This window comes from Tachypleus tridentatus, chromosome 12 (assembly GCF_004210375.1).
Source record: "Tachypleus tridentatus isolate NWPU-2018 chromosome 12, ASM421037v1, whole genome shotgun sequence".
Lineage (NCBI taxonomy): Eukaryota > Metazoa > Arthropoda > Merostomata > Xiphosura > Limulidae > Tachypleus > Tachypleus tridentatus.
The window spans coordinates 81,313,470-81,601,827 of record NC_134836.1 but is presented as its reverse complement, the minus strand read 5'-3'; the positions used below and the strand labels follow the sequence as shown (position 1 = coordinate 81,601,827).

The following is a 288,358-nucleotide window of genomic DNA, read 5'->3' as shown; positions in this document are numbered from 1 at the left end:
TATTAAATTAATACACATTTATGCCTAAATAGCAAAGAAGTATTACTTTGGGCAAACGTTAACATGATGGGATTTGAAGAGCTCTTTAGGAATATAAACTATAACGTTTGTTAATTTTAGACAATATATGCTTTACAGTGCTTTGGCTAAAACAACCTTTTATTAAAAAATGTGCTGTTGGTGATACTTTGTTTATATGTTGTATAATAAATGAAATGAAATTTATAAAATGTCGAAGTTATATCTGCGTTGAAGAGATGTCAATGAGCAGAGAAAAAATACACAGAAAGGACAAATGTGATGACTGTTATGAATTGTTCTAGATACATGAAAGAAAAACACTTTAACGGCCCAGTTCTAGTCTACTGTGTGATGTCAATGTCTCTTAGGTAACTTGTACTTACAACACATAACAAAAACTGAAGTCAAAAACCTTTCAACGGTAGGAAGACTAGAGTACAAAATAAAGAAAAATAAAACATACCTTTTGCAATTTTATGTCAAATTTTATGAAACATTCATAATGCATATGTTACAGTATTTTCAATTGTTCAGGCCAAATTCATCTATAACTGTAAAGGTTCAAATTCCTTTGTAGCTTTTTTAACTGATAATTATGTTTTTAAAATTTAAATTGACGACAGCTAAATTCTGCCTGATTTTCTTCCTGGTACGTTTATAGAATTAAAGATGTTTCTCTATTGTATTTTAATAGTTGTGAAATAAAATACCAAAAATATGTATTTAATAAACACATCAGCGTATAATTTAATTTGATAAAATACAGAGAACTTGACATTCCTTGGAAAAGGGAACATTTTAAAACAAACTTAGATAGGGGGCGACTATCTATAAGAAACTTTGGGAATTTTATTTTATTTTATTTATATATTAATGGCTACTACAAGATGACGAAAACTTGTAAAAATGTCTCAAACGCAGTCAAGGATTGTGGTAATTACCAAACTGAATTATAACAGACAGCAATTTGAAACTATGTAGCAAAATGTGCCAGTTAAGCTACCTGCTAAACATGACTTATTCAGCTTTTGTTATTGTTTTGATATTTCAGATTTTTACGTCATTCTGAACAGAAAAGTAAAATTTGCTGCTTCTAGTAACAAAAGTGAGAGCAGCTGTCTTAGAAAATTAGTAGTAATGAAAAATTTCTTAGTCATGATGTACGAGGTTTTGTAAAATATATTGAATATTGGTGTTGTTGAAATTTGAAAACTTCTTTTACGAATTGAAACTATATACTAAGTACGTTTGGTATTAATGTAGTTTGCTTATCTTAATACAAAATTTTCAGTAAGAAATATGATTTAGTACATTTATATATAATAAATAACAATTACGAATTGGCCGTAGCTTCACTACATCATGCTTGCTACAGAGTTTCCATCAGAAATACGCTAAATGGCCAAAAGTATGAGGACACATCATACCCATATGTGCTTGTTGAACATTTCATTCCAAAACCATGGGCATTAATATGGAGTTGGTCGCCCCCTTTGCTGTTACAATAGCAGCCACACTTCTGGGAAGGCTTTTCACTAGAATTTGGAATATAGCTGCAAGGATTCGTTCCTATTCGGCCACAAGGGCATTAGTGAAGTCGGACAATAAGGTCAGGCGAGAAGAACTGACTCACAGTCAGCGTCCCAAGTTAAATTAGTTTATTTCCTGATTATCTCAGAAGGAATGAATCAGGATATTTCTGAAACATGCCAGATTTTACTAGTTAATGTTACAAACTTTTCCGTGATGAGAAATAATAGACAACATCACTTTGTAAGAAATAGTGAAGTAAATGAACTACTGAATAGCCAAATGTTATAAAAACCTCTATATACGCACTATGGTTTGTTATAAAAACCTCTATATACGCACTATGGTTTGTTATAAAACCTGTATATACGCACTATGGTTTGTTATAAAAACCTCTATATACGCACTACGGTTTGTTATAAAACCTCTAAATATACGCACTATAGTTTGTTATAAAAACCTCTATTTTCGCACTATGGTTTGTTATAAAATCTCTATATACGCACTATGTTATTAGCATGTCTATTTTTGTTGTTTCTTCGTGTTATACCTCTTAGAAAAGATACACGACCGTACGTGTTGAGTAACATAATGTTCTCGTTTTTAGCTTGTTTGGTATGTTAAGTGTATATTTCGTCCTTACTTATATTATACAGACATTTATGTTAAAATACTTTGTTATCATATATTTTATTTATAAAGATATTCGGTCCTGCAAGTTAATAGAATAGTCATCAGTGCTTTTAGTGTATAACACTTATATTCAACTATATTAAAATGGTTTTTAATTAATGATAATAAAAGAGCAAAACTTCCTTGGAATTTGCGCTACCTTATTTTGTTGTAGAATGTAGTGGAAAAACGTTTGATTGGTTCGCTACTATGTGCTTCCTTTTCTAAAGATTTAAAACGTATTCTATCCTACACAAGCAGAACATAGGACTTTGGGTACTTTTGTTGTTGTTGTCCTGATAAATTTTTAGAATTCTTTCATTCTAGCGTGAGTTTGGTGACACTGAAAGGAAACAATATTAAATATTCAGACCTGAACTACATGGAAAATAATTGTTTCTTGTTTATTTATTTTTTTAATTTTGCGCAGAACTAAACGAGGGCTATCTGCACTAGTCGTCCCTAATTTAGCGACGTAAGACTAGAGGGAAGGCAGCTAGTCATCATCGCCAACTCTTGGACTATTCTTTTACCAACAAATAGTGGGATTGATCGTCACATTATAATGCCCCCACGGCTGAAAGGGTAAACATGTTTGGTGTGACGGAGATTTGAATTCACGACTCACGTATTACGAGTCGAGTGCCCTAACCACCTGGTCGTTCCCGGCCTTTATTGTTTCTATGAATATGCTTAGTTTTAAAATTATAACGTTAAGAAATATACACCTATTAAAAGTGAATGTACATTTCATAATGTGTATATTAGTACAGTTAGGTACAGTTAGGTAAAAATGACTGATTAAATCTTTGTTATACATGTTATTAAATTTTAGCAAAGTATAGCATAGTTGAATTATAATGTTTTTAATAAAATTATACAGTTTATTTTCATAACGTTTCTACAAGTAATGGCTTTTGTAATATATACCTATAAACTGCAAGATTTTTTTTTGGAAAAAGTTTTATTAAAGATAAAATATGTTCAAGGCCTTGGGAGATCTTCCCTCCCTTTTTTTTTGGGGATTTCTAAATATTTCCTCATAAATCACATTCATTGATTTTTCATGTTTCCTTCCCGGTTTTTATCAGCATAATTATTATTTTTCCCCATGTTATGTTATCAAGTTTAACGCTTATTTGTTGAATATTAAACAGTAAAATACAGAGAATTTCAATTAAGGTCATATAAGATAACAGCAGGCGGCCCGATTAGGATCTGCTGTAAAAAAACAAATACACACACACATTCACATCAAAACGATAAACTGAATTTGACATAAGGCACTTGTTTACGGCATTTACTATACTAATATTGCAGTAATAGTATTTTTGTATTTTAGAATCAACCGAACTTCATAAAGATAGTTCACATTTATTAGTGTTTTCCAAAAGCAAACAATGAAAAATCTAACTACAATAAAACTTTGCTCTTTTTGTTATTATGTTTTTTATGTTAGACTTCCAGATATTGTGCACGGCTTCTTTGATTATTATTATTATGACAAATGTTTGTACAGATTGTGTTTTCCTAAGACTCTGGATATTTGAGAGCTCATAAATATCTCGTTCAAATGTTTTTCACTAGCAACTGTATCTAAACGTGATATTAAGACAGTTATTATCAAGTAAGTTTGCAGTATTAACTTACGAATAACGATTCTTTGGAACTTTGGAGCGTTAGGAAATAACAAACGCTGAATAAATCCGCATCAAATACATATAATATATTTATTAAATAGTTTAGTGTTGGATACTACAAACTTACATATACGATTCATTATTCTTTTCATGGACCTGCCTGAACAGGGGCGCACTGAACCGATCTTGTTCAATTACACCCTGAAAGTTCAATAGTGGCAGTCAACTTAAGTGCATACAAACAATGAATACCTAAAAAAAATATTGCTTTAATTGTTCTTCGCCGAGGAGATTCCCTCAAGGTAAAATATTGTAGCTTAACCTTCACCGTAGAATCAACATATTCTTGTTACAAAAAACTCAAGATGTATGTAACACAGTCATGCCTCTAGGTGTCAGTCTTAGCATCAGAGACGTGTATATCATTTGACATTACATGTGAATGTAGAGAAGCTCGACATATTCAATATTTTCTAACTTTTCTTCAAAAGCGTTTTCAGCTCGTCTTCTATTAGAATTTCTCATTAGCGAATACGAAGTGATGTTATTCGTTGGCTCACATAGTGCCTAGAAAACAAAGCTAATAATATATTAAACCTTGAAACACGAAGGAGATAAAACTTCAAAGCTCTAAATCGAATACCTTTGACCTTTAAAACTCAGAACGTTGAAAAGATATAAAAGTGTAGAAATAATCATCACGACCAACAGCAGCGGGCAGTTTAGAGATTTGATATTCAGAAAGTACACCGGCCGATAGGTTAAAAAGTTGGTATTTAGAATACAGCAGCGAAGTTAGAGAGTCTGTATTCAGAACGTGCAGTAGCTTATGGATTAGATAGTTGGTATTTGGAATGTGCAGCAGCTTATGGATTAGATAGTTGGTATTTGGAATGTGCAGCAACTGAAGGCTTAGATAGTTTGTATTTGGAATGTGCAGCAGCTTATGGATTAGATAGTTGGTATTTGGAATGTGCAGCAACTGAAGGCTTAGATAGTTGGTATTTGGAATGTGCAGCAGCTTATGGATTAGATAGTTGGTATTTGGAATGTACAGCAACTGAAGGCTTAGATAGTTGGTATTTGGAATGTGCAGCAGCTTATGGATTAGATAGTTGGTATTTGGAATGTACAGCAACTGAAGGCTTAGATAGTTGGTATTTGGAATCTGCAGCAGCTTATGGATTAAATAGTTGGTATTTGGACTGTGCAGCAACTGAAGGCTTAGATAGTTGGTATTTGAAACGTGCAGCGGCTGATGGTTTAGACAGTTGGTATTTGGAGTATTTAGGACGTGCAGCAGCTGGTGGCTTAGACAGTTGGTATTTAGGACGTGCAGCAGTTAGAAAATTGAATGTTTTATACAAAAGATAATATGTATATATCACATCCTTTGTTCCATTTTTTTAACAAAGCTCTTCTTTAGACGAAAAAATGTCTATCAACTAAAAATGAACATCCAGTAAGGGTCGTAGTTAGATAGATATTCACCTACCTTATTACTACTACTACAACATAATATTTTGCTCTATTAAAAAAAAAAGAATAGCATGTTTTAATAAATGGTTATAGGTTACTTTAATTGTGATGGATAACATTTCTCATACACAACAAAATATTGTTATGACTTTTATCGATTTATATCTAGTACGTTGGAGACTGTTTCCCAAAAACAGGTTTAATTTGCAACATAATATAAACAAACGAATAAATAAATATTGTCGAATAAACTAGTTTTGTTATGTATTTCTTTTACACTAATCATTTCAAACCCAAGCACAGTTAGACATCATGGAGGAGTCTTTTCGAAGATATGGAGGTATATAATATGTGCTGTTCTATTTTATGATGCACTTCTCTATGTTTCCCGATAATTCCAAAGGGTTCGGCGGAGCCAAATGGTTAGCGTGTAAAACTATGTATCGAAAGTTTAAGCTTTGAGGTTTGCTCTTTTTGAATACATTCTAAATTTCATCTGTAGATACCCTATATATGTGATAGTCACAGATAAACTTACTGAGGCGACAAATGCTGCGGATTAGCTGATTTCACTCTGGCCAGTCGTTAAAATGTGGTTGCAACAATGTCTGGTTTTAAAAGTTTTCGACTTGACCATTTATACCATACGTTGCACAAAAATTTGCTCGGGTTGAAAATTGCAATTTCAGTATCTATGGTGGCAGACATGTGAGCTAATAAATAAGTGGTCCATACTGAGGTCGTTATAGAATGTTTAAATCCCGATAAGTATTTCTCAGTAAAGTTTTTCTATAGATATAGCCCTTGTTTTGCTTCTGCTTGATCTTCGTGACTAGAGGACCTGGTCACCACATATATCTCCTCATTTTCTAAAACTATAGAAAAGTAAAAAAAAAAAAAAAACTAAAGTAAAGTTTTAAGTTTGAAAACTAAACTGAAACCAAATTAAACAAACTATTTTCTGTTTTTTTTTGCAATGAAGTACAAAGCAATAAAATGGGCTATCTCTGCTCACCACGGGTATCAAACCCGGTTTCTAGCGTTGTAAATCCGAAAACATACCGCTGTGCCATTGGAATTCTGTCTATCATTCTAAACCAGAAACATAATTCTCCTACTAGCAGCTAAGGACATAACAAGCTTTTTACTTACTAGTAAGAAATTGATTCGTAAGAATTCATCAGAAATGTATGCTTGGCACCTGCTCTGCCCTTGTTTTCATTTTCTTAGAATAGTATTTGACATTTTTCACTATACTATTCAAATATTCGACATACATAAAAAATATATTATGCTTGCGTAAAATAATTTTAAAATATTTTTATATTAGCACATAAGCATCAATTCAATTGTTTTAATCGAACTTAAGTAGTGAACTACGTTTTATATCGAGTATGAACAACTATCAAAGCAAAAGAAGAAAACCTCAATATGTTAAAATGAACTATTTTCACGATTTCTTGTTTTATCAATCATAAATATTATCTAGTTATCATTTGTGATTTCTTTCACCTTCAGTGTAGCTTTAATAGATACACACAATCCTTATTTTGTTCAAATTTATTCTTAACAGGAATTTATTTGCAATTTATCTTTGATGCAAGAGCATTCAATAAATATAAAAACATTTCTTGGTAGAATTCACAAGATGGTTTACAGGGCATAAACTTTGTATCCGGTTTTGAGTCTCAGACATTGAATAATCTAGAAACAAATCAAAGAAAGAGATTTAAATTTTATAACAAAATAACTTTTGAGAAATCGTATACTTGTGAAGTACTCGTCATACAAAGCATTGTTTTATTAATTTTGTATTCTGAGCGTTTAATATTGTTGTTGTTTTGAATTAAGTACAAAGCTACTCAATAAGCTATCTGTGCTCTGCCCACCACGGGTATCGAAACCCGGTCTTGTAGCGTTGTAAGTCAGCAGACATGCCGCTGAGCCACTGGGGTGCAATGATTAATATTTTCAAACTTTAGTCTTAAAACACCAACTGAAATTTAACAGTACGTTACCATTAGATCTGGTACAAAATGGCTATAATTTTGCATAAGATAAGCCTGACGTTGTTTATTTAAATAGTGTCAAGGACGCCTTTTGTTGCTGTTTTCACACCATGACTTAAAAAAAAGAGTGATTTTGTTAGAAGTTTCTTCTACTTCTCACAGCCAACAACTACTGCCAAATGTTAGAATTGTAATATGTATAATTTAAAACATTTATATAATAATAAACTTAAACACCTATGTGTTGAGAAGACTCATTTACAAATAATATAATATTTCGTTAAGTTAATGTGATTATTATAAAGATTTTCAGTACCTCTTACGTTGCTACACAGACATTTCTACTGAAACTCGTGTATCGGCTCATATGACTACCAATAAAATTCAGTTAATATATTGCAAAAATTTCTTCTCATGGAGAACAACATCCATAAAATATAAACAGTATATATTTTTTTTTATTTCACCCAAAGCTACCGAATGCTATCTGCGTTAGCAGTCCCTAATTTAACAATGAAAGAGTAGAATGAAAGCAACTAGTCATCACCACCCACCATCAAATCCTTTGATTATCGAAGAGTGAGATTGAGTGTCACATTATAACGCTACCACGGCTAAAAGAGCGATCATGGTGTGACGGGGACGCGAACCAGCGACGATGTGATTACGAATTGAGCGCCTTAACCACCTGGCCATGTTGGGTCTAAACGGTGTAATACCATACACATCCCGAACATTTCATAAATAATCTCAGTCGTTAAAACTAAACTAACAATCTTAAAGACCAATTTTCCCACATACCTAATAAATGGATTCGATTTCCAGTGGTAAACAGTACGCATTGTGTAGCTTTGCTCTAACAGAATCAAATAATATGCATATACCGTGTTATCTTCTATTAGTGGAAGTGCAGACAATTTTAGAGAAAAGGTACATGTCATGTTGCAAAATGTTTCAAAGGGGTTCACGTTAAGGTAAACAAGATTGGAAATAAATTTCTTGGTGACCTGTATTTGCTATCAAAACAAAGTTGTAGAGCTTTTTTAATATATACAAATACTAACTTGGTAGTAAAACAAGGTGAGGAAGATGTGGGTTCACCAAGGTGTTGCTTGGTCTTCATCCCATCCCATACAAAAACTTCACTATACGTTAAGTCACCCAAGGATTATTGTGCAATTAGACTGTCAAAATGAACACCAAAAAACAGTTGTCTTCTTATATTAGATGAATTATGGAAAGTGTTCAGGGAGAAAATGACAGAACTGGCAATCATACGACAGAACCTTTTGAATGGAACTGTAGTGCAGGGCTGTTGTAAATCACACAGTCGTCAGACAGAACATAAACGGACGGGACGATTAAAAACTAAAAATTAAGTTATGAAAAGCATCAGACTGAAACTTTCAAATTTAGTCAAGTTTACTGCCACAACAAAAAGTATTTTACGTTGATATTACTAAAGATATTATAAATACGCTTGTTGTTTTATTGAAAAAAATATTGTCTCAAAAAATGTGCACCCTATTGTAAGGAAATATTATTACCCCTTTCTCTATAAAACATGTTTTTCGGTTGAATAAGTCGGAGTGTGCAATACTACGCGTGAACGTTTCTATCTTCATGAGCATCACGATTTCTCGTGACAGGTATGAAAGAGACTTGTGCATAAAGGCTAAACCGACTGATCAAAAACGTTTCATGAATTACGTCATCGTTTGGAATTCTAATGTGTGACCCGAATTCGTACATATCAACAGACTTACAATTTAAAGTCTTTGTTTTCATGGACATGCGCATTCCCTTGTTGAAATTTTATGAATTCCGCTACTTCTCTGGATATTCTACGCCATCTTTCCGACACATTTCGAGAAAGTGCCGTTTTACACTTCAGAAGGCCAGCATTTAAAGTTTTATCATTTGTCTGCAAATTTTAATGATTTTATGATAAAAGTAAACACTATCTTTATAAACATCGCTGGACATTGAGGCACACGATAATAGCTGTAACCGACCTTCAGTGTTTCATGAGGTCACTGTTTAAGTATACTTCTGCAACATAATAGAATTATCAGTTAGTAGCAATCTTTTTCTTCATGCACCTTGGAAAAACAGAGTGTCAATATTCCCTTCTTACCTTAGGTGTTATGTGACAAACCTTAAGGCATATTTCCAAAAGATAACCGATCAAAAATATATATGTTCAATATTCACCAGAGTTCCGTGATTGAATTGTATGCAAGTCGTTTGAATAACTGATTAAATCCACTTCATTTTTGTAGTACAAAAATTAAAGTGAACCATGAAGTTGTATCTCGAGACCCGTAAAGAAAATAGGAAAACCTTCTGACAAGTGCTAAAATAAGATGCATTATTTCAGACTAAAAAAAATATCATTGACCAGAAGAAAGTGGTCAGAATCCACCATCTAAGGCACATTTAGTTTTAAAACTTCTGATATATAAGGAATACTTCGTTTTTTATATTCTGCAAATTTTGAAAGAAGCTCAATCAACCTGTAACACTTCACTAGACGAACAATAATAATTGTTTGTTTGTTTTTGAAATTTCGCACAAAGCTACTCGAGGGCTATCTGTGCTAGCCGTCCCTAATTTAGCAGTGTAAGACTAGAGGGAAGGCAGCTAGTCATCACCACCCACCGCCAACTCTTGGACTACTCTTTCACCCACGAACAGTGGGATTGACCGTCACATTATGATGCCCACACGGCTGAAAGGGCGAGCATGTTTGGCGCGACCGGGATCCGAACCCGCGACCCTCAGATTACGAGTCGCACGCTTTAACACGCTTGGCCATGCCGGGCCCGAACAATAATAAACAAGAAATCTCGTGGCAATTATTTCATTGATGAAATAATTGATTTAATGATTTTCTCTGCATGTGTCATTTAGTAAATTTTATACACGAAGTATTATGAACTGTTGTTATATTTGTCTCTAAGTTCGTGCTACTGTACGACTTGAAAGTATTTTTTCGTTTTTACGTTGCTTCTAGAGTAAAACCAGTCACAACCGGGTGTTGAAGAAACTCCGTAAATGGTTGCTATCAGTTAACTAACAACAATTTTATTCACATTAAGTCACATTTTTGTTTCATAATATTTGTTTACATACAACATTGACTGTAAAAATATCATGAGTTATTTCTCAAATTCCACTGGAATTGTGTATCAATAGTTTTTAACCTTTATTTTTTCTTTGAACGTGCATGATCCCCCAGCGATAAGTCTGTGGATTTACAACATTAAAATTAGTGGTTCGATTCCCCTCGGTGGACACAGCAGATAGCTCGATGTGAGTTTGATATAAGAAAAACGCACACATACACCAGCACACTGAAAGTGGATGTGGAAAAGGCTAGGGAAAGTTGAATAAACAGCGCCTTCTTTCTTCTTGTGTTTTTTTTCTTTGAATATTAATTAATTAACATTTATTCACAACTTTTTAAACAAATATTTTCGAATTTCATAGTGATATATGTTTTAACGTTATGTGTGCGTAGAAATGAATGATCGTAAATTTGGTTTACGAGCTACAATTGATGGTATTTTTATTAATATAATCAGTTACTTTTAGATATGCGTCTAAATTTTAACTTAACTTATTTTAGTACCTGGTTGAAACATACAAATAATTTAATGACTTTAAGATAGTAACAATATTTTGTAATACAATTAATTTCAATACAATAAATGACTTCTAACTTAAGTTATTAGGTAAATTGTTGAATGTTTAACGAAAATTATAGGAAAAATGAATCGTACACTTTAATTCAGAACGTAATATTAATAGCTCATTTTCAGTTTGTTTGATTCTTGCGCAAAGCTACTCGAGAGCTATCTCCGCTAACCATTCTTAACGTAGCTGAAAGAGCGAGTATGATTGATGTGACGGGGATTCGAACCCGTGACCCTCGAATAACTCAACCTTCTGCCTATACGGGGCCTCACTTTCGGTGAAGAGAGACAAATGAATTTCGTGATTTACCTATAAAGAATGAAAGATTATATGAATTTAAAAACGTTCAGTAACTTTATCTAATAAAGTTTTCACTGTTAATATTTTTAAATAGATTTCAAAAATTGAAAATTTATCTTGAATTTTGATAAATTTTCTTCTTGATACCTCAGATCGGTTGTTTTCAAACACGCTGCAAAAGGCGCTGATGTCAGCTTGACACGAAGACTGAAACTGCTTACATGTGGATAGATTAAAAACCAACTGGTTTTATAACAACATAAGAAATACCTGCTAGTCGCTCTACTAATTTTTCGTAGAATTTATATACTTATTTAAATTTTAACTTTTTCATATTTGTTGTACTTGGATTTTCTTATCTTATCTTCTTTTTGGTGTTGTTAGTTGTGTTTTATTTCGAACACAAAGCAACACAATGTAATATCTGCGCTATGTCCACTGCGTGAAGTGAGCTCTGGGTTGTAGCACTGTAAACCCAAAAATCTGAAGTTTGATCAAAAAAGTCAGAAGAAATCCAATCAGTACCTCTAGTCGCCATCCTCACTGACTGATCTATATTTAACCAACTCTATTCCTGATAGATTTTGAAGCATTAATAGATGTATAAATAATATTTTACAGGCTCAAATGCAAAATGTTAGGAGGACTTACAGGGCAAACAAACACCCTTATCTCCAACTACAGTGTGATTACAACATGCCTATTTATTATAGTGATATTAACTTAAATATTTACTTTAACAAAACAATGTTCACTATAATATAAAGGAAACATTCCTTGACTGATTCAATAATAACACGACAAACGTCCCTTTAACATTAGTAAAGCTACATCCTCGTTTAATATAAAGGATTATGGAAATACAAAAAAAAATATCATTTTGTTTGCATGAATGCTCTAGTGGTCAGAGAAACAATGAATCCAGGAATTCCAGTATCACGAACCATTACTGTAAAGACACACTCTGCACTATAACAGTAACAGTCAAATCCTACTATTCGATCAGTCAATAGATTTTATAGTTGTTGCTGATGATTAGGTGCCTTGCCTTTGGTCTATTAGCTCATACGTATGCACGGCTATTCACAATTTTGTGTATGATCACTTATGAAACGATCATACATTATATTTACTTTCCTCTAATTAATTGACAGGTTATAACATAGCCATTTTCAAAGTAGAATAACATTTAAAATGTATGTTTTATTTCCGTAAAGTGGATCCCTTAACGTCTTAAACTTTTTCCTTATTAAAATTACAACAAGCTCTAGTTTTGCTGTTCTATTGAAAAGTCAAATCTGATAAACTGAGAGTTTTACGATATAGCTACCGTTGTATGCTAATGATAAAATGTAGCTTTCTAAAAAGTTTTAAAATTCTTCCCAGGCTCGTGTTAGTACAGAGAAAGATTACCCAAATATTAAGAAATAAACCAGGATGTTGATTTTTGCATAACATTTCAAAGGGGAATAAGCCCATGTCCATTATGCTCTTCTGACTGCATATACTACTGTTTATATGATGTACACCCGCTGTATCAGCTGATTACTTACTCCAGAGATTTCCAAAAATCCAGGTTTGTCTTCATAATCCAGCAACCATTCAACTTAAAGATGCTTTAGGGAAGGTTTATAAACTGTATTTAATCTCAGTGGTATTCTTTATTTGACTTAAGAATCATTTCACTATAGAGTCCCTTCCTTTAGTTTTTGTGGCTTATATAAATAAGTAAAGTTCCTAGAATTCAAACATAATGTAAGATCTCCAGATTATATCCATAATTTTCTAAACTGTATTAGTTTCACAAAGTAAACAGATTTTTTGACAGTCAAACTGTAATTTATATTTTGTTATGTTTTGATAATAGACTAATCACTGTACATGAACGTATGCGTCACTCATCCATAGATACACAGGGAAATTTCTTAGCTTTCCATGGCTTCAGATAATCAGCAGAACAAAGAAGACAATACAAAATATGCAGGATCAGACTTGCCACAAGTCGCTTTAGGAAATAAATATATTGTTAAAACACATCATCAAAACACATTGTTAATTTCACTTTCATAAGCATGACTTGTTTCTTGTAATATTTAGAATACTAATGATCTTTCGTCAGATAATACTTCCTTACGTTCGTTTTGTATTACAGTTTGTTGTGTCTGCTCGTCCCCGAGCAACAGCATTACGTCGACTGTTATCAGCACAGAAGATCCAGAGAAAAGCATAATTAACACAAACATCAACCAGGAAAAACATCAGTGAGGTTCTGAATAAACGATTCTTCGTTACTCTGCGTTTCTGGTGATAAAACAACAATACGCGAACCATAAAATCTCAGGTTCATAGTTCGAGAACACTAACCACTAGGCTACTATGTTCGTATAATGAATTTCTGTAACAAATAACTTTATGAGAGGTATTAAAAAAAAAAATCCTGGTGTGTTACGAATCGAAATCACGCGATTTATCTTTTACAAGTCAAGACGTTAAGTAAGATGTTCAACTTGTTGACACGTCAAGTGATAAAAGTTGACGGATGACGTAAGGTGACAAATAACACCACACTAATAGTAGTTTGTAGGTGGTTTGCGAAGCCCATAATATAACTGTATAACTGTTTTACCTATTAATCACACAGATCATGAAAAAATATAAATTTGAAAGACTGTTAAATAAAATTATTACTGCGAAACTATGTATTAGCCAAACAAAACAACAGATATAAGTACTTATCATTAGCTCGTCCATATTTAAAATAATGTGTTTTCTCTTTTCAGATTTTGAAATTCAATAACAACGTAAACAGACATAAGTTCATTTCAATTACTAGTCAATAAACACAATATTTTGTGTGGCATACATTCTGCATAATAATATTATATCATACACAGTTTAGAATTTTTTCCTGTCGCCTACAATTATTTTAGAGCCTGTTTTTTAATCTTGTCAGATAGGCACACAAATCTTTCATGTTCACATGATTTCCCATAATGTCTATTACGTATAACAAACAAGATAGTGTTGTTTACTGATAACTTTTCCATTCTCTTCACTTCTTGTTGATACTGAGATTTATCTTTTGAATGAAACAAATAATATAATAATGTTAAACTGTATTAAATAATTAACTTACGAAAACCTTGAACACGGAGTTAACACTACATCACATTACTTAGAATAGACAATAACCTTAGTATCTCAACTTGCGTGTTATTAATACGCCCTACCCAAGGGCAACAGGCGGAGTTCACATTTAGTTTTGGATTTGCTCCTCTGTTTTGTATTTACTGTTGCCAACATGTAAAGGATATAGCTCCATTGTTGATCGTTTTGATAACCAGTTTGAATTTCAAAGTATTTTTTGTCATCGCTATATGGATGATTAATGGTTAGTCATTCAAACAATAGCGTTCAACCTTTTCCCCTTGAAATGCTACAATCTATCCATCTATCTCTTTATTTCTATCTTCCGTTACGTGTTTCTTTCCCACCTCTATACATTTTCCCGCAAGGTGTTTGAGAAGGCGTAATCTAGCCCTGAAAAAAATTTCAATTTCTCTGTTTTGGTATAGTGGAATGTACCCTTCAACCATCTAACGCCCACAAAAAAACCCAAGAAAAACAACAAAATTGTTTTACGTAATGATGCCAAATACAAATAAAATAGTGGATTGAAATTCCTCTTTTCAATATGGGACGTATTTTGTAGATTCTTCGAAATTTTTTGAAGTTTTTATTTTAAACGTTTGAAACAGCTCACTTACTGTTGTGAATTATTCAATTAGCTTAAATTATTTCAGTAGAAATACTTCTATATCTTATTATCTGCATGTTTATAAATATACACAGTATTTTAAAGCAATTTATCTGTATTCATGTACCTCTGTAATTGTATTCCTGTATCATTGCACTTGGTTTCCTATGTTATTTTAAGTGTATTCCTATATCGTTGTACTTATTTTCCTGTATTTCAGTACCACAGGTAGATTCCCATACCGCAACTTAAGTACGTCTATATCTTTCATTTTTAAATATTATCATGTTGTTTCCTCTCTCTCGTCTCGTCTCAGTTGTTATAAACAATAGTTGAATCAGTTGCTTTTAACATGCGGACTGTGGTGCTGAGAATCCCTAGTTCATTCCACCTAATCATCAGTAACAAATCGGAATCCACATTTTGGTGACGTGGACGCGTAATAAGAGTAACAGTTAAACCTCATTATTCAAAATACCTTGATTCACTTAAACGTTTACGGTTAATGATGTTAACTAGCCGCAAAATTAGACAAAATAAACTACCGCTTAATACACTCTTCTGTATAGTAATTATTTTACTCATAATTAAGTATTATTTTATAAACTATTTTCTGTTATTTAGCATAAACTTTATTTCCCACTATACTCTGTTACGTGTAGTCATATTATTCTTTCTCTCTGTACTTCATTAGATGAGTATTTTTGTAGTACATGTAATGCAATAACACCACCAAATATTTAAATTTAATGAAGAACAGCATCTGAGTCTGACACTCAAGACTCGTACTTCTGAAAGATCAGTTTTTATACCTGTTGAATGAATAATTCTTTGAGCGTTTGTACACAGTCTACTAACTTTAAGATGTATTCTTGCTAGGCTTTTCGATACTGAAGCCTTCTAAACAGTTTCCATTTAGAAATGCCGTTTTAAAATTGTCATCACAAAAATGCAATTAGAAAGGCATTTGATTTTATCGTTTTGATACATTTGTTTAAAAATTAGACTTATAGTATAAAGTATCTCTTATATTTACATACCGTGAATAATCAAAGAGTATAGATTATTTACTGGAATATTATAGTGAAATTAATTTTTTACTGGTTTCTTTGGAATTAAATGCGAAGCTACACAACGGGTTATTTGGGCTTTGCCCAACACGTGGATCCAAACCAGTTTCTACCGTTATACTCGTAAGTCTGCAGACAAATCGCTGTACTATTGGAGATGTTTTGAAGGACAGTTTAAAAACCGTTGGATATTAAAAGTACTAATGAATCCTTTTGTAAATAAGAGGCTACGTTAGAATACTGTTTCTTAACCTTTAAAATTTTGTAGGTATCATCTCTGTGACATTAGATTTGCTAAATTACAGTTGCCGTGATTATAATATTTCAAAACGTTTACACTCGCTCTGTTTTACCGAGTCAAACTTAGACGTTATGGATCTACGAAAAAAAAAATAAAGAAATTATATTTTTTTGTTCTTCAAAACAGGTTTCATATGATTAGGCCCATCAATTAATGTTATTTACTATACTGGAAATGAACCAAAAGTCTTTGGCCCTAACAACGTAAAGCATCTTTATCCTTTACTCACATGGTATTCCCCCCTTTGAACAAGTAGAAATTCTTCGAAAAACACAACCAGGTCTCAGTCGGCTGCGAGAGATTTCACATTAGAGGTTTCTTACATATTTATGCATTGCACTCCTCTGTCGTTGAGTTTATTCATTTTCTTGACTATAATGTCAATAAAGCAAGTCAAATAAATGTAGGTAGAATTTTAAATTAGTGCTAATAAAAAGAATTAAATGGTGATTATGTTTTTATGTCAAATAATACACTGTGCACGTACCGTATCAAATATCCTAACGTATTTAAATTAGATTTTTATGTTTACTTTTTTTCTCAGGAATGGGAGCTTCTGAATAAAAATAATAATAAAAATTCTTCCTGATTGTCTTTGAAATTTACGAGATTTCTTTATTCTTATTCATAGAGCAGCTTCACCGTAACTCATAATATAAAAATTATAACTTCTGTAATTTTACAGCTTCATTCGAAATGTTATCTTGAATGTTCGATAATTTCTATAAAGGTCACCATTTAATGGTTTATTATAATCAACAAGGATAGCTTCCATATTTAGAAACAGGTAATATGTTTAATATTTAAATCAGATTACAGACATATTAGGAAAAGGATGACTTTTTTGTGAATTATAATATCTTCTAGTTGAAATTCCAACATGAAAATAGGAAACTAACGTCTTTGAATCACCTACCGGAATATAAACAACACCGATTAGTTGTTTGTTTATCATACCTCTCAAGTCGTATTTACAGTATTTGTCCAGTGCATCATTTTTTCCTCACAACCTCTATGTTGCTCACCAAAACGATATGTTTTCATCAATTCGAGTCTGAACGCTGAATACATACGCAGACTTATGTAAATTTTACATAGGAGTAGCTAGTTGATCTTTATTAAGTAAGTTAATACGACTTGTTTTTTCTATACATTCTTCTTATTTTATATGTAACCAACGTTCCATATGAACTACTATTGATTCTATTCCTTCTTTTCTAATAGTTCTGTGTATTTCATGGTACATTGGATTATGCATTGAATTGGTCTTAAGGCTTGATTATGTATTCTACTGTTCTGTTTTATTGAATGCAAGGAATATAAAATAGGTATTCAAATGCAAAAGAACTTTATTAGCTAACATATTTTATTCGTAAAAAAATATGTAAAACTCATAATAAATATCAATAAGAGTAATTATTACTGTTATAAAATTATCAGAGAATAAACATAATGCATCTAAAGACGGTACCCACAGATGATACCACAAATTATTCATTATTTCGACAATAGGAATATATCAGTTTTTAATTCCATAAGGTTTCACTACTGCAAAGTTAAAAGTTTTTACATTGTTTAAAGACTAGATAAATTCCGTTATATCAAGTCCAGAAATGTTTTACTGTCCTAAGACCAGAAATATCCCAATTTGAATTTTTGAAATTTATTATAGGAACATGCTTTAATTTCAGAGAAGTTGAAACCAGTAAAATGTTAATTGATTTTAACCCAAAGTTATACAAACAATCATAGTTGGGAATTTATTACACAGGATATCTGGCCATGTATATAAAAAAGTTTCTGTACAAACAACAGCATTCGAATAAGTTGTCCTCTATTCAAGCTCTAGGTTATTAGCGTCTCCCCTTTGAAATATTTTACAGTATTTTCTTAGAGGTCTTAAACACGTGAAATAAACTGCTTAACTAGTTTTTAATTTAGTGTTTGAACTAAAATAACGTAAACAATAGCAGTTTTGAATAACGATCCGTTCAAAGTTGCTGTAGACTTTTCACGACACAAGTGTTATTTGTTGCCACATTGTTAGACTACAAAATAATAGAATTATACTTTACATATTCATTTAACAGTTTGTAATGCACTTTTTTGTTAATCTTCTCTTTACTGTTGTTGAGGTTTTTTCTAATTAATTGTTACATCTAAGCTATACTTAATTTCTTTCGAACCTGTAAAATTAAAAAACAAATTATCGATTAAAAGCATTCCATTGTTTTACATTTTGAAACATAAACATAAACAATGACAATTAGTTGCATTAACCAAAGAAAATTCAGCCAAAACAAATGAAATGCTGTGGTCTTTTGAAGTAACTACAAGGTTTGCAACAGATTTTAAAGAACTAAAATATGTAGATATGAAAATGATTTGCGCAATTTGTCTTATGCTAGTACTGGAAACAAACTGTGATAAACGATCTCAGCAAAACGATGTATTGTTTCTTCAGATACTTTAAGTCTTTCCAGTTTCCATATATTGTTCTACATTTTTCGTTAACAAAATGGACAGCTACTGTATAAATAAGTGAGTAGTGCGAAAACAGAACTTCAGCACATAAACAAAACTTTTTTCTCTATGTTCTCATAGTTTGTTTCTTGTAGAGTTTTCATTATCAATGATACACAGCTGGCCAAAATCTTAAGGCCAATGAACATAAAGAAAAAATATGCATTTTTCCTTGTTAGACTCAATTACTTATTTGAGTAGAGCTTCGAAAGATGAAAATAAGAAAAGGAAAAATAAAAATAAAACCTTTTTAGCATCTAATAGGGAAAGTGTGAACACTATGAAATTAGACTAAATACTAGCTGGTCAAAAGTTTAAGACCATACTGAAACCAAGCGTTAATCGGTAAACACGTGACGAAATTTAGTCATTTGTGTTCAAGCATTAGCGTTGTCAACATCTCCCAATGACATCTCCTGTGCTACATTGGGTAAAAACATGGCAAAGGCTAAAAAGTTTACAGAGTTTGAACGTGGCAGAACTGAGGTCTCTCTCAATGTGCTATCGCTGGTGAGATTGGGCGTAGTAAAACTGCTGTTGCAAATTTCTTAAATGACTCTCATGGATACAGAACGAGAATTTCAAGTGATCGGCCCAAAAAAATTTCGCCGGCGTTTAGCAGGAGGATTTGACGGTTTGTCCGGCAAAACACCAGCCGATCGTCGAACCTGATTAAGGCCCTTACGGACGCAGAATGCAGTTCGAGAATAATAAGACAGCATCTAGAGAGAAAGGCTTTAAACACCATAAACGTCTTCAAAGGTCACGCCTCTTTCCTACTCCACGAAACAGCTCGGTTAAACTTTGCTGAGAAGCACCAAACATGGGACGTAGAAAAGTGAAAGAAGATTTTGTTCTCTGATGAGAAAAAAATTTAACCTAGATGGATCAGATAGCTTCCAACTTTACTGACACGATAAAGATATCCCACCGGAGACATTTTCTAAACGACACAGTGGAGGAGGTTCCATCATATTCTGGGGTGCTTTCTCCTTCCATGGAACAATGGAGCTTCAAGTTATACAGGGACGTCAAACAGCAGCTTGGAGAGCATGTTGGAGAGAGCATCCTTAGTGACTGAAAGCCCTCGCTTGTGTGGAAATGACTGGACCTTTCAGCAGGACAACGCTGCAACCCACAATGCCCGCAGGACAAAGAACTTTTTCATGGCGAATAACATGATTCTTTTGGACCATCCAGCGTGTTTGCCCGAACTGAACCCCATTAAAAATGTTTAGGGGTGGATGGCAAGGGAAAACTATAGAAATGGACGTCAATTCCAAACAGTGCATGATCCTTGTGAAGCCATCTTCACCGCTTGGAATAACATTCCAGCCAGCCTTCTGCAAACGATTATATCAACCATGCCAAGCGAATTTTCGAAGTTATTCGCAATGACTACCGTGCAACTCATTACTGAGACTTCTTGTTGGGCATTTCCTACCCTGTTTAGGACTTTTTTTTTTGTATGGTCTTAAAATTTTGGCCAGCAGTGTATTGTTGTTGTTTTAAATTAAGCACAAAGTTACACAATGGGCTATCTGTGCTCTGCTCACCACGGGTATCGAAAGCCGGTTTTTAGTATTATAAGTCCGCAGACATACCGCTGAGCCACTGGGGGGTAGCAGTGTATTAAAGGTGGAACTTGTGTGCTTTAATTCCACATTTAATGGATTACTCTTCAATTATTCAACTACCTTATACGTTTCTAAAAAAAAAAGTTTATTTGTTAACTACGAAAATGATTTTTTTCCCAAAAGTTTAAAAAGGTTTGTTTTTCTATTCAAAGTAACTGTTTTAGTTTACAATATTTGGAAATTCTGACATATGTATGTTTTTTAATATTGTTAAGAATGTTTTATCACAAAAATTAAAACCAAAGCTATATATTCTATTTACACTTTCCTGAAAGCAAAACATAATCTTTAAGTAAGCTTGAAAAGTTCAATTTGCTAGTGCAAGCTGCAGTGGTTTAGTCCTAACTTTTACCATGTTCGAGCCAAACTTTCTGTCATACATGGAGCGTCACCATGATTCTAAATAACTTATATACTAAACTTAATTTTCTTGTATAGAATATCGCTTAGGCTAAGCTGAAATATTGAAATATTTCTAGTTTTGGAATACTTGGAATAATACAGTTTACGTTATTTAGATAAGGTGTAAAATTTCTAGCCTAGGAAGAGTAGTTTTGCAATGCTATTCGGAACAGTGAAATATTTTTTTCTTTTGTCTATCTTAGTTGCCATATTATTTTTTTTATCCAGGAGATAACAATAACGTTTTTTCACTTGACTTCTCTCAATTTAAAATATTTGGAGGGCTTTAAAACATAATTCTTTGCTTGTAATATGCTTTTGTACAAATACCACGTTTTGCTATAACAGGTACCATAAGGTATTGATTCTCCTCTCAAAGAAACTAAAGAGACTTTGTGGCACAGCATGTATAAATTGTTGATTTCAAGATCCAAGTAAAGAAAGAAAGAACACTTTTATGTTAGATAATTTTGTCGCGCCAAATATTTTCACAAAATTTCAATTACAAATTAAGTTTTTAATCGTTAAATATTTTGCGCATGCCCAGTTTTATTTGTCCTTGGATTCTTGAATTTAATGAAGAACAGCAACACCTGCGACAGGAGGTGAAGTCGTTCCTAACAACTCCCTGCCTAATGTAAAATAAAAGTAGCATACGCCTTCTGTCTTATACTTTATGTTCCCAAGGTCCTTTTAAAGTTAATATTATTATGGTATCCATTTAATTTGACATCCTCAAGTTATCTCTGTAACTTCGTATTTATATTCAGCTTGTTTTTTGTATAACTGTTCAATCGCTCTCCAGATTGAAGTGGAAGAGAATTGTGGCAACATTTTTATAGGTCAAAAAACTGAAGAACGGTTCATAATATTTTGTCAGTCATGTAATTTTCAGAACTTTGATGTTGTTGATAACACCTTTATTACAAATGTCTTATGTTTATATTACTTTTTAAGAATGTTTCCTGCCTTCATAAAATAATATGAATGAAAATTTAGTTCCAATAATACAATGTAGTGTATAAGTAATGATACAATGTAGTGTATAAGAAAATACAAAAATGACCCTTTAAAATGAGAAGAAAATAAAACATATGAGAAAGGTTAAGTGCCATTTTATTGTACATAAGATATTACGATCATGATTGCTAAAATTATAAATATCTTTAATTCAGTATGTCTCAAGCTAGGCACGGAAGAGAGTTTTGGGAAACAAAGAAGTAAATTGAAGATGTGTTACAACAGACTTAGGTTTTACGAGTAGTGGACGTAAGGAGCGAAGGAGTTAAAGATATCATCACTAAGATAATCGCAGTTAACTACAAATATTTTGTGTGTATTTATTTATTGATTGATCAACTAATAAAATATATTAATTTTACGTTACTGTAAGCATGTTTTAAAATGTCATTAATTCTGCAGTATTTGTTTATAGCTGAATCATGGCACGAAAACACCTTTGACACATAATTACCTCGTGATGCGATTTTCATTTAACAAAGTGATTTCTCTTATTATATTTATTCAAAATAGTCTATGACGAGTCATACATGATATCACTTTGTTTTTTTGTAATTGTTTCGAGACCTCTATTAAGGTTGAACTAAAGATCCTAAAACAACTTTTGTTAGGTTGATGAAGTAAATAAATAGAACAATCGAAAATTTAATCATGATATTCATCAATGAAAAATCACGTTTATATAAACTGATTTATAACCTGCAGTAAACAAACATCGGATATTTTAAAACACAAACACGGTTGTCAGCTGTTAACTTATGTGCCTGTATGTTTACATAGGTCTTTAACACAACTTAAACATATGCAGTTAGTTTTGGATTAGTTTGTGTATTAGCTTCGTGAAATGTAAAATATCCGTTTGGAAAGAACAGTACAGAGTATTTTATAAAGTGTTTTTTATTTTTTATTAATAGATACAGCTCGATATCGTAATTGACTTGATATATTCCGTCACCATAAAAGTTGTGTAAATATATCAGTCATTAGTGCGTATCGCCATCTATTATTGGTTTTAATAATAATTCAAGACGACAACAAATAATTTAATGTTCCTGAACAGTTTGAAGGCTTGTACATAACATGTGATAGTAATAAATAAATTCAAAACATTCAATTAACTAATATTATTATGTGTATTTTTCACAAATAAACTGTTAATATATGTATTTGTACATTTTAGTCTGCATTCACTAAGCAATTATAAGCTTAGTTGTAAGGACTATGTATCATCAGGTAGTGAAAGTGAAATCAATAATTTAATTGTTGATAAAAATGCAAGTGATGCCAACACAAGTAAAGACGAACTGATAATAAAAAGGTACAATAATACTAATGAATATTTGTCAAATAATGTAGTATGGAGTGACTTTGGACATCAAGACAACGGCCAACTGAAAGAATGTTTGTAAAGAAACAAAGTCCAACAAAATATGTAAGACAAATATTTAGCTTGAACTAAAGGATGCAGATTTTTCACAATAATTGTATACTAAGCAATCCTGGAAAATATGACACCAAAATGTGGGATTGTTGTGTTAATAATACATTTTATGTCACGAAGAGAAAGACAGCTAAGAGAAAAACCTAAACAAAAATAGAAGATTGTATTGGACCTGATACAAGATTAGTTAATTTATGTTTAAAGTTAAACATATACACAAAATAACTAGACATATAAAATGGATTCTGGAAAAAAGACGCGCTTATTCCTCAAATAAATTTACTTTTAGCGAACACTATGCATGACCGGCTAGAAACTGGCAAAAACACAGTAGTCTATAAGATATTGATCATTCTACATTACAACAGTACAACGAGTGGGCATCGAGGGGATATAAATGGTCATATGTTGAGAGTTTGTTGTTGTTTTTAATAAAAAGAAGACAAATAGGAACAGTTGCTATTTGCATATCATGTTAGATGTGTACTACTTCAATGGGTTTCCTTAGTGAGTTCATTTTCACCAGATTAGCACAAGTAGATTATATGACGGTCACATTAGAAAAATTGTTTTCGAATATTTGGAAAAACTAATTGAACAAAATGTTACGATCGTGTTATACTTGAACTTCACTTTTCCTTCTCATGTTTGTCAGCTTTATTTAAGTTCCACTTATCCATTTTAGGAATTGACCCACACCAACACACACGTAATAAATGTCTTTGTTATACTGGTATTTAATATCGTGTAGGTTTAGAAATAGGTTTTTTTCTTAGTGGCAACTTTTCACTTTGTTCCTTCGGCCCTCTTGGTTTATTCTTTCTCTTTCTTGTTTTGCTTTTCTTTCATTCGCTGAACTTCTTTTATAGTCTTTTCTTAATCTCTCATCGAACTGGTCCAGTTCTTTTCTGGCTTTGCCCTTCTTTCTATGTATCGGATTATACTGTTTCATAACCATAGGGTATCTGTTAATTTCCACATCAGTTGAACTCAAATTGCCCGCTATATCCGATCACTCCAGTTATATTCTAATTTCTTAGTGTACTGTAATCTCCCCAATTCCTTAGAAACTGACCATACACAAGCTTCTTTATCACACTCTCTAAGCTTATTGATGTAACTTTACATTTAATTTCATAACACAAAACAGCATAGATGGTATCCAAATCTACAACATACAACACAAAATAGAGTAACTCACCTGATGTTTATATGAATCACAACAGCAGTGAAAAGTGTTTTAAAAAGTCTGTAATTTGAAATGAAGAGTAGATTTAAAATTTTAACAGCTACAAATAATTACACAAGTTTAGTAGCGAGTAAAATCACGTGGAAATGACAAGACATGCATATGCTAAACAACCATATCCAGAAGAATTGTTCTCCTTTGTAGTATCCATTAAGTTCAATTAATTATTTAAAAAAAAACGTGATTATGCAAGCCATTTCCATGAAAATATATGTTATTATACTGCAACAAAGGAAAAGTTTCGAAATTTTTATAATTTTTCGATAGTAAAATTACAAACTTCGAATATATACGACTTTATTAAATGGTTTCAGAGAATACTTCATCGAATCCATATCTCTAGAATGTGTATATATATATATATATATATAGTGAAATTAAATAATTATATCTAAATCAAGTTAAATGAAAAAAAAAAACATAAGGAAAGACTGCGTTAAAAACAGCAAATCCCAACCTCTGATTAATTATACTATAACCATAAACTTTTTAAGCCATAAACCGAAACACATTAACATATTTTTTTAAAATACACTGCACATTTTTAAAAAGGATCCTAGGGTACAAGCTAGAACATGAAATTATAAAATGTATCCTTGGTTTTAGAGGTGACTATCGAAGCGCAGTGGGGATACACCGTCTTAAACACAAATTCGTTAGTCTCACATAACAAAATTAGAAGTTAGGAGAGCGAGATGTGGGTACTCAAGCCCACAACGTCCCACATCTATATCACCCTTTACTGCCTGAGACAGTTGTGGAGAAATTACTACTCTCCTAAACTAGAATAAGAAAAAGATGAAAAATAATAAATAAAAAATGAAAATAAGGTACAACCTTTTTTATTTATTTATTTTTATTTATTGTTTTTATCTTTTTAAGTTTATCTTTTTCTTATTCTAACTTGGGAGAGCATTCACCTTCCCACAACTGTCTGCAGGTAGTAAAAGGTAACAGCAAGATTTGTGTGCTCAAGCCCACAACGTCCCACCTCTATTTCCTAATTTTCTCATATGAGACTACCGAATATGAGGTTACGACTAACAGACGGTGTATTGCCACCGTAATGTGGGTCTTACTTCCGTAGTCACCTCCAAAACTAAAATATGTTTTATAATGTGATAGCCACGTTGTAGCTTGCACCCTGGGTTACCTCCCGCTGGTACAGCAGTAAGTCTACGGATTTATAATGCAACAATCAGGAGTTCAGTTCCCCTCAGTAGACTCAGTAGATAGTTTAACGTGGCTTTGCTATAAGAAAACACACAAATGCACCTTAAAATCCTTTTTTAAAAACGTGTAGCGTATTTTAAAAAAATTCATGTTAATGTGTTTTGGTCTATGGCTTGAAAACTTTATGGTTATAACATATAATAAATAAAGTGTGTGTGTATGTGTAAAAAATCATTATTTTTATTAATAACATATAATGTCAAAACCAAAAATCATATTGTGAAATATGTGTGTGAACAAAACAATTTTAAAATTGTATACGCACAATTGAACTCAGCTGATATACAGTCATGTGAAAACGTTAGGACACCCTATGAAAGCCTGTGTATTTGTGTAACATTTTTGGATATATAACTAAACAATTAAAACTGAAGAAATAACTTTTCAAGATTTTCTGTAAATGTAATTCTTCAAAAATGCATATTCTAACTGGGGAAAAAGTTAGGACACCCTACCCCCTAATAACTAGTGTTACCCACTTTGGCTGAAATAACTGCAGTAAGATGCTTCTTGTAGCCATCTACCAGTCTCTAACATCAGTCTGAAGAAAGTTTGCCCACCCCTCAATGCAGAATTCTTTCAGCTGTGAAATGTTTGAAGGGTTTCTTGCATGTACAGCCCGTTTCAAGTCACCCCACAGCATCTCAATGGGATTAAGATCTGGGCTTTGACTGGGACATTCCAGGGCTCTCTATTTCTTAGTTTTCAGCCAGTCCTTAGAGGATTTACTGCTATGTTTTGGGTTATTGTCTTGTTGCAGGGTCCAGTTCTGCTTCAGCTTTAATTTTCGTACAGATGGTCTCACATGATTCCCAAGCACCCTCTGATACACAGTAGAATTCATGGTAGATTCTATGATTGTGAGCTGTCCAGGTTCTGCTGCAGCCAAGCAGCCCCAAATCATGACACTTCCACCTCCATGCTTCACAGTTGGTATGAGGTTCTTTTCCTGGAATGCTGTATTTCGTTTACGCCAAACATGTTCTCTGTTCTGGTGTCCAAATAATTCAATTTTGGACTCATCTGTCCAAAGAACATTATTTCAGAAGTCTTGGTCTTTGTCTACATTCACTCTGGCAAACTTCAGTCTGATCTTGATGTTTCTTTTAGAGAGCATAGGTTTCCTCCTTGCACACCTCCCATGTAAGTTAAACTTATGCAGTCTCTTTCTGATTGTAGAGACATGCACTTTCACATCAACAGTAGCCAGAGCCTGCTGTAGGTCCCGTAATGACATGTAAGGGTGTTTGGAGACCTCTTTTAGCATCTTGCGGTCTGCTCTCGGGGTGAACTTGCTTGGACGACCAGACCTGGGCATGTTGGCAGTTGTTTTGAAAGCCCTCCGCTTGTTGACTATTTTCCGGACAGTGGAATGGCTGATTTCAAAATCTTTTGGGATATTTTTAAATCCCTTACCAGACTCATAAGCTGCTACGACCAGACCTGGGCATGTTGGCAGTTGTTTTGAAAGCCCTCCACTTGTTGACTATTTTCCGGACAGTGGAATGGCTGATTTCAAAATCTTTTGGGATATTTTTAAATCCCTTACCAGACTCATAAGCTGCTACAATTTTCTTTCTGAAGGCCTCAGACAGCTCTTTTGCTCTCACCATGGTCTCACTTTCGAACAGTCACACACAAACAAAATGTCTGAGGTTTAAATAGGGCAAGCCTCATTCAAAATGCTGAGTAATGATCTTCTAATCATGTACACCTGGTGTGATACACCTGTGTGTGAATTGAGCCATTTTAAGTGGGAATAAATATGGGGGTGTCCTAACTTTTTCCTCAGTTAGAATATGCATTTTTGTAGAATTACATTTACAGAAGATCTTGAAAAGTCTTTTCTTCAGTTTTAATCGTTTAGTTATATTCCTACAATCTCTCAGTATTGTTAAAATTGAGATTAAATATCTATATATCCAAAAATGTTACAAAAATACACAGGCTTTCATAGGGTGTTCTAACTTTTTCACATGACTGTAGTTATTTTTATTTGCTCTTTCCTTCTCTAAAATTAAACTCTTGCAAATATTTACACAAGGTCAAAAATCGCCACCCTAACGTCATCCTTATAAATCAAATTCTGTCATCCTTAGATATTATTATTTAATATGATACAATCCTATGGTGTTGGGTATCAAACCACTGATTTCAGCGTTGAGGTCCTTAGACTTCCGCTTTCCCACTGGGGAACAATAACTTAGTCAAGATAAGGCTCAGAACAAAACATCCATCACTTTAAGTGATTCAAATTTAATGCCTTAACCTTATCGCAGCAGGTCGTGGTTCAAAGGCCATGTCATCATGTTTGTTGACTTGCATTAAAAATGCTATTGAACTACTGTTACAGGAATTTATGTCAGTGAGGTTTGGATTAAATTGTACCTCACTGTTCAGCTCTTAGTATTATATGTCAGATAGCTCACTGTGTAACTTTGTGCTTAACTGCAAACAATAACAAAGGGCGCTTGACTCGTAATCCGAGGGTCACGGGTACGAATCTCCGTCACACCAAACATGCTCGCCCTTTCAGCCGTGAGGGCGTTATAATGTTACAGTTAATCACACTATTCGTTGGTAAAAGATTAGCCCAAGAGTTGGCGATGGGTGGTGTTAACTAGCTGCTTTCCCTCTAGCGTTACACTGCTAATTTAAGGACGGCTAACACAGATAACCCTCGTGTAGTTTTGCGTGAAACTGAAACAAACGTTTTTGCTACCGCGAGTCTTAAGAAAAATAAGTTGAAAAACTTATTTGTAAATAGTAATAATGGCCATACATATAGTATGCATTATAACTGAAATGTCACTGCGTTTTATAAAATGTTATTATGAGAACAGTAAATATGACCAAGACAGATCACTTTGTAAAGGTTTGTTTTATATTCTTTGATATGGTATTAGTTAGTTAGTTACTTTGAATATAGGGCAAAGCTACTCGAGGGCTATCTGCTCTAGCCGTCTCTATTTTTGCAGTGTAAGACCAGAGGGAAGGCAGCTAGTCATCACCACCAACTCTTGAGCTACTCTTTTACCAACGAATAGTGGGATTGATCATCACATTATAACGCTCCCACGACTGAAAAGGCGAGAATGTTTGGTGCGAGCGGGATTCGAACCCGCTACCCTCGGATTACGAGTCGAACGCCTTAACACACTTGGCCATGCCGGGCCTTTGATAAAGTAACGTGAATGCACGTGCACTGTGTCATTGTAATTTATGCAATGTTCGCCAGCAATGACTGACAGGTCAATATAATAAAAATAATAAACATATATAAATGTAAAATGTAATGACATTTAAGCTATTTAGACTAAGCATTTGTGTTTCCAAGTTTTAATTTGTAATCATTATAGAACGTTCCCTCGCTGGTACAGCAGTAAGTCTACGGATTTCCAACGTTATAATCAGAGATTCGATTCCTTTCGGTGGAGGCAGCAGATATCCCGATGTAGCTTTACTATAAGACCACCCATATACATTATAAAACGAAGAGAGCATAATTTATATGTATTTCCTTATTCTTATGGTGATTATGAGATGGGACAAAGCTACCGAACACTTGTAGAAATTTCAATTAAGTAGTAAAAAAAACACATAAAACATAAAGTTCTTTTAAACGAATATTTGATAGTTATTTGGATTAGAGGAATTTTTTTGATGCATGAAAGTATTTTTAACCTTAAATTAAAAATTACTCTGCATATTGGACAGTAAACATTCTTAAGGAAAAAATTTAATTACAAATATTAATTTTAATTAAAAAACCTGATATTTTTTTAACAAAAGCCTTGTAATGTTGTAAACATATGCGTACATTATCAAATTTCATAGTATAATTACTCTTATGGATACTTTCGTGGTTACGACTTGGGTGGATTCCACTCAACCCCTGATGAAAGTGTTACGAGACTTTGGTAATTATCTCTTCATAGTGATTCGTTTTTTTTTTCTCATTTACTGCACGTAAGGTAAATAGAGTTTGATTAGTCATATCATATTTAAAGCATAGGTTTTCATGTGTATTAAAATGCTGTATTTGTATTATAGGATTTAGTGGCATTCAAAAGCTTATGAGTCGTTTGCAGGAAGTAATTAATAGTACTAGAACATTAATTATTGATTAAATAACATTAAAAGCGTTTGAAATCCTTTCTCTTTTTCTGAACCTAAAATCGGACATTACTTAAGGGACGACCTGATATAATACAACTTTTATCATATACTTATGTTATTGTTTACATTCTTAATGATTTTTTTATTTCATTTTAACGTTATCTTAAATATTAGCCAATTGCATCACTGGTTTTCAGGAATAGGAGAGGGGAGCATGTGATATCAACGCGATGGTTGCAAGAATGGAAGAGGCGAATATCCACTGAAGAGTGAACGTTAATATATTCTTCTAAATGTATCACTGCTATCCTGTACAAAGATTGGGGAACGAGTGAAGATTACAAGCACTATTTTTGATTTATTTAACTGTAGGTTTGCCAAAGAAGAGGGATGGAACAGGAGTTGTGTGATGATTTAACACAATAAATGAACCCATTTACAGCAAAAAAGCGCTCCAGTTGTAATTTCATTTAACTACTGAAATAACTTACTTACAATATTGACTGTGGTGTCAAAGAACACGTGAAGTTTATCAGGTTTTGACTGTATTGTGTTTTATAGTAGAAAAAGCTTTTCAGATATTTATAATCTCTCTATCATGAAACTATGGTTGGAGATATACCAAGTTTGGTAAAGGTCTGCATATGATTTCGGATGCCGATGTTTCACATATTATAAATACTTTCACGTGAGTTAAATCTCTCTATTCTCGTGTGTCTTTTAGCACTAAAATTAATACTCTGAAAAAGATATTTTAGTACATAAATACAATTAAAACTGGTACGTCTTTCTCAAGACTCTGTATATTTATACACAGAACTTATACCATCAACATATGAAATAATTTTTCTTTCTTTTATAATTTAATTTCCTGCATAGTATGAATATTGGCCCGGCATGGCCAAGCGTGTTAAGGCGTGCGACTCGTACTCTGAGGGTTGCGGGTTCGCATCCCCATCGCGCCAAACATGCTCGCCCTTTCAGCCGTGGGGGCGTTATAATATGACGGTCAATCCCACTATTCGTTGGTAAAAGAGTAGTCCAAGAGTTGGCGGTGGGTGGTGATGACTAGCTGCCTTCCCTCTAGTCTTACCCTGCTAAATTAGGGCGGCTAGCTAAGATAGCCCTCGAGTAGCTTTGTGCGAAATTCCAAAACAAACAAACAAAGTATGGATATTACGAGCCTTAACTATACATGTTGGAGTAAAGCAAAATAGGGTGGCCAGTTATGTATGCTGTTTCATGTGTTTATTACTTAGTTACTTGAAACATTCTTTTTCTCCTAAAAATATCTACTCGTGCAGTATGCGTATGTTAAGATAGAAAATAACGCAATGTCTTTGTTCTACTTGGGTCACAAGCAAAGTTTATGACAGAGGCAGCTACACCAACTTCTTTCTTCATCATGCAGTCTTCTAACAGCATACTTTTTCATCTGGTCAACTACTCATTTTATCACTTTCCATTTCTTACCAGTATTGACAATAAAGTGGATTAGTTAGTTTATTTCTTCATTAAATTTTATGCAGCTTATTCTAAGGTGATAAAGTCTTTGTTATTGCATGCGATCTACCTGCAAATTATTCACTTCACAAAATACTCCAACCTTGTTCTCCTGAATTCTAAGAACAAGCTCAAAAATGCCATCTTCAGCTAAGTAAACAAGCTCAGTCATTTTAGGAAAAATATCTTTAGAAAGTACAATGTTGAGAGTTTGTTTTATGGAAGGCTGTCCCCAGAAAAGCGTTTCAAGATCCTTAGTTAAGTGTTCCAGCCCAAAACAAAAATACTGCGTATAGCTCATTAGGTTATGTTCGGAATACATTTCGGCAAAAGTCGATAGTACAAAATGTTTAAAATAATGTACTCTTTACTGCTTACAACAGTATTTATGTTTAAGTTATTCTCTCCCTTATTAATTTGTTTGTTGGGTTTCTAAAAGCACGTAATTAGTCAAAACAAATTAAGTATACGGATTATATCTTTTTTTATGATAATATTTGATTATTTAGATGTAAGATATTTTCTAACCTTGTTTTAGGTGCAAACGCAATAGGGCACGAGCGGGGATTACAGTCTCAAAGTGTTAAAGTACTAACTGCTATTTACTTCACTCAAAGTGTTAAAGTACTAACTGATATTTACTTCACTCAAAGTGTTAAAGTACTAACTGCTATTTACTTCACTGTAAGTTATCAAAGTAAAGGCCTGAATAGAGGAGGGAGTAGAAGCTGTATCGATTTATCACCAGCAACGTACGAAAGTCAGATTACGTTGTGTCCAAGATATTATTAAAGTCAGGTATTTGTCCCTGAAAAATAATTACTCATTATTTTAATGTGTATAGGTAAGAATACCACAAATACCTAAAAACATGCGCAAACTAACAAATCTGCTTTGATTTGCAAGTCACCTTCGGTCGTATCAACTATGACAAACCCGCCCAGCATTTACGCATGTCATGACTTCAGACACATTCCAGAACTATTCGTATCCCATGCGTTTGGGTGCCTCAGTTTAACATTTCTCAACAAAGATAATAATTCTTTTTTGTCTTAATTTTTCGTGTCACATATTTATGTTCATTACACTGAATGTTTCAATTATCGATATAAATAATTTGGAAAGTTAATTTATTAAAGTAATCTTTAAATCAATGTTTTTTCAAATATTATGACATCAATATATTTGTATAATCTTAAATGCGCTTAACGTAACTTAATATATAATATTTATGCAGTGCAAAAATATTTATGAATAGACTTCCAATTTTGAATGCAGAAGCACACGCAGATCCCATTCAGAAGAATATATCGCTAATGAAAGAAAGACGAACGGTCTTGTGGTAGTCAGGGTTGTACTCCTAAGCTCGAGGTAACACTGTTCTCCAATATTTCATTAGTGTGACTAGTTTAAAACAATACGTAGCACAAGAAATGATCAAATTTCACTGGTGCTCTAGTATAGATTTCATCATGTCTCGCGAGTAACAAAATGCATTCTTAACACAATAATGATAACATGTGATTTTATTATTTAGAGAACAAATCTCATTAAATTATGAAAACCTGGACCATTGTGTAGTTTGTTGTTAAACTAAAACCAAAAAGGTCATTGAGGTTTTGTAACAGTTAAACAGTCTTACCTTAAATAATTTGCCCTCCAGTGGGACAAATGTATGTCTGTGGACTCACACTGCTAGAAACCAGGGTTCGATACCAGTGGTGGGCAGAGCACATATAGCCCATTGCGTAGCTTTATGCTTTATTCCAAATAAACACATTTGAATAATTTAAATCGTACTGAAATATATGGTACACATCTTCAAGATTTTAAAATGGTGGACATATATTAACATTACTTTCCAGGTATGCTATTTTTCATTTAAAAACATATCATTTAGATGTATCATATACAATATATATATATATACATGGATGGTGTACATGTGTGTGTGTGTAAGAAACATAACAGTCAGATGCGACAATAGAAGCCGTAAATTTGGTACAAACCAGACAAATTAAAAAGTAGACCAATTAAAAAGGGCCTGGCATGACCAGGTACTTAAGATACTTGACTCGTAATCTAAGGGTAGCGGGTTCAAATCCCGTCACACCAAACATGCTTGCCATTTTGGCCGTGGGGGCGTTATAAATGACGATCAATCCCACTATTTGTTGGTAAAAGAGTAGCCCAAGAGTTGGCTCTCTAGTCTTACACTACTAAATTAGAGGGAAGGCAACTGGTCTTCACCACCCACCGAATTGCTTTTTTCCAAGAAGTAAAAACCACGAAACATTTATACACTACATTGAAGCTGCAGAGTTTCTTTAATCTAAAACTAATAGATAATAGGAAAGGTAGCACCCATCACAAACTCTTGGGCTAGCTTTGTGTGATCGAATATTATAACAAGGCGAGATGATGCAAACTATGCACCTTCTGGTTCAAAATCTGGCACCTTAACCACTAGTCAATGCCAAGATCAGAAGAAAAATACGTAAATAATTAAGATATTGTATGTATAAGCGAAAGTCCCGAATTTTTCAGTTTTCAAATATTAGTAATTTTTATATTTTTCAAAGATTTTGCTCACAAACCGTTTTAAAGTTTCTGCTCTGAGAACAAGAGTAAACATATACAGCTGTGGAGCATGTTGTTGTACAGAACGTTTATCTATAAAATAAAACACATTTAATTCTGAATGAGGAGTAAAAACATACCTATTCTGATTTACAGTCATGTGAAAAAGTTAGGACACCCTATGAAAGCCTGTGTATTTGTGTAACATTTTTGGATTTATAGATATTTAATCTCGATTTTAACAATACTGAGAGATTATATGAATATAACTAAACAATTAAAACTGAAGAAAGACTTTTCAAGATCTTCTGTAAATGTAATTCCACAAAAATGCATATTCTAACTGAGGAAAAAGTTAGGACACCCCCATATTTATTCCCACTTAAAATGCCTCAATTCATATTCAGGTGTATCACACCAGGTGCACATGATTAGAAGATTGTTACTCAGCAATTTGAATGAGGCTTTCCCTATTTAAACCTAAGACATTTAGTTCGGTGTGCTCCTGACTGTTGAAGCGAAAGTGAGCACCATGGTGAGAGCAAAAGAGCTGTCTAAGGCCTTCAGAAAGAAAATTGTAGCAGCTTATGAGTCTGGTAAGGGATTTAAAAATATCCCAAAAGATTTTGAAATCAGCCATTCCACTGTCCGGAAAATAGTCAACAAGTGGAGGGCTTTCAAAACAACTGCCAACATGCCCAGGTCTGGTCGTCCAAGCAAGTTCACCCCGAGAGCAGACCTGAAGATGCTAAAAGAGGCCTCTAAACACCCTAACATGTCATTACGGGACCTACAGCAGGCTCTGGCTACTGTTGATGTAAAAGTGCATGTCTCTACAATCAGAAAGAGACTGCATAAGTTTAACTTGCATGGGAGGTGTGCAAGGAGGAAACCTATGCTCTCTAAGAGAAACATCAAGATCGGACTGAAGTTTGCCAGAGTGAATGTAGACAAAGACCAGGACTTCTGAAATAATGTTCTTTGGACAGATGAGTCCAAAATTGAATTATTTGGACACCAGAACAGAGAACATGTTTGGCGTAAACGAAATACAGCATTCCAGGAAAAGAACCTCATACCAACTGTGAAGCATGGAGGTGGAAGTGTCATGATTTGGGGCTGCTTTGCTGCAGCAGGACCTGGACAGCTCACAATCATAGAATCCACCATGAATTCTACTGTGTATCAGAGGGTGCTTGGGGATCATGTGAGACCATCTGTACGAAAATTAAAGCTGAAGCAAAACTGGACCCTGAAACACGACAATTATCCAAAACATACCAGTAAATCCACCAAGGACTGGCTGAAAACTAAGAAAAAGCCCAGATCTTAATCCCATTGAGATTTAATATGCTAAATCTTAAACCCCTCAAACATCTCACAGCTGAAAGAATTCTGCATTGAGGAGTGTGGCAAACTTTCTTCAGACCGATGTCAGAGACTTGTAGATGGCTACAAGAAGCATCTCACTGCAGTTATTTCAGCCAAAGGGTAACACTAGCTATTAGGGGGTAGAATGTCCTAACGTTTTCCTCAGTTGGAATGTGCATTTTTGTAGAATTACATTTACAGAAGATCTTGAAAAGTCTTTTCTTCAGTTTTAATCGTTTAGTTATATTCCTACAATCTCTCAGTATTGTTAAAATTGAGATTAAATATCTATATATCCAAAAATGTTACAAAAATACACAGGCTTTCATAGAGTGTCCTAACTTTTCAACATCACTGTAAAATAAAACCTAACATTGCTCTTCTTTGAATGTTTATAGTCTGTACAGTTTCAATTGCCGAAATACATAATAACTTTTAAAAGTTGTAACTTTATTCTATATTTTACTTTTACTGAAAGTGATATTCTGTACAAAGTCTTGTGATGGTTCTTTCTAATGATTTGAAAAGTAGGAATACTACTATCACTGCTATGATGAATCATCATTTAAGGTGGTTTGGAAACCATGTTAATCTAGTATGTAGAAATATAGAAACTGTCTTTGTTTATTGTAATGATGCTGTGTCAAAACCCGTAATACTATTAGCTGTAGTGAACTTATTGTTTGTTTGTTGCCAAACGCAAAGTTAAACAACAGGTTGCCAGCACAGATATCAAAAATCGCATAGTAGAGGCGTAATCTCTCAGACATACCGTTAAGACACTGAGGTGATGAGAATAGGGGCTAGTGAAACCAGCTGTCCTTTCTCTTTATCATAGTAATTTGATTATAGAACTTTATACCATCACATGAAAATAGTTCATGTATTATTCTTCCGTTTTCTTATTGACTGAATATCAATGGCCTAAATCCATGTAGGCTATTTACCCCAACGCTTTCAGTGGCTCAGCGGTATGTCTGCGGACTTACAACGCTAAAAACCGGGTTTCGATACCCATGGTGGGTAAAGCACAGTAGCTCGTTGTGTAGCTTTGTGCCCAATTGAAAAATACAACAATTTACCCCAAAATTTCACATTTATTTTTTAAATTTTTGTATGTATAAAACCTTCTAAGTAAATATTAAAGTTTTCTTTTGGTACATTTTATTTATTATAATCAAACATTAACTGCAGCAGAATCATCTACAGGGAAAACAGAAAAATATGAAATAAGATCAATATTACTTTATGTTTTCACAAAATGACTGCAAATTTTATCAGACAATTGCAATTACTTATTTTAAACAACCTCAGGTTTCTACTTTCACAAATAAATTTATATAATGTTAATGGTTTGCATGTCTAACTTGTGCAAGAAATTAAATAACCCGGTAAAATACATCACGTAACAGCAGCTCCTGTGCATTCTTCAACATATATTTATATTTAATTTCCTTCATTTAAGTTTTCTTGTCTGCTGCAATAAAGTTTTAACTAGCTTCTGAATCAAAATGCACGGTCAGTTAATTTATATCCTGTAGAATATCCTCTTTCTGTTGGTTACAAGTATGTCTAATAGTAATCTTACAGAGAATTAAGCATGTCCCAAAAAAATTTGGTTTGATTTTGAATTTCGCACAAAGCTACATGAGGGCTGTCTGTGCAAGCCGTCTCTAATTTAGCAGTGAAAGACTACTGTCTCTCTTATACAACGTAGAGTATGCTTGACAGTCACATTATAACGCCCTCACGGCTGAAAGCGAGAGCATGTTTCGTGTGACAAAGATTCGAAGCCACTACCCTCAAATTGTGAGTCAGTGCCCCTAACTACCTGGCTATAACATGCCACATTATAAAAAACAGAGGATATAGGAGAGTCGTGATATTGGTGGAACAAATATGGTGATATATCAGAAAAATTCATAACTATATTCTCGCTTTACAATATCCATAGTGTATTTATAAATCAAGAGAAGAAAACAGTAAATGAAAAGTAAGATTGTCAGTGTGTCATGTGGCACAGATGTGCATGCTGAGAGTCTATCTAAACATTTCGCTTGGTAATTAAGAAATCATAATTTAAATAACATTAACATTTGGATTATAACTATGTTTTGATGCTAAGTTTATTTACGCATATTCATTATAAAGTAGTTTAACTGAGGTTTATTGTAACTCTGTAAAAAGATAGAGAAAGTGAAATTAATTCAAGGTTCCTTGTAACTCTGATATCTGAGCATAATGCTGTTGAAAGTCTACGCAGTTGGTAAGGGTGGGATATCTATAGAAGATATCCCAGCTCTTTTACTGAACCCTCAGTACCTATTGGCAGTTGCATATTCTTCATAAAAGAGGGTACCGTACAGTTGTTAACTGAAGGTGATTAATGGCAACAAAGTCAAACTCTAAAAGAATGGTGAAGGAAAAACAAATACATTTATCCAGCTTCCAGCTGGCACAGGAGTCGAATATCATCACCTTCACCCAACTTCTCTCAGACTGATAGTATTATTATCAGTACTTTGGATATCATTAACCACTGTGACGGAGTTACCATCATTTATCTGTTTTAATATCGACGTTTGTTTAAGTTGAATTTATGTTTTGAACCTATACTGTTGAATCTGTATTGCGAAACTTCGGCCTATTTACTAAAGTTATAGAAAATTCTCGAGCGTAAGAATCAACAGTATATGTGTACGTAAACACTAGTGTATCGTCTATAATTTTGTGCACGCTGAAATTTTTAGAAACTCCCCTCGCGTCCTTCAATATAACCGACGCGACACGCCAGAAGACAGTATATATTATTGGTTTGCTACAGGTTGTATGCTGTAAGCTTTGGGAGCTGTATTTGCGATTAACACTTATTAATCTAGAGTTTCAGATGTTTGACTAAAAATGTTTATAGATTTCGAACATAACAAACTCTTGAACTTTAGCGGATTAACACCAGACTTTAACATATTTACGAAGACGTTACATATCTTAAGCTGTGTAAAAAGCACGTGTGATTAACGAAGAGCTAGCGAGCTCCCAGTTAAGTGAATTGTACTTATATCAACTCGAAATTAATTCGCTCATCGTGAACCCTCAATAGTATATAAAGAAAAGTCCGGAACACATAGAAGACTAAATATCGTTTGTAAGTTTCTAAAACTTTTCTATATAAATCATTATTTTAATAACTGTTATTATAAATTGTATCATTATTTGTATATTAAAATATATTTGTATTAAGAAATAAAACTGTGTATATCAAACTTGTTGGCAAATGTCATAAATTTGATACATATCGATATTTGTTTAGCTTCTAAATCTAAATTACAATTTAACTCAGTTTGCTACTATTTAAAACTGTAATAAGTAACACTACTTTCCAACAAAAGAAGAAAAAGGAAATGAAGGGATAGATCTATAGCAGTATAAATTTGACCTCGATCATGTACCAACATACTTTTCTGACAATAAATGCAAGTTAAAAAAACGAGGTGCAGGGACTGTTGATGTCAAATACGTACTATCAGAATCTCTATTGTTTTTGTTATCTACATGAGAAGAAAAGAATAGTTAGTACTCGCTAATTTCATCCTTCAGAAGTCCAACAAGAGTATGTACTACACTGTCAAATTAGGAGTGTATCATCCTTCAGAAGTCCAACAAGAGTATGTACTACACTGTCAAATTAGGAGTGTATCATCCTTCAGAAGTCCAACAAGAGTATGTACTACACTGTCAAATTAGGAGTGTATCATCCTTCAGAAGTCCAACAAGAGTATGTACTACACTGTCAAATTAGGAGTGTATCATCCTTCAGAAGTCCAACAAGAGTATGTACTACACTGTCAAATTAGGAGTGTAGCAACCAGGCTTTCATGGACATAGTTTACAATATTTGTTGAAAACGTCCGATACTGGTATTTGGTTTATCCTCGCCACAATGGTTTGTCCGATTAGCTCTGAGATGACCACCTGAAGACCACCAATATGCTGTATTTCAAGTAGCGTTTTTTTAGTGTTCCTACATCATTCAAACCATGGGATTCTCACATCTTCATCACGAGTCGTCACGTGTAGCAAAAAATGTTTGAATCCCAGAGAAGGTAAAATGTATGGGCAAACTCAAAACTTCCTTATAGAGTTCGCTCACCACTTTCAGAAATACACATCAAGAGAATTATTATTTTAGTCATTATTTATAAAGTATGAAATGAAATCTAGTTATAACATATACATTAACGGCTCGTGATTTCTTGTGAAAATCATGTTTTGATATGTCAAATGATGAGAAAGAATGTTCAGAACCTCGTTTCTCCTATAGAAAACGACTAGTGTTTTCAAGTTCAAAACATTTATTCCAAGAAACTGTCATGAAAGGTTTGTGAAGTAAATATCATGATTTAATGTATTGATATTTCAAGATTATCACGTGTTAAGAATCTAAAATAAAATGCTCATATTACAAGAAGCAGACAGAGAGATTCTTCGGTACACGATATTAAATGAAGAGTTCTTATAAACAACAGTTGAATGTTTTTACATGTATGCATTCATGTTTTGGTTTTCTTTTTAAAAAATTAAAGTCAGTACTCGTATAAAATATTTGAAGAAAGAAAGCAGTTTATTAAATTAAATGTACTAAACATTAAGACGCAAAGCTCTCAAATATAAAATTAATTAATTTCATTTAAGAAGGCAGCCACTAATCACGATACTATAAACTGATTATATACATAAGCTTTTAGTATTATACTGCACATCGTTTAATAATGACATAAATACGAAATACATATTATTCTTCATTACTCGATTTGTTTCTCATTAATCAATTTCAATATAAACTTCTAATGTTTTCATAGTTTACAATATTGAATCTAATTACCGCTTTCAATAACGGCATAAAGTTCTTAGGTTTCACACATATCCTTTCTGAGTCTGATTTTTGTTATGGTATAAGAGTATGAAGGTTTGAGCTTTCATTCTCATTAATGAATTTATTTCTATTTATTTAATAACAAATTAAAGTTTTACCTTTTTACATTAAATTACTTAAATCTGTTTCAATCTCTTCACTAATAACGTATAGTACTCTTCATTACTGAAATACAGCTCTTCATTCCATAATAACACGATCATTTAAATTACTGCAACTAAGTTTTACAGTCTATAACTGAATATGTTTCAAAATATTCATTAATAATTTAACTTGTTTAAGTTTTACTTTCACTACTAAACTTGTCTCATCCCAGCAATAAAATAGACAGGTTCTGTAAGAGAAACACTAGCTGTCAAATATACATCAATTGACAGAACGTGTTTACATCAGCTTGCAGCTATTTCAACTATATACTTAACAGAAAACAATGAAGGTTCGTGAATTTAACTACCAAATTTCTAACAATATGTTTAAGAAACTGATGTGTTGTACTCTTTAATCTGTATTTTATTATTTTACACAATACAAATGTCTTAATTAAAAACTAAATTCGATATTGAATCGCACTTAAAGAATATTATTTTAAACAATAAATATTATCTGATCAACTTACATGCATAAATACAGAAAACCTTTAATAAGCCAGCTAAAAATAAGGCTACTTAAAATTGTCGTACAATGAAAATAATTTTATAAGTTACGTTTTTGTCAATCATAACTCACAAGGACTGTATGAATCTTTCTGTAGCTGGATTGGATGAAATAAAACTACACTCTTAAACTATTTGCTAACTAAATAAATTACTAATATATTCTCTAATTTTCACATCGTTGTTAATCAATGTTTATCAAATTGCTATTAAACAAGTACATGTAAAAATACACTAATAAATTCACTGATAGCTGTTCTCGTAACAGTTTTGTATGCATTTCGTAAGTGTAGAAAATGCCTTTTATCTAACTTTACTGAATTGTATGACATGGGTTATTTCCAAAAGTTGATTTTTCTACATTCGGTAATTTAACTACAAAACTGAGCATATATTGTTCTTTAGTGTTTATAAATAATGTATTAAAGATATATAATAATCATAGAGTACATCAATAATGATTTGTATCTTCCATAGTTATTGTTCGTATCTCAGAACGGCTGGTATGGGTATTAACACTTTTAATGATAAGGAGAGAACAACGTTTTGACTTTCCTAGATTATCTTCAGGTTAACAAAGAGAGTTTGCAACTGACATTTGCCGGGCACGTTCTTAGAGACGAGAGTATAAACGGGTACAGACGTTGCAGTTAGTTGTTAGGTTATTAAATAGTGCAGCTATAAAGGTGTTTCTTTATATGTTCTAGGAGTTTTCTACGGTTATGTTGTGTTTATTTTATGTTCAAAAATATATGAAGGTGTTTTGTGCGTGAGTGTGTTTTTTGAATTTGTTTCCATTTTTCTGCTTGTTTCTCCAATATAGAAGTCGGGGCAGTAGTTGCACTATATTTTATAAATTATGTTGGTCTTGTGTTTGTCAGTGTAGTTTTTACATAGGTTTTTGAGGAAATTTGTTAGTGTTGATGAGGTGTTTTATTTTGTTGATTTCATCGTTAATTTTATAGTTTTGAATTGTGTATCAGTTCTAGTGATCTTGAGGTTAAGAAATACTATTTGGTTAGTTTTTCCTGTTCACAGGTAAACTTAATGTTGGAATGTATTGTGTTAAATTGATTGAAAAAAACTAAGTGTGTGTTGTGTAGATGTGAATCCAGCAATTGTATCATCAACATACCTGTACCAGTTTAGTGGTGGGTGTAAGGCTGAATTGATCACTTGAGGTTCAATTTGTGTCATAAAAATGTTGGTGATACGGGATTCTTCATACTTGGGCCATTTATTTGTCGGTAGTTTTGATTATTGAACATATAGTTAGTTTTGGTGGTAGTGCTTTCTAAATCAGCTAAATCATAGCTTTAATGACCAGTTTTGATGTAATCTCCCTCTTCACAGAAGTCCCAACAACTGAAGCCTGCAAGACAGCTTTAGAACTTTATATCAAAGACCCTTATAGAATTCACTACCACAAAAACTAACTTTATGTTCAATAACCAAAACTACCTAAAAGTAAATAACCTAAGTATGGAAAATCCCTTGTCACCAGTTCTAGCCAACATTTTTATGACACATATTGAATCACAAGCGATCAATTCAGCCTTACACTCACCACTATATTGGTACTTAGTTGTTGTTGTTTTTTCAATCACGTTAACTCGATACACTCCAACATTAAATTCACCTGTGAACAGGAAAAACTAACCAAATAGTATTTCTTAACCTCAAGATCACTAGAATTGATACACAATTCAAAAAAGAAATCTACAGTAAAATCACCTATAATCACCTGGGACTCAGCACATGGAACAAAAACCCAACATATTAATAAATCAAATAAACACAGCCACAAAACTATGCTCACCCGATAACATTAACGATGAAATCAACAAAATAAAACAACACTTCGCCAACATCAACAAATTTCCTTAAAACAACCGTGGAAAAAAAATATATGCACACACCTAGACCAACAACAAACAAACAACAATAAATCCCAAGATACAACAAACTACCAAACCTCATACTGCTGCATACCACATGTTCCTGACATCAGTAAAAAGATAACCAGCATTTGGTAAAAACTCATAACAAAACACAACATTCCAGCAAACAAGAAGTTTAATCAAAATCCAGGTAGAAAACTATAGTCCATACTATGTAAAAACTACACTGAGAAACACAACACCAACATAATTTATAAAATACAATCCAACAAGTGCCACGACTTTTATATTAGAGAAACAAGCAGACAAATGGAAACTAGAATTAAAAAACAACAAAAAAACCTTCCCACGTTTTTTAACTCTGCATATCAAATAAACACAACATAACCATAGAAAACTCCCAGATACTAAGTAGAAAAACAAATATAAACAACGCAAAATGAAAAAAGCCCAACTTATACAGCAACTGAAACCAAAATTAAATCAATATAAAGGAACAACTTCATACCTATACTAATTAATAACCTAACATCCAACTGCAACGCGTCCTACAATCCCGTATCCGTTTATACTCTCGTCCCTAAGACATGTGTCCATCAACAATCACATTCAAACTCTCTCTTTCTTAACCTGAAGATGACCTAGGAAGGTCGAAAAATTGTTCTCTCCTTATCAGTACAAGTGTTAATACCCATACCAGCCATTCTGAAATATATTTTTATTTCAAGTGGGTTTCTCGTCATCAAGAGTTATTGTTCGTGTTCTTTCCTATAATTCTTTATCTCAAAACCTTGGTAAATTGTAGCTAAAATTCTTTAAATACGCTCCCAAATTTATTTACTGTTAAATTATCATTCCTCTCAACAAACAAAAATAAACTATCGAACTTCCTCATTTTCAAACATTACAAAACATTACGAGCTTCTCTAATCAGAATTTTAAGCTGGTTTATTGACAATAGGTAATTTCGATCAAGTTCCATTTTTGCCTTTTAACTTGAAGGCATTTGAATCTAAGTTATAAATTTATTTTTAATGACTGAAACTGGACTGAACAACAAGATCATAGTTCGTGACATGCTAAGTGTGAATATCACAAGTCATTCTCTATTGTAAAAATCAGCTTTTGTTCATTCCATTTATAAAAGTCACACCATCTGAGTCTTCAAATTACTCGTCGTAACATAAACTTTACTACAATTCTAATCATTCAATTCCAAGCAGTAAGAACTGTACCTTTAAACGTTTCGGAGGGTTATGATTTCGTTTTTTAGTATTTTTAATTAAGAACTTTCACTAATTAACAATTAGCAAGTAAGCCTTGAGTCAAAATGAGAGTAGTCCAGAGATTAATGATATATATATTGTAACGATGCCATTTTCCACAAATAGACCATTATACTGCTTTGCGCTTATTAAAAAGAAATTAGCAATGAATTGTTTTGATAAAGTTTCACTTGTAATAAATACTTTGAAATCATTTTCTGACAAAACTTTGAATAATAATTGACAGTCTGAATAAAGCAGCGAGTAAAACGATTCTTGTAAATAGTTCCGTTGTTTCCAATGGTGTTTTGTTCATCTAATTATACGGGTCCTTTAGTTCTTTTAATGTGAAATGACAAAAGTTATCTCGCAGCTGAACAGTAATTTTCTACATCATATGCTTAGGATTATGTTTTGCTACGCTCACTCGCCTAATTTTTTGTTCTAAACTCACGCACGCCAACTGTTTTTAACAGCTCTTTGTCTTTTTTTTTTTTCATTATTTTCACCAGTTTTGTTAGGAAAGCCTAAAATTAGTGAAGTTTGAAATTAAATAACTTTATGGCTTATAATGAGCTAAGTATTTCCAAGAGGAATATTACTTTTAAAATAAAAATAGCTTATAAAGAACTGCGTGAGCACTTCTTGTGTTTTACATTGAAGTTTTGAACACGTAAAATACTAAAAAGAATATAAAAATATTTTATGATAGCTTCTAATTCCCTCATTAGTCTGTAAAGCATGTTGTTCCTTTCGTTACTGTAACGCCCCTTTTGATGACAAATACTTTAAACTGCTTTTCCTACACATGGAAGGTATTGTTAATAAACTACACCTGTCTAGTAAGTTTTGAAGACAATTTAAGCTACTTAAATAGGTTAAATAGGTTAAAATCGAAAAGTCGTCCCAAATTTTTCAGACAAATGTCGTCCATTAACAATGCCTTTCAAGTATATTCTTCCCTGTTAAAACCTTCTCTCAAACAAGTATGTACGATTTGTTTGGTATTATATTAAAAGCTATTTCAAGCCCGGTCACGTGGATTGTAGTATTGTCATAACTACTCAGTGTACGATATATTTAACCGAAAATTTAAATTGCATGCTGTTACCGAGACAAAGAACAGGGCCCAGAATGGCCAGGTGGGTTAAGGTGCTCGACTCGTAAACTTAAGGTCGCGGGTTCGAATCCCCGTCGCACCAAACATGCTCGACCTTAAAGGCGGGGGGGCGTTATAAAGTAACGGTCAATCCACTATTTGTTGGTAAAAGAGTAGCCCAAGAGTTAGCGGTGGGTGGGTGGTGATAACTAGCTCTAGTCTTACACTGCTAAATTAGGGACGGCTAGCGCAGATAGCCCTCGATTAGCTTTGCGCGAAGCTCAAAAACATAACATAACATAAGACAACGAACAATCTCACAGCTGATAACTTAGAAATTTTCTTAATATAAATAACATCAAATACTGAAAAGTCAAAAACGCATGGAAGTACAAAAAGTAAAGAATAATGTTTCTATTTTCGTCAGGATCCAACACTGGCTATCAAAGTATTTATTACTGGAATAACAACAAACAAAAAGAGGAACGTTAATTAATAATTACTTCTTAGAAATCCAAATCATTATCTACATTTTTAAACGAGATTATTGTGTAATTTACGCATGTCTGATAGTTATAAAGCAACACAATGTTTAAGAATATTTAAGTAAACTGATATTTGAGACTAGAATTAGTGTTTTTATAAATTCCTTTCCTGTGAAGTATATATGAGTAACAATTATATGTCGATTTTGTATTAAACAATATATTATAAATGTGTTATAAACAAATTATTTAGTTTGCTTTCAACTTGATCAAGCAGAGCTCATTTAGGTACATATCAACAGCTTATACAACGTTACAACAATTATTAAGATAGTTACAACGACTACATCACTTGCGGGTTGCACCAAAGAAATTTATATACTGATCAATTATACATATGAACATGACTAGAACATTTAATAATCCCATAAAGCAAAATGTGGTCATTCTTAAAATTATTCTCCAACACGTATGGTGTTTGTGTAATATATTTATATTACCAGAAGTAATTTAAGAAAATGCAGATGTTTGTTTAGACGAAGGAACGATCAAAGGGATGCCGGTGATGATACTCTGTAAAGCCTTCACAATCATGATTAAACTGAAATAAGAACCACACATAAAATATTTGCAGTAACATGACACTGCTATAAAAATGCTGAAGTCATTAATAAAATCTTATTTTATGCAGTATTAGTCAAAATTGATTTACCTATTTGAGAAAAAGGTTTGTAGATGTCATCAGGTGGAAAATATAAAAATATTTTGCATAAGGCTAAACCCGTTTTACATAGAAAGTAAAAATATCAAAACCTTTAAAAGAGGTAGATTTTGTAAATATTTTAATAACAGAAAACAAGTTTTTATCGTTAGCTTGGAAACTAATCATATGCATTTAACCAATTTAAGTAATACCACACTGAAAAAGAAAATTTATCATTTAATATTCCGAGTTTATTTTTTGCCACTCATTGTTTATTTCTGAGTGGGAAACAATCAGTTTTTTCTTGTTTAAGCTTCGTTGATAGTAACCAGTTTCATTATAAATATTTATATATTTTTGTTACATTTAACATGTATTTTTATACAATGAATTTACCTTTTGTGATAAATTACTTTGAGCTATAACAAATATAAATATCTCAATGTTGTTATGGTACATACCTTTTATACCAGAGATTTATTTTATGAAGGAAAACTTCCTGATAGTTTTCAAACACAGTTAGTTTGTTCTGGGATTCTTCTTGTTCTTTTAGCTGAAAATATATATCTTTTCTTCTGTTGGGAATCTCTGTTATAAAAATTACAAATATTCAAGATTTACCCTGTATTTATGATTTCAGTCATTTTACTGATAAGAAAGTAAATGTAACATGAAGTATTGAGATTAATCTCCCTCGTTATAAGAATGATGTTCTATGAATCGTGCTGTCCACTCTGATGGTCACAACTATGTACTATTGCTCGTAATCGTAGTTTGTATTTAAACAAGCTTTTATGAGAGAAAAAAAAAAGTGACGTCAGCATTAGACCACACATCTTGAAAAGTTTTCAACAAACTCTCCACTGTAGGCAGACGCTGGGTTCTAAGATCGTGTTCGAATCCATTAAAAACTGCAAGAAAACTGGTCAAGCATGTGGCCAGAAGAAATCGCTTTGATTCCAGGTTTTTAACACCTGTTTCATTAATATAGCTATTGGCGCTCATATGTAAATAAAACATGTAATCTCCTAGCTCAGGAGACTTCTTCATGTTCAAATCTCTATTTATTATCTTTAACGATTCAAGAAGATATGCCCAACTGTAGGTTCAGTGCTTTCCCTTAACTTTGCGTAAGAGGGAGCTCTTCCAGTTTAGTTTTGGATGTGATTTTGAAGCCTGTTGATATTTTAAACGTTCTGATGTACTTTCATGGAGGACACTTACAACCTGCTTCTTCGAAATATTGTCTTCTTTGGCTCTACGTAGATCAACATTTTCGCTTTTCAAATACTTTTCATCAAAAAGGAGAGTTAGACATTTCTACGTGTGAAAAGTTGTGGCAAATCAAACTCCTAGGTGCTCAGAATATTGCAATGACACCCAAGGTCGCACTTGCAATGAAAGGCCACTATCCTGGCATCTCCTTAAGTTGCTTGAATAAAAATAAGATTAACTTCTGCGATTTCGATCAGGTTTAGTAATGACATAAACATAAACTAAAATTATACGCATAGTTGGAGATCTAACATTTCCCAACAATACAAATACCCAGCATTTTATAAACAATCAATATTCTCTGTAATTTAGTGTTTACACCCTTCTAATTACAACAACTGAATCAGTGTTGCTTTTTTTAACATTTTTAACAAGTTCTCATAATTTAATAGTACCAACATCTTTTATAACTAGAACATAAATTATTTGATATTTGTGATGAGTGTTTATTTACATCCTTAACTGTTTTCTGTTACACGCAAGAGAAGTTTTTAGCACAGACTTTTCTTCTTTTAATTATGGGATCTTATAGCAGAATCTTTCTGTGCTCATTGCAGGCACTTTGGTATTGTTATTTCTAAGAAGTGATCGTGTAAGTTAATTAATTTAATTATTAATTATTATTGGATATAACTTTTACACTAAATACTGATTTGAATAAGAAAATGTTGTTCTTTTAAGATATAAAGAAGTGAATATGAAGCATGTTAATGACTGCAACAACAGGGGAAAACAAACAAGTCTAGCCCAACATCAACATTCTGGTACTTAATTATAGAAACTAAACATATTATTCCAAGTATAATGATAATCGTACTATTATAACAATCAAAATGAATTAGAACGTTTATAATAAATTAAACAGTATAAATATTTTTGACCGCAGCCATTAAGAATAAGTAGTTTAAACAGGTGCTTCCCGTAATTCGTATTGATGACAAAATTACTGAAACTATATTCCGCCGTCAGTAATTTAGAACTATTATCCAGAACAAAGGTCAACAGCCATCAGAACCCTACTATTCACCACCCTCGTTAATGAAAAGAAATTAAATGTCATCCGTAAAACGTTCTTACAACTTAAACTGTAAAGAATATGTTGTGAAATAGTAGAGATTCGAACCAGGCTCGCTAACTCTGAAATTGAGATATATTTTAATTAACTTAACACTTCTTTTTAAAAAAGACAATGATACCAGGTATAATGCTTAATAATCGTAATATTTTCACTTATACAACACCGCTCTCTGTTTGACTCTGGCCCCTCAGTGACACTATAGTGTGTCTGTAGACAGCTCTTTGTGTAACTTTGTGCTTAAAAACAACGGTTATTTGATTGACAAAATAATAATAATATTCTAAAACTAAATGTCAATTTTGTATCGGCTAAAATATAAATACAAATTTGTAATGTAAACTACAAGATTATTCAAAAAAGTACTATTAAAAGGTACAAGATCACTCAAAAAACTATTATTTGAATCACGAATAAACATCAATTACATAAAACGTTTGCTTAAACTGTTTAAGTTTTTAAAATTTCTATTGGCATTTTGACCTGAAAATAAAAATAAGACTTTTTTAAACATAAAACTGACACCTAAATATATATCAAAACAACTTTTTATAAATTAATAGTATACTTTCAATTATGCTCTTTGAAAAGTTCTCCGTATTTGCATTCAAGTATAGAAAAAATTTAACTATACCTACATAACTGTAGTATCTATGCATGTACCTTTCAAATAGTAAATAATTAGCTTAAAATAAATTCATTTTAGATTTACATCAGTATGGTAAAAACTCATTCAGTTGTTTAATTTAACTGTTTTTCTATATTTGTCTGATATTACTTAGAGTAATTTTAATACTTACTAGGATAAAGCTTTGTTCTGTTTTCTTTATTTTCTATCCAAGCACTTTCCAATTTTTGTTCTGTCTGATTCACAAACGTATACATGTAGCATGCAGGGCTGTGTTTCAATGGCGACACCTGATGATATTTGCCTGTCGGAATCTAAATCACAAAAATTATTTAATCGGTTATTTGCAGCAACTAATTGGTTGAAATTATATATTTGTAACTTCACCGCCGTCCTAATAGATAAAAACAAAGTTAATTTAAAACCAAGATGTAAACTATCATTCAAATTCTGATTCTAAACATTGTAACACATACAGAATAGTAGAGAACTCGAAATTTTATATTATTTCTCAAATCTTCTTCAATCTGGAATGTAAAATGAAATTGAGAAATTTCTTGAAGCTTGAACTCCTTTGGTAAGGGATTTACTATTATGTATTTATTTTAAAATCGAGGTTTGTTTTAGTTATATATATATACATATTTAGAAATACATCTAACATATAGTGTCAAACATGTGTTGCGAAATTACCGTCTATTCTCTAAATTTCTAAAAGATTCTCGAGCATAAGAATCAACAACGTACTATGTGTGTAAATAAAATATTGATACCAACTGGACTTTCGAGAACCTCACCTAAAGTTTATAAATCGGCGTGCCAATAGACAGTTTTTACATTATTGTTGTTGGTTCGCTACAGTTAGTATGCTGTAAACCTTTGAAACTATAACGGTGATCAACGCTTATCAATCGGGAAATTATAGATATTTTACCAGGTTTAATGGATTATGAGCGTAACAAACCGCTTAATTTCATTGAATTAACTTCGATTGTTAGTTTTTGTACAAGGAAATTAGATATTTCATCGGAAAAAAACTCACATGAGAAGAAGCTAGTTAGCTTTTTGTCAAGTGTAGTGTACCTATGCATCAACACAGAAATAATTCGCTAATCGTGAGCCGTCGATGAAATATTCAGTTCTAGACGAGATATGACTCACTAATGCATGTAAATGTGTAAAAGTCGTGTATATAAGACATTATTTCTGATATGTATTTGCAATAACCATTGTCATAAATTCTATTGTTGTTTGTATAATAAAATATATTTGTCATAAGAAAAAAATTGTGTATCGGTTTTGTTGGGAAATATCATAAATCATATCGACATTTAATTAACTTATAAATTAAATTTTCAGCTATTGGAAATCGTAAAATGTAACGTAATACATAGGAAACTTGTTCGAGGTAAATTACAATATGCATAAATTATACATACATAAAATTATATTGTAACAAGCAAAAGTATCTGTCGGCAGTGATGGGAAGGGTATATCCCATTTTGAAATGTGAATGATATGGCGATTAATTTCTAACAAATTAGTGTAGAATATTCTGCTTGCAAAATAAAATTTGGCATCAACATTATTCATGCCTGTTCTCTTGCCATTTCAAAAGTGACTGTTGAGTTTTTACTGCGTATTCAGCTTTTCAAACGGGAGACAAACGAACACTTGGACAGACACCACGGTCAGCAATATGTGCACGATTCCACACAGAATTTTGTTGTTCAATATCCAACATATTGTTTCTGTTAAAAATAATTTAGCTCAACATTAGCGGTTTTAATATATTAATAATAGTAACATAACGATTATACAGTGTTTGTTAGAATATGTATGCTGTGAAATGATTCATAAAGTGTTATTTGATGATCTCAGCTTATTTGAGAATTTCAATGTTCTAATCGTACTTTACCGATAAAATCTCAAGCACTAATTTACCTGAAGAGAACTACCTTCCTGTAGAATAATGACGCCCTCTTGTGGTATAATGACCTCTATAATTCCTTTTAATGCCTTTAAAGTTGCATTGCTGAGATCCTTTTCTATGAAGTTTAGAAGACTTAACCCTATTAATGGAGGATAAAAATATAAGAAAGTATAAATAATAAAAAGTAAAGTTCGATTATTAGAAAGGTGTTTACATTTTAATTCAAATTATATGTAATATATAGAACCATGAAGAAAACGTGATTCGTTGATTTTGAAGCGAACTCGAGTTGAACTGGATTGATGCAAAGATGTTATGAGGCTGTATCATTTGGTAGTCTTAATTTCGGAAGAATGTTTCATTTTCTCTGTGTGTTTATGTCTATTTCTAAATTATGTTAAATTTCTAGTCAATGAGAATTTATTTAAGTTTTGAACATCATACAAAATCAACATGAGGCAACCAGCTCTATAATTCTCTTAAAATAAAACAAAAATACTCATTAACACTTTTTGAATTTTCTAATCTTTTCAATACGAAATATTTCTTTTTGTACTGGTGTAATATTCTGACAATTAGCAAAGAAAAATCCATTAAGAAACCAATAGATTATATTCCCTTTGGGTTTGGGTTTGTTTGTTTGTGGAATTTCACGCAAAGCTACAGGCGGGTTATCTGCGCCAGCCATCCTTATTTTAGCATTATAAGACTAGAAGGAAGGCAGCTAGTTATCACCACCCACCGCCAACTCTTGGGCTACTCTTTTACCAACGAATAGTGGGATTGACCATCACATTATAACGCCCCCACAGCTGAAAGGGCGAAGATTACGAGTTGAACCCCTTAACCCACCTGACCATGCCGGGCTCCAATTAAGTGTATTTTTAGTACATATTATAAACTGAAACTGTATAAAAGTTTATTTATGTATATAATACATGTAAGAATAACAAAAAACTAATTAAATATACTTTTATTTCACTTTCATTGTTGTCTGTGTTTGAGGTTCATGTGTTCGAATAGTTTCGTGATAAAATAGAAATTATTTTTCTTTATCATTTATCCAGATGAACAAAATATATTATTTCCCTTTTAGTTAAGGATTTTTACTGAGTACATTTCTAGTCACGCACCATTATAAACATAAAAATGCAAACGGAAATGATCATCTTGGGCTAGAAAGGTTTTAGGTTTGTGTATTATTACGCTGATCCAAAAAATATATTTGCAAAAATGGCACATTTTGTTTATGCTTATATATATTTATTGAATATTTTTTATTTATATCTACATACATTTGATTCAGAAATTGTCATCACTGTCACTGTACTCATTGCTAATAACATAAATATTTCACCTACCAGGAAAATCAGCAAGGAATACAACATCCACGTGTTGTGACTCCTTTTCCAAACTGTTTTCGACATCTCTTAATACAGCACGCCAATCAGAAAGCTCGGTCAGAACAGGCAATACCCATGTGATTTCACGGAATGGAGACCAATCCGCTTCCAAAATGTTTACTGTTGGATCATATACTCTGCGATGAAATTAATTGAAACATGAAGAAATTAAAATAAATAATATATACACTCCCTCTACCAGACATATATCTAACTTGTCATAGTTTTGCTGATAATTTGCAATTATTCGAAGCAAAACAGTTATTTGAAAAAGAAAAGACGATTTTACTTTCTGTAGGTCAACCTCATTAGATTACAACCGACAAACATAAACCAATGGTATAGAAGGTATCGTTTTTATACATAACATCTAATATTTATAATGCGTTTCCTTTGTTATTAAATGAGCGTCTTGTCAACTTGTAGATGTAGTGTTCCGAATCATTTTTTGTACAGCTGCTTTAAAAACAACGTTTGGTTATTCATACACACATTCCTTGAGAGACCAAAAAATGACTGAATCATCCCCGGGAATTTTGACCTCTCACATCTTTTAACACTCCTTCGTTTAGAACTATTCATATAGTATTGTTCGAAAGTATGCCTCTCATAAGTGTCATTTTTTTATTTTTCTCACGCCACTTTTCGCGGAAACATATAACACGTAATAACACTAGCAAATAACAGACGCACATGGTTTATTGACGCAATCATTCAGTGAATAAAAGTTATTGACATGGAATGTGTAGGGAAGATTACCGTTCCTTTCTAAATCTCCTTGTTATCGTTGTGAATCAATTACTTAACCACAAATTTTGTAAAAATAGCTCAACATTTTTTTTGTCTATATCTTTAATACTGTCAATGATTATAACATTTTATCTAAAAACAAAATTAGTACTTGAGTGTTATAGCCAAGCTTCTTTCTTAAACTGCACAATTTCTTGAATTATGTGAATTCAATAACATGTAAAGTATCTCTTGCAAACATTTATTAATTATTTTAAATTATATATAAAGAACTAAAACAATTTTGCCCGTGAAATATTAATTTTCTAGCAATAATCTCAACAAAAGATCCTAAGATTGGAACTTTTCAAAGACGACTGAGATCTCACAATAAAAACAACACATTTTAATTGAGATGTTTAGAAATGAAAAAAAAAAATGTTCCTGTTTTAGGAATTAGAATTTTACCAATTTTACTACTGCGCGTATCTAAATTCGTTCTTTGGCGCCAGATTTACCACTGAGTTGATTAATATATGGATGCTTTATATATGTTTGTTTTGTTAATAAAATTATAGCTAAATGTTTATTATGCTAATTATTGACGCAAAACATAACTCACTGCAGTGTTCAGCTGTTTGAAGCTAAACAAAGGGCTGTCGGTGCTGTACCCATCAAGGGCATCAAAACAATTTTTTTACAATTGTAAACTCCAGACTTAAGTTGCATTATTAGTTATATTTGTGTAAGTTTTAAAAATATAATGAAAAATTAAATATTGTTTTATCATATATTTCTTAACATTTGAAATCTTTTGAACAAATAGAGTTGAGAAATAAGTTTGCGTATTACGATTAATAAAAGTAATTATCCTCCACTGCACGGACTGTTCTTACAGGTCTGGCATGGCCTAGTGCGTTAAGGCGTGCGCTTCGTAATCTGAGGGTCGCGGGTTCGCCCCCGAGTCGCGCCAAACATGCTCGTTCTCCCAGCCGTGGGGGCGTTATAATGTGACGGTCAATCCCACTTTGCGTTGTTAAAAGAGTAGCCCAAGAGTGAATGGTGATGACTAGTTGCCTTCCCTGTAGTCTTACACTGCTAAATTAGGAACGGCTAGCACAGATAGCCCTCGTGTAGCTTTATGCGAAATTCCAAAAAACACAAACAAAACTCTTCTTACATTTATCTTAATTCAAATACATTAAATTACGTAACTGCAAAATATTTTGAATTTTCGAGAAGTACCTTTGAGAAAAGCGGCCATTTAGAGACAGCCAGACATCAACGTAAATTTCAATGTTCGTAATGTTGTATTGGCTTTCCAATCTATTAGCAACACATGAGGCAAACTGCTTGACCATGTCGGCGTGATGAGTCCATCTCCAGCTGTGGGTCCAAGCCTGGAGATAGAGAGAGAATTACATCAACACAATTATAATACTAAGGTCAACCCTCTACTGTTCTGTATGGATAGATCTAATAACTGTTAAAGTGTATATCCAGACATGCAGAGAGATATACATAACCGTGACAGTTATCTTGAGGTTAGCCCTTTAATTTTCAACTCAAAGACCTCAAATCTCGTTGTTTAATTTCAAGTTAAAGTTTAAAAAACAATAAAAATATAATTCCTATGGGTATCCTAAATCAACACAAATTACACATGCCATTTGGAATAAATACAAAACAAAAATGATATAAGGAAAAATTAAATAGTTTTGAAAATTACGAATTCACGTTATAATTCACAAAAACAGCAGTTCATAAATCTTTAAAGCTAACGTACCCCTTTCCAAATTTATTATAAATTCATATACCTCCCATAATTCTGATATTGAAAATCAATACAAAATAACCTTTCCTGATGTGTAAAACTCTTTTTTCTTTACATTTTCACTATTACTGGTGATAGTATCTATGATTCACAAAGTTTAGATTCATAAAAACATTATGACTTAATTACAACAATGAACAAAGGAAAGAAATTTTTCTTACTTATTTGGGTTTCATATTTTTCTTTTGTTTCGCATATCTTAAATGGTTCATGTAGATTTTTTTTCAGAAACATTGGGCTAAAGTACTGACTAGTGATATAACCGTTTTATTAGAAAATATAAATATATATGACATGGAAAGATGTGTTTAGTTATATAATTCATACTGCTACAATTTAAACTTTTCATTACGTTAATATTATACATACTAGATACTGGAAGCTGTGAAGTAATGACCCAATCATTTTATGCACGCTTGAAAAGCCAACCGACTGAAGACATTTATTATTATATCTACCAAGTTGAAGAAGTTTTTAATCTGCATGCACCAGGCAGATCGGACATAAAGTACAATAGCTTTGTCATTAAATTACACAGCAAAATGCTTCACTGATAAAATTGTTAAACACATTTTTTTTCCTGATTTTTAATTGCAGTTAAATTACCACTATTATTTTCTTGGTAATAATATATTATGAGTTGAGAGAAAAAGGCATCTCTCACGAAATATTTTACAATACACACATATATATATAGTTATTTGATAAATTAAAATTCACGTAACATATATTTCTGTAAAGTCATATTTTCATAATGTCAAACTAGTCAAGTCTTCAACTAACCAATAATTCTTATTCATGTCTTTCCAGATCCAGAAAACTATAACATTTAGAATAGATACTTCAGCACAAGTTACATTCCAAACAACGTTCTTGCTGTCTTATCGATCGTGTAGTCCATATTTAATTATCACATATCTTTCTTGTGTGCTGAGCTTGTTTTAATGACTTAAAACAAGCTTGTTATTGTACTATTGTAATATTTAAGACTAATATTTTAATTATCCTCTTCAGCTTAGTGGTGATATTATCACTTATATATGGAATCACTCAAGAAAACTGAGTTGTATATGTGCTCTCTTGTTTAAAAGGTTGAAAAGAACATGTCTGTTTTTTTCTTGCCTATCAAAATTTCTTACTATATTTTGCTTAAATTCCATTGGTTAAACATTTTTTCTTAAGAGTCATCAACTTTTCTCCCACGCTTCTTTTTTTTATTATCAACTTTATCAATCCTATAGGGAGAGCGCATACCTAAAAAAATCAAACATACAGCTCTAGTACATGGCTTGCAAAAAATGTCAGTGATGGTTTACCTATTCTTGACATGAATTGTAGTATCGAAAATGATTTCCACCCAAAATGACAAAGCAAGTGTAAATGCTATAAACTTGTGAACAGTATTCATGAATTCATTGGAACTATTAAGATACTCTAAATTAGTGTTCCACACTTCAAATATATCATTTAGGAACCAGATTGATGAGCCTATGTTATCGAACAATTAAATGTTTTCAGTTCAAGCATATGCATATATATTTACAGCCAAGGTTACTGTTACTCTATTTCCTCTAGCTATTTTTCTGATTTATTTATAAAATTCTCCGTTAAATCTTACATACCCATTATTTAACACAAATCTCAGGGCTATTTCTAACTAATATGTTGAAACATTTAAGAGTTCTAAGTCATCTCTCTTTTCTTCTGTCACAGTCATAACACAATCTACATCTTCTTTGTCGTGTTTTGTGTAACATTCGCTGTAACGACAATAAGACATCCAGTTTAGTTAGAATTGTAAACTTTGATCCTCTGTTCAGTAAATACCCCCTTATGCAGTTATATTGCTTTCATTCAGAACATCGCATTCTTCTGACATAACTTCGTTGATGTGCTATATGATTGTTTATCAGCCAAGGTTTCAACTGAATTTGTAAACTTGTAGGATATCGGTAGCTTATAACGATGGTTTAATAGCGAAATATTGATCTAATAAAGATACATTCAGGATATATAAGTCGTTATTTTATTTATCTTAATAAACATAACCGAGAATCCCTACTAGCATTAATAATAATTAAGGATCATGAGCCATAATAATTTGATGTAAATCAGTATTAGCTTTCGATGATAAATAGTCCTAGTAGCAACATTTCTTGTTCAGTTGTGTAATTCACTCTTACGAAGACTAGCTTTTACGAAAGTTTGTAAAAAAGCACGGTAGCTATGTTCAGACTTCGGTTAAAATTTGAAATTAAATGTAACGTATTGTTTAATTTTACGCTGACATGGAAAAGGCATACAATATATAAGGCTGACCCTATATGTGCTTGTCGATGTTTGGACCTACGGTCATGTATGAACCTAATAAATATTTGAAGAGGTTTTGAATTTAAATTTCGCGCAAAGCTACTCGAGGGCTATCTGCGCTATCCGTCTCTAATTTAGCAGTGTAAGACCAGAGGGAAGGCAGCTATTCATCACTACCCACCTCCAACTCTTGGGCTACTCTTTTACCAACGAATAGTGGGATTGACCGTTACATTATAACGTCCCCACGGCTGAAAGGGCGAGCATGTTTGGCGCGACAGGGATGCGAACCCGCGACCCTCAGATTACGAGTCGAACGCTTTAACACGCTTGGCTATGCATTTGAAGAGGAACTCTTACGTACATGAAAAAATTATACTTCGGTAATTCAGAACTATATTCCTTTTTTATATGAAACAATTTGTTTGTTTTGAAATTTCGCACAAAGCTACTCGAGGGCTATCTGTGCTAGCCGTCCCTAATTTAGCAGTGTAAGACTGGAGGGAAGGCAGCTAGTCATCACCACCCACCGCCAACTCTTGAGCTACTCTTTTACCAACGAAAAGTGGGATTGACCGTCACATTATACGCCCCCACGACTGGGAGGACGAGCATGTTTAGCGCGACGCGGGCGCGAACCCGCGACCCTCGGATTACGAGTCACATGCCTTACGCGCTTAGCTATATGAAACATTAAGTGGTTTTAATAAGAATATTTCTCGACTCACTTAATAAATTATACTTATTAGTCACATAGTAGATTTAAAAGGTTGTTAATGATCGTAATTTATATGATTAATTACACTTTGTATATATTATTCAATAATGTACAGGTGTAAAATCTAACACTATGTGATGTAATAAAACATTTCTTATTACTTGCACGATATTTCTATCAATTTATAGCACAGAGTGTTAGTTTTAGGTTACCTCTGAGTCTAAATACAACTCCTGGCCTGTTCTACTCTCAACTACAGTAACTTTGGTATGAAGATGTTTCCAGTTGTGAACCATCATGTCCCATGAATATCCGTACAGTCCTTGAGTCCAGGTATTGTAGCCCTTGGTTAGCCAGTGTGAATAAGGTAAAAATGCCTGGACTGCAAAATATCCACAGAGACCAACGACAACCGCTTTGTGCCAAACACTAACAGATGATTCAGTAATTGTGTGCTAGTGAATAAAAAAAAGATATCAGGTTGACAAAGAATAATTCTTGAGCCATAACGAGTTTTAGTATTTATAAAATTAACTTGTTCTGCTTACGAGTTGCTTATATCTATTATTAGCGGAACGCTACTATTCTATGTATATAACGCATTTATTAGACATTGTAAATCCCTATACGATGAGTACTATAAACAAGTGTTATAAACCTAGACAGAACGTTGTAAACAGTATGTTTTAATGTTAATATATTTTAGCAAACTATATAAAGAGTTGTCGCCTTAGAAAGTAGTATAATAGTGAAATCGCAGAGTAATTAATGTCAGGCAAAAACATGCGACAAATTTAAAGAGTGGCCAAAATTAGGTTGGTGATTTTATTACTAAAACTTTTATCTGCCGTGTGAGAAATTTTAAATCGGCCACCGTAAGTCAAAGTTTCCAAGATTGACTGCACTTTTGAACAGATACTTTGATTTTCCTATTTCATAAAGTAAATCTTTCCAGTTTTATTTTTTAGCAGTGTAACTGTTATAACAACTACATGTAGCTCCATAACTAGTAATATTTTCTTTGTTTGTTTATTAGAGCTAAATCTATATTGATATATTTGTAAAAGCAACCGTATGACTGATTCTTGTCAAGGAATATGAAATCTAAGTAAGACTGGAAGACTCAAAGTTGTTCATTCTTTTTTATCCGCGAGAGTCAATTATGTGTTATCATACAGGAGCTAGAATAATAGAATAGTGCATTCACTCGATCTAGCAGCACATATTTCATGATTCTACACACGAACTCATGATAGAAGAACGAAGTGTTAAGATCGCTCTAGCAAAGGATATAACATGAAGTATAAATATAAGGGTAGGTATATAATGGTAACTTATCTCAAAAGGGAATATAAATGATGAGAGGTGTAATACTAACTGTACTTCAGGTGTAATACTAACTGTACTTCAGTTGTAATACTAACTGTACTTCAGGTGTAATGCTAACTGTACTTCAGGTGTAATACTAACTGTACTTCAGGTGTAATACTCACTGTACTTCAGGTGTAATACTAACTGTACTTCAGGTGTAATACTAACTGTACTTCAGGTGTAATACTAACTGTACTTCAGGTGTAATACTCACTGTACTTCAGGTGTAATACTAACTGTACTTCAGGTGTAATACTAACTGTACTTCAGGTGTAATACTCACTCTACGTCCTTTCTTATTTTCCGACACCAGACACTCTATACAATAAGAATTCCACTGTGGGGCTCATTGACTGGTAAACAACATTTAAGAAAGGCAGGACTAGAAGAAATGAAAGGTCTGGGCCAATCAGGAGAACAGAATATAGGCATCGTGGCTAGCATAACATAAGGGAACATTCCTGGTAGAAAGACACCATGGAAACTTTATATCACTGCATTTCGTTAATTACAAAAAATAAAGAAAACAATCAGTATTATTTCTTTAGACTGATTTTATTCAATTTTAAAGTATGAAATATCTTTTGTTGTTGTTGATTTTTAACTTTACTACTAAAAATGATAGTATTTTAGATTTTATGTTATTGGTGACTTGTTTTCAAACCAACATTAATATCCGATTTTAAACAAATTTTGCAACATGATTATTAGTATATGCTGTATTTAATTAATGACCGACCGAATGGTAAGGCTTACTTGTATTTTATAAACTATGTTCGACGTAGCGGCACATTAATGCTCAAAAAGATTCAATTTAGCATGAGAGAAAGCCAGTTTAGATTAAACAACAACGTTAATTCATTGTAAACAGCCACTTGTTATCTTGTTAAGCCTGATTAAGTATACACTATATAAATTATTAAGTGCATTCTTTTACATGAAATAACCCTATGTCGTAAGTGCTAATCTGGTGGTTTCTTTCATAAGGAAAAACTTGTTTTTGTTGAAAGAAAAACAAACTAATCTAAATGTCCTCAGACTTAGTTTGCATCTTTTTAATTATACAAAAGTGTAAGTCAAAAATCACGCGGCCTGATTTTGACGATAAAATATGACTAACGGTAAGTATTCATTTTATTGGCTTAGATATATGATAATGATTAAAAACTGTACATTGTTTATTAACTTTTTTATATTAGTAGATACATCGTTCATACTAGAAATGTCTTTATGAATCCAGGACCTCTGACTAACAAGGTAATTTATCTTCCTATGAGCTATCCACCTCCGTATTTGACTGGGCAGTTAGTAGGTTAATTTAGCAGCATCTCACAATATAACGAAGTGTAGCTATTATACTTATAGTGGCAAAGTCTAACATGAATGGATTGTACTTTTGGATAACTTAGTGTTAGAGAAGTGGCTTTAATAGCCGAGGGTGTTATGTTTACTTCCTAGCTCCAAAGTATGTTTTCATTCAGTAGTTTTTTCAAGTAAAAGATTAAATCACTCTTACAAAAATTACACTTGTTTGTCTATATTAAATAAAACTTTATATGTTATTCCAACACTACGTCTTACGGTATTTCTTTAAGCTCTAAGTTATTCAGAACAGTACTAAACTTACCAATAGAAAACATTCGAGAGTTCATTAAATGAAAAGCTCCACAGAAGATAAAAGCTACAGGACGACTAGAATCCAAAAACAAGAAGAATCCAATGGTTAAGTCCAAAAGAAATCCACCCCAGTGAACAATAAAGTAATCAATTTGTTCCTTTTCTAGTATGAATCTAAAAATAGATAAGTTGTTTTATAACTAAATGGAAAGAGAACTAAGGAAGTTTATCTCATGGGAATAGAGAATAAACAATAGAAGCTTTAATTTAAATAGAAATGAAATTTAATGCCAGTGAATGCTTTCAAAAATACTTATGCGTTTTAGCCAGATACGCTACATTTATTCAGTTTTCGAGTATAAAACAAACTTGTTTAAATATGGTGAGGAATATGAGTTTTCCTACTAAACATATTACGATACAGGTTACATTCTTTCATTTCAAACTTTAAAGATAACCTTACAACAACTTAGATATGGAATTAATGCTTTGTTGTGATTTTATAGAATATTTTTATAAAATAAATCAATTCTTACTTGAAAATATCAAACACCCAATGAGCAGAAAGATATTTCATTGAATAACCTCCAACCCAATCTTTGTCCGTTTTTTTCAAACCGGCTATAAAATACACCAGAAATATCTGCAACAGGATGAAATGTAAAAAAAATATCATCACAGTTTATGCTTAAAGTATATCATCTAATATAAAAGGGTGAGTGAGAACACTTTAATGTGTACTGAAATTCCGAAACATAGGAAATTAGTTTGTTTCTTTCCCTGCCTATGATGAAATTAACACTGAGGGTCTGCTGTGGCTATTGCACACTTCTCAATATGCTCTCTTATTAGTAAGAATAAACCAGTTTTACGACTTGGACCTCTTAAATTGTGACAAATCAATCGTTAATCAATTTAGAAATAGATAATTTAATTTTTCTGTCCTTTTCACAATAAATATAGAGGGCACTTGATTCAAAACTACTGCTAACTCTCAAAATAAGTCTTCTTAAAGTAAACTTGTGTACTTTTTGCAGCTTTGCTAAAAGTAATTAAAAACTTAGGGAATAATAATAAAAGAACATTCTCGCATGCAATCCTTTAGAACACAATGTACCAAAATTTAATTTATAGCAAAAAAAATTTTTGGCGAAGCAAGATAATTGGTTCTATTGTAGCTTTAATTTCGTAAAGAAAAGGGCTTCCTTTAGACCGAAGATTGTATTCAAAACTAGTCGGGGTGATGATCTAGAATTATTCTAAATCTATCATGTGGTTACGTGACGTTGCACTGAATTATTCTAGAGTGAATGCATTGATAAGCCTATTAACAAGGATGGTCTAAGTGCAGTGTTTCACGCCTTAACAACACTTAATTCTTAATTGTTTTCGAATTAAAAAAGTTTTTTTATTGATAAATTAAAGCCATAACTAAGCCAGTTGTCTGGTTTGGTCACTCTATTATCTGAACTGCAATAAAAATAGGAATCATTTACCGTTATTTGTTTTTCTCGTTTCGTTTGTTCTTTTTTTTATTTTATATTACCTAGTTTCAGATTTTCCCGTTTCTAAACGAAACTTCAGCTTGTATTTTCTAAATATATTTATAACTACAAAGCAGTATCATATTGTTAGATAAATGAATTTAATTAATACGGAAAATACAAGAAGTTCGTCTTACTTGCACTTGAGACTGAAGGAACTATTTGGCAGTGATGAGTGGTTTGATGGTAAAAACATTTTGTTTGTAAGAAGCATTCTCCAATACAAACATTCAGAGATAACCAGTATTTCAGCAAATCATCCGAAAGTCAGTAAACATTTGGGGAGATTCATGTGTTTGTAATTAACTGACCATCAATGAACGTCAAGAGACTGATAGAAAGTTTTCATAAGAATAAGACGTGGACATCCTACACATGAAACTCTTTTTTTTACCCATAATCAGATAGTCATACTAGTGTATCTATGTATTTTAATCCACCCATATAACTAACGTACGAAATCTTATTGCCTTCACATGCAACTGCAATAGGGAGCACAAATTGTAAAAGAAACAAAAACATGTGAGTTACGATTCCACAGTAATATCTTATTCTTCTGGTGTTGTGTACACAGACTTTACGGTACAAGCAATGCCTCTAATAATTCGTTTTACAAAAATCTTTAGTCATTGTATGATACGTATAAATAAGTTTGATAAGTTTAATCCATCTGACTTATTTTACAGAAGATATGAAGAATAAACGAAGTAGGCAAGGACCAAATGTTGGACATATTCCATTGTGAGGTTGAACAGATAAGTTTAATTACACCATGCCCAATCCTACCTTATTTCCTTATTTTTGATACACCACCCTGTTCTACATTCTAATTTTTTCTAATATTTATGCACTTGATAATCTGTAAACGAAGCATCTTACTCTACATGTTTATTTTAAATTGCTCTAATTAATATATTAAATGAAACAGCTCATTATTAATAAAAGACAATTTAACCTTGTCATAATTCCGTTCAACAAAACAGCTTACTACAAAGGACCAATTTAACCCTATTATAATTAATCTTTTGAATGAAACAGTTTACTACAAATTACCAGTTTAATACTTAATCCACTGAACGAAGTTGCTTGCTATAGATAACCCCGTCATAAGTAATATATTTTAAAAAAATAGCTCACTATTGATATCCCATTCAACCCTATATAATTAATCTATTAAATACCAATTAACCTTGCCCTAATTAATCTATTAGAAAAAATACCAATTAACCTTGTCATAATGAATCTACTGAACAAAGCAATTTAACTCTCTTTAATTAACATATTGAACGAAACAACTTATAAAGATAATCAGCTGTAATTAATTTACTGGATAGAATAACTTACTACAGATAACCAGTTATCCCTGCCCTAATTAATCTATCGAGCAAAATAGCTTACTATTGATTACTAATTCAACCTTATCATAATTAAGCTATTGAATGAAATGTCAACCAACTCCACCATAATTAGTCTATTGGATGACTATAGATAACCGATGTAACCCTATCTGATTAATATAATGAAAAAAAAACAGCTTACTATAAACAATTAATTTGTTATTTTTTAATTACCTTTCTGAAATAAACAACTTACTTTACAGTTAAGTTACCTCAGTGGTACTTCTAGCGATGGTAAAAGTGCTAGGTCTATTAGACAGTGTTGAAGTCTCCAAAGAAGATCAGCACTGAGAATTTGGCTGCCTATTCAGATAATATAAGCCTCCGAATTTAAACTTCATAAAGTTGTTTGTGTTTCAGTAACTGATTTTTCATAAATCAGTTACGTAGGTTTCGAAAATAATATTTTTTTCTATTACATAAGACTTTTGTTCAAATCACGAAAAACTCTTATTTATATCAAATTATTATTTTGTTTACCACAATGGACATTTTTTATAATTATGTTCCTTATGCCAGGGTTCTAAAATGATCAATAAAACTCTCACGTCGCGATTGGTCTAGAGAAGTCTATAGCCAGTGGTTGTCAAGATTTTAAGCACAATAAAATGTGACCCGGTTTAATTGGAAATTATTCACTTATGTAAAAGTACATATGACGTTTTGTAAACAATCTGTACATGATGGAGAAAAATGGATATCATTTGCGGGTTCAGTATACAGGAATTACTATGGAGCATATAAACATTTCAATACAATAAAATTATCGCAGATCAAAAAGATATACTCATTGATTAGTTCATTATTTGACTCCACGTAAACCTTATAAAACAAAAATTAGGAGTAACAGACACTCTCACTCTCATTGAAGCAGTGCCAAACACAACACAGATTTGAATGTTCATTTTGAACCCGTAGCACGAGTACCTGTGTGAGGGATACCATTGTGACAATGTGGCAGCTGCTTAAAAACAGCCAAAATTTTGAAATAGGCAATTATTAAACACCAAAATACGTGTATCTCGGTTATTCGCTCTATAACAGTCAGATTTAGTAAAGGTATTGAGAGGAGGAATACGATCAAAGCTAATCTAAGCAATAGTCCTCGGAAAGCTGCACATCTGATGTAGCTGCTGAAGTGGGAAGTCTCAAGTGTAAAACATTAAATGTGGGGACGTGAAATGTACGTTAGATGTTGTTAGTTGGAATAGGTTAAAAATGTAACAGACTGTAAACGAATGCAGTTGTAAGTACATAAATGAAATGAAATAGAAAGATGAAAAAGGTTTCATAAATGACGGCTGGCAAGTAGTTTTTTTTTCAAAATGGTGTGATTGTATAATATTAAAGTGATCATCATTGATGTAAGAATGATATGAAATTTTCGTTATATAAATGATACTGTACTCCTAACAGAGAACAGAGATAATCTAAAGGAAGTGATAAGAGAAGAGTCTGAAGCTTGGATTGCGTACAACACGATAAAAAGACACAAATTAATGGCTAAGTATATAAGTCTAGAAGGAGATTTACTGAAAAGTGTTGTAATGTAACAAGCGAACTGTCAAAGATCTGGAATGTAAAAGATCGAAATTATATAAATATTAATGTGGAATATAGTTTGTTATGGATGTGAAAGATGGACTGGACAAGGATGACAACAGTTGAAATATGGTGTACAGATGGATACGTTAAAAAGAACTGGAGAGATGGGTCAACCATCGAATGGATGAGAGAGATGGTAAGATCCACGAAAGGCTGGTTAGCTAAGGTGAAGGAAACTGGCGATATGTGTTCACTGGTATAAATGAGGTCCAAGGTTAGTGTTGACCACAACTGAAAGGATAATGAGTGATAGGTACAGAGAAGAAATGAGAAAATAATATGGGCGAATACCATCAAAATGTGGTTTGGAGGAACTTGTAAGAGATAAACCAAGATTGAACAAATGAAAGACTAATCTGAAGAGAATTTAAGTTCCTTTAGGTCTATGGGATAAACCAATTATTTCATCTATAGAAAAGAACAACGTACTATACATGATACGTTTAATCTAAATGTTAGGTAAAACAAATTATAACATATGATTAACTTTTATTGAATAGAACAATGACAAAACATTTTGGTATTAAACTACCCTAACTGATCTATGCATAGAAACTTTCATCTACCATAATTAATTTATTGAGGTTGGTACTTGTCCTAATTAATAAATTGTATGAAAAGACATACAGTATAGTGTGACTTTAACACGCTGTACCTAATCTAGTAGATAAAACAATACATAAAACATACAGTTCTTCTAACCTGTCCTCGAAGTAAAATATAGTTCCATAATGGAACTTGCGAGTTCTTGATTTTTCTTTTAAACAGGCCGTCAACGGAACTGAGGGAGAAAAAAAACGAGTTATAAAGATAAATATTATTAAAGTAACAAATTTAATATCACAGCTATGTTGCGATGTCAAACATTTTGTGTATTACTTAAAGTATGTACAAAACTAGATACATATACTTAAGTTAGGCAACTGCGATTCTTTTTTCATATTTTTTCTGTCTTTTTGATATAATGACAGGACTTACACTACACGCATACTTCAATCTCTTAACAAACTTTTAACAAACATACAGTAACCTGGACCACAATCATGAAGTTGGTTTTGTTACCGTCATTCAAATAACTTTACGAATATGACAAATAGTTATGCTCTTATGTTTATGGTATACTTTATATATTATCTTTACGCAAATACATAAATGAAGTTGAAGAAATGAAAGAAAATTGGCTGGTATTTAACGAATGTGTTCTCTTGTTATCACAAAAAAGTTTACATCGAAAATTCTAACATGTTAAAACTTGTTTTTACTTACCAGTATCGATGGCCGTCGCAAACTAAGAAAATCATCCCGAGTAATCCATAAAGGTAAGAATGATTGTTCCACCTAGATTTTTCCAAAACAAATAAGTACCAATAGGGCAAAATAAAACAAACACAGCTCAGTCGGTAGAAGACGCCAAGCATAATTCCAATCGCACCTGAAATTGAAGTTGATTACCATATATTTTTTTAGATTTCACCGTATACGTAGCAAGACAAATTGCATCTTAACCTAGAGGTCTGCATAATTTAGTCTTTGGTTTATTACATAGAAATAAAAAAAATATGTTGTAAACTATATTGACATTAAATTACAGGCTTCCTTGTAAAACAACCGTTTGTTCTATATTCATATCTTAACACCATTGTAATTACTCTTTATTTCTTGTTTAGAGTTTAAAATATTTCTTGACCCAAACAGTTTTTGACATCGGATTTGATATTATTTTTAAATAAATCTCAAACTATTAAAATGGATATGATAACACTTTATCAGTTGACCTGATGTACGTCAGTGCAGATGGTAAACGAAGTATTGACAAGTGCCTAACATTTTTTAATAGAACTAAGTAATATTTCTAGCATAACGTTTTGCGTAATAATATTAGTGTTTGCGCAAAGGTATGAACAAATATAAAACGATTCTTTCTGATAATTTGCAAGTTATATTTTAAAATTTATAACGTTTCTAAAATTAATATTTTACATATATTTTAATTTCACCTATTAAATTATTTAACAATGCACGATACTATCCGTCTCTGGTTTACTTAAAACCTAAATAGCCACTGACCCGCACGTAATAGGGAGACATTTACAAATTCCATTGAAATTACTGTGAAGGATTAAAATGAAACACAGGAAAAGTAGATACTTAATCAGTACTAAAGTAGTGTTTTTATCACGTGATTTACAAAAACTTTAGACCGATGATTCTTGATACGCTCCTTTACATTTAATACTTTTTCTTAAATTTTCTTTGATACTTTATCTGGTTCTTTGAGAAAAAAAGAGTGTTAAGGACGTTAACTTTATGTTCAGTTGTTTATGTATGTTTAAAGACTCAAGTGGAGAAAGTAGTTCTTCCGTCACAAAGTGTTTTAATGTCGTGGATTGTTTGTTTTTGAATTTCGAGCAAAGCAACAGGAGGACCATCTGCACTAGCCGTCCCTAATTTTGCAGTGTAAACCTAGAGGGAAGGCAGCTAATTATCACCACCAACCGCCAACTCTTGAGCTACTCTTTTACCAACGAATAGTGGGATTAATCGTCACATTATAACGACCCCACAGCTGAAAGTGCGACCCTGTTTGGTGTGATGGGGATTCGCCCCGTGACCTTCAGACTACGAGTTGAGTGCTTTAGCTACCTGGCCATGCCGGGCCTAATAATGTTATGGAAACTAGTCAAGACGGCTCAAGACGGCTGGTATTAAAACTTTAATTAAAATAAAGTACAGAACAATGTTTCAATCTTCTTAGGTCATCTTCAGGTTAACAAAGAGAGTTTGTTAACCTTCAGTATGAAGTTATATTTTCAATGTGCGTAAATATCGTAAGGTTGTTGTTTTCTTTAAACAGATAGGTGAATTTCGACGAATTGTTTTGGTATAATCTATCATAACAACAAACAATAAACAGTGAAAACCACTTCACCAACCTATTAACATAATGAAGTATATTACATACATCCACTCCAACGGTAGAGGGCGTAGAATATTAAAAAGAGGAAAACGGCATTTCCATGGGTCACCCCACATGATATCAGCGTTAGCCAGTCCTCTTTCATTTGGTATATCCATAATCATCATTAAGCCTATTGAAGGAAGATTATCTTAATAAAAATAAAACTTAACATCTTAACGCTCTCACACTGAAGCTTTTTTCTTTCTGAAACTTCTGATTAATTGATGTAGATTTATATTTCAGTTATTTATTCTCCCTTCCAAAGAAAAATTAAATAAATTTAATTGTTTACGCACGTCGTGTTATAAAATAAGAGGATACGAGATGTGATAGTAAATAACTTTTTATAAAGTAATACATTTTTAATTTTCAATACTGGTGTTGTTTTGAATTAAGCACAAAGCCATACAACAAGCTATCTATACTCTATCTACCACGCGTATCGAACCCGGATTTTAGTATAGCATGTCCGCAGACATACCGCTGAGCCACTGAGGGTGAATTTTTAATAAACTTACCTGAATTTGATATTAGTGAGAAAATATCACTGCGATGTAGTTTAAATGAGCCAACATTGTTACAACAGAAACGCTATCCTGACGTCTACTTTAACAAACTTTGATAACACTAGTATTACATATAAGACACTTATTTTCAAATGTTTAGTTTAAGACACTGTTAGAAGCTTTAATGTTTAGCGATGAGAGTACAGACGTACGTGTTCTCCTAGATAACAGTAAGTTGTTAAACGTTAGCCTCCTCCATAGTTATGAAGTACTTAACGTACTCTTAAAACTGACTGTAAAGATTTCGGATGAAATAGAAAGTAAAACAGGGTGGATAAAATGTCATTCTTCTGGTTATAATATTGCTGTTTTTTGTTTAATAAGCACAATGAAACAGAAAAATGGGTCATTACTTTTATTAATAGTTAAAAACTGGGATAAAAGGAAAACGTTTAATACTAATAGCACTATTATTCATAAAGACACGTCCTATAAGTATAAGTTCGGAGTCATCTTGTTTTTATGATTTTAAAAAGCTTCATCTTATATGGGGGAAAAGTACACCTGAAGATGAATTTGTATTTGTAAATACAATTTCTAATAAATTAAAATCTGGGGAACGTGTATGTGAAAGGTTAAACGTACTTAAGTACTACCACAACTAGGCTACAAACCTTACTTACAAAGTATTTGAAAGTATCGTTGGTTAATATATTAATTTTAATATTCAATTACATTATTCAGAATGTAACAATATATTACGAAGAATATTTTTTCCTTTTCTAAATATACATACAGAAACTATAAAAAATAACTTCGCTCACCGAATAAAAACCGTGTAACCCCCAAACTAGCGGGATCAGTGGGACGATGCAATAGCCGCAAGATGGCGTTGAAGCTGGAAATGTCAGACCAACCAAATCCTAACGTTTTCTCCATAGTAATATAACTATTTCTCTGTTGTCTGTTAGGTGAACACTGAAAGGAAACATTTCTGATATCATGATATAAAACAGTTACCAATAGAAAAAATCTGATAAATAAAAACTGTTAACTTTCAGTGACGAAAAATTATTCCTTTGTTAGAGTTGGTTGAAATAATTGAGGACTTGTTTGAATCCTCTCTTAACATACATTAGCACAAATTTGTTGCAAGACAAAAATTCAACATACCACAATATTAATTATATGGTAAATAAAAACATTTTCGAGCCGGGCGTGACTTAATGTTAACTGCCCACACTATGTATCCAAAGGTTTGTGTTTTGCATCTTGTTGCCGCGTAACCACACTTCTCACTTCGAGGCCGAAGATGCAACATAAGAGCGAAGATCAAATCTCATTATTCAGTCACACAAGACTAGCCCTGAATTGACGATGGGTGCTATTGGTTAACTGTCTTAACTCAAACTATCAGTTCAAGATTAGTGACAATTGTGCCCGAATAATACTTTAGTAGCTCTAAAACAAACTAGTAATTTTCATCATTCAACAGGTGAAAAGAAAATAAGTACATTGACAATATAACTTCTACTGACTAACACGGATTTATCTTTTCATAACTTAGCTCTTTAAAGCTTCAGGCAACAAATATCTAGAACTTTATATACTCTACAAGATATGTACAAAATAAAACATCCAATAGTTGCGACTTCACGGTGTTTTTATTCACCAAACGTTAGTGTTGGTACTGATTTATTAGGGCAAAATAAAATAATAGGCTATATGTACTATATCCTTGGCGGATAGTCAAACACCTGATTTTAAATTTGTAAGTCTGTAAACTTATCGTTGACCTGCTAGAAGGCTCAAATGTTTAATAAGAGTCAAATCTATGATTCTCCATAAAGAACTTTATACATAAAATCAACCATTTAGCACAACCTCCTCAACCATCTGTTATGACTTAGAAGGCTATTTGTTTAGACTATAGTTACAAGTCATAATCTTTTGTCTAACAAATAACACTGTATTGTAATTCAATTGACATTATTATTTAATCTCTCTTACGCTTTTTAATTTTTCTTACACATCATAGTTCACACACAAATTCTCACTATTTATCTTTGTGTTTAGTAACTCTTGTGGCTTCTAACGTCATTTTAGCCAAGTCTTATCCAGTCAATGCATCCAACTCAAAAAGTAGTATGTAAAAAAATTATATTCTTTTGTTATTTTATTTTAAAAAATTCGCGCAAGTTTACAAGAATGACAAGAAGCCCTGTGGTGAAACGAGTTTCATAATAGAACCTTGTTTTCCAAGATTTTTAGCCCTTTTCCTGAAAAACATACCGCCCATTATCCATAATTTCCTGTCTTTTATTGCAAACGAGTTTTTACTTCTCCAACCTGGCCCGACATGGCCAAGCTTGTTAAGGCGTGCGACTCGTAATCTGAGGGTCGCGTGTTCGCATCCCCGTCGCGCTAAACATGCTCGCCCTTTCAGCCGTGGGGGCGGTATAATCTGACGGTAAATCCTACTATTCGTTGGTAAAAGAGTAGCCCAAGAGTTGGCGGTGGGTGGTAATGACTAGCTGCCTTCCCTCTAGTCCTACACTGCTAAATTAGGAGCTAGCACAGATAGCCCTCGAGTAGCTTTGTGCGAAATTCAAAAACAAAAACAAACAAACATTTCTCCAACCCAAGAGACGAGTACTTCAGCTAGTACTTTAACCTGTAAGTTAACTCTATATAGCTGAGTCAGTTATAAGCTTAAGTATTTCAAATTCTTATATCCGGAATTCGATTCACCACGGTAGACTGAGTGCAGACAGTGTATTGTGTAACTTTAAGCTTAAACAACTATTACACTATCGTACAAAATTCTTACTATTTTTTAATGAGAGTATGTGTAAAAAGTTACAGATGGAAGAATAACACCATAAATAGTCATCTATTGGATTATTACTTATAATTATTATTGTGATTATTTATCTATGAACGTTTTCCTAACATCATTTAGTATCTATTTTTGGTTTCAAAACAAAAGAATAAAGACAGAGAGTCACTTTTATAATTGAGATTATAGTATCGACGAGGGGAAGTATTATGGATTTTGAACAACCGTTCAACTACAGCGAATTACGTCAGATGTTATTATTTCCACGAGGGCATTAGGTATCTCCCTCGCCGGAAGAAGTGAACTTGTGAGAATAGCCAAGAAAGACGTCATTAGGGGCGCCAACCGAACTAGATAACTTAAGCAAATTGTGGGACAATATTAACTCCAAATTAATTTGTTCGTCGTGGACCTAAATTGATTATAAAATATTCAGTTCTAGACCAGATATAAGAATCAGTACTGTTTGTAAGTTTGTAAAACTGTCGTATATAAACTATCATTTCTAATAACTGTTATTTTAAATTGTATTGTTTTTATGTGTGTATATTAATTAAAATATATTTGTGTTTAAAAAGTAAATTGTGTGTATCTGTCTTGTTGGCAAATAACATAAATCTAACACATATTAACAGTTAGTTAACTACTAAATTAAATTTCAAATTTACGGTTATTTAGAAAAGTAATACGTTAACACACGTAACATAATAGATCGGAGACTCGTCCGAAATGAATAATGATATGTAACAGAAGATACGTATATAAGATGAAGTAAAAAGTAAAAATGAACACTAAAATGATAGTGTGACGAAACATTTAGAGTAATACCTTTTTTTTTTTTTCCAACAAACTCATATTTGCGTGTGAAGCATCTTGATCCTTTCCATTTAGGAGAAGACTACTTCTAGCTTTTATGTTTGTGAGACCAAACTGTAACAAGTCTTCATGCATTTGATAAAAGACGTAAATAAATCGGAGAATTGGAAGTACCCTCCTTGTAGAGGTATAAATCATAGAGCTTTTCAAACTTATGGCGTTGAGTATCTTGCTTCTGTCATTTATACACATGTGATACAGATATAGTATTAAGAGCTTTTTACTTTTTTAACAACCGTGTTAATAATTCATTTGGAAAAGTCGAAGATTTTGAATATTCTATAATATATTCATTAGAACTTTGATTTTATTTGTTAATTTGTCTTTTAGTCTAAAACTCAACAACAAAACATCAAAAATATTTTATGAATCAAGTATCTATTCATTTCAGGCTTTCGTCATAATAACGTTATAGAATGTTAAATAATGTGTATTCAGAATACTAGTTGTATTTCTTTAAATATATAATCATAAACAATATTAATAAAGTATTTCATGGTAACCATCCCTAAAATCACCCTATGAATAAAAACAGATGTAGTTTAAAGAACAGTGATTTAAGTGGTGGATTTGTTTATTTATTTTGTTTATTTTTTAATTTCACACAAAGCTACACGAGGACTATCTACGCTAGCCGTCCCTAATTTAGCAGTGTAAGAAAAGACAGCTAATAATCACCACACACCGCCAATTGTTAAGCTACTCTTTTACCAACGAATAGTGGGATTGACCGTCACGTTATAATACCCTCACGGCTGAAAGGGTGAGCATGTTTGGTGTGACGGGGATTCGAACCCGCAACCCTCAGATTACGATTCGAGCACCCTAGCCAAGCTGGGTCTTAAATGCAGGAATTATAACTGATGTTCTTACCTGATTAAAAATAATCTGTTTTTATTTTTTCATATAAATTTACTTCCTTTATGAATTTCTTCAAACATTATTACAAAACATTACGTTCACTGACTGCAATATCACAAAACGAGTTTAGCTAGGATATAAAATCGACGAACTAAGCATTAAAGTATATACAAAGAAAGAAGTCAAGAACTGCATTTCTTTTTTGTAATCAACACCAAACCTTTTATTTATTAATTTTTCATTACTCGCTGTAGCATCATACCATTATTAAAATATGAAAATGTTAACGTGGATAACTTACACATAACAATAAAAATATAATATCTAACTTATTTTAATCAGTAAGTATCACGTAAAAAGGCTGCTCCTGTGCCTTGGATTGTGGAATATCTTTTCGACACACATATAGCAAGGAAACAGTTGTTTCTAGCAAAAAGTTAAACTGCAAATAAAATGCTAAAATTAATTTAACGTTTATATCGAAGCCAAATTATTTCAATATTTTATTCCATTAAAGACATAAGATAAGCAGCAAAGGATTATGTTACCAAGAGAGAAGACTTATTAATGAAGACTTATTGCAATGTAAATGTTTGTAAAAGTTCTGTTGGTTATCCATCCAATTATACAAAGGAGTTTTCTGATTCGTTCAATTTCCAAAAGAAAACTCTCTTGTTGTTATATTTTTTGTAAGAATTACTTTTTTTTATAATAACCAGTACCTGTGCTTCATTATGTACTTAATCCCAGGATATAAACACGTAAGAATGTGTAGGTATCTGATTAACAGCTTTGGGAACTTTTTAGTATTTAACGACTGAAACATATAAAAATTCTAATGAAACGTTTTCAGAGTCTTCACTTAGTAAGATGTTTATGAAACAGTTTGGTATGTTGTAGACTTAAGTGACCTTTAAAAACATCTTCAACGCATCTTAACAAATATAAAGGAAAATATTAGAAAGTTTCTAGCTCTCGTTTTGACTTAAATCATAAATAAATAAAACAGATGTCACTTAACTGCCCATATTAGTTTCATTTTTTATCGAAGTTTCACTGTTGAACATAAAATACATACAAGTTCTACTAAAAGTGAAGAGTTCACGAAGATTTAAAATTACGTCAAAGTTTGTCACTATTTTTCATTTTCATACACTCCAAAGCCACATCAAACTCGGAAAGCAGAGTCTGTATCAACAGAGGGAAAATATTGAGCTAACTCTGTAAACATTGAAAATAAAAATCTTAATTTTCTTTAAAAAATCTGCAGAACTTTTAAAAAAAGACAAAACTTTCGAAATGTATTGAGAAAGATTACAAGGTAGATTTGTTTTTTGTTTGGTTTGGGAAAAATTACAAGATGGATTTGATTGTTGTTTAATTTTCGAATTTCGTTCAGAGCTACACGAAGGCTATCTGCGCTAGCCGTTCCTAATTTAGTAGTGTAAGATTAAATGGAAGGCAGTTAGTCATCACCACCCCCGCTAACTCTTGGGCTACTCTTTTACCAACGAATGGTGGGATTAACCGTAACTTTATAGAACCCTCACGGCTGAAAGGATGAGCATGTTTTGTGCAATAGGAATTCAAACTCGCGACCCTCGGATTACGAGTCAAACGCCTTAACACACTTGGCCATGCCGGGCCTCGCACGATACAAATTCCTTGGCCATTTGTTTGTTTGAAATTAAACACAAAGCTACACAATGAACTATTTATGCTCTGCCCACCACTGGTATCGGAACCCAGTTTCTAGCGGTGTGAGTCCGCTACAATTATTTGAATGTTTAGCTAGTTTTCACATGTAACTAATGTTTACCTGACCCCTTTCACAAACACACTGACGCGAACATGTGCAATTAAAATGCGATTTCACTTTTTTGTTTGAACAATTTTGATCTACCGTAAGCACTGTGTACCTATACACTTACAATTATATATTTCAAGGATTTCTCTTTCTGATTTCCAACAATGTGAATTACAAAAAGTCGAATGCGTTGTAAAATAAACCATTTCGACTTTACTGTTTTTTATACCGCAACATTGCTTTATAATAGGTGGACTAGAATAAGATGCCACTTCCTCACTACCCTGTCATCTGCAGTGTACATCATTGGCCCTCTTCAGTTCTCAGGTTCTTTTCGTGTCATTAGATAATTTGAAACTTGCAATCTTCCCGATCCCTAACAAAAGCATTAAAATTCAGTTACCAAATGCAGCATTTATTTTAAATTTCAGAAGTTTCGAATTAGATAGAGTAATTTTACCTCAACTTGGGGTCAATTTTGTCCAATCGTACAGATAAAATGACCCCGACCACAACAACTGATTTTTTAGTATAAAAAAGATATATATCCACTCGTTGTTTTAACTAGAAATGTTAAATGTAATAAATCAAGGTTTATTTAATTTTTTTTATTTTCCATGAAATGCACCTTAACTGGTAAAAACCGCATTGAATTTAAGGTGGCCGTCTTACTCCACTATATATACACACGAAGGGAAAGTTCAACATAATGGACTCTGAATCGCAAGATATAAGTTTAGAAATATCTACTTGCTCCCTGAACATCCTTCGTAGTTTCTACTGTGAATGTGTTATAAAGGTGGCAATCAATTATTTTAGGGGTCTCTAACCTGTCGTTTAGTTCCTGTGTCTTCGTTCAGGTTGAAAATACCAAAAATCATTTATATATAAGTGTATTACTAATATCATAAAAGTGCCAAATGCTATTAAAATTGTATAGCATATCTTTGGCAAGACAAGAACTAAATGGATACAGTTGCTTTAGCAATTATCCTTAAAAGTCCATAGACATACCGCTGTACCAGTATGGGCCAGCTGTAAGCCGGAAGGCTTATAACGATAAAAAGCGGGTTTCGATACCAGTTATAGACACGGCATAGATAACCCATTGTATAGCTATGTGTTTAATTAATAACAAGCAACCAAACATAAATATTCCGTTAGCCATTCATTGTCACCACTTTACATTTATCATAAAAATTCTTTGTAATTACTCTATACTTGTTATTAAATTATAATTGGTATTTTGTTTATTGCTTGTGTTTGTGTATTGCTGAAACTGTAGTTAAGAGACGAGTATATTCAAATGGACCTTTATATAGTTTTGCAGGAAACTTCTGCATCAAACAAACAAATCCTATTTACTTTGATTCATTAGGTTTTCTACATAAAAAAACAAACAAATTCTATTTAATTTGATTCGTTAGGTTTTCTACATCAAACAAACAAACAAATCCTATTTATTTTCATTCGTTAGGTTTTCTACATCAAACAAACAAACAAATCCTATTTAATTTGATTCGTTAGGTTTTCTACATCAAACAAACAAACAAATTCTATTTACTTTGATTCGTTAGGTTTTCTACATAAAAAAAACAAATCCTATTTAGTTTGATTCGTTAGGTTTTCTACATCAAACAAACAAACAAGTCCTATTTACTTTGATTCGTTAGGTTTTCTACATCAAACAAACAAACAAATCCTATTTACTTTGATTCATTAGGTTTTCTTCATCAAACAAACAAACAAACAAATCCTATTTACTTTGATTCATTAGGTTTTCTTCATCAAACAAACAAACAAACAAATCCTATTTACTTTGATTCGTTAGGTTTTCTACATCAAACAAACAAACAAATCCTATTTACTTTGATTCGTTAGGTTTTCTACATCAAACAAACAAACAAATCCTATTTACTTTGATTCGTTAGGTTTTCTACATCAAACAAACAAACAAATCCTATTTACTTTGATTCGTTAGGTTTTCTACATCAAACAAACAAACAAATCCTATTTACTTTGATTCGTTAGGTTTTCTACATCAAACAAACAAACAAATCCTATTTACTTTGATTCGTTAGGTTTTCTACATCAAACAAACAAACAAATCCTATTTACTTTGATTCGTTAGGTTTTCTACATCAAACAAACAAACAAATCCTATTTATTTTGATTCGTTAGGTTTTCTACATCAAACAAACAAATCCTATTTACTTTGATTCGTTAGGTTTTCTTCATCAAACAAACAAACAAATCCTATTTACTTTGATTCGTTAGGTTTTCTTCATCAAACAAACAAACAAATCCTATTTACTTTGATTCGTTAGGTTTTCTTCATCAAACAAACAAACAAATCCTATTTACTTTGATTCATTAGGTTTTCTACATCAAACAAACAAACAAATCCTATTTACTTTGATTCGTTAGGTTTTCTACATCAAACAAACAAACAAATCCTATTTACTTTGATTCGTTAGGTTTTCTACATCAAACAAACAAACAAATCCTATTTACTTTGATTCGTTAGGTTTTCTACATCAAACAAACAAACAAATCCTATTTACTTTGATTCGTTAGGTTTTCTACATCAAACAAACAAACAAATCCTATTTACTTTGATTCGTTAGGTTTTCTACATCAAACAAACAAACAAATCCTATTTACTTTGATTCGTTAGGTTTTCTTCATCAAACAAACAAACAAATCCTATTTACTTTGATTCGTTAGGTTTTCTACATCAAACAAACAAACAAATCCTATTTACTTTGATTCGTTAGGTTTTCTTCATCAAACAAACAAACAAATCCTATTTACTTTGATTCGTTAGGTTTTCTTCATCAAACAAACAAACAAATCCTATTTACTTTGATTCGTTAGGTTTTCTTCATCAAACAAACAAACAAATCCTATTTACTTTGATTCGTTAGGTTTTCTTCATCAAACAAACAAACAAATCCTATTTACTTTGATTCGTTAGGTTTTCTACATCAAACAAACAAACAAATCCTATTTACTTTGATTCGTTAGGTTTTCTACATCAAACAAACAAACAAATCCTATTTACTTTGATTCGTTAGGTTTTCTACATCAAACAAACAAACAAATCCTATTTACTTTGATTCATTAGGTTTTCTACATCAAACAAACAAACAAATAAATCCTATTTATTTTGATTCGTTAGGTTTTCTATATCAAACAAACAAATCCTATTTACTTTGATTCGTTAGGTTTTCTTCATCAAACAAACAAACAAATCCTATTTACTTTGATTCGTTAGGTTTTCTTCATCAAACAAACAAACAAATCCTATTTACTTTGATTCGTTAGGTTTTCTTCATCAAACAAACAAATAAATCCTATTTACTATGATTCGTTAGGTTTTCTTCATCAAACAAACAAACAAATCCTATTTACTTTGATTCGTTAGGTTTTCTTCATCAAACAAACAAACAAATCCTATTTACTTTGATTCATTAGGTTTTCTACATCAAACAAACAAACAAGTCCTATTTACTTTGATCCGTTAGGTTTTCTACATCAAACAAACAAACAAATCCTATTTACTTTGATTCGTTAGGTTTTCTACATCAAACAAACAAACAAATCCTATTTACTTTGATTCATTAGGTTTTCTACATCAAACAAACAAACAAACAAATAAATCCTATTTATTTTGATTCGTTAGGTTTTCTACATCAAACAAACAAATCCTATTTACTTTGATTCGTAAGGTTTTCTTCATCAAACAAACAAACAAATCCCATTTACTTTGATTCGTTAGGTTTTCTTCATCAAACAAACAAACAAATCCTATTTACTTTGATTCGTTAGGTTTTCTACATCAAACAAACAAACAAATCCTATTTACTTTGATTCGTTAGGTTTTCTTCATCAAACAAACAAATAAATCCTATTTACTATGATTCGTTAGGTTTTCTTCATCAAACAAACAAACAAATCCTATTTACTTTCAGTCGTTAGGTTTTCTACATCAAAAAAACAAACAAATCCTATTTAGTTTGATTCGTTAGGTTTTCTACATCAAACAAACAAACAACTCATATTTACTTTGATCCGTTAGGTTTTCTACATAAAAAACAAACAAATTCTATTTAATTTGATTCGTTAGGTTTTCTACATCAAACAAACAAACAAATCCTATTTACTTTGATTCGTTAGGTTTTCTTCATCAAACAAACAAACAAATCCTATTTACTTTGATTCGTTAGGTTTTCTACATCAAACAAACAAACAAATTCTATTTACTTTGATTCGTTAGGTTTTCTACATCAAACAAACAAACAAATCCTATTTACTTTGATTCGTTAGGTTTTCTACATCAAACAAACAAACAAATCCTATTTACTTTGATTCATTAGGTTTTCTTCATCAAACAAACAAACAAACAAATCCTATTTACTTTGATTCGTTAGGTTTTCTACATCAAACAAACAAACAAATCCTATTTACTTTGATTCGTTAGGTTTTCTACATCAAACAAACAAACAAATCCTATTTACTTTGATTCGTTAGGTTTTCTACATCAAACAAACAAACAAATCCTATTTACTTTGATTCGTTAGGTTTTCTACATCAAACAAACAAACAAATCCTATTTACTTTGATTCATTAGGTTTTCTTCATCAAACAAACAAACAAACAAACAAATCCTATTTACTTTGATTCATTAGGTTTTCTTCATCAAACAAACAAACAAACAAATCCTATTTACTTTGATTCGTTAGGTTTTCTACATCAAACAAACAAACAAATCCTATTTATTTTGATTCGTTAGGTTTTCTACATCAAACAAACAAATCCTATTTACTTTGATTCGTTAGGTTTTCTTCATCAAACAAACAAACAAATCCTATTTACTTTGATTCGTTAGGTTTTCTTCATCAAACAAACAAACAAATCCTATTTACTTTGATTCGTTAGGTTTTCTACATCAAACAAACAAACAAATCCTATTTACTTTGATTCGTTAGGTTTTCTACATCAAACAAACAAACAAATCCTATTTACTTTGATTCGTTAGGTTTTCTTCATCAAACAAACAAACAAATCCTATTTACTTTGATTCATTAGGTTTTCTTCATCAAACAAACAAACAAACAAATCCTATTTACTTTGATTCGTTAGGTTTTCTACATCAAACAAACAAACAAATCCTATTTACTTTGATTCGTTAGGTTTTCTACATCAAACAAACAAACAAATCCTATTTACTTTGATTCGTTAGGTTTTCTACATCAAACAAACAAACAAATCCTATTTACTTTGATTCGTTAGGTTTTCTACATCAAACAAACAAACAAATCCTATTTACTTTGATTCGTTAGGTTTTCTACATCAAACAAACAAACAAACAAATCCTATTTACTTTGATTCGTTAGGTTTTCTACATCAAACAAACAAATCCTATTTACTTTGATTCGTTAGGTTTTCTTCATCAAACAAACAAACAAATCCTATTTACTTTGATTCGTTAGGTTTTCTTCATCAAACAAACAAACAAATCCTATTTACTTTGATTCGTTAGGTTTTCTTCATCAAACAAACAAACAAATCCTATTTACTTTGATTCGTTAGGTTTTCTACATCAAACAAACAAACAAATCCTATTTACTTTGATTCGTTAGGTTTTCTACATCAAACAAACAAACAAATCCTATTTACTTTGATTCATTAGGTTTTCTTCATCAAACAAACAAACAAATCCTATTTACTTTGATTCATTAGGTTTTCTTCATCAAACAAACAAACAAACAAATCCTATTTACTTTGATTCGTTAGGTTTTCTACATCAAACAAACAAACAAATCCTATTTACTTTGATTCGTTAGGTTTTCTACATCAAACAAACAAACAAATCCTATTTACTTTGATTCGTTAGGTTTTCTACATCAAACAAACAAACAAATCCTATTTACTTTGATTCGTTAGGTTATCTACATCAAACAAACAAACAAATCCTATTTACTTTGATTCATTAGGTTTTCTACATCAAACAAACAAACAAACAAATCCTATTTATTTTGATTCGTTAGGTTTTCTACATCAAACAAACAAATCCTATTTACTTTGATTCGTTAGGTTTTCTTCATCAAACAAACAAACAAATCCTATTTACTTTGATTCGTTAGGTTTTCTTCATCAAACAAACAAACAAATCCTATTTACTTTGATTCGTTAGGTTTTCTTCATCAAACAAACAAACAAATCCTATTTACTTTGATTCGTTAGGTTTTCTACATCAAACAAACAAACAAGTCCTATTTACTTTGATTCGTTAGGTTTTCTACATCAAACAAACAAACAAATCCTATTTACTTTGATTCGTTAGGTTTTCTACATCAAACAAACAAACAAATCCTATTTACTTTGATTCGTTAGGTTTTCTACATCAAACAAACAAACAAATCCTATTTACTTTGATTCGTTAGGTTTTCTACATCAAACAAACAAACAAATCCTATTTACTTTGATTCATTAGGTTTTCTACATCAAACAAACAAACAAACAAATCCTATTTACTTTGATTCATTAGGTTTTCTTCATCAAACAAACAAACAAACAAATCCTATTTACTTTGATTCGTTAGGTTTTCTACATCAAACAAACAAACAAATCCTATTTACTTTGATTCGTTAGGTTTTCTTCATCAAACAAACAAACAAATCCTATTTACTTTGATTCGTTAGGTTTTCTTCATCAAACAAACAAACAAATCCTATTTACTTTGATTCATTAGGTTTTCTACATCAAACAAACAAACAAGTCCTATTTACTTTGATCCGTTAGGTTTTCTACATCAAACAAACAAACAAATCCTATTTACTTTGATTCGTTAGGTTTTCTACATCAAACAAACAAACAAATCCTATTTACTTTGATTCATTAGGTTTTCTACATCAAACAAACAAACAAACAAATAAATCCTATTTATTTTGATTCGTTAGGTTTTCTACATCAAACAAACAAATCCTATTTACTTTGATTCGTTAGGTTTTCTTCATCAAACAAACAAACAAATCCTATTTACTTTGATTCGTTAGGTTTTCTTCATCAAACAAACAAACAAATCCTATTTACTTTGATTCGTTAGGTTTTCTACATCAAACAAACAAACAAATCCTATTTACTTTGATTCGTTAGGTTTTCTTCATCAAACAAACAAATAAATCCTATTTACTATGATTCGTTAGGTTTTCTTCATCAAACAAACAAACAAATCCTATTTACTTTCAGTCGTTAGGTTTTCTACATCAAAAAAACAAACAAATCCTATTTAGTTTGATTCGTTAGGTTTTCTACATCAAACAAACAAACAACTCATATTTACTTTGATCCGTTAGGTTTTCTACATAAAAAACAAACAAATTCTATTTAATTTGATTCGTTAGGTTTTCTACATCAAACAAACAAACAAATCCTATTTACTTTGATTCGTTAGGTTTTCTTCATCAAACAAACAAACAAATCCTATTTACTTTGATTCGTTAGGTTTTCTACATCAAACAAACAAACAAATCCTATTTACTTTGATCCGTTAGGTTTTCTACATCAAACAAACAAACAAATCCTATTTACTTTGATTCGTTAGGTTTTCTACATCAAACAAACAAACAAATCCTATTTACTTTGATTCATTAGGTTTTCTACATCAAACAAACAAACAAACAAATCCTATTTATTTTGATTCGTTAGGTTTTCTACATCAAACAAACAAATCCTATTTACTTTGATTCGTTAGGTTTTCTTCATCAAACAAACAAACAAATCCTATTTACTTTGATTCGTTAGGTTTTCTTCATCAAACAAACAAACAAATCCTATTTACTTTGATTCGTTAGGTTTTCTTCAAACAAACAAACAAACAAATCCTATTTACTTTGATTCGTTAGGTTTTCTACATCAAACAAACAAACAAATCCTATTTACTTTGATTCATTAGGTTTTGTACATCAAACAAACAAACAAACAAATCCTATTTATTTTGATTCGTTAGGTTTTCTACATCAAACAAACAAATCCTATTTATTTTGATTCGTTAGGTTTTCTACATCAAACAAACAAATCCTATTTACTTTGATTCGTTAGGTTTTCTTCATCAAACAAACAAACAAATCCTATTTACTTTGATTCGTTAGGTTTTCTTCATCAAACAAACAAACAAATCCAATTTACTTTGATTCGTTAGGTTTTCTACATCAAACAAACAAACAAATCCTATTTACTTTGATTCGTTAGGTTTTCTTCATCAAACAAACAAACAAATCCTATTTACTTTGACTCGTTAGGTTTTATACATCAAACAAACAAACAAATCCTATTTACTCTGATTCGTTAGGTTTTCTACATCAAACAAACAAACAAATCCTATTTACTTTGATTCGTCATGTTTTCTTCATCAAGCAAACAAACAAATCCTATTTACTTTGATTCGTTAGGTTTTCTACATTTCCAGCGATATTCTCACTCAGTATTCTGCCTTTCATTAAATAATCATGTTGTAAAAGTTATTCGTTTTACGAATGGATCTAGTGATATTCCAAATTATGACAGTAAGCTTATTCCATAATATCTACCTATTCTTCAACCACTTTTAACGGTATCATAACTGCAAGTGATTTTCATGCTATTAATGTTTTACATGATTTCTGGTTTGGACAAGTGGACGGCTTTTGCTGTTGACATTTGTGTTCACGGATTCTCACCTGTAACAACACGACGCAAGTTTCTTACTATGGCTATAGTACAAATTGTTAAAGGTATCTTTTTGGGTAGTCTTGAGTACCAAAGCTTATTTATATTACTTTGTTTTCAAATGCCATTAAATATATTGGACGTCCCTGTATGGGAAATTCTAGATCCCGGTTTGAAAAGAAAATTGTCAAAAAAGGCTGTAACGTGCCCTTCCAAAAAACGACAAATATTTATGTTATCATAATATATACAAAAATATCGAACTAACCTTGTAAATATGGGAAATAAAAATGTCGGAAAGATGTGGATCAACATGGGACATCATAAACAAAAAAAAATACCCGCAGCAAGCTGTATCTCAACTATGCTAAGCAAAGTGTGGCGTCTCTTGACAGATGAGAATTCATAAACATAAAAGTCGATAGTAAAGGCTGACGATATACCCCAACCAAGAGTGCATAAAAGAATCCAGAGTGATCTCTTTCTTAAAACGAGACAACAAGGAATGAGTTCACTAGGATAACACTTGCAATACTACCTCCTGTTTAAGCGCCACACACATCAAGCAGCTGTAGAATGAGACAGATATTCATGCTAACCCATGTGAAGACATACTAGTTATTTTACCTGCCACAGGAATTATATTAGACATTGGGAAGGATCTCAGGAGAAGTGGTGTCTTTAACATGACAGCTTTAACACAGAGCCTTTTACGATATAAATTATGCTGGAGGGCAATTCTCAAGATGCATGGTCCTCAGGCACAGTACAACCGAATACAACGGCGTGGACTTTAACTGTTTAATGTAACGTATTCAATTTTGGTATTATAAAATATCATTACTTTGTTTTTCGTTAATCTCTACTGTTACCTTAAAACTTTAAGTGAAAACAAAAATGCTAGCGCATGAAACGCTTTTTAAATAATAAGATGAGGTATAAAGTTTATTATAGTTGAAAATAAGTCTTATGTATATAAATTCAATATATAAACCTTTTTAAATATGTTAATATTAAAATAAAACTGAAAAACAAACTGCATAATGCTACTATTTTTGGGTTACGAAAGTGTTTTGAAAGTAAATATTACCATAAATCAATATTTACTAGTTTATGTTTTCACTATCATAGTTTTCTACTTTATGAGTTCACAAAGATATTAATTCACATTTGAATAGATGGAGCTATAAAATAATTAAATCTTTCTCTGTGCTTCATGGAGAGTGATTGATTGAGAAGAAAAAAAAACAAGAAATATGTTGTCACTTCGTTTAATTAATAATACTATTAAGAAATATTTTGTAACCTTATATACCTCTGAAATTAACAAATCTGTTTCAACTCAAAAAAGATAATTTATTGTACTTTGCCGTATACAGGGAAACATGATTTAGAAATAAAGAAAAAGGTTAAACCGTTAAATTGTGTTATTTTCAAGTTTAACTCATAATTGTCATTAAACCGATGTTTCGGTTAAGTACTTACTTTAATTGTAAAGAAAGTGTATCCGAAAACGTGGTGTTCTTACGTCATCTATAAATTTACATGTCTAGTGTTTAACCATGGTTGTGTGGACTTTGCTTCTTCTTTTTTAGTTCAAGAACTATCGAGCATGCGCAAAGTAATCCATACAACCGGCACATATTGTCCTGTGGATTGTCCAAATAGATTCTCTGTATATAGTATTACGTTCATGTCCAAGATCATAAAAACAAACCATTAGTTTTCAAACAGGATACTATCTTTAGAGACAGAGTCACCCCAAACCTATGGTTTACAATATCAGTAAGATGTAACGTTGTACAATGAAACGCATATTTATGATGATATGTAGCAAGTGTACACAAGGAAATTAAATGTATCAGTGGGGTAAAAGAAAGTTTGTTATGTTTACAGTTAATTTTATATAATGAGTCGTTAGAAGTTAAACAAGATTTATGTGAACAGTCTTTGTAATGTCAAAAACACTGCCAGAAAAACCGTTTAACAAATATAAGAATATGATTTTCGATTCATTTTAATTAATTATCTTCAGATACAACTAAAAATTGACTTGTTACAATTATTCTTGTGTTGAATAAAGTGTGTTTTGAATTGGTTTTTACCGCGTTTGCTCTAATAAAATAATAGGCAATAAATATATTGTTATAATATGCATTAATGGGCAACTTTTGTCAATTTGAAACAACTATATATAAAGAACAATTTACTTATAATAAGTCTAATGCGAAAATGGCTGGATCATATTTAAATGTGAAAACCTCTTCATTCTTTGGCCTATGATGAGTTTGCTCAGCCGAGCGAAGCTTTCTTGCGTCCCAAACATTATAAAAAATGAAGAAGGATAGTTTTATTAACACTGATTTATTTAATCAAAATTTATATTTTTTACATCTGGATAACAGTCGAAACAATTTTTAATCTCTTCAAAAATCACTATGTATTTGATAACAAGAAACTGACTTTCAGCCGTGTCTGAAATGACTGTGATAAAAACATAAAGGCTTAATGTTTAGATCAAAAATCTTAAAAGTATTTTTGTATTTGCTGTTTATTTGACACATTGGCATAAAATGAACAGAAATTTTAATTCAAACAATTCCTAGTCTACCTTCTTATTCTTTTACGATTACACACTGACAATTATCTATTGTACCGACTGAATAAGTCACAATGACTGAAACTAGGTTCAGTATTTGTACTTAATGATTTAATGCGTTTGATATTTATTCCATTTCTGTGCACATAATCCGTGAGTAGGCTGTAGCCAAATGGTAAGATTAATGAAATTTGAATTGCATCCCGATATAATGACGGTGTTAAACCTTACACGCCTACTATACGACTTGAAACTGGTATTTTATTAGCTTGAATATATTACAAGGGAATCAAATGCATACGCAGAGCTTAATGTAGCTTATTTCCCAGATGGGGACTATAGTTGATCAAAATGTGTTCAGAAAGATTTGTGTTAGATGAGATACTGATGCAAAGACTGGTATTACTTTTTGTTCATTCATTGTAAAACATTCACTCCGAAAGCTTTAAATTAATCTGTTTTGATTAAAAATCCAGGAAACATGAATAAATAAATACAAAACAACGAATGTCTAAAAGCAAACTTTTGTGAACGTTAACGAGACTTGAATGAATAAACTGATAATCTTACTAGTAGACAACAAATATATATAGCAGACAATACATGAGACTATCAGGTAAAACACCTAGATTTATATACAGGTAGATACAGATAGCTGGATGAGAAATGTTTAGGAATCATTATTAAAAAAGCGAACCACATAAAAGAAGAAGAAACCGTGACATTTGAAAGTTACTCAACATAACTATTTTGTTACATCCATAAATATAATGTCTGGTTTAAAGCTGGTACCTATTAATGTTGTAAAACAACTTGTTTAGGTAAAAGTGTACTTAGATACTGCTTATGATCTTTTCTTTCTTTTTAACTGTTGGTTAAAGTTAGCCTTATAAGAATTCTATGGAGCACAACAAGGGGAGTGTTCATGTTATAATATTAACAAGTATACTATAACTAAACAGCTATTCGATTTTGTAATTTAAACAATTTAATGGAGTAATATATTAATCTAGATGAGATTAGTAACGAAATAACATCCTAAACCATTCAATCGATGAAGTAGCTACTGATATAATTCCGTAAAACACGCCTGCTTCACCGGATAAAGTAGGTACTGTAATACTTTCATAAAATATGACAACAACGTAAGGTAAAGTTAGGGTATTACTTGAATGAAGCAGGAACAACACCTATTTGTGTTGTAGGTTTCAATCCTGGTCACGGCACCAAAATAATTTATCAAACTCGTACTATGATCCTTGATCGGAGATTAACTAGCCAAAAGGTAGGTAAATTCGCAAGATAAAAGGAGGGTAGGTGAAAATAATGGAAAGGTGTAAAGAACGAAGTACTTTATGTACTAGAAAAAATGCCAAGCCTTTTATACACAGAATCAATAATACAATATATACATGCAACTTGCAATATTGTATGAAGTCCTCTTGATACAATTAATATTTGAACTAAAATAAAACAGAATTAAATAAAGGACCTAATAGAAATAGATTTCCAAACGTTCATGCTGATCTGTTCAGTTCCGAACCAACGAGAATGATACAACGATATCTTGCTGAAGGCCAGTACCTAATTAACACACACACACCATCTAGGATCCCAGCCATACAAGGGTCCCGCTGGCCACTCAAGTAAAAATTATGGTTCGACAGACAAAAAGAATAGAAGTAAAAGTGAGTTTTATTGTTTTTTTCAAAATATTACCTGGACCTAGGACCCCATTAAACCTTAGTCCGGCCCTGCCCGATGGTTATGAATAGAGAATTCATGGTTTGCTAGAAAGAACATGACTGACTTAACACTGGTGCACAAGCCACCAGTAAAGTTATATAACTTTATAGCGTAATCAATCTGTTCAAGAAACCTGGTAATTAAGTTACCTTCTCAGTCAACTGGTGAAAACTGTATAGGGACCAAAACTGTAATATCACCCTTTACAAGCGACTCATGAAACTAGCTGAGATGGTCTTACATGGTTTGCGGCTGTAGTTTCAGTACGACTGCACTACGTAACCATGTTCCTAGAATAAGTACAGAAACCGAAAACCTCAAAATTATATACACAATTATGAATTATGAATGCAGTCATTATAAGCAATTACACTTGTAAAAAATAATCACATGTGCATGAGACACATGTATTATAATGTTTTAATTAAGTATATCACAACACTGTTGAATTTACTTAGTAGAAGTTTATATTATAATTCGTTCATGAAGTAGAAAATCACTAATGTCCAGAATTGATCAGTTAGTCCTACCGTAATGTTTGCTATTTCTATACTTCAATAAAGTACAACTACGTTTTTCAATAAACTTGGTACTAAAATACTTCCAGAAATAAACTGACAAGAACTTTAAAAAAAAAAACATATTTCTTTTTACAACTCTTCCACGGAGTATAACATTACTTTTGGATATAATTTATATTGTAATATTTCCTTGGAGTACCGCAGTACCGTCGGATGTAGTTGGTACTGCAGTACTTTCATGAAGTACTACAAATTGTTGGATATAAGCTTTGTTGTAATAAGTTCATAAACTAGAGCTACAGTCTTGATAGATTCTTGATGACGAAAAACCCACTTGAAATAAAAATGTATCCTAGAACGGCTGGTATAAGTATTAACACTTTTATTGATAAGCAGAGAACAACGTTTCGACCTTCCCTGCTTATCAATAAAAGCGTTAATACCAGCCGTTTTGAGATACAGTCTTGATAGAGGTGTTACTGTAATTATAATAGTTCCATAAGCTACAACGATATGGCTTGATGAATCGATACTGACACTGTGATAATTCCATAAAATACAACAATGTTATTGGATACAAAAGTTTTTACAGCAACATATATATTTTATTTGGCACTATTTTCAACAAAATGTTGAAGATGTACATACGTCACAATTTGTTGTATCAATCTTCATTTTTTCTGTTATTCTGTCAAATGATGCACTTACTACGGATCATTTACACTACTTCCAAATTTAGTCATTCTGACTCAAAGTAAGTAGACATTTTGCTCATATCTAATGACGTAGCCACCTATGTTTACAGAATCATTGATGAGAGTTCACCTCTTCCTCATTTCTATGGTAGTATAAAGTAATACTATGGCATTTGAAACTTTACTTTATATACAGATGAAATTGTATTAACTTTAAAATTATATTTGATAGTTTCGCTATATAACATAAATATATTCAAAATATCTATTACAAATTAATACCATTCTTTTTCTAACTTGTTCTGTGTAAAACGATGTAATGAGACGGAACACAAAGGATGGACAGTCTTAAAAGAAACAGTAAATTTTAACACAGTGACGCTATGACTGGATATGTTCGATGACAAGCTCTTTTCTTTCTCTGTCTGAACTCAACTAATATTCCACATCATAGTGACACAAATTTAATGTGTCCCGAAAACCTCGCATTTACCTAGGGCAACCAGCTAGATGCATAACTGATAATTCTCATTAGAGACATACGTGAGACCATAGATTCTATATATAACCTAAACAACTGAAGGATTCTGTTATCAAAATACTAACACAATGTGATGTATTGAACAATATTTCCTAGAGTAGTAACAGAATTTGAGAAGAAGAAAGGAAACTGAAAAAAATCAACGACTTTCCACGTTGATATCCACGCACATATACAGAACAAAGATTACGTTCAGAATAAACATTATAATATTACAAGACGGCATAAATACATGTTATCCAAATACTTTTTAGCATTTTCTTTTCGGAATACTTTCTTTCCACATAAACATTCAAAGTTACATTTTAGTTTTCGTTAGATATTTTAGAGCAGAGACTGTAAACCATAATCCATAATTTAGATTAAATAAACAGAAACGAGCGTTTGTAGTAATCTGTATTGTACATATATATGATTGTATACAATATATAAATTATATTTCTTATACTTTAAAGCACAGTATCTGTGGGATTATCTTTGGTTCACGATGTAATAATATAACCAGAAATGATATCACATTTCACTGTGACAAAAGCAATTGTATCTTATCTTCATCACTATACTTCCATTATGAATAAACTGAATGTATATGATCTTTATTTTTCACCTATGTTAATCAGACGTTAATTATTGACTGCCATGATAGTACTTCTAAGCATCCTTCAAATAATATGTACTATATATTTCCTTCCTATAATTGTTTCCTTTATTTGATCAATGAGAAAGATGAAACCAACTTTTAATAGAACCTATAAGTAAGTTGATTAAAATCTCAATCAAGATACAAAGTACAGAAGGTATATGCGAGTTAGATTCCCAAAAGTTGTTGAACAAATTTTAGACAGAGTATGTGAAAAACATCAACAACTTACAAGTAGAAAGAGATAGCCGTTCGATTGTTGTTAAACACGAAGTTACACAATAAATTATATGTAATCTATCTACTACGGGAATCAAAGCCGATTTGCAACAACGTCGTAAGCCTACTGACTTGCTACTGAGTCACTGGGGAATGTTATTATAACAAAAACTTAAAACAAGTACAGTGAATGCTATGATATCAAACATCCACAAGATGAAAAACATACCTTGATTTTAATATATGTATACACTTATATACATATATGAGTAAATACACGCAAAACACACAGAACAAGTTTCAGTACTTTATATTTAGATGAGTCACTCAACCATTTTTCGAGTGAAGCTGTTGTTTCAATAAATGTAATCTGATTCAACATAAAACAAATCTGAATGAAAACAATGCTCATGAAGTATTGCGGTATTCCGTTATATATGTATGTATATATATATACAATGTGGAATATTATTTTAAAAACTATAAGACGAGATGGCATCACAAACATGTTGCTCAACGTTTCGTTGTATATCTTATTCGTGAACTTTCACTAAAACACAAACCATTGACTGCCTAATTAAAAATTCAAAAGATGCTATAATGTCGTTTATTTCAAGTAGTAATATGTCGTACATAAATTAAATAATAAGTTAAAACTGTTCACAGACGATGTAGAGTGTTTGTTAGAAGTTTGTTTTGAATTACACACAAAGCTACACGAGGGCTATCTGTGTAGCCGTCCCTAATTTAGCAGTGTAAGACTAGAGGGAAGGCAGCAAGTCATCACCACCCAACGCCAATTCTTGGGATACTCTTTTAACAACGAACAGTAGGATTGACCGTTACATTTTCTCGTCCCCACGGCTGAAAGGGCGAGCATATTTGGTGTAACAGGAATTCGCACTTGCGACCCTCAGATTATTAGTCGAGAGTCTTAATCACCTGGTCATGCCGGGCCTATTTTATGAAGTTAAGCACAAAGCTACACATTGAACTACCTGTACTTTGCCCATCACGGGTATCAAAACTAAGTTTCTAGCATTGTAAGTTCGCAGACATATAGCTGTTCCACTGGGGCTTATAACTGATTATGAAGAAACTCCCATATTTAAAACGATTATATCTTTGAAAATACTTACCGTAAATTTAGAATATTCTACAAGGAACACATCGACAACAGTAAGTTTTATTCAGAAAGGTTTAAACATGTTACAGGGTATTTACTTTCACAGAAACTGGTCAATATGTTTTACATTGTCCCCAATAAGCATATCAAGCCTATTCCTTAGTGTGCATTCATCTTCTCAATTCTATTTCTAACTGCTGTTTTAAGATCATTTGTATTTTATTATCTGTTCCGACAGCCAGTCTCTTGGAGAAAACCACACAACCGAAAATGTGCTGTGTAACTTCAGATTTCACAGACCACTTCTTTTCAGATGAATGACTTTGAGGAGTCTTTAATGAAAATGTCAGTTAAAGGACAATTGATATATATGGATCTTCTCTTGTTGGAAAGTGGTGTTCTCAATGTCTCGGTCCTCAAGAGTGAAAATGAGCTTGATTTGCCCAAACAACTTGAACACAGCCAGAGTCATGAATATCTTTAAAGAAACAAGGATCGGTAACAAAAAACAAATCATGTGTAAGCTTCTGGGGAACTACTCACGAGTTTTTATTAACGCATACAATAACGTTTACTGCGTTTACATATCCAATAAGAGAAAAGAGAAATGATACTTTTTAATACCGTTTCATGGCTTACCGACATAGCTAAAGTCCAATGTTAAGCAGCAAAAGTGGATCACGATTTTTAATGACTTTGCTGTTTTGGGTTTTGTAGTTTTTGGTAAATCGTATTCTGAAACAGTAACTCTCACACATATTACTTGCACAAAACAATGTTTCTCAGATTGCTTTGGATATTCTACGCAGCATCTGATACATTCTCCATAGATTGAAATGGCCGTCCTGAATGAGAAGCATATTTTACGAATTCGATTTATTTTTTAAACAACTTTAGAGCAACTATAAGTAAATATGGATCAAATTTATTTGTGAAATTTTGGCAAAAGTAAAACTGCTATAATTTTGTTATACTCAAATAACAATTTATAATACTGCATATCGGTACGCATTTTATTAAAAAAATAACTTTTACTCAGAAATAGCTTTGTTTGTTTGTTTGTTTGTTTGGGAATTTCGCACAAAGCTACTCGAGGGCTATCTGTGCTAGCCGTCCCTAATTTAGCAGTGTAAGACTAGAGGGAAGGCAGCTAGTCATCACCACCCACCGCCAACTCTTGGGCTACTCTTTTACCAACGAATAGTGGGATTGACCGTCACATTATACACCCCCACGGCTGGGAGGGCGAGCATGTTTAGCGCGACGCGGGCGCGAACCCGCGAATTACGAGTCGCACGCCTTACGCGCTAGGCCATGCCGGGCCTTCTCAGAAATAGCAAAGATGAAAATGTATTCATTGTATTTTTATAAAATACATTATATGTCTCTGGTTATAGACGAAATAAGCACAGTTCAAGCTTATGTGCAAATCTTATAATATTATTATGCTCACGTAATTTTTATTATTTATTAATATTTAATTCCATCCTTTTTTTTTTTAAACCGACGATTAGTGATGTACATGATTTACATGATTAAACTGTAGCGCCACACTACGGCAAATAAATGAAAGAAATAAGATCGATCTGTTTACTGACAAACTTACAAAGCCTAGGAAAATCATATTCTGGGTATATATATATATATCATACACATTATAAACTTCTACTAAAAGAAGCCAAATCTCTTTTAACATTCAGGGCCTCTCGGAGCATATCTGACAACGTTAAATATAACAAAATTATATATTGAGGGGCATTAAAAAGTTAACAAGTAATAAAATGAGTTGTTTCATACAGGTTGAGCAATAACGGTGCAAACACGCCTGGATTTTAATCATGAGTATTCTTTGAAAAACAACTCTGTAGTTCAGATCATTTTAATCAGCGTGACCACGTGTCAGTATTTAAACCGATGAAAACTGACCCATCCCTTGCTGTTGTACATAATGTAAGAGTATGGAAAAACTTTTGCATGCAGTGCACACTGTACCTTCATCCTATAAAATGCTGGGCTTTAAAAGGTTAATTTCACCACAAAGAAAGACGCCACGCCTGACGATAGAAAGCAGAGATCAGGTGATCGGGGTTCTAATGTCGGGAAAACACCATCCAGGATCGCGGCACGCTTTGAGGTGCACCTTCATGCACAACAATGCACGTCCGCACGTGGTAAGGATGTGTACAAATTGTTTGAATGAGAACAATGTGAATGTTCTGGACTAACCTCCATGTTTGCGTGATATGAATCCCATTGAGTATCTCTGGGACAGAGGCAGATTGACAACCTTATGACATCTATGCCACGCAGGATCCAGACTCTTCTGGTGGCAAATGGAGGACATACCCGTTATTAATGTTCTGGACGTTGAAATCCTGATTAAACCGTTTGTGTGCAGTTTCTAATCAAATCTGAATATTATGTAGTGCAAAAACATGATGATTTCATAATATGTACATTCAAAACTTATGTTTAACCTAGCGTATTAAAATTGTTTAACTGTATGTACATTGTTGCGTTTTTAATGCCTCTCAGTATACGTTTTAAAATTATTTTGTAACACCGGTATATAAACAATTAACAGTAAAAGTACCTAAAAGTGTTATATACAACACGTTTATATTTATGAGAAACAAATGAATATCAAACAAAACCAATAGCTAAACGTGTGAATTATGTTATTTTCAAATATGATTTTTTGGTCCAAAATTCGAAAGAAAAAGTTCCTGATGTGTGTGATTTTTATTTACAAAATATATGGTACTTTCAATAAATGGTTGAGCAAGTCATGCTATGCAAAAATCTCCCTTCTGTCTTATGTGGTTAGTGTGTGTGTTTATATATATATATAACATACAACATGGGAGATCAAATGTATTGGTGTGTATAATTTGTTTCTAACGGTATTTTTAAAAGTATATTTTAATTATTTTTTGTGTTATTTTAACATCGTTAAAGGCTTTTTTGAACTACAAAACTAATAGTAAACTTGAAATTCCTTAAAAGTAGGCAACTTAATTTTTATGTTGAATATTATTAGGTAATATTGTTGTTTATATGTAAGCCATGGGTATCGAAGCTCGAACTCTGGAGTTGTAAGCCAACAAACGTACCGCTGTGCCACTAGGGGAGTATTAGGTAATAATAAAAGTATCAAAACCAATCTTTAATTTTATTAATATTAAAGGAATTTATGCAAGTCGGGTGTTTAAGCACACATGAAACATCAAAAATAAAACCTGACATTTTAGTAATAACGATGTTGTTAAACTATCTTTGCTGAAGCTAATTGAGTTTCAACATGAAATTGTTCAATATATTATTCAATGAAAGCGAAATCATTCTGCATATTTAGAAAATTAAAACATTTATCACAATTCTACAGTATTATGTAAGATAATTTTCAAAAGGTTATAAAAAGTCAATTCATTTAAAGTAATTAATTTAAATTGCAAACTTGAATTATTTTTTTATCCCTAAAGAAGGTATAAGATCAGTTATGCTGGTCTAGGAAATTGTTTTTAAAAATATAGAAGAGTATAATGTTTTATATATATATTAGATTTAATTTACTGAATGAAAAATTGGAAAAAAATTTGACCAAATTTCCCAGTCCCTTGAATCTTGTATTCAAACTGGAATTCATAGGCCGCCCTATGAATCTAGTTGAATTAAGTTGTCCAGAAATAAATGTCACATTTTCACTTTGACATTTAGATGCTGAATATTGAGTAACTTATCCGTGGTGTTGTCGCTTACAATGTATCTTAACTTTTTGCTGTTTCAACTCTACTCAGAGTAAGTTTCGCAACTCCTAAAGCAGCATGGATAAGAAATACTTTCGTCTGCTTTTCTGCTACGACTTCAAACTTGGACGGAAAGCTATCGAAACTACACGGAACATCAACCAAGCATTCAGCCATTGATCTTTTACTGAACTTACAGTTCAGCGTTAGTTCCAAAGGTTTTAACATGGAGATGAAAGTCTCGAAAACCACGAAGGTCGTGGAAGAAAGCCATCCTGAGATGAAAACACATTAAGGGAGGCAGTTGAGACAGACCCTCACTTGTAGAAAAGCTAGGTACAAGCAAATTAAGCATTGTCAATCATCTGAGTGTGATTGAAAAGACGAAAAAGTTGGATAAGTGGGTTCTGTATGAGCTGACTGAAGATCAACAAAAGCGGCGTTACGAGAACTGTTAAGGATGACGCTCCAAAAATTGAACGAATTATGAATCGAGGTTCTGCTTCATTCAGCTTATTTCCCAGATCTTTATCCTACAGATTTTAATTTTTTCAAACACTTTGACGATTTGTTGAACAATAAACGGTTTCAAAACCAGGCAGCTGCAGAAGAAGCTTTCATGGAGTTCATTGACCATAGAAACTCTGATTTCTATAGCAGTGCCATAAACATCGTCGTTACACGTTGGCAAAAGTGTGTTAAAGCAAATGGTGGTTACTTTGATTAAAACATGTTTTACAACACTAGATTATACTTTTCCAAACTTCGCAGTTCAAAAACGACATTTATTTGTGGACAACCTAATAACTAGTGCTCTCTCTTTTTGTTTTGAGTTTACTGACTAATTAAGTAATTAGATTTTACAAGTCACAAATTTTAAAGTAAAAATAATTTTTTTTATAAAAAACACCTTACGTTATTTGGAGTTATAATTCTATAAAAATGAGGTAATCTCTTATACGTACGGTTCCCTTAGTGGCACAGTGGAGTGTCTGTGGACTTATACTGCTAGAACCGGATTTTGACACCTGTGGTGACCAGAGCACAGATAGCTTTGTAGTTAATTGCAAATAAACAAACAATCTTACAGGCATGCTTCGGCTTCTCTGGTGCTAAGGAGTTATCAAGTTGTTATTATCCCTAATATGTACGCTGCAGCCCAACAAGAGTTGAGGTAGCAATCATGTGTTATTTGAATGAATTTAACTTACTGTTCTAAACACGAAATTCTAAGGAAACCTTTTAAAACGCCTAATTTGTTAAATTTGGCAAATTCTAGAACAAGTGTTGGACCTTTTCCAGCGTTTTCTTCTTTTCATGTGAGGAGTTAGAAGTGCCCACCTCTTCCTTTCTTTACATGACAATCGATAACAAAACAGTAATATTGCAATATTTTGAAATTTTCCATGTTATGAAACGTTCCCCATTTTACTTTAATTCAAAAAGTGTAGAAATGATTAAGAAATGTATCTCAGATCTACTGACAGCTTATTGTTTTATTCTTTTATGTTATGAAACGTTCCCCATTTTCCTTTAATTCAAAAAGTGTAGAAATGATTAAGAAATGTATCTCAGATCTACTGACAGCTTATTGTTTTATTCTTTTATGTTATGAAACGTTCCCCATTTTCCTTTAATTCAAAAAGTGTAGAAATGATTAAGAAATGTATCTCAGATCTACTGACAGCTTATTGTTTTATTCTTTTATGTTATGAAACGTTCCCTATTTTCCTTTAATTCAAAAAGTGTAGAAATGATTAAGAAATGTATCTCAGATCTACTGACAGCTTATTGTTTTATTCTTTTATGTTATGAAACGTTTCCTATTTTCCTTTAATTCAAAAAGTGTAGAAATGATTAAGAAATGTATCTCAGATCTACTGACAGCTTATTGTTTTATGTTATGAAAGCTGTTGCGCTCTTAGATGTGTCAAGTCAGAGTTGACATATAGCATAATAGCACTATCAGTATGATTTATATGCTAACAAGAATTTTATTCGAAAACAGAACGATAATGCATTTCGTATAAAGTATTGAGTAATACTAATAAGAGCACCTGAAAAGTTTAACATTTGTGTCTATGAGATTCTGTTAAATTGGGTGAAATGAAATATAAGAAAATGAAATAAAATTAACTACAGATTAATTTTTAGGTACTTGAAGTATTATTACCATTAATTGTAAATGTATTTGTATCTAAAAGGTTATAAAGACCTCAACAAAACTATGGAGCTATAAATTTTCGAGTTCATTATATTTCAAATCAATACTCATAAGCCGCTCATGTGAGACACTTTTTATGTGACAAAAAACAGCCAAATTAATATCGTTTCATTTTCAACAAGTTTTAGTCTTTTATTTTTTTAATTGCACCTTGGGGCTATGATGGTGGTAAACTATATTCATAGTTTTATATCTAATTCATACAACAAGAAGCATTTCTAGCAGTTGAAATATGATAATTATATGTATACAAAACAAAAGCATACAATGTGCTTAACGGAACAAGTCTTACCTTCTGGAAGCCTGAGCAGGACAGCGTTAATGCTGTAATTCAAATACCTTTTTTGGCTAACCAGTTCAAGCAAGGCTTAATGTAACTCTGATTGGATTGCTGACTGGTAAAAACTTTCGACATAGGAGTTTTATGTCAACGTCCAAGTGATGTACGAGTATACATTATGCTTAGTATAAATAGTTACGTAAATATTCTCCTTGCCGGCAGCTCATGTCTGCTCTCTCTCTAAAAAGCGAAAAGGGATCAACTCCAGAAGTGCTACTAGTTGTACCACAAATCCACAGGTCGTAAGAAAGGGATTTGCTACAAACAGCTGACAGCCAAATAACATAGTTGCTATGACAACAGACGTGTTGGCACATCAGATTTATCACGTGCAAATGAAATATCTACGTGCGCGCGTGAAATGTGGAAGCACTCTCTCATATCTATACATACATATCTTATAATGTAACGTGCTTCTTGCCCCAATTAGCACCACTTCCGTACCTTTAGCACAGCAAAAACCATTATTTGATAACATGATTGATCGATTAGAAAGTGTGTTTGAACCAGAACTTTTTCTTTTAACTATTTTTACTTTAGAAACCATTTAATAAAATTATTTCTTTAAAAGATATATACAGGCAGACCATGGTCAAACAGTCACGAGGCTCGTAGCTCAAGTAGTTTTTGTAAAATAATATCTAATTTTTGTACCACTTAATTAAAATTAAGTTGTTTATATCATGGTTTAAAACGGCTATCCGGAAAATAATTTCACAATTATTGATATAACAAAATACATCTGAATAGATCCAGTTCGTTCTTTCAACCACTATCGTTAATGTTTGTAGAATACACTAACGGTTTATTTTGTAATATTTTGTTTAATTTGGTTTTGTTTTTATACAAGTGTACATAATAAAACTTCTTTATATGTAGAACTTTTTAATTAGATTTAATATGTCACATGAAATTGAATATTTTATAGTAACTACCAAGCTTCAAAAGCTCTCTCATGATTCGTAGAAGCTCCGTTGCAATGATCAAGTTCATTCGTTACCCACAGTTAATTCTATAGCTACACCAAAATTTTTTTGAAAAACTAAAAACTCATTATGACACTTGTTAGTGGTACCGAGCACGTGTGCTACGTTTCACCTCACTAGACTGTGGACTTTCTGAGTGAATCAGCCACATCCTGGACCTCTAACTCCCTCCTTGACTGTTGTTCTCCGGTATAATTCGGCTCGGTAGCTAGAAAAACCCCATTATTACATCGTGCAGTCACAGCATTCGAGCTACAAATGTTTGTTCGCACATGCGAGTGGCCCTTTTCAGGTCATAATGTACAACGCTTCGCTTTTTTTCGTTTGTTGTCAACGTAAAGTTTTGTTCACGCAAACAGTTGCACAAATAACGTTGGAAAAACATGCCATATATCTCTAATCTTATTTTTACGTACAAAACTCTTGTAAAATAAAATCAGCTACATCTATTGGTTTGCTCGGTAACAGGCGTTCATAAGTAGCATCAATAATTGACTAGACTTAGTGATGAGAAGTACTTAGATGTATTTTCATCATGTATGATAAAACTTTTCAAGGTTTTTAATGATATATTTTTGTTACGAGTTTTGCGGAAGTAATTTATTGATCTACTTTGGAGTTTGTCTGACAACTTGGGGATGCTTTACTTGGGGAAGATTGTGTCTGCTTTGGTAATTATAGAATTTTGCAACGCCTGTAATTTATGTACAGGCGATAAGATTATATTTAACATACTTCCAGCATTTTAACAAAACTACGTTGTAAGCATGAATTATATTGGTTTTCATAAAGGTTCTTTCGTTTAAATTGTTTATTTTGTCTTGTTTAAATTTATTCAATGTGTGTTTTGAATGTTTGTCAGTTACATTTTCGAAAGTTTGAAAGTTTATCCTAATGTTAAATATATGCAATACACGAATTAAGGATCATATTTTAATTATTGCAATAACAGGTAAACATCTAGCTATACGCTTTACAGATAATCTAATAATTAATGTTGATTGTTTAGTAAATAATAAAAATATGGTACAAGAGAAACATAATTAACTTAAATTCGAGTAACTTACAGCTAGGCTTATTGTTAATTGCGTTTACTCTTTGACAAATTTTAAGTTCATATACTAATATCTATATTTAGCCAATTAACTAAAATATTATTAAATTTATGGAAATTTATGAACGATCTTAAAATACGAACATCGAAGGTTTCAAACTTCACTAAGAATGTTTCTCTTAGAATTTTCTCTAAGCTTTCATTTGTTAATAATCATGATTGATTAACCTGTGCTATAAAAAACATCTTCAAGCCAGGCCTATTATGTTAAGCAAGTCAGTTCCTCTATGCCAGGAATATATTTTTTGTCATCAACAATTATAATTATTTATCTGAAACACACAAGTTTCAATCGTTAAAATTTGAAGCAAGTTTCAAATACACATTTTTTTCGTTACATTTTCGTAGCTATATTCTTATGATCAATAAATCATATTAACTGTATATATTATCTGATTTTTCAAATCATGTCAGCTCACATTTCCCAACACAAAACTGTAAAACTTTCCATTTAATTCCATGTGCAAAATAGACTACAGGCACAGCTGTCGTTGTTCTCTCTTATTACTAAACACAAAGCTACATAAAGAGCTATTTGTACTTTGTCTTTGTCCTTCGCGGGTATTCAAATCCTATTTCAAGCATCATAAATCTGTAGATATCCTGCTGTGCCGCTAGAGAGTAGCAAAAATTTAAGCTAAGCTACATAGACTTAGAGTACCAAATATATGAAAATATACAAACTTTTAAAACAGAGATTTCGCTGTCGTGTGGCGAGTATCTTATAGAATGTAAATAGAAAATACTTATATCTTTTCCACTACTCTTGTACATTTAACTTTCGCAATAGTTTAATGAAACCGGTACGTTAAGAAAGCTTTGTTTGTTTTTTCGGAATTTCGCACAAAGCTACTCGAGGGCTATCTGTGCTAGCCGTCCCTAATTTAGCAGTGTAAGACTAGAGGGAAGGCAGCTAGTCATCACAACCCACCGCCAACTCTTGGGCTACTCTTTTACCAACGAATAGTGGGATTGACCATCACATTATAATGCCCCCACGGCTGGGAGGGCGAGTATGTTTGGCGCGAATCGGGCGTGAACCCGCGACCCTCAGATTACAAAGCGCACGCCTTAACGCGCTAGGCCATGCCAGGCCTTGTAAAGAAAGCCATAGGCAATATTTAGTTTTTTAAGCACATGCTCTCACTTTAATGTTCTGTAAACGTTTTTTTTATATTATTCTAGCATATTTTACACTTGTTTAATGTTCCATAATACACTTGTTCAATTATTAGCGAAGCCGGATTTACTATTATATTATTTATTTTTATATTATCGCTTCTTCTTTGTGGGTATTTGGATATGTTGGATTTTAGATACCCAGGAGGATTAGGTGCAAAAGACCTCTTCCTCCATCCCTAATATTTTAATATCGATGCTTCTTGTTTTTTGTTTTAAATTTCGCACAAAGCTACACGAGGGCTATCTGCGCTAGCCGTCCTTAATTTACCAGTGTAAGACTAAAGGGAAGGCAGCTAGTCATCACCACCAACCGCCAACTCTTGGACTACTCTTTTACCAACGAATAGTAAGATTAACCATCACATTATAACGCCCTCACGGCTGAAAGAGCGAGCATATTTGGTGTGACGTGGATTTTAACCCGTGACCCTCAGATTACGAGTCGAGTGCCTTGACTACCTGGTCATGCCGTGCCTTCGATAGTTCTTTAAGTATAATTTACCTTTAGAAAGGTACATAACTTATATTATTAAATCTGTATTGTGAAAAAAATGTCCGTCTATTAATTAAAGTGGTAGAAGATTCTCGAATGTAAAAATCAACAATGTATATGTAAACACTAGTGTATAGTCTATATTGTTGTGCAGGCTGAAATTTATAGAAACTTTCCTCACGCATATAAATATAACCAACGCGAAGCGCCAAAAGACAACGTATAATAATTGGTTTCCTATAGTTGGTATATAATAATCCTCGAAAGTTATAATTATGATTAACACTCATTAATTGGGAACTTCAGGTATTTGACCAGGAAAGATTATAAATTTCGACCATTACAAACCATTTAACTTCAGTGAACATTAGTATTTTTACAAAGAAATGTTATACATAACTTCAGTAGCAAAAACAGTTAAAGTGTTATCAGCGAAGAAGGAAGAACGCAAAAATTACTAGCTCCTTGTTAAATGAATTATACCCATATTAACTCGAAATTAACTCGTGAATCCTCAAAAAGATATCAAGGAAGTTCCAGACCAAAAAGAAGAATTGATATTGTATGTAAGTTTATAAAGATTTTGTAAACAGAGCATTATTTGTAATAATAATTATTGTAAATTGTATTATTGTTTATATATTAAAATATATTTGTGTTGAAAAAGAAACTGTGTATATCAATCTTGTTGGAAAATATCATAAACTGGATACATACTGTCATTTATTCAACTTCTAAATTTAAATTATCGCTGAATTCAATTTCAGGCTAATTAAAACTATAATAAGTAATATTTATAATAAGAACCATTGCTATATATATAAGCTCAAATTAAATAGAATCAATATGATACTTGAAAACGTGAATGTCTTCAAATAAAATGGATAGTAGAATAAACGGATGTAAATCATGAAGTAAATTTCAAAATACAATCAAAGCATTGATATTAGTGTAAACTAAACAATTTTATCATTTAAACATTAAATACAAGTTAAGAAACAAACAATACTGGTTATTTGTTGTTTAACTCGTTTACCATTCTCCTAATTAAAGCAGTGTTAGTTGGAAGCACGTTTGTAGTTTACGCGAATCAGATGGTCTTACACAAGTTGTAAACTTTCTTTAATGAGAAGCTCAACATCTCTTAACTTCATTTGTAGTTATGATTAAGTTGTTAATAGTTATGTTACGAATTTGGCAAATGAAAAAGTCTTATCAGGTAAAAACAATACTACCCGATATCTCTCAATGTTTAAACACTAGTTTTCATATGATGCTTAGTTTTGACAACTTTAGTGGCCTTTTTGTCACTATATGTGTATTTTTATGTGAACCATAACGGAAGAAATGTCGGTAACTGGTTGTCATACATTTTAGAAAAGTTTGTGAAGATGGAATATGTTGTTACAGAACGTGCGTGTGACGTTACTGAAAAATGTTGTTAGATATTGATTTTGTTGAAAACGTTTCTGTATGCACTTTACGGGTAGATAGATGGGTTTAATTAAGTAGCACTGAAGAGTCATATTGAATACCAGGATTGTTATACTCTGACGCTGTGGTTTAAAAGTTGCTTGTAAATGTTTAACCACTATATTTTATATAATATAAGTATTTCCGATTTAAAATTGTTTTGCTATAAAAAGTATTTATTTATCGAGATTATTTATTAATTTTTTCCATTATATACTTAAAAATAGATAACCGTATTATTACACATATTTTTATTTCTAAACACTAGTTTTACATCACAGTCAGCCGTTATGAGGTACCATAATGTAATGGTAGTGCGAAACCTTTTAAAACTAGTAGAAATTAAATAAAAGCAGAACTTTCAACTTCTATTAATGTTGAAATTCTACTTGAATTATTGGTTCAAAATACAGTGTCATATTCCGAGTGTATTCCAAAATGTTCCCAATTTTTCTTACTCAAATATCACCCTCTTTCTTCATTCATATGTTCTTCGAATCATTAATGTAGTTTTCACAGGTTAACGCTGTGGTTCAGGGATCAAGAAAACTGGATTATTGGTCTGTCAATTCTTCTGAATGATAATAAAGTTATTCTTAGATAAAATTAATAATAATAAAATAAATGAATGAGTAGTCAATACACAGTATTAAAAGTAAAATAAATAATGTCGAGTCTTTAATTCCTTTTTTGAAAATCTAATTTGTAAATGGTTGAAATAAAAAAATTACTATTATTATTACATTGGTTCACATCATAACAGTTGTTCATGAAAACTGATACATTAATTTAAGGACAATTAGGTCCATCTCATCCACTAAACTAAAGTTTAAAAATAAAAGTAAAATATTCAAAGCCAGCTCTTATCATTCAAAAGTTTATCAACGTTTTCATTAAACTCAATTACATATTAACTGCATTCACCACATCTAAATATAACCTGTTCAAAAGGCAAACCACTTTATTAGAAACGTAAAACTGGTTTAAGATATATACACATATTATTCAGGCGTCTCCTGTTAGTACCATTTTTACCAATGAAAACAAAAAAGAGTATGATACATCAACATTATCAATTAAAACAATCTTAGATGTTTTAATCTATCTTCGTATGATACTATAATAAATTGATACTAATACTCCTCTGAGACATTTCCAATAATTCCATGTTCTTCTAAAAGTGCACTAACCAATAACCTATACAGAGAAATTATATCCTCTTTGGACTTGTATTCGGTATTTTTTGTAGATACAACCTAAAATCCTATTTGCCTTACCACTAGCAACACATCATTTGGATGGCTTAAGGGATTTGTCAACTAGAACACAAATATTTTTTTCTCCCAGACAAAATTCAAGTTATGATAAATAAGACAGGATTTTCCAGTAGTACAACCATGATGACTATCCAATAAATTTTTAAACTTTGCTGAAATACTTTAGAAATTATTTCTTAAGACTTTCAAAAGCTTTTTTCAACGCTGATATGAGACTAATAGGCTTATTATTACAGGATCAATTTTATCATTAACAGTTTTATTGAAAAGAGTAGTAAAATTAGTCCGTCTTTTAATCTTCACTCTTGAGTTTTTTAGTACCACTAATGTCTATTTTTCCACTGACGTTGTGATTGCCTGACCCGCACCAGTAACAAGGAGACTAGCTAGATGGTTCGCCAATTTTTGTGAACAATAGCACAGATTATGCGAATTGGCTTCGATGCAATAAAAATATCGGTGAATTGTTATTATAGGCAGGTATTCAGTAATTGGGTTTACTGAATTTAACCATACAAGAATGGAAAGTATAATTAGTTTGACCTCATTGTAAATAGGGATGCGGTATTGAGGTAGAATCAGTACTAATAAGCCTATGCCCATTAGACGATTTATTGGTCTATATGCAGATATACATTCACATCTTGATAAATCTGCAATATCACGAAAGAAAAACAAGATATCTTCGCTTTTTCTTCTTTTTTGGGGGAAGGGGAGGGGGCATGATAGTACGAGGGCTGTTCAAAAAATACGCGGACTGACGTCATAAAACAAAATGTACTTTATTTAGAAGTTACAGGTCTGGGACCCCTTCAAAGTACTCTCCACCCCAACGCACACACTTATCCCAACGGTGTTTCCACTTGTTGAAACAGTCCTGGTACGCTTCTTTTGTAATGTCCTCCAGCTCCTTCGTCGCATTTGCCTTAATCTCGGGAATCGTCTCAAATCTTCTTCCTTTCAAGGGTCTTTTGAGTTTGGGGAACAAGAAAATATCTCAAGGAGCAATGTCAGGTGAGTAGGGGGGTGGGGAAGAACAGTGATCGAGTGTTTGGCCAAAAACTCACGAGTTCTGAGGCACAAATTTCGCAGCAACGCGGTGCATCTTCAATTTTTCGGTCAAAATCTCGTAACAAGATCCAACTGATATTCCACACTCTTCAGCAAGCTCCCTGACAGTCAGACATCAATTTGCCCGCACCAGGGTGTTGATTTTGTCGACGTGTGGGTCGTCAGTTGACGTGGAAGGACGTCGAGGACGCTCATCATCTTCAATGGACTGTCGACCATCCTTAAAACGTTCATGCCACTTGAAACATGCTGTACGATTCATAGCAACATCACCTTAAGCCGTGTTAAGTATAGCAAAAGTTTCAGTCGCAGAGTTTCCAAATTTAACACAAAATTTAACAGTGAGTCGTTGCTCCTTCAGGTCATTCATTCTGAAATCCGCCAAACGAAAAAATCGCACTTCACTTAAAACCGCGTAGCTAATACACAAATAAAGATATCTGCAATCGGGAAATGGCGTCGTAATCAGCTGATCTGTGCGAACCTAGCGACACCAAGCGGATTCCCCTGGAACCAACTGGGGCCGCGCAATTCAAACAGTCCGCGTATTTTTTGAACAGCCCTCGTAGATGTCTTTTTAACAGAAATATCTTTTCAGAGTTTGTTTTTCTGTTCAAACACGTCTCTCAACAGTGGCAATGAAGGGGAATGTATATGTCACTAGAAAAAACTATAATTTGTTTGTTTAAAGTTAAGCACAAAACTACATAATAGATTATCTTTGCTCTACCCCTCTCGGGTATCGAAACCCGTTTTTTGCGGTGTGCGTCCGCAGACATACCGCTGTGCCACTGGAGATCGAAGAACTGTGGATGCCAGCAGCTGTTCACGAACCAAATGAAAAAACAAGTAGACAGAACAGACTGTCTACATTCACATAATTTCTCAACAGTGGCCAGAATTTGATTATATTCAACGGTATCGTGTGAACAACACTACAGAAAGTGTCATCTAGCAACCAACAACCAATTTGAAACTACTTATTCAAAAATAAATATGGCTTTAGTGACACTCAACCTGAAAACTTTAGACAATGCAAGCTTTGATAATGTGAAATTTGTACTTTTCCTTTCCTGTTCTAGCGGTAAACCAAAACCCTGCACGAACGGAAAAAAGCACATAAGACCTTGTTTGCATTTTGTTGGCTCTATAAACAGCCGAAGGTGACGTATAATGTGAGAGACGCTTCAACAGCAGGAGTTCGTCTTCTTGTTCTCTTTAGAAGAGCAGTTAATATCTACAAATGTATCAAATCTTGTTCACTATCGTATGTTCATCACTTTGCAAAGTTTTACTTGAAACACGAGACTCCTTTCAAGAGATAATGGTGCAGCAATCCTTGTTATCCACATCAATTTAAAAAGAATTACTTCAGTCATCTTTCTCCGTCAGTAAAATCTTCAGACCTTAGTCTGGAAGTACCAACCCTCAATAAAATTCTCTGATTCGACTCGATGAATGGAACAAGTCTTACCATAACTACAGCTAAAGTGTTTTACTTTACTCAAACGTATTTTGTTTCACAGAGTCGTTCAAGTGCCTTGATAAGCATTAAAACATTTGAAAGACAGCAATATTGCAATTATGACCACATGCTTATTTATATCATGCATTGTGAATTTTTTTAATAATTAAAAGCGATTATTATAAAATTTTGTCTTAGAGGTTTAGCAATAATTCTAAATTCTTATAATGCTAAAACTTTTGTTTCAACACTCGTGGTAGATACAGTACATAAAGCCTGTTGTGTAGCTTTGCGCTTAACTACAAATAAACTTTCAGCAAGAGAATTCTATATTTTTCTTTCTTTTTCTTACTTATCCAAATTGAATGGTTTGCATACTTTTTCTATATTCAAGATTTTCTTCTTTTCTTTGAAACTTTCATTTAAACTTAATCATGTTCGAGCTTCTTACGATCGCGTAAGAATAATACTGACGTTACTTCATATCCACAACAAGCTTGCATTTGAACACAAACTAAAATATGGCACTATTTTTGCTTTCATTACGTAAAATTGCAGTTGAGAAATATGTAGTAGTTTTATCTTTCACATCTTTAAACACTCGTCCGATGCCGTAATATGTATATATATATGCATACAGTTGAAAGGAAGCTTAACTTGAATTATATCAAACTTAAGTGGGTAATCAATGAGCACGGAAGTAATAAAACATAAATTAAGACTGTTTGAATTAATGCACTCAAGAGCAAGAAGTATTATAATGTATATTCCACCAAGTATTACGTCTTAATTTGCTCAACTAATGCTGTTTTCTCAAGACTGCATTAGACTAATGGCTCTTTTCACTAGCTCAGTTCAACCCATCAAAGTTGGAAAACAACCACATCAACATAGCATCAGTACACGATTAACGAAGCCATCTGCAACAGCATTAGTGTGAAACACTTCGTAAATCAGGAGGTATTTATAAAATATTTACTTTTTCCAATGAAACTTTCTTTTTTCGACTTTTTACTGGTGATCATACCAAACACATAACAAATATCTTACTAATTTCGTTTTACTTTGGATATGTAAAGGCACATACTACAAAAACTTCAAAACACAGATTAAAATACATAATGTAATATATTTTTCAAGGTTTTTCGGAGTCTAATGAGGTACGTGTTCTCTGTCAAATAAAGTTTATACATATCTCGTGATTCCCAATACACAGGCAAGTATTCATTAAATGTAAAATTTATTACCTAGTTGTGTAGCTAATAAGTTAAAGTATTCGATTTTTATTACTGGAAAACAGGTGAACCTGACGATGATCGAAGAAGGTCGAAACGATGTTCGCTCCTCTACTAGTACTTTCTCTACCCGTACCAGCCGTTTTTAAACACATAAGGTTTTTAAAATGATATTTTAATGTTTATGAATAACTCGTGCTATTGTACAGCACTAAACACATCGGTTGAATAGAAATACAAACATATGTTTTCGCTAGCAGTTGAAAGTTTGTTTATTTTTAGATACATCAAGTTATTATAAAACTTAACATGGCGAAAAACCATAAAAACAACGATGATTATACTGATGAGTGGATACTTTATACAACAAGAAAGAGAAACTAGTAGAAGCAGTAAAAGGAACTAAGTATAGACATCACAAATTGGTGAATGTGGTATACAAGTATTTTACATCCAGCAATTGTTCGAGCAGTTGATTGTATGATAGGGAGCTCTGTATTATTGCTATGACTTGCACAAGCCTAGTGTATAACAGTGATGATGCTACTAGTTCTGAACTCGGAGATTTAAAATACTCTGAGCACTATATGATTAAACAGACTAAAGAACACAAGAAAGTGTCATATCATAAAGGCAGTTTTACTGGTAAAGTTCATCCTCAACAGTTAACTGTTTACAAAATGGTGGAAAATACTGGATGTGAGAAAAACAGTGCTTTACCTTATCATTTTTAGTTCTGTTATTTTACTAGATGGGTTATTCAAACACCGAAGAGTATGCTTTCAAAGTCTCTGAATTCAGACTGGAATGGCGAAAAAATGTTTATAAGAGGAATTATGATCACAGTAAGTTTCACGTACAGAACCACCAAATGTGGAGTTACCAGGATATTCACAAGAAAATATCAACTGATATGTATAAGCTTGCATGTCAAAAAAAAAAAAAACGGTTAAAGTTTCTTAGAAAAAGAAAAGAATGTATAATAAGGTGGTGAAAAACATGGTAAATTTAACATCACACTGAACTATTGTAGTTAGGGTGGTATTTATATGACAAGACACTTTGGTCCAGATGCCTGATTATATGAGAGTGAAGGAACAGCCCAAGAGAAGGGCACGTCACATCATAATTGGTTCCACGAATTCGCAGTAGAAGCGGTTTCTAAGAGTTAACAGCAGCATTTTATATTACCAGAGGGAATTTTGCTAGGAAAAAAAAGTAGTGGGAAAAAAGTGTTGGACAATGAAGTCATTATAACCCCTATGACCTGTTGTAGATCAATAGACATCAACGCAAATTACGTCATATTAAATATTCTTGTTTCGTGACTCTATGTAGAGTTTTCTTTTATATAAGCTCTAAATATGCAAATTAGCAACCTGTATAGTCCTGAGAAGGACTATTTCGTGTCATCTTATAAGTAAAACTTCCAAACTCTAGATATATATTGTATGTATCAGATTACGAAAACAAAAACTACTAATTTATTCTCTTTAGTTGTTAACATTGTTCCATCGTTTTGATCTTTTGTCTTGTTTGAAATTAAACACAAAGCTACACAATGTCTATCTGTGCTCTGCTCATTACGGGTATCGAAACCCAGTTTCTAGCATTATATGTTCACAGCTATACCTCTGTGCCATCGCAATAGTCAGCTTTATAGTTTCACCTCATGAAACAAAATATTTTATTACTTATGATTTATATTGTATTCACTATTTGTATGGCATACGTCATAAGCATTGATATACTGATTTACAATCTACATAGATGCCTGTTTTTCTTATTAGCATTCAAACTATAGATTTTTATCTCAAGACGACTGGTATGGGTATTAATTAACTATTTTATTAAAATAAAGTAGAGAACAACGTTTCGACCTTCTTAGGTCATATTCAGGTTAACAAAAAGAGTTTACAACTGATCGTTGCCGGGCACAAGTCCTAGGGACGAAAGTATAAACGGGTACGTGATTGTAGGGAACGTTGCAGTATATGTTAGGTTATTAATTAGTATAGGTATAAAGTTGTTCCTTTATATTGGCTTAATTTTGGGTTGAGTTGTTGAATAAGTAGAGCTTCTTGCATTTGTTTACGTTTGTTTTCCTTTTAGTATCTGGGTGTTTTCTATGGTTATGTTGTGTTTATTTGATTTGCAGTGTTCAAAAACATGTGAAGTTGTTTTTTGTGATCTGTGAATCTAGTTTTCATTTTTCTGCTTGTTTCTCCAATATAGAAGTCGTGGCAGTTATCACATTGTATTTTATAAATAATGTTGGTATCGTGTTTGTCAGTGTAGTTTTTACATAGTATAGACCTCAGTTTTGTACCTGGTTTTTGAATAAATTTGGTGTTTACTGTAATGTTGTGTTTTGTTATAAGTTTTTTCCAAATTTTGGTTATTTTTTCACTGATATTCGGAATATATGACATGTAACAGTGTAAGGTTTTGTAGTTTGTTGTATTTTGGAATTCATTATTGCACAGATATGTTGACGATACAATTGCTGGATTCACATCTTCAGAAAACACACTTGCTTTTTACAACGACGTAACTCCATACACCCCAACATTAAATTCAATTGTGAACACGAGAAAACTAACCAAACAGCATTTCTTAACCTCAATATCACAATACCCAATACACAACTGAAAATAGAAGTCCACAGAAAAAATCGCCCATACTGGACTATACATTCCCAGGTACTCAGCACATGAAACAAAACAAAATTCAACATATTAAGTAACCAGATAAATACAGACATAAAACTATGCTCACCCAATAAAATTAACAATGAAATCAACAAAATAAAACAACACTTCATCAACATCAACAAATGTCCTAAAAAACCATGAAAAAAATTATACGGACACACACCTAGACCAACAACAAACAAATAACAATAAATCCCAAGATACAACAAACTACAAAACCTTATACTGCTACATACCATATGTTCCCGATATCAGCGAAAAAATAACCAACATTTGGAAAAAATCTTATAACAAAACATAACATTCCAGTGAAGGTTAAGTACTTAAGATTAGTCACCCGCTAGTCCAGCGGTAAGCCTATGGATTTACAACGCTAAAATCAGCGGTTCGATTCCCCTCGGTAGACTCAGCAGGTAGTCTGATGTGGCATTGTTATAATAAAACACACACACTTAAGAATAAGTCTATATGCAGAGATAGTGATAAGATTGTATAAAATCCAGTCAATTAATTTATATATTTTATAGTAATTGTAATTATCTCCTTAATAAAACCCTAAATTGATTTTTTTTCTGGTTTTATCTTTTAAGCATTTATGGCATGTAACATTCTTTATTTTATTTTGTGTTAGTAATCTTGAGTGTGTATGCCCATAGATGGCAGCATAGTTTGATGAACAGCCGGGCTAAATTAAAATCTAACAATGAAAATGATTCTATTGTTGTGTTTGACTCTCCTATTAATCAAAACCTGAAGATACATATTTTGTATGCACATATATAAATGTATTCTTATGCATGATAAACATTGATAAAATCACAATAGCCAAATTATACATAGTAATTAAATATCTATATCCAATATAATGAAATAAGAGCAGAAAATACTACTCGGATGGTCAGATATTTATTAAATTTAAATTCCACTTTTGTTTAATGCTATATTTTTACCTTCTTATTGCATACATAGAGGTTTAAAACAAATAACAAAGTAGAGAGAAAGTTATGAACCAGATCTGAGTAGTTAGAGTGGTACTTGCACGTCAAGACGCCTAGATATCTTATGGCACGGAAAGGTCGACTAATTAGCAGTAGAAGAGTCACCAACTTGTAAAGTCACTGACAACCCAGAAAACGTGTAATATAAGAAGCGATACCGTATTTGAGAAACAGTCAGTGATGTTAGGTTTGTTTTGCATACAAGTATGTACATCTTAACATTTGAGAAAGTTTATATATATATAGTTCCGCGTATGTGGTATTCTTCTTTCTTTATTTATGCATATTATTAATTCAATTACATCTTTGTTACATAATATTTTCCCTTATATATGTGTTTTAAAATATTCTGCTTTCTTTTTGTTAATGTAACTAGTGTTCATAGTTTTGTGCTTCATGTAAAGAATGTATGAATATGTAAATACCAACTTAATTTTTTATCTATTTCAGGTATGATTTCTGTAATATTTTCGCATAAATTGGAATTTTGCATAAGTATTTTTGTTTCATTTTAACGTGGATTTTACATGGTGTTGCTATGTTCAATTTTGCCGTATATTTCTAAATTAGTTCTTTTTTGGCTTCGATTTTGTTTTGACTTATTTGGTATTCTATAATTATGTGCCTCATATATTTTGTTTCGACTTATCTGGTATTCTATAATTATGTGCCTCATATATTTTGTTTCGACTTATCTGGTATTCTATAATTATGTGCCTTATATATTTTGTTTCGACTTATCTGGTATTCTATAATTATGTGTCTCATATATTTTGTTTTGACTTATTCGGTTTCTATAATTATGTGCCTCATATATTTTGTTTCGACTTATCTGGTATTCTATAATTATGTGCCTCATATATTTTGTTTCGACTTATCTGGTATTCTATAATTATGTGTCTCATATATTTTGTTTTGACTTATTCGGTTTCTATAATTATGTGCCTCATATATTTTGTTTCGACTTATCTGGTATTCTATAATTATGTGCCTCATATATTTTGTTTCGACTTATCTGGTATTCTATAATTATGTGCCTCATATATTTTGTTTCGACTTATCTGGTATTCTATAATTATGTGCCTCATATATAAGCTTTAAATTTCTCCTCTTTCTTTTACATATATATCTCCTTTCATTTGATACCTAATTTATGTTTATTACGATGACTTCTCATAAATATACATACACTACTGGCCAAAATCTTAAGGCCAATGAACATAATATATATATATATATATATATATATATATATACATTTTGCGTTGTTAGACTCAACCACTTATTTGAGTAGAGCTTCGAAAGATGAAAATAAGAAAAGAGAAAATAAAAATAAAAAACTTTTTAGCATTGAATATGAAAAATGTGAACACTATGAAATTAGCCTAAATACTAGCTGGTGAAAAGTTTAAGACCATACTGAAACAAAGCGTTAATCGGTAAACACATAACAAAATTTAGTCATTTTTGTTCAAGCATTAGTGTTATCAACATCTCCCACTGACATATCCTGTGTTACATTGGGTAAAAACATGGGAAAGGCTAAAAGGTTACCAGAGTTTGAACATGGCAGAATTGTCGAGCTTCAAAAGCAGTCAGTTTCTACATGTATGGATGGACAAGGTATTCAGTACATAAAATACAAATACGTATTATACAAAACCAACAATGATAGAACGTTTTACTCTAAAAAATGATTTTTACTCAATTTGATTTGTTTCTCTATCCAACAAACTCAAAAATAAGACAAGAAACCATTACTAAGATACCGAGCTAGAAAGTGAAGATCCCATCACATTGTTCATCTTTCTTTTTCTCATTTCAGTAGAGACAACTCTACAGCTACTTTTTAACTGACGTAACTATAAACCTAAATTTACTCTATGTGTTCCTGGACATTGCACGATTTATTTCTTCGTTGTAATAATTAGCAGTAGTTAAAAAAAAAAAAAAAACATAATTCTAGTGCAAACGATATCATTACCCCTTGAAGTTAGCGTTTTTACAAAAGTGACAGAAAGAATGCAAATAAAAATATAAGAATAGTACAATTATACATAGATCATCCCTATGTGACTTCCAGTATTAAAATATATAGTTACACTGCAAAATACATACTTTATTTATATATTATTGCAATTGGAAGATTTATATTCCTACCTTTTGGTATGCAATGTGTTTATTAAATATCATGGTGATGTTAGTGTAGTGTAACTAAGATCCCATCTCTGAATTACAAGAAAAATCAAGTTTAGTTGAAACATGTCTTGATTATTACAGGCTCTCGATAAGAGGTCAACCAAATTGATCGACCTCGTAACCATTTCGTACTCGTACATTTTACAGTGTAACATTAAATTTTAATATTAAAAGACATATATGGGTGGCTCACATATAGCAGTCCTATATTCTTGTTCACATTCTTTACATCATTACATCATTTTACACTTACCAAATATTTTTTATTTATATAACACGTGTATGCATGTCATGTACTTTGAACCTATCTTCTTTTATGTCGATTTTCTTTAAAATATATATCTTGAGTACAATACCTAGTATTTGCTGTGTAAATAAAGTATTAGTTCCCTTGTAAATGTCTAGCGATTTTGTATTTAAAAGGTTAATTTTGTTTTTATATATCAAAACGGTATATTTTTCTTTTATTTTATATATTTTTGCATTTGTATGGTTTTTCTGTTAGGTGTTAAATGTACATGCTGCATGTTCCTCATTTTGTAATAAGTAAAGGTTATCGTCGTACTTGTAATCCACCACTACATAGTGTAGTCTGTTATTTTGTTACCATGTTGCGTGTTCCGTGCCATTCTGTGACATTCAAATTATGTTTTTCGCTGAATAATTTTTTCCCCATTTACCACTAGCATTAAATTTATAGTGAAACCGATTTGAAGACATGCTTCAGGTATATTAAAATAGGTTGTTACATACAAATCATATATCTCACTCTCGTATACTAACTTTTCCTAAGGTTTTACCTAGTCGCACTGAACATGCTCTCTAGCTGTGACTGCGTTATATAGTGACGGTCAATCCAGCTATTCGTAGGTAAAAGAATAGCCAACAGTTGGTGGTGATGACTAGCTGCCTTCCCTCTAGTCTTACACTGCTAAATTAGGGACGGCTAGTGAAGATAGCCCTCCTGCAGCTTTGCGCGAAAGTCAAAACAAAACAAAATCTAAGGTTTTATTTCGGTGCTTTTTAAATTTTACCGAGGTCATATGCTAATTAAACCGTGTTACCTCTTGTAGAAAAATTAGGTTAAGGCTATCTAGTGTTTTAGGGATGGGTACATTATATTTTAAACCAACTTGTGTATGCAAGACTACTTAACAGTTATCACATGGAGTATAGATACTCGCATTTAATCAACTATATAGAGAATGTGAATCACGATAGCAATCTTACTGTTTCTAGGAGGATTCTTTTTAAAATATAAACCAAAGCGTGTTTTTAAGACATTCGACTAAAAGAAAATTTATAGTTTAAGTTGTTTTTTTTTTAATGTTGAATTCAGACTTTATATGTTATTTATTGCTAGTTCCTATGTTTGACATTTAACAGCATTCTGGATTTTATAAATGGAAATATGCCTTATTACTTACGTTACATATTAAGTTTTGGAAACGAAAACGTTCATTAAATTGCGTTTTACTATTTTAAGCTACGTGATTCAACTACTCCGTTATATTATCCATTAGACACTTAATGTGTCTAATTAACTAAAATTGATCAGCATGACCAATATCACCGAACACGTTCATGACTGACCTATTGTAGATATTGTAAAATGAGAACGAACTAATGATACCTTATTTTATAAAACTGTGTAAAGCTTTGTACAAATTCCTTACATGAATGTATTCGGATTGCATAGTTATTACACTGAAATATTCACCCTCAACGACACATGTGACAAATCAGAGATCCCTATGGTTCATCTCTAATGTGATACTGACCAGCATAATTCGCCACGGTTCTTTATCATTTTCATAACACGATGACAGATGAAAACGCAGTGTGTATTCAACGGCAGTAAGGCTCGAACCATGTAGTCTTTCATTCACAGCCTAACATGCTAACAATTTGGTCAGATCAGGTCCAAAAAGATTATATGTGAGAATGTTTGCGAACTACTTATTGTATACTTAGTGATTACAGAAAACCGTGAAGCGTTTATAGTAATGCTTTCTGTTTATTTAAACTTACAAAACAGTGAAGCATCATCATCATATCACAGAACAAGTCAACGGTTCTTAAGCAAATGAAATCTTCAATAAATTTTTTTTAAAAAGCTCTACATAATTTATTTCAAATTATTTAATTTGCTACAGAAGAGAAAGCGTAGTTTAAACGTGGATAACAAATATAAACTCCACGAGAAAACCTAAAAATAACTCTATCATTTTGTTAACACGTTTTATCTTCACAAATGTAAAAACAGATTACGCATATTATTTTTATCAGCTATTTTTACTGTAACTTTTATGCACCTGTTTATATATGAAACTTTATGAAATATTTTTGGTAAAAGACAAGTAACAAAATACGAAAATTATTCTGAAAACTTTTACGAAGTACGTGCTACGATACAATAAAGAATTTTAAAGATCATAGAGCTCTTCAGAAAATTTTAATGGGGAAAAAAATCGCAAAACATTTCACGAGCCCGTAAAAAAACAAGAAGTTGATTCATGGAACCTTTACATCCCCTTATAATAACGTTGCTGTTACAATGAAACTATTCTTTAATATGAAAACTATTATTAGTTTAGGAACGGTATATTCAAGATGTACATACTTCTGTTGAAATTTTCTAATTAGGTTCAAGTAATGTACATTTTAAAGTGAATCCGTAACAGTAATAAAATTGAAAGTGTGTTATTTATTTTCATAATGTTGGATCAAGTTTCCATTGGATTAAGCGTTAACATTTATATGCAGATGTTGCTTGACCAAATGTACATCTTCAATAACGATTTATGAATGATAAATGTAAGAATACTTTTTGATATATTCTAAAATTAACTTCTTTTTAAATATATAATAAATAATTTGTGTATGAAAGTTCAATTGGTTGCGAGACAAATCCTTTTCTTTTTTTTTATATATTATCAGAAATGTTTATAGTGCAAAGCTACTAAATAGCCTATCTATGCTGTAGCTTCCCAGGGGATACATCCTCAAATTTCAGCATTTTATATAAGCTTACCGCCAAGACACATCAAAAGATCTTAAAGAGTTTTTTTTATCTTAAACGTTTGTTCTGTTTCCTTCATACTGTGTGTTTATCTCATACAGTCCATTTGGAATCTTGATTATCAGAAAAAGTATTCTAATGGCTTCAGAAGAATAAACCTTCCATCCAATAAAAGTTGCAAGAATGTGTGTAATCTATGTTTATTTAAAATTTATTGAGTTAGTGCATTTCACCTACCTTTTAAAGTCATATTACATTTACTGATAAAAGCGGATTCACACCAACAAAACATTAAATTAGTTTTAGTGTTGTTAAGAGAAAGTTTAGTACAAATATGGTGAAGGTGATTTAGCTAAATATTTGAAAAGCCTTTCGTTTATGTTTCTTTCACAATTCATTGAACTCGCATATTCCTAAATTATACGACATGCTCTAGTTCCTTTTATAAATTTGTCGCTCTATATTAAGTTGCTAATAATTTTATTTGTAAGGGTATAGAGTTATTTATAATAATCTTACCTGTATTATTCGAGAATTGTAAGCTGGACTACATTTTTGATTTGAATATTGAGCTATGTTTAACATTTATGATTATCTAAAAGTCATGAGATCTAACTTATTTTTTTTCTATTACTAACGCTTTAAAATTATAAGCCGTATTTTATCACATAACTTTTTACCACACTGAAAACATGCACAAAAATTACCATAATTGGGCATTTTAAGCTTTTATACTGTACATGATCTCTGGTCAATTCATTTTTTTATCGCAACAATACTTCAACTATTCATTTGAAATCTTAATATACAAAATCAGAGTCATCAATAAAAAATATCCTAAATATAAAGACAATGATGAGCAAAACCAGAAGCTGTTTATAATTCAAAGATTTCTTACATCACATAATACAACTTGTCGAATATATATCTAGAAATATCTTGTTATAAAATTTTCTTATTAAATATGTAACATTATTTTCATTAATATAATCATACCTTTGAAATTTTGAAAAGCTACATAATTAGGCATTTAAAAAGAAACATTTTCTGAATAAATAGATAAATAGTGAATCGAATTATTTAAACATAAAAATATTTTTCTTGTATTGCACTTGCCATGGTTAATATATTCATATCTATAGTTTATAATGTTTAAAATGTTGTATTTATATTTGTAAAATAATTCAAAAGAATGCTTAAAATATAAAAAGTAGAAAAACAATAAAATTAGAATATATTTTAATGCATAATAAGCTACTCACCAGTAACGTAAATACTGCCAATAAATATAACAGACACAAGCAAGCTAATATACTGGTAACTGATTTCTATTATTTTTGCAAATACTTAACATTTAATGTTTTTTTTTGCTTGTCATTAATTTTAATGCGTGTGTGTGTTTTTCTTAAAGAAAAGCCACATCGGGCTATCTGCTGAGCCCACCGAGAGGAATCGAACCCTGATTTTAATGTTGTAAATCTGTAGACTTACCACTGTACTTGTGGGGAGTAATTTTAATGCAAGTTGTGTATGTAAATAACCTATCATTAAACAACAACATAAAACAAATTCATTAAACTGCAGTTTCATATAAATTAAAAAATAACATCATTTAAATTTCTCTACCACTAAATTGATACAAATGAGATCATAATAATCAGTGAGTTAACAGCAGTAGAAAATCAATACAAAAATTATGAATGACTAATGAAAGTTAGATGAACAATTTCGTGAGTAAAATGAGACAATGCTTGGAGTAATTAATACATATATACCCATCACACAAATAATGGTCACATTGATAAAGAGTAAGACAAATAAACTACTCTTAATTAATACAAAATTTAATGGTAAAACAATAGAGTTTGATGAAAACACAAATCTTCAGTTCAAAGTTCTGTTCCAACCAGGTTTTGCTGACAACCAGGTTTTTCCCACAATACATACATGAGCAAAGTAATGGACAAGACTGTTCTCCTCCAAGTGGCACATACAATCGATCGCACATACATTACAATGGGCCAAACAAATTCCTACAAAATACCAATACTTTTTTTTTTTACAATTCTATTTACCAATAGATTAAGTTACTGTACAATCAACATTGGAGGTGCAGCTGTTGACACAGGAGTTGAAGAGTCTGTAGAGTCAGGAGAGGGAATCCGAGAAACAGATATATTAGTGGTCTCTCCTTGTGATGTATTTTTTATTTTGAGATAAGGTGCTGTCAAGTGCTTAATACTAAGAAGATGATTGCTATTCTGTGAGCTATTTGTTGGACATAATGATACAGCATTTTCCAAACCACTGTTAATTCTGTTTTTACTTGGCTCAGGCTTAACATCAATTTCACTGAGAACTGAAGAGCTGGAAAGACTAAGTTCAGAATAAATGTTGAGTCCATCTTGATCACTTTCTGTTGCACATTTGGTATCTGGGGTAGGAGCTTCTATACTACTGACACTACCAATGTTGTCTTCACTATCCCTCAGGTCTGTTCCATCTAAATATCGGATGCACTTTTTTTTCCGTCTGTAATTGATAACAGAGTTACAATTAATGGTATTTAGTATTAATGTTCATGGTGTGTATCAAATAATATAAATAATTAATGAAGTGTTATGAATAAACTGTTAAATAAACAAACAATTAAATAACCCAAAACAACTGAAATGGCATTTGGTTATGAGAAACCTATCACAGGGAAAGATTAATAACACCTCTTTAATTATTTGTGGTGTACCCAAACTCATGTGGATGTTGTACAGTTCTTTATTCACTTGTGTAACCTACAAAACTGATAGCCTATTTATATACTTTTGTTTCTTTCCTAAATTACTAGACTTTGTGTTGAACCACAAATATAAATTTTCTGCCTTCCAATCATTTCCAATATGTGTAATTTCAGTGTTTTGCAGCTGAGTTTAAGTTTCTTCAGATGATCACAGCATGGTATTATAAACAAATGTGATTTAACAGAAGATAATGTTCACATATATTCTAATATTTCTCAAGTAGAAAATCTAGAAAGAAAATATCATCACAATTGACCAATAAATCTGGGAAAATTGTTATTAAATTGTCAAAGAACAATGTGATGAAAACCTATTTGGATAAAAGTGGGATTTAAAAACTACAAGTTCTTGCAATTTAGAAATTGACAATATCTGATGTTATTCTTCATCAATACATCAAATCTTCAAACTAGACAGCCATAGCTCCTAAATCTCTGCCAAGCACAGTCAACAAATGTATAAAATTTCCCTTAAACAATCTTGCTACAATTAATCAACCCATTTTCTAAAAGTTGAAATATCTCATATACATATTACTAAAAATTCAGACATTATATTGATGACTAAACAGTGTTTTGTAACAAATTTTTCGACACGTGAAAAAAATTAATACAAGAAGAAAAACTGTGCCCAAACTACTACTTAGTCTGGTGATATTATATGTAGGATTCAGATCCCTACTGAGTACTGTTTTAGCAGAAAACCTGATGCATATTCTACAAATAAGGAAAAAAGGGGTTCATGAAAATACCTAAAAATAAAATTTTATTGAAAATATTCTGTCATTGACAATTGGTGAGCATATCTAAAAAGAAACTGACTCTATATAATATCAATTCCAAGCTCCAAGCAAACAAACAACTTTCCGTATGTACATATTCTTTATATGCTGTGCCAACAGAATATTTTAACCTTTGACTCCTCTGGGTACAGCTAAAAAAATTATCTAAATATACAAGAATCCTATAAGAAAGTCAACGGATTTACATTTTCAAACTCTTTAAATACAAATAAACATATTTTAAAACAGGCATATATGCCATCACTCTGCCACATATAAAATGTTTTCACTTCTTACAAAGTACTATTTGAATGACACATTAACATATTAACACCTTATATATATAAACCTCTAAATACTTGCTAAAAATTTAGTTGTGCATGAAAACATAAAAAGCATACACAAATTACCCAAAGAACTATATTTATTTTATGATCTTCTTTTATCTTTCATGATGGACACTTGACTTTTCTATGTCAATTAGAATAATAATGCACTGAATTACTCTTATATGTGTTAATTTAAATATTTATAAAAAAACTGTTTCATAAAAGCTGTTTCTTTTCTATCAAGATATACTAGTTTCTGTGGTTCAGCTAAAGGACATGCAATGCTGTTTCATTTCTAATGTCAGTGTATATAAAACAGCTCAATAGAAGCAAACCTTCTATCCATACATACTAGTAACATTTCTGTTGATTTATCAGTATTTCTTCTTTTTGTTTTTCTATACTTTTATGCACTTTACAAAAAACAAAAATTTTAGGCTGATTTTTCTTTTCTAGATAAATGGAATATTAATTACTTAATGTATTCTACTACAGTTAATTGGAACAAAAAAGATCTTTGTAGACAAATGTTACAATTTTTTGATAATAGGAAAAAAAAGGAAATAAGTCAAATATGTAGAATACTGTGTCCTGATAAACAGGAGTGTGAAAGCAGTACATTAACAAAGTTAACTTTACTTACTTATGGTCTCTTGTGTTATATTTCATGTTGACAGTATTGACAATACAGTGGTTCTCTGTATGTATGATTCTGAAGCTAAGATTCCTGCTAAAATACTAACAATATTTATGAACCAGAACATTAAAATATCTGACCTGTGAGATCCTTAACTCTAGCACCTCACTGCTCTAAGACTTAAGCCATACCTATTGAGCTATCACAATAGAAGTCACAAGCAGAAAACTCCCATTTGACTACAATAGTACCCCTTCTTAACCAAAGCCATTCCTCAAATCTACAGCATATAAGAGTATCTATAGGCTAAGCACACTCTACATATAACTATTCTCCAGCCATTAGCATCATCACACACTGCACTTCAAAACAATTCCCAAGCCAAACTCTACAAATTATTTGAGCTACCATCAACTTAGTTCAAGCATGATGGTCCAAAACTGTAAAGCAACCACTAAACAAACATCAATATATAATGAATCAGAATGTTAAAAGTCTACTCTGTCCTGGGATTGATCACATTAGTGCTTAAGTCCAGTCTTCTACTGGGTTACTAAAACATGAGACTCAAGCATATAACTTCCATCTAAATATCAAATTTATTATCAGAGAGTGTATCTTTAAATGTTTAGGTATGATTCAGATGTAATAACATTACAAAAAACTTATATTTACAAAAGTATGATAAATATATATGGTTCTTATGGACATAGGTCTGGAATAAACTTGAAATTTAGTTATATTCATTCCAGATTTAGAATACACTTGAAAGAAATAATATGAAGGTTATTTTGAGATGCTATTTCTTTATAATTCTTTCAGTAAGCCAATATTTAGAGTTATCTCTATACACATGTAGAGCTTTAATCTAGATACGTAGGTTAAAGATGAAGTTCAAAATTAAATAATCTTATTTTTTCATAAACTCTAAGTAACAAAGAGTTTTTGAAGTACTCTGTGTAATCTATAATTTATACACTGAACTTTTTAAGTATTTTAATCTAGCTATTGGTGGCTCAGCAGTAAGTCTGAGAGCTTATAGTGCTAAAAACCAGGTTTCAGTACTTTTGATGAGCACAACACAAACAGCTTAACAATAAACAAACAAAACAAAATTTTAATGTAAAACTTAGTTAAACATCCACTGTGCTTATGTTTAAAACTTCACAATATAAACTTAGACCTCAACATATTTCACTAATAGATTAAAAACATTATTTTATGTAAACAAAATTACACCTATATAATATTATTTGTTCATTATTTATTTATGTTAAAACCAATTCCTGTATTTTGTTTCATTTTGCAACACTGGTTTTTTTTTTGTTAAAAACCATAAAATAGAGAGAGAAAGAAAAAGAAATATTAATATTTAAATGTTGCATATTTTAACAGTTGGTATAACTTATAAAGGAAAAAATTGAATGAGAAGAAAGAATGAATGTGTGCATCTATGTACATGCTAATAAATTAAATAATATCACTGAAGCATGAACAAGTTTATATTTTCTTTAGCCCTGGTTATTTGTGTTGTAAATTAGTTAGATTTAGTTTTTTTTTAAAAATGTATCTTGGTTAATCTGTTGTAAGGGTATAAATACATAGGTATAAAAGAAAATGAAAGTAGATGTAAAACTGCTAAAATTTATGTACCATATCTCTAACTGTATTTAGTCACACCAGTATGTTTTAAAAACAGGGTTTTTAATACCTTATCAAAATTGTAGTCATCTCACTAAACTATGATCTGAAAACTCCTATACATAAACAATGTTTAACACATAGGATAACAGAAAAAAACTTATTAGTTCATGTAATATATCTAAGTAAACAAATCTTGATACTACTTTAGGTATATGTTTCAACTTAGTGGTGTACCTTTTTATTTCTTTTACCACTTAGAGTTTGTGAATCATTTCGTCTCCATCAAGCAATGTACTGCATTATATTTTATTTTCACAACAACATATAAAGACAGTATAACTATTCAGCACTACTCATTAATAAGGTAGTGCTTAATAGATGGCAACTCTATTTGATCATACTTCTAAGAAGTGAAGAACTTGTACTACACGTAAACACAGTAATTAAAATTGAGAAAAAACAACAAGGGATCAAATATCAACTATCTGTCTCAATTTTTGTTTTGAGATACTTAACAAACTGAATTTAAAAATTTACAAAAATTATACAAAACCACTGTATAATCTCTATGAATTTTTAATTGACATAAATTTGTTAAATAATCTGTGCAAACCTATTAAATTGTGTCCCTTTGAAATGATATTTTCCCTTTAAAATACATGTTATTGGCTACATATTGCTTAACTCTATATTATTTAACAAAACATTTACCAAGGTTGTACAGAAGCTCTTCTTTACTATCCTACTATAACTGATCCAAAATATGTGTGTCAAATTTTACTTAATATTCCTTTATTTAAATAAGTTAACTTTGTTCTACTTTTATTAACTACTGCATGTTCTGTGAATGGATTTTAATGAGAGATCATTTTCATTAACTTACCTACAAGGTTTGCACCAGCGATTCTGCTGGTTCAGACCAAACCTTGCTCGACACTTCTTGGGATTGTTTGCTGTATTAAAAAACAAATCTCTATATTTTTTTCTTATTTATTATCTAAGCAAATATGCACATAAAAAACTCTTCTAAAACAATACTTATTATTCTGTAGCACTAAAACACAGAAAAAGAAAGGTAAAAAAGAATAATTGGTAGGAATTTACCAGATTACACAACAAACAAATTAATGCAAATATCTCAAAAAAAATTATATTAGGCCTACACCAAATATAAGAAAACACAAACAAGCAGCAAAAGGAACTAATAAAGATTTGGTCATATGGTGATGATTTAGACCTAAACTAGGTAGATATATAATTTGTTCAATCATATTTCTTTACAAATATTAACTGGCACCTCATTAGCATTAGGTTTAACACTTTAAAAACATAAAATAAGATAAAAAGTCACTCTATATAACTAAAGCTCCTGGAAATTTAGTTGAAATGTGTTTAATATGAATTTTCTGAAATATGTAACAATTACATATTATTACATTAGGTATAAATGATGCCAAAAATAAAAAATCTACTTACACATGATTTGCCCCACCCTTTGCTGCATGTTTGTGTAAATATGAAGAAGTTCTATAAATTTCTAGTTTTTAAAGAATCAAATTTGTAAACTTATATAACTAGACCTTTAAAACCACATAAATCAATATTTTTTTATCCTTATAATAATTACAAACAGAAATGATTGCTAAAACCAAAGCTAAAAATTTTTAATTTATTATTTGCATGATATTTTTACCATTTTCATGTAGTCCTGCAATACACTACAAATAATAACATTAGATGTCTATTTTTATCTGTAAAATGTAAGCTTCAGTTCTAATGTGATGTATAATTTTCCAAACAAATGTTGTCATTTTCTCTGTTTTCAATTCACTCTCACAGAAAACCAAAAACACTTAACTTTTGATGATTACAATGCTGTTTGAATGCATGTACAAAGTAAGGAATGATTTTTTTTTAAATAGATTTTCCAGAAAAAAATAAAACAATGAACTTCTCATGCGTAATTTACAAGAGCAAGTTTTGCAGTTTTCATACATCAAATAAGTAATTTATGAATTATCTGCATATATGATTCTAAAAGTATAGTTAAGTTGTACATGAACAGTAAAGCCCATCCAGGATTCAATACACAGGAATTACATAATATGAATATACATAAGTTTTTAAATTATAATTAAGCACTGTTTTTCAAAATTTCATAATAGGTTTTTAAAGAGTTAATACTAAAATACACACAACCTGGAATAACTTTATTTTACTATTATGTTTTCACTTATCATACGAAAACACATACAAAACAATGAAAGCTTTATACAGAACTAGATTAAAACCTACCTCCATCAGTACTTTTATTATTATTTTTCTTCTTCTTCTTCTTGTTTAGGGCATAATTCTCTCGAGCACTCCACCCTGGATAGAGTTGCATATGAAGTTGGCGTTCTTTCCGAGCCATTTCATAGTATTTAGATTGTTCTTCCCTGGCCAAGTTGTGCCACTGTGTCCAAACAGCAAATATAAAAATATTTTAAGTTATATGTACTTTCACTGCTTACTAATTAAATTTTAATTATTATTAAAACAAATTCTAAAAAAAAATTTTGCTAACTTATTTATTGGAAATAAACAACTTCAAGTGAAATTCTGAAAACATATAATACAAGTTTTTGAAATATGGGACAAAGTATTCTTTTTTATATATAATGTTATTAAAATGAAATCATTCAAAAGGAGAATAACAGCCAATTAGAATGACTGATTAATGCAAATTATATCATTTACATAACTTAATGGTCAATGAAATCTTCTATACTTTTGTTGCTGTCATAGAGAATGCATAAATGTATATGTAATAATTTTAATACTATTATTAAATTTGCATATCAAAAAAAGTTCAGAAATTACCAACTAAAGTTAAATATTTCTGTAAAATAATTAGAAGCACAAACATATCCAGTTCCATTTGATGAATTGTTTTGCCACAAATGTAACAAAGATAAAAATTCTCATGTGATGAGAGTACAAATGTTGTTTAACATAATGAGGAGAATTATTCACACCTTAGTTCTCATTTCAAAACTGTGTGTGAAACTAAAAATAACCTAATTTTTTTTTTTGGCTACCTTTACCAAAAAGTGTCTTCTTGATTTGAAATATGTGTAACAGTAAGATATTTTATAAAACACACAGACACAAAGTTTCAGCAAAGGCTTTCAGTTCAAGTTTTTATAAGATAATGCCTTACCCGCTTTCCTAATATTTGGTTAATAGCAGCACTTTCTTTTAATGTGCATTCTGCAACAACTTTGTCACGCATTTCCTTCATATACAACATAAAAGCATTAAGAGGTTTTTTGACATAGTTCTTTTTGTTTTCTGCTTCCTGCTGGAGAGACATACTACTGTGACTGGAAGGACCACTGGATTCATTGAACTTTGCTTTCTGGTCTGACAAATAGTTAGGGAAATGTCTGAAGTGAAACATAAAATACAAATGCTTACAACTGACTTTTCAAGTTATGTATAGCACACCTACTATTCTAAGATAAATTCAAAATGAATTTCAAGTCTCTAATGATTGCAAGGATACTGTTAAAGATGTGTATATGCATAATACAGTAAAGAAAACTCAACTGGTACACTCTACTTTCAACAAATTTTAGCAAACCTACCTGTATTACAGAGATTCATTATATAAATATTATGACAATTGTTTTCAATAAATTTTAAAACCTACCAAGGTTATATTCTAATTTAGAGTGGAATTATACATCACCCATAGCTGGACATGTTTTAAGCATATTGTCATTATAACTTGTGCGATGTCTAACTTCAAAACATCTTTCCTCCAAACAAACAATTTCCATTATCATAAGTGAAAAAGGCAAAATCTGGGAATTTATCTTGTATAGTGTGGGGAATAGCATCTAAGAAATTTCTAAACATTTAATTTGAGCTGCTTATGCAGAGACAAAAGATTTTGTGTGTTTGGGCTGGGATGCTTGACACAAAAGATCCTCATGCCCATTCAGAATAACAGAAATATGAAACCAACAGACAAAAACATGCTGATAAAGAGATAAAAACAGCTTACTTGGCTTTATATTAATGTTTAAAGAATCTAATATAACTTTTTTAAAATTAGAGGCTTTGATCACCATAAATATCATTGGTACTATAAAGTATTGGTTAAACAAGGATTATGAAGATGTGACATTTCAAGGACTTAAGACCTTCCAAGAAATTAAGAAAATGTTTTTCGCCCTTAGAAACAAGATTAATACTTAAAAAATACATTAGAAGATAACTGAATTTGAATTGGGTTTGGACTGAGATGCTTATTGGTTATTTGAGCCTATATTTATATATATATATGTGCATATATTCAGTTTAGTTATTTTATTAGTTTATGAGTACTGTATTCAGTCTTGGGCTCCTTATCTCAGGAAGGACATTGAATTACCAGAAAAAGGTCAGAGGAGGGTTACTATAATGGTGGCTGAGATGAGGTGTTTATCATATGAGGAGAGAAACAATATCTTTAACACGGTTATCTCTTGGAAAAAAGAAGAGTTAAAGGGGATCCCACATAGGTGTTTAAGAATTTCAAACTGTGAAGAGAATTGATAGTGTCGATGGGAAATTATGTGTTGTTTATTACTTTGAATTCTGACTTCAAAAATTAGATATTTATTATTTTTATTTTGCATATGTTGCATTACATGTTTATTAGTTTTTCACTTCTGATATGTGAAATTACATGTTTATTAAATTTTTGACTTCTGACATCAGAAATTAAATGTTTATCAGTCCAACTTCAGAGATTAAATATTTTTAGTTTGACTTTTTATATATTAAATTACATGTTCATTAGCACTTTGCAACAGATTGTTATTAAATGAGATTCGTAAATAATTAATCAAAACAAACCCCATAGTAGATAAACAATACGCAGAGTGACACAAAGTAGATGGTGTTAGCAAGAGAGCATACATGTTTTAAGTTGGGACCCCCTAAAAGTAGAGGTGAATGGCTGTTAATATTTGCTGATTGGATACTCAATGACCCCATTTTACCAATTACATTTGATAGTTAATTGATTTGTAACATTGATCTTGAAATCACAATACATGTAGGCATAAAAAAAAAAAAAAAGAGATTGATGGTAGGTGGCACCAAACCATTTTCTTCTGTCTTGTCAGAAATTCAAGAAGGGAAAGAATAAAGAAAATTGTCAATGAGTGTTGCCAGCCAGTTGCTAGTTCTTTGCAGTCAATAATTCAAAATTAATGACAGTAGCAGACAGCCTAAGTAGTAGTAAAGACAGGCCAAGCAAGCCTAATGGTACTGATAATCACACTCAAGACTTTCTATTCATAACCACTCCTCATCCAAATCATTAAATCTATACAAGCTTAAAGTAAAATAAAAATACAAATGTATGAAGCTAAAACTAGGTACAGCACTGTCAATTATGAAATTTGGCACATAACAACAAACAAATACTACAGAATTATTTCAATTAATTTGGCAGTTGGAATAAAAACAGTAATAATCAAAAACCTAAATTTCAAATAGTTTATGATATTGATAATTGATTTAATTGTAATTTTGATACATGAGCTGTTATAATACTTGAAATTACTAATTTTGACAATGAACTATACTAATTAATATACTAGCTGCTCTTAGATAATTAATTGTGTCAATTAGTTGGTTAACTGATCCAGCTTTATTCAAAATCTCTTCATTCATTACTCATGCTAAAAATTTTGGATAACCACAGAATACAATGTTTTGAATTTTACCTATGATATCAAAATTAAAAGAAAAATGGATTTTGTGGAGAATGCTTCTACAATTCAGAAGATTAGACAGTCTTATATGGTAAAAAAATACAAAAAATAGATTCAAATATTTCAATGTGTAAAATGCTCCATTTGGTGTTTGAACACATGTAAAGTATTTCTGACATGACAAAAATAATAATGATATGAAGACAATGAGGATAAACTGGTAAATGCTTGAAACCTTTGACTGAATTAGAGTTAAAAAGTATTATTGTTTCTTCCTATTTTTTCTGGCCTCAAATTAATTTAATACAATCTAGTTACATTCTCTTTGTTAAAAGAAGATATTAACATGATGGAAAAAAATGGGCTGTCAATATGATAAAGTGAAATAATATTAAAAAAAATTCAGCTAAAATTAAGGCTTTTAAGTTTTTGTGTAGAACTGAAGTTCCTTGAGTGGTAGAAAAGTAGAAACGAAAGCAGGTACTTGTAGGTTACAAGCTACATGTATGAGGTTTGAAAGCTCAGAAACAAACTATGATCTTTAGCAAAATCATTTCAATGTAACAATTATATGCCTGAAGAAATGGTTTGCTTAAAGAAATTATATATTTAGTATTATTTCAAATTCATTGAAACTTTTATTGAATATATACACAGAAACAAAGGCCTATATTTAAAGTATACTGGTTACTACTTTGTTTTTGTTGCTAACTACAAAACAAATAAGATTTTAGGTTGTATCTACAGAAATGTTGAAAAAAAGAGTGTAAATAGGTGATAATATCATTGTATAGGTCATTAATTACACAACATTTGGAGTGCTGTATTCATCACTATACTATTTATATTACAAAGGACATTTAACTGTGGAAAAGGGTTTACAGAAGAACTACCAGGATGAAACCTAGGATGGAAAGTTGTCATTAGAGAGGATCTGATCAAAATGTTTGAGACTGTTAATGGAATTTTAGAGTGCTGATGCCTCTTTCTTTTTTTATATTTATGGTAATAGTGATAACACTAGGAGTCACTAATGTAAATTTTGGCTTAATAGGAATCATCTGCAGCTTAGACAGTTTTACTTTCCTAACAGGGTGGTATGGCCTTTTGAAGGGGATGCCTTCAGATGTGGTAGATGTAACTAATTCAAGTGAATTTAAGGAAAACTTCAGAAATATTTGAATGATAAGGAATGGCTTTGAACTTTGTGTTTAAATTAATGGACAGAAAGGCCTAAATGTTTTTAATGTTAAGCAAAAGGCATAGATGGCCTTCCTTTAATTTTGTTCTAACATTATTAAGAGTTAACTATGTCATCCTTCCTACTGCCTCTCATAAACTAAGTCTTAACTAAATAGCTCGTTATTTTCTTTATAAGGGTGGGTACAAAAATTCCAAACACTGAAATTAATGCTCAGTTCATTAATATATATATAAACAATAGAACTGAATATTTATAATTAAGTAGTCGAGAAACAAAAACCAACATAATTTCATAGTACAATTAAAAGTCGGGTCTTTTTATGGAAAAAAGGAATAAAATTAAAAAGTTCTAAAGCTAAGTTTAATATTGAAATTACAATGAAACTGATGATATTTTCAAATCTAGCCTAAAACCTATGAAACAATATATACCTATGATATATTCAAGAACCATTACTAAACTTCAATGCAAGATTGGACACACAATATATTAAGCCCAGCATGGCCAGGTAGTTAAGGCACTCACATCGTAATCTTGGGGTCGTGGAGTTCAAATCCCCATCACTCCAAACATGCTTGCTCTTTCAGCTGTAGGGTGCCATAATGTGACAGTCAATCCCACTATTCATTGGTAAAAGAGTAGTCCAAGAGTTGGCAGAGGGTGGTGATGACTAGCTGCCTTCCCTCTAGTCTTAAACTGCTAAATTGAGGTAGGCTAGCGCAGATAGCACTCATGTAGCTTTGTGCAACATTCAACACAAATCAAACCACAATATGTTAAAAAAAAAATTTCTAAAACATATCTGAGATTATGTATTTAGATAAGTGTGTTAAATCTGAATTTAGATGCAAATCTACAAAGCATTAAAACACCATACCAGTACCTGCTGTCTTCTCCTGGTGATAAAGGAACCCCATGTTTTGGTCCTGAAGACAACAGTGCAGGATGGTGAAATCCTGGATGGGTGTGTAAACCAGGATAAGGAGGTAGGAGACTGGGAGGACTAAACCTTGGTATACTTGCTGATGAAACCTGAATACTTGTAGAATATGGTCCCCGAAACCCAGCAGATGTCATGCTATACACACTAGGAGTATGCCTAAAAGCGTGAAAAATTCAAATGGCAATAAAATAATCCAGTATAAGAATTGATAACATCAATAACTGCATTGTATGAGTAAAATAAAAACAGTAATGAATGCTTATCAACTTTACCTAACATATACTTAATAATTATGCATATTTAATACTTACTTAATTTACAGTTCTGTTTTTTACCATAAAACACAAGAATCACATTTAGAACCTAACAACCACGAGGCACATGATGACCATCAGCTTAGATGGCAATAAAGAAACAGTAATATCTTTGGAAATGAAGTAACAATCAATAAACATATTTTTAACACTGAAACAGGGCATGCAGAGAAATTCTCTTACATGATTTCAAGTATGTAAATAAAAAAGAAAGTTATAACTTGAAGTATTTTACAAAAATAACATAAAAATAAAACGCCCCAGACGGTAACACCTTTTAAATTGTAGAGCCAACTTTTTTATTTTTAGCAACTTTCAGTTTCATCTTACTTTGCATTCTGTTATTACTTTAGGAACTAAAAACTTCTAGATCATTTTAATAAACCATACAATGGATAGCTACAGCGATAGCATTTCTAAAATGCAGCTTTGCTCTACTGAAACTTTGAAGGGAATATTTTTTTAAAAATCTAATCTTTAATCATTAATAGTAATAATACACTTTGTAATATTACTAGTAACTTCATCCCGAGTTAAGCCTAATTTTATTGACGGTTACAAAATAAACATAATTAATTATAATTGTATTGCCATTTTCACAAGTAATGTATAGTATGTCGACAGATACGCATATCGTGATAACAAACCTGATATGTCTAACACAATTTTCCTCATACCTATCTACTATAACGTACAACAAACCTAGCCATGGTTGCTGCCCGATCAAAGCAGACATTTGTAAACAAATATTTAAATGTTCGTATTACTAGATAGCACCACCAGCGCCATAAAATGAAAAGTGTATTTTTATAGCTGAAAAGCAATAGATGCTCACACTATATGCGAGAGAAGAATCCGCATATTCGGTAATACATTGCTGCTACACTTTACAATGTAATATGTATTTTTTTTTTCACAAGAGAAAATATTTTTAGTAAACACGTTGGGAATGTATGCAATTATTCATATTCCTATTCCTAAAGCTCTTACCAAACATACTCGCCCTTTCAGCCGTGGGAACGTTACAATGTTAGGTCAATCACACTATTCATTGGTAAAAGAGTGGTCCAAAAGTTGGCGGTGGGAAATGATGACCAGCTGCCTTCTCTCTAGTCTTACACTGCTAAATTAGAGATAGCTAGCGCAGATAGCCCTCGTGTAGCTTTGCACGAAATTCAAAACAAACCAAACCAAACCCAAAGCTCTTACAGACTGAGAATCATTCTGTGTATCTGCTCTAACGAAGTTTATGAAACCGAATGTATAGAATAGGTTTGATGGCTGATTTGGGCAGAGTGTTTACATCCTGTTTACTTTACAACTAACAATGGAGGCAAATTGTGGTGTGAGCTTTTTATAGAAGCCATTTTCCAATATATCCACTATCTGTATGGTGATTTCACGTATTTGACCATTAACTTTTGTTCTAGATAAAAATTTGATGTGTTTCAAACCAAAATCAATTGAATTTGTCTTCAGGACCCGCGAGGATGCATAACTCAAGATAAAAATTGAAAATATACAGATCCTATTTCAAAATAGCTTCCATTTATGGGTAAGTATTGTATTTTCGGTCAAATTTGTACAAAAATCTTATTTCTAACCTCAAATTATATCAAGTATTGGCTAGGTTTAGCCAAACACCATACGATAATTAAGTATATCTTGACTAAGTATATGTGTGTTTTCTTATTGCAAAGCCACATGAAGCTATCTGCTGTGTCCATCAAGGTGAATCAAATCCTTAAATTTAGCATTGTAAATCCGAAGAGTTACAGCTGTCCTACAGTAGACATCTAAAATAAAAAGAGAAGTAAAAACTTAAAAAATTAAACAATCATTTAATATGATTTAAAATTTCTACAATAAAATTTTATTTTAAACCGCTGGTCACAAGGCGTTATCAGATGACATTATAAATCATAATAATCATTTAACTTTCAGGTGTATGCGTATTAAATTGTTTACAAATACCGGCATAATCTGGCATCTAGATATAAAACCATTCATGAATTACGCTACAGCATAAAACGGAAGGGATCTCTTTAAAAACATAATAGTAAAAGCAACTTATTGATCACTGCTTCAAAGGGACGCGATGTCAATCTGATTGACGTACTTAGTTTTGCACTTTCTCCTCTTCCTTATGCTTTGACACATCTAGATGGCTGCTTGAGGAAAGGTATTAAAAGTGTTTTATTAGAAGAGTTGAAGAAAGTAATTAATACTCTTAATATATTACCACCACCACAATCAGACATTAATACAACCAATATTTTTTAATACAGTAGTACAGATTCATATGGTTTGGGATGTAAATGCACGTACTTTTAGCGAATTGGAACAGGTGCACTTTGACATGCTCCAAGCCTTTCTACAGAATGAGTGCAACAGAAAATATGTTATGTTTGACCAACACCACCATACAAGCATCAAGAGTGGTTAAAGACTTAGAAGAGAAGCTCACTCAGCAATGGAAATCTTCACTACAAGTACAAAGGCACCAAATCCAAAGCAGTAGGTAAAATTCCTTGAAAACTCCAGAAACAAGAGCAATGTATTAAATTTTAATGTGAGAAGTGGTGTTCACTGGGGCAGAACGTGCAGTCACCAGTAACAATCGGGCTCACATTGTCAGGTCACAAAGAGGCTGAAACGAGAATGCTATTACATGCTGGGAATTCATTTCTAAGCCACAGTCGTATAATTGTTTGGTCCTCGGATACTGACGTATGTATGCTCTGCGTGTTTCTCTTTAAAGGTTTGAGATGTGTGGAATTGTAGCTTCGCACTTATGTCAAGGAAAAGCTCAGATATATATCATGTCACCTGAAAGCAGATTATATGGGAAGAGCAAGTTTGACGCTTTATCCAGTTTCCATGTCCTCACTGGTTGTGAGTCTATAATTCCACTAAGTGGTATTCGGAAAAGAAGCACTTCAGATTACTCTGTGTTTACAATGATGACAAAATGATCCTGGGCCAAGTAGAAATCTCTAAGTTGAAATCTCAGGTGATATGACGACAAAGAATGAATCCATCGTGCGCCAACTGTATGAAGATACCAATGTTTCAGATAACATAGCATATGAAAGATGGTACTGATTTTTTTGTCAAAAGAGTCAGACAAATGAAAAATCTGAAATGTATGGAGTAGTAAACAATGTTTAAACCCTGCTAGAGGATGGAAGAAATTTCTGACGAGGCAGACGGAGCAGTTGTAACATATATCCATATTATTTAGAGTATATCTCATATCGATAACATGTGAATTCCAAACGTACAAAATCTAACAAATAGTAATCATATTTTCTCAAGTTCTTTTTAAAATACGCTTATTAGATGAAACAGTCATTAATGTTTTACTGAAAATATAAGCCACTGTTGCCATTCCGTTTTTAAAAGGATCCCTTTAAAAGCACACTTCATGAATGATTTTTGTGTCTGGATGTCAGATTATGGATGTATTCAAAATAATTAAATACAGTTACATTTTAAAGTTAAATAATTATTATGATTTATAATGTCACGCGATAACGTTTAGCGGTTTAGAATAAGATATCTTATTGAGTAATTTGAATCGTATTAAATGATTGTTTAAACGTTTACGTTTTTAACTTTTCTTTTTATTTAAAATATGTGTAATTATCATGTGATATTTGGCCCAAACTATCCACTACTTGACATCATTTAAAGATAGAAATTGGATTTTTGAACAAATTTCATTAAAAAACAATATTTACCTAAAAATGGCGGCCATTTTCAAATATAATCTATAAATATTTTCAATTTTTTATGTTCAGTTCTGCATTCTCGTGAGTCCTTAGGTTAAATACAATTGATTAAGGTTTGAAACCACACTCAAGTTTCATCAGAAACAGAAGTAATGATCAAATGCGTGAAATCATGATCATGATGGTGGCCATATTGGAAAATGACTTCTGTAAAAAAAACTGACACCACAGTTTGCTACACTGCAGCTTGTGCAGTGAACAAAAATGTCTATTCTACCCAAATCTACCATCAAATCTTTTCTGTCCACTTGGTTGCGGTAAAAATATTTCTAGGCAGGCTCTTAATTTCCGGTCTATTAAGACAAGATACAAATATTCAAATATTGTAAAAAAATATGTGTATTTACAAATGAGCGTTACAAATCTTATATACAACACCAAAAACAAATTTACACCGGATAAAACTGATCGATAATAACAGAAATATAATAATTCCGTTTTGTTTTGTTTTTTTAAATTCCGAATCAATTAGTTACGAAAAAGAGTTTTGTTTCCTAAGTGCGAGATATATATTTTATATGAAACTCAACACGTAAATTGGACTAATTCACTGTTAATATTTTATGGCGTCCTTGATTAATCAAAACCTTCACAGGCACATATTTTATCTTTAAAGGTTCAATGTACTGAACAGCTTACCTACATACTGTGTACTAAGAATTTAAGAGCAGCAACAGGTCATATTCATATTGATTCGTAACCGATGCCGTTGAATTATTGGATATTACTTGAGAGAAGTTGGAACGTTTAAATCTTACGCACAAATATAATTAACATAGAAAGAACGCAACGATAAAATTCAATCGTTTAATACTCTATTAATAAATTTCGTTTCTACACGCAACGCGCATGCTTGATATTCGAATACAAAATTTTTGATACATACCACTGAAATTGTTGTGTAAAATCGGAGCTAAATACGGGGTGAGGATACTGTCGAGGTCCGGGTATCGGATATATCGGAGTTCGGGGAATCCTTGGAGATAGTGAAGCAACTGGAATTATAACAATCAACAATTTTCTAATTATTATTTTGTGCCATAGATTTAGTTAGAAGTCGTTAGGATGTACTTCTTTTTTCTAATTAGAATTCAAAATAAAGGATATACGTACAACAAGCTCGCTGTTCACAGGTGTGCGGAGAATTTTTCAGAGTGGACTACACAGTTTTTTTCCAAATTAGGTAATGAGTTTTCCAGAATGAAAATAAAACTCGCCCGAATCACCATATCGTCATTTTCTAATTTTACCCTACTATTAGTATTTTGCCCCCAGCCTTCCCTCCTCGTACGTCTACGTCGACGCTGTCTACGTCCGAAATAATGTTCTACGAAAATAATGAGTATTGTAGTTAAATTAAAAGTTTAAACTATCTTACCACGTTTTACCTTATTATGTGGTAAAAAGTGTGTTAAATCTGTAAACTTTAATGAAAACTACAATAACCACAACTATAACCATGAAGCAAAATAGTTTCACGTCAAAATTTATGAATCTAAATGAACCAAAAATTAATAGTGAATTGTTTAGTGGTTAAAGTTATATTATACTAAAAATATATTACATGATAAAAAATTAGTGCTTGTTTGTTATTTTTTATCGCTAATCTAACAATGGATTATTTATGTCCTAGTGGTTTGTGCGCTGGTCTGCTAAACGAAAGGTCGAATTAAAGTTTGCGTTACGATGCCACTGAACATTCTCCGCGTTTCGTGCTGTCCATGCGTTATATGAATGACATTAAATCCTATTGTACAGTCTAAGTAAAACAAACAAGAGTCCACGAATCAGTAGATGCTGATGTTTGGTTTCCCTCTCTCTGGTTAGCAGTTCAACATGCATCAGGTTACACCTGAACCATAGGGTGATCTGAGCTGTCCCTTTAGTCTTCGTGTGAATAAAGCGTCGCTAAACTTAAAAATACCAATGATCATCAAAATACTTTCTATGAGTTGAGTAAATCGTAAAATATTCCACTAGTAGTTAAATTCGCAAAACTATAAAACAATTAATACTGAATAAAATATTTATTTGACTATTACACCTGGTTTTGGGAATATTCCGTGCGTCTCTTTTCATTCGTAAAGTTGTAAAAGAGGTTTGTGTAAAATAGATGGGAATTTTATTTAATTTTGAAATGAAACAAGCTATTGATACGAATTTGTCATGAACCAAATTAAGATTCCAAATTTCAATATTTTTATCGCAATAATCAATATATCAACACAACACAAAACTTTTAATTACGTATATATATATATATTCAAATATTAAAAAAGATACACGTCAAGTCACTTAAGTAAATTACTATTTGTAATATTATATTTGTAGAGCAGTAAAAAATACATTCTATTAACTTTATTTTTCTGACTTCGTACCAGATCAGTAGAAGTTCATTGAAACTTAATACATTTTAATTTTCATTTAAAGTGAAAAGCTGTAGTATGGGTAGATTGATTAACTATTCTGTTTCCACCGCAGGAATGGAGCTCAAGTTTTTTAGCGTTATAAACCACTGAGCCACAGTCAATAGCTTAAAACACAATAATATTACCGTAGTGATATTTAAAACAAAAGAATGTATGTGTGAACGTTAGTGGAGAAAATACGAGAAACAAATATATTTTATACCTATTTTAAATACATCTGGGAATCCAGCAAAATATATTCTGGATGACAAATTTTCTAAACGTTTCCAAACCATTTAAATGTTATGTCGATTAAGCAGAATTTACTGTTTAAACTATGTGGAATTTTTTCTCAAGGCCTTAATTTCCTGATATATAAAAGTTATATCAGGCACAACTCTGCAATACCTTGAAACCAAAAGAGTTAAAGGTTACAACTCAGGCCCTGCATGGCCAGGTGGTTAATGCACTTGACTCGTAATCCGAGGAGCACGGGTTCGAATCCCCGTCACACCAAACATGTTTACTCTTTTAGCTGTGTGAGCGTTATAATGTGACGGTCAATTCCATTTTCGGTTGGTAAAAGAGTAGCTCAAGAGTTGGCGGTTGGTGGTGATGACTAGCTAGCTGCCTTCCCTCTAGTCTTATACTGCTAAATTAGGAACGGCTAGCGCAGATAGCCCTCGAGTAGCTTTGCGCGAAATTCAAACCAAACCAATTAACCACTGTAAACACCTAAGATTATCAGTTTCATTTTGAGTTGCTCCAATAACCACTGCAAACATTTTCCCAATTTAATCCTATTAAAACAGTCGGTTTTGTTCTGAGTTGCATGGTTAACCACCGGATACATTTACCCAATGTTATCTTACTAAGATTGGTTATATATAACTATGAAATTTTCTCAGTCTTCAAACTAATACTGACACTAAGAGTACTTACACTGAACAAATTGTTATCGCTTTTAGATACAAACAACTTCGGGGTTCCTTTGTTCACGTTAACTTTACTAACTATACTCAACTCTCCTGACATCATTGTGTAACTTGTCGATACATTGATAATCGAATCTCAGTGACATTTCCTAAAAATCATTTTTGTATTAGAAATATTTTTACATATTTATCAGAATATATTATACACTATTTCTGTGACATTTGCAACTTGCTGTACATTAATTAAAATAGTGATAAATCAGTGACACATCTTGTGAACACAGACGATACGTATTAAAAATGTAATCTCAACTTACTAATCTCAAGACAGTGTTCACACATATGACTTTTCTCGTCTCAGATTTGTTGTAAGATTTACATCAACAAACCGTTATTTACGTTAATGCGATGAACAACGCTTTATTTATACTCTAGGTATAAATCTCTATTTGTTTAAAACGATAAATTTACTGTCTTGTAACTTTTGAGATCCTCCACCTTTTTTCAGTATTACCTTTCACGTATGAGCTTTATTATTTCTTTACACTTTTTTCTACTTCTCTTTTACTTACGTCATTTATTTACAACTTATTTTCTAGTATTGTTTGTTTCTTTGGTTGGTTGTTTTTGAATTTCGCGCAAAGCTACTCGAGGGCTGTCTGCGCTAGCCGTCACTAATTTAGCAATGTAAGACTAGAGGGAAAGCAGCTAGTCATCACCACCCACCGCCAACTCTTGGGCTGCTCTTTTACCAACGAATAGTGGGATTGACCGTCACATTATAACGCCTCCACGGCTGGGAGGGCGAGCATGTTTGGAGCGACTGGGATTCGAACCCATGACCCTCGGATTACGAGTCGAACGCCTTAACACGCTTGGCCATGCCGGACTCGGGCTCTCTAATATTGTTACATAACACTCCAAACAATGTTTCGCAAGTTCTCCTGTTGTTACTTTTTTTAGTGACGTACAATAGAAAAGACCGTAGGACGCGGAAAAATTTAAAAACTGATAAAACTCACATTATAACAAACACTTTATTATTATTTGCAAAATTTCGGGCAGAAGCGCGTCGTCACGCAGATTAAACCGTGTTACATAGAAAAAAAGGTTCAGACAAATTTGTTGAAAAGTTAAATAATATAAAGAGATTTAAATTACGAACATACGTTTTTCGTGGAGCGCGTTAATCAATATATTGTTAGATGAAAAATTCTTGAAGCGGTTCTATAAGCAGTCTTAAAAATAGAAAACAGGTATTAAAGTGATAGAAATAACTATGCGATTTCTATGCAACACAGTTTAATTGTTTGTTTGTTTTGAATTTTGCGCAAAGCTACTCGAGAGCTATCTGCGCTAGCCGTTCCTAATTTAGCAGTCTAAGACTAGAGGAAAGGCAGCTAGTCATCACCACCCACTGCCAACTCTTGGGCTACTCTTTTACCAACAAATAGTGGGATTGACCGTCACATTATAACGCCCCCACGGCTGGGAGGGCGAGCATGTTTGGTGCGACCGGGATTCGAACCCGCGACCCTCAGATTACGAGTCGAACGCCTTAACACGCATGGCCATGCCGGGCCAACACAGTTTAAGCTGCCTGAGAAAGGTTTCTGCCTGAAAAGTTGCAGATAATATGTTTATGTTACACTTTTTTTTTTAGCCAATTCTGGACAATTATTTTCATTTCTTCATTAATATTCGAATATGCTGTGTTGTTGTTTTTTTTACTTTAGAAAATCACCTGAAGAATAATTTAGGTTCAAAATGTTGAGTCAAATTAAAGTTTTTCCTAGATTTTATTACTAGTGAAAATAATGTACCTGTTTTTGGATCTATATGGAGAGGAGAGATGCCCATATGTGCTGGAGGTGGTTGTGTGAAAGAATCACGATTATACATCATGAAAGGAAGAGGGGATGATGGATGAGTTGAAGAAACAATGTGAACATTACCAACCTAAGAAAGAATAAACCAATGGGACCATTACCAACCTACAAAAGAATAAATAAATAAAAGCTGATTATAAATACTTAAGAAAAATTATTTTCTTACGCCAATTTTGCTTTAATTAAAATAGCCACATTTATCATACCAAAATATATTTTGCACATAGCTGAACTTTATCATAACTAATTTCAATTTCTTTTCTTCTGATTTATTCTAAAATTTATCTCACTAATCCTCATTTCTGTAAATACTATTGTGGAGGGAAAGCAATTTATGCAGTTAACTTAGAGAATTATCCCAAATTTATAAATATGTGGGTAAACAGAGATTATTACTGTGCAAATGAATTTTGAGACATGTTATACATTTTGGCATGTAAAGTCACTTTTTTATGTATTCACTTGGCATCGACAAATCTGTGTTCAGTAGTTAATCATTAGCTGTCCTGAAATAAGTGAAAGCTTTTGTTATACTTGCTCTAGCAATACAAAGATGCTGAAATGTACTTCATATCTATAAAAAAAAACCTTCGTTTGGGTTGATAAAAAAATTGGAGAAGCAACATACTTGAATATGGTTCTAAGGTGGAATAGATGTAATTAAAGCATGCTCAAATATTTTTTTGAAATATTTCATTTACTCACTGGAATTTACAACTGTAACAATAAAATACAATAATAATCATTCTGAAAAGTATTTACTTGTGTATAGTATCCATACAAAGTCTTAAAAATTAATGCAATTTAGCTAGTTGAATAAAATATTTTAAATATTGTTTGTGTTATTTTTGTTTGCTGTTTTTTGCTTTTATGCACAAAACTGCACAATTGTTTATCTGTATTCTGCTCATCTTGAGCATCAAACCCTCCTTTTCAGCACTATAAGCTATCAAATGTTTTTGATTCACTGAGAAGACCTACTTAAAATCCAATGATTATAATTAACGTTTTGTACCTTACATCTTTCATTAATTATACTTAACAGAATTTTCCCACTTTTTAAAATATTGATGTTAGTTTGCTAAATTTATTATCTTGAGAAAACAGCTTCAAAGTAAATGTTTGTATAATAGTGTCAACTGAAAACCTTTCCACATACTAAATAATCCATCTACTAATATCATCACATGAAATATAAATACTTATTACTAGTACATCTAATACCCAAGATCAAATATAAACTTTTATTTTTTGTTAATTGATATAATCAATAAGTTATTAGCATTTTAACATGTAGATTTCATGTGCACCAGCACCACAGATATCTGCTTGATATCATTTATTGTCCTCTTATTTTCTATATTATTATCAGTTAACCCACAGTAGATAGAAATTCAGGCAGTATATATTATTTGCACAGTGCATTTGGCAGCATGGCAGGTTGACTGATATTCCCTGACAAGATTCTTTTGATCTTCCCGACAACTCCCTCCTGTACGTGAGTCCAATGTAGAAATTCTACATAATACGCCAGTTGTCAATTCTCACCAGTGATAGATGATGGTTTAAATTAGGTGTTTCAATGTGCAATGATAATTAGTATCATACAGTGGCTGACTACTGCAGTTGTTTGGTAAGCTCACTTCACCAAATAGCATTATAAACAACGATAAAAAGTACTGGCTACAACAAAAGGTGGGAACCCAGGCAAGAGATAGGGGATTACAACTCCCAAAGAGAGAAATGTATTGAAGACACACATGGCTCCATTAGCTAAGCTGATACATTTGATTCCTCCACAAACAAAAGCAACAGCAGGCAGATGTGAAGCAGATTGACAAATCCCAACCTTTTCTCTGGTCTTTAACCATTTTACTACTCCTGTCCCATTGCAGGAACTTTCATACAACAAGAAAATTGGCCCAAGCTTCTTTCTTTTTTCCACTTCATTAGGTATGTTTAAAAGAAACTATTCCCCCTCTTCAATACAAATGGTCTGACAGTTTTCAATGAAATGGGAAAAATACGATAGAAAATCCATTTTGAATACAGATGTTCACCCATTTTTAAACATTTTCTTATTCTCTTTTGTGTTATTACATAACAACTCTGTTTTAAAAATAAAGGACTAATCCTAATCTAGTATTCAATTGCATGGTATGAAAACAAAATAAACCATTTACATATTAATTTGTTTACTTAAAACCATTCTTGATCTATTTACTTTTAAACAAACAATGCAACATTAGCTTATTATTAAATATGTATTTTTTATCTTTATGAATTTTAAAAATAAAAAACCTGTAACTTGCTATGTTCTCAGTCACATATTAACAATAAGTCTGCAATTTTCCAAAGGCAATACTAGTAATACTTGTTTTTATTAACTTACTACATTTACTTCTAATGGCAATTTTTCCTCATCAATGAGCTTTAATTTATTTGTAAAAGAAGATCAAAAATATTATATCCAGCTGTAATGATTGGATAAGGTAATTTTAAAATAACTTTTCATATATTGAGTATTTAATTTAGTGGTAGCCAATAAAAAAATAATACAGACATTTCCATAATGTATCTTTTTCTTTAAAACAATGAAAATGAATATAGATATTAGGGACTTGTTTTAAAACTGGCAAGAAGAATCAGGAGTTTTAGACAAAAAAGAAAACTAAACAAAGTAACAGCATGATGCTACATCACTTCCTTAATTTTCTCTCATTTATCTATCAATAAATTTATATTTTCATAAAATGCTTTCAAGTTAGATAACAAAATTTACATTCCTTATATGTAAGCTTATGTGACATTTATTATTCTTGAATGCTCACTTTAAAATAAATATGCAGGTGTGTGTGAGCATGTATCATTTGATTAAATTAAAATTTACAAAATTCTACAAATCCTTGGCTTATTTTCAAAAGTTTAATTCATAGCTTGTAGTATAAAATATAATAATTTTGCTAACTGAATGTAATAGTATTATTTGCTATAAACGAAGTTGTTAGCTTAAATCCTTTCATTATAGATATTGATAAAAATGTAACATTTTCAATTAGTTACCTCAAATTACATCCTGAAAATCAGTTGATCTAAACTATGTATATCTAATATTGATCAACAAATTCTTATAAAATTCGTATTAATGTGAACCATACCTTTCAAAATGTTTACAGGTAAGGTTTATATTAATAAGAATTTTATAAGAATTTACTGCACTATAAATACAAACTTAAAAGCAAATGTGAAATGAAATATATTTTTTTATGACACATCAAGTACATTTCTAATGAAGCTATTAAGAACAATGTGGAGTATTTCTAATTAAGGTATTAAGAACAGTGTAAAGAATTTTATAGGAAGCTATTTAGTGAATAGTATTATTTGGAAAATATACAGCCTTAAGCGGGTGTTTTTTTTTTTCTTATAACAAAGCCACATCGGGCTATCTGCTGAGCCCACCGAGAGGACTCGAACCCCTAATTGTAGCATTGTAAGTCCAAAGACATAATCTGTACTAGTGGGAGGCAGCCTTAAGCTATCTTCCTTTTAAAAGTTTAAGATCAAAATTTTTATATACGATTGAAGGTAAGTGAAAAAAAATGGTTTGTGTTCACTGCATAGCATTTCTAAACCCATTTTGCTACCAACAATAAAACTTTAATTGTTCATGTTCAATAGCTAAGACTGTGAGTTGAAAAATCAGTCACTTCACTCATGCAGTTTTATTGGTTAATTTTAAAGTCTCAAGTGAGACGTCTTACACTCGTCTCAGTGTTTTGCTATATTTCCAAGCTTATTAAAATCTGACTGACTGAGAGTCAAAGTAACCTTGCAAGCCGAAATAATTGATTATTTCCTTCAACTCTTCCCCCCCTAACATAAGTAACTTTTCAAGTTCGAACTTCCAGGCTCGCATTATAATCCATATAGCATTCTAGTTGGGAGTTCTCAATTATCATGATACTCTAGGTACAAGTAGTCCACTTGAAAAAGCGGTTTCTTCTGTATCTTCATTTTGGAAGTGGTGGGTAAAGTTTAGTGAGCCACCTTACAATGTAAAAAATGAACAACCAGGCAATATTCGTTCACTCTTAACATTTTGTCCATGTGCATGATCAAGAAACAGTTAGAAAGGACATTGATAAATTTTTGTGCCTTTCTTATTTCATTCCATAAATTTGAAAAGAAAATCAAGCGTACGAAGCTAGTTTGTTTCGTGTAAATTAATCACTGATGGAGGATTAGAGAATGTTATTCCACAACAAAAAATCAGTTGCTATAGAAACTTCTTCGATTCAAAGTGCAAGTATAAACATTTAATCATCACGAACCTTAAAAACTGAAACGGTAAACAATATGACAAACGGACTTGTGTCTTTAGAATTACGTAAATATTATCGTTTTTGTAATGAACTACAAACATAACGAATTTATTTTGTTCAAGTTTACTTTTTCAAAACTATAATTTCTCATTATTTCAAGAAGATAAATGACAAAAGAAACAACAAATGAATGAAGATCAATAGATTGTTTTCTTTTAAAAAACACTTTTGAATGATTTGTACTTGTTTAGCTGGAAATTTGTGTTGTCATTATAATTTAATTAAGTTCCAATATTAGTAAATGTAATTATATTTATTTATTGAAGACTTTTTAAGTGTTATCACTGCGTATATCTTAATCTGCATCATTTGTATTTTCACATTTAATACAATTTTAGTATTTTATGATTTTGGCTTATTAATGGTTGTATTAATATTTTAAATTTAATTTTTCAAAACCAAATTATTTACAATTGTTTATTGTTATTGCTAGCCGTCTCTAATTTAGCAGTGTAAGACAAGAGGGAAGGTAGCTAGTCATCGCCACCCATCGCCAACTCTCGGGCTAATCTTTTACCAACGAATAGTGGGATTGATCGTAACATTATAACGCCCTCACGGCTGAAAGGGCGAGCATGTTTGGTGCGACGTGGATTCGACTCCGCGACCCTCGGATTACGAGTCGAACGTCTTAACCCACCTGGCCAAGCCGGGGCCTCACATAAATAACATAGATATAAAGGAAACACTCTAATTGTATTAAATGACAAGAATTTTCATGAAGGTCAGTTAATTTTGTACAAAGAAGATCTGTGTTCGAGATGATAGCATAGGAACGAGTGTGTGTTTTTTTTTTTATAGCAAAGCCACATCGGGCTATCTGCTGTGCCCACCGAGGGGAATCGAACCCCTGATTTTAGCGTTGTAAATCCGTAGACATCCCGCTGTACTAGCGAGGGGCCATAGGAACGAAACTACCAAAAATGTATCCAATTCTGTCTTTTATTGCTGTATATTATCTCTTATTATAATATTATGGGTATCAGGGTAAAAACCAGAGGACTAATAGACTTTCTGTGTAAATTTGCATTAACTTCTGTATTGTTTTTATGATGACATTGGTTATTTAAACTAAATAGAACGAGTTTTATTGTTTTGAAAACATTAATTACTTTGTATGAATAAGTGGGTTTACTTGTTTGTAACCAATTAAGTTAATAACACTGAAATCTATTGATGAACGGATGTTACGTATTATAATTTATTTCGGACAAATCTCGGATTTGTTATGTTACCTATGTGTGTATGTGTCTATATATATATATACATTATTGGATACTTTATGCCTGTTCTTTTATAGCATTTTCTTTGGTATAATCTCTTTTTTGGCATTATCTTTGTTTCTTCTATCTTATCTTGTATTATGATTTTGTAAGCTTTTCTTTCTCCTTCAGGCATAATCAGCTTTTCTGTTTGTGCTTATACAGCTCATTCATTTTGAATCACTTTGATGTAAAATTATTCTAAACAGCGTTTTTCTAAATACACTCAAAAGTATTTGTTTATGACATATAAATAAGTGGTTATTGATAAAGAATTTTCTATAAGTTCTGTAATAAAAATTAGCAAATATGATAGTCGAAGGAATTATTTGTATCAGTTTCATTTCAACTATTTTTTTCTTTTATTTCTTATAAACGCACCAATGTGATTACTGGTTGTTGTCGTAACGGATCTACCGTTATACATTTATTTTAAATATCTACCCTTGTTTCAATGTGCTTTCTTTTTCGTGTTTATTTTTGCATGTGGCCCGGCATGGCCAAGCGTATTAAGGCATGCGACTCGTTATCTGAGGGTCGCGGGTTCGCATCCCCGTCGCGCCAAACATGCTCGCCCTTTCAGCCGTGGGGGCGTTATAATGTGACGGTCAATCCCACTATTCGTTGGTAAACGAGTAGCCCAAGAATTGGCAATGGGTGGTGATGACTAGCTGCCTTCCCTCTAGTCTTACACTGATAAATTAGGGACGGGAAGCGCAGATAGCCCTTGTGTAGCTTTGCGCGAAAATCAAAAACAAACAAACCTCAATATCACATACTTTAAACAATAAACTCGAAATGGTGATTAAGATTGTTTGAATTATTGGAGTTATGAAAGCAATGATGATATATTTGATGGCTGACCAACAAAAGATCTACTGAACTGTGATTCAACACAACACGAGACAACCAAAATCTACGGCCGCATTTTTCACTTAGTAAGAACGCACGCAGGGATTTTCCACTGTTTGGCTTTCAAACCTTAAATGCACTGTGAATTAAAACTTTTTTCAACATGTCACAGAAGATTATACGAACCGAACATTTCAGAGAAAAAGGTTTGTTTGTTTTGGAATTTCGCACAAAGCTACTCGAGGGCTATCTGTGCTAGCCGTCCCTAATTTAGCAGTGTAAGACTAGAGGGAAAGCAGCTAGTCATCACCAACTCTTGGGCTACTCTTTTACCAACGAAAAGTGGGATTGACCGTCACATTATAACGCCCCCACGGCTGGGAGGGCGAACATGTTTGGCGCGACTCGGGCGCGAACCCGCGACCCTCAGAGTACGAAGCGCACGCCTTAACGCGCTAGGCCAAGCCGGACCTCGCAGAGAAAAAGGAAAAAACAGGAATAGAAAATAAAGGGACAGCAGGGTGTTGGTAGATCAACGCAGTACATCATAGAACACCTCTAGGCGAATGAGTGAAGAAAACAAGACCTAATAATGTACGACGAAGCGTGATTTATCATGTAAGAAACCACTTAAAGTAAAACTATTAAACTTTTAAAGAAACTTATAAGGACCTACCAAATATAGAAATAATTAAATCATTATAACTATAAAAAAGTATGTTATTAATAGCTCTGTAATTTCAATATATTTAACAATTCGTGAAAAAAATTAACTATTAATAGTTGCATGATGTAAGTTCGCTTTCCATACAATACTAACATTACTTACAATAATTAATCAGAGTAGTTTCCAGTTTATTATATACACCCGGTTAAGCTTTTGTGACCTAGGTAATGAAATTTTTCAAATTTACCCATTTTCCAGAACATTTCAGGTAGATTCAGTGCTGAGTAGCTGATAAAGAATTTTCTCGAACTTACAAGAATTTTTAAGAACCTTTTAGATTTTTCTAGAACTTTCCGTAGTAACATATATATATATATAAGCTCACCACTTCAGTTTAGTTCTAACTGCCTAAGTGAACACATAGACCAATCTGATTTTATCAAAAATGACATGAAAAAGCTGCAAGCATTCTCCAGACGCATTCTGCTGTGTATGTGGCTAAAATGTGTGAAGCCTACAAAGCATATTTTGACATGCTTGTCGGGGATCAAGACAAACCCTGGGCACCTTATTTTACCTGTGAGCACTGCAAAAAAACTCTAGAAAGTAAGACGGACAATTTTTGCTTGCTTGAATAGTAATATTTTATTTATACAAATTTTATACCTTTTAAAATTTAAATATCTTTTATTTTTTTAAATTTCCGATAGTATAGAAAAAATATCACATATAAAATATTTTGCATGAACCTCTTACACATTAGTTGTGGATGAAATAAATGTATTCTTCATATTAACAATTTTATTTTGCTCTTTTGCAAGATGTTACAGAGAGGGAAAACAGAGCCATGAAGTTCGCTATTCCAAGAATTTGGCGTGAACCCACTGACCATTCAAGCATTTGCTACATCTGCATGGCAGACCCTCACAAACGTTGAGCTGACAAGAATGCATCTGCTATTATGTATCCGGACCTTCCATCTCCATCGCTCCAATGCCACACTGTCCTGAGCTCCCTGTACCCACTCCGCCAGAAAGAAAGCAGCCTCCTCAGAATAAAGCAGCAAATCAAAAGAGGAGGTAGACGTTGAAGATCCAGATTACAATATCAGAAATGCACGTGGTGAGAGAAACCCATACTACCCCAACCAAAGAGACCTCAATGGCTTGATCAGAGATCTTGGTCTAACAAAGTCGAATGCCGAGATTATATCTGGGGGCTGATACGTAAAAGTGATTTACATTACAGTCGCAAATCTCGAAAAACTACTCATTTCTAAACATTTTTGTATAACTTTAGTATAAGTACATTTAAATCTTGATTCATATGTTGTTTTATTTAGACCTTATGTAAATGAAAATGTGCAAATTTGCCCGTTTTCACATAGAAAATAGGTTAATTTCTAAATTCCATTATCCAGGTCACAAAAGCCAAGTTTGAATGGAATAATGACTATTTTCTGTACTTTTATAACATAAGCAATTAAGAACTAACACATACTATCCAGAAACAAAATTTGGGTTACATAGTGTTATTGTTATTCAAACTCAACACAAAAACTTTTTGGAATATATTTCAGTGTAAACAAAAAAATGTTCAATAATAATTTTCTCTGAAAACAAAAAGAAAAATAGAGAATAAAACCTGAATCTAAAGATGGCGATTAACTTTGAATTCAAAGTACACATCATGGTGAGAACAATAAATAATTAATGGTGCACATCATCATGGCAACAATAAGAACAAATGAAGCAAAGTATGAGAACTTGTAAATAAAAGTCCTTATATTCTAACAGTCATTAACCGTAAATGTTATTGTTCTAGAAAGTATTTACATCATATAAAATTAACTAACATTCTTACCAAGGCGTGCACATGCACTTCAAACAGTCTTCCTTCAAATTCTACATCTCTAAGCTAGTAGTTACATCGTTTGAAGAAGAATAGTATTGCAGTACCAGGGGCGTAGATTTTTTACACCCGATGAGGTGATAATTTTTGCAACCACTTATGTGGACTGTTCAGTTTGCAAATTGGTAATCTCTGATTACGTGAACCTGAAAGCTGTAAACATGCAGTTACAGAGTAATCTTGTTGCCACGATACTTCAAGGTTTCCATGTAGGTTTGTATAAGTGAGGTGTTGTGAACAGTATTCAAAATGTTAATAGAATAAAGACAAATGTGTCACAAATTAACTGCAACATGAATTTATTCCTGCACACTGCACAGTATAAAAGATGACCATTATACTTGACAAGGTTACTAATAACTTTCATTGCATGAATTACGTTTTCAAATATTAATAAAATTAGTAATTACCCTTGATAAGTTTATATCTACTGAAAAACTGTTCATGTTGTTTGATAAAAATGATTAAAATGTATTTGTGAACTCTTGAAAATTACACATCAATACAATGCAGCACGTAATTATTCATACTTTTCATTAAAGTAAGATTCATTTAGTCCTCTAGTCTACATGTTCCCAAACGTAGACCTCCTTTGTGATGATCTGTTTATGAATTCTTTCAAAAGCTCTTCTAAATTTATCTTATCGACCTCATCTTTGTGAGTGTGACAAACTGCCACATGGTTGAAATGGCACTGAGACATAGTTGACCTTAAACACGTCTTCAACCGTCTTAATGCAGAATAGCTGCGTTCACATTCGCAGCTGGATACTGGACATACAAGCTAAATTTTCATGAGAAGAAACACTTCACTAAACATCTACTGGCTTGTTTCGTGCATTTTACAGTAAGCATCCTTCGCACCTTTCGGAGATACTGCTTTTGTTGTTCCTTTGAACATGGGAAACTGAAACTCGAGCCGTTGTGCAGAGATTTCTGGATAGAAGTTTATAACCGAGTTGTCAATCTTGCCAGATGTGATCATGTTCTGAAGTGCCAGATATTGCCTCAAGTCATTGTTGTCTGCATTCAATCTAGTGGTCAGGTGTTCTATGACTGTGCCCACAAATTCAAAATATTGGCTTCTGTAGTAATCTCTAGCTGTTTTAGAATGGTGTTCTGAGCCATCACCTGTGATCCTTCTGGGGGGTCTGCGAATGCGTGGTAGTTCAATAGGCACCAGATCTAGGGATGTTACCTTTTTCTCAGCTTCATCAAATATCTTGTTGAAATTTTCCTCTGTTCGCAATACCCGCAGTTGCTTAACTGTCATTGCAGATGCTTCAATCATGCCAGATACTGTCGCTGATTTTGCTTGGAATGCACGGTTTAGTTCCTCTAATGCAGCTAATGGATGCTGAGTCATCAACAATCCTAAAACTGTCTTTCCTTTGTCATATCTGTCCAGCAGACCTCATGCTTTCACTGCTACATCTGATTTTTCATTTGCTAATTCAGACAAAGAATCAACAATGTCACTGTAGTGATCATTAGCACATGCAATTGCAGATAGGCGGCACAACCAGTGTTGGACACAGTGGGCGGATGTATTTAACTGGACCATTGTGGCTGTCTGACGATACAATATTTTCAAAGATTGTCTTTTATTTGCCTGACCTCTAAAGCAAGACACCAAGTTCATGTACCCACAGAATAGAATCTCGAACACATTCACAAGCTTCAACTGCATATTGCATTATTAAATTAGCTTTGTGTGCTCTGCAGCGAAAAAACAAAGCTGACGGATCCTTCTCTTTTATTTTTGCCTGGCATCCACTGTACACATCACTCATGTTAGCGGCTCCATCATAACTTTGTGCTCTTAATTCTGACAGTGGTAAATTGAGTCCAGTCAGTACCTCAAGTATAGTCGAGGATATTGTTTCACCAGTTGTATTGGAAACACTGTACAAACCAAGAAATGTCTCATGGACGTCAAGGTTCTCATCTACGTATCGTACACATATTGCTTCCTGCTTGGCACCTGTAACATCTTGAGTGCCATCAACCATTAATGCAATGATTTTACTTTGCTGCACTTCGTGTGCTATGTTCCTCAGTATTTGATGGCTGAACATCTCCATAATTTCATTCTGAGCCTGGGGTAATGTGAATGTGGTTTTCTTTGACAAGTAGGCCGTCAACTCAGGATCTTCCTCTTCCAGGAGTTTCATTAACTGCAGGAAGTTTCCCTCTGTATCAGTATGTTCACGTAATGCTACACCTTGACGCAGCAAGAAACGTAAACTTCTGAATATTTTGGCTAGACTTCTTCTGTATTCTTCCTGCTGCTTCTTATTTCCATCATGTAGCTGGGCAGTCACTGGAGTTACATCAAATGAACCTTCTGAAGACATAGCAAATCTATGCTGAGGGGAGGATTGGTGTTCGTTAAATTTCTGTTTTGCCTTTTTCCAGTTGCAAAAACCGGTGGATATAAAGGTATACTCCACTGGTCTCTCCAATTTCCCTGTAAAAATACCTCTATTTTCCACCTTGGCACAATGAAAGCATATGACTTTTTGAGTCTGATTGTCGAACTGCAGCCCTGGAAACTCATCAAACCACTTGCCCTGGAAGTTAATATTTTAAGATTTTGCTTTCTGTCGTGGTATTAGTTGTGCGTCTGGATGATATGGCTTTCCAAACTATATCTGTGGAGTGTCAGATTTTTCATTACTGCACAAACTTGTTTCACAACTATCTGGTGGTTCATGATGTGCAATAGTTGCACAAGCATTTTCAGACTCGTCCTCTGATGAGCATGGTATTTCCTCTGTATGGCAAGTTTTTATTCCTTTGCTTGTGGTTGTTGGATTATCTGCATCTGCACTGTCACTTGTAGTACCAGTAACTGGCTTGCAGAACTGTCTAATATCGTAAAGTTTCAGACGCTTACTTGTCATAATTGGAATCTCTTTTCCAGATGACTCAACAGGCTAAAATATAGTCTTTATTGAAAACCTCTAACGTACAACGTACGAAGACAGAACAGAATGGAACTAGGACTGAACTGTACAATGTATTTAAGTCGAACGCGCGAACCTCACAGTGACTACCGAGCCTACTGACCGCCTGGACATCGCTGGGACAATAATGTGTGCTAGTTACAACACAAGTAATTGCAAGTTTATCGAAAAATACTTAAACTATCACAAATATATTATATTCCTGTTAAAGCTCATCAAAAGGCAAACACGTTGTGATATAATGTCTGTAAGCACATCAATGAAATAAAAACACCTAAACAAAAACTAGCAATACAATTCGAGTAGAGGCTTCAGGCCGTTAAATTCGCTACTTTTGTGTTCTAATTATACAAGAAGATACAATATTTTACCACAAAGCACCAGCACTTTATTAGAGGGCGGTGATAATCTGAAATTTCATGGATTAATGAGGGCCACAAACACAGGTCTAATGAGCCCTGTTGTAAAATCGAGGCTCAGACTAAAGGGAGCGGAGGGGGATGATGTAGGACGCGTTTGGATCCGAGCGGCCCGAACCTGTCGTTATCTGTACACTAAACGTACACTATAATCAGTGGTTTCGGCAGCTAAGGACAGTAAGGCGTTCGACAATAAAACTGGCTAGACATGCATAAGAGCAAATGGCGTAGGAAAACCACACAATATACACATAGGATTGATGCAGCTACAAGCTACAAATGGCCTGCCAGATCTAGATCACAGGAGTTTACGCTTGGGAGTAACATTTTCGAATTTCATGTTCTGTTAAATCTGTTGTGATGAGAATTTTACTTAATCTTACACAACGTACAAGACGTAGGTAAATTCTGAGATAGTACTTGCAAGCCTTGCATGTATACTTAGGACTACTGACTGATACTTATGAACTATCGCTTAGATCGAAAAGCTTAGAAGTACACCTATATTAAAGATGTACATTTCGGCTACTGAGAAAGCCTACATCTAGGCCTAATTATGTAATTCGATTGGTAAGAACACGAGAATCACAAGAACAAACATACAATTTGTAGGCCTGTGATGCAACAAAACAATTCAACAGACCAAACTGTAGGGTGGATGATTGTATGCATAATACCCCCATCTAAAATGAAGGGGGATGTATACCCCCATTCACCCAGGATCTACGCCCCTGTGCAGTACGCTTCTGTATTCATTCAGTTGATGTAATTGTTAGTAAAATGTGTGAATACGTGCGTTGTTTTCTCATTCAACCCGTTTCACTGATCACCAAAAACTCACTAGTATTTTGTCGGTCATTACATCTGGCAACCGATCTTAGTTTCAGTCACTTTAAAAAGTTTTCCTGTTGAAAGATCTCATTATTCTGAATAAAAATAATGTGTACCTCTTATAGTAGAGATGAATTTCGGATAAATTATACTGCTACAACTTTTGCACATTCTCTAGATCTTAAAATACAAACATTAATAAGTGTGTATTGTTTTCATGTACATGACTTATTTTTAACTATCAAATTTACAGTATTCCCCGTCATTTGCAAATCTGGGTAAATTTAACAAGTTTAAAGGAATTACACAAAAGATGGCCCGGCATGGCCAAGTGGTTAAGGAAGTCGACTCGTACTCCGAGTGTCACGGGTTCGAATCCCTTTCACCCCAAACATGCTCGCCTTTCAACCGTGGGGGCGTTATAATACCACTATTCGTTGGTAAAAGAACAGCTCAAGAGTTGGCGATAGGTGGTGATGACTTCCCTCTAGTCTTCCACTGCTAAATTTGGGACGGCTAGCTCAGATAGCCCTCGCATAGCTTTGCTCGAAATTCTAAAACAAACAAACAATCACACAAGAAAACACTCTGAATGGACTGCTTGGACTGTCGAGTCCATCCATTTTACAGAATTATTTAAGTTGAAGTAATTGCTTAACTAATTATTTTGATTTTTTAAAGACTGGTAACTACAATAATAATAATACAATAATGTGATTTACTCTTGTTATAAAACTGAACACACGTGACGATTAAACAATAAAAAATCAAAGGTTTAGAAAAAATGATTTACAAACTAGCACTGATATTTATAAAAACTTATTTTTCTTTCTATGTTGAACAATTTGGAAGCTAGATATCTGTAGCTGATTTTGCCGTTAGAACTAAGTTCTGCAGCATTTTTAAGTGGTTTATAGAGGAGTGAGTAGGTTATGTCAAATTGATTTTGCATATGCATATTAACAACTTACGCAACAAACAAACCCGATATAAAGTCGATGTGGAAAGTGGTGAAATTTATCAGAACTACATTTTGATATCGTTGGGCTTTACATACTAAACATGATGCTATCAAAAAGTGATCGCAGTATGTAAAACCTCTTCTCGACACAAAATAACACACTCAAACCATAAACATGTGCTCAGAATGGGGACTTTATATTTACAAAACGGGAATATTCCTCATACATTAGAAAACAAAAAATCGTGGATCACGTTGAGGAACCAGAATCATCCAGAATAAGACCTGCAGTGAATTACTCCTGCCGTAGTAAACAAAGTGCAGCACTTGTAACAGGTGAGATATGACAAGAGAAGAGATAAGAGGCAAAATCCATCTATCCACTTGACAGTAGACAAAACAATAGAAAAATCTCCTTTTGGAAAAATGACACAAGTTACTTAAAGACAATTTGTTTCCACAATATGATCCAGGAAAGAAATAAAAACAAAAAGTAGAAAATTACATGAACGTTACAACTAACGGGAAAATGGCAAAAGGTAACTTTAATCTACTAGGAGATTTTTGTAAAAAAATAATTTATGATCATAGCAGAATACTTTGTATGGAACAAGTTTAGAATCAGGAGAGTGGGTAGAAAGGTCAAAACAAACTCTACGGCCCCCCGCTAGTACAGCGGTATGTCTCCGGATTTACACCGCTAAAATCATGGGTTCGATTCCCCTCGGTGGGCTGAGCAGATAGCCCGATGTGGCTTTGCTATAAGAAAAACAAAAAAAAACCAAAAAAACAAACAAACTCTACTTATTATCAGACTAATTAATGATCTGGACTTTTTGTACTACACAGAAATACTTACTTTGTACGGAAATAAGGTCAAAAGGTTCACCAAAGCTTACCTTCCATTCAACCGTCAGATACCTCAAACAGTTGTAAAATAAGATGGGAATTCATGATATTTCATACTAGTATGATGCCATCATGGTAAAGACTCCGTACACAGCACCTATGGATTTCTATATGAGTGGATTGATGAAATGGTTCGAAGAAAACTATTACTTCGTACTTTATATTGATTGTGTAAGTCATATAGGAAAGAGTGGTGTGAGTTTGACATGAAACGTTTATGATGGGCCTTTTGCAATGGAGACTACGCTGCAAAACTAATGTAAAGATGAAAGAAAGTCAAATAGAACATTATCAGATACGGTGAAATGGACTCTGACAACCTGTTACAACGTATTAACAGCTATGAAGTAGCAAGACATAATTCGCAAAGTGCTGTGACAATCAAACATTCTTCAGTCAAAAAATGAGTTTTATCTGTAACATTTGTTAAGTTTTGAACATCATTTACTTTTAACACTTTCCAATTGTCCTTTAGTTTTCGTTAAAATGCACGATTAAATTCTTTTCAGAAGCGAAAATTAGAGGAATTCACCAGGTTAATGATAAAAATGTATTAAATCTAAACAGGGACAATTATTTACCATATCTTTAGTCAAATTATTTCAAATAATGTGCTGCTGGGATCTATGTTGGGTTCTCGTAATAACAAATTTGATTGTGAAATGTGGCAAGGTTTCGCCCATCTTAAGTTCTCATTCGAAAAACTACATACACTAAATAACAAACACCAACCCACATGTACACACTTATTATACAGTTACCTTCGTCTTTGCCGCATACATAAATACATATAAAATCTGTAGTAAATTTAATTAGTGTAATCAGTCATTTACACCACTCACACAGTCATGTACACTAACTGGAGTTCGCAGTAGTACACTTGTCAGTTCCTAATTTCGAGCCAGGTACTTTCTCTAGTAATTATATAAAGTAAAAGTGAAAACTAACTAAATTACGTAGGTGGTTCAAAATTAGTGTAGTAGATTTTGTTATTAGGTTGAGAATATGTGTGTATTCTGAATTCATATTAACATAAAAGTATAACCTATAAATTTTCGTTGCTAAGCAACATGACATAAAGGCCATTGTTAGAATGCATCGTTACCAAAACGCACTGGCTTTTCTATATATAAGTTGTTATACAAGGAACCACTTCCTTTTTTAAGTGGTTTTTCGCTATCTTTCCTCTTAAAAAGATGCGCATGCGTATAAGCACACGAATGTGGATAAGATAAGCAGGTGTACACCCTTATGAACCATTTAGAATGCGTTCAAATTTTCAGGTGTCTAGTGTTGTTTTGGTTTTTTGCGCTTGTAGTTAAGACGGTTTGGTTTGGTTTGAATTTTGCGCAAAGCTACACAAGCGCTGTCTACGCTGCTATGGCGATTATATATTCTTTTCTCTGTGTGTGTGTTTTTTTTTCAGTAGCTTTCTTCACAAAAAGACGAGACGCGCTTAATACCCAGGTGCACACAGTCAGGGTCCACGTAGTATGGATGCAAAATTTCGGGTATTTAGGTTCTCTCCTTTTGAACTTAAGGATGTCTCACACACAGAGAGACCCACAGACACGTTATTCTATAGATTTATTATCATTAATAGTATACCCTTTACACCAAGTTCCAAGTGAAGACTGGATTTTTAGTATAAAGTAGATATCAAGGTTCTGTGTGTGCTTTCTTATGGCAAAGCCACATTGCACTATCTGCTCAGTCCATCGCAGGGAATAAAGCCCCTGAGTTTAGCGTTGCAAATCCATGGAGTTACCGCTGTACCAGAGAGGGACATATCAAGGCTGCTATATATCACAAAAACTTATTAATAAACATTCAGCGTCATTTACAAATTTCTTTCTTTTCTTCATTGAATTTTAGTGAGGGGAAAAATCACAACTAATTAGCTAGTTTATTTATTGCGTAAACTGAGCAAGTTAATGTAAATTATTATCAAAAGAACTTGAAATTCAATAACATTTTATGCGAACTTACAAATACTATTTATATTTGAACTATAGTCATTGAGAACAAAGGCTACAAAAGCTTATCTAAATAAGCCAGTTACTTCTTAGTTTCTAATTCAATATATTTTGAAGAGAATGTTAGTTCGTTTGTTGTTTGAAGTTGAGCACGAAGCTACACAATAAGTTATCTGTACTTTGTCCGTCACGTATATCGAAACATGGTTTTTAGCGTTAAAGGTTCATAGACATATCGTTGTGCCACTGAAGTTAAGTATTATACTTAACAGATATCAGGCTTACCATTATTTTGTCATCTTTACATTTAATGAACAGGACTACTAATTTGCTGTCTAATTTATTTGCTCAGCAGTGTTATAACACAGCAAATAAAATTAAACCTTATGTAATTAGCATTAATAGTTTTGTATAAAATTTTATTAAACGTCAAATGTAAATTCTGGTTGTAGATATATAGCTACTTTACTTACTCCTTACGTATTATGTGTATCAGGTAAGGTATAGTAATAATTGGATTAACGTTTATTTTAGTATTCAGGATACAAGTGTTTCTTACATCAAATAATGAAATATTGCTTAAGCTGCATAATGATAGGATGCACTGCGAACCTAATATGAAACATGTTTTAATAGAAAGTGAAATATTTCATTTCCGAGAAATACATAACAGCTTCGTTATTTAAATCAAATTAGGAATTTTAAGTACCAAATGATGTATTTTCAAAAACAAACAAGCGTTTGATATAAGATATTTTCAAAGTTCAAATGAGCTTTATACTGTTAAGATTAACCAATAAACTTCAATTTTCTTAAAAATAAAATGAAATTTTCTAACTTGTTTCACGCCATTATTATGGCTTCACAGTTTATATAATGTCTTGAAAACATATTTTAATAAAGTTAAGAAACATTTTTGAAGTTACACAAAATATTAATTAAAGGCATTGTTTGTAAAACTGAAAAACGTATGGAAGATAAAGCTTCTAAAGTAATTTTCGTTTCTTTCTTTATTTGTATATAATAAAGCACAAAGCTACACAATAGGTTATCTGTGGTTAGCCCACAACGGCTATCGAAATGCAATTTCTAGTGTTGCAAGACATACCGCTGTGTTACTGAGGGGCATTTTAATTTACGTGAAACTAGTCATTAAAAACGAAGAAATTAATTTAAATGTTACCGCAACAAGTAGATATTATTAGAGTAATACAATTTTAAATGAACTCCAAAAACACGTTTTGCTATTATTTTCTGGGAGAAACAAAACAAAACTAACCGTATCAAACATTGAAGATAGCTGCATTTGTCCAGTTTCTGAATGCATTTACATCATACAAAAAGGACGCTAATGGTGTTATGATGCAAGCATTTTAACACTTTAAACGACCCTGTTATAAACTCAAGTTGCTTTATTTTTCTCTTTGTAAAACTACATGATGGGTTATCTGCACTCTGTCCACCGAGGAGAATCAAATTCTAGTTTCAGCGTTGCAAGTCTGTAAACTTACTGCTGACCCAATAGCACTTCAGTTATGAAATAATTAGGTTTTATAAAACTTAAGATTAACATGTGATTTTATGACTTTTCTGAGAAGCAAAAATAAGCAGGAAATGTATAGCAAAGCAGTTCATAAATCCACAACTGAAAATAAACGAACTTACCAATAATTGCTTAATACCCTAGTGTTAACTATTTCATTAAAAGCTGGCGATTTCTATACATAATGTTAAAGATTATCGAAATGACGAGGCTAAGCTACATAATTTTTAATGTTTCAATCATTATAAATGCATACACTTAACGTTTATTTGTTCTGTTGTTAAGCACAAAACTACACAATGATTTATTTGTGTTCTGCTCACTGCCGTTCAAAAAAACAACGAGCGCCAGCCAAGCGCACCAGGTACCAACACAGTAAAGATACACACATTAAATAGGATTATCTGGGCTCTTTAAGAGTTGTGATTTGTACCCTGAGTAAAATAAAACACACGATCTAAATATGAGGAAATTTGTCACCACAACTAGTTGTATAGAAGTGATTTCTTTGTCAAGAATTAATTATTCTATATGAGCATTTTGTCAATTATTTTCGTTTCCATCTTCACGGAATTTCCTCTAGAATTAGAGCCACACTTAAAACTGTTACTTAAATGTATAAAATGTTGGGGTGATAACAAAGAGAGTCTTCATTGCAGAATGGCGGGTGTTGTTTTTTTCTTCTTTATGGGGTGAACAAGAACTGCATACTTAACGTTATTGAATAGCTCTGGTGACACGTATTTCCCCAATGTTTGTAAGTATTTTCATGGAATTTGGCTTAATATTAAGTCAACTGAACAAATAAAATGTTAAAAATTACATTGTCACCAAACCTATTGACTTGTAACTTGTCTTGAATATTTACTTTATCGATAATAAATGCTCATCTGTACTGTTTATAGTTGTCATTGTTACAATAACAAACATTTATATTTATAAAAGTAAATCAACAATTTAATCCTCTTTAAAAACAAACAAAGGAATAAAGAAATATATTTCATCATGAAAACTAATATATATAAGTATATTTCATCATGAAAACTAATATTATGTAAGTATATTTCATCATGAAGACTAATATTATGTAAGTATATTTCATCATGAAGACTAATATTATGTAAGTATATTTCATCATGAAGACTAATATTATGTAAGTATATTTCATCATGAAGACTAATATTATATAAGTATATTTCATCATGAAGACAATATTATGAAGTAGACTAATATAATATTATAAGTATATTTCATCATGAAGACTAATATTATGTAAGTATATTTCATCATGAAGACTAATATTATGTAAGTATATTTCATCATGAAGACTAATATTATGTAAGTATATTTCATCATGAAGACTAATATTATGTAAGTATATTTCATCATGAAGACTAATATTATGTAAGTATATTTCATCATGAAGACTAATATTATGCCGTTTTACTTCAATTTCTGCGTGGAATCTTAAATACTTGGTGTTTTATGAAATTCAACACATTTTATACGAAATTACCAGGCCACAATTGGCAAGTAATATCTCTATTAATATTATCTTTTAATCAAGGGAAGCTACCTACATTGGTCCAAACTAAAAATCAACTCCATAACGAGTATAGTTCATTCGATATACTGTTGTAACTTTTATATTTTTCAACCAGTTGGATATCTCGCTGGATATATTGGATATGTTCACAACATACTTCTGAACAAAAAGTTGAATTCCTGAGCTAACATATAAAACAGTTGAGCCTGTTTTTATATCACTATTGCTTTTTCTTGTCCAGTTCAGGTCTTATAATATAAGTATATAAGTACAGATTTTTAACAAACGCTCAATTAAATATCTCCAATGCTATTTGCATATTTTAAGTAATTATTTTTGTTACCGTGGTCATATGTTTTAATCTAATAAACACTGTATAAGCGTCAAGGAGAAGATATCACAAGATACTATCTTGTAATAATAGAGAATATAAAAACACTTAAGATTTAATTTTGAATCTGCATATATTCACGCCGTTGCAAGAAAGGTATATTATACACATGTGTATAATGAATACAAAACATTTTCAGAAAGTAATGGGATGTTATTTTTTCATATGCTGGATTTAGGTAAAATGAACGAATAGTTCTGTTAACAGGTTCACTGTCACAATATGCTAACCTGCATATTAATACTGTCTGATCCCATAGCACTTCTTATGCAATGACCTCCCACAAACCGTGTCCTTATTTCTGTCGTTTTCATCCTATCAAGTGTCATCTTTATGGACAGACAGCTGACGTTGTTAAGAGAGATGTATGCAGTCGGGTTTGTGACATCATCTCATTCTGATGTGAAGATGCTCTTGGAATGAGGGCGGAGAGGTATATATCCTACTTAAACAAAAGTTAAGTTGAGACGATGGTGTCATTTGCTAGATACAATTGGTCTACCTTTATTGGTTATCTGAGCGATGAAGGCTTACAAGAAATAAAATGTTTTTTTTCTGACTATGTTTCGTATTAAGTGAATCTCTAATCGACCAATTAACAAATACATAATGATACAGAAGAAAAGAACTGAATTACTTTATGGAGAATGATCTAACAAAAAATATTGTGACATAGAGTCGAAAAGCAAACATTCAACATTGAAACATAAACAAACACTTAAGCTCAACCAGTAGCAATAAAACCATTTACTATTACAGGTACTTCTCACAGTGAGCCTGAGAGTTCTAAAAATCCAAATGTAATGAATACAAAAAACAACCAAATTTTCTGGCGCATCAAGTTTTTCTTTTTGTTAGAGGTTTTTGGTGCTATATTACAGTTGCGTCTAATTTTACCGCATCAATTCTCACTTCTTCTGTAAAGATTTATCGAATAATGTTTTATATGTTTTAACTACTGAGCAAGAACTAGAGATGTCTATGTCGCATATGGAGTCTAAGTATAAGCTGGATATAAGAAAATCCAACATAACTCCTATTAACGTTGTTTTAATTTACGCTCACAACAGTTAAAACATACTATACTATGGGTGGTATGTTAAAACAACCAGTTAGACAACATTACAATTTATTACTTACAGTAAAATGTGGTTGCTATAAATGGTTCACTTCTTCACCAATTTTCTTACACGAGGATCAGAAGAAGTCATAAATATAATTCCTTTTAATTAAGTGATGTCAGAACGTAAGCCTCATTACGAAGCATCAGGCTTAACTTTAATCGGATTAAGAAGAGTTGACTGCTTGAGAAATCTTCTCATAATGATCGTAGTTTAATGCGATTGTTTTCATATTCCATTCTAGAAGTATACATTGAAATACTACTTAAAACATTCATAATATCAAATGATCAAACATTCTACGCTTTTTAACTTTGCAATTTTAACTCTTAAGTAAAATTGTTATATGTAAATAAAAAATAATTACAGTAATTTTACTCTACTTAAAAGTTTCTTCTTTAACATTTATCTACTTCAGTAAGCCATAAACATAACTGTTGTTGAACACTTCTGAAGATTGTGTAATGACTTCGGTTTCTATCCCACAGTTTACAAAGAGATTTTGTTAATGTTTCATTTCTGAATATTATCATTTTAATATAAATCAGACGTTTCGTAGCGATTTCAGCTTACAAAAATATGGTGATTTTTTTCAAAATCATATTTACGCGGTTTACATACGTAAACAAACAAATATTTCAGCATTTCGGAAAATTTTATATTATTTAACGCACAAAATATGTGTAGAATATGTGTTAAATTATCATGTTAAAACAGTGACTTGTTCATGAAATATGGATATGAAACTACTTCCTCGCTGGTACAGTGGCAAGTCTAAGGATTTACATTGCTAAAATCAGGAGTTCGATTCTTCTCGGTGAACTCAGCGAATAGCAAATTGTGGTTTTGCTATAAGAAAACACACACACTCGTGACACTACACCGAATATAAAATGTTAAGCACTACAGAAAATGATACCATTTTTAGTCTGCTTGTTCAGGAATTCCTGTCTGCGTTAAAATAAGTTACCTGGGATTTCTCCAGTAGCCTCCTAAACAATATCAAATGTTACTTTTCAGCGTTGCACCGTATATGGGATTGAAATCTTAAATCCTAAAAAAGGTAAAATATTTTCCCCCTTAATTTTCTATTCTTTTATTTCAAACTTAAGACTTAGCATTTCAATTGTATTGGTGGATTTACCAACAAATGCAAATTATACATCATGATTGTTCATCTACTGAGAATAAGCATTTTGGAACTCTTTTCTTTCCCTACTAATTGTAATCATATAATTCCATACTAGATTTTTATTTGTGTGCTTTGTACTTTTATTTGAAAAATAATTATTCTCACTTGTGTTAATTATTTATAATTTAACACGTAGATTGCCGAGAAAAATCATTATATACACTTTGGAATGCTTGATTTCTTGAAATTCGCACAAAGCACTTTATCTATCAGCTCTAGAAGTTCTTAATACAAAAGACTTTAAGGAAAGGCAGCTAGTCAACTTTATACAGTGTTAACGGATTTAGTTATATTTGAAGAATTTGGTTTCTTTTAATGTACATAAACACAAAACGGTTCTTTTAAGTGGTCAATAATTCTTGTCTTCGGTTTTCTACCAGTTTCACCTAAATAAAATATCTCACGTGTCACACTTGACTTCATACATTATTCATTATGTTTCTTTTTTTTTTCAACTAATTTGTTCCCACGACGTGTTATAATTTTATTCCTGGTTTTTTGTACAATTAGCGAATTGATGTCGATGTGCTTTATGTTGAGATGCTTTATCCTTCCAGCCAGGTTGTCATTGTCATAGCTCGTAAAAAAAAAATAGTGATTACGATAAAACTGTATGATCGTGATATTATTTTGGTCATGAGACCTGGAAAGGTCTGGAGCTCACTGGCCCTCTTCTCCTCTCTTCATTCTGCTTTAAAGACGTTCGAGAACGTTGTTGTCATTAATAATTAAATTGCTGTTTTCGGATTCATGCACCCATCGCATGCGCGATACGAGTTACCGTAGTTTTCGGAACACGTGAGTGGCCCTTCTAAGGCGATATCTGTGAGGGAAAAATAATTTGTTTTTCTTTTGACACTTCACTATAGCGCTTTACTTACTCGCATGCTAAGTATTTTTCTCAGTAGCAGTTTTATAGCTTGTGCGGATATATATTTATAATTTTATTTTGGCATATGATAAACCTTTTAAACGAAAAGAAAGGCGTAAGTAGCTATTGATTGTGGATGACTGTAGTACATATAGTGAATTAATCAGATTTAATGGTAAAGGGTACTTATCTACATCTCTGTTCATCGTGTACCATAAAAATGTCTGATTAAGAACACTAGAAAACTTTATTTATTTTCCTTAATAACGTTTTGTAATTTCTGTTGGATTTAATTTCCTGCGATTTCTGTTTTCGTATCACCGTTTTTTATATTTTAAGTTTCTTTTAGTTATTTCTTTTATGAATGAAAACCTCCCATATATCTCTGTTTACATTGCTAGAGACATATACATGTAACGTGGAATTTGGTTTATACTCCTCTGTTTACATTGCTAGAGACATATATATGTAACGTGGAATTTGGTTTATACTCCTCTGTTTACATTGCTAGAGACATATACATGTAACGTGGAATTTGGTTTATACTCCTCTGTTTACATTGCTAGAGACATATATACGTAACGTGGAATTTGGTTTATACTCCTCTGTTTACATTGCTAGGGACATATACATGTAAGGTGGAATTTGGTTTATACTCCTCTGTTTACATTGCTAGAGACATATACATGTAACGTGGAATTTGGTTTATACTTCTCTGTTTACATTGCTAGAGACATATACATGTAACGTGGAATTTGGTTTATACTCCTCTGTTTACATTGCTAGGGACATATATATGTAACGTGGAATTTGGTTTATACTCCTCTGTTTACATTGCTAGAGACATATACATGTAACGTGGAATTTGGTTTATACTCCTCTGTTTACATTGCTAGAGACATATACATGTAACGTGGAATTTGGTTTATACTCCTCTGTTTACATTGCTAGATACATATATGTGACGTGGAATTTGGTTTATACTCCTCTGTTTACATTGCTAGAGAGACATATACATGTAACGTGGAATTTGGTTTATACTCCTCTGTTTACATTGCTAGAGACATAAATATGTAACGTGGAATTTGGTTTATACTCCTCTGTTTACATTGCTAGAGTCATATATATGTAACGTGGAATTTGGTTTATACATTTTAAGATACCAAGTTTTGTTGTGGATACTTGGAATGTTCCAGTCTACACACTGTTCTGAATATTTTGATTTTTTACTACTTGGATGTTTTCAGTCTACACACTGTTCTGAATATTTTGATTTTTTACTACTTGAATGTTTCCTGTCTACACACTGTTCTCAATATTTTGGTTTTTTACAGACACAGGTGTATTTTCTGATGATATGAAAATTCATCAAATTAAAAATAAAGTAATAAATGTAGATTAAAACTTAATATATTAACTGATTTTTCCCGATTCTTGGGAGAAGCGTATTTAGACTGAAATAAGCTCTCAGTTCCAACTTGTCTCTATTTGGTTAACTTGTGTTCAAAGTTACTAACGAGTGGAATTACCCATTGATCAAAGTGTAGATTTAACTGGACTTCCCTTGAACGTAAACTTCAAATTTTCAGAAGTTTATTTATCAAGTTCTTAAGAAAGAGTGAACTTTCTTTGCAATTCATGGTACAAGATGAACAGTGGATGTTTGTGTAACGGATTTTAATAACTTAAAAAAACTTTCCACTGTAAAGCTGATCTTGATATTAAATTTAGTCATGAATTTGATTTTCATCTCTCAATTCCACATTATTCAATTATGTTGGGTTATATTCGTCCCATGTCTAAATGGCACATAGAGCCGATGATGATTTGTCGTTTCAATTGTACAAGCGAGTGAAAGTAGTGATAGAATTCTCTGGATGGGATCTTTGTCAATATCATGTTAACCCTCAGCTACCTGCTGATATCTATGATATAGTGGGTAGAATGAACCAATTGAGGTAAAATATTTTTACTGAGGACAAACCATCTCACAAGCAAATCTTGAGCTCGTAACTTTCCAGCTACGGGTCCAAAGCACTAATCATTTAGGAGAGTGGTGCAAAAACGTTTTGAGTCAGGGGCCACAAACAGACTTCTCGTAACCGTTGGGGGCTACATAAAAGTGAAGATTAAAATCGTCCCACAGTTGTTTCACACAAGATGGACATTACATTTAAGAACACAAACAACGATTACATCAAAGGGTTTGCACATTATTCTAAGAAATGTTATGATACGTCAACTGTCACAAAGTCAGTGTGATGGATGGTGCTGTATGTCATCTACGAGCTTAGAAATGTCTGGCTTGATGTTTGACGTTGAAAGACGCAAGACTGCTTCCAGATGATCATCGGTCAGCTGATTGCGCGTGTTGTTTTTGTTCAATTTCATATGCGAGAAAGCCTGTTCGCAGCAGTACGTGCTGCCATACATGCTGGTGTGGACAGTGGATTCTCTTTCAGATTAGCAAATGTATCAGCAACGTTTTGTAGAAGTCAAGCAAACTGTTTTCTCGATAAATGGCACGCAGTTCATCCGATATTCTGCTGACAAGTCATCCACTGACACACTGAACGGATCAGCAAAATGTTTCATCAAATCTGCATTGGTCAAAGTCATGAAACTGTGAGTTGAAGGATTGAATCAAGATATCTAGCTTCCCAACATAAACTTGTGTGACAATGTCCTGATTCTTCTGTAGGTGTGACTGAAAAGTGGGAAAGTGCACAAAGTTGCCTGATGCTGTTTGCTGCCGGAACAACTGCAACTTTGTCCTGAAAGCTGAGATGTGATTTGCAAGCTGACAGACAAGCTGATTTTTGCCTTGCAACTTCAAATTCAGATCATTCAAGTGTTGTGTCATGTCGACCAGAAAGGTCAAATCAGCTTGCCATGCTGGATCAGTTATGTAAATCACTTCTGTGTCTTTGTTCTTGCTTCTGAGGAATTCTATCACCTCATCAATCAACTCCCAGAATCTTCTGAGCATCTTTCCTCGACTCAGCCAGTGTACTTCACAGTGATACGCAAGGCCACCATAGTCTGAATCAATTTCTTCAAAAAGACTTCAAAATTGACGGTGATTGAGTCCTCGTGATTTGATGAAATTAATGGTTTTCGTCACTAATGCCATCAGTCCCTGAAAACCATGTTCTTTACTGCATAAGTTCTGTTGGTGAATAATACAGTGCAACTTCATCAACTGTCTGTTCTGCTTTCCTCGATGCTTCATCAACAGTGCTACCAGCCCGCTACTTTCTCCAGTCATGGTTGGTGCTCCATCAGTTGTCATACTAACCAGTTTCGTGAAATCCAATAAAACACTACTACACAGTCGTATAGTCTCCTCGAATAGAGCAGACCCAGTTGTCTGACCCTTCATGGAACTCATACCGATTAGTTCCTCTGTGATATCAAACGATGACGACACACCACGAACAAAAACTAGTAGCTGTGCTGTTGAACTGATGTCAACAGGTATTGCTCCTCTTTGTTTTTTGAATTTCGCACAAAGCTACTCGAGAGCTATCTGTGCTAGCTGTCCCTAATTTAGCAATGTAAGACTAGAAGGAAGGCAGCTAGTCATCACCACCCACCACCAACTCTTGGGCTATTCTTTTACCAACGAATAGTGGGATTGACCGTCATATTATGACGCCCCACGGTTGAAAGGGCGAGCAGATTACGAGTCGCACGCCTTAACACGCTTGGCCATGCCGGGTTTCAAAGAGAAGTAGACAAAGTTGGCTGCTTTATTTGTAAGTTGCCTTGTCACGTCTGCTGAGAGGTGTGAAAGTCTTCGTTGAACTGTCATGCGACTCAAAGCCACCGTCTGTAGCTTGCGAACTGCTTCCGGACACAACTTTTCTGATGCAGTAATCATACATGGCTTGACAAAATCACCATCAGTGAACGGTCGGCCAGATTTCGCTATCATCAACGAAATATCGTAACTGACCTCACATGCTGCACCTAAATCTGCTGACTGCTTTGAGAAAACGTTCTGCTGGTGATTTTGCGACTGCCGTAGAGATTCAATTCGAGGTGTTCGTTCATCACCGACAACATTGTGGAAATCTTTATGCTTCGACTCATAATGATGCTTTATATTGGATACCTACGTCACTGCTTCTGTCGAATGACACAGCAGACAAATCACGTTCTTGTTATTGAACAAAACAGTATTACGCAGTCCAATCATCATGTAACTGGCGGTTTCCGTTGTCAACTTTTCTTTTACAATTAGCTGCCATTTTTTGTTACGAAATAATATCAAAATAGGGCTCGTAAGTAAATCTCGAAAAACAGTTGGAACGCGAGATTTCGTAATTACGTAAATATTACGTCATTGCGCCAATGATTAAATTCCTATGCATTAATGAGATTTGCTTATTAAATTTTCTTTATTGCTTGACACAAATATGGAACCATCGAGTATCTAATATAATGCATATTCTTCTGTAACGCTTTATCTTCGCGCGGGCGCGAACTCTCTATGTCTGACTTTTCCGTTGGACATCGCGGGCCACTCGGCGACTCGTCGCGGGCCGGACTTTGTGCACAACTGATTTAGGATAAAGCTTTCTCCCAGTCAATTACGTTGAAGGGTAGAAGTGCATCCATTGGTCATGATATTTCATTAAAGATTAAACAATATGGAAAGATGGGTAAAAATTCTTAAGGAATCATAAAAATTGTGCACGATATAAATACTTATTTTTTTATTCATTTTAAACATTCAGCCAAGTTTCTGTTTTAATGAATATCACTCCCTGTTGTTTTAAATTAATTGTCATTCACAGTAATATTTAATTAATTACTAAAACTATATAAATATCGCTTTAAGAAGATGCTTATTAAACTGTTTCCTGATAGAGGAGCAACACCTTGGCCCGGCATGGCCAAGTGTGTTAAGGCATTCGACTCGTAATCCGAGGGTTGCGGGTTCGAATCTCGGTCGCACCAAATATGTTCGCCCTTTCAGCCATGGGGGCGTTATAATGTGACGGTAAATCCCACTATTCGTTGGTAAAAGAGTAGCCCAAGAGTTGGTGGTGGGTGGTGATGACTAGCTGCCTTCCTTCTAGTCTTACATTGCTAAATTAGGAACGGCTAGCGCAGATAACCCTCGAGTAGCTTTGCGCGAAATTCAAAAAACAAAGAGGAGCAATATCTAACAATCTAGTCGATGACACATAGCTTCTCTACTGTACTAAATTTCCATGGTGTAAACTGAAGCCTCCCACTAGGAAGAGAACCATCATTCTGTTATCGCTCTAACCACCCTAACAGTTACATACCTTTCTCTTGTGAATACATGCTATGAATACCTTGTTAACTGTTGCCACACAGATAAACACCCACTGTTTATTCAGTACTAATATCATTAATTGTAAAGAAAGTTCACGGTCCTCTCCAGAACAAATTTCACAGTCTACATCTACAAGGTTAACTTTCTAGACAACCATGAACTCCCTATCCACCTATAATGTGACATTTTAACCTACTTCAATTTGTTTTCTCTTCAGGCTCTAGGATATGCACCTAAATGTACCTTAAGAGAACTAATAAACCTATGATTTATAAGTCAAGAAATCTTTGTTCAGATATGTTTCTGATTTCCTATATCACATTTATATAAATAATCTACGAACTTCATGATGCTTTCAAATAGTAGTAGATTAACAATGTGCCGTTTTGTAACGGTGTTAAAGTAATATCTCGTATGTCAAAAACATGATTGGTAAATTGGATATAGTTACACATATTCGATATTTTGTCGTAATAAATAGGATGATGTGTGATTGTGGGGAAAACGTCACGAAGCTGGTGAAAATAACAACAAATGCATCTTATCAACTTTGTCCTTGGATGACACTACTACAAGATATTTAGTTAAAACAAAATAAGACTATATTATTAATCCAATGTACCACCATACTCAGGGCATTTCTCAGATATCCTGATATCTATAAGCCTTCATTAGATGTCAAGGGAAGCACTTTTGTTTTCTTCTACGTTCTATGTTGTTATTAGTGACTATGAAATTAACGGTATATCAGTATAGCACTCCAGTGTCGCAACGGTATGTCTGTAAACATATACCACTAGAAACCAGGTTTCGATACTCGTGGTTGGCAGAGTACAGATAGTCCTTTGTGTAGCTTTGTGCTTAATAACAACTATCCCTGCATACATATGTATTTATATGTACAAAAACTTCGATCTAACTAAATATATACACACATCCATTATTTATTTTTCCAGCATTGTCCATAGCAATAATCATAACACAAAACTGTAAAGAACTGAAGAATCAGACAAAATATATAGATGTTCAGTGCATGATATCAAAACTATTTTAGAGGAATCACCTTCTGCAGTTACAGCTCACGCCTGGACATGATCTGTCTGAAAAATTAATAATATTGTTGCAGCATAGACTTCATTGCAAACAACTCTATTGAATGGCCGTCTCGATCAACGAAAATCCTCTCCTATCTACTTGCTTAAGATTAGTCATCTGCTATACAGTTTCCTAGCGTTCATTTTAATAATCCTTTCACATAGAAATCAATACAATGCGTCTGGCGACTTGACGTGTATTTTCGTACAGAATAGCGTGGATTCTTGTTTCATTCTCCCACTGTATGAGGTGTGCAACAGTAGAGTGAATATGCTTTGAAGGTGACATGTGTCACTTTACAAGACAGCGATTCTTCTTGGTTAAATAAAGTATTGTTATCTGAGACACGTGGACGATTTTACCAATGAGTTTTATGTCCGTGAATTCTTAGCTGTTACATTTTATTTATTACGGTTGGGGTACTATTTGTTGCGGGTCTTTTTATGGACAATCCTGATACCTCAAGTTGATCCTCTATTTTCCATCATTTACATGGGATATCCCCGTCTTGTAAATAGAAAATCCCTGACCTTAACTCGTGATTATAATACCAGTGTATAACCTTTTTCGTCAAAAATGCTATTACATACCCTTCTCAAAAACTACCAATTTGATGGGCATCACATTATCTTTATGAAAAGCTAAACAGTGCGAAAGTGTAGTTCTGATACTTACACACAACGCCGCTATTTTGTATTAGATTTGATTTGATTGTTATTTTATTTGGTAATTTGCATATTCAAAATCATTTTAGTATAAGGTACTCAAATCTCGGTATTTACACAATAAATAGTACAGTATAACAAAATTAACAAAGTTTATCGGTTTCAACAACGTTTGATATTGTATCGTATATTATATGAGATACATTTTTACTTCAAGTGAGTTTCTCGTCATCACGAACGTTTGATATTATATAAGGTCCGCTTTTTTGAACAAATCAGTTTGAAAAACAAATACACAGTTACATAGAAAGAGGTGAAGAGTGTAGTGAATGAAACAAGAGAAAAATATATATGTAAAAACGGCTGGTTTGGGTTGAGAAAATTTTTATGTAGAGGAGCGAACAACGATTCGACCTTCTTCGGTCACCGTCAGGTTCACAAAGAAAGGAAAAGGTAGCTGACCTAAAGTTGACCGCATGTTTGAAGGGGGTTGTGTAACTGAGTGTAAGAATGTAGAGGACGTGCTTAGATGTTTAGTTACATTTATTGATATATGTATAAAGGTGTTCCTTCGTATTGGTTTATTTTGGGCTTGAGTTGTTGTATAAGTAAGGCTTATTTGATTTTGCGTTTGTTTGTGTTTGTTTCTTTGTTCAGTATTTGGGCGTTTTCTATGGTTATGTTGTGTTTATTTGATTCGCAGTGTTCGAAAACGTGTGAAACATCTATGACCTCTTCCTCCTCCCCGTACTTATGTTCTTGCCGGATTTGTAATTGTAGAACTAAATATTATTTTGATCCTTTTCAGGGCAATGTCCATGTATTATGGCACATATATAGTTATTATTTTATTCTATCAGCAGAATGTCAAGTTCGTTGGTGGCACTTTTTTATTATTATTATTATTCAATATTTATTATTTTTATTATTATTTTTTAATCTATTTATTTATTTTTATATATAAAATATAAGTTAACTGGGGAGAGATATTTAGGACTAGCTTCATCATGTATGAGGTACCTATCTAGTTCACATAGTAATTCGTTTTTCATCCAGTTCTTATTAAAGTACATTATTGTACTATGTAGGAGTCTATCTGGTGCGGTTGATATGTTCGAATATTTGTGAATGAACTGAGATGATATAGTTCTTGGAACTCTGTATGTAGTTGTGAGAAGTGTGTTTTGGATTGTTTGTAGTTTGGTTTTAATTATTTTATTCCTTACAGTTATCCATGCTGGAGCTGCATAATATATTACAGGTCTAATATATGTTTTATAGATTTTTAGTAAGTCATCTGTAGATGCTCCACTGTTTTTACCAGTTAGACTCCTAGCATAGTTAGTTCTTCGCCAGACTTTAATTTTTAATTTCGTTAACATGGTTAATCCAAGTTAATTTTGAATCATAGGTCAGACCTAAAAATTTTGCCGATGGAGCAGTCTGAAGTAGTGTGCCATTCATATATAATTCTGGCTGTTGTTTTTTGTGTTTTGTCAATTTCGTAAAGACTACGAGTTGTGTTTTTGCTGTGTTTATTTTTATTCTATATTTTTGACAGTATTCACTTATTCTATTTAGTTGCGGTTGTATGTTAGTGGCTGCTATCGTAGGTGTTGCGGCACTTTTCAAGACTGCCACATCATAGTATAGCGCTAACCACCCCTCCCTGAGGGACACCAGCTTCTGGAGTAAAGTTCTCAGAAAAGGTACCCTCAACATTTACTTTCTATTTTCCAAAAAAAGTTAGATAGCCAGCGAATAATTCCACGCGGTAGTTCCATTTCATTCATTCGGAACTGTAGACTATCGTGCCATACAGTGTCAAATGCTTTCTCGATATCAAGGAAGCAAGCGACAGTACATTCTTTTTTATTGAAGCTATCTATTATAGTTTCTGTTAACCTGATTAGGTGATCTGTCGTTTGTCTAAATTTCCTGAATCCATTTTGTTCTTTTGGTAATTTTGATGTTATGTCCAAGAATGTGGAGAGTCTATTACTGATTATTCTTTCGAGAATTTTGCTTACATAGCTGCTCAGGCTGATTGGTCGGTAGCTATCAGGTTTATTTGCTGGTTTTCCTTCCTTATGGAACATTAATATATTAGTAAACTTCCAAGAAACTGGGATATATCCTGAGGATAGAGATAAGTTAAAAAGTGATTTTAGGTGGTCAAACAATTTCGGAGTGCCCTTTTATAGACGAATAGCTTGTATTTCATCTTCACCTGGAGCTTTGTGATTTTTATTGCTTCGAGTAGTTCTTGAAGGGACATTTCATTTGTTAGTAACGTGTAGCCTAAGCTTCCTATTTGTTTGTTTGTTTTTTGAATTTCGGGCAAAGCTACTCGAGGGGTATCTGCTTTAGTCGTCCTTAATTTTACAGCGTAAGACTAGTGGTAAGGCAGCTAGTAATCGTCACCCACCGCCAGCTCTTGGGCTACTCTTTTAACAATGAATTGTGGGATTGACCGTCACTTATAACGCCCCCTCGGCTAAAAGGGCGAGTATGTTTGGTGTGATGGGGTTTCGATCCCGCGACCCTCGAATTACGTGTGGAATGCCTTAACCACCTTGTAATGCCAGTCCTAACTTTCTATTTAAGGAGTTTGTTTGCTTGTTTCAGAAGTAACAGCTATCTGTCCTAGCTGTCCCTAATTTATAACAGATAGATTAGACAGAAGGTTGCTTGTTAACAGCACTCATCACCAAATATTTTAGGTGCTATTGTCTGAGTTGAATTTGACCGTCACTATTATAGCGTAGTAAATGGTCCAAAGTTCTGAGAACGTTTTCACGGTAACTGGACGTGAACTATCAAATTCATAGTTCCGGCAAGACTAAGAAATGAGCCATCAGTCGGCAGTCAACGGAAGCCAATATTTTGTTTAAATTTAGGTTGCTTGAATTTTTGAATTTTGCGTTTTAAACTCAGAAATTATAATATCACATTAATTGAATAAACAATAATATATATCATCGGTTTTATCTTAGCAATCACATCCACAACCCAAATCTTAACACGTTTATTCGATCTTGTTTACTACCCGCAATATAGAAGCCAATAGATTAGAATAAAACATCTGTGAAGAAACATTTATGAAGTTCGTTGCCCTAGACGCATGACGGTGCAAATGTTAGCTAGTGTCAACACTCAAAAAATATTTCGAGAAAAAAAAAATGCTTATAATTCAAAGCCAAAGATTCCGTAAAAATGTAGGTTAGTGCCTTCATACAAATTTATAACTTCGAAAAACTACTTAAAGCTAACACCCTAAAGAAACAAATTTAAGTTATTAACAGGATACGAAGTGATCACTTTCAGAAATGAAACGCATCTTACTCGCAAAAAAACATAAAAAAAAAACATTTCAATAATTCACCAGTTTTCATGTTATGAAAACGTAATCACACTTTTACACCTTTGCTTATTTGTAGTTAAGCACAAAGACACACAATCGACTATCTGTGCTGTAATAACCAGGTATCGAAATCAGATTTATCTGTAGCGTGACTCTGCAGACTTAAAGCTGTGCCACCGAGAAGCCAATTTTACAAGAAAAAAGTTTACATACTAATACAGTGACTTATTTCAGAAGATATAAGCCATGAATATGAAAACCACTTGTTTAGCACCTATTTATATATATATGGACGGGGATTCGAATCCGTGACCCTCGGATTACGAGTCGAGTGCCTTAACCCCCTGGCCATGCCAAGCCTTTAACTGGATGAGACACTTCATACTAGTATAGTTCCTCTACTTGGCTACCAGTTAGTGCTGTTTTATCACAATGGGAGCTGGAATGCTAGCTTTAAGAGGTAAGTTTATTTAACGTACTCACCCCCAAATGGTATTACCTTATTTTTATTTTTCAATTAATTTTTTCTTCTTCTTTACTTAGAGGAGCAGTCACCTTCCCAAAACTGTCTGCAGGTAGTGAAGTGTTATACAAATGTGGGACGTTGTGGGCTTCAGCACTCATATCTCGCTCTCCTAATTTCTATTTCTATATCTATTATTTTACTTTCTGCTATTTCATTTCTTTATATGAGACTGGCGAATGGAGGTTAAAACTGGTAGATAGTATACCCCCACTGCAATATGGGGCCTACTTCTTCAGTCACCCTCAAAATCTTGGGTACATTTTATATCTCAAATTATAACTTGTACCTTGGAATACTTTCAATTAGTGCAGCGTTTTTATTTTTTTATTTTATTTTTGTTTCGACTTCTTTTTGGTTTGTAACAAACTAATATAATTAGTCAGAGTTTTCAATCTGCTGTTTTTAATGCAGTCCTTCCTTTTGATTTGTTTTAATTTACTTAACCCTATCGGTATTAATATTCTCTAAATATATATATATATATTTAATTTCACTTAGGACAAATTTGGCTATTCGTCAGTGCAATACCATCTGCATAACTGATGGCCAGAGGATGCATGGTGTCCATAATTATTGAATCACATTGTTAATTGACCAGAATAACATCTGCATAGCTTAAGCAAGTGCGGTTTGCATTAAATTCAAAGATCAGACACCCATGTACTGTGGCCTTTCAAAAGAAATTGAACAAAGCCTTCGGTGTACATAAATGTACTTCATAACGTTTAGAACTGCAAAGATTTCTGGAATTATATTTCAAACCAATCCCAGGCAATTCCTTCATCTGCAAAGTTAAGACTTTGATACAGAAAGAGAATACTCGGACACGAAAATAAATAAATTACTTGTTTGTTTGTTGTTAAGCGTAAGGCTATACAATGGACCAGTGTTTCCAAACTAGAGGTTCGAGAGATAATTCTGAAGGTTTCTACACAAAAATTTGGTAATACCGTCTCTTTTTTTACTTTTCTAGTTATACAGCTTTTACCAATATTTTAATTTCCTTCTAATTTATTAAAATATTTTCGAAATGAAATAGCTTGATGTAGAGACAGATTTAAGACTACAACTCTCTTTTGTTGAGTCGAACTTTAAAGAACTTTGTTCTCCAAATTAAGCTCACATGTCTCATTAGTTTTACTAAATGGTTTTGTTTTCTTTTTGTTATTATGTTTCAATTTTACTGTATACTAACTATTAACTGATGACAATACAAGATATTCATATTTTATTGAAAGCGTGTTACATACTGTGTGTTACAGAAATGTTTTACTTCGAATAAATTCAAAACTTTCAAAAGTAATTTTAATTCATAACATTTATTTATGATTAAGAGAGGTTTACCGCGGAAACTACTATTACGTGAAGAAAAAAAGAGGTTGGGAACCATTGCAATGGACTATTTGTGCTGTTCCCACTACGAGTATTGAAACTCGGATTTTAGCGATAAACCGGCCTTCATATTTACTGGTAAGCCAATGGGGGTAGGGGGAGACAAATATATGAAATAAAATAAATTAAAAATAAATGATGAAGTTGGACATACTCCTAGGATCATTAACAAGATATTAAAAAAAAGTAAAGCTGTTGAGGATTCACAAAGAAAATGTTTACAAGTTTCCAGCCATATTTGGAAATCGACAATCATTGCCTTGCTAAAGACAGCCGAAAAACTGAAGTCACGGCATTTCCACTTGACAACATATATCACAAGTCTCCTCAACAGTGCACTAACGAGCTTATACGTCTTTGGTCAGCTTAAATATGATCTTGAAGCTGATGCTAAAGTTACATGGAAGATCTGTGGAAAGTTAATCATGATGCATATGGTCTAAGAATGACTTCACCATACTCTACAGCACAAGAAAAACTGTGGCTGGTCTCGAAGAATTGTGCGTAGTCAGGGCCATCAGATTACGCACGTTGGAAGAATTATTTAGATTTGTTAATATAAAATGTGCTTAATATCAAGAAAATCTTGATATTTATTGGGAGTGATATGAGCAATATGAATGAGTGTCGTGCAAAAATATTGTTAAATAGTTATTCACATAACTTAGAAAATAAAAATGCACTGTCACGTTATTGAAGAGAAAATACACTGTATAGTAGTACTTCTTGTGGCTTTTTTTATATGTATGCATTGTTTTGCTTTCAAGCGTGGAATTATATTTGTAATAAATTACATAGTTGCGTCGCAAGTTCTCAAAAATAGTTTCAGGTTTGAGATAATTATTTGTTTATTAATAAACTCATGTGTATTTTTCCAATAGCTTATCTTGTATATTATACTAAACCATAACTACAACACATAAAAGTGTTCACCATGATTTTGGATATCATTATTCGTAATTTAGTGTTGGTCTTCCAATCGGGTTCCATGTGTATGGATGTACGACAACTGAAGGACAATAAAACAGTTTAAATAAAATTTGTTGCTGTGGTACAATACAATTGCAAAAAAAAGCAAATAATATCACACAAAGTATTAAATTAAGTTTGGTGAATTTATGGAAAAACAGTCAAGATTCTGGAAGTACCAATCTAGATTGAACATTCAAAGATCTAGATTTAAGAATGAAACACACAAACTAAATCAATTGGGTGTAAATTTATTAGCGAATAGTAAGCCATGGAGTAATTCTGATTTCTTCCTCATATCATCAATCTTCTTCGTGATGCCCAACTTCTAGTGTATTTGACCGCTTTGATTTTACACAATCGGCAAAGTTTTTGTATAGTATCATACATCTTCATGTACCTTCTTGAGGATTCACATTCTTCTGGGTTCTGATATATTTAATTCTTTAAAACATTTCATCAGACAATGTTTTATGTTACTTTAATTAGTATTCGAAACCGTGTAGATATTTGGAAAAACTGAAATTGGTTTTAGTTAAATAAAAAAAACAACTTGGTAGTTTGTAAACATTAGTTTAACATACTTTTTCACGTATACATAGAAATATGCGTAATCGTAAGAAAGTGGTTTTTAAATGGAAAAAAATAATAATAATTATAGTCGTTGCATCTGATTATGTCAAGTTATTCCGGTGAAACACTGTAAATATAACTGTTATACCATGTGTACCTGACAATAAACAAGTCTCAAATTTTGGTTTTTGAGGGGATAAGAAAAGAACAAAATTAGCAGAAACTAATGTGAGAACTTGCTTACCAAACATACAGAAACTCATGTGAGAACTTGGTTACCCAACATACAGAAACTCATGGAGAACTTGCTTACCAAACATACAGAAACTCATGGAGAACTTGCTTACCCAACATACTGTTTTAGGTTTGACTAACCATCTAGATATGTATGACTTATATAACCACAGAGCGATGTTGGTGTACCCAAACTTTACCAGTAACTACATTTATACCCCAGAGAAGTTTATCTAAAAACATAAAGAAATCACTTATAGCACTGGGTATCTTCTGATTAAATGTAAACCCAATGCGTGCGAATGGTACAAAGAACAAGGGATTTGGTGTTTGTATTACACTCAGATAATAGATGTGAAAAGAGTAAGAAACGCTAGAGTAAGAAATTGATAATATTGCTTTACAGAAAAATGATTAAACATTTCAGTTTTAATGAAAATCGTCTGCAACATTGGGCACTCACAGTCTTACGTCGAATTTTAACAGGTGGGTGTCTTTTATCATGATTTGTTTGTTTGTTTTTGAATTTCGCACAAAGCTGCTCGAGGGCTATCTGTGCTAGCCGTCCCTAATTTAGCAGTGTAAGACAAGAGGGAAAACAACTAGTCATCACCACCCACCGCCAACTCTTGGGCTACTCTTTTACCAACGAATAGTGGGATTGACCGTCAAATTATAACTCCCTCACGGCTGAAAAAGCGAGCATGTTTGGCGCGACGGGGATGCGAACCCGCGACCCTCAGATTACGAGTCGCACGCCTTAACACGCTTGGCCATCCTGGACCCTCTATCATGATATAGCCACATTTGTTTGTTAAGGAAGAATAGAGCACTAGTGACCTCAACGGTTATTAATTGTTTCTTTGTTAAGTTCCCAACATATATAGACAATGAATATAACTGAATATAAATCTTTACATTTACCTGTATTTCGTAGATTTATTTTGAACAAAAAAACCAAAAAAACAATATATACTCTTCAAAAAAAGAAACGCAAAAGGGATATTTTTGTTATTTTAAAGAGAAATATATGTAATAACGTTACAAGCTCACAGTATGTGATGTTATACGTGTTAAGGCACCGATTGTCAAACCAAAATGACAATAAAAGTTGTGCACTTTGAAAACGGAGGAAAACATCGGATTTTTTGCCAAAACGCATGCGTGTCCAATAAATTTGTTTGAGAGATCTGCATGTTCTGCAAGTGCAACATGTGCAAAATCCCTATAAAAGTGACGGGTTCTCGGTTTCCATAGCTTAGTGTTAAGCTATCCAAAACACGCAATACAGTTACGCCAAGACTGACTGAAGCACAACGCAACAACGCCATTGGTCGCTTGGAAGCAGGCGAATCTCGATCAGATGTTGCCAGAGCTGTGAATGTCCACCCAAGCACCATCACAAAGCTATGGAATCGTCACCAACAACATGGATCAACTTGTGACCGTCCACGATCTGGCAGACCTCGTGTGACCACGCCCGCACAAGATCGCTACATCCGGTTACGTCACCTTCGGGATAGGACCACCACTGCGACGTCTACTGCCTCAACCATACCAGGGCTGCGTAGGATTTCCGATCAGACCGTACGCAACCGTCGACGAGATTCTTAGGCCCCATGTGCAACCCATCATGGTGAACGTCAACGACGTTTTTCAACATGACAACGCCCGTCCTCACACAGCCCGACTCACCACTGTCTTCTTGAGACACCGCAACATCAACGTTCTTCCCTGGCCCTCCAGATCACCAGATTTAAACCCCATCGAACATCTTTGAGACGAGTTGGACCGACGTCTGCGACGGCGACAACCTCAACCGCAGACTCTACCTCAGCTTGCAGCAGCTTTGCAGGCTGAGTGGACAGCCATTCCACAGTATGTGATTCGTCATCTCATCGCTTCCATGGGCAGGAGATGCCAAGCACTTACTGATGCTCACGGTGGCATACTCGTTATTGACGTTGAGTGACGTTAAACTTCAACTAGTGAGCGTGTACTTCGCCTTTGCAGACGTTGAATGTTCAGCAGTGAATGTGCAAAGTTTCACACATGTCATACAGAACTACCCGGAATAAACTTGTTAACAATATGTCTCAAATTTTGCCTTTTGCGTTTCTTTTTTTGAAGAGTATATTTTCAGTATTCTCTCAAAAATGAGTCAACTCTTACACCAACCAATCACGTGACAATAGACAGACAGGAGGTTAGAGAGAAATTATGTATTAATTTGTTAAATGTTTTTGTTGTAAAGAGTTGCTCGTCAAGAAATTGTGACTAAATATTCAAAGAATATCAAATAAGTTCGAGGTTAAATCAATGACGAGTGAATAAATACATTAATGTAGGTAAATTGTGAAAAGAAATTTGACTAAGACTGTCGTGAAACCAGAATGTTGGCTTCTTATTGCCACAACTAGTATATATAAAACTTAACGTTTTAATACACTTCCCATAGAGCTCACTTCACAATATTTTATTCTGTTTCATTATAGCAGTGCAAATTCAAGAACCGTGCTAAAATGTTTACTCAATTTCTTCACAGCAATTTATAGAGTACATTTTACCATTTCATCACAGTAATTCACAAAATACGTCAAACTTATCTAGCACAAAAAACCTTTACATTCCAGTAAATCATACAATGGTTCAAAATTAGCCCTATGTATATAGCAGGAATAACACTGAGGAATATCATATCAAAATCATACAATGCGTTAAAATTATTTTTTAATATACTATTAAACATAGACACGAAATATGTCATGCACATTATAACTAACCTATTATCAGGTGATGTTTATCCAATGCATATTGAGGTTAAGAAATTCTGGTAATAATAACATTCTAGATTCTTTAGAAAATAATCTTAACAGAAACAAATCCACAATATGTATACATGGTATACAAATGTCAAAAATCCAACAATTTTCCTTTGGTTTTACGTTTTGATCGAGGTCATAGTAGAATCAAAATAAATTATACAAGATTTAGGTTAATAATACATTTCTCTAAAAGTTAATTTAAAATCCTTGTATAAAGACACATACATCCGTTTTATATAAAACGCAAGTTCAACATTTCCTGACAGTAACAATAAAATGTAAATTAAAAACTTAAACATATTTTGGCAGAAGTTTCTCTGTGATTTTAAATAATTTTAAACAGATTGCAAATTTAAGATTTCCTTATATTACAACGTTTGAAGTAGTGGAAGTGATACGACAAAAACAACTCTTAGTTAAATTTCTTCAAAAGGTTTTTGACGCAATTTAAATCTTAGCTTTGAGCGCAGAACAAGGAAATGATTCCTGATCGTTTTTCTTCACTTTAATACAATATGCATACACAAAACGCTATTTCTGAAACTAATGTGTACCTGAGAGATATGCTTGTGGGTCATATTCAATTACACACGTTTCAAACATTTTAAATCAGAATAATTACAAGTACTTTAAATCAGCAGTTGTAAATACGCGACGTAATGAGACAAGAGAATGTTACTATTAAATGTTTAAATGAAGTATTCGAAACTTATCTTAAACAACCACAAACCACCTGTCACATACCCTTCAGTTTAAGTGTTTTTGTAACTAAGTATTATATTGTGTGGGTGTTTGAAAACAAGAGAAGCACACAAACGTAAAATAATATTTAGTTTAAACTTTTAAATCTTATAAATTCATAAATGGACACTCTCTCTCAGAAAAAATTAGAAGAGTGAACGACTTCTAGTTTTTTCTAACTACTCTGAAAGAGTGCCACTAAATTTCTACAGCTGCATTTCGCGTGAACCACTCAGCGCAAGGACATGTTTGTGGCTGCCAACAGTCTACATTTGGTTATTCTATTTGCTTTGAACCGTCTCTTGGTTCCTGTATAAATATTTACACTTATTGCATCACTAAGTGTCATATAATATGCTATAGTCACATGGATGACAACACGGACAGAATTAGTGCATACCATAAATTAAACACGTTTGTCTGTACATTTTCCCCTTTGATCGGTTCTATCTTTCCATTTTTACCTTTCAACTTTTAATAAATTCTTCTGAGTACTTTACTCTAAAAATATTCGTATTCTCAAATAAGAAAAGCACACCTCACACTAAGTCTTAGTTAAAACTGTCTAATTCGGATAAAAATAAGTAACATTATTAATTACACAGCGTTTCGAGTAAGTATTAATTAAAGATGTCTAATTTGGGTAAAAAGGAACATTGTCATTTACATAGCGTTTCGTTAAGTGGTAATTAGTCTAGTTCGGATAAGAAACTTAAACAGCATTTTCTTAAAATGTGATAGCTGGTAATATAACATAAATATTTACATTATTTTGTTTGTTGTTTCTTAATTGGGGATATTTATATTCGTTTCCTTTTTTTTTCGATAAACATAATTTCCAAAGTACACCATAACAACTGAAAATTTATAATAACCTTTAAAACTAGCTGTAACCCGCAAAATATTTGCAGTAGTTTTTAAGCACTTGGTTTAAATATTCTTGTTATATCATTATCACGCAGGTTACACATTCTTGCAGACGTTACATGTTTATAACAGTCAATGAAACGAACCAAAGCTAAATTATTGCAAAATAAAATAATTGCAAATATGTAATGAAAACACAGCTAAATATGCAGGAACATCTTAATGCATCTTCACAAAGTGATAAACATGCGGCTTAAACAAACTATACATGCGTATTTGAAACGTAAGTAGGGAAAGCCCATAGCAATAATATTATAATATTTAGTGCAATGTTCATTTTTATTAGGGTATAACACGCAGGTTAACTACCGTTTGCGTGAAATCCTTTGCAAACAAAAATAATTAAGTTAAAATCGAAGCCAGTCGTCATGTAAAAACAACATCATACCATACCCGTTACAAAGAACATCATGCCATACTCGTTACAAACAACATTATACCACACTCGTTACAAACAACATCATGCCATACTCGTTACAAACAACATCATACCATACTCGTTACAAACAACATTATACCACACTCGTTACAAACAACATCATGCCATACTCGTTACAAACAACATCATGCCATACTTGTTACAAACAACATCATACCATACTCGTTACAAACAACATCATGCCATACTCGTTACAAACAACATCATACCATACACGTTACAAACAACATCATGCCATACTCGTTACAAACAACATCATACCATACACGTTACAAACAACATCATGCCATACTCGTTACAAACAACATCATACCATACACGTTACAAACAACATCATGCCATACTCGTTACAAACAACATCATACCATACACGTTACAAACAACATCATACCATACTCGTTACAAACAACATCATACCATACCGTTACAAACAACATCATGCCATACTCGTTACAAACAACATCATACCATACACGTTACAAACAACATCATGCCATACTCGTTACAAACAACATCATACCATACACAAACAACATCATACCATACTCGTTACAAACAACATCATACCATACTCGTTACAAACAACATCATACCATACACGTTACAAACAACATCATACCATACTCGTTACAAACAACATCATACCATACACGTTACAAACAACATCATACCATACACGTTACAAACAACATCATACCATACTCGTTACAAACAACATCATACCATACTCGTTACAAACAACATCATACCATACACGTTACAAACAACATCATAACACACTCGTTACAAACAACATCATACCACACTCGTTACAAACAACATCATACCATACTCGTTACATTAAGAAATGTGACAAAGAAGAAGACATGTAATGTGATTCTGAATTGCAAAGCTCCAACATTCAGTTCGGACTTCTCACACAAAGACCATTTTAACGATATGAGATTTGTAATATTTGACTGAAAAATTTACGAGATAACTTCCAGACAGACAAACTTAAGCATATTATTTATATAAACTAACCGCGACAAGCAAAACATTAGAAACAGTTTTTGTACCCTTACTTGAATTGTACTTATTCTATGATTTTGATGCACGCCTTTAAGGTACGCTGCCTTGCAGGAATTATGCGTTAGATCGATAAATCCTGAACTCTTAAAACAAAAATTACGTGGTCAGTCAAACAAACTCACGTGTACATAACTTCATTTAAAAACATTGGTATTTAATAGTGAACAGGGTATGAAACAGTTATGACCATTTAGTGTAAGACACAATTTTGCAAATTGAAATAAAGAAACTAACAAAAGTAAAACCAGTAAAGAAAGTAGCCAAAAGTTGTTTATACCAATCTATGAAAAAAACCGAAGCTAAACTGTAGCAAAATAAAGTAAATATAAAGTTGTGATGAAACCAAACTTAGTTGTTAATACAGAAACGTCTGAATGAGTGTTCACAAAGTGATAAACGTATGATTTGAACAAACTGAGCATGTGTATTTTAGATTAAGTTAGTCAAGAAAGCTAAAATAAATTATGCTCAGTGTAATGTTTATATCTTTTAAAAAATCACACTCGGATTAAGTAAATTTATGTGTGAAATGCTTTGCAAATAAAAAAAAACATGACGACAACGATATTATATCATCGTGTACTATACTCATCGTATTTAAAACGTTTTACTAAGCAAAAATATGAGAAAGGTGATTCTAATGGAAAAGCCAATATGCAACCCGGGTTCCTCAGACAAAAGCTTTTAGAACAAGAAATTTGCGAGAAAGTTCCGGACATGCAAACGCAAGTATATTATTTATAGAAATATAACAAAACTGCTTTCAGTTTCTTTTAAGTAAAACTTTCCTCCCTATATCTAATTTTGTGTATTTTTTTATATAATGTGTTTCAGTTAGTGCACGTTTCCTGATTTTGTATTTTGTAATCAATGTTTATCTGTTAAGTTTATTGCAAAGTTACCGCTGTACCGAATTTTGAACTGCTAACCAAAACAAAAGGGCAGCTAACTGTACTGTAGCTCTCACAGTCAATTATTGGACTATTCTTTTACGAGCATGATCATCGCTGGGCTTCCCTCCCGCGACCTGCTAACTGTAAACAAAATGTCCTTGTCACTAAGCCCGCAGTCACTGTCTGTTTAATTTTGATTAGCACAGATTAAAAATAATAGCACAAACGATCTGTTTCTTTTCTTTGTTTAACCGTTTCTCAAGTTTATAAGAACATTTTTCATATTTGAGTAATCATTTTAACACTGTTTCTTATGTTACAGTAGTTGTCTACGAGTCTTTGTTTAGGATATCAGATATACTGTTGGCTTATTAATGTTGTGTAATACTGTGTCTCAGGTCCATTATAATTTGTATTTTAGCCTCTTTAGAACTGTTTATTAAATCTATTAGAGTCATTGCCCATTGTAATGCTTTGTAGTTCTATTTCATGGCTGTAATCTGAGAAATTTTGTATTTTATTTTGATAATTTCTAATACAGTTCAGTTTATATTTTTACTCGATTTGGGTTTTGTGTATTGTAAAGATGTAGCTCAGGTAATCTGTATGATAAATAGATAAAGTAAAGATATATGTAAATTATTTTGATATGTTTATATAAATCTATAATAATTAGGAAGAAAAATTCAATATTCTTTTCAATTTTTTCTAATCTTTGGTTGTTTTAAAAATATGCTAATGACCACTAATGAGCACTTGAAAATAATATTTTACAAAATTCATATCTGTCTTGTTACAAGATTGTATTTGTATTCCCATTGGTTTCTTGAGTCTAGCATTTAAATGAGAATACACAATTGTCTCCGATTTTTTAAAGCGATCTTCGATACAACTGTAAAGCTAATTTTATTTATTCCTTGTACTTTAATGTTAGTTCTCTCAGAGGTGAAAAAGAGATTCAGTATGGTTAGAGATCGAGATAATTGAGTGTTTTGTAAGGTTTATAAAATTAAAACTTAGGTTTCCATACCTGCATTAGGTACAGCGTAGGAAGTCCATTATATAGCTCTCTGCTTAACTACAAAACAAACAAATGCTTTACATATGTTAAAGAAAAAAAAAAGTTCAAATAGCTGCTAAAACCCTCAGAAAAATCTATGTGTTGTGTAAACAAATCTGCTACTTTAAGAAGTTTGGCAGTTTGGGTCTGGACGAGTCTAGCCGCTGGAGGATTTAACAGTTGCTCTAGAAATTCAAGCAGAGCGTAACACAAATTGACCCCAATCTTGACGACTAAGGAATATTCGAACTAATATCTTTAGTGTGGTTACTTTGAATAAGAAAGCAGAAAAAGCTATTGAGGAGATGCGTGTAAAAAAACCTTGATATAATTGGAATATCTGAGACAAGGTTAAAAGGAGAAGGAAGAAAAATATTATGTAAAAAATACCAACTTATACATAAGGAAAGGATAAGGATTATACGTATGGCGTTAGTATTATTTTGAATCCAGAATGGAATAAGACCATAACATATTCAATTTTTAAAGATGTTGATAGGCATGATTGTGGTATATATATAAAAAGATCCTTACTACTTTATATTGGAAAACTGTATGAAAGAGTTCTGGAAGGTTTGTTTTCTTTCAAATTTCGCGCAAAGTTACATGAAAATTATCTTAAGTAATCATTCCTAAATTAGCAGTGATAGGCTGGAGGAAAAGCAGCTAGTCAACACCTTCAACTCTTGGACTACTCTTATGATGGTTATCATTTTTTGTTAGCAATATGGTAGCCCAAGTGTGACAGAGGTTCGATAAAAAAATATAATCAGATTCCTCATCGAGCACCTTAACCCCCAGGCCTCGCGTTTTGCAAGTAAAACGGAGAGTGTGTGTAGAGCAGAAATTTGGACGTTGCAGTATGGCTTCAGGCTGGGGGAAGCATTATCGATCTAAAGCAGAAATTTGGACGTTGCAGTATGGCTTCAGGCTGGGGGAAGCATTATGGATCTAAAGCAGAAATTTGGACGTTGCAGTATGGCTTCAGGCTGGGGGAAGCATTATGGATCTAAAGCAGAAATTTGGACGTTGCAGTATGGCTTCAGGCTGGGGGAAGCATTATGGATCTAAAGCAGAAATTTGGACGTTGCAGTATGGCTTCAGGCTGGGGGAAGCATTATGGATCTAAAGCAGAAATTTGGACGTTGCAGTATGGCTTCAGGCTGGGGGAAGCATTATGGATCTAACACTTACTTTCAAAATTACGATCAAACTGTCCTGGAAATTTTCATTTTATGGCATTCTTGACATTTGAAAAGGAGTTTGGATTGTCCAGGGTATAAAATACCATTAGCATTGATGAGAGCAGTGAATAATTACTATGACAATAATGACTGTTTCAAAAGCAAACAAGCTGATTAATGACATTTCAAACAGGTGATCTGTTTTGTTTTAACATATGTAGTTTCTATTCCGCGTTAGTTATAAAGCAACATGAAAAAAAAAATGGTACCTGACTTTCAAAAACGACAGACTGTAATAGTTCGAACATACGCCTTAGTGACAAACTTTTTGGTTTTGCAAAATGACAAGTATTAGAGGTTATTACGCCATAAAGATTGTTATAATGTAATATTTAATTGTTGTAAGATTATCATGTAGAAGAAAGTCCGTGTTTCTTATCAAATTGTGTCCTCGAGGAAAGGGACCTAGCAATTAGTATACTGTTCAGAAACTTGTAGGTACTCTATGAAATGAAATGTACATGAACCTCAAACACAATTTTTGTCTGAACAACGAGTTTTGGTACTATTCTCAGTGTCTATTAAAACCCATTAATGCGATGATAGGTATTAGTAACTACTTCATTTTATAAAATGGTGGTGTTCTAATTGCTTCGCTCCTTGAGGTATAGAATAACATGATCTTTAAACATTTTCATATAAAGGATTCCATTTAACGAAAAAATAAAAGCACGACCACGTTTCTCAAATAATATTAAATAAGTAAATAAGGATCAATGGTTAAAACGCTAATGAAGTTGCTTCAGTACTATAAGGATTATGAGTAGGCCTATGATGACATATCCATAAAGAATAAAAGTTGGCCTTATTTATACAAATGACGTTTTGTATTTGCCTTTCATTGGTCATCAAACTGATCAAATCTAACGAGTAAAGTTAAGTTTCAGAGAAGAATGAATCATCATTCTTACGTCAAGCAGACATTATGTGACTAACTTTCGGTTTTATTCTTTTCCACATTGTGAGGCTTAGCAGGTCGAGTTCTTTAGCAACAGTTTTTACACTTCTTGCCTCAAAATTTTGAATTGATAGAATACAGGAATGGCCGCTAGTCAACAGCACCCAACACTTTCTTATAATAACCCTACGCCCTGAAATCAGTGGATCATGTTTTTATGGCAACAGTCAGCAAACCGTGAGCATTCTGATTCACGGGACGGTAAGCTAAACATTAGACCACGTCACTTTCCAAATTAATGTTTCTCCCAATCTCCTCTATTGTTTCCACAGAATGAGGAGTATCATTTACAGATCCAGTTTCATTGGACCAATGAATTAATTTTCTACTCTACTTAGAATACTTGTGAGGAAATGGACTCCATTTTTCTTTATACCGTCTTTTAAGTTTCAGTTTGACCAAATTAAACTGCTATTAGTTTAACAACACAGTGTAACGATTATGTACACTGACGTATTTTATTCAAATCGCTAATCTTGTTAAAATAGAAGAATTATAAACAATGCCAGTTTACGAGTTATGCATTATAATATAATAATATTATAATACCATTTTGTGACATCCTGTATCATTTCCAAATTTTCTTAAATAACATTTATAATGCTCAATGTGTTTATGGCGAGATTCTGTTACCCTAGAACAAGTAGTTTTTGAGGTACAATGATTTAACTATAGGGCTTTCTTTATAATTGCTCTGTAGATAACGTTTGGTTATACACTGTTTGCAAATAAAGCATATATATTTTCCTTAAACGAAAAATATCATTAAATTATCATTATTGACCTCAAGCAAGACTTAAAGATTTAAAATATGCTCGTAAACGTCACTTAACACAAAAATTCAGGAACATTTTTATTTGCTAACATATGATGAAACATACAAAAATATTAAATCGGTTACTGCATAAACATATATTTTTGATATCTCTCCACAGTCACATTTTTTTATATACTTTTCAATGTATTCATATAATTCAAATGATATGTACGCAAGAATTTGCGATGTAACATAATTTCTTTTCAAGCATAATCTTACTAAGTATACACATTAAATAAAATGAAGATGGGTGTTGTTAACTGTTACAAGTAAATAGTACTATTATTAACCACCAGAGACCTGCAAAACAGTGATGTTAAGCCTACATTCTATAAAGATAAATTAACGCCTTAGCTTGTGTACGATTTATGCTTTAAATTAGTTGGGTGCCAATAAATAAACTTATGATGACATTCTACAACATTACGTTAGACTTTTTAAACTTTGATAACCCTTTAATTTGTTGCTTTACAAAATATCTACTGAAGTATATTTACATCCATCTTTTGTTTATATCCTTGCACACGCATCCGCATTTAGATAGTAAATGTTGTTTAACGAAAACAAAGTGATAGAATTTGAAAGATATTTATGTCAAGATAATGCTTTCAATATAAAACTGTAGTTCAAGGACATTTTGAAAGCAATGTGACATCACAATTGTATCTCTACATTTTGAAAGCAATGTGACATCACAATTGTATCTCTACATTTTGAAAGCAATGTGACACCACAGTTGTATCTCTACATTTTGAAAGCAATGTAACATCACAATTGTATCTCTAAAACTGTGATAACGAATGCAACTATATTTCCCCTGTTCAACTACCTGTATCTCAATTCAATGTCAAAAAAACAGTACTATTGTCTCATTTAATGTTAGCTAAACGCTTGGCCAATGACGGAAGAACCAAAGTCCACATTTATGTTTGTTTGGCTTCATACGCACGGTTACACAAATTGATAAGGCTATGCAGTACAGAAAAATTTCTGTATGCATGTACACTTATGTTATCAGTAAATGTTGACAAACTACTATTATCAAACAGACGTGAGAAAATAGGCTCTAGGCATCCACACATATTAAAACAATTGTTCTATTCAGGAATTCAGATTAACTACACACACATCACAAATGTCGGGCACGAAGATAGATTAAAGTATTCTTAAGGTATACTCATGACACTATAATAAAACATGTTGATACTCTTTGTTGTTTTCCTGAGACTCTCAATCAATTGTCAGATATGCCATTCATTCTAGTCTAAGCTTTTTACTACCCGACAGAAGTCGTATGTATGACATCTTATATTTCTTAACTATAATACTTGTTACTACTTAAGAGTTTTTGTCAGTGACTTCTTTGGTTAATTTGGACTAAGTACTAATTTGGACTAAGACTAACGTAATATAGTTAAAGAGCGTCAGGAAGGGCTGACAGTTTTTTTCTTCTCTAATTTCACTAAACAACGAATTACAAGACACAAGATAGGTTAAGCAGCATCTATACTAGTGAAGCTCATAAAATATTGTGTAATAGTAACAGATTCATTTACAGTTCGAAATTACCTAATGATCAGTTTAGATATAATGATTTCTTTCCTTAGTAAATAGAAAAACAAGTATAATTCTGGTTAACTGCGAAGAATATTGTATTTTCACAGGGTCTCTATAGTGAACCGTCTTGACTATGGGTAGAGGTTCACATTAAGACACTACCCGTAAATATTTCTCAGAACTAATTATAACACGAAATAAAAGTCGAATTGTGAGTAATTTGTCGTTAGTTGTACTACCGTGTAATATGCACCTTAAAATTCAAAATTGGCAGACTGTGCAATTCTGAAAAATCCTATATATAATCTCTGAGATGAAAAATAACAGATTATGACAGGTGACTACAAAGTAACCCGCTGTTCGTGATATCAGCCGCGGTTTTACTACCACAAGACGGCTTTCCAAGATAGAAGACTACCCGTTCCTGAAACCGTCAGCATGCGGCGTGCAACAATATTTTTCTACACGTCAGTATAGGAGAGAAAATTATGTAATTCGACCCTGAAGGAACACACAACTAATTCCTCATAAGTATGTTTTAACACTTTTGAAGCAATCTTCATAGTTTTTTGACAGTGAATGTTCCACCTGCTATCTACATAGATACTCATTGAGAGGAACAACTGAACACAACGACGTACCTGTTTATTATTGTTGTTTTTTTAACTAAGTACACTATTGCAAGAATGAACAGGTTGTTATACAAAGCACAGTAAAGTGACAGAAGAGCAATGCAAGTTAAATCAAAGTCCTCACAATGGTAAACGTCTCAAATAAAAAGTATCGAAAACATGTATCTTTCCACTACTAATAACACATTCTTCACTTCGTACTTAATCACGAATAAGGATATATAAAGTTCTTGGAACACAAACTGTCAGGTACTTAGAACTCTTCATATTCCTAAATAACACTAGAACCCCAATGTAGCATCTTTATAATGTAATAATCTAAGCTTAGAAGATAACTTTATATACTTTTCAATAAAGGTCTAAACCTCACATGAATAAGAAAGTTATAAAGGAAACCTGGTATACATTTTCAATGGTTCTTTCCTATCCTATGTTGTTCTTTGAGAATCATTTATGGATTTTGTTTTTTGTTAACTGTTTTTGATAATATTTTATAACTTCTATAACAGTTGATTTGTAATTTTTAATAATTAATTGTTTTACAGACTAACGGTATAAGATTAAGGCTGTTGTATTTTTCACAGGTCAAGTCACATACTATACACATACTTTAGTGTGATATGGTAATTTCACATTAACTTTTCTTCTATTTGATTTATTTAAAGAAAAACGAATCTCAAATTAATAAACTCTTGGCAATTGGTTCTTTGTTCAGTTTTAGTTCGTGGAAAGCTACTCGAGGGCTATTTGTGCTAGCTGTCCTTAAATTGTAATTACTTATAACGAACCCATAGACTCAAAGTGTGGAGACCGGTTTTTTTTATTTTGTTTTAGGTAATGGAGCATGAGCCAGGGAAAATTATGATTATTGAAATACTTTGTACCGAAATTTTAATTCTATAACAACATATTGAAGCGGATTCTTTAGTCTCATTATTATTATACTCCAACCACACGTGTTGGTAATTACATGATCTCAGGTTTAGAGTAAAACATTCGTAGCTGTAGAGCTTTAAAATTACAATTTCGTAAATAACGATAAAGAAACACAAAAGTGAATATTCACAGTTCTGTTCATGCACGAAGAATCTCCAAGATGCAATAACAAAAATTATATTCATTTGAAAATGTCAACAAAGCAGTCATCCACTACCACAGCAACGTACGGACATTCAATTAAATAACGGTACTTCAGGTCACACAGTTAGAAACGATAAAAAAAAAACACAGAAACTTACCTGCACATCGAGGAGGACGAAAAGGTTTACAATACTCAACAATTACAGAAGAACAGAGGCCACGATCTGATTACAAGAATATCGGTGATTATTTTTTATTGAAAGTTAGCTTTGTTTTACGTATCTTTGTAAAAAAAAATAAAAATGGGCAGCGATGAAACCTGTGACAAAAATTATATACACATCAATTATTTTCATAAATAAGCAGTCTACATACGTTAAATTAAAGCATAATAGGTAATTTAATGCAACTAGCAAATATAATTAATTAACATTAATTATTAGATACAAATCAGGTTAATAACCGATATTTGATAACATCGAATTCAAAGAATACAACAGTCCGTAATATATTCCTGTCATGAAACCGGTAAAATATTGTTATCAAGCAAAAGTGTTAGTTACTGACAGAATAGTGTAACGAAAAAGCATTTCACGTCAACACAAAGTTATTTCGACATGAAAACGACATTTGAATAGCTAACCTAACAGGAATGTGCTTTTTATCATCTGCATTTCGTTTCCGCTGTGCAGTGGATTGAAACTTGTGCCATTATCACAAAAAGTAAAGTGCATTTGTGTTGTAAAGTGTACGAGTTTGGTCTTTTAGCTCCTATAAACTACATAAAAAAACATCAATCTACATTTACATGGATAAAAAATAACGTGTTTTTTAACCCGAAGAAGATATAAAATAATCTACCTAATGACAGAATCTTTACTTCTTCGAATGTGTTCTGTGTTTTCTAATACATTTGGAGCAAAATTTAGTGTTATTTTTAATGGGAAATTATTCATACTTAGAACTGATACAAGGCAAGATTAACTTCATCTATACCAATATAATTTGTTGTTCTTGAAATATCATAAGTACCAGTGACGTCGATCAGGTAAAACTACTTCAAAATAAAGCAAATTTATGTTTTAAGATTTATTCGGTCCAATATTTTTACAGAATAATTTAAAAAACAGTAGACAAGACTAAGATCGTTGTATTTTCATATTAATCCCTCCTGAAAAGTACCTATAAAACTCGTATAAATATAAAAAGATTGTCTCTCAACAAGTTTAGATAACAGGAAGAGATGTGAGAGGCAAGTGGAAAAATTATTTCGTTTGGAGCTTGTGGTCATGTCCAATTAAATCTGTATCAGTCTCTAGGAGCAAATAAGTTATCAAGATGTTTCAATCCTATAATCTGCAATGAGAACATAATTATACATCAGAGCAGATCCAAGCGAAGGATTCGCAGTCACGTATATATATATATATATATATATATTGATCCATCTACGTGAGAACCTATTGAAATTATGATTAGTTCAGAAGGTAAACAACCTAACGCTAAGTTGTATTTTTAGATTTTAAATATAAGTGTAAACTTTCTTCACTTAACGCAGCAACACGTAGAACTAAGCAAACGCCAGTCCATACTGAAAAATTAAAAATCCACTGATTTCCAGAAGCCTCTGACTACTGTACGCTTATAATGCTGTATTATTAGCACACAGGGCTTTGCATATACTGTGCTTCTTGTATTTGTCAGCTGTAGCAAGTTTTGTTTTGTTTTTTAACATACATAACGAAAAAAGCAACTCAAATCCACTTGCAACTTTCAGGATCAAGCCTAACATGTTTCTGTGCAAAAACAATTACATAGTAAACTTTTCTCCAACAGTGTGTTTCAAACTTTATCACGTAAGCTAAACTGCATTTTTTTATTTTTAAACTAATAAGCCGTTTTGTGGTAAAAATACACTAACAATTTTTGATGGAAATAAAAATCAATACAATGGTAAAAGATCGTAGAAACGTAGATGCACTGTTTTTAACGTTAATGCCTAAGCTGCGATTTCAAACTTTTGTGCACATAGTAGCAGTAAAAGTGAAGGGATAGTAATGTAAGAAGTGTATTTCTCATAACCTTTTGAATAGTAATTTGGGATGTTGTCCACAGAGTATTTTTATTTAAATAATGAACAATCCTATCACTTTGGCCTGAAAGTGCAAGTTACATTTCAACAACATAAAGTCAGAAGTATATTTAACAGAAGGAAACAGGCTAGTAAGGAACTACTTGTGAGCCTGTTGTAATAAAAACGTACAATTTCTACCTATTACCAATTAAAAATATAATAAAATAATTAAATGAGTAGTGTAACAGTGACCAGTTGCTCTAATACGTTGGTTTCCTACTAGTGTCACTATTCACACTTAAAATATGCTTTTTATAATTTACTAACAGTTTACTAATATATTTTAGGCCACTAAATTTTACGTGTACGACATATATATATCAATAATTATTTACTTTTAAATGGTGCAGTCATCATATTACGGATCTCAGTTAAATTTGGGGTTGCAATCCCGGAATTTTCGGGATGGTATTACTCCTTTTTGGACTGAAGTGTAAATAATATTCCCTCATTAAGATCTTCTCTCACTAGCGATACTTAAAAAAAGTGCATAAAATTTGAAGCAAACTCACCAAATATTATATAGCCCACCCCCGGAGGGGGAACGCGAGTGTATTACAGTAGGGCCCGTGTATATGTATGTTTCTGTGCCCGTATCTAATATACCGATGTACACGAAAGCTTTCCACAAGATGGGAAGTTAATAGGATACAGTCCTCCCCAAATTTTCATGCATGTAAGCAAACTTTTAACCAATGCTGCTTTTTAATTATAATTCGTTAAAAACTAATAAAAAGTTGTCTGTATTCCAGTTCAATTATTTACATTACATTCTAGATACTGAACTTATTACTTATGATGGTGACACAGTTTGATACACACACAAAAGCGATCCCATTCAAATGTTCAAAGTTAATGTAATAGTTTTAGTAACAAAACTATTAGTGCAAAACTATAAGTTCATATTATTTTTAATAATTTAAGCTCGATAAGGAATGGAGTTTAATTACTTTTGATTGGACGAGTAACAGATTTACAATCCAGAGTTTTCAAGCAACTAAAATCCCAACATTCAGAAAAAGCAACCTCTGTTTTACTTCTAAAAATTCTATCAGTAAATACACGCTTAAGGTTTTAGTATTAATAAAGGCAGAGTTTAGTGTGAACTCAACTCGCATTCTGTGAGTCACAGGATTAAGGCTGTGCACTGAACATGTTCGCTCTATCAGCAGTGAGGGAGTTTATATTGTGACAGTTAATATCAGTAATTGTTGGTAGAGTTGTCTAATAAAATTTGTCGGTGTGTGTTATCAGTCTGTTAGCTTCCTTCTTGTTGACAATTAAATATCATAGGTGGCAGTAGTTTTACTGCAAATATATTTGCTTTAGTCTAAACGGTAGGCGATGTCTCATAAAGACAACAAAATAAAAAAAATTAATATTACATAGCGTCATTTTATCCATGTGTTGTAAAACTCAATTTACATTCAGTTTAAGTTCTAATTCACTACAACACATTTTGTTCTGTGAAAGTCACTGATGATTCTTTAATTTTCAGCACATGTACGTACATATATAATGTAAAACAAACAAACAAACAGTATTGCTGGATAACTTTTCCTTTTGTAACAAGCAATCCTGCAGAATCAAATTTTTGAGAAAACTTACCGAAGTTTCCTAGAGATCACTGTTTCTTTATACAACGAAAATATTGACTTACTTGAAGCATAAAGGAAGCAGTAGGCTTTAATTGAAGTGATGGGTAAGTAATTCTCCTTCTGATCATAAATTATTTACCATTATTCTTGTGAATTTCATACCCTTTCAATTTAGGGCTTTAATAAAATGATATGCTCTATGCCATGTTTTTTGTTATTGTTTTGTTTTAACTGATTTCAGTTTCTAGGAATTTATGATTCGCATTTTGCAGTTGGACTAATATTATGTTTGAAGGCATTTAAGTTTGAATGAATTTCAGCTTAGGCTTAGTGTGTCACAAACTGGAGTGTTTCAACGTTTTGTTGTTGCTGCTGTAAATGTGAACTAAATAATTTTCCATGTTTAACACCAAAATTCTATGAAAATTAAAGACATAGCATGACGGAGGCTGTACAAAGCAATATATAATCCAGATCAGTACTTCTTTCTGACCAATATACGATTATCAAAACTTTTTCAAATGGTTCTAAATCTCGGAAGCGACCTTTAAAATTCACCTGAAGTTATTTTATCTACTCGAATTGTCCATAACAGATTTAAAGCGGCAGATTTAACTCCAGAAAGCCTGTATTAGGACCAAGTTGACTCAGCGTCACAGAAAAACAGCGGTGATTAGGCAAAAAACTAACTTACTTTAACTATTTAATTAAGAAAGGATTCCAGCGTTCTTCATGAATGAGTTCAGGATTGGAATTGACTTCACATTCTCTAATCCATTTTATCACATTACTAAATCCAGTTGAAGACGGATATTAGAGTTGTGAGTCCATATGGTCTAAGATTGCATCAGTTTTAATGACAAAAATAACTTTCATATGTCTCAAAATAGCTATTTGGCAATCATCTAGACACATATATGAGGCCGTACACTGTCGTAATTGGTGGTGTGTTCGTCTTTATAGACGGCAATGCTATTCACTCCGTATTCGAGTCATGCAACAGTTCCTTCAAACAAATGTTACAATATATATGTGGAGTAGGCCACTGAATCTCCAAGCGTGAGTCTAATCAAGCATAACTGGAACTTCCTCGAGCATCATGGTTTGGTCGGCCTTGTTCAGACCTGAATCTCCACAGAGAGGGAGATACCCTTAAAAGAAATGGAGTCACTTGCCGCGGATTATCATATAGATTTTCATCAAAAGAATATGGAAAAGATGCCAGGCAGTGGTCACAGCTTATGAATAGCGTACTAGTTATTGATAACAATGTTTTGTTTTTGTTCTTTTCTTATCAATTTTAAAAGAAAAACTGTTCATCTCCTATTAAAAAGTTTGAGTTTAAGAACACGTAAAAGAAACAAAGTGTACAACTATCAGTTAGCTGTTAACGATTTGTTTCTTGTTATATATATTCATTTTAAATAAAGATCCGTAGCAAATTTTTAGGTAGTGTATCATAATACAAAACCACTTGACACGTTCGGTTAAATTGAAAGTAAATATGTTCTATTTTACACGTACTAAAACCTTCAATATCATGACATTACTTTTAGCACTAGAGAAAAAAAAGCTAGGAAAACTATTTTTAAACTTTATGAAGACACTCACTTAAGCCTGAAAATGACCTGGGCATAAATAAAAATGCACAAGATATATTTTAAAATAGAAGAACCAACATTATGTAAAGAGCTCATGTCATACCAGGATGCAATCTCGGCTATTGAGAGAATAGAAAAAAAAAGGAACTAACATTTACAGAAACACCAAATAAAACATTATTATGTAATATGTATCTGAGACTGAATAAAATTTCAGAATAAAACATCATTATGTAATATGTAAAAATTTCAGTTTATAAATGTTTTTTGCTAAAACTAAATCCTTAAAAAACATAAAGTAGCTCGAATAATAGATATTTCTAACACGTGATTAACACTTTCTCATTTACATTCTTTCGTCACAAAAAATTAAAACTTGCAACAAAAAATGGCCAATGTATATGCATACACATGAAAAACTTACAAGCTAATTAATAAGACGCATGAGATTTTATTCTTTATCATATTAGCTATATATACAGCTACATTGTGGATCAATATATAATTGTATATTTATCTCTTTACATTTGTGAAATAACAGTAATATCAAAATCAGCTCAATATTAGCCGGAATTGCACTAAGATGATCAGCTTTAGGGTTTAGCTTATTTCCAGTCTACTTTTGTGTGTTAGTTTACGTTTAAATGAAAACATTACACCATAACGATTAAACTACAGTAGCTACATATAATAACTATATTTGGTGGCTATTGAAATAAATAGATAATTAAGTAAATCACAGCGTTTAATGCACTGATCTGAGTGAAATATGTTTTTTTCTCCAAATGATGTAACTATGTTTTGAAACGCAGTTACACAATAACAAGGGGAGTACTATAGTGTGATTTTACTTTACGGCAGCAGAATCTTTGTGACACCATGAACACATATTCTGCGTTGTCGCTCACAATAAGGTTGTTGACACAGGGAGGAGGCACGAGTCACCTCTAGTTTCTAGTCGGTTACCCTGCCGGTTAAACTTTCCTCCCCTTATATATATATAAAAATGGCTCGTTTGGGTTCTGAAAATATTTTTAAGTAGAGGAGCGAACAACGTTTCGACCTTCTACGGTCATCGTTAGGTTCATCTACGTAAAAATATTTTCTCAACCAAAACGAGCCATTTTTACATATATATTTCTCTACAAGTGGGTTTTCTCGACATCACTGATATCCTCCCCTTATCCACCCATGTCAATCATACGCAGATCGGGCGTTGGCAATGTCATCGGCGCCAGTAAAATAGACATGTCTCATGACGTCATCAATGTAAGTTCCTGCTAGTAAAAATCCTCCCCCTTCGTTTAGAAACACCTGTGGACAACTATGATGAGAATATTGTGCGGTTTTAATAAAATATTACAAAACAGCGTTAAAAAGTCAAAACGGTATCAACAATAGAACTAAAACGTAGTTAACAAAAACTGTCTAACAAAACAACGAGTAAGTTTGTTTCTATTTATTTAAATACAATATGAAATAAAGATAAATATACAATAACTACACATTAAAAAATATATAATATTTACTTTTATTCAATATTATTCATTTTTATATTTGGGCTTTATCAACATATGTCTATTTTTGTCTGGGATAAGATAAAATACTTATATTCTAGTTTTATAAATTTAGCGAACTGGTTCCTAGTTTGTACTCAAGCTCGTGTTTAATATTTAAAATGCATAATTTCTTGTTCTACTGAATAATATACTTGTGTACAGTAAAAATATAATTCAGTGGTAAGCTGATGAGCTTATAATGCTAAACTTCTGGGTTCTATATTCACAGTGAGCGCAGCACAGAGAACTTATTGCGTAGCTTTGCATTTAAACGCAAACAAAGAAATTAATTTAAACAACTGACTGGCAGTTGTTTGTTTGTTTTTTTAATATCGAGCAACGCTACTTGAAGGCTATGTGCGCCAGCGGTCCCTAATTTAGCAGTATAAAACTAGAGGGGAGGTAGCTAGCCGTCACCAACTCTTGGGCTACTCTTTTTACCAACAAATATTGGTATGGATTGTTAGGCTATAACGTCCCCACGGCTGAAAGAGCGAGCATGTTTGGTGTGACTGGGACTCAGATTACGAGTCCAGCGCCCTAACCACCAGGCCATGCCGGGCCTGACTGACAGTTGAAATTCTGTCAGGAAAACTTGAAAATGTTTTACAAAATCATGAATTGCGAAACAGAGTTAACTTTTCTAATAGTAATATATATGCACATACAGGAGGTTACACACATAAATATTTTTTTTTATTATTTTGAGTGAATAATTCATGAATAGTAGATTGTAAAAATATTACGGTCAGTTTAATTTTTACTATTATCACTTTATTTTAATTAACTTTACTATCATTCAGAAAACTGGCGATTCAGAGATATATAGATATAGTCTCGGTTCCGAATTACAGAGATATATAGATATAGTCTCGGTTCCGAATTACAGAGATATATAGATATAGACTCGGTTCCGAATTACAGGGATATATAGATATAGTCTCGGTTCCGAATTACAGAGATATATAGATATAGACTCGGTTCCGAATTACAGAGATATATAGATATAGTTTCGGTTCCGAAGCGGTCGAATAACCACACTTAACGTGATCAGACTACATTAGTAATAACTTTTGAGTGAAAGTAACGAAGAATATGTTATAACACGTTAAACACTACACACATTGAGAACTACTACAAGTTCTACTAGACTGATCAGATATTCAGAGTACGAATTTGCAAAGAAATTACATCTCTATTTTGAAGTTGAGAAAGAGAGAGCACTAAAATCTATATCTGGGGATCAACAATGCCTCCTGACTCGCAGATGTGGTATTAAATACATGAACAAATAATTTATTTGGCCACAAGTAGTGGTGCAATATAACAGCGGAAGTCTCTATACAAAGATAATGTTCTTTAACGATGTTCGTTGTTTCCCGTTTTACAGTTGTAACTAGCAATTATTTTCAAGAAATTAAAGTCTAAATGTTAATCTATAGATTCTGAAAACCGAAATGTGGGTAAGAGAATTCTACTCAATAAAATAAATGATTGAAATGTTCACTGTGAAAGCTTCAGAATTATTAATAAATGTTACATTACTGGTCTGCTTCGTCTCAAATGTACAGTAGTTTTTGAAAGATTAAAGGCATAAACACTCCTGTAAAGGAACTTGAAACTGTATGGCAAAGGAATCGTTTAAGTAGATTGAGTTCTTTAAGAAAATAAGAGAGGTTATTTAATTAAGTTAGCTCATCTTAATCAAAATTAACACAAAACATATGAAGTTCAAGATATTAGATGTATGCACGTGTGACATAATGCTCCATTTATATTAGGGAATGTAAAGAAGACCTAGTGTTTCTGACTATGAAAGACAAATGTTGTTGTTGTTTTTTAATATTACTAATATATTACAGACATAATGAAAATTCTGAATTTTTCAAATGAAGTTGTATAATGATTAGAAAGATAATTAAACCTTTTTAATTCGAGTAATGAACGAATACAATTATTCAATCATTTTTGTTTCTTCTAAGAACAGCTCTGCTTGACGATAGTAACTCAGTAGTGATCGACTTTCAAAACATTAACAACTGTCTTGCACTTTCGCATGGGTGGATTGGAAGGAGCCTTACGAACTTTCAGATAGTAAACAAAGCAATACAACTTGGCTAACGTATATCTCAATTATCCCTTCATTATTATTAAGCCTATTCCAGTACAAAATATAAAAACGGAGACAGTGACACCCTCAACCGAATATGCTCATTGTTAAATCCATGTATCCTTTTCATTATATAATTAAATGTACATTTTAAAGAAACTGAAGTTTGAAAACTACATGACACAGGTTGAGGGTGCTAAAAATTCAATATTCAAAAATCATAATGTTGCTACATAAAACTAAAATATATTTTTCTTTAATTTTCAAAACTTACTGTCATCTAACACAATATTAAAGATTATATAGGAATATTCACATTTATCAATAAATGTTTATGGTAATATGCATACCCTCATTATTTAAACCCTTATATCGGTCTCTGATCCGACGAGATGAATAATTTTCTTTAAATTTCATAAAAAACGCTGTATAAAATATATAATAGCGTCTAATTTATTTTACCCAACTCTAATCCATTAGTAACTGGTTAGCAGATTATCTCTTTATAAGAAAACCTTATGGAAATCTGTTGTTGACTTACAAATAAAAATAAAACGGTCCTAAAATATCTTACCTCTTCTTTGTTCATCATGGTTGTAAAACCGAAGTTTTAAGTTTACGATCACTCGTTCAGTCCGTTCTGGTTCAGGCAAACGTCTTACTTTTAAGCACATTTTCAATGTTTATTATATCATGTACTAATCAGGTTAGTGGACAATGTTTGAATAATAAGAGAGCGCGAGAGCAGCTTAAATTGGCATATGTCTATATATATCAATAGGTAATCTTTTTTTAACAATAAAACAAAATTTACTATCATCACACTTACCGCCAATCGTTGAAGTAGATTTCAAATAATAAAGATTTCTTACATTAGTACACGTTTAGTATATAAGTAAAATTTGGCTCTCCAGATTAAAACAAAACGTTGTACAATCTCAACTCAAACCAAGGCCATGACGTGTTAGGTGTTTCATTTCGTATGTTCATGTTTCACATGTTCTTGCCGTAGAAAATTGATTTTTAACTTACAGTTACTTTAAAAACTGAAATTATTTTTTTAAATAATTTTAGAAAAAATTAAGTAAATAGCTTTACTCTTAACATATACCAGAAAGGCAGTTTAGTACTGTTAGATTAAGGGTACTTGGTCATATTTTGGATTATTATATGACTGGTATAAAAAGCCGTTACAAGCCTACAAACTTTGAATTCTCCAGTGCGCATTTACAACTTTGTCGCCCATAAATAGGCAAGAAAACAAAGGTCTTTCTAATTTTTAGAAACCAAAACTATCATGAGTATTATCTCCTTGACCTAAAGAATGGTTCCTCCCAGCATCAGCCATTGTCCCCGCAATTATTGCTCACATTTATTTGCTTATAGCATCAACTGCATTATTGAAACAATTCTCTTAAAACCATATTTCTTGTAGATCGTTATTTAAAATTGCTATTCATAACAAATGGCAAATTAATTTCACTCGGAGCTAAATAAATGCATGGTATAAAAGCTCTTTCATTGACAGAGTTTTATATAGCCAAAAACCAAAAACAAAAACAAAAACGGAACTTTAGAAGCTATTTACGCCTATCTGAGTTAAACTAAAGTTGGAGCGAGTAGACAAAAAGGAAATAGTGAAACTAAACTTATTAACTATAGAAATTTGGAGAAACCGGACATCACCAACACTTAGATTGTATAATTATGATACTGCATATCATTTTGGATATCCCAATACATTTTATCAATACTTATTCTAACTTATATATGTATTGTCTTGTTAATTGTCTTATTAATAAACTTTGAAATTAAACTACTCCAGGTTATAAAACTTTCAAACTTAACAACAAAAATATTTATCCAAATACATCTTTTAATGAATGTCCAAGCGTTTAGATTCATGGTCTCCTATAAAGCACAGAATCTGGGTAAATTCGTAATAAACCACGATAATTACACAAGAGTGACTTTAGTTTTACCAACTTCTACAGTCCTGTCGAAACTGCCGGAGAAGTAAACAAACTGAATAGTTAGTCGTCCGTTGGCTTCTTTACTCTCACAAACAAACCCTGCGTAGTCTGGCAAATGTAACTGTGTGACCTTTAAAACTTGGTCGTTTTGAACAGTTAATTGTTGTTTTTAAGTACATAACTCACAAGCATAAACATATTTTATGGGTAACAGTTGAAGAGCTCAATGGAAAATTCTGTTCTTCAATTACAAAATGAAACTAACATATATGAAACTATAAAAAAATCCATTAATGTTAACTAGCAAAGACATTATTGATAGCCGTTTCTTCCCTTACGTGAAGTAATGTATAGTTTTAGTTATACGGTAGAAAGTTTTATCTCAAGTAGGTACAAAATATTATTTTGAAAAAAATAAAAAGCATTTTAAGAAATAATATTTTATGTACTCGTATAAATAAAATTAATTGCATTTATTTCAAGATAAAAAAGTATTTGTATCAAAAATATATCTACAAGGAAAACAAAAGGCAATTAGAGCAGCACAGTAAAAGTTACTAGAACAGGTAAAGTTAAAACGTACCTTAAGTAATTGTAGCTCAACTAAAGCTAAGTAAAGTCAAGTGAAACTAAATATATATTAATAGACAAAAACAAACGATATCTATTTACCTATATAATATAGAGGTAACTACATGGCCTAAATAATTTATACTGCCACAAATATGTCTACTAAATTCGAATCACATACAAATAACCTTAAATCAGAATTTTTAGAATAATATGATCATCGTTTATTAAATTTAAAACAAGTACTAGCTGAAAACTTTAAAACTTCAAATTCACGATGAATTTAGTGAAAGTAAAATTTAGAAAAATTAAGAAGACCGACATTAAACTTTTGAAAATTACATATTTTCCAATAAATAGGTAAATCTCTCAAATATGATAACAATATTGTAAAATTTTTTATGTAGTTTTGCTTCATGCTTTAAAGGATATTGACAAAGATCATTTAATGATTATTAAAGTTTTAACAATAATTATTTCTACGTAAAAAATGCATATGGTTTGAAGGAACATAAGCAATATATAAGTAAATCAGATGAAAATGTATTTATAAGTATGTCGTTATAAGTGTATAAAAACAGGGGATAAAATATCCAGCTTCGAATAGCAAGTTACGAATCAAAAATACCGCAGTTTCAAATCACTTCCCATTTTCTTTAGCATAATATATAAATCATTCCTTTCTCTTACATTTTGCCTTCGACACAATGAAAGTGGTGTAAAATTTTATTTTGATGAAATACTAAAGTCAGAGCTTATGCTTATTTCTAGGAAATCCACGCCAAACGGCAATAAATTATTTTCAAAATTTCTCATGTGCATATCTCATACACATAGACTTTGTAATAGTTCAGTTCGTTCATGACATTTTCAGCCTAGTAAGCTCTCGTTAACCAAAACTAAGCTAACTATGTACAGTACAATACATAGCATTGAGCCGGTTACAAAATCTCGATACCAGCAAAGTCCCAGGGAAGTGCTATGTGATCTTTTTTCACATGTATATAGCTTTAATACTATAACTTACAACTAAAGTATGTGTATTTTCACAAAATTTAGCAGACTTAGTGAACATTGCAAGTCGTTCGTACACAAAATCAGTTTTTCAATGAAGTATCTTTATTAAAGATTTGGCTGTGAATATATATAGTCTTTTTTTCTTTACTATTCCAAAATGAGTGCAAAATAATTTCCAGGTTAAAACTAAAATTACTTCTCTTCATCTAAAAAAAATCTCAGATGTTATTTGCATAATCTCTGAAACCGCCAATATACATTCCAAACGTTTTATTCCGGTAGAACTTTATATTTTATTTTTGAGTTTCTCTATACAAGGATAGTCAATTTTACCGACCTCGTAACCGGTAAGAATTTAAAAAATCCAAATCATCTCTTCTTTTCTTTTTTTTAGAATGACTTCAAATTCTAACAAGAAACTACATTTATTCTCCGTTTCTTTAAATTCGTAACAGTATACATCTATTTATTCTTATATTTTATCATTTTATGGCCCTTTTAATCATGTTTAACTACTACTAATAGTTGTAATATTTGGGCCATTATAATGTTAAGCTGTAAATATAAATCACTTTGTGAAAGTGCGGCTCATGTTATGTTATCAAATTACATTGTCCAGAAGCGTGGTGTAAACTTTGTATTGCCTTATTACTCTTATATAACCTAAAGTTATTTTTATTATAATAAATAAACAATACATATAGAAAACCAGAAATAAAGTAAAATCACTTGAGTCTTTCCTTTTTATGTCATCGACTATCGATGGAAATTAACTTTACATTTTACATTAATGGTAACAGTATAATGAATAATTTGTATTTAATTGCATAATACACCGACGTCCATAAATAATAATGTATAAAAACAGACATTGTGCTACAACTATCACAATTTTTCTGGCTTTCTAACTATGCTACCAGTACGGAAAACAACTTAATATATTAAATTATTTTATAGATAAAACCTCAGCTTTCTGTTGTTTAAGTATAATATAACTAAAAATAAAAGTAAACGTAATAAGAGAGAACTACTGATAAATGTTAATAACTACTTGTACCACCGACAATAAGAATAACACATAATCACTTTCTTTTAAAAAAGCATACATGTATATACACACACACGACAAAGAAGAGCAAGTAGACATTTTTTTAAACTCAGCTTCAATACTACAAGAAATTAAAATTGCTTTACAGAATCTAACATCAAAACTGGCCACTTCGGCTACATTTTCTCTTTCTGTTCAAAAGCTGAAGATGTTCTTCGTTTTCTTTTACTTCTGTAGTTTGATACATTATACCTAGCTATTTAAACATAATATTATTCAAAACTAAAAGTTTACAAATAAAGTTCTAACTTCTTGATTTTCATAGTGATTCACGATTTAGTTTAAAGCGAACTATTATTGAACTGAACTTAAGATAAGTTGAAGAACCAAATTCGGAAAACCTCACACAACAACTAATGAGACTGCTCAAGTCTTTATGAATTTACTACATTACCAACAGAATAAAGTTACGTTATTAGCTCATACTTTATAATATTGTAGCTAGCGTCTAGAATAATATTATTAATAAACAAACTTTCAAGTAATAGTTCAGGAAGGAATAACTTATGTTCAGTAATTCTCTGATATGACAGAATACTATGGGTTACTCATATGTCAGATTAGTTTTGCTGTTATGAACTTGCACTTCAAAACATAAATATTGCGTGTATTAATGTAAAGAACCTACAGGTCGACTGATGAACCAAAAGACTCGTATATTGTCCTGATAAAATCGCGTTGGTTATAAATACGGAGTCAACAGCGCGAACTATGTTTAGCACGAAGTACGGCTCGTGGCTTTACTTTTTCTTTTATTTTTACTTTTCCTCAGAATCGATGTTTCACAAAAGATTTAAATCTGGTACCGCGCATAACATCGAAATAGTTTCGTATTTTACAAATTACTTTCAACTTTGAAAAACAGGACGTGAATTTTGTTCGTTGGCCTTCAGTAAAGAAGAAATAATCCAATTTTTTCTCGATTAATTACTTTTCCTATGGATTACTTTAACGTGCATATGGCTATTTTTATATTGTAATAGACAAGAATAACCTCCTAAAGCTTCGGATGAAACGAGTAACAAAAAAAAAAACATAAAACAAATTTAATACAGAAACCACATAGAACTCAGTTTACAGTAAAAATAATCACGCTTATATATAGTACAAGGTAAAGGAAACCAAAAACACGAGTTATGTGAATTAAGGCTATGTTACGTTTGACGGCTAACAGAGTAAAAAATAAATCATGCTTAAATCTTCGTTACAAGTAACCCGCGTGTTACACATAGTCAAGAATGATGAAAAGGGGGTACTGGATATCTGTGGGAAGGTACTGCGATGTCGAGCTTTCACAGAAGTGGCTATGTATGACGTATTTAAGTTTAAAAATCTCAAGTGCTCCTAAGAAAGTTTACCACCCACGAAGTAGCTAGATTTGAATACTTGTTTATGTATGGTTTTGTAGATTCTGTTGTCAACGAGAAAAAAAAAAAACACGTTTAGATACTTTAAGGTAAGAAGTTTATTTTTTGTTATTTTCTTGTACAGTGATAAACAAAGACCACTTAAGTTATGTTCGAATATCACTTGGAACAGTTCTAAATCGTCATATTACGTAAAAACACGCACATGATAACGATTACCTCCAAATTGGGTTTCTTATACGTGTCTGACAAGTCAGCTCTCTATAAAATTGTGAAAACCTTCGATTTTTCCAACAATATAAAATTCACATTAACGTATGTAGCATACAAATATTGTTAGTGGTCCGACATGTTGGTTGTAATCATCATCAAATAAATGTTACAGAACATATATAGTCCACATCTTTGAGTCATTTGTGTTTTTCTTATAGCAAAGCTACGTTGAGTCCACCGAGGGGAATAGAACCCCTGATTTTAGTGATTCATTTGAAAGCAGGTCTTGGTTTGGTTTTGAATTTCGCGCAGAGATACACAAAAGCTATCTGCGCTAGCCGGCCCTAATTTAGCAGTGTAAGACTAGAGGGAAGGCAGCTAGTTATCATCATCCACCGCCAACTCTTGGGCTACTGTTTTACAAACGAAAAGTGTGATTGACCATAACATTATAATGACCCCATGGCTTACAGGGCAAGCATATTTGGTGCAACGGGGACTGGAACCCGTGGTCATCAGATTACGAGTCGAGTGCCTTAACCACCTAGCCATGCCAGGCCAGAAAGTAGCTCACTCAAGAGCAAGTATTACCAGGAGAACATGCATAAACACATACACGTATATATGATACATACATACATAAATAGTAAAATCAATGAAAATATATTTAAAATATTTTTTTGCCATTAGAGTGTACTCTCATTTCATATAACAAATCCAATAATCCATTACTGCGTAGTTTGCATTATATATCTAACGATAAAGACCCCCGTTAGTACAGATATACGTCTACGGATTTACAACGCTAAAATCAGGGGTTCGATTCCCCTCGGTAGGCTCAGTAGATAGCACGATGTGGCTTTGCTAGGAGAAAACACGCACACTCTAACGATATTATTTTTAATCCTCTAGTGACATAATGAGAATTAACTATTTATAGACTTGTTACTTGTAACATGTCAGTAATTTCATGACATGTTGAACCAAAAAGTATGGAATTTTAAGCCTCAATGGTTTTTCAAATTAACGCTTTGAAGTCGTCCCGTCTGGCTTATATCTAAGGAAATTTCATGTTCACGCCCTTAAGTTCTAGGATCGATTTATTGTTGCTAAAAACCGCCTTCTCATCGAAATGTCACTCTGGTTGCACCTCACGCTTGAAAACACGATAGAAGATATGGTGCTAAATATTTCAGTTACGAATTCCGTAAAAAGGATCAACGAGTTCCGCCGTAATGAGAAATCAAAATTCCTGTCTCAATAAACATATTTCACATTCTTGATATGTACAACTAAAATTGCAATACACCTTGTGTATAAGAACATGATTAATAAAACTGCAGGATACCTTTCTGTGTGAGCATATGATTGATAAAAACTGCAGGATACATTGTGTGTGAGTATAGATTGATAAAACTGCAAAATACAGTGCATGTAGGTATGTGTAAACATATGATTGATAAAACTGCAAAATACAGTGCATGTAGATGTGTGTAAACATATGACTGATAAAACTGTGTGGAACATATTAATCATAACTCTGCAGGACACCTCATAGTACACCAAAAAATAATACGCTTTATCATGTAAGTTATATGTGCTAAAATCCTATCTATATTAATGTTATAAAGATAAAGAATAAAGAGCTCGTAAATGAAATATAAACCTATACAAATATTTTTTATATGTGTCACATTTTCAAATCCAGTTGTCACTCTCAATCAATGCATCTAAAAATGGTAATTTATATTTTTCCCTGAGTTCTACTGTGATTCTTATGTTTTTTATGTTTATTATTTGGATGACCCAAAATTATTTGTGCATGACCGTTTTTTGAAAATGAATTCGATATGAACTTGAAAGCACGTACATCCAAAACAGGATAAAATAGTAGGTGAATATTTTAATGGTTCACTTTTCTGTTGCTTTTTCTTTCTGTATGTTTGTTTGTTTGTTTTTGAATTTCGCCAAAGCTACACGAGGGCTATCTGCGCTAGCAGTCCCTAATATACCAGTGTAATGCTAGAAGGAAGGCAGCTAGTCATCACTACCATCGCCAACTCTTGGGCTACTTTTTTACCAACGAATGGTAGGATTCACAGTCACATTATAACGCCCCCACAACTGAAAAGGAAAGCATGTGTGACAAAGTATTTTGGAAATAATAAAGTATACAACCTTAAGCAACACTTTAACAATTTTCACAACGAATTTGATGTAAAATTTCCAGTTGATAGCAAAAATCGTAGGAATGAAGTTAGCCGTCTGAAAGCATAACTTCATGAACAAAAGGGAGGCCTAAAAAAATTTTTATCATCCATAGAACTAGTTACGTCAGCTTGCTATAAAGTAGTTTGGATTCTAGCTAAAAAAAAATCATTTTCTAATGCTGAACTAGTAAAAGAAATATTGATTGTAGTCATTGAAACTCTGTTGGGAATTATGATACAAAATTAAAGATGATATTCTTTAAAATGTAAATAATTTGCAATTAAGTCGAAGAACAATTGTCCGCAGAATGCTGGAGTTAGCGAAAGACATAGAAAATCAGATGCTTGAACAACTAAAAGACTGTCTGTATATTTCTTCAGCACTAGATGATTCAACAGATGTTAGTGACACTGCACAGTTGATATTTTGGGTTCAATATGTAACTTCAGGTCTCCAAGTGAGAAAAGAAATGTTTGGCCTTTGTGGATTATGAGATCGAACATGTGGAAAAAAACATCTTTGAAAAATTTCTTGAAATGTCAAAAAAAAATTCAATCTGGATTTTATAAAAACTGATTTCTGTCACAACAGACGGTGCTCCAGCCATGACTGGAACGAAATTAGGATTTGTTTCTCTTTTGAAGCAGAATTTAATTGAAAATAATGTAAAGTCCACTATACCATTTTTCCACTGCAATTTGCATGTGTTCAGATGTCTAAAAGTAGTGAATTGAAAAATTTGATGGACATTGTTGTAAAAATTGTGAATTATGTTAGAAGTGGAAGCTCATCCATCGACAGTTTGTTGAGTTTTTGAAGAAAAGCAGTGACTATTAATTTTACTGATCTTGCAAATGTAAGATGGTTAAATAGAAGAAAACTCTTAAAATGATTTACTTCCTTATTTCCTCAAATAAAAGAGTATCTTGTTGAAAAATGTAAGATTAAAATTTCCATGATATTAAAACTTTGTCATGGCAGTGTGATTTGTACTTTCTGTGCGACATGATGGCTCACTTGAATAATCTGAATACGAAACTTCAGGGAAGAGGTAAAATAATAAGCGAGCAATAACAGTCTATTCATGAATTTCAATTAAAGCTAAACCTTCTTGCGGAACAATTACAATAGAATTATTTGACACATTTTGCAAAGCTGAATTGTTTTCTACAAAATAATAAGGACTATGATTTCTCTGATGCTAAAATGATCTCTATGTAAACTGGATCAAAAATTTCAATCACGTTTCTCCGAATTTAAAAATTTGAAATTGATATTTGAATTTTTGCATGATCCATTTCAATTTGACCATGGAAATTTTAGTAAGGAAATTACATCTTTCTTGTCTTTAAAGACGAGATGCTTACCCTGCAAAGTGTAGAACACATAAAAGGTAAACAAAAATGTTCTATCAGAGAGATGTGGTTCACTCTTCTGATAAATGAGAGTCTTCCAAATTTAAAGATAGCAATTTCAAAATTATTTTCCATGTTTAGATTCACATGGGTGTGCGAGTCAACATTTTCTGCGCTAGATTTTCTAAAATCTAAATACAGATCTTAGCTTACTGATATAAATATAGAGGTTGTGCAAGATGTTCATTGAGCATAGATATTAAGCTAAATTTCACGAGACTTGCTGATGAAAATCCCCATCAATTTTCACATTGAAGGTCACTTGAAATGCAATTATTTTGATTAAATTAACATCTTTCTTTCTTTTTTTTAACATTGGGGCCAATGTTGTTTTCATTAGTCACAGTTGTGGTCACTATGAAAAATATGTTGCCCATCCCTGCACTATAGGTAAGGCTGCTGGCAAGCTGCATCCACTGCCAAATTTTTGGATAATTTTAATAACAAACCCACTGCCCCAACATGTGGATCACGTTTGTGAGCCAAATGGTTGTAAACCTTGAACACTCGAATTCACAGTCTGCGTACACTAACCACCAGGAGGCTTCAGAAAATGTTAGTAACATGCTAATTTATTCTTATGACGTTTTTTCCCCTTAAATACTTATTTACTGTTGTTCTCCGAATGAAAAGATTGTAAGAACGACATAAATGGTAACAAATACGTGGTTCTAATACAAGCACATATACCATTACTGATGTTACACAGTCACTTGTGAAATTTTAGAACATGTATAACTACGAAGATAATAGGTGCACAAACTAAAGAACATTATGCAGTAATTTTATTAAATCAAATGTTGTTGTTTTCTTTAGATTATTTTGATATCAAAGACGAATTTTATTGTTAGATTATTTATTATTAAGTAATAGGTTCATGAAAATGGGCCCGGCATGGCCAAGTGTGTTAAGGCGTTCGACTCGTAATCCGAAGGTCGCGGGTTCGAATCCCGGTCGCACCAAACATGCGTGCCCTTTCAGCCGTGGGGGCGTTATAATGTGAGGGTCAATCCCACTATTCGTTGGTAAAAGAGTAGCCCGAGAGTTTGCAGTGGGTGGTGATGACTTGCTTTCTTCCCTCTAGTCTTACACTGCAAAATTAGATAGCCCTCGAGTAGCTTTGCGCGAAATTCAAAAACAAACAAACAATTCATGAAAATGTTCGTTATGTAAACCTAACATAATGAAATGAGTGTATTTTTATGAGTACCAAGTCAAAATGATAACTGAATACAAAATAAAAACTTTCGAAGAAAAACAGCGCCTTTGAAAATAATAAGCAAAATTCACTGTAACAAAGTTATGACAGCCGACAACACGTGCAGAGGCAAAAGAAGCAGTTAAAAACCATTTGTTCAAGATAACTAGGTGACAATATATTAAAAAAAATATATATAATCACTTATCGCAAGTCTCAATAGGAAAGACGAGTGATGCAATGAGTTAATGTGTATCATGTTTAAATATGGTAATATACCCTGGTAACTTCACAATCACAATATAGCTAATAATAATTACGTGCAAATCCACACGATGAGAACACACAACGTATATATTGATATACTTGAAATTTTTTACTCCACTCTGCTTAAACTTTGTTTATTATGATAAATAAGATGGATTACGTGAACATATGCAAACGTGTGAATGCTAGCGCTCAATTACAAATTAAAAATACAAAATATTATCACAAATTGGGAATGAGCAACAGAAATTAAAACCGATATGTAAGTAACTGTTCAGTACATCATTCAAAATTAGACCACTTTAAAACCTACCTAACACAGTGATGCTGTCGTTTGAAATAAAAATTAGACCACTTTAAAACCTACCTAACACAGTGATACTGTCGTTTGAAATAAAAATTAGACCACTTTAAAACCTACCTAGCACAGTGATACTGTCGTTTGAAATAAAAATTAGACCACTTTAAAACCTACCTAACACAGTGATACTGTCGTTTGAAATAAAAATTAGACCACTTTAAAACCTACCTAACACAGTGATACTGTCGTTTGAAATAAAAATTAGACCACTTTAAAACCTACCTAACACAGTGATACTGTCGTTTGAAATAAAAATTAGACCACTTTAAAACCTACCTAACACAGTGATACTGTCGTTTGAAATAAAAATTAGACCACTTTAAAACCTACCTAACACAGTGATACTGTCGTTTGAAATAAAAATTAGACCACTTTAAAACCTACCTAGCACAGTGATACTGTCGTTTGAAATAAAAATTAGACCACTTTAAAACCTACCTAACACAGTGATACTGTCGTTTGAAATAAAAATTAGCTAAATCAAGAGACTATTGAGAGTTGTTTGCCAAATATAACGTATTTGGCTAAGGCTACACACTACTTGAGTTTAGTAAGCACGGCTGCTTAACACACGTGTGTAGTAAACACGCTATACAGTACTTGTGTGTAGTAAGCACGACCATACAGTACATCTCTTTTTTTTTTTACGTTCCCCGCTGATGCAGCGGTAAGTCTACGGATTTACAACGCAAAAATCAGAGGTTCGATTTCGCGCGGTGGACTCAGCAGATAACCCGATGTGGCTTTGCTATAAGAAAAAAACACAATATTGTTTAGCATTTCATGCAACTTGAATTTTTTCGATGATAGTTAATCTGATCGCTTCAGTTTCATAATTTATATCTGATAGTGTTTTTAAGAAGATGTATCCACACTTGTTAGTTTGACATACAGATTGAGGTTAACCCGACAGACTTGAATAAAATTATCTTGCTATAAAATTTGCTCTGTGTGTATTTATTCGGACTTGTTTATTTACAGTACATTTAACCAAACACTTTTGTTTATACCATTGTTTGTTAATTTAATACCGATAATAAACATCAATACTGGGTGTTTTCAACCTGAGCACCACCTTATGAGGGCCAACAGCTAGAACAAAGTCACGAAGTTTCAAACCATCCATAACTTAGACCTTATGACCAAAGCTAGGCAACCAGTCAGTAGCATTTGCTGCCTATACGTTCAATCCTAAGCGAATAGCAAAATTTATTGTCATTTTTATAACATCTCAAAGCTGATAGTGCGGAGCGTATTCAGTAGAAAATCATCTATCAAACAACGGACCAACCACACGTAGCCCAGTACGCTGACCACTTGACTATGTCCGTTTGCTCATAACAACTGTAACATTTTGCTCTAAATATTCAGAAAACGGTGCTCAAGGCATGTTGCCAAACAACGTGCAACGTTTTTGTTTATTTGTTTACTACTGCCACTAAACTAACTGGTATTCGACGGCATTAGATATAGTAAAAATAGTGGGATTGATATATTACGTTCTTTCTTACTTTCATTTATGCGTTTTTATAATTAAGAGTTACAACCTCCATACTAAACAACAGTTACACGGTGATACTGAATAACATTATTATGTATTTCGTGGAAATGCTGAAGAGAGCATAAGTAGTAAAATTAAATTTGGATTATTTTATTTGTTTGTTGTTAAGCGTTAGCTACAGAATAGGCTATCTGTGCTGTGCTCATTACGTTATCTAAACTAGGGTTTTAACCTTGTAAGCATTCATATTTATCGCTGAGCCGCTGGGAGCATTTTGAAGAAAACTTGCTTTTCAACTTCAGTATTATAAAAATAGTCTCTCATTTTGTTAATTATTAATTTATGTGCAATAATTTTTATTCGATGAAGCTTAAGTACATGCCGGTAAAATAATACTAGTAGTTCATGTGGCATAATAATTATATATATATTGGAGTTACAAAGAAACAACAGGCTGTTTAATTCGATTCATGCAGTTACCTCATTTGTTATCAATAAGTGCCATACTAAAACTAAAGCTTAATATTGTATACAGCAAAGCATTGAAAACCAATAAACATAACATTTGTGACAAAAATCACATATACTGTCGATTTTTCCTCATGTCACTCTTAATATGTCCACTTTGGTTTTCGAATCAAATGCGTAAAAAGTGGAAGTTCAGACCTCTTGTCTCCTGAAAGCCACTGCCAAACTGAAGATTTTTATCCACATTCCTCTCTGTATGTCCCTTTCGGGTTCTCAACCAAAGATTTGTAAAATTAGAAAATCAAACGTCTTTTTTTTTCCCTAAATAACTGTCTGAGAGGTCTTCCGTTCGATATCAGAACTTCTCAGTTACGTTGGATGAATGGAAAGAAATGTTTATCTGAAAGAATAAATCTCTATCTCTATATGTATTACATTACTTTACAATTACGCTTCAACGCTGAAAGCTGGGGAAGCATTGGAAAGAAATGTTTATCTGAAAGAATAAATCTCTATCTCTATATGTATTACATTACTTTACAATTACGCTTCAACGCTGAAAGCTGGGGAAGCATTGGAAACCAAAAGTGTTATGGTTTGGGACTGCTTTGCTGCAGCAGGACCTGGGCAGCTCACAATCATGGAATCCACCATGAATTCTACTGTGTATCAGAGGGTGCTTGAGGATCATGTGAGACCATCTGTACGAAAATTAAAGCTGAAGCAGAACTGGACCCTGCAACATGACAATGACCCAAGACATAACAGTAAATCCACCAAGGACTGGCTGAAAACTAAGAAATGAAGAGTCCTGGAATGGCCGAGTCAAAGTCCAGATTTTAATCCCACTGAGATGCTGTGGGGTGACTTGAAATCGGCTGTTCATGCAAGAATCCCCTCAAACATCTCACAGCTGAAAGAATTCTGCATTGAAGAGTGGGGCAAACTTTCTTCAGACAGATGTCAGATTGCTACAAGAAGCGTCTCACTGCAGTTATTTCAGCCAAAGGCGGTAACACTAACAGTTAGAATATGTATTTTTGTAGAATTACATTTACAGAAGATCTTGAAAAGTCTTTTCTCCAGTTTTAATTGTTAAGTTATATTCCTATAATCTCTCAGTATTGTTAAAATTGAGATTAAATATCTGCATATCCAGGCTTTCATAGGGTGTCCTAACTGTTTCAGATGACTGTATATATGATTATAAAGTTACTGTTAATCGCCAAAATCTGGTAAAGTATTGTAAATTAATAAGCCTAACTAGCTACTGTGAAAAACAAACACCTATCGCGTAAACTTTGGTGCCTAACTTGTGTGTTTTCAAGTGCACTGCATATGTAAATGGTTTTTCAGATAAATCTTTGTTGAGTCAGTGGGTAATCACATTGAGCACATTTCTTCTTGTCATTTCTAGAATAGCGTCATTAATTTAGTAAGATTGTTTAATTATCGTTTCACTAGTAATTCATTGCTTCTAGGTTGTGTTTTCTTATTACTTAACTTTCTGCTGCTACCTTTTACATCAGTGCTAATCTGTTTCCTTTTTTTAGGGGGGGGGTGGCTATTACCAGGTGGTTAAAGCAGTCGACTCCAATATACAAATCACGGATCCAAACCTGTCACCGAATAGGCTTGCCATTTTCAGCCATGAGAAGTATTATAACGTGATGGTTAACAACCCTATTCATTGGTAAAACGTGTCTCTGCTGGGAGATGATCCAGATTTTGATATTGTCACGAAGCCCATTTACCATCTCATTTCTACCCTTAAGTTTCTCTTACAATTTTTTCCATAATTTAGATTTAACACTCTTTCCCATTCTCCAGCTATATTTCTTTAGTCTTTTTTAGAACAAATGACAGTTTACACTTGAACATCCATATTTTAACATAATTACTAGAACATGCATATTTTAACATAATTACTAGAACATGCATATTTTAACAAAATTACTAGAATACGAATAATTCCTCTTCCCCTAGCCAAAAAAAAAAAAAAAAGCTACAATCCTCTAATAGCCCCAGAAACAAAAAGACACAATAACAAAAAAAATCGATAAATAAATAAATTCGTCTCTCGTGACGAATTTTAATTGCACATAAATTCTTTTAGGCCATTACTTTCTGGAGGTAAAATATAGTCTAAAAGTCTGCTTTTTACACTCCTTTAGTTGGAAATCCAAAACTGGTATATTTAAAGTAATTTGGTCAAAATCGTCTGCGGTTTATGTTATTTATATCATTATGAAATTGTACACCAGGTTATGTTTAATCCTGCTTAACATCTATGATTCTAACGGTATAAAAAAAACGTGATTTATTCTAGGTGTATTGTATCTCACTTATTTCTCATGTGTCTTGAGGTGTACCACCACTTCACACCTAGCTGTTTACTTTCGTACAGTTTGTCGACCACATCAGGAATTCGGATGTTATTCAGGTGTCACCCTCATATTATAATTACTCCAGTCAATCGGCAACTGTACTACAAAAACGTGCAGAACCTCTGGGAAACAGGTACGACTGGTGTATTTTCTTTTTCAGAAGCAACACGTTCTGTATGTGTTAACTTTGTCATTAAATATTAAGAGAAAGTTTGCTAACATAAACGTAAGAACAAAACTACAAACTACAATAACACAGTAGCAAAGAAAAACACATTGCTTTAGGAAGATTGACATTAGGACGTCATTTGCTGATCACTTCTCTAAAGTTTTGCTATCTAAATATGCGAAAGCTCGATATTTATTGAGAAAGTATAATTTATGGTCAGAAACGACAATTAAAATTCTGCCATACTCAAGTTTCCCGCTGTTACCTTGGTAAATCTATGGATTTACAACACTAAATTCAGAAGTTCGATTCTCCTCGCTAAACACAACAGGTGGATCGGTGTGGCTTTGCTGTAAAACACACACACACCATATGCGGTTTCGTAAGATTTTGTTCATGAAATTTCTATAAGATTTGCAATAAAAATAACTGATGTCAAAGTAATGCTGTTTTCTGTAATCACACGTCTCACAGTTGCAAAATAGGACCTTTATTCTCTCATAGACCTGATTTAAAAATAGAGATTATTCTAACCGTCACTAATAATATCGTTATTTAGTCAGAATAGCATCTCTTCTAGTTTTGGTATCATGTAAAAATTTATTTACCTTAATTTACTGTTGTCTGTGATAAGTACTGCCGAGCGCTGTTTTGATGTTCGACGTTTTCCAATACATGAACTACGATACAATACTTTAATGAGAGAGAGTTTTGACCCGCAAATACTCGAAAAGTCGTGGAAATTTCTGACTATTTCAATGAAATAGAGGCATTTATGCAAGAAAAAATTATTATTTATAGCCCTCAACTTTATGGTTTATAAGTAGTATCTGAACACATTTAACAGATGAACTAATGAAAGCTAAATTTCTTTATCTCATAAGATCTTCATTCAGTTATCAACTCTGTTCTATAATACAGAACAGACTCAGTTGTACTTGATCCCAAAGATGTTGTACATATTTAATTTTTCGGTCACCGAAATCGATTCAGTATCTGGGCTTGCATATTGCAAAAAAACAATAACCATCTCGTGATTGTTGAAGCTACAGAGAGACTCAAGTAGGGATGATGAAGGTCGATACTACTGTGTTAATAAAGACCATGTTCCTAGCGTGTCATCTCGTAGACACATACCACGTAATTCTCGTATTATAATTTCAGGGAGGTAAACTCCTGACTTGTGCAAGCTCTCACAGACCCCTCAATAATCTCTCTTTACCCGCTAAGCTTGTAAATCATGAGGGTAACAATAAAGAAATTCCAACAGGCAAACAAAAGCTTTCTGATATGATCACTGAAAGAGGAACGTTTATCTGAGATAGTGTTTCGAGTAACGTAAGATTAACATAGCTGCAACGTATTTCCGCACAAAATGACTAGACTCAAGGCTAGGGTGGCAAATTTTTGGTAGCATCATTTTGTTGATGATGTTATTGTTTTTTAACCACTAAAATGGATGAAAATATGTATTGAATGTAACGAAGAAAGATTAGATTTTCATTGCAATGAAGTACTAAAAATATAATTGGACTCCTTCTAGAAACAGAAAGAGGATATTAATTAATATGTGCTAGTTACACTCAGTTTCTTTGTTAACAGGGTTAAATATTACAAGGTGGCTGGCATAGCATTGTCCACAGCTGAAAATTGATTTGAACAACAGACAGATTGCTTTCAAGTCCAAGAAAAAATCCAAATGTAGTAATGAACGAATTTTTTGTTTACTGTTTACAAATTTGTATCACACTTCAACTGCGCATACTTCGCCATACTATTTGCATCAAGTAATCTCATCGAAATATCAGGTTAGACAATTAAGTGAATGCTAACCAACTACGTGAGTTCTATGTAATATAATGGTGAAATAGATGAGAGGACAACAGTCACTTGGCTGCTCTCTTAACTGGTTAATGTTTGTTTAGGTCACTCCCCATGTGTTTAAGAATAGTAAAAGAAGACTTTAATTTACTACCATCATCTCATCACAGCCCACAAAATGTAAGCCAGGAAATATATTTTAACCATACTGTCTTATGTTAACATTGTATGAGCAACTGTGAGGAATTGTATATAATACATAATATTAAGAAGCCTCTTTGGATGTTTAAACAAAGCTTCTTACTAGCACAAAAACTAGAGCCAACTAAAAGCCCCATGTTTACGATGACTGCCATTTAAACCGAAACATGATAAGATCTTCAAACGATGTCACAACTGCAGCAACAAAAAATTACCATGAGTATAATCAGCTGGTGGACCCAAGTTAATGTGATTACCAAAGTCAATATCCTTTCAGAAGCTATCTGTGAAACAGTAGCCTGTTAAGATAACCAATTTTATGTCAAATTAGTCTGCTGAACTAGGTCCTGGGACTTTTTTCATTAACTCAGGTTCCAGTTTTATAGCTTCAGTATCAGAGGTAACACAGAAAGAGCTTTTTACTTAATGAGATATGAGCAGGTGGAGTTGGAACTGTTCTTGCACATAGTGAAAAACAGAAAATATGAATATTGGCAGTTAATTATGTTTGCATACAATGGTTGGCACTTTTATTTGAGATTGAGCTCTTTAAAACATGGTTCAGTTTATCCACTACAGATACTTTAGTGATGGAAGTAATATAGATATACATAGTTGCATCATGAATAGGTACTTGAACTCTCTAGACAATTTAGTTTATATTTAAGATCAAGAAACTGTTTTAACCTTGTTTTTATTTTGAAGCTACATTTCATATTTACTTGAGCAAATTAGTGTTTAAGGATTTTTTTTCAATTTCTTTCTAACAGTGAAAGTAATGATATTTAAACACAGTAAAGTTACACAATGGGCTATGTGCACTCTGACCTCCACTGAGAATGAAACCCTAGATTTTAACATTTTAACTTGATGCACTTGTTGCTGAATCACCAAAGGAATGTAAATATAGTACATCACAGCTGAAGCGGTATTGTACTGTGTTGCATCTTTCAGTTTGAACTTAAATGTTATTTACTAATTATTAAAAAAATATATATTTTTTTAATTTTCTGAAATTCTTCAAAAGAAAAAAGATTGATTTCTTGATATGTTAAATGACTGAGTAAACTGGAGTTATCATAAATTTTATTTTTTTACAGTAAATGTAATATTAAGTTGTTAACTTTAACCTTTTCAAAAAATATGAAAGTATCGTTTACATATCTTCTCTAGCACATAAGTTTTATCATTAAAACATAAAGTAGAATTGTTTTGGAAAGTCAATTAAAAAGTGTTTTAAAATTTTGGAATATTTGTAACTGTTTCATAATCAAAAAATACTATTCTTTGTACTAAGATCAATGTTTTTTCTCAATGATATACATATATATATATATAAAGGATTACAAAGTATTATAATTGACACATTATATATTATCAACACACTGAAACTTTTTTAAGCTGTTAACAAATTTAAAGGAGGCCTTAACTGAATACTGATTTTGAAAAACCCTTTCAAAAACTGTCAGACAATTTACTGGAGGCTGATTATATTTGACATCCTTTCTCTCTTATTTACAGTAAACAATCCAATAAAACTCAGCAATGTGAACCTGTTGGTTTAATTTACTTGAAAATGTCTTAAAATATGGGATTCTTTGATACTAATGGGTCTTCCCTCTTGTCTATAAGTTTATTAACACCACTTAGTGTAGCATATTCACACGATATTAATCATCATCGTTACCTGTGTTTAAATGTTGACCCCATCTTTATGCATAGTTTAGTATTTAAAATATTATTATGTAATATCTTTAATGCTTGGAATTTATCCTTACTTTAATGATGCTACAAGAGCATATTTTAATTCTTTTAAAGGTATTATTTATTTTGACAAATAGACACTAAGGTACCAATGAGACCATGAATGTTTTGACAAGATCTTTTATTCTCAACGTTTAGACTACAAGTCTTCTTCAGGAGATTATGGCACCTTGGTGCCTTATAAGGGTATTTATACAAAAGGTTGGGCCAAGCATTCATAGCCTCACTACATCTTTAGTATCCAATTACTAAAAGATGTCTCTTACACGTTCATTTTCCCAAACAAAACAAAACAGTACTCTACTATAAATTTCTTTGGAATTATATTAAACTGTAATTGTTTGGCTAGCACCTTCTTCTCCTTTATTTCATAAGATGTAATTCATGAGATTAAGCATTATATCATCTGCATGTCCTAAAATGTGCAACTAAACTGAGAGTTCTTGAAAACGTGTAATTTATGTAACTGTTGTACTCTAGTCCTACGTGTAATTTATATAACTGTTGTACTCTAGTCCTAGTTAGTATTATTATTACAGTTAATAATTTTTATTTTCAAATACTCTAGATAAAAGAGTTCTTCATATTTTATAATGGCTTAAAAAAGAAATTGCAATACACTTTGTTTTGATCATTTACTTTGCTAAGTTTGTCTTTGATATCCAAATCAAGAAATTTATTTTTAATATTTATGTTCCCTAAAACATGTCCATAAATGCACAAATGTCCGTAAATGTCAGTATGTGCAACTTTCGATGTGTTTTTTGTAATAAGTGTAAGTTTGCAAAATATTTCTCTCACTCTATCCAATAAAACATCAGTTAAGCATTTACTTTTAGAATATGAAATAAATCTTAAATGAATAAAAATTTAAAGTAATTTTATAAATGTGCAGGTGGCATGTGTATACAGGAATTGATATAGATGAGAAACTCTACCAAAGACATATAGTTACATTACGAATATGGAGGTACTTAGAAAAAATTTTAAATATGTTTGGATGCTACAAAAAGTGGAAAAGATGTTCCATGTAACATATTGGTGAAAAAAGTAATTTCATACCCATATTTTACTATAAACACACAAGGAGTTCAAAATGCTTGCTTGAATCTATTTTAATAAACATCATAAAACCCATTTTGTCTGCTACCTTTAATGTTAAAGTAGGGAATGACTTATGATCTTAGAAGCAGAAAACAAGAGTGAAAGTAAACTTTCAAACTTTTTCCAGTCTCAGTAGAACAAGAGGTGAGAGGAACTACATTCCAATAGTTAAAGAGTAGTGAAGAAGTTGCAGCATCGCTGAAAAGATGATGGTCAAGAATGTTGTAGTCTGGTCTTGTCAGCAATAAGTAAATAAAGCTACTAATTCCACGAGATGCTTCCTTTCTTCTACTACTCAGGCTACCTTTATTTCTTTTACATAATTTCTGTGTAGTTTTTAATTCTCTGCTTAAAGGTTAATGTTTCAAGGAGCGTAAACTTAAATATCTTGCCATTATATGCACTATATGCTGTAATATACCCTGAATTGGATTGGAGTATAAATAAGAATTGCTAGCTGTGACTTATTCCAGTGGAGATATAAGATGAAGAAGAATTATGTTAATTTATTACCACAAACTAATCTCCTTATAATATATATATATAGTATATGTACATATTTTTTTCAGGAAAGAAACGTTGCATAACAGAACTGTGACTTAGTAAGTATATAATCATTCTATTAATAATAAACTTATTTTATTGTAATGTTCTACTATTAATAAATTCTGAATCAGCAGTAAATGTATTATTTCCTTGTCAAATAATTTATCTCATCCTTACTATATAAACTAATCTCTCAGCTGCTACATATTGTAACATCTCCCATTCTGCTATACAACATTAGAAACTTGAATATTTATTCATTAATAAAGTGTCTTTGCGTTTGACACGTAGGGTTGAGATTTATTACTTGCATTACACTTAATATATTACTTTTACAATCGAATTTCCGATCATTAGATTTTTGATACTTTATCTATGATTTGTATATGCACAACCACAGCCGCACGTGCATATGATACGTATCGGGACGCTCCTAAATGCTCACTACCATAAACATATAAGTACACAAATACCCACACTTATATGCTCCTAATTATTCATTAACCCCTCCATATATATATAAATGCTAACATACGTACATTTGCCAGTAATAGTTCCTTCCCTAGCAATATTTTTTATAATACACCATGATCTATTGCTCTGCTTACTTCTCAACTCACGAACAAACAACATACACTGCTGGTCAAAATCTTAAGGCCAATGAACATAAAGAAAAAATATTCATTTTGCGTTGTTAGGCTCAACCATTTATTTGAGTACAGCTTCGAAAGATGACAATAAGAAAAGGAAAAATAAAAATAAAAAACTTTTTTAGCATTTAATAGGGAAAATGTAAACACTATGAAATTAGACTAAATACTAGCTGGTCAAAAGTTTAAGACCATACTGAAACGAAGCGTTAATCGGAAAACACGTAACGAAATTTAGTCATTTATGTTCAAGCATTAGCGTTGTCAACATCTCCCACTGACATCTCCTGTGTCACATTGGGTAAAAACATGGCAAAGGCTAAAAAGTTGAACGTGGCAGAATTGTCGAGCTGCAAAAGCAAGGTCTCTCTCAACGTGCCATTGCTGGTGAGATTGGGTGTAGTAAAACTGCTGTTGAAAATTTCTCAAAAGACCCTGAGGGATACAGAACGAGAAATTCAAATGGTCGGCACAAGAAAATTTCGACGGCGTTGAGTAGGATTCAATGGGTTGCCCGGCAAGACACCAGCCGATCATCGAACCAGATTAAGGCCCTTACGGACGCAGAATGTAGCTCAAGAACAATAAGACAGCATCTACGATAGAAAGGCTTTAAAAACCGTAAATGTCTTCAAAGGTCACGCCTCCTTCCACTCCTCGAAACAGCTCGGTTAAACTTTGCTGAGAAGCACCAAACATGGGACGTAGAAAAGTGGAAGGTTTAGTTCTCTGATGAGAAAAAATTTAACTTGGATGGTCCAGCTGGCTTTCAAAGTTACTAGCACGATAAGAACATCCCACTAGAGACATTTTCCACACAACACAGTGGAGGAGGTTCCATCATGATCTGGGGTGTTTTCTCCTTCCATGGAACAATGGATCTTCAGGTTATACAGGGACGTCAAACAGCATCTGGCTACATTGGCATGTTGGAGACAGCATCCTTATTGACTAAAGGCCCTCGCTTGTGTGGAAATGATTGGATCTTTCAGCAGGACAAAGGACGTTTTCATAGAAATGGACGTCAATTCTAAACTATGCATGATTTCGTGAAGTCATCTTCACCATTTGGAATAACATTCCAGCGAGCCTTCTACAAACGCTTATATCGACCATGTCAAAGCGAATGTTTGAAGTTATTCGCAATGACGGCTGTGCAACTCACTACTGAGACCTCTTGTTGGGCATTTTCTACCCTGTTTAGAATTTCTTTTTGGTATGGTCTTAAACTCTTGACCAGCTAGTATTTAGGCTAATTTCATAGTGTTCACATTTTCCCTTTTAAATGCTAAAAAGTTTTTTATTCTTATTTTCTCTTTTCTTATTTTTATCTTTCGAAGCTCTACTCAAATAAGTGGTTGAGTCTAACAACACAAAATGCATATTTTTTTCTTTATGTTCATTGGTCTTAAGATTTTGGCCAGCAGTGTATATCGAGATGTCTATTTTTTTTATAATACATAATGAAGTATCCCTTTACTTGTTCATCAACTCATGAACACAAACATACATCGAGATGCCATATTATAGGAGAACACTTGTGTATTTTTATATTTAATACACATATGCTCTACTTTGTAAGTTTGTTTTTGTATAATTTAGCGTATCGAGTTTTATATAAATACGCTTTGTTTCTTTTGTATAATCTTACATAATATCCTTTCGCAGAGATCGAGTTCTAAGTTATAGTTTCTATCATGATTTTTATATTCGAAGTAGGTTCTACACCTATTCACTTTTGAGTGATATATCCATTATTAAACACGAAATTATTAGTTCGTTTCGTTAGTTGGAAATAAAACGTGTAGGAAATTATACATATTTTGTGTTTTACAATAAGTCAGATAACTTCAGTGTATTCCAACCTCGCAAAACTACAAGGAACACTACGTGGAAATTTGTAACTAATTTTCCTAGGTATTTCATATCTGTTTAGTTAAAGTGTCATACAGCAACCTTAACATCACGGCCTGGTATGGCTAGGTGACTAAGGCACTCGACTTGTAAGATGAGGGTTGCGGGTTCGAATCTCCGTCGCACCAAACATGCTCATCCTTTCAGCCGTTTGGCGTTATAAGTAAAGGTCATTCCCACTATTCGTTGGTAAAAGAGTAGCCCAAGAGTTGGTGGTGGGTGGTAATGACTAGCTGCACATTGCTAAGTTAGGGACGGCTAGTGCAGATAGCCCTCGTGTAGCTTTGCGCGAAATTCAAAAACAAACGAACTTAACATCCAGATATAAATACTTATTTTTACAACAAAGGCACAAATTAAATACTAAACAATAAAGAACAATTTCAACCAATTTTTCCAACAAGTAAATCAGAGATAATCACAAGACACATAACAAATTATGAAAACACGAACCTAACGAAAGAAATATCCATACACGAACCTCTTGAAGCAATAAAGAACAAATCTCCAGATGAAGATGAGATATAAGCCATCCTCCTAAAAAAGAGCACTCCGAAATTGTTTGGCCCTCTAAAAGCATTTTTTAATTTATAACCATCTTCAAGATATATTCCAGTTTCTTGGAAGCTTGCTGATATATTAATGTTCTATAAGGAAGGAAAGCCAGAAAATAAACCTAATAACTACCGACCAATCAGCCTGTGTTTGTGTGTTTTTCTTATAGCAAGGCCACAATTGGCTATCTGCTGAGCTCACCGAGGGTAATCGAACCCCTGATTTTAGCGTTAAATCCCTAGACTACCGCTGTACTAGCGAGAGGCCCAATCAGTCTGACCAGCTGTGTAGGCAAAATTCTTGAGAGAATAATCAGTAACAGACTCTCTACATTTTTGGAGGTAACATCAAATTTACCAGAAGAACAGAATGGTTTCAGAAAATTTAGACAAACAACAGACCACTTAGTCAGATTAACTGAAGAGATAATACATAGCTTTAACAAAAAACGATACACTGTCGCCTGTTTTCTTGACGTTCAGAAAGCATTTGACACTGTATGACACAATGGTCTACGGTTCCGTATGAATGAAATGGGGCTACTGCGTAGAAGTATTCCCTGTTTATCTAACTTTTTGAAAAATAGAAGATGTAGAGGGTACATTTTCTGAGTACTTTACTCCAGAAGCTGGTGTACCTCAGGGAGGGGTGGTTAGCCCTATAATCTTCATTGTGTATGTAAACAATTTGCCATTGAAGGATTCTAATCATGGATTCTCCTCACAGTTCGATGATGATGTGGCAGTCTGGAAAAGTGCCACAACACTAACAATAGCAGCCACAAACATACAACCTCAACTAACTAGAATATGCGAATCCTGTCAAAAATAAATAGAGCAAAAACACAACTTGTCATCTTTACAAAGCTAACAAAATACAAAAAAAAATATTTATGAATGGAACACTACTTGAGAGTGCCACATCGGAAAAATTTCTAGGTCTAACCTATGACTCAAAATGAACAAAATGAAATTAAAAATAAGGTATAGCGAAGAACCACCTATGCTAGGAGTCTAACTGGCAAGAATAGTGGAGCATCAACAGACAACGTAATAAAAATTTACAAAACATACATTAGACCAGTAATTGACTATGCAGCTCCAGCTTGAATAACTATAGGTGACAAAACAATTAAAACTAAGCTACAAACAATCCAAAACACACTCCTCACAACAGCATATAGAGTTTCCAGAGCAGCAGCATCTAAATTCATACACAAATATTCAAAGTTACCAACCATAGTAGATAGACTCCTACATAGTACAATAACGTATTTTGATAAAAATTGGATGAAAAATGAATAACTATGCGAACTAGATACAGGTATCTCATACATGATGAAGATAGTCCTAAACACCTCCCCCCCGATCAACATATATTTTAAAAATAAAAATAAATAAATGAAAAAATAATAAAAAATAAAATAATAATAAAATATATACACATATATAGAAGGGGAGAAAAAAGACCACAATCAAACTAGACTTCTTATTGATAGGGTAAAGGAATATATGTAAATGTATACCAGTACATGGACATTGTGTATACCAATACATGGACATTGTGTATACCAATACATGGACATTGCCCTGAAAAGTGTCGGAGCAATTCATTCCACTCTGACCCTAAAACAGTAGCTAACACCAACTAACACTGCATGACTGCACAAGTAAAGGAGGGAGGAAGAAGTCAAAGAGTCCTCGACCCTCCAAGGTATATATATGATACCCAAAACCGCGCGCGAGAGAGACGCACATATAAGGTTTCCCCTTGGAGGTGACGCCACAATCCTGTTTAACTTGTTAGGTTATAATCAAACTAATTACTACATGACCTCTCAAAATACTCACCAGTTAAACTCACCAGTTTAACTTTAGCATAGTAAATTGAACATTTTCCGTACATTCAGTAACAAGAAACACAATTCATAAGTGTGATATCCTACATGATAAATAACATATATTTTATTTGTTTTTTCTTATGTCATATCGTGTCGACTTTCTGAATGGAAACACCCATAATTTGCAGTACATATCATTAATTAATATAATATTAATCACTTTCAAAGCACACCTTATCAACTATATAAGCGTATTTAATTTTACATTAAACACATTTAATTAAGTGCTGATTATTCATAAATCATTCAGCATATTTGGTTTCTCTTTTGAAAATCATATGCATACACTGTGTTTCAAATTTAATTTGTAATGTAAGAAAGGAAACTTATTTAGTTGCTAACTTGAATAAAACGATATGAAAAGTAATCCATTTTTGATCAGTCTATTTATTATTGTTATTATTATTATACATAATAAAACGTCACTACATTTGTTAAATAGTATGTTAGAATTTTCTGTTTATTTACTTAGAATTTTTGCACAAAGCTGTACAAAGACAGTTTGTGCATAGTCGTCCCTAATTTGAAATTAATAAACTAAAGGAAAGACAGTTAATCAACAGCATCGAATACCAACTCTTGTGTTACTCTTGTCTGACTAAACAGCGCCATTTGATTGTCACTCTTATAACATGGTTCCCAAAAAGTGCAAGCTTGTATTTTGCGACAACTGTGAAACATTAACCCTTGAATCAGATTGTGAGAATATTCTGTCGTCACAATATAAGCGTACTGTTTTAAAATATGTCTTATTTCTTTATAGTTTTGATAATCATTTGGAAATTCGGATTTATATCATTTTTATTGAAGTATTTAAACTCCAGAGGATAGTACTTTCTCAAAATTCAAGTAGCTTACAAAATAAGAAACTCGAATTAAAACCTTCGTAACAAAGTATTCATTTTCCATTACTTAATTTTTAAAGAATTGAAAACTCGTTTCTCAGTGGCTGCAAAACAAAAGAGCTGATTTTTACAACTACTATGTGCACGAGTTGCAGAACAAAACTACAGCTTACAACTTATTCACCGGCAGCAAGGTATCTGTAGGGCAAAATAACACTGATATAATACATATATTAATCATTCATTACAGTAAAGTTATAAAGGCGGATAGCTACCTGAAAGACATTTGGTTAAAATAAGAACGTTTCTCAAAACCCTAAAATGTAATATTGCTCCCATTGTAAGAAATGAGTAAATTCCAGCTGGAAAATGATCGTTTTAATATATAATGCCATCTATTGCTATCAGTATCATAAATTATATGTCTCTATAAAAAAACTGGGCCGGGTATAACCCGGTTGTTCACGTGCTGCGCAACAAATCATGAGATCCAAGGTTTGAGCCGTGATATGACAATCAATATGTTCTGCTCTCTCAAAATTGAAATATTATAACTGTGACTAAGCTGAAAATACCAACTACCACGATAAATGATATCCAACACAACTGAAAAATGGTAAATGTGACATTGAGCAAAAGACTGTAATGAAGGTTTTAACACAGACGTATTAAAACAAACAAATCACAGAGCGACGCACCGAGAGTCTCGGCATCAAAATGACAGATAGTTTTCTTGCAATATGATAGTGCCAGGCTAGACACTGCTGACTGAGAATGTTTGTAGTTCTTTCTTATTCTACATAAGGTTCTCATCTAACACGCTGTGACTGTCATCCTTTTTTTTATCCTCTTAAGCTGATCTTCATGAGCAACACTTCTAGACAGTAAATAAATTAATGATGCCATTTTTAATAAAATAATCACTGGGTTGGTGAAGCTCTGGTAAGAACGGAGGAATGCATTTTACTAAATGGTGCATATGTTGAGGTGATGTCCAGTTGAACATTTCTTCAGTGCCATTGGTGAATGTTCCTTGGTGTTAATATGATACGGTTACTATATGTTAAAGTAATCATGTTTTTGTTTCTTAACACCTACATTATTTTGAAACTACGGCGCTGTACATCAAGTTTACTGTAAAAAAGATTATTGTTTGTTTGTTTTTGAAATTCGCACAAAGCTACTCGAAGGCTATCTGTGCTAGCCGTCCCTAATTTAGCAGTGCAAAACTAGAGGGAAAGCAGCTAGTCATCACCACCCACCGCCAACTCCTGGGATACTCTTTTACTAAGATATAGTAGGATTGACCCTCACATTATAACGCCCCCACGGCTGAAAGGGCGAGCATGTTTGACGCGACGGGGATGTTTGATACACCATTGTTGAGAATTAAAATATTCATTGCAATATTTGAATTATGCTTAAGGTTACTAGAAAGTAGTTAGGATGATCGTAGAAGTTGTTTTCATCTGGGATACTCTATATAGGCTTAGGAAGTCGTGTGGAGGCCGAGAGACAGAATTTAAGAAGAGCCTTGTGTGTTGCATGGCAAAAGTTGGTGTTACAAAAGAATTTGAAATCTGGCTGTGAACAGAATTATAAACTATTCTAATAAATATATGTGTGATAAAAAAAGACAGAAAAATATTACGTGGTTAATTAGTATTTCCAATAGTAGATTGTTAATATTTTAAACACAAAAAATAATGAGGAAAACGTTTTAAAACAGTGTGCGTGGGTTTAACTGGTAATCACTTTGTGAAAAACTAATTAATCTTTTTTTTTTCTTTTGTGTCAGAAATATTAAATACTTTTCAATTTTTCGCACAATATTCAATATTTATGTTGAACAGAAGCTTGTATAAACCACTTAATATAGAAATATTTTCTTTAAGATATGATAAACTTTAGACAAGAAGAATGCAATCTCTGGTGAATTCATTGGCTAAGTGAAACAGCAACTGAAACTGATCGTATATCTAGTATTTACAGATAATAAACAGTTTTTCTGATGTTGAATCTTTAAGTATCTTTCAGTCTTAAAGGACTCTTTAGGTATAATAAATAATATCTCTTCCTTAAGGCAACGCCATTTTGTATGGAACCCTATTCATTTCAAGTTTGTTTGTTTTTTATAATTTCATCGTCAAAGCGGACCTACTTTAGGTAGAGAGCATCAACCAAAGTACAAGTTTTGCTGCTCGCTGGAAATCATGAGTTTATCCTACTGGGCGCTGGCTTTTCTTCAACGCCCCACTTTCTGTCTATCAAAATATGTATATTCTAATACATGATACTACTTGAATTATCTGCTCTAAGCATTCCTTTTATGTACTTGAAAAGTAGAAAAGAAAAACACTAAAAAAGTGTTGTGTACCACTCCCGTTGTCTTTTCTCCACAAGACGCGAATGGAGTAAACCTAAATATATTACATTAGCGAAAGTTTGTAGTTCGAAAATTTTTTTATACAATGCATATATAAATGCTACCAGTGAACAGCTGGCCTTAGAATATGACCTTAGGCATAACATAAGAATAAGTAAGTTACGAATATTTTACACCCCTCGCTAATACAGCGATAAGTCTACGGATTTACAATGCTAAAATCAGGAATTCGATTCCCCTTGGTGGGCTCAGCAGATAGCCCGATGTGGCTTTGCTATAAGAAAATACACACAAACACACATGAATACTTTGCCTGTTACTAGTGTGGGAAGTGTTTTAAGCTATTGGATATTGAAGTGTAAGTTTAAAATAGGAGTAATAAATAATATGTATTTGGCAGAAGTATTTTTCTTATATTCACAAATTTTAATAATAGTTTCAATGATCATATTCAAACGTTTAATTCGTTGACATGAAGAACTTGAAGATAAGTACAGAAAAACGTAAGAAATATTTAAATGTTATGTTTTCTAGAAACTAAAGGTGTTATCACACTAGTCAAAGTTCCAATCACAGATTAAGCGTTAATAAAAATAGGTTACAGGTGATAATGAAACAATTAGAAATACATCAAACGAAACATTGCATATGTTTAGAACTCATAGATGTTAAACACGTTATCCGAATGACACTAATTATATACCTCTCCAGTATGATAAGCAAAAATTACGCTAATATAATTTCTGTTTTAATCGACTTCGACTATGTAACAACATTTTTCTTGTTCCTGGGCAGAAGGTGTTATTTTCCAATTGCTTATGTTTAAAGTAAATGAAAAAGACTTATTTTTCTCTTCAAACTTTGCCTTTGTGACTTGGGTAATGAAATTTTCAAATTTACCCACTTTCCTGAATATTCCAGGTAGATTCAGTGCTGAGTAGCTGATAGAGAATTTTCTCGAGCTCATAATAATTTTCAAGAACTTTCTAGAATGTTGTAGAACTTACGAGAATTTTCAAGAACCTTTTAGAATTTTCTTGAACATTCCATAGTAATATATATACAGTGGCTCACTACTCATCACTTCAGTTTAGTTCTAGCTGCCTAAGTGAACACATAGACATATCTGATTTTATCAGAGATTATATCAAGAAGCTGAAAGCATTCTCCTATTATGTGACCAATTTATTACGACAAGAGCGAAAACGTACTATGTGACAGCATCTGCCTTGAAGTATGATGAGTATGACTGGGAGGTTATCATAGACTTCAAAATGGTGGCATTCCTGATGGGTCTCCAAGGAGCCTTTACCAAGTTTCCTTTTTATCTTTGCCTTTGGGACAGCAGGAACACCGCAGCGCAGCACTACAAGAGGAAGCACTGGCCACAACGGACCCAGTTCTCTGTGGGGAGGCACAATGTCAAGTGTGAGCCACTAATGCACCTCCAGAAGGTATTGTTCTCATCATTGCACATAAAATTGGGTCTTATGAAACATTTTGTCACAGCTCTTGATAAGGAGTCTGCAGCCTTCCAGTACCTTCGAGACTTCTTCCCTAAGCTGTCTGAGGCAAAGGTCAAAGCTGGTTTCTTCGCTGTACCACAAATAAAGAAGATCCTGGAGTGCACAGAATTCCCAAAAAGCTCAGTAGGAAGGAAAAAAACTTAGGGCAGTTTTGTCGCAGTGGTTCGGGAATTTTTGGGCAATCACAAGGCCGAAAATTATGTGGAACTGGTTGAGGCTCTGGTAAAAAACTACGGTAAAAAGGGCTACAAGATGTCCCTGAAAGTCCATATCCTTGACGTTCATCTTGATAAATTCAAGGAGAACGTGGGAACATACTCAGAGGAACAAGGCGAGCACTTCCACCAAGATATACTGGAATTTGAACGCCGCTACCAAGGAGCATATAACGAAAACATGAAGGGAGACTATATATGAGGGCTGATACGTTAAAGTGATTTCCAGTCACAAATCTCGAAAGACTACTCACTTCTAAATATTTTTATATAACTTGAGTATAAATACATATAAGTCCTGATTCATATGTTGTTTTATTCAGACCTTATATAAACAAAATTTTGCCCTTTTTACATAAAAATAGGTTAATTTCTAAATTTCATTATGCAGGTTACAAAAGCAAAGTTTGAATGGAATAACGGCCATTTTCTGTACTTCTACAACATAAACAATTAAGAAACAACATATATACTATCCAGGAACAAAATTTGTGTTACATAGTGTTATAAATGCCGAAACAGCAGTCCACTCTATAAACAAAGAGTATCTATCCGTTAAGTCTACAACAGTTACCATACTACTAGGAACAACAGTTACCATACAACTAGGAACAACAGTTACCATACTACTATGAACAACAGTTACCATACTACAAGAAACAACATTACCCTGCAAATATTACAAGAAACAACAGTAATCCTATAATAAAAGAAATAGTTACTGTATATATATATTTATTGTGAGTAACAACATTCACCCTATTTACATTAAAAGAAACAATATGTACCGTACACCGGCGTTAGCAAACCGGGTCGATTGAGCGGGTTGGGTTTTTAAAGTCGCAATTAAAAAATAAGTAAATAGGCTCCATTTGTTTACAGGTTTCATCTTGAAATGTTCTGAAAGTTATTATAACCATTCCATTTGTTTACAGGTTTCATCTTGAAATGTTCTGAAAGTTATTATAACCATAACCATCGTTTGCTGCTTTAAGTCAGTCATCATTTAAAGCTACATGCATTGTTGAATTTTTTACTTAGTTTTCGATTGCATTTCAGACTAACCATTTTACAATTTTTACGGAAAGAACAGAGATAAATACCGATGAATCATTTTCTAATTTTGATTTGTAAGCAGCAGCATAGCCTGAAGTTGTATTGGGGTCACTCATCATAAACGCAGATTGAGGCTATCGTTTGTTGTTGTTGTTGTTGTTTTTTTTTTTTGGGGGGGGCTATTCGTGGCATTTGTCGAGTTTCTAAATGTAGGCTAAATATAAATATTAACGCCTATCAAAATAAAAAAATGGACCTAATTTTCTTGGTGTAAATGGCAGATGTTAACTGTGATGTAATTTCTTTTAGTATATTATACGTATAGCGCATACTTAAAACGTTTAGATGAAAAAAAATGATTTGTTAAAGCTATTCTGGTTGGCAGACTGAAAAATACGAGTATTTTACACCAGTCAACTAATGGTTTTATATTTAAGTCTATATTCAAACTGGAATCCATAACTTTTCCAGCCCTTACCCAATTATAACATTTAGTTGGAAGCGGATACACAGCATCAAATTTATCCATGATTTCTCATTACTTACCTTGTAATGACTTTATATGGTTACTGATTTCGCTTACAGCTAGCTACCTACCAAACTATAAGTATAAAATAATGTGCAAACTGATGTACTCTAGACGGTTTCTGAGCCTGCGTCCCTGAAGTATCTTAATGACTCTGGTGACATGAAGGTCTAGCTACGCCTCTAACTGTACATTGTGATTAATAACCGTTATTGTAATACGAAAAAAATAGTTACTCTAGCATGCGAAATGACAGTTGTTTTAGGGTGTTGTTTTAGTATCCCCATACAGTTACTCTTGTTATTTCATGGTTTTAATATTGATATCAGAGATATGCTTAAAACCACCTAAATAATGTGAGACAACATGAACATTTAGAGACTGCGAAAATACATACGTTAAGAACTTAGGATTTTAATTTTGTTGTCTGTTTCCAGAAGTAGTTTCATGGATAATCTGCTTTAGACATTTTATAGTGTATTAAAATATACAAAACAATTAGTGAGCGTTTCAAATGACACGCATATTTTCAAATACTATCTTACACCTTAGACTTCTTACTTTCACTTCAAGAAAATGATCATTACTTATGGGAGTACAACATTTTGAAATATACCTCTGGTGAACCGCTGATTTTAGCCTTTAAAACTTCATACAACTTTTACTTCAATTAACAATTATTAAATTGCTTCGAATCCTAAATAACTGATTCATAATTCATTATATGTAAGGTATATTCAGTAAATAACTAATGATTTTGCTGAAATCCTGAATGAAGGCGAGTTTGAAAACCTACACTGCAGGTTAGGTGACGGGAGCAACCGAAACGAGTTCCCAGCAGCTTAAAAAGAAAATCTTACTATTTTACTTCCGTTATGAAAACTGTTATCTAGTACATGGATTTTTGATGCTTGTTAATTTTGAGATCCGAAACAAGTCACATTTTTTGTTTCATTGTTTTTAGTTTTATGTGACAATCGTTGCTACATTTTACTATCACATAAGCAATAAGGATAGATAATGCAAGTGTATTAAAAAAAGACAAAGAACATGACTGATGTTCCACATATACTATAATTAATTAGTATAGTAATAGAAAACTGCTTAAAATATACGAGCTGCTGACCATGGTAATAATAGCACAAACTCGGGTATATAATTGAGATAACGATACGCAAAGTGATACTTACTGGGAGACTCAGCCCACATATGTTGTCATTTTATTCCTATGAAACAATATTAATTATAGATCATAAACTGTCCTTTATGAAACTATTAAAGATACTTCCGTTTTTTATGTATACACTGTCATCAGGACAAGTTATAAGTGATATCCGAATGTTTTTCCTAAAGGAAAACCATATCAGGCTATCTGCTGAGGCCACCGAGAGGAATCGAACCCCTAATTTTAGCGTTGTAAATACATTGACTTATCGCTGTACCAACGGGGAACATGAATATTCGAAACAAAAATTGTCACACATTTATTTACTTATCTCAAAACTATCCTAGCATTTCTAACTAACACTGTTAAACTATGTGATTCACTAACTACTTATAACTTTCCACTTTTCTAAAGAAAAAAGTAGCAATAAAAACACTTTTGAGTTTTTACTTCACGTTAACGATTGTCTTATTCTAAATAGTATAAAATACAAACTTGTAAAATATTATACATTAGATTATTAAAATTATGTAAAAGAGTGCGTTTAAAGTGTAAGTGAAATATTTTTAAATATCAAAACTATAGTCGTTGTGATCTTTAGTGTCATGAAAACATAACTTATTATTTCTACAATTACTATGGAAACCACTACGTAATACCTGATAAACATTGCTTGAAAGACATTGTTATTTAGTAGGACTTTTACATTACCTCGTGGCTAAATGGTGTTTCATGAAAAATAACTTCAATATTAAAGGTATGGAGTACAGAGAGGCATTCAAAGTACACGCAATTCAGAGCTGGTTACTTACCCTGAGCAGTTGACGTCATATTGACCATGGACGTTATATATAACTTTATCCAGTAGATAAATAGAGCAAGGATATGTGAACAGTCGGTCATTCATGTGGATATTTTATGACAAAACCTGGGAACTTATAATAACTAAACATTAACAATAAAAATATCATCATAATCACACTATTCATAACACTCAATGAGTAGGAATATCACGATAGAACTACAGACAGAAGTGCAAGCCTAGGGTTTCTTTATGTTGTTATGATTACTAAAATTATATACATACCTTACGAATGGAGAATCATTAATGAAAAACTGTGGTTGCTTGAGAGTCAGTTTCACACTCATAATTTGTTAACCTATATATATCTTCCTGCGCTACCGTATTCTGCTGAATATCTGGCTTAACGATGTCTCCTGTGTCTTTCCTCAGTACTGAACTAGTAATAATGTAAACGTGGTCTAACTGCAAAAACACGACATTCAACACGCCTCCTGAAAACGGATTCGAAGCAGAGTGTCCAATAATTTAGGACTAAAATCATATTATCCACACTCAGTTCCTGAGAATCCAGAAAGTTGTATGCCGGTTGTTGTGGAGGAGGAGTTTTTTGAGCTCCTTGTTTAGTAGTGTAAATACTTTATTTACTAATGATTGATTTGAACATGTATCACACTTTCATGTATTACAAAGTAATGGTTGTAATTTTAAGGGAGCAAAATTGTGAGAAATTTTATCCCTGATCAACATATTTTGTTCCTAATAGAATGGCATATGGATAATAATTTGCTTGTATGTATTTATTAGTGGTCAAGGTGCCATCAACTTTTTTGAAAATTTCCAACACCATTGGCTGAGATTCAGCTTTCTATTTCATTGATCTCCTAACAGTGCTTAACTGTAAATATTGTATTTTAACCATGATGCTATTTTCTATCGAAAAGCTGTAGTTGGTTGTTGAATTTGAAAACATTTATAAAGAGCGTCCTCCTCCAGCCTGACCCACCCTAATGTTGGAAATCTCATGTCCATTTCAGCCATTTAATTTGGTTATATTTCTTAAACAGTAGTATATCGACATTTTAGGCCACGCCAGACTAATGCGTGTCTTATTATTGTGAAGGTATAATTTAGATCTGCACTTAAGCTACATCATTGGAAAAACCACTATTGAATTGCCGTTTATCATGTACAGAGCATGCTCGAAGTCCTAAGCATTACTTTGTAAGGGTTTGAACTTTATGAATTTACTGCTTCTGTTACCAACAATAATGAAAAGTTTCTTGTTCTCACTTTATGGTTTTGATTCTGCTGAAATATTATATTTCTATTGCAAGGAGTAGTTTACTAATAAAATCTCTTTACGTTCCTGTCAAGCCACGTGTCTGTCCCAGGAGTCACGAATACATAAACCACACTACTATTAGCAGTAATATACTGTCGTATGTTAATGTCTCACTGATTAGACGGCAGAGAATAAGAGTAAGCTGTCGGCACGCGCTTGTACTCTGATCCATACTGACTAACTTAAAAGGAAAGAACACTCTAATATATCAGACTCTATAATTGGTAGACATATTAAACACGTATGTTACTATACATAGTAAACATATTAAACACGTATGTTCCTATACATAGTAAACATATTAAACACGTATGTTCCTAAAACTGGTACACATATTAAACACGTATGTTCCTATACATAGTAAACATATTAAACACGTATGTTCCTATACATAGTAAACATATTAAACACCTTTTTTCCTAGAGTTGGTACACATATTAAAATCGTATGTCCATATGGTTGGTAGACATATTAAACACGTATATTCCTAAAGTTGCTAGACATGTTAGAAAACGTATGTTCCTATAGTTGGTAAACATATTAAAAACGTGTGTTCCAATAGTTCCTAGACATATTAAAAACGTATGTTCCTATAGTTAGTAAATATATCAAATACGTATGTTCCGATAGTTGGTGAAAATATTAAACTCGTTTGTTCCTATAGCTGGTAAACATATTACACACGTTAGTTCCTATAGTTGGTAAACATATTAAACACGTATGTTCCTTAAGTTGGTAAACATATTAAACATGTATATTCCTATAGTTGGTAGACATATTAAACACTTATGTTCCTATAGTTGGTAGACATATTACACACGTTAGTCCTTATAGTTGGTAAACATATTAAACACGTATGTTCCTATAGTTGTTATACATATTAAACACGTATATACCTATAGTATCCAAACATATTAAACACGTATGTTCCCATAGTTGGTAGTCGTATTAAACACTTATGTTCCTATAGTTGGTAGACATATTAAACACTTATGTTCCTATAGTTGGTAGACATATCAAACACTTATGTTCCTATAGTTGGTAGACATATCAAACACTTATGTTCCTATAGTTGGTAGACATATCAAACACGTATGTTTCTTAAGTTCGTAAACATATTAAACACGTTAGTTCCTATAGTTGGTAAACATATTACACACGTTAGTTCCTATAGTTGGTAAACATATTAAACACGTATGTTCCTTAAGTTGGTAAACATATTAAACACGTATGTTCCTTACGTTGGTAGACATATTAAACACTTATGTTCCTATAGTTGGTAGACATATTACACACGTTAGTCCTTATAGTTGGTAAACATATTAAACACGTATGTTCCTATAGTTGTTATACATATTAAACACGTATATACCTATAGTATCCAAACATATTAAACACGTATGTTCCCATAGTTGGTAGTCGTATTAAACACTTATGTTCCTATAGTTGGTAGACATATCAAACACGTATGTTCCTTAAGTTCGTAAACATATTAAACACGTTAGTTCCTATAGTTGGTAAACATATTACACACGTTAGTTCCTATAGTTGGTAAACATATTAAACACGTATGTTCCTTAAGTTGGTAGACATATTAAACAACTACGTTGCTATAGTTGGTAAACATATTAAACACGTATGTTCCTTAAGTTGGTAAACATATTAAACACGTATGTTCCTTACGTTGGTAGACATATTAAACAACTACGTTGCTATAGTTGGTAAACATATTACACACGTTAGTTCCTATAGTTGGTAAACATATTAAACACGTATGTTCCTTAAGTTGGTAAACATATTAAACACGTATGTTCCTTATGTTGGTAGACATATTACACACGATAGTTCCTATAGTTAGTAAACATATTAAAATCGTATGTTCGTGTAGATGGTAAACATATTAAACACGTATATTCATGTATATGGTAGACATATTAAACACGTATGTTCATTTAGATGGTAGACATATTTTATTCTTCTTCACTTTCACTCTTTAATCATTATAATGTCAAATTCAAACGTCACTTGGTGTGTGAGGATACATTACTGTGGAAGACTGAGTGAAAGTAAAAAAGGTTCTTGATCCAGTGAATGACTATCATTAAATTAACAACAAGATGTTTGACATGAACAGAAACTTTGATGTGATTATGTATTTTGCTTATGGTACACATCTAGTTCAAAATCTAACCTGTTTATCAGAGTAGCTCACTTTTCTGTTGATAAAAGTGCAAACAATCGTATAGAAGTGAATGTACATGTATATGTCGATTATTACTGACAAAATCACGTGTTACATATGCTTAGGAATACATAAGTATTGAAGCTCATCTCAATAATTTTTTATTTGGTTATAAAGACTCGTGTTTACAGCAAGTGTGTGAAAGTTTCTCATGGACTATTGGCTAGATAAACAGATTATAAACTGTTATAATGGTGAGTTGAGACACTCAGTATTCAAAAATTAAAAATGTATGTGTATGTTAGAACATTCACGTTTGGCTTGAACAGATATTGAAAGAAACTCTAGCAGGAAAGCAAAAAGGGATTAAGTGTTATTCGTTGGCTAAATTCGTAAAAATTTACTTTTCAGTTATCAGGCGATGCTACTTACCATAAAGAAACACAGAAATTAATTACTAAATCACGTAAAATTATTTAAAATGTATGTTATCATCGCCAAATGCATTACTTAACAAATCCTCTATAGTTCTTCTTCACTGGTATATTTACACGATTTATAAAGATCTGTTTGTATGTTGTATAGAAGCATTAAGTGTTATAGTGCTTTTCTCTGAAACAATGTTCCTAGATGAACCATCAGACACATGTACACAGTATTTCTGGATGAGCCATCTGACACACACACAATTCGTGTTGACGAGAAATCCACTTGAAGTAAAAATGTGTCTCAGGACGGCTGGTATGGGTGTTAACACTTTTTCTAATAAAGCAGAGAACAACGTTTCGACCTTCTTAGGTCATCTTCAGGTTATGACATAAAAAAGTCAAAACATCATTCTCTGCTTTATTAGTAAAAGTGTTGATACCCATACCAGCCGTCCTGAAGTACACATACACAATGTTCTTATATGAACCATCTGATACATATACACTTGCTCCTAGATAAGTCATCTGAAACATACACACAGTATAAGCTATCTGAGCGCGTACACACAGTGTATGAAGTAATTGATGCCTCTTTAAAAAGATTTATTGAAACAAAATTCATTATGTTACACAAGCATCGTGTCACGTTGTACAGTTTCTTTAGGAAACAGAAACAACCGAACAATATTATACTTTTAAATTTATTAAATAAAGATGCCCGATTTGCATGAAAATTAACTGAGGGATATTTTATATTATTTCAAAACAGTACGATTTTCTTTGTACTTACAACACTGTTACAAATTCCGTTCATCATATAACTGTTTTGAGCAGTGTTTTGTACATTTTGTTAAATAAATAGCCATAGAGAAAACACTAAAATGTAATCGTAAACATAGTAGTATGACGCTTCATATGTACTTTACACATTCTTTCAATCTCTCTCACATCTTACCTCGTACAGACAAGAGAGGCCCCTTTGTAGCATAATGTTCAGTGTAGATCTTTCACACTCTTTCACATCCAACCTTCTACGATAAAAACAAAACTCTTTGTAACGTAATGTTCAGTGTAGATTTTTCACATCCAACCTTGCATCGATAAAACAAGATCCTTTGTCTACACAGTATACATTTTTTTACATTCTTTCACCCCCTGTCTCACTCAAACAAAATAATACTTGTTTGAGGCTCGTACGCCTTTAGTTCAGTTTAAGGATGAACATCAGTTTGGGCTATTATCCACTATTTGTAATTTTTACATCGTAACTAGTGTTTTTAATTGTAGATAAAAATCGCCTGTCAACACTTTAGGCGTAACAGTAACTCTTTCATTTATTATTACAGGTTAAACTGTTTCTTTGTTATATTTAGGTCTAACTCTTCTTTCCTTTCATCTCGTGTAGTGACTTGAACAAAATAACAATAGAACTTTACCTGCTTTAGTGTTAACAAATAGGAAAGACGTATGACAGAAAAGTAATAAATGTTGAGAAATACAAATACAAAAATAAATCAAAATCTGTAAATTATATTTATCTAAAAACGGCAGAATAGCAAAATTATTTATTATATTCGTGTAATAGTTATTTCTTGCTGTTCATATGCCAATTAATAAGACATATCAAGTATTTTACTTGACATAAGTTTTTACGTTGACATAAACGAAAGACTGATTCTGGAGTCACTTAACAGAATGCTATTTGTCTTTTACAAACATTCCGTACATTTTAGGCGAGGTTAAAGTTCGGTGAGCATGCATTATTAGTTAAACGTAACTCTCTTTCTCAGTAGATGGTAGAAACAGGCTTGGCATAGGTGGAGCAAGTGTTATCCAGTAAGCTAAGATTAGAGTTCATTGTATACAGCAGCACAAAATAATTTAACTACAAAATGAATAGATTGAACTGGACATGTTATTAGAAGCATTACAAATGTATTTGTTTTTGTCTTGTTTTTTAGTGAAATGTTATTCACACGGTGTTTGAAAATAAGGCTGTTCTTATGAAGTTTGTTTATAAAGCTTGCTTACTGACACGTAGTCTAGTTACGGCTTGTTTACTAACAAAGAATTTAGCTATAATTGTTAATATCAGATGTAGCCTCTGAGCTGGTATCATATTTTTGTGTCAAGCCGATCGTTAGCTGTCGTCTGCTTCTTTTGTGAATGAAGGTTTCGCTTGTTCATGTGTCGGAATTTCAAAATACTTTCATAAATTGTTTATAACAATTCTTATACAGCTAGACAGTGAATTCCATGTTCGTATTATAGCACTATATTACTTACATATATTTATGATTACTTATCCTTAGACAATATAAAGTACAATACATAACAACATATTGATTTCATGACTCAACCAACGGTAACCAACAGTGAATGTTTTCTATATATGTAAAATCGGCTCGTTTGGGTTGAGAAAATATTTTACGTAGAAGAGCGAACATCACTGATTAGTGAATGTTTTCTAGTCGTATACGTCATGTACATTTTATGGGAGAGGATTTGACCTTGATTAATTTATCTAACACTTTTCACTTAATGACTAGTAATAAACACTGTAATCTCGATATTATGATTTTTGTTAACAAGGCTATCATAACACATTGTACAATGCACCCGTTCTATCTGGTTTGGGGGTAAACCAACTACTGATGTTACTTGAACTTTCAAGGTGAGTTTGGCTTATATAAATAGTGCTGTTATTTGATGAGCACTATTTATATCTAAACAGATTGATATTCTGCCATTTCTTTCAGCAACGCCAGATGAATGAAGAGAAGTGATGATCATGACTAGTTATTTCCACACCTTTAGGCCGGAAAAGTTTAAACCAGAATACATACCACGGAAAATGCAAAGAGAAATGTATTTCTTGTTAAAATTTCTGTCGTGGAACTTTTCACTCTATCAACTATCTTATTAGACTTTACCAAAGTCCGTTTGTTGTTGTTGTTTTACTTTCATTATTCTACGTATGACAGAAGTTATTATAATACAAATACTGGCCATACAGAAAAACATATTTATCTAGAAAACGACAGTGAATGAGTAAGAAAGTAAGATGTAAAGAGAGTTTGAAAGAATTTGCTCTAAGAACACACTGCTCGGAAAAAGATACATTAAAGTTTCTAATGTCTGTCCTCTCTTCTTACAGTTATTGAGACAATAAACATTTTCTTAAGTTTCATTCTCTTAACCATTGAAAACATGAAATTCCAGATTTGATATTAATCTATCAAATTAACCATTGTGTTGACAATAATCGTAATATAAAGTAGTTTCTACGTTCATGTACATATATCAAAACACCACACTTGATTTTAAAATTATTATGGTCTCTAAATGATCATGTTGCAAAAAGAAAGCATTTAGCTCACATTGTGCACCAACTTCTGTACAATAATCATCATAAAAATAGAGCAATAGAAACCTTACAAAATGTCTTCTGGTGATAAGTAAGAATCTATTTGTATCTTATATGGCCTGAAAGCATATGGCAAATGACAGGACTTTTTCTAGCGATTTTATATAATACACAGCAAAAACCGTTCTTTCTTTCTTTATTCAACCAAAGCTCAGCATTGGCCAGGTGTCTGGGTTCGAATCTCTGTCACACCAAACATGCTCGCCCTTTCAGTCGCGGAGGCGCTATTATGTTACGGTCGATCCCACAGTTCGTTGGTAAAAGAGTAGGCCAAGAGTTGGCAGTGGATGGTGACGACTAGTTATCTTCCCTCTAGTTTTATACTGTTAAATTAAGGACGGCTAGTGCAGAAAGTCCTCGTGTTGCTTTGCGCGAAATTCAGAACAAACTTTATACAACCAGGACAGAGGTTGAATATATTATATTAAAACAATTATAAATATGCCAACCAGCAAGTCATGTGGCAGCCACAGCCAATCTAAAGTCGTGGTATTATGGCATGTATCAAATGTACATTTTAATATTGCTTAACGTTACGTCGCGATGCCGCATAAAATATGTCGCTTTTCGAGAAGGTAGGTGTAAGTTCTTTCTAACGAAAATATTCGTACACTCACATCATAAATATTTGTTCAATTTTTGAATTTATAATTTCCAAAAGGGGAATATCCCTTATGCTCAGTATCGGATTGACCAATCGTTGGTCTGCAACTCCGTAATATACGTTTTATATTATAATGTTTATTATATCAACGATAAAATTCACATATGCGAAAATCTATATGTTGAAACCGACACAAACACATATTAAGCAGCCACACATCCTAAACAATAACACATTACACTAAAACACTACATCTTGGAATAGGATACATAACTTAGCTTTTCACCAAAAAAGGATAACCACACAATTTAAGGTAAATCGAAACAATAGAACTTTATCACAATATACCAAGTACAAAATTATGATGATTATTATTTGTTTTAATTTCTAAAGTGCGGTTTTTGTCAAATTTCCTTAAAATATGAAACTTCATCCAAAACAATTTTTTGTTGTTGTTGTTGAAGGCATATAATAAAGACATCCATATAATCTGACAAAACAACAGTTTATTTTCTGGACTTCTTTAAGACATGGGTTCCCGGGCACAATAGATAATCCGAATACGCTTGTACTTAAGGTACAGTAAAGAAAACCAAAGAAAGACAGATGAATCAAGATGGGGCACCAGTAACATCCTGAAAGAGAACTGCCAGTCATTCCCCAGCTTGATAAAAAGTGCGGTGCTTGTAGCAGGTGAGAATCCCGTCTACAAGATCAATGGCAGTAATAGTACTCATATCCCAGACAGAAATACACAACACAATCAAGAAGGATCTCCATTAGGAGAGCAAAACAAATCATGTATACACAATATATTTCCACAACATACCATTTCAATCATGATGATAGAGAATAGAACGGATATTCATGTCATTTCATACGAAGAGAATTCGTACAAGTCACCAGCCTAAGTATTTCTGTTCCAGCGAACTGTTGAAACGTGTGCTGGAAAATTGTTGCCCTTGTTCTTAGATGAATTATGGAAACTACCCACAGGGAAACGTGGCGTGATTTGTACATGACCATCTTACGACAGTCTTTTTCAATGAAAATATGCTGCAGAGATATTTGTCAACATACATAATTGTGAGACAGATCACAACCGAATGTAATGACATGGACGTTGTAAGGGCTACAAATTAGTTTTAAATAATGTATTCAACTTTCTTTATTATTACCAATATTACTCATACGTGATCTGTTATTTTACAAATATTGTAACTTGCTAAGATAATATTTTATTAAAAATATCAGCATTTGCACTTGTATTAAAAATTGTTAATTTCATTTCCATAGCTGTAACTTACTATGTAAGATTATTTATCGATAACAGAACATTCACGGAAACTTATGATAACACAAGCTACTCTCTCTCCTCGGTAGTGCTGCGGGTGAATCTGAAGGCTTATAACGCCGTAATTTTAGTTTAGATATTCACTGATGGCAGAAAACAGATAGTCCATTGTTTAACTCTGTGCTTAACAACATATACAAAAATACAAACTATACCAAATAGATCTATCTGCGTCTATTTCATTTCTCCAAATCATTATGAGAATTGTTTTGAAGGGTAAGATGCTAAATTTTAGAATTTACAAAATTTGGGATTAATGTTTTAAGTATTTATTCTAAAGATTAAGAGTGCTTCCTATACATTTTTTAAGTATTTATTGTAAAGATTAAGATTGCTTCCTATACATTTTTTAAGTATTTATTCTAAAGATTAAGAGTGCTTCCTATACATTTTTAAGTATTTATTTTAAAGATTAAGAGTGCTTCCTATACATTTTTAAGTATTTATTCTAAAGATTAAGAGTACTTCCTATACATTTTTAAGTATTTATTCTAAAGATTAAGAGTGCTTCCTATACATTTTTAAGTATTTATTCTAAAGATTAAGAGTGCTTCCTATACATTTTTAAGTATTTATTCTAAAGATTAAGAGTACTTCCTATACATTTTTAAGTATTTATTCTAAAGATTAAGAGTGCTTCCTATACATTTTTAAGTATTTATTCTAAAGATTAAGAGTGCTTCCTATACATTTTTAAGTATTTATTCTAAAGATTAAGAGTGCTTCCAATACATTTTTTTCAGAACCAACTAAATGCTTGAAAATTGTTTATTTTTACTGAGTCTTGAAACCGAATCAGCTTTAACTCCCACTGCAGGTAAATAACGTAAACTTATCTAATACTCGTAAAAAAAGAAACATCCTGTACAATATTTATGACAGGCCACTTATATAACATAAAAAAGTGTTTCTGAATCAGATGTGTTCCCGATAATACGTGCGCGCGTTGAGATAAGTAATAATATTATGCTTCATCTACATCTCAGTCACATTTAATCTTCTTATAACTGAGCAACTCGTCCTTAACACATGTTGATTTACATTATATTCTCAACACGATCAGTGTTAGTTTGTTGGTTATGTGCCTTTACAAAATAAGATTTACTTCTCAATAATAGAGGGATATTATTAAACTTAATTTTAGTAGTATCGCCACATGTAATGTACGAAATGGAAAACCTTAAGCCTTTTATATATAATCCTCTAGCAGTAAACTATAAAGCTTCTGATATACCAATAAAATAGTCATACGTTGAAATCTGCATGAAAAACGACTTCATCGTCTCATAATCTATACGTACATGCACTTATTGTACATATTTTGTTAATAAAGAAAAGAACGTGAAAAACATAAACATTTTGTTTTATTAAGCGTCTAAAATTTGTAAAATATCCAATATTCGTACAAATATAACAACCAAGAAAAAGCAAAGGTTGTCTTCAAGGGTAGAAAACCTGATGCAAATCAAACTGTGATGAATAGTGGAAGATACTGTAGACTTTGCGCTAAAATAATTACCTGTAAGAACTTATGAAAGTGTTCGTCATGAGTATTGTCATACTGAAATTCTAGTAAAAAGAATGACCCTAAAATATGACGTACTTGTAGATTATAATAACAGAGCAGTTGATATTTTAACACACGCTTGAAAAAAACTTTGTGTCAAGAAACAACATTCTTAAAAATATTCCGTACTTTCTAACATCGTATAAGAAACCTGCAAGTACTTTAATATTGGACATAAATATGGTTTATTCTGTCCAAATGGTTAATAAGTGGGCACTGACCTATATATGTATACAAGGTTCGATTTATTCGGCGCCCTGATCGTGAAAGTGGGTTTTCTCGGGGTACTCTCGTTTCTCCCCACAACAAATTCTGAGGTTTTTGGATCTACAGATCCCTATCCTCTTGTGTGTGTTTTTTTATTTTAAGGGTCAATATTTAACCTCTAACGGACCACCAACGGACCTTTGCCACCAGATTGCAGCATAATATCGTTAACTTTAAATTTTGTCGGTTTAGCCATTAATCATTAGCCCAGTTAAATTTAACTTCGCGAATAGGGCGAAGAGAAGGACTCCTGTGATTGTCCTCGATTGCCTTGCAGCTCTTCTTGAGATCCTAAGTGTTGAATAGGAATACCTGCCACGATTTGTATTGTATTTTACCCTCACGATGGACAGAGCACAGATAGCCCATTATGGAGCTTTGCGTTCAAAACAATATAATTTACAATCTCGCTCCACGTTTCCCATCCCGATGGCTAAGAGATAAGTCTGAGGCCTCGAAACATTAAATATTTTTTAATAGATACTCACAATTAGCAGAGCACAGATAGCCCTGGTATCCTAGAGCTTTGCGCTTAACAACAAAACAAACAAATATATGTATCAAATATTTTATATCCTGTAGTTAGGACACACTCTAATAATCAGTGCTAAACCCACATTATAAGTAGGAAAGAAGTGATTAAAAATCAACAGTCCACAATAATTACAACTCAAACACACAGTTACATATAAATGGCTTTCATCAAATGAAAAAAAATGACATAGTTACTTATAAAAATATGGAGTTCAAGAAAAAGGGTAAAAAATTTTCTGACAAAAAATTATACATTTATTTTTAGAATAAATTAATATAAATAATATTCACTTAAAACATATTTTAACAATCATCTGTTTAAAAATATTTTTTTGTGAAAATCAACACAACAATTTACTTTCGAAGCAGCCCTGCTCTGGCTTCCATATCTTATAGATGAAGCTCTAAATATATATATATTTATTTGTAATGGGCCTTTAGATTCAATCCAATTGTAGTAAATTTCTCATAAAAGCATAATCAATTTTAAATATGTAAATCTGTGAATATAAAATGAACGAATCGTTCAATATGTTTTCTAATTTACGATACATGCCGTTAGAAATAGCTAACTCATACTAAAAGTCGAATGGTTTAGACCATGGATGGGCAATTGTGGCCGGCTCGAGTTTAGGAATCAACTTTTTTCATCATTTATTTATTATTGAAAATTTGGTAATCAGCAACTGCACTGCCTCACGTCATTGCTATAACCGCGCGCTTTATCACTGCTACAGACTCCGCCCATTTTGTAACGTCAGTCTGGTTTAGATGTTTGTTACTGAGTGTGCGTTGTTTTGCATGCACTTGCAAACATATTTTTATTGCGCTACTTTCTAATGCTTAAATATATTTTGTTTTTAATCCAATAATATGGAGACGTGGATAATTCGAAAACGAAAGAATTCAGATGACGGTGAACACTCACAAAATAAAGACAATTTAATTGATTCTGGTATTACTGCCAAAAAGAGAATGGCGCGTGACTGGAAAAACGTGAAACGAGAATATAATGAAAGTTGGGAATTGAAATTTGCAGTGATTGAAGCAAATAATAAACCAGTGTGTCTTTTGTGTAACAAAGTTTTTATGAACAATAAAGTATACAACCTTAAGCAACACTTTAACAATTTTCACAACGAATTTGACGTAAAGTTTCCAGTTGATAGCAAAAATCGTACAAGTGAAGTTAGCCGTTTGAAAGCAAAACTTCATGAACAAAAGGGAGGCCTAAAAGTATTTTTATCATCAATAGAACTAGTTACATTAGCTAGCTATAAAGTAGCTTGGATTCTGGCTAAAAAAATATATTTTCTGATGCTGAACTGGTAAAAGAAATATTGATTGTGGTGATTGAAACTTTATTGGAGAATTATGATTCAAAAATAAAAGGTATTCTTTAAAAGGTAAATAATTTGCAATTAAGTCGAAGAACAATTGTCCGCAGAATGCTAAAGTTAGCGAAAGACATAGAAAATCAGTTGCTTGAACAACTAAAAGACTGTTTGTATTATTCTTTAGCACTAGATGAGTCAACAGATGTTAGTGACACTGCACAGTTGATATTTTGGGTTCAATATGTAACTTCAGGTCTCCAAGTGAGGAAAGAAATGTTTGGCCTTTGTGGATTATGAGATCGAACATGTGGAAAAAAACATCTTTGAAAAATTTCTTGAAATGTCAAAAAAAAATTCAATCTGGATTTTATAAAAACTGATTTCTGTCACAACAGACGGTGCTCCAGCCATGACTGGAACGAAATTAGGATTTGTTTCTCTTTTGAAGCAGAATTTAATTGAAAATAATGTAAAGTCCACTATACCATTTTTCCACTGCAATTTGCATGTGTTCAGATGTCTAAAAGTAGTGAATTGAAAAATTTGATGGACATTGTTGTAAAAATTGTGAATTATGTTAGAAGTGGAAGCTCATCCATCGACAGTTTGTTGAGTTTTTGAAAAAAAAGCAGTGACTATTAATCTTACTGATCTTGCAAATGTAAGATGGTTAAATAGAAGAAAAGTCGTGAAATGATTTACTTCCTTATTTCCTCAAATAAAAGAGTATCTTGTTGAAAAATGTAAGATTAAAATTTCCCTGATATTAAAACTTTGTCATGGCAGTGTGATTTGTACTTTCTGTGCGACATGATGGCTCACTTGAATAATCTGAATACGAAACTTCAGGGAAGAGGTAAAATAATAAGCGAGCAATCACAGTCTATTCATAAATTTCAATTAAAGCTAAACCTCCTTGCGGAACAATTACAAAAGAATTATTTGACACATTTTGCAAAACTGAATTGTTTTCTACAAAATAATAAGGACTATGATTTCTCTGATGTAAACTGGATCAAAAATTTCAATCACGTTTCTCCGAATTAAAAAAATTGAAATTGGTATTTGAATGTTTTGCATGATCCATTTTAATTTGACTATGGAAATTTTAGTAAGGAAATTACATCTTTCTTGTCTTTAAAGACGAGATGCTTACCCTGCAAAGTGTAGAACACATAAAAGGTAAACAAAAATGTTCTATCAGAGAGATGTGGTTCACTCTTCTGATAAATGAGTCTTCCAAATTTAAAGATAGCAATTTCAAAATTATATTCCATGTTTGGATCCACATGGGTGTGCGAGTCAACATTTTTGCGCTAAATTTTCTAAAGTCTAAATACAGATCTTAGCTTACTGATATAAATTTGGAGGCTGAGCAAGATGTTCACTGAACATAGATATTAAGCTAAATTTCACGAGACTTGTTGATGAAAATCCCCATCAATTTTCACATTGAAGGTTAGTTGAAATGAAATTATTTTGATTAAACTAAAATCTTTCTCTTTTTTTTATAAATAGTGTGGCCAACGTTGTTTTCATTAGCCACAGTTGTGGCCACTGTGAAAAATAAGTTGCCCACCCCTGGTTTGGGGTGAAGTCAGCTTCAACTATTTTGAGCCTTGAATTACGTACTGTTTGTATCTATATGAAATACAAGACAATAACAAGGAATAATCACATACCATTGACGCTGGCCCGAAGGTATCATTAGGGTGTGGGTAAGGAGAGACGACATAGCCAATAGGCGTGGAGTGAGAAAACGGTTCACAGCCTTTCCCTACACAAGGAAATACGTACACAGGTTTACTGATAAAACTAAATGTGAAACTAAAGCAATCAGTAGAAAGTAGCTACTAAAGTGTGTATCACTACAATAATTAATAAGGAAATATGTGATAAGAAAAGCAGAAATAGCTCACACCTCTATAAATTCAACAAACAGTTTAAAAATGTTATATTACATGTTACGTTTAATTAAAAAGTTAAGTAACAAATATACATAAGGTTTTTTTAATCTAAAGCCTACGAATATCTTATAATATTTTAATAGACAATAATTTTAGGGGCCCATGACTGAAAGAAAAGGAAGATACGACAGACATGCTAGTGTAAGCCTTTACGCACTATATACATGCATATACCATAAATTGTTACATGAATAACGATTGCTGAAGTCAGTTTTTAAGAATAATAAAAAAACACAATATCGTTTATGGTAATTAGTGAAAAACAAACAGTAAACGGAACATACTCTCAGAAGTATGATATCAGACTTCCGACTGTTTGTTCTCTTTACTTTGTTTTTTTCAGAGATTTTAAGAACTCATGAGTCAAAGCAAAGGACAATATTTTATAGTTGTCAATCACATTATATCTGATATATCCAATGACTTTCGTCCGTAAGTGTGATACCACATCAAAACAACACTGATTATAATTCTAATTGCGCTATTCTTTATTGGCTTCATTTACTAATTTTTCTCTAAGAAAAAAATAACATTTAATCTTCATAGTTACCTATGTATTGAAATCAACATGTTTCAGTTCAGATTCTAAAATATTAAATTTAAGTCTGGTATAAAAATAATATTCTTAAAGTTTATATAATGACCACTGATGTATTTATGTAAGGGCTAGAGAGAGCTTAGCCTCAGGGCCCATGTTCTTAATGGGAGCCCAATGATAACTTTATTCTATGTAAAATTGCATGGGATGTAGAGCCCACACAAATTATTAGCTCCTGGGACCACAAAACTTAAATTCCGCTGATAATAATGACTTGGGAAAGTATGTAATGTGATTTGGGTGACCCATGTAATAATTTCTTTAAGAATTTATTAGTGCTACATTAAGAGAACTAACAGTTAATACCAATTCTTGAAGTTTTCATGTGACATTTCTGAGTTCTGTTTGTCTCAATGTTTTGAAGTATCTTAACTACATACTCTAATTTTTCATTTTTATTACTATTTTCATCATAAAAAGCAAACAATTGTAATAAGAAGTTTGTGTATGCTGTACTCAGAAATATGGGAAGACAGTCATTGTTGGTCAGATCTCTGCTGGCACGCGCATATGTCAAAAAGGGTTTGAGAGATGTTTTTCAACTATGGCACGATGTAACACATTATTCGTATAAAAACCAAATAATGGAGGTAAATGATCTAAGATATGAAGGGGTGTTAATATTTTTTGTATTATACAGTGAACTGTGCATCATCTTTTCATATTGTTTCTTTTGTAAATTAATATTTTATTGCTTGAGAAAAGAACAGTGTTCATCTAAGTTGAAATTAGTGGGACTGTAAAAAGTCATATTGTGAGAATTTACAAAACTGCCACAAAATTTAATGATATCTGTCAAGACATTATTAACGACAATCAAATGACTTGTGGTAGTAAAATTTTTTGGTATTAATTTTTTAAAAATATTTAAAGTGTTAAGAGCAACAAACAAAATTCTTAGCGATAGTAGAAATAGGTTCATTACACTGAAAACAGTATATTTTTTAAGTTATATATAGTCTCCATTGCCACCATATACATGTCACCTCGTGCTTCCAAACTAATTATATTCACTAGCTCTGTAAGCACTTCTGTTAATATTTATGTGTACGTGACATACTTCAGTGTTTGCTATCTTCAAGCATATAAGTACACACTGGAATATCTGTTACATACAAAATAACTAAAGTCAGTACACTAGATTTCTGTTCAACAACACATAGCTTTCAGCCAAAGTACATTGACTTTTTTAGTGACTTATTCCCGCCAATGATCAAAGGTCAAAAGACAGTTCAAACCGGAAAAGTAAGATGACTATCTTGACAGCATCATTTCGCTTCTCGGAACCTGAAAGATGCTCTCGTGAAGTATGCTCGTTCAGACGGGTGCTATAATAATCTGTACTTGAGATATTTGATATAAATAAAATCACTTTAAATGATGAAAGTAAGCTTTTCTATTTATTTAAAAGGGAAGAAAACACACCTTTAAATTTTAATCGTTATGCGATTAATGGAGCATCACTTTATCACCGATGAATTTTAAAGTATCTCTTTTTAAGAGACAACAATTGTTAAATATTTTAATTTATGCAGATTAAACTTGTACAGTTATTAAACAACACAAGAATCAAAACGTCCTTATACAAAATCTACAAATACCTTTAATAAACTGGCTCATCACTGTCTATAAAGGTCACAAACTAACAAAGCTCATATAAAATAATACATATAAATAAGAACTTTCACTTGACATTAATTAAATTGTGACATTAAAAATATATAAAATGTTAGTATTCAAGTATCTGTGCTTCCAAGAGTCAAGTATTTGCACATTGAAATTATCTCTATCAAATTATAATAAAATCAAATGTTTTCTCGGCCTATTATTGTTTTTGTGTTTTTTTAATATCAAAATCACCCGTCTACGTTTATCCTGTTTACTATTGTTCTCTTTACTTCAGAAATATCCATATGTCCGACTTACTATCGTTTCACTATGAAGTAATAAAACACAATAAAGTGGAAAATTTAAGATAACTGATACATACGTATATAGCACGTTGGACACAAAACGTTCAGTAAACGTATTAAAACATAATTAAGAAGATTTATATAATACTGAACAACTGGATGAAAGTAAATTAATCATTTTAATTAGCTAAGAAAAACACAAATACTCAAAATATTACACTGATAGAGATAATCATATACAGATAATAGTGTAAGAAAATTAATTTGAAAAATAAACTTATATAATGTACTTTTAAAATGTGGGAATGATGTTACACTATGGTCTGTCATAATACTGGTTTCAAATCCATTTTATCGTGGCTATTAATAAACGCACATGGCTAGAAGAAATACTTCTGACAGAAAAAGAGGGTTAGCTGATCTGGTGTATACTGTTTCACAGCTAGTACTACTGTTTATTTTAAAATATTAAAGATGCTTACTGTCTAAAGACACCTGCTGATAGATCATACGAATTGCATCCTGGAAAATTTACGAAGCAAAGTGTTTGACATCTTTAGCAAAACTTTGTGAACTTGCTCACTGTTATGGCGATTCCTGTAACTTTTGTGAACTTTCAGTCAGCGTATGCTTTATAAGTGAGATCTTTCACTAAAACAACTATATTGAACGTTAGTCTAATATATTTGTATGGTGATATAACCAGTCTAACAAAACATTAATAACGAAGCATGGAACCAAGTATGATTTTTCTAGCAATAAGTGATGAAAGAAATTATTAAATAATAAATTTATATATAAGAAGAAGTAAATAATACAATCATCTGTGAAAAAAATCTACATAATAAAAATTACCTGTAGGAATGAATACATAATAAAACTATCTGTGAAAATAAATACATAAGATTACCTATGAGCTTATATTTACTTGTAGCTCATGTCAACAAGAAATGTGTTAACATATACTTAATATTTACGTAACTAGATTTAACAACCAATGCTCTTGTTAACGTTGAAACATTACATTGTCATGATACAACCGGATGAAAAATATAAACAGATCTAAGCTTCACAGTACCTAGTAGATTGGTTTCGGTATATTCTAGATTTGCGTTAGCATCCGTAAACGAAATTACACATACATCATAGAACCATCAACTTCAACGCGTGGTTGTTATTACACTATATATTCAAAAAGCATTGAACAGATCTGTACAAAATAAAAATTTTATACATTTATAAAAAGGTTTCATCGTTGACTACAAAGTATTTAAATATTTCGAACATTCTTAATGTAGGTAGGATAAGTAGAAAGATTAAGTATCAGCTTTTAACAGTTTTTAATAACTTTTTTTTCTCACACAATATCGCGACATCTCAAAAACACAGATTTTCATTTACTGCTTTTATACGACTTTCTGAATATATTACCGTAATACGAACACCCATACACACATTTACAGCTATAGTATACACAATACGAATAATATAGGTAAAAAAATGTATTCCTTAACTATAAAAAAGAATAATTACAGCGTATTATTTCACCGTATGGAATTTTCAGAAATATATTCTGCTTCATAAACATCATAACGTAACGTCGCTGTAAATTCTTGTCCAAATTGAAGTGAGCCCATTTGATACAGACCATATACATGGATATCTAAAAGTGCACATGACTGTATTATCTTGCTACAATTGAAGGGCAAGATATAGTTAGTCCGTAAGAAGGATTCTGGAATGAGAATGGGCTTTTTCAAAAGGAAGGAGCATTATTTATTCTAATTCTGTGACCACATTTCAATATAAATAAGAAAGGTAACAAAATATAAGACGAAAATGGTGCTAAATGAAATCGGATTACATGATGTAATATAGTTTGGGAACTCCATTCAGGAACAAAACAATTAAATATAAAATCTATTTCCTGATATTATAACTGAAAAGAAATTAACTAATGTTAAATAAATGTCGCTCCAAAGTAATAAAATTAAACAAGTTTGTAAACATAATATCAATAATATCAAGGTACCCTCGTGCTGACTTACTAATATTACTGCTTTACTATATGGCTGTGTGTATGTTTTCTTATAGCAAAGCCATATAGGGCTATCTGTTGAGCTTACCGAGGAGAATCGAACACGTTATTTTTGCGTTGTAAATCCGGAGACATACCTCTCTACTAGCGGAGGGCACAAGGTGAGACCTCTCTTGTCGATTTACTGCTAAGGGACATACATGTCAATTTGTTATTAGGGATTCTTCTTATCCATTTCCTATAAAGGGGTTCATCTGTAGATTTAATATCACAGGATAAAAAGGGCACCTTGTCAGTGCCTCATTTTGACTACGCCTATAAAACGTTTACTATTATCTCTTGTATTTTAAAGAAGAGCATTTAATTTCTACCATTTAGTGTACATGGAACTTTTGAAGATAATCAGAGGTCTTTCTAATGGTATTCAAAGCCCAGTTTGATAATATATAGTGACCTTCACCTGTCAATAATAAAAACTATCCTTGAGTTTCATTTGTGCAGCCAGCCCTGACTTCTAGAAAAATAAATTTTAGATAATTTTTCATAGTGAATTTTAATGTGGAGAAGAATTCATCAATAATAATCGAATTTTGTTGGTGAGAGTAATTTTTGTTAGAGTTGAATAGTTTTCATCTCTTCATTAAATTTTAATACCGAACAACTTTTGTTTTTCCATGCAGGGTCGTTCTGACAGTCCTGCCTAGTTCCCAACTTAAGCAACGTTGTTAAAGTGCTATTTATCGCCGAACTTTACAGGCAGAAAGTCGCTCTAAAAAGACCACACCATTGTGGCAGCTTACTCTGAGCTACTCAATCAGCGTCAACACTGAAAGGAAATAACCTTTGTAAAAATATATCTACAAAAAAGAATAAAGCTTGACTTCAGATTTCAGATTTTAAAAATCACTCATTAACAGTGAGTTTTATTTATTTTCTCACCTGTGTTAATCTGCATTGTGTTTAATGAACACTGTACTTCCTGAATAAAGTTAAATTGAACAGTGTTCGTCAAGAATGGTAAACTACATACAGACTGAATTCATATTGTAATATTAACATGAACAACTGCATTCTTAACAAAACTGCACCTACAGCTCAGCTCTAATATTACAACTTTTTGTAGTTGAAATTTAAAATAGGAACACAGAACCATTTGTTTTGGAAAAACATAAGTCTCTGTGGTCCTTGACTTGTTTGAAAATATTATGTAGCTGTAAATGTTACACTCTTAATAAACTTGCATGTAATAAAGAGATCAGAATAAAGTTTTTCAACGATTAACTTGTTTGAATACTAATAAATTATCACATATTTCTTAAATATATATAGTTATGTTCTAAATTTTAACTACAAAACGTTCTATTATTAGAGCTAGACCGCAGTTGCAGTATTTTTAAAAACACGATGGTTAATTTTAATGTACCATAATACTCAGGATGCAAGTGTTTTGTCTAGTAAAATATTCAATTTGTAGACAAAAGAAAGCGTTGTAGGGTGTAAGAAACTTTATATTTTCAAACCACACTTAAAAATTGTTCAGCCACCAATTTTTGTTAACAGTGATGTTATATGAAATTCGTTCACTTAATTTTGACTGCGTATACAATAACATACTAAATTTACATGCACAAGACATGAACGTGACCAGTCACTTTGGACTTTAGTGGTAGTAAGAAGAGCATTCTGAACATTTGCTAGTTTTGTTAACCTCTGTTAACCTAAAGATGACATAAGAAGGTCGAAACGTTGTTCTCTACTTTATCTTAATAAACGTTTTAATACCCATACAAGCCATCTTGAGATACATTTTTACTTTAAGTCAGTTTCTCATCATCACAAGTTTCTTAGTTTTCTTCTACTCAGGAGGTTGTACACACATACTGTAACACACCACGATACACCGTTAGGGGATCATGGCCCCCTTCCAAGGTCGAGTTGTGTCTATGGGGCCACATGTGGTCTATCTGTTGTCAACAGAGTTCGCCTGCTGAGATATATCAAGCCAAGCAACAAATCCGCAGTGTTACCGGTTTAGGCCTAAAGGTAATTCAAGCCTATTTTGACAAAGACCTACGTCCTGACACTCGGATTAAAATTATGAAATGTTGGGAATGACGACTGAAGCTGAACTCTGAAGAGTGAAGTAAGACAAAGGGAATAGATAAACTGTATAAATTACATGTTACTGAGGATGAGGCGATAGATATTAATTACAAAATACAATAACTTCTTCTACTCACAAAATAAGAATATCCATGAACTGCTCCCTAAAATTTGAAAGCTTCCAAAGCTAAGAATGAGGTTATATGATTGTTATACTATGCTTATAATAATCCTTAATCTATCTGGCTTCAAAAAAACAAATCATCATGAAACCTGTATAACAGAGATATACTCAGTGGCGTCTGACATCTCCGAGTACTTGTTGAGTGTGTAGTGCTTCATCGTTAAGGTCGATGACAAACGAACATATAAACAGATACCTCTATTTGTGGGATAATGAAAATCTAAAAATCTACAATGATTATAATATACACACACTCACATATATATATATATTAGAAGTTGATCATCAGAGTAGAATATAAAACGTCCAGTAAAATGTAACTTCAAATCTCTGTACAAATATAACAGTACAAATTGTCTTCGAAAAACAACGCTCAGAGAGAGACGAGGACAGTTCCGTGTTTCTCTAAACTTCTGATAAGGATTTTGTACGGAGGATTGACGAAATACCGTTCAACGAGACAACATTAAAACGTTGTAAACCATGTTTTTCATTAGTTTCTGCTGAATACTTCCGCTAATGTTAATAATATCATATATATTCCCCGTTTGTGTCTATTCAGCTTTCTAGGCCACTCTTCTTTAAAGCATGGCCAAAAACAAATATTATTACAATCTACAGATATTAAATCTGAGAGTGTTCTATCTAATTACATTTTTCGACATTCACTAGTTTCCAACTGCTTACAATAAAATTACTGGTACAAAACAAAGCAAAACGAAAAATAAAAAGCTAGTATTTGTAGCTGTTTTGACAATGATATTTTAATTAAAAATAAAATTAATGTTTATATTTTTACGCATATCACAGCATATTTTCATGTATTGTAGTTGGAATTGCAGTGAGTTTATAGACTTTCAATGAAGGAGCCGTAATGAAATTTCTTGAAAAGAATAAGCGAAAGAATGGATGTGTACACTTACCAGGAATCGCTGCAGGGTCGAGAGATTCCTGAAGACGGGATGAGTGACCGATTTTGGGGCTTGGGAAATTATGAGACGCCAGTAGTTGGCCATTTTTTTCCTGTAGAAGAAGGGGAACACCATATCCTATATGAAACAGAAATCGCCATCAAGGCCACACACACTCACACATTACGAAACAAGCTACAACATTAATGTAACCTAATGAACTTATGAACTTCGGCTCTTAGTACTACTGAGCGTCAGCACGTTATAGGATACGTAAGGCCTACCTCTTCCCCCTCGGTGACTAAACTCGACTTTAAATCAGTCAAATTTTCTGAGGAGTGGTTTTCTTCCTCTCCCTCATCTTTAAACACTTTTATTTCATCAAAAGAAGCTAAATCGTCACAGCCGCCACCAACATGCGGCATCCTTCAAAGTCTCAATAGACGATAGTACAGTGTTGTAAATTCCTAAGCGAACCAAGCAATCTCACCGCTTGCTTTGACTAGAACCTCGCCGACACGAGCGGACCCTATCCCACTGAAGCGCTTAACTTTCAGGCAAATCAGCTTGCTCGGTGGAATAAAAGACTTCGGTTATCAGCCAATCAGAAAACACACCATTCTCAGTTGAGTTACTGTGCCATGGCGGAAATACCGAGTGAGGCGTTCTCCCTGCGTAACTGCGCGAAAACTTTTGCTTTCGCCACTAGTACTTACAGGTTTTGTCGCTGGGTGTCAAAATACCTTACGGCAAAAAGTTCCGCCACCTTACTTGAATAATTGCGCCTTTTGCGAAAGGGTGAGCCTATCGATATTATAGTTTCGAATCTCTAACGCGTGTCCAAGTAAAACTTTCGTAAATCAGCAATCAAATTTTCTCTGTTTAATTTCAAACCCTTTAACCACGATAACGTACCTGTTCTGCTCTTACAGATTCAAGAGAAAATTTCCAAGCAGAAACAAACAGTAATTTGGTTATAATTAATTTTGTATCAAAACAAACTATAGCGTTCTCTTTTATATTTATCTGCATAAATCGACTATTGACAATAATACACTTGAATTAGGGTGTTTTCAGTCAGTTACGCCTAAAGTTTCTTATTAATGTATATGTGTAAAATCTGTACTTATTTTCTTATATTATGTAATGTTTTTTCTCTTGAATTGTAGTTCAGGTTTGACTTGTATTATTTCACTTGCCTGCAGATATATTTACACAAAATTACAAAAAAAAAAAAAAATTAGTAAGTAAGATTTTCGGAGTGAAATTTAGAAATTATACATTAAAATATGATACAGAATAACGTTTGTCTAGTTTTTGAAATTATTTAAATAGATAAGTGGAAAACATACCGTATTCACATGATATCTCACTAATGACTAGTAAGTTACTCCGTGTGCATATTATACATTAGCGACATATATTAAACTTTTTTTTTTTTTTTGCTGTTTAGGAAGTTCGCACAAAGCCACATAAGGGCTATCTCTGCTGATAGTCAATGCAACCACCGCAAACTGTTGTACAATTCTGATCAAATAGTGTGATTTAACCTTCATTCTTACGCTGCACTCAAGAACATTTCTGCGACACTGTGACCAGACCATGAACCCTTAGGTTCAAAATCTGGTATATTAACCAATAGGACATGCCAGGCCTAAAAAGTATGACTTAAGATCAATGTTGATATATTATTGATACATGTTAATAGATATGTCAGGGAATACGGTAAAAGGCTATCATTCTTTTATTCAAGCATATTTCAAGTTCAATATTGTTATTCCTAGAATAATCTGCAAATGAATGAAAGTCTAAAGTAACCGAAAAAGATACCAAAAATATATTGTTTAATTATCAACAGCATCTGAACTGTCAATATACAAATATTTTTCCTATCTACGCCAATTTTACAACCTCTGTATGTCCATTTTAAAGTTCACATTCAGTCTACTTTTTCTCGTTTTAATAAACACATTTCTAAAACAGTTTATTTGTTTTACTATATGCTGAAATTGGTAAGGTAAAGTTTTAACCGCACATACGTCTTCTTTATATTTTCTATTTTGTAATGATGCACATTAATATTTAGCAAGTGTATCGTGTGATTAAAGTTGTGGTTACTGATGGCCTCAGAACACCCTCACAACATAGTTTAACTAACCAAGTTCGAGCTCAAAATACTGGGTTACAAAAGGTCAATTGAAACACATATAGCAGAAGTTTAACACACCACATACATTTTAAGTTAAAAGCTGTCGTTCTTAATGGTTGCTGAAGATTGTCATGAAATGTTCAACAACAACAAGTAAAAAGCGTTTTAAAAGCGATACTGTGGTCAATGAAATAACTAAAACTACAACAAGAACTGTAACTATAACAAGAACCTCCTTATTGAATTTTTATACGTTTAACCCATTCACTAGGCAAACTTTTCCTTTTTAATTGGTTTTATAATATTAGGGTAGCTTATCTGTCCTATACACGTGGAAGAACTTTGGGACATTAAATCTAGGACATTGTTTGTGTGTAGTGTGTGCTTAGTTATTTCTTTATTGTTACTTTCATTAATAATGTTTGTCAGATTAATAAATATGTCAAATTTCATACTTTTTATTATTATATTTTTATTATAAAGATCATTTTATGTTGTTAGTTTAGTACGTGTGTTTAGAACTAGCCTAAATACCCTCAGCTGACGAAATCTTATGAAATATTATTGGGTTTATAACCGAAAATATCGTTAAAAACCACAATACTGGTGAAACAATGCATTATTAAGTTCAAAAGGATGAGCGTAAGAACAGTATCCTTATGATTTTTAGCTTTGCTCAAAGTAGACAGCTTGCTTTGATTAGAAGTTAAGATTAATCAAAAGATGCTCCCTCAAGCACACAAATATCGTATTTGTAACGTGTTTATTTGTAGCATATTCTTTCAATCTTATACTATACAATGATAAAATTTAGTTTTATAATTGAAAATTATAATTTAACCACATCACATCATCATAGCACGTTAACAAACTAAAAAATATGTTTTATTATCCACTTCTAATGGTGAGGGGATGTTGTATACAAAAACGTTAACAGATGTATTTACCGACTTCAACTTTTCAAAATTAAGCTATAAGATGGATAAGTTTGTTATGTTAAAATTTCAATGCTTGTTCCGGACAACAGTGGCACAAATTCATCAAGATAAGGATTTCAGTCATACTTCCAATCCAACTATCACATACCTTAAGCAGTTACAGAATGAAAGAAATATTCAGGATATTCCATACGAATACGGCAAGTAGTTTTATTCAGCGCCTATGGATTTCTGTGCGATCAGAGTGTTGACACGGACACCGAAAACTCGTCGTCCTCGTACAACAGATGGTTATGAAACGCCAGTAGAAGTTGTGTGCTTTCGATATAAAATGTTACGAAGCAAGCCTATTTTCCAGATGTGTAGTTATCTAACCTAACAAGAACAGAAATGTTCATAACGACGTGTTAAGGTTGTAATATCGTGTTAATGCAATTTATCGAACCTCTGTAAACTTGAAGTATTTAACTTCTTAATAATATGAATAAGTTAAAATATACTTACATAGTGTTAAAAATGTCAAAACGTGTTTTCCTTAAATGACATTTTATTTTACAACAGACTGTCAAGTAGAAAAAGTGCAAATAAAAAAGGTGACTCTTCCAGGCTGTAATTTCATAGTGCTACTACATATGACACTTATTTTTTTTATTGGTATCCTTGCCAGGAGCGAGGTATGGAAACAAAATGTGAGAGGGGCAAAAACCTGACTTAATTATTATGAATGTCGTGTATCGTAAAGAGAAAACATTGAGGGACAACCATTCTCACTTTCTCGTCGTCATCCTCATAAAATTTAGATTCAATGCTTCAAATGTTCTATTTCATTTCATAATAAACATCATTCTTTGTTTTATACTACATTCATTTTGTTCATGTTATAAAATGTTATATATTTTTTAAATAATTTACTTTAAAATAATACGTAACTCTATACAAACACAGTGTAGAGATACAACAAAATAAAATTATACATTTACATTTATCTCCTTAAGTATAATGCACACAGTAACTCATCTCATTATTATTATTTGTAACACTTTTAATCGCTACTTTATAAAATTCAGAGTATTTTTTCACAAAAGTTACAACTGTTTCAAATTCATACCAATTAACATCTTACGAGTTAAGGATACTTTACAATTAATATCGCAGATATTTCAGAAAAACAAAACTAAGTTTTACAAATCGGAAGTGGCTATTATGAGCATGTAACTTAACTTCCCTATCGAGACATGTTACAGCTACTAAACTTTGTTACAACACACGCTATAAAAGACAAGAAAAAATCAATCAGGATAATAAGGTCGTTACAGTTTCAGTGTTTTGTTTGTTTCTTTGTTTTTGCATTTAAACTAGAAAATATATAGTACATTATTATATAGTCAGAGCTACAACTTTAGGAATTTATCATAATTGTCCCAAAACACAGTTGTTCATTGGTTGAAGACACCTTTTCAGTCTAAGTATTTCTGGTTAGGAAGAGCTACAACTTTAGGAATTTATCATAATTGTCCCAAAACACAGTTGTTCATTGGTTGAAGACACCTTTTCAGTCTAAGTATTTCTGGTTAGAAAGAGCTACAACTTTAGGAATTTATCATAATTGTCCCAAAACACAGTTGTTCATTGGTTGAAGACACCTTTCCAGTCTAAATATTTCTGGTTAGAAAGAGCTACAACTTTAGGAATTTATCATAATTGTCCCAAAACACAGTTGTTCATTGGTTGAAGACACCTTTTCAGTCTAAGTATTTCTGGTTGGGAAGAGCTACAACTTTAGGAATTTATCATAATTGTCCCAAAACACAGTTGTTCATTGGTTGAAGACACCTTTTCAGTCTACGTATTTCTGGTTAGGAAGAGCTACAACTTTAGGAATTTATCATAATTGTCCCAAAACACAGTTGTTCATTGGTTGAAGACACCTTTCCAGTCTAAGTATTTCTGGTTAGGAAGAGCTACAACTTTAGGAATTTATCATAATTGTCCCAAAACACAGTTGTTCATTGGTTGAAGACACCTTTCCAGTCTAAGTATTTCTGGTTAGGAAGAGCTACAACTTTAGGAATTTATCATAATTGTCCCAAAACACAGTTGTTCATTGGTTGAAGACACCTTTTCAGTCTAAGTATTTCTGGTTAGGAAGAGCTACAACTTTAGGAATTTATCATAATTGTCCCAAAACACAGTTGTTCATTGGTTGAAGACACCTTTCCAGTCTAAGTATTTCTGGTTAGGAAGAGCTACAACTTTAGGAATTTATCCTAATTGTCCCAAAACACAGTTGTTCATTGGTTGAAGACGCCTTTCCAGTCTAAGTATTTCTGGTTAGGAAGAGCTACAACTTTAGGAATTTATCATAATTGTCCCAAAACACAGTTGTTCATTGGTTGAAGACACCTTTCCAGTCTAAGTATTTCTGGTTAGGAAGAGCTACAACTTTAGGAATTTATCATAATTGTCCCAAAACACAGTTGTTCATTGGTTGAAGACACCTTTCCAGTCTAAGTATTTCTGGTTAGGAAGAGCTACAACTTTAGGAATTTATCATAATTGTCCCAAAACACAGTTGTTCATTGGTTGAAGACACCTTTCCAGTCTAAGTATTTCTGGTTAGAAAGAGCTACAACTTTAGGAATTTATCATAATTGTCCCAAAACACAGTTGTTCATTGGTTGAAGACACCTTTTCAGTCTAAGTATGTTTTGTTTTCACCATATTAAAGAAATTTGGTAATGGTAACACGTGGAAGTCTGAAGTCTGCAGTGTTATTTGTTTTTTGTTTAAGCACAAAACTACTGGAGCCAAAATGTTAGTGTTATAAGCTCACAAGTTTATTGTTGAACCACTGTGAATGAGAACGAAAGGAGAGGGTTAATAATGCACACTGATAAGTTCATACATTCTTGTTTCGTACTGCGATTTAACTTTGATTTTTTTTTCCTAACAAAAAGTGTTCTTCTTATTTGAACACGTCACGGGCAACTCGCTGCTAAAATTAGGTAACTTGTCGCTTACTCATTTTTTAAATACGTTTGAAACAGAAAATATAGAATGGACAATACATAAGTTGACCGAAATTCTTTTCAGGTCATTTATTTTAAGTGCAGTTTTTACACCTTAATATCTTAATGTTTATTTGTTTTTAAAACATATTGATGGTTCCATTTGCTGATTGCTGAAATGGCTCACAGAATTTACCAAGTAGGAAAGGATTTTTGTATCCAAGGGTGATGAAGAAGGGGAAAGAGTATTAGTGTGTGTGTGAACTAGGAAGTCAAACACTTTGAACACTTAACTAAAGAAAATAGAATCTTATAAAATAACATAAAATTGAACTATTGTGAAGGTATCAATCTAACACAGATCTCAAAAGTTCAAAAAGTAAAGAAATCAAATGCTTCTTGAATAAGCATTACAAGTCTTGTTACGTAGTCTGGATTGGGTTTCTGTCTGTAACAAACACTCTGGGTAACGAAAGAAAGTTATTTGTTTCAATAAATCAACCAGAATAAACATTAACCCACTTTTCCAGCATCGTAAGTAGTATATAGGCAAACGATATTAAAATAAAAACTACTAAAGATATATCTAAGTTGGCTGTTCCTAATTTAAAAGTGATAGACAAGAGAAAAGGCAGCTAGCTAATACCACCTACAGCCAACCCTTACAATATTCTTTACCAACAAAAAGTAGGATTAACCGTCACGTTATAATTTATAACGCCCACACGGCTAAAAGAGCCATCGTGTTTGGTGATGAGAATCAAATCTACAACCCGCATATCGCTAATCAAAGGCATGAATTAACAGAACATGTCTGAAAAACATGTCTGGAAGCGAAATGAAACCAATATAGTCTTTTTCCACTCAGTTTTAAAAGGAATACTTTGGGCCTGGCTTTGTAAATTCAAATGAGGTGTAAACAGATGAGATACCTATATTTCAAACCCTGTTCTGAGCCTGGTGGGCCTTCTGGTAGTCAATAAATAAGCAAAGATGAAGAAAATAAGAACAAAATCTTTGAAGTTTTAGGTACAATAAATAAAACTGCATGGATACTGCGATTTGGTCCATCTCTGACAGCCTCATTAATACATTATCATTCGACAATAGAAGTAAGCTATGCTACAGCAGGAAAATCCTTTCACCCAGCCTTTTCTATTTCCCAATATGGTATGCAATAAAGTTAGTGCTCATAACGACAGGAAAAATATTGTTAACATGTTTAGTACTTTCCATTTTCCAAGGAAAGGAGAGATGAAAACAAAGTAAACTGATAAATATGTATTAATGATAATAAATGTCCAATAATACTATATTTCTAAAGTTTAAGAAGGAGATATAATTTCAGGGTGTACACTCTATAGATTTACCCCCTCCCATCCATATCTATCAAAAATAAACCCTATCCATCAAAATCTTCATTGTTCATAAAATATGAGAGAGATAAGCAACAAGATAATCAATATCTACCTGACCAATAAATAGTTTCCTCAGGTAAACAGCACAAACTGCCAATGTAGCTGCACATAGCAACGGTATCAGGTAGTTACAAAGGCACTCAGTTGAGTGTATGATAGCCTCTTGGTTCGCTTACACGTTCATGAAAACGACGATAACATGTCCCGTATTTTGATATCTTCATAATTAATGTAATAACAAGGCATTTGAAGGTTTCAACTTTTTTCTTGATGATACAAATGGATTAATATAAATCCATCTATGCTTTTATGATGTCAAGAATAAATAGAAAACTTTCATAGTTCAAATCACCTGTAACTGTGTACGTTATATATAATTTATGTCTTTCTTCCCCAAATTTTAGAGATATTATCTGCCTTTAACATACTTCTTCAGTTTTATAAGACCATTTTTAAAGCTAAAAACAGCAACTATAACTTCTATGTAAGATATGGAAACTTATTGTCGTTACATAATGACAGATAAGTGGGAAGTGAAACACACTTTTATAATGATATAACCTCAATAATCAATAAAAGTTTCGCACAGAGCCAAAAAAAATCAAATCGTGGTATACAGGTTACTCCAAAACCAAAGAATATAAAAGAAAATTAAAACACAACTGCATCGTTCCTTTGCTTTCATACTTTATACGTCTCTGTTTTGAAAAATATCCTTTAGTTTTGATTCACTGGACCTCATTGTAATCCTTCACTTGAAAATGATTGTTAACAAAAGGGGTGTAACCTTTAGATTTAATGTAAAAAGTAAAATAAATATAGATTATTATTACATTTAGCATATAATCTTTAATATAGTGTATATAAAATTAAATGTATCTGTACATTTCAAAATAGGCCTGGAAAGTTTATTGTGTTTAAGCCTAGAGGTAAGAAAAAAAAGTCCTAGGCCATTGTGAGAGATTATAACTAAAATTCTTAAACTTTTAACTTTCAGGTATTATTAGTTTCAGAAAACTAAACTTACACGTGTTTTATAGTATAAATTCAAACATTTCAAGCTTATATTTCTTATAAATGCTGTTAAGACTCAAAGTTCAGATATAAAATTCGATTCCAGAACATTTAAACACCAGACAATCAGATACGTATAAAACAATAACAACAAAAACACAAATAAACGAGAAGTTAGCACATTTAAACACCACTTGTTTATTATAAAATAAAACAATTATTTTCTCCATTACATGACCTATGTGTATTTAGGCTTTCTACATTACCAGTTTAATGTACTCCATTATAAGAACCGTATCGATATACGTCTATTATATTAAAATTTTAAATATATTTTATTATTTTCCCTACATAGTTCAAGGTTTATAATATTATGTTGGAAAGTTTAAAAGGTTTTAACACTCCCCTAATATTATTTGGTGTCTAAATATCCTTCTTCGTCATGAAGTTTTGTGAATAATAGGCTTAGCGCTTTAACATCGTTTGTATATTATAAGACATCTTTGTGCGTTATTATTGAGAATATTTCTCAAAGATGTAAGTAAAGAAAAGGAACATGAGAAATACAAATGAATATGAAAATAATATATATATATTATTCGTGTATTTGACATCAAAATCTAGAGTATATTCACAATATTTTAACCAAGATTAGTTCAGATTTCATTCTTTTTAGGCCTAGCAATGCAGATACGTCATTCACATTCTGTAACACTTTATGACATACAAAGTTCCACAATTTTTATTCCAACCTTTTGTAAACAATACTTACTTTAACATTTGAGCAGTCGATAGATTTTTAAATGTTTAATACATGACATAGATTGTATTACTTAATATGAAATTATTACAACATTTAATCTATATAATATAATATTTCTTACAGTATTAAACGTATAATATATAATAATGAATGTATAATTTAATGTATGATATATAAGGTATAATAAAGCACATGAACTAGAAAAGGCACGAATTTTGGCATCATAAATTTCCTTTTTACTTATAGAGTGAAAAGAATAGAAATTACATAAGTCAGATTGAATTAGACATTATTACTATGAAACGTCAAGAGAGGTTTCAAGAAATTTAGGTTTAGGGCCAATTCCCCAAATACTTCACGTTGTATACGTATCTATACTTGTAATTTTGCCTTACTAGATGCAACAATACTAATCTCAGTTGTGTAGAATGGCCACTTTCACTTTTTCAGTTCTTGATCCATCAGCATGATAAACAAGAGAGGGAAAATATACTATCCTGACCAGTGGTTATTTAAACCAGTGCTCTTTCTCAAGCTGCGAACTCCCTACACTCAAACATAATTTACACATTTACTTTATTGCTTGGTAGACATGCTATACTCTGTCTTCTTTACTGCTTGTCACAAACAACTTTCTTCTAGGAGGTTCTGTCAATATGATAGTCAATCCCATTATTAGTTGGTAAAATAGTAGACCAAGATTTAGCGGTGGATGGTGATGACTAGCTGCCTTCCCTCTAGTTTTGCACTGATAAATTAGGGACGGCTAACGCAGATAGCCCTCGTGTTGGTTTGCATGAAATTCAAAACAAACTGATCAAAATATTTTTACATGTACACAATTAGCCAAGATAAAATAAAAATGTCAGCCATATATGATACAAAAAAACAAAGGAATACGAACGAATAACCCATTTAAAGATGTAATATTAAAATGGATGAGTTAAATATAAATTTAATTTGAAAATTTTGGCCCCATTTTCACTGTTTATTCTAGTTTTAAGATCATATTGACTCCTGCACAAGGTTACAAGTTTATTCATGAATCTTATACAGGAAACATTCGCCATCGTACGTTACAAAACTTAAGCTGGATGCCCAGAAAGCAAAAATTAAAACGTTGTTTAACCACGTTGGTTCAAAGTTTCCAGTCATAATAAACTGTTAAAACCAACTATCATTTTCTTGGAATCTTTGCAGGTAATCAAATATTCTAGATCTGCCGCACGGAAATAATGTTATAAATAAATATATAAACTAAGCAGTTCTTGTAAGACATCGTACTAACATATCTTTGCTAAGATATAACTTGGAAAGTAATAGTAAAAATTATTTTTGCTGTTAAAAGATTTATTAACCAGCTATAGTTCTCTTCAAAAATATATATAATTAAATAGTTGTCCTACAGAGTTCTTTTCACAGTTTATAGCAGTTTAACACCCAATAGCCTGGAAAGCAATGAATGCTACCTGTTTTTAGACTGTAGTCGAACCATCTGAGAACCCTAATTGATATTCAAAGCGTGTAATATCTGACTTAGTGGCATTGTATCATCTAATGCCTCCTGTTCTCTACCTATGGTTTACGGAATAAACAGTTATTCAAAGTTATATCAGTGATGTATAATTTAAACTGTTGAGGTGTTTGATAAGTTTATGGATATCATGTGACTACTGTAACTTATAACTTATCTCACACGAAATACACACACGAGACCTAAATTTGCTCATGTCACTGCTGAATACTAGGATCAAATACAATAACCAGGGTCGAATGCTGTACTTTATTTTTATATAATTTAAAGAAAAACATGGACGTTAGTAAAGGACACCATATTGAATACTTCTGCAATATCTATCATGGTGTACACCAACTACAGTTCTAAGTTATTGAATGACATAGAACGAAATGTATTAAACCTATACTTAAATTTCGCTCCTACTACAACAATGTCAGACTTAGCATCAGACTTAAAAGCTGCAGCCCAAACTCTTCAAAAACCTGAAGCACTTCACTTATTCGACTTGTGCTATATTTAAAAGGGTTACGTTACCAATGTAGAAAAAAAATTTAAATTCTCCCTGCTAGTAAAGAAAAATAACAAAGTCATTCTAGATACCAAATATTAGAACTCCTAGATTCAACATTCTTCTAGCGTCAGTAAATAAAACATGACTCTGCAGGCAAAGCAATAAGACTCATCTTAGACAGTATTTTCCCTCAAGTGCATGAATTACTCAATATCCACAAACCTATCACCCCTTTCGGACTCATTGTTAGTTCGATAAACTCACCTTGTCATAATCTGCCTGGTTTACTGGTGCTTATACTGCCAAAGGTACAAGTGAATACAGAATAAGACATTCATACCTTCAAGGATAATGTTTTACAACTGAAGCCAAACATTTGGATGGTTTAATTCATTTTGATGTGACAGTTATGTTTTCCAACATTATCACGACAGAATTACACTTGTAACTTATTAGATATTAGCGTAAAAGACTTTAAATAATAAGCGCTCGTACATAGAAAAAAGGTCCTAGTTTCCACACGAGTTTTGTTGGTGAAACAATTATCATCTGGCTACATAGACAAGATCACGTACTTCTGAAAAACATATAAACTCTGCAGATCACGAAAAAAGCAAAACACTGCATTCATGAACATTCATATCATAAAACATGATGACAAATTTATAACTAAACTATACTGATAATCAGTTTCTATAGACAGGTATCTAACTTCCAGTTAGACTACTCGACTTCCATAAAACACTATAATATCCAATACTGAATGAATGTGCTTAATTTTAAAAACAAATTCGATTAACTACAGTTATTTATCTCCCGTACATAGAGAATATGAGAAAAAAAGTCTAGAAATACAGCTAGAAAATTGAACATAGATATCCGTTGGAAATTTTGTAGGACAATCTGATCCATACCAATGAAAATAAAATACGACAGATGACAAAAAATAAAATGTTACCTATGAAATTACTTGTTCCTGCAAAAATACCTAGACTTGTAAAACAAGATAGTTTGGTGCAAGAAAACATGAACACAATGAAAAGCCAAATTTTCACCTACAGAGACGCGCTTCAGGAAACGTATGCACAATCAATAGAGACAATTCGAGGGTAACTGAAATAGGTAGTTTTTGAAAACCAGGAAGATCAAGGAAGCACTCAACAAAGGTAAAAGTTTGGATATTAGGTGTTTAGGATTGCCACCGATAAATACATAGGGACACACACAACTGTTGTGCAAAACAAATCCAAAAACATCTCAATAAATGCTTATGTTTCAGTATTATCTATCAGTCACCACTCAGAGTAAATATTCTCACCAAGCGTCTTATATACGAAATACAACCAGTTCTTATTTTAATCTGATGATGGAAGATGGAAAACCTTTGAAACGTCTTCACCTCAGAAAACATATGTATCTTTTAAAGATACTTGGTGGTTATCATCAACTTTATTTCATATTTCAGAATATAACTACTCCGCATATGCCTATGAACACTTCAGCACGTTGCTATACTAGAAGCTGAATTTGTCACTTGACCATCAGGAAATATTTGTTGATTGTTATTTACTTGTGTAGCATGTCACCATGATTTATAGTAAGAGCTCGTTGCAGTAATTGTAGTCAGTGTTCACAGTTAGAAAGTTGGTGCTTGAATATATATAATACTTGAACAGTGAAACTAGCAGACTAAGGATGATACAGCAAAATGCATCTTTTATCACACTCAACACAATTCTCAAACAACTGGCTATCGAAGTTGACTCTTTAAAAGTGTCTGAATGAGTATTCAATGAACAGACGTAATCCCAACAATTGACAAGATAATCCATGTTTCGAAGCCGCTACTTCGGTTGGTTTTGTACAATAAAGCTGTACCGTTGCAGTGTGGTTAACCAATACACAGAACATTTTCAGTTGTTTAGACATTTTAGTGATACATGTTAGCTTGAATGACGAACTGTCCACTATACAAGTAGTGGCAGTAATATTTAAGAACTACTACAATTGTAAGTAGTTCTTTCTTTGTTGCACAATTCATTACAAAGGAACAGTTATCATATGAATTACATATGTGATTACTCTTTATCTGTTTAAGAGAAAACCACACCTACTTCACTACTACTAGCATCTATATCCAACATAGATGCTTGGAATAAGATATTTTTTAAAATAATGAAATGTGTTTTTGCTTTATTTTCTTCTTTTCTTATAAAGTGTAGACGGTGGTGTGATTATTTGGGATAAATTAGCCACAAACGCTGATAACAGAGCCAGTTCTTGACTACTACATGGTCTGTTAATACTTCTATTCTTATTATGTGACGGAGAATCTCCACATCTACACTGATATTCAATAGGTAGCCAAAGGTTGTCATGAAAATCCTGGAAATATTATGTAGAGAATAAACTGAACACGTGCAGAAAAAGATACTCTAGTGAATGATTTCTAACTTTTGTAGAATGACTACAATTGCTGATGCTGAGAAAGAACTCCCAAAATTTTACACAAGACAAAAGAATCAGAATGAATAATGTAATAATACACTTTTAAGTCAGGCAAAAAGGACTTGGTTCAGTATCCCAAGATCCTTAGATAACCTACAACCGACAGAAAGTTGATTGGCAGTTACATTCTTTCTGTTTTAGGTATTCTTTAAATGAATTAATTTCTCATGTTACTAAAAGTTATTTCCCTACTCATTACTTAAATTCTTTCTTACTGTGTTTTAAATGTTATTTGTATTTCTGAGATTTCCATCACTGATCACATGTATCTTTGTCATCAATGAAATGAATTTGGCTTGTCCCAAGGATTGTACACAGATAGAAGATCAAACTAATACAAGGTACTGTCTTATATCCTTTATCATATGTAACTGTTAAGTACAAGCATTGGTACACGTTTATGAAGTTTCAAAATCTAGTTTTCAAGAATGTCGTTAGATGATGCACACCTACACAAAGTTTAGGTGTATAATAAACTAGTTAAAGAAGTGTGAAATTAACAGTTATTTCAACCGTGACAACTATAAATCTAATTCTAATGACTTACGCTGCAACTAAAATAACTTTTTACTTTTTATCTGTCGTTTGTAAGATTGTTTTGTGAATTTTGAGCAGAACTAGCCGTCCTTAATTTAGCAGTTTATGACTAGAGGGAAGGCTACTAGAGGGAATCTCTACTCATTACTTAATGCTTTTTCTTACTGTGTTTTAAATGTTATTTCTATTTCTGAGATTTCTATCACTGTTGCTATATTTTATTGTTACCGATTCTATGTCTTAATTTGTCTGTTTGTAATAAAAAATGACCAAATCGTAAAAATTTACTGCTAGTTTTGTATCGAACTAGAATTAAAATGTTATTCACTCTGGTGTATAAATAGAGATATAACACAAAACATAAACACTTGTTGCTGAAGACACAGGATTCAGATATCAAGGAATTTGATGAGTTTGCATAAATGCCAGTTGGATATATCCATTTATAACTTTTTATCATTTGAGTGAAAAAAAACAAATACGTAGTGATATACTCTTGTGTTTTTGTCATGATGGATAATTTGTATTTGTTATACTTGTGGAAATGCTACCAAAGTTAAATGTTACTGTCTCTTATTTTATACTACTGACTAGGCAGTCAGTAAGCATCATCATACTACCTACCATTCACGCTATAATATTGACTGTCACTGCTGTTCCACATTCACAGCTTCAAGTGCTGGGACTATTTTGTGGTATGGCATGGAATCAAACCCTACTTATCAGCTCCGAAACGGGCTAGTGATTGAAAACTCAAAGTACTTTCAAATTTAAATCTTCCGTCCTTTTTTTTTTAATTTAAAAGAGAACCAATGATTCTGGAAACACACTGATACCACCTGGAACATTACAATAGAATATTATAAAATCTACTACGTCTTTTGACTTTTTAAACGTCATCTAAAACAGTAAGTGCTAAATTTTATCTATAACACTATTTCTTTGGAAAATATAATTATGCTACGAGAGCAAAAATAAATTAATCTGTTAACACTGTAATGGTGCTAATTAAGAGTTGTTGTTTTTTTAATACAGCATAGTCAGCCACATCCGACAATAGCCTAATAATTGCTCATCCTATATGTAATGATGTACATATGTGATACTTATAAGAATGTCAAGCAGCTATGTATTATGTGATACAAGTTAAACACTTGTTTTACTCTAAACTGAGTTGATAAACTTAAATTTCAATTTCTGAATAAACTTTAGTAACACTTTAAAATTCAACTATGAGGCAGCGTCAATAATTAAGTTTTTAAATAGCTTAACTTATTACTTAAAAGTATTTATGTTTGAATAAATACATAAATATATGTACAAGCACATACTGTACAAATGAAAGAAAGCTAAAGGTTTTAACTCTAATTTTGATTATGATAGGTATTAAATGTAAAAAATGCTGAAACTAAATATATAATACATGTAAAAATATAATACTTTAATAAGGGTGTTATTCATCAATGTTTAAGGAACAAAATTATCCAACTACAAAACACCTTTACTTCTTATACAAGATTCTGCTGTTTTTGGTCGTTTTAAAACATCAAATTCAATATAAAAACACTATTACATAAGACGAAAGGCAGAAGACTTTCGAAACGTCATCCTCTACACCTGTGTCTCCACAACAGGTAGTTGTTCTCCATTCTACAATGTTGCATCGTGAATACTCTGCCTAAACAATCTATAAAAGAAATACTATTACTTAAGATTTAACCAACTGGATATGAATTGTTCGGATATTGCTATTTTTAAGCTGAATGAAAATTTATGGAATATATGGGATAAATGACCAGTTGAGAGATTCCTGGTTTCTTGATGACGGAAAACCCATTTGAAATAAAAATGTATCTCACAATGGCTGGTATGGGTATTAACACTGATATTATTAAGGAGAAAACAACGTTTCGACTTTCCTAGGTTATCCTTAGGTTAAGAAAGAGAGAGTTTGCAAGTGACCATTGCCGGACACATGTATTCAGCCTTACACCAACCACTATACCTGATACAATTGCAGGATTCACATCTACAGAAAAAACACTTAGTTTTTTTAAGTCATGTTAGCTCGATACGCCCCAACATTAAGTTCACTTGTGAACAGTAAAAAACTAACCAAACGGTATTTCGTAACATCAAGATCACTAGAATTGATACACAATTCAAAAGAGAAATCCACAGAAAAAATCACCTATAATGGACTATACATTCCCTGAGACTCAGCACATGAAACAAAACAAAAACGCAACATATTAATAAACTAAATAAACACAGCTACAAAACTATGTTCACCTGATAAAATTAACGATTAAATCAACAAAATAAAACAACACTTCATCAACATCAACAAATTTCCTCCAAAAACCGTGAAAAATTTGTACGCACACACCTAGACCAACAACAAACAAACAACAATAAATCCCATGATACAACAAACTACAAAACCTTACACTGCTGCATACCATATGTTCCTGACATCAGTAAAAAAATAACCACCATTTGGTAAAAAATTATAACAAAACACAACATTCCAGTAAACACTAAATTTATTCAAAAACCAGGTACAAAACTAAAGTCCATACTATGTAAAAACTACATTGACAAACACAACACCAACATAACTTGTAAAATACAATGCAACAATTGCCAAGATTTCTATATTGGAGAAAAAAGCAGAAAAATGGAAACCAGATAGAAAGAACACAAAAAGATACCTTCACATGTTTTGTAACACTGCAAATCAAATAAACACAACATAACCATAGAAAACACCAAGATACTAAGTAGGAAAACAAATATAAACAAACGCAAAATCAAAGAAGCCCTAGTTAAACAGTAACTAAAACCAAAATTAAATCAATATAGAGGAACACCTTTATACCTATACTAATTAATAGCCTAACATCCAACTGCAACGCCCCCTATACTCTCGTCCTTAAGACATGTGTCCGGCAACGGTTACCTTCAATCTCTCTCTTTCTTAACCTGAAAATGACCTAGAAAGATCGAAACGTTGTTCACTCCTTATCTATAAAAGTGTTAATACCCATATCAGCCGTTCTGAGATACAGATTCCAAGTAACTAATTATAGCCATCCTTAATTTCTAATTGCTGATTAGATGATGATTAGATTAGCATTAACATTCGCTTTATGTGTGATTACTCTTACAGAAAAACAGGATCTATTGTCATAACTCCAATGCTTTTACACCTGAAAGTAATGGCTCGAAACTTGTGTCTTCTCGTGGCATTATTAATAGTATGCAAACTTTCAATAATGCATGTGTGTAGCTTGATATAGAGAAGAACAAACACTGGATTGACGTTGCAATATTTATTCCAGGTTACCTTCAGTCTCAAAGTGTGCTTCTTTAATATTTTACATATGTATTTTATAGTTAGGTTCTGGCCCAGAGATGGTTCACTAAAAGAGGAAACTGAATGTTACCAGTCGTATAATCTTACGCTTTAGATTCGCTTTTGTGAAAATACTGAAAAATCACACTAGTTTGCATATATACATTGAAATCTTGATGCAACCAACAATGCAATAGTGTACGGTTTTCCACAAAACAGTGAAATAAGTTATAATCTAGTGATTTAAAGATATTTATCACTAAGAACTTATCGTAAAAAAAACTTTGTTAATGTTGTCGCGACAATATAATCATTATTATGAAGATTGCAGAATTTTGATTTGATAGCTTATTTTGCAAACTTTGTTTAAAAGGCTAGCAAAATTAATAAGGTCAACACATAGTCGGTATGTGAATGATTTGGGGGTTTACTATGTAGCACATCATTTAAATACTGTTTGGTATCATTTGTTAAGGTATGAATTAACTTTTAAGCAGAAATGTTTATTTTGTGTTGTACTGTTTTTGTACTTTGTAAACAGTAAAGTTACATTTAAGGTATATAAGATAAAGCAAGATTGGGAAATTCGATGAGCAAGTAATTTAAACGTAGTTTGGTTACGGTGAATAAAGAACAAACTAAATACAATATACACAAAAGGTATACTGTCCTCAACCCTTTACATTAGTAAGTTGTAAGTGTTATTAACTGTGGCATCTTCTGAAACCCACCTATGCAATAACAATACTATTAGTGGAAGTTTATTTTCAAATACGAAGGAAAGATTTTTTGAAATTTATTTTAACGTCATAAAATAAAGCTTAGTTATAGAGTGGAATGTTTATGCGTTGCAGTATCGTCTGACATGTATTCCGCTTTAAAAGTGAGACTAGAATGTCTGCTAGTGAGGTCATTTATATTAAGAAAAATTTTCTTTTTTTTTTTCAATTAGCGGATTACTAAGATCAAAATATCAAGTTCATTGTCATCTAGATACCCTCATTTCAACCCACAACACTCGTACTTAAGAGGCACGCTCTTAAGTATTTAGACTTAGTTTGACTTGCATGATTATCAAGTTGAGCAAAGCGTACAGTTCTGTAGCATTATGAATATTTTATGCCACATATAGATGTACCAGTCCCTCAGAAGAAATAATTTATGTCAAGAATTCAAGGATAGTTCTCTCAAATTAATGATATTTCAAAATTATTTTCCTTTACATCTATTTTACTACACTATATTTTTCAAATTCCACTAACGTACTTATTGATTATGTTATCTATACAAGTACAACGTTTCTATAAGAGTATTTAATTCCTTTCATGCGAAAAACATGCAGAAAGGAAATGTGCACGTGTGTGCGCATATGCTCATCTTTTTAATGAGGCATGCTAGCGAAACACATATAAAAATAAATGGTTACTTATATTACAAATATATATCACAAAAGATACAGAGAAGCAGACACGCATACACTTGCACACGTGCGTATATGTGTGTTCGCTATAGCTCAAATATTAAAGAACCAAGAAACCTTAAAATTTGCACCATAGTAAGTGGAACAATGGTTAGTATTACATGTACATATGCATGCGTGCCCGCATCTATTTAATGAGGCAATCTAGCAAAAAGTACACAGAAAGAAAGTTCTTTCTTGTATAACAGCTTCAAGAGCATTTTGGTAACAATAGATTTTATACCATGTTGCTCAGCAGTGAAGGTATAACCTAATATTGTTGTTAAGAGGTTATATTTTGCAAACGTAAAATGTATAAACTACAAAACTGAATAAAATGTTCTTTTCTAATTTAGATGCTCCGTTAATTAAATAAGTTTGTTTTAATCATTTAAGTTTAAAATCGGAGGCCCAGTCAGAGTGAATGTTACTTTTATAAACAAGCCACATACCGTAAAGGAGCAACAGAAGTATGCAGGTTGTACTTTTGTGTTAAAATAAGTTCTGATTACACACACTCAAATAGTTATCTAGATTAAATCAATTTAATATATCAAGCAAAGCAGAGTACTTTCGCTAATAAATAAATAACAGAGATACGACTTAGAGTTTTTCTGCTTTATTCATGATTGAAAATGAAAACTTTTTGCAGTTCCATTCGACTTCTCCTCAGTTTTTGAAAATGAATATTTCACTTCGTCATCCAGTATAATTGCTTACAGCATTCTTAAAGGTGAATTTTACAGAGAAAAGAAAACTTTGCAGTCAAAAGAACTACTCATATTGATTAATTTTGCAGGTTCACATCATTTATAAAACATATGTGTTAATAGATGAAACATAGAACTTAGTGCAGAAAGAGCCCTTTCCGAGCGGCAATCCAAACGTTTCAGTTTTTACGTTTGCCGCTAGGAAAAGTACTGTGACGTAATAGTTGCCAAACAAACCGCCAACGTCAGCGCGTTGAATGTAAATGAACATGGCCAGTGCATACGGAGAAACAGAGGCGGAGTCTGTTTTGACTTTGTGTTCTGAACAGTGCCGAGTAGCGCCATATCAATTCGAACCTACTCTGAACGAACCTAGAACAGTTACTTTTGACACAGATCTGACAAGTCCTAGTGATGAGGACAGTGAGGTCACTTATATTAAGAGAAATTTTCTTTTTTTTTTCAATTAGCGGATTACTAAGATCAAAATATCAAGTTCATTGTCATCTAGATACCCTCATTTCAACCCACAACACTCGTACTTAAGAGGCACGCTCTTAAGTAGTTAGACTTAGTTTGACTTGCATGATTATCAAGTTGAGCAAAGCGTACAGTTCTGTAGCATTATGAATATTTTATGCTACATATAGATGTACCAGTCCCCCAGAAGAAATAATTTATGTCAAGAATTCAAGGATAGTTCTCTCAAATTAATGATATTTCAAAATTATTTTCCTTTACATCTATTTTACTACACTATATTTTTTCAAATTCCACTAACGTACTTATTGATTATGTTATCTATACAAGTGCAACGTTTCTATAAGAGTATTTAAAATGCACACAGTTAAAACGATTATACTCTTTTCTTTCACCACCAGCTGGGCTATTATTACTAACGCAAATCTTTTAATGGATATTTGAATGAATATTTTTCTTCCCTTTAAATTCTCTTTTGAGACAAAGGCTTCGTCCCACTTATATCGATATTTGTGTTTAATGTTTTTATCCCAAAAATTATAATTTTCTTTCTGTTTGCCTTGGTTTGAATTTCGCGCAAAGCTACACGAGAGCTAACTGTGCTAGCAGTCCCTAATTTTGCAGTGTAAGACTAGAGGAAAGACAGCTAGCTAGTCATCACCACCCACCGCAAACTCTTGGACTACTCTTCTACCAACGAATAGTGGGATTGACCTTCACTTATAACGCCCCCACGGCTGAAAGGGCAAGCATGTTTAGTGTAGCGGGGATTCAAACCCACAACTCTCAGATTACGAGTTCAGTGCTTTAATCATCTGGCCATGCGGGGCCCCTTTCTGTTTAAAGAAGCTTTGTAAAAATGAAATTTTTTATATATTTCTATGCACAACTATTATTAAAGCATATTTGTAAAAAAATTGAAAAAATCCTTTAGTGTTTCTTCGTTAGATATGACATGATATTTCTGTCTGGTTAGATGAAAAAGTTTTAGGAGTATTGTTTAATACATAAAATGGAAGCCATGATTGATTAATTTTAAAAATGTTTGTTAAAATACATACACTAGAAAAGGTTTTAAACTTTGGTGCTTTGAGTTTGAGAAAATTAATTTGATGAATTGTTTTTAAAAAAATATAGTTGCTATGTTAACGTAGCTTTCTATGTGCATATATTAATAAATAATATTATTAAATGCAATTTAAATGGGTCAATATCCTTTAATTTCCTTTGTGAGAGATTTAAGATTTGATTTATATTTCCGACTGTTATATACATTTTGTTCTTAATATTTTTCTGACTTTCCTGAGAAGACTTAAAAATCAGTACCATAACCCACAAAGAACATACATTTTTTAAAAATGTTTTTTTTTCTTACAGCAAAGCCACATTGGGCTATCTGCTAAGCGTTGTAAATCCGTAGACTTACCGCTGTACTAGCGGGAGTTTTATTTAAGAGATTTAGCTTATTTGTTGAATTTCGCACAGAACTACTCGAGGGCTGTTAACCGTCCATAATTTTGAAGTGATAGACTGTAGGGAAAGCAGCAAATTGATATAATTCACTGTCAGAAATCTAGTGAGCTGTAGCATATAAATAAACGAGTATTTTCTTATTGTAATAAAATTTGTATCTTAGGATTTTATTACGTTAAAAATAAAATTAATCTGAACTTTGTTTTCATATCAATTCTACTATAACTCTGATAACTGATTAACAGGCTTTCTTCAAAACACAAAAGTATAAAAAAATCTCCTTTAATAGATATTTTTCATTTATATGTCAAGGGATCTCCACACATTTGAAAGATTTTATTTGTAAGTGCATATGATAAATGTTGTAATCTTTTGGTAAATATGTATTCTATCTTATCAATCTTTAGACAGTTACGCTATACTCCATAACAGTAGAAAGCTGAAGTTTACATACATTTCTTTCCTTTACAAAGGGAAGTCCACTGTATCACTGTGGCTATTTCTGGAACTACTCACTAAGCTGTCTCACGTATAAGTGTAATCACCTTCTTCATCACTAGTTACAATTACTCAACAAAGATTTGAAGAACAAACAGGAAGTTCTCAAACGATAAAAAATATTTTAAAACAGAGAATGTTATCAACATAATATACGTACCTCTCTGTTGAACATTGACAGCGAACAGCTCTATGTTTCAAAAAAAATCCTATCTTAAGAATGACAAAAATTTTACATTGAGACAAAAATTATCTTTTGTATTTCAAGTTAGGGCATTATGAACATAGTCACTTGTTTCAACTAGTGTCCAAATCTATTATGTTATTCTGTGATGTTCGCAACAAATGCGTTGTACAGTTTTCCCTACCGCTGATTCAAAGGCTCAGCCTGTTGATGACAAATGAGAGAGAGAGTGCTTCTACTTCTAAAATTGAGAACTGGAAGACTGTGGTCTTACATTTTGTACTGATAACTTTAGATTGTTTACAAAATGTTTTATTGGGCTAAATAAATACTGGGATCTGGGCAAGTCATTCCAATGTATTTATAATGTTAGTTTTAAATGAAGTATATGCCATCCCCAACAATGATTATTGTCCGTCTGAAACAGCCCATGAACAAAGTATCTACCATAACTACTCAAATAATAAAAATCTATCGATATCCATGAGCGATAAAAATGTAGATGCTCCAACAACAGATCGAATAGCTATGTAAATTGAAGACCATATGATAACACCACAGTCTTTCACAGATGGTACAATTCGTTCGTAGTCCACCTTATTTCCACCAAATTTGTAGGCTTACATCAAAACTAAGTGAAGCAGTTTTCATCATTTTACATAATTTGAAAATAACTGTCAACATTCCAGTGCTGACAGGCTTTAAAACATAAGTAAAACCGTATCAAGTATACCTGTGGGTGTCGTATATTTTTGTTTTATCAATCTCTTTAAAAATGCTCATCTCATAAAGAGCAGGTTGAAAAGATCTCAGAGATAATGCCCATTAACATATCGTCATGATAAAATCAAGTAACTCTAAATTTATAGGTAAGATAACTCATCGTTCCTTCTCTCAGTCTAAATGAGTTTGTTTGTTTTTTGCTGACCTAAAACTTTTTTGGTGTTATATTGCCAATGTTTCAATATCGCTGAATGCCTCCCGTGCAATAGATTTTGTCTTACCAAACATTATTTTCTGCCTTAATTTCATATGCTTCTAACACACTAGAATTTCTCTTTTCTCGTATTAACATAGGACATGATGTTTTAGACTCTTGTGCTCATTGCGTACTACTTAACTAACGGTATTTTATTTGATATTGTGCTTATTCTCATAGAGTTCTCTTGCAGTTCTTTAAGTGCGTCGTATTACAAGTGAGAAGGTATAGCTAGTTCTAGCTAAGCTGCATATATATATATATTTATATTTTTGTGTAACACATAAGAAATATATCCAACGTCAATAGCTTATTCATAAATTTACTTTAATAAACTTAAAACTGTGTTTCTATGCATTGTTTCACTATTAAATGTTCTATTAAATTGTCATTTTTCTATATCATAACAACCTAAGAATATCAAGGAATCAGCCGATGAAAGCAATGCTTATTTAATCTTTGAATCATTTCATAATAATATCGATTAAGAGTTAAGAGGCAAAAAGTCGAAAAATTATAATTACTATTGGGTAATTTCGTAAAATCGTGGGTGTAAAAGAATCCGACCAGGCGTAACAGAAGATTAATAGCTAAAGGATGTAACATATAATATTGAATATAATTATATAAACTCTGTGAAGAAATGTATTAAAGAGAAAGGATACAGGAACGTCATCCCTTTGTCAATGAAAATGAACTGCATCAAATATGATTCACTAATCAGAAAATGACACAGCAGTATAAAACCTATTAAAAGTACAGAACATTCCTAACAGTAGAAATAGTAGTAGAATGAACCAGTCATGGCTCCAAGGATTGAAATACGAATGACAAGTGTGTTGAAATCAGAGTGATGAAAAATACTACACACAAAATTTGCGGCAGAACGTCATATTTCAGTAGGAGTTGTATGTAAAACAGCGAAGGGGATATGTGGACTTGATACTCTTAACAATAGACGTAGTTAAAGTATAAAATTGGGACTCTTTAAAAACGATGTTAAATATTTTAGGGTAGGATCTTTACGAGTTAGACAATGGTCGAATATAGCTGCCAGAAATGTTAAAATATGTACCAGTCCATAAGCAATGAAATGACAGTAACTGGAGAAATGTGTTCTCTACACATATGAATTCAAATTCGATTGTTCAGCAACAACCAACGTCAGTTTGTTCAACTGAAAACAGGAAGAAGTTTCGTGGTTCACTGTATAACATTTACAGTGGAACATAGAGATGACTCAGAAGAAACTTAGGGTTGCATCATAAATCAATGTTGTCAGTACAGATATATTATGGTTTTTAACACTATTTTACAACGAACACGAATGATCGGCTTAGGTTTCATCTTCCAACAAGACAGTGGTCCAAAGCGCACATCAAGAATGATGGTACGATATCTTGACAGGAGAAAAAACAATGGAAAACTAACAACATTTTTTGTCTGTAAAAGTAAAGTCTCATATTAAGAATTCTTGAGGTTGTAGGCATATGCAAAAACTAAGAATATTAAAAGACAACTAAAGACTGATTTATGAGACATTTAAAGAATATTTCCCAAGGGTACCTTTTTAAACTATATGGCAGAATTAAGACAGGGTGTAATGTTATGTTTAAAAGAAAACTCTCTTATACAAGATACTGAAGCATGATAAAACTTACATGATTTTATTATGTATTTTCTGGGATAGTGTTTGAACTTTTTTCAGACGGATGAGACACCCTAACTGATGTCACCAGAAGCTGGTGAATCCCAATTATTTTGATAGGCGGCCATATTATGTGACCACTCATATAAACGTAACTTCGATGTCATCGTTACATGTTTTTTAACAACTGCTAGATAAATTATTATATGTGATTCATAAATGTTGTATTTTTGTATTAGACTTGAATTTTTTTAATATTCCATTTTTGTTAACAAAGTGGCATAACTGATAAATAATAAGTTCACCGAAAAAGTCGATTATATGTTTCTAATGTGAGAAAGATATTATGTTATGTATATGAACAATAGTTTATCGCTTTTTGTAATAAATATATTAAATGTTATTTATTTTACCCAGCAACATGTCTCAGTTTTTTTGCATCATTGTGTATGGAAACAAGTGTAACAAATACCTAGGTCTATCTTTTATTCTATACCTAAGCGTAAAAATACTAGCGTTTGAAGTTAATTTTCCAAAGTTAAACTGTTTATAATGTTCGAAATCAATAAACGTTCATGGTCAAATATCTCTAGTTTCACGATCGATAATCGTTTATTACAGTTATAGCTTTCTAGGTGTATAGTGTACCAACTGTATCAAACCAACAATATAAAATTGTCTCTCCGCACGTTCCGATAGATATCTTTTGTTATCATGACGCGAAGTTCTCGAAATTTCTGTTAGAAATAATACTCGCATTCACTCATGTTTGCCCCCCGCTAGTACAGCGGTATGTCTCCGGATTTACAACGCTAAAATGACGGGTTCAATTCCCCTCGGTGGGCTGAGCAGATAGCCCTTTGTGGCTTTGCTATAAGAAAAACACACACTTATGTTTATATACACACATCGTCCATTGATGCTCACACTTGAGAATCTTCTATAAGTTCAAGGAAGAGGCGATAATTTAGTAATATACATTTAACAGTATGAGTTACATGTCTTTCTAAATCTATAGTTAACAAAAACAAACATCGATATTAAATTAGATCGATATATAATAGCAAATCCGTTAAATGGATTAGAGTTTTCTTTAAAATTTTAGGTTTTCCTATACATGTTTGATATTCTTTTAAATAAATATTTAAACAATTGAAAAATAATAGAAATGATGAAATTAGCAGAGTAATGAATCATTTCAGAACTTGCAGAATTAAATTATTTTCAATATGATATAGTAAAATTATTTACAAGTTTTGTGTTATTAAAATGAATTTAATAAAAATGAAAGGACACAAGTAGTAACTGCAAGCACATAATGTTTTTTATCAATCACGTACAATGTTAAGTTTATTCCTGTATGTTGCAATAATATGTAATGATGATTCAAAGAGTTTGGTTTGTTTTGAATTTCGCCAAAACTACACGAGGGCTATCTGCGCTAGCCGTCCTTAATTTAGCAGTGTAAGACTAGAGGGAAGGCAGCTAATCATAACCACCCACCGCCAACTCTTTGGATCGACTGTCACATTATAACGCCCCTACTGCCGAAAGAGCGTACATGTTTGGTGTGACGGGGAATTGAATCTGCGATTCTCGGATTACAAGTCGAGTGTCTTAACCACCTGGCCATGCCAGGCCAACTCAAAGAGCTATAATACAAAGAAAAGTGATTATGGTAACCGCATCTGTTGAGGAATACAGAATGGCGGTTAGTTACTATTATGGGCTACCTATCACGAGATCATGAAGCCTTTATTAAAGAAAATGCATCGTAAGTAGAGCACAGGAAAATGAAAATAATATATACATGAAAAATTAAATGTAGCCTCTATTTGAAATTATCACACATGCAAAACAAACTATACTAATTAAAAACAAATTACGCCATCAGCCCATAATATTTTACATTTAAAACTACTTTTCACTGTCTGCAACCAGTTGTGAGAAGGTAGCAACTCTTGAAACAGCAAAATAAAAGTAAAAAAATAAAACTGCTTTAGTGGTCCAGGAAGGGTGATAAGTTAAACCTAACTCATTATTACTGTAAAAAAAAATATAAAAAAATCCAACCTCTTTTATATAAAGTTTTCAAAATATTACTTTTTTTTTCAAATGTAACAGTATTTTATATATGTGTGTGTGTGTGTTTTTTTACAGCAAAGCCACACTGTGCTGTCTCCTCTATTCATCGAGAGAAATCGAACCTCTGATTTAGCGTCATAAATCCATAGACGTACAGCTCTTTTACATGGAAACATTTTATAAGATGCGCTATAACTGTTTAAAAACTAACATACATCACATTGCAAACCATCATACTTGGGTCTTATAGCATAAAAACCTAGAATAGAAAGAAAATATCCTAGTTCAGTGAAAACTTTCAAGAATCTAACCATCTGTAAAACTGTTACATT

At 32.4% G+C, this 288,358-nt stretch overlaps 2 protein-coding genes across 6 annotated transcripts; both read right to left on the bottom strand.

Moving 5' to 3' along the window:
• Nucleotides 1-46,402: 46,402 nt before the first annotated feature.
• On the bottom strand, nucleotides 46,403-99,157 carry GC (gamma-glutamyl carboxylase). The gene is made up of 15 exons (XM_076473900.1): nucleotides 98,944-99,157; nucleotides 70,324-70,477; nucleotides 68,968-69,123; nucleotides 67,301-67,466; nucleotides 66,737-66,815; nucleotides 62,025-62,131; nucleotides 61,499-61,662; nucleotides 60,193-60,332; nucleotides 58,713-58,955; nucleotides 54,884-55,038; nucleotides 52,868-53,046; nucleotides 51,518-51,645; nucleotides 49,746-49,887; nucleotides 47,057-47,183; nucleotides 46,403-46,493 (listed from the first exon to the last, which is right to left on the bottom strand). The coding sequence occupies exons 2-15, from the start codon at nucleotides 70,436-70,438 to the stop codon at nucleotides 46,403-46,405; spliced, it is 1,992 nt and encodes a 663-aa protein (XP_076330015.1). The 5' UTR covers nucleotides 70,439-70,477; nucleotides 98,944-99,157.
• Nucleotides 99,158-117,195: 18,038 nt separating this feature from the next.
• Nucleotides 117,196-261,395, bottom strand: LOC143233803 (protein pangolin, isoforms A/H/I/S-like). Of its 5 annotated transcripts, none has more exons than XM_076470488.1 (10): nucleotides 261,072-261,395; nucleotides 260,800-260,899; nucleotides 252,756-252,850; nucleotides 141,581-141,716; nucleotides 137,301-137,409; nucleotides 132,247-132,462; nucleotides 127,609-127,834; nucleotides 126,702-126,861; nucleotides 125,290-125,359; nucleotides 117,196-120,752 (listed from the first exon to the last, which is right to left on the bottom strand). In XM_076470488.1, exons 1-10 carry the CDS (start codon nucleotides 261,210-261,212, stop codon nucleotides 120,308-120,310), a joined length of 1,698 nt encoding a protein of 565 aa, XP_076326603.1. In that variant the 5' UTR covers nucleotides 261,213-261,395; the 3' UTR covers nucleotides 117,196-120,307. The 5 variants fall into 5 exon arrangements, with proteins under 5 accessions (XP_076326603.1, XP_076326607.1, XP_076326604.1 ...); XM_076470492.1 differs by having other exon boundaries at nucleotides 260,800-260,925; nucleotides 261,072-261,386; XM_076470489.1 differs by lacking the exon at nucleotides 252,756-252,850 and having other exon boundaries at nucleotides 260,800-260,925.
• Between the last annotated feature and the right edge of the window lie 26,963 nt (nucleotides 261,396-288,358).

Coding starts and splice junctions, on each gene's coding strand:
- GC (XM_076473900.1), bottom strand. CDS start 70,438: ATGGAGAAAACGTTAGGATTTGGTTGGTCTGACATTTCCAGCTTCAAC. Junction 69,124..70,323: donor GGTTACACGGTTTTTATTCG/GTGAGCGAAGTT, acceptor TTCCTTCAATAG/GCTTAATGATGATTATGGAT. Junction 66,816..67,300: donor TGCGACGGCCATCGATACTG/GTAAGTAAAAAC, acceptor TTTCTCCCTCAG/TTCCGTTGACGGCCTGTTTA.
- LOC143233803 (XM_076470488.1), bottom strand. CDS start 261,212: ATGCCGCATGTTGGTGGCGGCTGTGACGATTTAGCTTCTTTTGATGAA. Junction 141,717..252,755: donor CCTTCGGGCCAGCGTCAATG/GTATGTGATTAT, acceptor ATTCTTTCTTAG/GTTGGTAATGTTCACATTGT. Junction 126,862..127,608: donor ACCAAATATTAGGAAAGCGG/GTAAGGCATTAT, acceptor GTTTGGACACAG/TGGCACAACTTGGCCAGGGA.